At 39.7% G+C, this 288358-nt stretch overlaps 10 protein-coding genes and 1 pseudogene across 25 annotated transcripts; 4 read left to right on the plus strand and 7 right to left on the minus strand.

The window, feature by feature from the left end:
• Positions 1 to 841: 841 nt before the first annotated feature.
• cnrip1b (cannabinoid receptor interacting protein 1b) lies at positions 842 to 9065 on the minus strand. Of its 4 annotated transcripts, none has more exons than XM_086258926.1 (3): positions 8429 to 9059; positions 6928 to 7060; positions 842 to 2415 (listed from the first exon to the last, which is right to left on the minus strand). In XM_086258926.1, exons 1-3 carry the CDS (start codon positions 8605 to 8607, stop codon positions 2251 to 2253), a joined length of 477 nt encoding a protein of 158 aa, XP_086115052.1. In that variant the 5' UTR covers positions 8608 to 9059; the 3' UTR covers positions 842 to 2250. The 4 variants fall into 4 exon arrangements, with proteins under 4 accessions (XP_086115052.1, XP_086115051.1, XP_086115050.1 ...); XM_086258925.1 differs by having other exon boundaries at positions 6916 to 7060; positions 8429 to 9051; XM_086258924.1 differs by having other exon boundaries at positions 2273 to 3295; positions 6916 to 7060; positions 8429 to 9065.
• A 3401-nt stretch (positions 9066 to 12466) lies between these two features.
• On the plus strand, positions 12467 to 138496 carry kcnq5a (potassium voltage-gated channel, KQT-like subfamily, member 5a). Of its 2 annotated transcripts, XM_086258929.1 has the most exons (15): positions 12467 to 13123; positions 104798 to 104888; positions 108263 to 108389; positions 108955 to 109130; positions 110310 to 110435; positions 111697 to 111807; positions 111965 to 112060; positions 115891 to 115985; positions 117886 to 117912; positions 125692 to 125933; positions 127172 to 127280; positions 131350 to 131481; positions 131742 to 131858; positions 134271 to 134397; positions 134624 to 138496. In XM_086258929.1, the coding sequence occupies exons 1-15, from the start codon at positions 12783 to 12785 to the stop codon at positions 135707 to 135709; spliced, it is 3003 nt and encodes a 1000-aa protein (XP_086115055.1). In that variant the 5' UTR covers positions 12467 to 12782; the 3' UTR covers positions 135710 to 138496. The 2 variants fall into 2 exon arrangements, with proteins under 2 accessions (XP_086115055.1, XP_086115056.1); XM_086258930.1 differs by lacking the exon at positions 131742 to 131858.
• Positions 138497 to 138747: 251 nt separating this feature from the next.
• ddx43 (DEAD (Asp-Glu-Ala-Asp) box polypeptide 43) lies at positions 138748 to 154645 on the plus strand. Its single transcript, XM_086258931.1, has 17 exons — positions 138748 to 139156; positions 139360 to 139415; positions 140982 to 141099; positions 142425 to 142592; positions 142904 to 142985; positions 144225 to 144384; positions 148384 to 148502; positions 148667 to 148777; positions 148867 to 149008; positions 149915 to 150015; positions 150221 to 150308; positions 152405 to 152532; positions 152664 to 152773; positions 152947 to 153085; positions 153165 to 153252; positions 154112 to 154273; positions 154385 to 154645. Exons 1-16 carry the CDS (start codon positions 138838 to 138840, stop codon positions 154256 to 154258), a joined length of 2076 nt encoding a protein of 691 aa, XP_086115057.1. The 5' UTR covers positions 138748 to 138837; the 3' UTR covers positions 154259 to 154273; positions 154385 to 154645.
• cgasa (cyclic GMP-AMP synthase a) lies at positions 154511 to 159886 on the minus strand. Its single transcript, XM_086258933.1, has 5 exons — positions 158828 to 159886; positions 158529 to 158742; positions 158075 to 158332; positions 157508 to 157607; positions 154511 to 156082 (listed from the first exon to the last, which is right to left on the minus strand). The coding sequence occupies exons 1-5, from the start codon at positions 159518 to 159520 to the stop codon at positions 155737 to 155739; spliced, it is 1611 nt and encodes a 536-aa protein (XP_086115059.1). The 5' UTR covers positions 159521 to 159886; the 3' UTR covers positions 154511 to 155736.
• A 147-nt stretch (positions 159887 to 160033) lies between these two features.
• On the minus strand, positions 160034 to 169791 carry eef1a1a (eukaryotic translation elongation factor 1 alpha 1a). 2 transcript variants are annotated; one of them, XM_086258936.1, is made up of 8 exons: positions 169618 to 169791; positions 168154 to 168337; positions 167792 to 167971; positions 167228 to 167524; positions 166636 to 166786; positions 166217 to 166473; positions 165757 to 165991; positions 160034 to 160838 (listed from the first exon to the last, which is right to left on the minus strand). In XM_086258936.1, the coding sequence occupies exons 2-8, from the start codon at positions 168295 to 168297 to the stop codon at positions 160714 to 160716; spliced, it is 1389 nt and encodes a 462-aa protein (XP_086115062.1). In that variant the 5' UTR covers positions 168298 to 168337; positions 169618 to 169791; the 3' UTR covers positions 160034 to 160713. The 2 variants fall into 2 exon arrangements, with proteins under 2 accessions (XP_086115062.1, XP_086115061.1); XM_086258935.1 differs by having other exon boundaries at positions 168154 to 168334; positions 169618 to 169790.
• A 1074-nt stretch (positions 169792 to 170865) lies between these two features.
• Positions 170866 to 180661, minus strand: slc17a5 (solute carrier family 17 member 5). The gene is made up of 11 exons (XM_086258934.1): positions 180470 to 180661; positions 179043 to 179239; positions 178351 to 178584; positions 178036 to 178123; positions 177656 to 177742; positions 175479 to 175597; positions 174569 to 174730; positions 173952 to 174084; positions 173696 to 173843; positions 173251 to 173341; positions 170866 to 172707 (listed from the first exon to the last, which is right to left on the minus strand). Exons 1-11 carry the CDS (start codon positions 180552 to 180554, stop codon positions 172570 to 172572), a joined length of 1482 nt encoding a protein of 493 aa, XP_086115060.1. The 5' UTR covers positions 180555 to 180661; the 3' UTR covers positions 170866 to 172569.
• A 5051-nt stretch (positions 180662 to 185712) lies between these two features.
• Positions 185713 to 199427, plus strand: arhgef33 (Rho guanine nucleotide exchange factor (GEF) 33). Of its 2 annotated transcripts, none has more exons than XM_086258937.1 (17): positions 185713 to 185890; positions 188637 to 188680; positions 190066 to 190230; positions 190580 to 190698; positions 190892 to 191040; positions 191142 to 191204; positions 191675 to 191801; positions 192325 to 192457; positions 194728 to 194835; positions 195231 to 195323; positions 195566 to 195714; positions 195821 to 195910; positions 196214 to 196392; positions 197338 to 197798; positions 197890 to 198114; positions 198287 to 198426; positions 198580 to 199427. In XM_086258937.1, exons 1-17 carry the CDS (start codon positions 185851 to 185853, stop codon positions 198707 to 198709), a joined length of 2415 nt encoding a protein of 804 aa, XP_086115063.1. In that variant the 5' UTR covers positions 185713 to 185850; the 3' UTR covers positions 198710 to 199427. The 2 variants fall into 2 exon arrangements, with proteins under 2 accessions (XP_086115063.1, XP_086115064.1); XM_086258938.1 differs by having other exon boundaries at positions 190895 to 191040.
• Positions 199428 to 201052: 1625 nt separating this feature from the next.
• On the minus strand, positions 201053 to 250272 carry LOC147315932 (mitogen-activated protein kinase kinase kinase kinase 3-like). Of its 9 annotated transcripts, none has more exons than XM_086258945.1 (35): positions 250046 to 250272; positions 237885 to 237942; positions 235265 to 235355; positions 234966 to 235030; positions 234800 to 234855; positions 234620 to 234667; positions 234055 to 234097; positions 233744 to 233816; positions 232918 to 233049; positions 232487 to 232549; positions 232269 to 232350; positions 230995 to 231111; positions 228127 to 228199; positions 227915 to 227973; positions 225545 to 225607; positions 221954 to 222006; positions 221507 to 221545; positions 218946 to 219020; positions 212374 to 212425; positions 212050 to 212251; positions 210027 to 210133; positions 209397 to 209438; positions 208992 to 209076; positions 208818 to 208897; positions 208594 to 208654; positions 208257 to 208374; positions 208012 to 208070; positions 207661 to 207764; positions 207145 to 207316; positions 206970 to 207038; positions 206742 to 206834; positions 206548 to 206618; positions 205836 to 205891; positions 205671 to 205724; positions 201053 to 205024 (listed from the first exon to the last, which is right to left on the minus strand). In XM_086258945.1, the coding sequence occupies exons 1-35, from the start codon at positions 250142 to 250144 to the stop codon at positions 204937 to 204939; spliced, it is 2802 nt and encodes a 933-aa protein (XP_086115071.1). In that variant the 5' UTR covers positions 250145 to 250272; the 3' UTR covers positions 201053 to 204936. The 9 variants fall into 9 exon arrangements, with proteins under 9 accessions (XP_086115071.1, XP_086115066.1, XP_086115068.1 ...); XM_086258940.1 differs by having other exon boundaries at positions 211873 to 212251; XM_086258942.1 differs by lacking the exon at positions 225545 to 225607 and having other exon boundaries at positions 211873 to 212251.
• An 860-nt stretch (positions 250273 to 251132) lies between these two features.
• On the minus strand, positions 251133 to 258088 carry thumpd2 (THUMP domain containing 2). Of its 2 annotated transcripts, XM_086258949.1 has the most exons (11): positions 257867 to 258088; positions 256631 to 256769; positions 255912 to 256502; positions 255668 to 255804; positions 255107 to 255184; positions 254862 to 254914; positions 254513 to 254600; positions 253000 to 253071; positions 252786 to 252900; positions 252000 to 252120; positions 251133 to 251707 (listed from the first exon to the last, which is right to left on the minus strand). In XM_086258949.1, the coding sequence occupies exons 1-11, from the start codon at positions 257975 to 257977 to the stop codon at positions 251347 to 251349; spliced, it is 1866 nt and encodes a 621-aa protein (XP_086115075.1). In that variant the 5' UTR covers positions 257978 to 258088; the 3' UTR covers positions 251133 to 251346. The 2 variants fall into 2 exon arrangements, with proteins under 2 accessions (XP_086115075.1, XP_086115076.1); XM_086258950.1 differs by having other exon boundaries at positions 256659 to 258006.
• Positions 258089 to 267335: 9247 nt separating this feature from the next.
• Positions 267336 to 268883, minus strand: LOC147315934 (uncharacterized; annotated as a pseudogene).
• A 1126-nt stretch (positions 268884 to 270009) lies between these two features.
• On the plus strand, positions 270010 to 274992 carry LOC147315935 (uncharacterized). Its single transcript, XM_086258951.1, has 7 exons — positions 270010 to 270125; positions 270275 to 270543; positions 270965 to 271156; positions 271721 to 271890; positions 272059 to 272208; positions 273070 to 273242; positions 273326 to 274992. Exons 2-7 carry the CDS (start codon positions 270358 to 270360, stop codon positions 273718 to 273720), a joined length of 1266 nt encoding a protein of 421 aa, XP_086115077.1. The 5' UTR covers positions 270010 to 270125; positions 270275 to 270357; the 3' UTR covers positions 273721 to 274992.
• Positions 274993 to 288358: the final 13366 nt, after the last annotated feature.

A 288358-nucleotide genomic window follows, 5' to 3' on the forward strand; every position in this document is an offset into this window, starting at 1 on the left:
CAGATAAGCATACCAAACTTAATTTCACATTAAAAAAAATAGTCTGAGGTGATTTTACCTTTGTGACATGGTACATTATCATGCTGGAAGCAGCAAGATGTCAAAAGATGGGTACACTGTAGTCATAAAGGGATGGACATGGTCAGCAGTAATACTCAGGTAGAGTGTGGTGTTTAAATAAGGCTTAGTGGTCCTACGGAGCCCAAGGTATCCCAAGAAAATACCCCCTCACATTTACACCACCAATAGTCTGAACCACTTATACAAGACAGAATGGGTCTATGATTTCATGTTGTTTATGCAAAATTCTTCTTTTTGACAATGTGCTTGTTTCTAGATTGTCTTATCCTTGTATTTATCCCCAAACGCCTTAATAAATCACCTATAAACATGACCCAAACAACAGCAATATGTTTTGTGCGAGTATGCACATAATGTGATTCTGCAGTATGGTTTCCTTTGTGTCAGCCATTTTCTTCTGTACTATACTTTTTTCGGAGGATGTGCATGGATTCTTTGTTTGTTCCTAATTCCATTCCATTTTTTAAAAATGTATACAGCGCCAATTCACGACAACATTCACCTCAAGGTCTATTATATTGTAAGGTAAAGACCCTACAGTTTTAGAAAGAAACACCAATAATAACACAAACTTCTATGACGAAGCACTTAGTGACAGTGGGAAAAACACACTGAAAGTGAAAAGAGAAGATTGGAGAAGAAATGCTCCGTCCATTAAGCAAAGCCCCCCCGCTCCCCACCAGCAACATAAGCTTATTGCTGCATAACAAAGTTTTATTCCTAATCTTAAACATAGCACAGAATGAGTGTGCCACGCAAAAAGATTTTTCATTTTAATGTCTACAATGTAAACAGTCAACACTATCACAAAAAAGGTCAGAACAATACTGAATATAAACTTCACCACAGAAAAATTTTAACATCACATTTGACACCAATTTCTTGCATAGGTAAGTAAAGTATTTAATTGAAAATAATTGTCATTTCTACAAAGTACACACAGTAACGTAAAAACATTTCACATGGTCCACTCACTGTACAAAAATACATTTTTTAAAATATCATATATTTACCACATTAAATAGAACAAAATGGTCCAAATATTCCAAATAAATTATTTGTCTTTATGCACAAATATCCGTGGCAAGGACCACTGTTAGAGGTAGAGAGAATAAACATACACTAGACAGGGGCACAACTTCACCCAAATCCAAAACTCCTATTTGCCACACTGTATTACACAAATGATAAAACACAGTGATCCACAACACTACCCTGAGGGTTTCATTCCAAAATTGGGACTATTTTAAAAATCACTCGAAGTGTGACAGCAAAGTTTCGATAATTTCATGGTTGCTGACTCACAAGACTCACAAGTGCAATCCATTGCAAAATGATATGGGCTGAAAACATTTATCAAACAAGACAGTTATGATTTTGGGTAACAACAACTAACCAAAGTTTGCATAGAAGCAGTCAATAATGACTTAAAATGGCCACAGCACCAACAAAACAGCTGTTTGGATAATAAGAACAGCCTTCAGCCTTGGCACAGCATAAATGAAGCTGAATTCAATTGAACCGAACTGAATTCTAAATTTATATTACAGTGACAGAAACAGTTGTTTTGATTCTTGTATAAATTACTGCACTTGTTAAATCAGACAGAGAATGATGTAATTCATTTTTAGGCATGTCTGAAGAATTTCTTTAACCACACTAGAATGCTCTGTGTTTCCTTTTGTGGAAAGTTTGGATTTTGAAATGAAACTCTCTGTAGACGTTCAGTAGCTTCAAAGTACATGCACGTCTGTACAAGCACCATATGTAAACAGATACTGTAACTAAACACACAGGCACTCTCACACACATACACCAATGTACATACATGTAACTCTTGTCACACTTGGGGTTTACCAGATGTCACAAAAAAACTGCATGTGAAAAAAAATATTTGCCTCATAAAACTTCATTTAATTTTAGCCTCAATAAATGCGAAAAGACTGGAAACATCACTGCATTTTATATTTCAAACCATTAGAAATGAATTAGCAGGAGCCTGAACACATTCTTGAGGGCATAATGGAGGGAAATCCTGCATTTTCTCTTCAAATACCTTTAGTTTTTCCGATATTGGCAGATTGCAGACAGACAGAAAACAGAGTAAAACCACAGAATTGTCTTCATTTCAAAACAACATGCAGATGATTTAAAAAATCTTTCAGACCATCACACAAACATCTCCTTGTTGACCCACATGAGCGTACGCGTGTCGTTGGGTTTGCATTCGTATTCAATGCTGTTGAAGCTGTTTCCCCACTGGCAGTGATCCCTCTTGTTGTAGTTGTAGTACTTCACCTGCCACACCGTTTCAAACATTCCCGCCTCTGTGAACTGAAGCAGAAGCAGATGTACCACTGTGTGCATACACTGGCGCACACAATGATGTAGAGCACATGCAGTGTGGTAGACTGGAACATGCATGGGTACTCTCTCTATAAAGGCACAGACTCCTGTTGCATCATGTGTAAAATCATTTGAAGATGCAGTGAAAAGGGAGCATACTGACAGCACAGATGGATGCACACACAGGCACACGCACACGCACACACACACACACACACTTCCAAACACACACACCAGATCATCCCATAGGCCTCAGCGTGTGAACTCAACAGATGGGTCACACATATAAATGTATGTAGACACAAATAACACAGTATTTCATAATGTATTTATATTTCATTTTACTGCCAGAAAACCAGAAACTTTAAATTTATTAATATATATTAATGTATTTTCATGTAAAATCTTAGCATTAGGTGTTCTCATTGCCATAAAAATCTATGTAGTGCTGCTTGCTGAAAGAAAAATGTACCATCTTCAATGATGTCACACTTTCTAAAATGGAACTTGAGCAAGGAAAGCGGAGGATGCTGGAGAAGCTGCGATTAAAGATACAAAGTGAATCTTCAGGGAAGTGTTTTTATCCATGGTGCATGAAAAGCTGTGACTGAGTGGGCAGTGCATGTGATAAAATATATACATGGGGTGCTGACGGTTCTTTAAGTTATCACTTTAACCTGTTAAGTTAAACTGTCTTAACTTGGCAAAGGCTAAGGCCGATTAACTTCTTATTTGCCAGCATAAAAACTATTTGTTTGACAGCACTCACTGGATATTCAAAACAATGGGATAGTCCATGGAGCTCACTGAAGTCTAAGAAAGAAGGTCTTCTTGAGATTTGCGATTCCATTTGAGAGTCCAAGATCACCTGTTGAAACAATTCTATATATTAAAACTTAGTTGGATTTGTCACTACTTTGCCAATACCCAAAACTGTCACCCTGAGATGAGAGGAAGTTGACTGAGATGTTCAGGAACTACTACCAAGGCTCAAGCCTGCCATGAACTGCAAACTGCTGGAAAACCAGCATCACTGTTCACAGTGAAAAGTTTTATGTCACTGTGGAGCGAGAGGGTACAGACCTGCCCCTTGAAATTTAATTGAAAATCCAACACCTTCAGCCTATATGGACAAGCGGATTGCCTTCTGGAAAAAAGTTTTTGATAGGACAAAATAAAGATTGAGCTACTTTGGCCGCAGTGAGAAGAGGTATGTTCTGAGGAATAAAGATGAGGATTTCAAACCTAAGAACACTGTAGCAACCGTCAAACACAGTGGTGGTAACATCATGATCTGGGGGCCGTTTGCTGCCATTATTACTGGTACATTGCACAAAATTGATGGGATAAAGAAGGAGGAGACCTGCTTCCAAATTCTTCAACCTTGCCTCAAATCAACAGCTAGATGGTTGAAACTTAGACAGAGTTGGGTGTTCCAGCAGGACAATAACTGGAAAGACACATCAAAGCTCAGTCCATGTCAGCAAACAAACCAGTTTAAATGAACTCTACCAACTCTGTCACAAACAGTGGTCAAATATCCAGCCATAATAATGCCAGGATCTTGTTTATGGCTACCAAAATTGAGATAGATCTTGGTGGAGAGTGGCCGAGCTAAGATCTTGTGGGACTTCCAGATACAGACGTACAAAATGGTGGTGGCAAACCAACCAGACATAGTGGTGGTAGACAAGCAGAAAGCAGAAGAAGATGGCCATAGTGATAGGTGTAGCGATACAGAATAACAGCAACATCAGGAAGAAGGAACACAAGAAACTTGAGAAGTACCAAGGGCTCAGAGAAGAGCTCGAGAAGATGTGGAGGGTGAAGGTAACAGTGGTCCTAGTGGTAATCGGAGCACTAGGTGCAGTGACTCCCAAGCTAGGTGAGTGGCTCCAGCAGATCCCAGGAACAACATCCAAGATCTCTGTCCAGAAGAGCGCAGTAAGGAACAGCTAAGATACTGCGCAGTACCCTCAAGCTCCCAGGCCTCTGGTAGAGGACACAAGAGAAGAATTTATATATATACTTTTGACTCTGTGTGGATTACAGAAAATATAAATAAATTCAAACTTATAATAATAATAATAATACATTTTATTTGAAAGCGCCTTTCAGAACACTTAAGGACACTGTACACAGCACAACACATAAAACAAATTTAAAATAGCAGAGTAGAAAGGTTATGTGGGATAAGCAAATTTGAACAAGTGAGTTTTGAGTCTAGACTTAAAGAGAGAAGAAAGTGATATTTCCTTAATCAGGAAGTAGGGAATTCCAGAGTCGAGGAGCAGACCAACTGAAAGCCCTGCTCCCCATGGTGGAAAGATGGGCAAGACGGGGAGAGGGGACAGAGAGAGAAAGAGAAGAAGAAGATCTGAGACACCGAGATGGGATGGTGATCTGAACCAAATCAGAGAGATATGGAAGGGAGAGATGATGAATTGCCTTAAGCGTATACAAAAGTATTTTGAAATTGATGCGATATTTGACCAGGAGCCAATGAAGCTGCTGCAGGACAAGAGTGATGTGATGGATAGAAGGGGTCCTGGTGATAATATGGGCAGCAGAGTTCTGGATGCGTTGGAGCTTGTGGATGGATTTTAGAGTAAGACCGAAAAGAAGTAAATTACAGTAATCGATGGCTATTAACAAGAATGGCAGTGGCATGTGGAGTGAGAAAAGGACAGAGATGATTAAACTTGTGCATCTAATTGTTGTTTTTTTGAAGTCATTAAAGACATATGCTTTACAATCAATCCACCCTGGAAAAAGTAATTAAAAGTTCAAAATTAACATGACATTCATGACCATGATGAATATATATAGCCTTCTGATCACAACAGTAATATTACACAAATACTGAGATATGATATAAATATATAATATATAAGTTGTGAATATGCTTAAATGTAGGTGTAAATATAAAAGTAGTCTTAGGTACTCCTACGCTCATAAAATACTGTATCAGGCTATCACAAATCAATGGACCGGTGATGCAGCTGTGCCACACATCATTAAAATCACTTTAACATAATGTTTCTTTTTGATTAAATGCCTCAACTCCTCACATGTCATGTTTCTCCCTCAGGCATAAGAGGACCTAAGACTTGAGAACGCAAGGAAAGGAATCAAGGACATACCAGCTGAGACTCACTGTATATCATGAGGTTGCTTTCCCTCCATTGTGATTGTCTTTCCTTCTTTAATTAGTCTTGTCTATTCAATTACTCTCTGCACACCCACACACCCACACACCCACACACACATGAATATGTATGTCCTGTGTAAATTGTCAGTCCATCTGTATTCTTGGATTCCTGATTTCTCCGTTTGGCTTATTGTGAGTTTGAATCAGCTTAGCATTAAACTGGGATTTTGGTGTATTCCTGCCTCATGTGTCCTTCATCTGGGTCCTCATTTGCATAAAACATAGTAGAAAGTTTGACAGAATTACTTCTATTAGTTCAGTGTTAAGTTCCAATCTTAATCCAAGTGTATTAACAAACTCTGTTAACACACAACTGACCGCAGTCACTGTTAACCTTTTTGGGTTTATTTCTTAGCCACCTGTGTTAGAACATTAGAGACATTTCTGGGTTTCGCAAAGCTGATTAAGAATAAAACATCACCATGGGCTCCAGGAAATTCAATACTTGATATTTTTACTGTTCACTGGAAGACAGAGCAGAGTTGAAACCCTAAATAGGTTATATTTCCACCCTCGAAACATTCATCATCTACCTGGTAACCTTGGATAAAAAAAATGAGGCTATCAAGATACTCTGTAACCATAGAAACACTGCCAGAACCAGAACCATGACAACATAAACAGGCATGGTAAGACCATCACTTGACATTAATCTCAGGATTATAAGAACATTATGAAACACAGATATAGATGAGGTGAAGTGGCTGAACACAGATGAGATCACTTGGTGATTAAAGGGCTGGTGAAGACCAAATCTTTCTATCAGCAGGTTTTGATTTTAATCTGTCTCCATCCCATTTATTCCTATTTTCAGTAAAAATGTGTGCCACAGTTATTATTATGTTGAAGTAATTGTAAGATATGACACAACAAAGCTGGTGGAGGATCTAGAGATATATTAAGAAGACCAGGTAAGTAGTCTAAATGCATCCAGATTAAGAATAAATAGATGATCTGGTTATTTCTGGAGCCAAAAAGGGCCTTGGTTGCTACAATGAAAAACACAAAACACTACCATGTTTAACGTCTTAAAATGAGTGGAACTGTAAACATGACTTGCAAAACTGATAAAAAGTCAATCAAGAGAACCAAAATCCAAATTGAAGATACATGAATGATAAAACCATCGTTAAAGAATTAGAATTTTTTTAAAGAGCTTACTGGGAACAGGGAAGCTCTTCATCAGGTTTCTTTACCAGCTCATATCAAAACATAATTCCTAAACACACGAGAACAGTTCTTCTTCCACCTCTGTGCTGTGCACAGTGTATCCATACCTGTATGCTGACCTGAACTGGTTGCCTCTCTCCACTTTTGGTATGTGCCACACCTTCTGTCTCGTACAGGCCAGTATAGACCACAGACTGTGGGTCTTTAGACTGCTGCTCCAGGGGGAAGGTCACCCCACCCACGCTCATTGACCTGCATTGACCAGATCACACAGCAAAAACAGAATCATCACAAAACAGCAAAGGTATGAAATGCATGAATGAAAATAGTTTTACACAAAGAGGGAGGGAGAGAGAAAATCAGAGGAAGAGGAAGAGAGAGAGAGAGAGAGAGAGAGAGCCTTGTGTTGACAAATCAGTTGGTGAAATAGGGCTACAGCTGGGCTTCACTGGCTTGCCCCACATTCAGTTCAACACCACCTATGCATCACTGCGTGTGTGACCTAGTTTTATATTGGAGTGCTCCTTCAGTGATGTTTTTACATCCTGGTAGTTAAATATCCGACGCTAATCCTTATTGGGAGATGCGAGTACGACAACTCACATTACATAATCATGAATTGTAGGCAAATCCCAGGAGGGCGGTGCCACAAAGCCCAAACACTGGAGTCCTAATCTGCGGGGGATTTGACGTGCAGCCAGTTGGGGTTTATGCTGCCTTTATGTGCTCCACGTAAAATCCAACTTTTGAACGTTGAACTTGGAAACAGTCTCTTTACCCCGTTGAGCGCTCCAGCAAGGCTTGCTTCTAATTCAGTTATTATTATTATTATTATTATTATTATTATTATTATTATTATTATTATTATTATTATTATTATTATTATTATTATTATTATTATTATTATTGAAAGCTACTTAAAAGAGGAAAAGGGGTGTGTTGTTTTAGGCTCTCTGTATTTTAGGCTTGAAAATCAAAATCAAGCCTAAAATACAGAGACCATCAGAACATCGTTGTAATCGACTGCAGGTTTAAAATCTGCACTTGCCTTCTCTTCAGCATATCTGCTAAAGTCAGTGGTATCAGTGCGTCTGCCTTATCCTTGGTCAGTTACAACAAAGACATGTATCTAATTACTCTCAGTGCAGATGAAGCAGAAAAGCAGTGGTGCTGTAGTGCAGGCTATTTCGCTTTAAATGGGAAATACATTAAATCAGAAACAAACAATACGACAAAGAAGTCCCAATATTTAGTAAATTCAGGGAGGATTAATAAAATATTCGTAAAACAACGTCATACAACCCCACAGGTCGCTATAGAAATAATTATTTAAAGGGAAAATATCATCAAAAATAGCAAATCAGACAGAAGGAAAAATCTTCATTATTTGAAAGGCTTTCTGAGCTTTTATCGCCATCCTCCAATAACGTTTATCTGAATGCCTGAAAATATGTCAGCGACGCTCTTTGATAAATGAAATGATCTTTGCGTTTCCAAAAATAGAATATAGATTTAGAATATGGTGATCTGGACGTGATATTTGCCTCCCTGGATTAATAGGTTTCCTAGCAGTTTGGTTGGGTTATGACCTGGTCAGGAAAATCCACATGGGCTACCTACGTGGCCTCGACCGCTCCTGGTTTAACAACCACCTCGATTTTGTACTTCGACCCGGTCAGAAGCTTGATGGTTCGGGTCTGTCCGAACCGGGTCCCGTCGGATTTGAAGTACACGGCTGTGTTGTTAGGAAGCATCTTCAGTGAAATCCCAATTTTCACGATCTGCGGAACGTTGGCCATGTTTCCATATAGCTAGTGTATCTCAGGAGGACCGCGGGGTGTGGGAGGGATCGTCGATCAGTTCGTGGAAACTGAGAAATGCCGTGTGGTGAATCCCAGAGAGCACCGCGCAGCACGGGGAATTGCGCTGCGTAATCCCGTCCAACCTCCAGAATATAAACCTAATCCCAACCGTTGCACTGTCTCTCTCTCCCTCTCTCTCTATACACACTCTATCACCGACTATAGCCACCATCCTCTCGATCGCTCTCTCACCTATCGTCACTGTTTGCTTGCAACACAACCAATGCTGCTAGTATAATAGGTCATCTATTCTCTCTCTTTATATCTATGTATATCTACGTTGTCATCGACCAATGTAAAATTTGTGTCTCGCTGTCCTTGGTCCTGAAGTCGTGCCAGTTAAGACAGCGGAGCACTTTAAGTGATCCTCAAAGGACCGATTAATCCTTGAATACTCTTAACACCGCGCACAGCTCTCCTTGGGTTAGGCGTCGAAAGTGACACATCGTCACAAAAACCCTTAAAATGAAGCAGTTTGAATTTTAACCCCCAAATGCACGAAGAAACAAACCTGGTCTCAAATTCTGTTCACAGAGCCGAATGACTGAAATTAGTCAGTGTACAGTAAACAGCATTAGTCTAGCTGGCAGTAGTTTCGAATCTATTTATTGAAAAGAGAAGTGTTATCTATATACACTAGAAAACCCCAATTTTTTCAGGTTTTTATTGAAAATTATGCAGTTTAATGTCTCATTGAGCTCTGAAATGAAAGCATAGTACAAATAAGCAATAAGAGTTAAAAAAAGAAATCATGGAATCAATTTAGAAACCAAACTTTATTCTAAACCTTTGACTCAAGTAGCCACCTTTGGCAGATATAACAGCTGAACACCCCGGTGGCACATTACAATAAAAATCGAAAGCTCTTCTCATATCTGTTGCAGAGATTACCATAAATGTGGGGCACATGTAGGTTGCTTTGCTTTCACTCTTCTTTCCAGTTCCTCCCAAGACCAGCTCGATGGGAGAGACTATGCTGGCCACTCCATACTTTCAAGCTTACTGTCTTGTTCTTTTTTCCTAAGTAAGTTTCTGGCATAGCTTGGACTTATGTTGTGGATCATTATCTTGCTGTAGGATGAACCCCTGACCAACTAGGGGCCGACCAGAGAGTGTTGCATGCCGCTGCAGAATGCTGTGGTAGCTGTTTTGGTTCAGGGTGCCTCTCACGCTGTACAAGTCATTGACCCTGGATCCAATAAAACAGCCCCAGACCATCACACTTCCTCCTGCATGTTTGACAGTTGATGCCACACACTGTGGAACCATCCTGTCGCCTACTCAATGGTGTACAAAGATCCTGTGTGATGAACTGAAGATTTCAAATTTTGTTTCATCAGTCCATAATACCTTCTTCCAGTCTTTCATGGCCCAGACAAGCCTCTTTGTCTTATTCTGGCATCTTAGGAATGGCTTTCTTGCTGCAACTCATCCTGTCAAACCTGCAGCTCGAAGTCTTCTCTGTAGTTAAAACTGAGACTTGCTTATTACGACCACTATTAAGCTATGCTTGAAGCTGTTGAGCCCCCTATCACGCAAGCTGTTAACTCCTAGAAACTTGTCCCCTGATTCAGTTGTGGCTTTGGGTCTGCCAGACCTCTTCCTGTCAGAGTTTGCCCCATTTTCTGAGTGCCTTTTGATGGTGAAGGAAACTGTACTCACTGACGGCTTGAGATTCTTTGCAATTTCTCTGTAGGACTGACCTACATTTTTAAATGTTATGATGTTTTGTCTCTCTTCCATTGTTGATTGTCTTTTTCTCGCCATTTTGGTAGCAACACACAACTTTCTGCAGTACAATACTGTTCAGCTGATGCTCACGAGGCTATGGTACCACAGTATGTTCCAACACTGCTTTTATGCAGACAGAGGCGCTTGTAAGTAATCCAGAAAAGTTGGAACACCTGTAGGAATTAGTAGACCAGCTTTTAAGGCTTGATCAACGTCTATTACTGCAGAACAGCTTTAAATTGTTAACCCATTATGTGTCCCCCGAAAAAGGCCTTTTTTGTATAATTCTGAAAATGTACATTATTTTTCACTTTTGGGTAAACTTACCCTTTTTTTAACCTTTGCCAGTTCACCACTTACCTTTGTACCATTTCAAGCTATCCATTCATGGGTTTTTACGACTGGAATTGCAATAAATAACTGGAAAAATTTAGGTGTTCTAAAACGTTTGACCTGTAGTGTATATTCATAAAAAATTGAACATGAAATTACATTTTCCTCTTTTTAAATCATTCCTCCAGCCATGATTTATATCAAAAAATAAATATGAATAAAACACTTTAACTGATAGGGATAAACCAGAGAGAAAGAAAGAAAGAAAATGTCTTCATGTATGCTCAATCAAATCAATCAAAAGTCAAAACCACGATAAAATGGAAATATTCATGAGAAAATTCAAGAACGTCTAGATCAGGGGTAGGCAATTCCAGGCCTCGAGTGCCGGTGTCCTGCAGGTTTTAGATCGCACGCTGGGTTAACACACCTGAATTAAATGATTAGTTCATTACCAGGCCTCTGGAGAACTTCAAGAAATGCTGAGGAGTCATTTAGCCCTTTAAATAAGCTGTGATGGATAATGGACACATCTAAAACCTCCAGGACACCGGCACTCGAGGCCTGGAGTTGCCTACCCCTGGTCTAGATAGACGCTGTGGCGCAGGCCATGAAGTGGGTAACCCCCGTACGTCCTATGATTGACCACTAGAGGTCAGGCTTGGATTGGAACTGGAACAAGCCATGTACGCGAATAATAACTGTATTGTTTTTCTAGCTAACGTGGTGGAAACTGATGGCCATCACTTCTACAACTATTACTAATACAAAAGCTGTTAAGTTGGGCCTGAAAATACTTAGTTGTAATTAAATACAAAAGAAGTTAGTGAAAAGTGATCAGATAGAAGGTTTAGAGTAAAAAACCATTCAGCTTCAGGGCTACCGAAGTGGAGTTGTTTAAGTTATTATGGCAAGCAAGCAATTAAATAAATAATTAATTACAGCTCTTAAATTCAAGCCTAATTCATGTTTTTTTTTCGAGAACACATCGTGTACATTTAACTGGATGTATCCAGTAAAGGTGGAAAATAAGGCAGTAGTTCTCCACGGGTCACGTGATCGGTCAGTAGGGAAGAGCGTGACGCAGCTGTTACCAGCAAAGCATATTCTGTTTTGGGCGGAAATAGTTTTGGACCGAGCGGACCATCTTGTCTACAGCTGCTGAGTCCAGTTCTGTTTACTGTAAACTCTGTTTCTCCTAGTATGTAATAATGTTAATGTGCTGTTCATTCTCCTTTAAGTGTAAGCAGTCATTCAAGTTTTATTTAGGCATATGTGTGTAGGTTAATCCTTGTACACTCTTTAGTATTTCCCTTTACAGGCTACTACTTCATAGTTAACTTCCTCTGAAAGTCTTACCCCCAGAGGGACTTTCTTTCTTTGTAGAAGCGTTTCAAAGAAACTATGTTATTAGCTGTAGATAAGGTATCTTTATTTTGCTATTTGATGCATTTTCTTACATAAACCAAGCACAGTGATCACTCTTTGGGGGGTTATTGGGCAGTTTCATCACCTGCGTAAAATCTGCGTCATCGGTGCATATATATCTCTCTTGACGTTTCTTCGGTTAACATTTATCACCCAGATTGAAAATCTGCTATCGTTCAAGTCCAGATTTACGACATCTAATAATCTCGTGGCGCGGGTGGTGCTGCGCCCTTCCCGTCTGATGCGTAAAAGAGCACCACGACTAGCAGAGCACCGGCAGGCTTCACACACTTTGCCAGAAAGAGCCAAACCGGCGTGAGAGTGAGTTGAGTAACAAAGAGAGTGTGGGAGAACCCTCCCCCCCGTCAAATGTATCGATGGATCCACACCTTCATAACCCAACTCTTCTTCAGCTTCGCGCAGATGGCCAAAGTGTTCAAGCCAGACCGTGAAACTGTTCAGCCAATAGATTAGTTATTTAACTCTTCATCCACTGCTTTGTTGTACTTAGTGTGTAGTGAAAGTCAAAGTAGCCACACACCCTCTGGCCCAAAAGCACTTGGCCACACGTGAATGCCTGCCGGTCTCCCAGCGCACTCCACGCTTGCGCTAGTTATGCCATGCCGCGAAGTCATACCGGCGACGAAAGCGGCGGCAGCGGGATCTGGCTAAAGACCTCGACTGGACGTCGGGGGCAGGACTACCCACTAAAAGATGTGGAGTGCGGACGGCAGACTATGAATAACGTTGTGGGTGTCGGGGACGGTCTCCTGTCTCCAGCCGCGGCAGGTGCGGTGGGAGCGGAGAGGAAACAGGGCGCCCGCCTGAGTCTGCTGGGGAAGCCGCTGACCTACAGCGCGCAGAGCAACCGCAGAAACGCACGCTACCGGCGGCTCCAGAATTACCTCTACAACGTTTTGGAAAGACCGAGGGAATGGGCTTTTGTTTACCACGCTTTTGTGTGAGTACTTATGCTTGTGCAGCACAGAACTAAACACTACAAGTCGTTTAGAATCTCATGTTTATGCTTTCCGATTGAATAGGAGTTCCCCACCTCTGAAAGCTGAATCAGTAAAATATTTTGTTAGGCAGGGATAAAAGTGAACACACAAGATATCAAAATTTGTATTGATTTTTCTGCTGATGATAATGATCAGTTTGGGTCATGATACATTTATATATCACTCTCTGTGGTTTCTTCTTCTCTATGGAAGATGTTTGCATCTTCCTCTAAACATCCAACATGTCAAAAAATCATGTAAACACTTTTTGATTTAACCTTATTTATCTTGAAGGTCTTATGCCAGTTGTTGATACATTTAAATGGAATGAATATGTTACTTTTTGAATGTGACCACCTGTTGCTCCAGGTGTGCAGAAAAGACTAAGAACACAAAGCTGAAAAGGTTAGAATATAACAAGCATGTGTGCTAGTGTTCAGAAAAAGCAGACACAGTGCAATGCTACTATCCTCCAGGACATTATTGGTAGCTCCAGCAGTTTTTGAGCTCTTTAAGATGAGCAGCAGACTGTCAGCTGAAAATGGAAAAATGTAATAACTGCTGCTCCCTTGCATGATCTTGGTTCTTTCATCACTTCTTTCTACAGAGAGTGGCACTGGGAAAAGCCCTGAAGGGACAATTTTAAAGCTGACATGTTGCAGTTCTTAAATTCAAACCAGTCCTCTACTGACCACAGCTTGTTTTTTCTTCCTTTTTGGTTATTTTTCTGGTGTGAAAATGCTTCATGATCAAAATTTCTGATAAAAAAAAATAGCATCCAGCTTCCTCTTTCTTCATGCAGTTTCCATTAGCCATGGATTATTGCTAACATTCAAGCAAAGCTTTTCTTGCTCATAGCTGTCAAGATCTAGCTAAACTATCACAATTTGTTGTTCTATTGCTCTTACGAATCCTAGGATGTTTATCAACATGACACACACGTACTGTAAACTGTATCTATTATCCACATCCAACAGTTGTGGTCATATTTTTAGAGAAAGCTTTTTGAGCACTCATATACAGTGACAACCCTCAAAAATTCGTCTCTGCTTTTCCCTTTTTGGTGTGCAGATCACCTGTCAGTAGAAGTGTGTAGGTGGTGTTGGTGCACTGATTAAGCAAGGGTTTCTGGAAGTAGCTCTTATTTCACTGTCTGCTGTGGTGGCTTTTGATTCTCTCTGTTAAACACAGGCTATGCAGTAAACCTATGCAACTCGTTCACACACATACCAGTGTCAGCATGGTTATGGGTACAGATTAAAACACTGGATCCATTCCTTGTGCCAGTCAAGTCCCGTGTGAAGAGAAGGAAGAGGAGCTGTCAGAGGAGGGGCTCCACAGCCGGATGCTGACGTTTTATTTGCACAGGCAGGACAGCTGAGGTCGCAGGGGTTAAGTTGTTACATCTACTCACGACTGCAGCCTCCCACACTTTAGTAGTTTTGGATCAGCTGCACATATGAAATGATTTAAAAGCCTCAAACAATTTGCTTAAGTGAGATGAAGAGAGCTTTGGAAAAAAAATACTCCTCCGTGTCAGAAAACATGTGTTTTAATGTCCAGTGGTGGAGAAAGAAAACAGAAACCTAACAAAGCAAAAGACAGGGGCAAAAGTAGGTTAAATTACAGATTTAATTTACTTATTGTAAAAAAAAAGCAGGTGTAAAAAGAGGTAGATGCATTAGAATACTGCAAATTTTTGTCGTGAAGAGTCAAAATAAATGTATGGTTCCTGATTAGAATAGCGTTTCGTTGATTTAGAGGTAGGCCTGATGATTTTGAAATAATGGAAGTACTTTTGTGCAAATTGAATTTCTAGCCACAAAAAATTGCACTTATTCTTCACGGTTTCCGTTAGTGTATTGGAAGCGCAGCAGTCTATCAGGCCTAAGTTTACCCCCCACTGGGTCTGTGCATTGGTGATTAAAAAAAACAAATATATATATATAAATATATATATATATATATATAAAGCTGCAGGCAAGCACACAGACATTTTAGCTAGACAGACAACAGCATCAGGCAATACAGCAACAAAATGAGTAGAAATGTGCATGAGTTCGGTGATCTTAAAAGTGTCTTACTGTACAACGCCCATCTGAATGTCAGATTCTCTAATTGCCGCCACCACTTCTGGTGTTAGTCAGTTTTTAGATCTCTTCTCATGTGTAGTTTGTCCGGGGTCATTAACTTGTTGCTCTGTTACCCAAGAAACCTTTGAAGCCTTTGAGCAACACATACATAAACTTAAGTCACTGATCTAAAAAAAAAAAAATCTGAATTAATGAATCTTCACGTGTAACTGAAGTTAAACTTTGAAGTCTGGTTTTAATTGAATATAGCAAATCACATCTTCTATTGCAAACTCTTCAAATGCGGATAGTTTTGATCCATCTAGACCACAAATGAAAGCTAGTGTGTAAATGCAGCATCTCGCTGCAACTTGTCCACAGTGTGATGTATGTATGGCTTCACAAACTTAGAATCGCATGGCTTCACACATGTGTTACTCACAAACACATTCACACGTGGTAAGTGATGAACCAACACACAAACAGCACAAAGCGCATGAATTATAAAAGAAAAGTTCCTTTGATCGTTTAATTAGTAAGCACTTATGTTGAAACAGATGCTGCTGTGTGTGCGTGTGCATGTGTGTGTGTGTGTGTGTGTGTGTGTGTGTGTAGATCCACACCGTACAGATGCGTAGGAAAACAGCTGAATGGTGTGTTTAGGTATTTGAATTATAAGTATGTATACTACACTCCTTAGGAATCCCTGATGTGCTCCTGATATCTGCTGATGGGCTGCAGATATCAAGACACTGATAAGCATCTGGGCTTATTTCTTTCCAAATAATGCTCCCACACTGAAACACTGCTGGCATTAAGATTCAATCTCTTAATGAGATGGCGTGTGTTGGGCTAATCACATTTGCTAAAATGGGTTCCAGCCACAGTCTGCATTTGTGTTCTATACTCAAAAGATGAGTCCTTCCTGTGCATGCGTTTTAGTGTGTATGAAAGTAATGTCTTACCTATTTTTTTCAGATCTATTTATTCATTTTTCTTGTGTGAGTTTAAGATGATACAAGCATCCATGTTTTTGTTTTCGTGTCTGAAAACGAGTTGCAGAAACGCTTCAGAGTTTGTGTGAGATTGAATGAGTCACACATGGTGTGAGTGCAACAGCAATTGATTCCAGGGTCATTTTGGTCTGCTGACAGGTAAAATGTCAACATCGCCTGATGATTTGCCAGGTGGATGGACACCTTCTCTAATGACCAACCTCTGTCCCACTTTATCTTTCAACCAGACTGGCTTGTACTGAGTCGCTTATGCGTTAACTGTTGACTTTAACTGGAACTGGGACACTTTTAATGCAATGTAATATTTACTATAATGGACAAAAAAAAATCATTAAATGTTGTATGTGATATACATTGGTCTACCAATGTAAACCTGACTTTAATATTATTGTTTCTCCTGTGTCGCCAAAAAAGCTTGATCTTTTCTTGAGGCAGCATGAGACACCCCACCATTTGCAGACATATCCTATAGGCACTGGGTAGGGTGTAGCGATTACATGGCTTGGACTTGGGGATGTTTGATCACCTTTGGATGTGGGGAATTTGGAAGTCAAAACCATCCGTGGGGTCTTTGTCATGTTTGCGATCAGTTTCTGGGATGTTTTTGATACACAGTGGAGTACATTGTCCAGCTGGAGGAAGCTGTTGCTGCAAGGCGGTGCAATTTCTGTTCCTTCCTTCCTTCCTTCCTTCCTTCCTTCCTTCCTTCCTTCCTTCCTTCCTTCCTTCCTTCCTTCCTTCCATCCATCCATCCATCCATCCATCCATCCATCCATCCATCCATCATAAACCTTGCAGTTTTAGGTTTCTGTTTTGTGTGTGTGGTTTGTAAATTAACTTTTAATGTTATCTGCAGAAGGTTAGTACATATCTCAGCATTTTTGGCTACCTACTTGTGTTAAACCATGACAGAATTATAGCGGCGAGAGTGAAAAGGAAAGTTTACAAGATGGCAGTGAGACCTGCTATAATATATGTTTTGGAGACGGTGGCACAAACAGAACGACATGAGGTGGAGCTGGAAGTGGCAGAGTCGAAGGTTGTAAGATTTACATTGGGACTCACCAGGATGAGTGTATCAGAGGGACAGCTCAAGTTGAGCAGTCTGGAGACAAAGTTAGCAAGGTGGTGTAGAGACAGTTTGGACATGTGAAGAGGAGGTGTAGTGGATATATTTGACAAAGGTTGTTGAATATGGAGCTGCCAGACAGGAGAAAAAGAGGAAGACTTCCGAGGAGGTTGTGTGGATGTAGTGAAGGCAGACATGCCTTTCAGACCTACAGTTAATTTGTCTGCCACCATTTAATGTAGCAAATATGCCTTTGGACTGTTAGAGTAAGCCATATTATGCAGAGAGAACCCATCCAGGCATAACAAAAAGACAGAAAGATTTTCTACTTATCACTGACTTTTTTTGGATGACTTCTTAATCATCTCATGTTGATTTCTGTTTTTTTCCCCTTGTGGTATCAGTGCACTGCCTACTCAGACCTACCATGTCCAAGTTTGGTTGTCAGCACATAGGCAGTGAGTGGAGTGTAGCAGATGCAAAAGAAATACCAGTGTAGTTACTGATTCAACACAATGTCTTATTATGCAACCCAAGGCTGGACAGAGGAATTGTAGTTGCTGGCTATTTATGATGCTAAAAAATAATTACTTATAAAATAATAAATATCTAGTAACTTAGTGTTCAACATGCATATATTGTGGAATATTGTTCCTCTGTAGAAATTAAGAAGAATTCAACACTTGTCTTTGTCTTAGTCTTTGTAATCCTCCTTTAGAAGTACATTGTGGTTAGACCTTAAAGATTTTTGTATTGGAAAAGTCCTTTAGAATCTTTAATACAATAATCATCAAACATGAATTTTATATAATATATGTAATCTCAAACAGTTATTGTACTCAGAGGGTATTTTCTCACTCATGAAACTGCAGGTGCACTGATCAAAAAAAAAATTGCGCTCAGATTTGAAGAACTTAAAAGGAATCTCGAAGAGGCTGCTCTTTGTCTCCTGAGATCATGGTGACATTTGAGACACCTGAGCATATAAAAGGGTCTCTGTGTTTAGGTTCCCTCTTGCTTCCAGGTAGGAAGGAGGTGGTTGGCCAGCACCCAGTGGAAAATGCTGGAAGATGCAAAAGGATCTATTTGATAGGGTGAACAGAAGGAGGGACGTGCGTATGTGGGTGACTGTATAAATACTGTCAGGATGCCATCCGGTGTTTGCATGAGTAGATACAGAGTTGCTACCCTATTAAAGATGTTTGGTGTATGTGTGTGAGCGGGTACTTGGTCATCACTGGGTAATGTAACATATCACAGACACATTGTGTGTCCAGGTCACAAGTTGGCTGTCTGTCTTTCAGGGCCCAATGAAAAGAGGAATGAAGAGGAGGCAAGAGAAGATAACAAACAAACAAACAAACAAAAAACCAACTGTTATCACATAAAGGAAGCGGTGATGTGGGAGGGATTTAAGTTTTGTTTTTTATGCATGAAAACACATATAGGCAGTTTTTTGTCGACTCAGTGTGTTGTAAAAGAAAGGTAACATCTGGCTGTGAAGTGTGATTTCAAAGAGTGAAAAAGAAACAGCACCAGCATCCTGTCTAGACAGTTGGATACTGGCCTTTATGCAAGATTTGCAAACACAGTGAAAGATGGATAGCAAAGAAGTAATAACTTTGTGAAGGTCATGTCAACAACAGATTTACAAATTATTTGAACAATTTTATTCCTCCAAAATTAAGTCAAAGAACATATTTAGGAGTTAGGCCCAAATGGAGCTATAGAAAAGACACCTTTTCACCCGGTGATGTGGTTATCAATTAAATCCTAAGCTTTCTAAAGTAACTAATGCACTGTAACAAACTTTTTCTCCCCTTTTGGCTTTTCTATGCTTCACTGTCTCCTGCTAATATCCGACTTGGAAGTGTATCATACGGACATTTGAGATGAGTGTCGATCTGGTGCAGTCAGTTTTGAAGTAAGTAAATAACAGACAGATTTACTTATATACCACACACTGATTTCCCCTCAAAATGAACAAATTCGATAAAAAAAAAGAAACTCTTTAAGCTTCTTAGAGATATATGTCAGTGTTGGACCTATAGTGGTCCACATATAAGTGGTTCCTTCCTCTTCATAACATCTGTTTGAAAAGTTTAATTTTTATTCAGCATCATAAAATCTAGTTGCATAAAATTCAGTGTGTCAGCAGTTAGAGTAACACGTTATAGTTTTATGTTGTTGTGATGTCACTCAGCTACAACAAAGACCTGTTTCCAAGCCATCTTAAAGTTTGATTCACAGGCACTGCAGTATTCATTATTTCATAATAAGATGCCTATCATCTTTTTAATCAACAATCCTCTAACAGCGTATGTGTTAGATAATAGATAAATAGCACCTGACAGTACTATTCCTGAATCCCCAGATTTAACAGTCTAGCTAACTGCTGATATTCGATCCACCTCAATGCATCAGGAATGAGTTGCAATAAAATGTAGGGAGAAATGAGAATAGTTTGTTATTTAAACTGATGATTAATACGCGAAGAATCACTCCTGACACACAATGGATCATCAAAAAAAACCTTTTTCCCCATCGACGCCCACTATTCTGCATGATAACTTGTTTTTGTATTGCTTTTATGGCATTTAATTAACTTATTTATTTGACTCTATTTTGTGTACAGTGATTTGTAACCGGGCGTCGGTTACACTCTTACTGCACTTGTAACCCAGAGCATTTCACGTCTTCTGACTGCAAAGAGTATGTAATGATTCCCATGACCATCGGTTTATTTACACCCACCACATATTCTCCTCAGTCTTCCTGTGTTAATCACGCTTGCAAATGTGTTTAAAAAAAAAAAAGAAAGAAGTGAGCTAATTAGTCTGTGCCAGAGTGGAGAGATTTGATGAATCAGACTTTGATGTTAGTGTCATCAGGGAACAAGTCGTCTACATCAGTCAGAGCTCACTGGTGAGAAGAAGATCAGAAGGGATTGCAGTGATAAATATACTGTGACATTCAAGCAGGTCAGACAGCAAGTGTGTATTTCAGGTGTGTGTATGTGTTTTTAATAGGTTGGGAGAGAAAGACCTGGAGTGAGAAAAAAATTGCATTTCTTTTAAAGTGCATACTTGTATGTCTGAGTTTCATATGTGTGACATGGATATAAAGAAGCAACAGAGTGAATAGGAGGAGAATAGAGTGTGTATGTGTGTGACCATATGAGTAGGAATGCACTATGTGTCGGTTAGTCTTTTTGCGAGAGCGTGTGTGTGTGTGTGTGTCCAAATCAATGTATGTCTGCTCGTTAGTCATCCAGCAGTCCTCTCGTACATCAGCGGAGGTGCCACTTTGCAGAGCAGACTGCAGCGCTGATGGATGGAGACAGGCTGAGCTTGTTGGTCCTCTTGCCCACACAGAGTGCACCTCAGTTGGGCACACATTACACCAGCCTCATTCCCCTGTCGCACACAACTCGGACATTACCCTGTCAACTCTTTTAATGAGAACATGGCTCAAAAGCACTCTCACAAATACACAATCATCCATGTTACGCTCATGTGCACACATGCACCTACGTCACTAAAAATGCACCCGTGCCATTAGAATGATTTAGTATGCAAAGTATGTAATATGCATTCTGTATAAAGTTATTATAATTAGATTTAGGAAGTCATTGACCGCCGTGAACTATTACTATTTTTCTATTTTCTTTATTATTTTATTTTATTATATTTTCTCCTACTGTATCATGCTGCTGAGTGACTGCTGCTCGTCAAACACATTTCATTGCAATGTTGACCCTGTGCTAACTTGCATATGACAAATAAAACTGAAAACTGAACTCCATATGCACATGCATAAACATGGTATTGATCTACTAATTTAACTTTCTGCAAGGACACCTATAAGTGTATTTGCAGAAATTATTGTTTTAATATATGATTGTAATATGAATCTGCATCCCTATCTTTTGGTGGTCTAGAAAGTTTAAAGTTGAGTTTTTCCCTTTCTCATTTCTTAGTTTTTAGTCACCATTGCATGTTTCACATCATCAAAATATATATACATTAGACGAAGAGCAAATACAAAATGCAGTTTTCCAATTATGATTTAAAGTTATCCAAACCTAACCGGCACTATGTGAAAAAGTAAGTGCCCTCTACATCTATCAGTTGGTTGCGCCACCCTTTTGACCGTGGGTGTGACTTTAAAAATAATAAGTGCTGTGTTAGTTTTATATGTAATGGGACACAAACCATCCACAGAACATTTTCCTGAAAGTCTTGGCAAATGTGAAACAAGCCTTTGTGTTCTTTTTGGTCAACACTGGTTTCCGCCTTTTACCCAGTGTCCTTCACATTGTTGAATCGTGAACACTGACCTTAACTGAGACAAGTGAGGCCTGCAGTTCTTTACAGGGAGTGCAGAATTATTAGGCAAGTTGTATTTTTGAGGAATAATTTTATTATTGAACAACAACCATGTTCTCAATGAACCCAAAAAACTCATTAATATCAAAGCTGAATGTTTTTGGAAGTAGTTTTTAGTTTGTTTTTAGTTTTAGCTATTTTAGGGGGATATCTGTGTGTGCAGGTGACTATTACTGTGCATAATTATTAGGCAACTTAACAAAAAACAAATCAGTGAAACCAATATAACATCTCCACATTCACAAATATACATTTCTGACATTCAAAAACAAAACAAAAACAAATCAGTGACCAATATAGCCACCTTTCTTTGCAAGGACACTCAAAAGCCTGCCATCCATGGATTCTGTCAGTGTTTTGATCTGTTCACCATCAACATTGCGTGCAGCAGCAACCACAGCCTCCCAGACACTGTTCAGAGAGGTGTACTGTTTTCCCTCCTTGTAAATCTGACATTTGATGATGGACCACAGGTTCTCAATGGGGTTCAGATCAGGTGAACAAGGTGGCCATGTCATTAGTTTTTCTTCTTTTATACCCTTTCTTGCCAGCCACGCTGTGGAGTACTTGGACGCGTGTGATGGAGCATTGTCCTGCATGAAAATCATGTTTTTCTTGAAGGATGCAGACTTCTTCCTGTACCACTGCTTGAAGAAGGTGTCTTCCAGAAACTGGCAGTAGGACTGGGAGTTGAGCTTGACTCCATCCTCAACCCGAAAAGGCCCCACAAGCTCATCTTTGATGATACCAGCCCAAACCAGTACTCCACCTCCACCTTGCTGGCGTCTGAGTCGGACTGGAGCTCTCTGCCCTTTACCAATCCAGCCACGGGCCCATCCATCTGGCCCATCAAGACTCACTCTCATTTCATCAGTCCATAAAACCTTAGAAAAACCAGTCTTGAGATATTTCTTGGCCCAGTCTTGACGTTTCAGCTTGTGTGTCTTGTTCAGTGGTGGTCGTCTTTCAGCCTTTCTTACCTTGGCCATGTCTCTGAGTATTGCACACCTTGTGCTTTTGGGCACTCCAGTGATGTTGCAGCTCTGAAATATGGCCAAACTGGTGGCAAGTGGCATCTTGGCAGCTGCACGCTTGACTTTTCTCAGTTCATGGGCAGTTATTTTGCGCCTTGGTTTTTCCACACGCTTCTTGCGACCCTGTTGACTATTTTGAATGAAACGCTTGATTGTTCGATGATCACGCTTCAGAAGCTTTGCAATTTTGAGACTGCTGCATCCCTCTGCAAGATATCTCACTATTTTTGACTTTTCTGAGCCTGTCAAGTCCTTCTTTTGACCCATTTTGCCAAAGGAAAGGACGTTGCCTAATAATTATGCACACCTGATATAGGGTGTTGATGTCATTAGACCACACCCCTTCTCATTACAGAGTTGCACATCACCTAATATGCTTAATTGGTAGTAGGCTTTCGAGCCTATACAGCTTGGAGTAAGACAACATGCATGAAGAGGATGATGTGGACAAAATACTCATTTGCCTAATAATTCTGCACTCCCTGTACATGCTGTTCTGGGTTCTTTTGTGACTTCCTGAATAAGTCGTTGATGCACTCTTGGAGTAGTTTTGCTATGCTGGTCTCCACCTGGGAAGGTTCACCACTGTTCAAAGCTTTCTACATTAATAGGTAGAGGCTCTCACTGTGGTTTGCTGGCTCTGTAACCCTTTCCATAGACAGATGTCAATTACTTTGTTTTACAACAGTTTCTTTAGATTGTGCCATAATGTTCTGTTTTTTGAAATCTTTTAGTCTACTTCACTTTGTCAGACAGGTTCTGCTTGAGTGAGGGTCCCTTCACACATGTACTATTCACTTTTCCCCTTCACACACAGGGGGCTCAATGCTTTTCCCCTCAGTGACTCCTTTCTTTGTGCCCCTGAAAGTCAAAACAAGAATTATGAGTTGTGCATAGGAGTATAGCCATGAGGGCCAACGTGTGAATATTTCAGTAGGTTTTCTGCGTATGTCAGGCAGTTCAGTCTTGTCTGTGCACTTTTTATGATCATATATACACATAAAGTATATTGTGGCAAAAACATAAGAGCCAGCTCAAGCCAACACATACTGTGAATAATTTATCAGTGTAGTCATACACATTTTTCAGTGTGACACACTGATTCAGACAGAACAGTATTAGCTCACCCATATTGGTAAGTTTCCCTCGAGAAAGAATAACAGGTGCCTGCTTCATGTCTTTCTTTGTTTCACGTGGGACTTTGCCATCACAGACAAATAATTAGAATTGGAAGAAAGTGCTGAAAGTTGAAACAGAGACATGGAAGAGTAAAGAAAAAGAAGGAGGGTTTGGCTGAGAAAAGAAAAGGTGAAGAGCAAGCAGGAATTTCACTGAATGACAAGACAGTGATATGTCAATAAAATATCTGCTAGTTAATTGCCCTTGATGGACTTGTTGTACGTAGCTGTACTAATCTGCTTGTATTCTGGCCTTTCAATAAAACTAAACAAGCAAAATGAAGATATCGCAGTCTGGTTGGGAACTGTTTTGTATTTCCATGATATGTTTTTTATGTTTTTTATCCTGAGCTGAACACATAATATGCTTGCCAGTTGATTTAAAATTTAGCTTCTAATGTTCTGCTAACAACTTCAGTTACACTGGGTTAGATTGTTAATATCAGCTGATTCAGACAATAACTTTAGTGAAGCCTGCAAAAATTTCACTATTAAAATTTGTCAAGTTACAGGCCCTCAGAGCACACAGGGCAAGTTTGAAACTTGGTGCTTGGCTATGTTGATGTCTTTTTCCCTACATTTTTAAGTTCTTGTTGTGTCTTAAGCACTGAAGCTAGCCATATGATATTTTCCAGGTTGAAAAACAATTAATTAATAGCTTCACTAGAGGGAAAACAGGGCAGCGCTAAATTATTTATTTATTTACATATGCTTTTGGTGACTAATTACAAGTGGCTGCAGTGAACAGCTGGTCACCCAGACATTGGGGAACCACATTTGATTGCATGGCAGTTGCACAGGTCCCCTGGTGGGAGGCAACCTGTCACACTATTGCAGACTGACAGTAGTCACTCTGAGACAGAGGCAAGTTGCTGTTTTATTTCTAAACAGATTGTCAACAGATTACAATCAGTCATTCTGCACTGACGAACCCACTCACATGTGTCTGTGCAGCAGAGGACTTGGTGGCCAGCTGGTTGTATTCTGGTTTAATTTCCATAATGTAAAAGCAAGGTTGCCTATGCCATTTTGCAGTCAAATTGCCATTCTGCAACATCTACAATTTGTAGAGGGATTTCTGAATTTCTGTTTCAAATCTATGCGATCCAGGCTGGACTCAGAATGTAAGCAGTCAATGTGAATTTCTATTTAGTGTAAAGTTCTTTCTTTAAAGACAGGAATAAATTTGCAAATTTTGCAAATTTGCAATTTTTGCAAATTTATCACCATTAACAGCAGCTGACTGCAAGTGGGCAGACCTGGTCCACATCTTCAAAGCAAACATTTCAAAGGCTTCAAGATCGCAGATTGCACATGGTGGCGTAAATTTTGCTGTGCTGTAGTTTACAGACAGTTTTTTCCAGAGCTGGGGAAAAAGCTCTGTAAAGTGTTTCTGTTTATAACCACAGTATGTAATTAAATTTGTTCATGTGCTATTGTTAAAAATAAATTCTCAGAATCTCTGAGGCTGAGGTACCTTTTCATGAAAGACTCAGATACATGTGAATTTGTGTTAGCAGCCAGGTGAAATGACTCCACAAATGCAGGATTCTGAACAAAGAACACACCAGTTTTATTGCAATATAAACAGTATATATGTATATATATATATACACTGTATATACACAGTATACATATATACTGTATATACACAGTATACATATATACTGTGTGTACACATATATATATGTCCATATATGAATAGAGAGCGAGAAAGAGCGTGAAAGAGAGAGAGAGAGAGCGAGCATTAGCCAAAGTAAAATTGATGTAGATTAATAGAATTGTATGTATTGTATGGATTTATCTATTATTCATACAGATTATTTACCTTATTTCCCATACTCGAATAAAAGTGGGATTTGGAAAAAAAAAGTTTTAGTTACATCATGTAACTGGATTACATCAGAAATGGAATAAAACACCACATCTGGAAACAACAATACATTTGAAACAATACGTTAAATCTACTGTATTTTATGCAAACTAGAGTGACTGCAGGTGTTTCAGGTCTTTTTTGAGTTCATGACGGGTTAACCTCTTGAGTGTTAGTATTCCAACTGCTATAGACGACTAAGAAAAAGAGATGGATGGGTTGAGGAGCAAAGAGGCATGTCACAGAAATGCGACATGAGTACAAAATAAACCCAGCATTATTTATGCTCATTTTTATTTCCGCTCTCTCACTTTCCCTGAAGACACAGAGCTAATGTGAGTAGGCGTGTGATTTGGCTTTGCTTATTGTGTGAAGTCATTACAATTCTTCCATTAGAGACAGAAGCAGCAAGAGCTTCCCTCTCAAGACAGAAGTCAGACTTTCACAATCTGTTATCAGCAGTCATATCACACGTTTGTCCATCTGTACTACGTGTTTATTTTGGTTTTCCTTTGGACATTGACATAGAAAATGTTCTTTAAAGAAGGAAATAGATAAATGGTGTTCCTGCAACATTTTGACTTCATTTAAGCCCCCCATCCCCCATCCTCTTGGATGCCTCAGTCCATGCCTGCCCTTTTAAGTGCTCAGAGTAAAGAATCTCAAGTGTTTGTGCAACTGACTGAGACAAGCTTGATTCATTTATTTTATTAAAAGCCTGAACCAGAACATGACTTGTGTTCACCGTAGGAAATGAGTACTGTCAATCATCTTTGTCTGGTGAGTATTTTTAGGGTGCTTGGGAAGTCAGGAGTCACAGAGAAGTGTTTAAAGGTAGTGCACGGTGGTGTATGGGGACAGTGTAACTGTAGGAGGGATGGAGGGGTTCAAAGTGGGGGATTACATAAGGGATTGGCTCTAGGTTAACAGATGAGGGACAGCAGCTCTGATACGTGTAGATTCACTTTGACACCCAAACAGACTATTGCATGATCTATACGGACGGCACATTGGTTGTCCGCTATGGTTTGTTTCACCAGAAATTGAAAGAACACCAATCTGATTTCACCTAGCCAGCTGATAGATGTGACTATAAGTGAGGAATGGACAAAAATACGTCGAGTTGATATTTGGCTTTGGGCCTCTCACCTATCAATCCCTACACAATCACATGGATGCATAAAGGTCAGCTCAGCAGGGACTGAGGAGTGACAATAATGATTTCCACCGCGGGGAACATAAACTAATAGTACGTATGTGAGCTGTGCAGCAGCATACTGATGAAGAAGAGAGAATACTGATGGCTTAAATACAGTGCCTTAAAGCACAATCTGTGTTGAATAATCGCTGAGCTGAATAGAAGTTGTTGTGTGGCAGAAGGCAGGTGTTTTGTGCCTGAAACAGCACTCGCTTTCTTCACTTCATTTAAGGTAATTATGTTTGGTGTAATTCGTTGAAACATTTAGTGATAGAGTGACAGAATTTGCTGTGCATTCAACAAGTGATTTTGAGCACGTGGTTAAATGGCCTGTATTTATATAGCGCCTTACTAGTCCCTAAGGACCCCAAAGCGCTTTACATATCCAGTCATCCACCCATTCACACACACATTCACACACTGATGATGGTAAGCTACATTGTAGCCAAAGCCACCCTGGGGCGCACTGACAGAGGCGAGGCTGCCGGACACTGGCGCCACCGGGCCCTCTGACCACCTCCAGTAGGCAACGGGTGAAGTGTCTTGCCCAAGGACACAACGACCGAGACTGTCCAAGCCGGGGCTCGAACCGGCAACCTTCCGATTACAAGGCGAACTCCCAACTCTTGAGCCACGATCGTTAAGCAACTCAGTGATTGGTTTAATTATTTTAACAGCTGCTGGAGACAAGAATCTCGAGTGTGTGAACATAAACGGATTTGTGCAAGCAAACAATGAAATTCATTCATTATTAGATTTTGGTGTCTCCACAGTGCAGTGGTTTACGCATTCATCTAACAAGCAGACACAAATTCCATTCGGAGTTATTTCAGGAAGGGTATTCATTTTTTAAGTAAATAAAACAAACAATATTTAACTTATGGAAGATACTTTAATTTGCCTTTGTATATTAAAATACCTTGACAACTAATCATGTGCTCAGTTGTTCTTTTGTTCCCGCACAATTTGTCAAACTAGATTTATATATAAAGTCAATGTAAAGTGTTTTCCATAAGCTATATTTTGCTTCCCTACAGTTGCAGGCTGAGGCTTGTAGCTTAGGATGAACCCTGCTGTGTTTTCTGTTCGGGAGGTATTTGCATATGTTACCACAACCCCCAGCCCTCCCCCACAATAACACTGTTTAGTTTTATCATAAATGAAATAAATGTTTAGGAGAGTTTTGTAGTTTTGATTAATGTTGTTGCAGGTCCAGCAGGTACCAGCAGAGGCTGATTTAGGTCACAGATTGATCTATTTTCTGTTAGAGGTCTGTTAGAGTCTTTCTTTCTTTCTTGCTCCTGGTCTTCTTTCCTATTTCTTTTCTTTTTTTTCTTTTTTTTTTGAGGGGGGGTGGGTAAAAACACTCTCTTGCACGTGCACATTTGTACCTGTATCTGAACCTCTGTCAGCCATATTTACAGTCATATTTACAGCTGTGGCTACAACCGTAGCTTGCCTCCACCAGTGTGTGAATGTGAGAGTGAATGAATAATGGCATTATAAAGCGCTTTGGGTGCCTTGAAAAGCGCTATATAAATCCAATCCATTATTATTATTATTACTAATGAAAATGATGATCTCATGAAGAAAAAGCTGAAAGATTAGGTGACACATAAGATTTTTTGGAACTTGTTATAACTGATTAAAAAAAGTTTGATAATCATAATGATTGAGAAAGAGATGGGTTTTAGGCTCAAGTGTGTGGACATTTGGGTATAATAGCGTGGTGAAACGCTATTCCTAATCATGGTTTCCTCTCCAAATCAATGCTTATTTACATTTTAGTGTTTGTGTAAGTGAATAAGGAGGATGGGTGGATCCTTCATTTCCAATAATAATAATAATCTTTAGTTCTAAATCACTTTTAAAGCTCAAGTTGCAAATTGCTTTATACAAAACACAGTCAAAAACATGTGTTGCCACTGAGCCATAGCCTGTATATTAAAGATGGAAGTACTGTAATTTAAGTAAACCTTAAATGAGGTGTGGACATCATTCCTTTGAGAACTGTCAAGGCAGGCAGGTTGGACTCAAACATAGGCTGAGAATATAATAAAAACAGTTCTTTATTTACAGACACCAGGTGCAATAAATACAAGTGAGGGGGGGATCCAGGGGTTCCGAGGATCCACGGGAAGGTTCAGGAAAACAGGTTCTTCCCACTTGCACAACGATCACCACTCTGGGGGAAAATCCACTCCACACTTGTCACGCCAGACTTCTGTATACTCACGCTCAGACATCCAGGACTGAAGGGTTACAGGACGGGTCCGGGGAATGTATATACAAGGAGACGAGAAAGTTACAACCAGGAAACCACGAAGAAACGCAGAAGATCACAAAGCTGGGATTTACACTAATGTGTTTTACTCAATAATCCAGCAACGAGAAGCTCTGAGACACTGCTTTAAGTAGTGGCCGGAAAACCGGATGAGCCACAGGTGAGTGATTAGTCACAGGTGCGCGGGCCAAAGGCGGGAACCCACGGTGAGCTCCGCCCATGCAGAGCGATGCAAGAGAGAGCTGTGTGGACCGGGCAGACACAGGGACCGTGACAAAAAGATTGCCTTGTTTTTTCAGTAATTTTCATCATAGTTTCTATGTTTACAGTTTAAAACAAAATTTGTAAAGCCGCGCCCGTTCCTCTTTTAGTGACTGTGTAAATGTGTAGTTTTAAACACTGCTCAAAGTCATGTTTAGTAGTAATTAAGCTATTTTGACATATGATTTATAGGCTGATCAATATTTACATAAAACATGAATGATATGTATAACAATCTAAATAGCTGACGATGATTTCAGCCGTACCACATACATAATGCAGTTGTTGCCATTCTGTCTTTTCTTGTAACTTATGTGTTCCTATTGGATTTCTAATGGTTCCATATTAAGAGTAACTGAAGCTGTTTCGTTCAAAATCCTCAACTTTTAACCGCAACAAGTCTGAAACAGTTTTGCTAGTTATATTAAAAAAATTTCCTCTGCCAGGTTGCAGAACCTCAGGATCCCAACTGCAAACACTGTCTACTTTAGTGTTCAGCAAGGGCTCGGAGGCAAACAAAGACCTGCCTGGGTATCTCAAACCACTCTACCACATGACTCCACAAAACTACATTTCCCCCCTAAAGCACGTTGCCCCTGGCGACCTAGCTCTGACAAAAATCCAGCTACTTATTTTGCACAGAATGAAATGTGCTTGTGTGTTTTTATGTCTGGACAAAGTGTTTGAATCCAAAATAAGAGAATGCCCCTGTGAATGCATGTGTGTGAAGCTTCCTGTAACTTCAGATTCAGCGACTCTGAATCGGACACCATTGTACTGTGGATGTGTCTGCACTGGCGTGCATGAGGACAGACGCGGTTGTACAGTCAGGTTAGACTTAGGTTAAGGTTAGGGGAAGAGTTAAGCATTTAGTTGTTGTTACATAAGTGGGTTAGGGTTATTGGGTGTATGCTGGTGAGTGTCCTCACAGTCATTGTGTGTGTGCTTTTGCATGTGTTGGGTCTAGGCCGTTGACGGGAGTCAGTCTAATGTAGAGTGAGTGTCTGTTTTATCTAAGTAAGCCCTCTCCCAGGCCTGCAGCCAACAGAACAGCCATCCTGACACAACAAGACAGCTGGCTGTTTGGATAACATCACACCTTTTTACCATGACTGTGCGAGAGAGAAACGAAGAGAGACAGAGCCTTTTACCATTCGATTAAGCTAAAGTAGACCCAGTTGACTGGTTAGTGCAATTGTGTGTTGATCTGTGCAAGTAGACTGAGTAGACGTGTGTGACAATATATGTGGATCGGCCAGCTCGCCTTTTCTCTCTGACTCTCTCTCCTTCGCTGTGCGTGTGCATACAGTTTGAATTGGATCATCTAAATCTCTTCACAAAGCCGTACTGTGGCAAATTTTAAACTTAGAAATATACTTGTAGAGTATATTTACATTCGCTTGTCAAGTAATGGAGTTCTCCATTTCTACTCTGAATGAAGTGTAGTGGAATGGGGATTTTGTAGGAAGTGAGACATGTATGTGAGTAATCAGTACTGTTTTATAATTAACCGCTGTGTGACGTTCAGGTCTGCTGTTTTCAGTGTTTACCAAAGAAAAATTACACAATTAATTATTATTTCAATCTCAGAATCATTGCCTATGACTTATCGTCTGTGAAGAACTTATGCAAATGCACTTTTTCAGCTCCATATTTGTAACTTTTTAATACCCTGCAGATTATATTACATGTGGCATTCAGGTCCACTGTACCCATGGGCCATAAGTGTAGAGCTGCTGTGTCCCTTTATGCTTTTTGTTGTTTGTATATGTGTTCCTGCATGCATCTTCTCTTTTTGTCTTTCTGTTCGTGCTATTCCTGTTTCCAACATTTCCAAAATCTGCACTTCCACCTGCTTGCTCCCACATTTCTGCATATTTTAATCTCAGTCTTGCAGGAACCACTATATTTTGTCACACTGGAAATCAACAGGTGGACTACAACAAATAAATAGCTTGACAAAATTCTATACTTGAAAAAATGATAACATTTTACATGAGAGAGAAGATTTAGAAGATGATAGGGAGGAAGGGGTTTTAGAACATGGATAATACTGTGTAGACAGGAAGGCAGGGTGAGAGTGAACGGGAATGACAAGCAGGAAATTGTCTGAAACAGATTCAAACTCAGGCTCTAGCAGTGAGAAGTCTAAAAGTGCATAAGTAACCTATTCAGCCAGGTGAGCTAAAGCACCATCAACTCAGAGTCTGACAGTGACTGTGAATACAAGAATGAGTCTGACCATCAGTCACCTCCATGACAAGCCTGCCAGTAGCCAACAAGGGAGAACTATGGGTGTCAGTAAAAAGTGAATGGTCTGAATGGGCCTTCGTGCCCAAGGAATGAAGCATCCCACATAGTTGCCAACATAGTGCAACAAGGGCCAACACAAAGGGTGGATATTTTAGTGCAGGAGATCAAATCTAAATTTTAGCCTTTGATCATAGCTGCCACCTAGAAAAGTGTCCTGATTGGGAAATGATCTAAATTCGGTTTCAGGTCCCTTGTGTGTTTTTATAGGGTGGCATGAATAGGCTATTCTTTGAGTGTTGCTGATATGAATCTGTTCAATTTCTAATTAAGTTAAAAGAAGTAAACATCAATAGTAATGAGAGACCTTTCATTTATGTTTGTTCAAGATAAAAAAAAAACAACTACTTTTAGTTATGATTGATTTCACTCTTTAAAAAAAACCCACATTTTATAACAAAAAACTAGTGGCACTGTTGTGCTCTAACAGAGGTAAATTACAAATATTAAATATATATATATGGTCTGCATTGGTTGGAATTGAGATAAATTCCAACCAATGCAAACATCTGTTAACATCTGTTAAGTATTTGTACATAATCTTTTATGGCTAATAAAAACAGGAACACAAGGGTTAATCTTATCTGTTTCATGTCACTGTTACTCACACGTGCTGTTTTCCACACATGTTGTGCAGCCCTGAGCTTATCTACGCATTACTCAACAAAGCTGCATGTAAGAAACCAACCTTTCAGATTAGGGATATCGTGTTTTACTAGTATTAATGATAACCGTAACATTTAAACTGAGAAACTGATATTGTGTAAAAAGATTGCCATTATAGGTTCATGATTTTCTGTAAAACTGAATATTGCCCTTTTTTATACTGCTTTAGCCAATTTTTTCGATTTTCTTTTAATTATTTACATCAATAAATCCAATAAAGCAATAGAAAGCACTGCATCCATGTGATAGGGTGATCGTGAGAGTAGTTAACCACAAGGGATATTTGTGAGCCTGTGTTGTACACTTGCTAAATGTCAACTACATTCAATTCTGCATGAGGCTGTTTATAAGACCAAAGGCCAAAGATGACACTCTGCACCCAGCTCCCAGTTCAATCAATCCCCCCTATTCTCTCTCTCTCTCTCTTCTGCTTCCTACACATTACAGATGCAGTACATAATAGCACCACCATAATGGATTTACGGTGGTGCTATTATGCTTTCTTTTACATGTAACGTAGATCTTTATGTTCTCAGTCTTTGTAGGTTATAAGGCCATCATATTCGTTAGAAGGTGTCCAGTATTATCCTGCTTTTGTCTGCACAGGTGTTTTCTATTACTTAGAATAAGCGCTGCTGATGGATATCAGCTGTTGAGTCTAATGGATTTTCAGAGGAATGACTGCTAGAGCACAGTATTGCTTAAAAAAAAAACTGCACTTGTGTGTGACAGCCGAGCTGAATGTTACTCTGAAAAAGCCTCTTTAGGCGTCAGTTTTAGAGGATTTAAAAGGTAATCATGGCATATACTCAAGAAAATCAGCAAACCTTTCAGTTTCATAACTTTCCTCCGTCTTTTGTCTTCTTCTGGCTTCTAAGGTTAGTGCTCGCCACAGCAGAACATCCCCCCCCCCCATGCCTTGCATCCTTTTCTGTAGCATTGTTTCTACTAGTGGCCGTCGTCAATCAATCCAATATTAAAATCAAATTCTCATTGATCCAAATATTCGATTTGGTAAAGATTTTATGCTGGATGCCTTTCATGACACAGCCATCCTTGCTTGTGTACTCGTAGATGGGCTAGTTTCATCATTTTATGCACAAAAAAAGAAGAATAACTACTAGCAGGTGTGTACATGATGCTGAAATGTTGCAAGAAGTTAACATTCTAGTACAATCTCTTCATTTCAAAGGAACTTTTGTCGTTGGAAAACATTAGTGACTCATGTTTGTATCACTGACCAAGAGTCTTTCTGTAGCTTATTCATTGTATTGCACCATCCACTTCTGGGAAAGGAAGTGTTCCACAGAGGAGGTATAATTTATTCACATGTATGACAATTGAGGCAATAAAATGAATGAGTTTTTTGGACATATTGTCAACCAAGCTAATGGGCCTACTAACTGACAGGTGATATTCTAGTTATTTAAAAGGTCTCTATTCTCTTCTTTAGTCAGTGAAATAAAGCACAGACCTGAGAGCGAAATAACAGAGACAAGAACAGCACAGAACAGAAAAATATAAAAGAAATTTCTCTGCCCTGTCACGCGTTAGTAGTGAGTTTGCCAGTAATACTTGTTTGCTAAGCTATGTGAAGAGCCTGTGTCACTTAAAGTGCTTATTAAAGATTTTATTTCCCAAAAGACAAACTCCTTTTTAAATGTTAGTGCTTTGGATATCATGAAATCCCATTTAACTTCCTTTATCTGGGGTGGAGACAAAAATCTCAAAATAACCACTTGAGATGAGCTCAAAATTAGGTTTCTTTTCTTGTTGTTGTTTTTTGGAAAAATGGTATTATCTATCTGATCCTTTAAATTTACTACTATATTGGCCTTTTTGTGCTGTTGGTGAACTGATATACTTAATCACACTGGGAAAATACAGGGGATACAGCTACAGCAGTTTATTTAAAGCACATACTGCAAGTACTGCAAGTGTCTCTAAATCATAACTACAGGATTATGACTAAAGATTACAAGAACTTTTAAGTTGTTTGCTAGTAAATGTGGATGGCAGTTAATATCCGACTTCTAGTGTGGATATGTGGGCGAACACTTCCTATTTTGTGCACCCATCCTTGACTCCAAATGTAGTTACTTGTGTGATATTTTGTGTGTAACATGATGTGTGGGCACTAGTATGATCAGAAAACAAGCTGAAGCTGAAGTTGCACATATGGCAGGAGAAAAGAAATAGCATGCATGCCAGCCAGCCTGACAAAATGTGGAAGAACCAGGACTGTAAAACATGCAGAAGCAAAGCATGGACTGTAAAGCAACAGTGAAAGGAAAATGGCTCCATCCTCTAATGTGAGGCCTGCTGCCAGTTTCCTACTGTGGAAGTTAAAACATATTTAGTGGTACAAATCAAGTGTTTATATTCCAATACACAATAGAGACGTGTTATATCAAAAAAAGTTCCCCCTAAAAGGGCTTCCCGCTTCACAAGATCAAAGCAAGAGAAACAAAATGTTCTCTTTAGGAAAGGAAAAGATCATTTCGAACCCTAGCATTAAATAAAACTAAACCTGGAACCACGAAAGTTTGGAACATTTGACTAAAATCAATAGATCTTCTGAATAACTGCTAAACCAAATAACAACATGAGAAGCTGCCAAAGGACAGAGTTGTGGAAAAATGGGCTAATATGTGCAGAAAACATGTTTATTTAGACTCAGTTTTGTTTTTGAAAAGGAGTTAGGCTTCCTGGCACTTATCTGTAGATGTAAAACCTTGCATTGTCGGGTCCTTTTTGGAAACTAAAGGCTTCTCTGTGGTGCAATTTTCTGTGCAAAGTTTATATAACCATTCTTAAAACCAATAAGGAACTCATAATGCAGTAGGGCTAACACTGACCCCGGTCTGCAGAGATATTGGAGCAGCAAATATTGTGCTTGGGGATGCACAGATCTCATTCACCTTGAAGCTCAGCTGTGTATGAATATATGAAAGGAAAAAAGTGCACATCCATGCAGCTTGAACACTCATAGTTGGGTCACACTTCTGCAGAGAGATCCACAACCATAATCTTACAAGTACTGAACCCTGCACACACAAAGTAGTTGTCGCACAAAGATTCCTGGTCCAAAATCTTTAGCTACTATAAATTTTCCATACTCGCAGAACCAGGAACACGCACGTATACGCCAATGCGACGATATGCAAACTGTGACTGAGTGTGGAGCTTCTTCACCATGACAAGTCAAGTGACAAATGTCTTCTCTCCCCTCTGTCTCCTAACCTTCTTAAGTAAAGAAAGGAGGAGGCGAGGAAGGGAAGACGACATATTTTGGGGAGGCCAGCGGATAAGTTATGACCGAGGGTTTCTAAGGTAAATGGTGCACTGAGAGTAGACATGGCCACATTAAAGAAATTAGGACAGACACTAAACACAAGACCTGCTCTAGACCTCGGCTCCGCTCCAGCCAGCAGATATAGACTGTCCAAGTCATCACTTCTGGATCATAAACTCATAAGCTTACGGTAATATAAAATCATCAGGAGCCACCTCGCAATATCTGGAGTGTTTGCTAACGTCATCTGCTTTTCCTCTTCCTTTGATGCAGTCACTTATCATATCCTTCCTCGCGTCTGCTCTGTTATCATTATCCGCTTGCATCACTTTTTCCCCCTCATTTTGTGTTCACGTAGGTGAGCCAGCAGCATATGCAATTTCTTTCTTCTCTAAAACACGAGGAAATGAAGAGGTTTAGTGTTATTTGTCCAAAGCATACAGGCAGAAAACTAGAAAAAGAAGATTTTTTAGTGTTTTTTCACACTTTGTTCAACAGAGAAGCTGCTTTTCAAAGTGTTGGTTGCTTTTAACTCTCTTTCTATTTGAAATCTGTCTCCTTAACACTTTTGATAGTGATCAAATGCTATTTACAACTACAAGCGACAATAGTCACATTTTAATTTCACATATCGTATTTCTCAAACAAGCAAAGATGTCCACATATATCGAATTACCTCCACATATGCAGTTTTTTGTCAGTGCTGGAAATTTAACGAGGTAAGCACAGTAAGACACATCTTACTGTATTTTATCTCTATTAGTGGTACAGAAACTAAATCAGAAGTAATGCAAAGGACTCGAATTTTAGCTTTCTTGTCTCATCAAGAAGATTGTGGAAAAAACGACAAAAGTTTAGAGTGTCCAGAAGTAATAGAAACAGGTAGTGATCTGCAACTTTGAGAATGTGGGAGAGAGGCTAAAAGTGAGGGGATAATAGGCTCTCTACTGCTGGCACTGTAGCAAAAATCATTTAAGAATCAAACTCTCTAAAATGCTCTATAAGCCTGAAAGGGATCTGAAAGGTTTGCAGTTTTCCCCTTCAGAGGATGACTACTGTAGTCAGCTACAGCAGCTACCATAGATATAAAAGATAACTAACAAAAAAGCTGTTTTATACTGTATCAAAGTATCCCTAGGAGTGTTTTCCACTCAAACCAGTTAGGTAACACAGTGCACCTAATTGCTAGTTTCTCAGTATATTACAAACAGTGTGTATTTGTCAGTGAATTAAAACCTGTATTACTTTTGTTGAAAGGCAAAAGAACATTTTAAATACTTTTGTTTACTAGTGTGACTAATTATTTCCAACAAAACTAATAATGACCAAAAAGAACATAGGAGGTGCACGCAATGTTCGCATGATTCTTTTTGACAGAATCCAATCTGCATTTCAGAGTTCATGCTCATCTTATTTATGAGAGGTCGTTGGAGAAATATGAAAGAGGATAGAAGTTTTACTATCACTGTTACCACAACAGTGACACAGATGTTCTCTCATGCAACGACAAGGCTCAATGCAGTCTTTAAACCGAATGAGTGTTTGTCTATGACACAGTGGGAGGTACTGTGCTAGTATATCTTTTTATAATGGCTTTCTTACTGTCTCAGTGACAAAAGTGTTGGGAAGCATTAACAGAAATAAGAAAAACATTTTTTTATTCCATCGATCTTGAAATAATTGCTGGAAAATAGCGTTTGCTGGCCAAGAAATGCTCTTTTAACTTGACGTCTCTGGCAGCCAGTGTGTGCGTGTGTGTGATTGACTCAGTTTCTGTGTGCGTGTGAAGTTGTAATGCTTTTTCCATTATGAATCACTTTTATTATTCATAATTAAGAAAAGCAGTGAGTCCAATGCTACAAAGCAAAACAAAAACACCACCATTCAGAAATACAGCTGGCCTTTAATCCTTTTCTGTAATTGGAAGTAGATGAGTGGCGGAGATCAAAACGTATTGATGGCGTCGTGGATGGGCGGGGGAGCTGGAGGGTGTTGAGTGGCTTGATGTAACTGTACCCCCAGTTTTTTGGTAAAGAAGAAGAAGAAGAAGAAGAAAGTGTGTACTTTATTGTACTTTATTGAGCCCCGTGGGGAAATTGCTCTCTGCATTTAACCCATTCACTTAGTGAAGCAGTAGGCAGCCATTGGGTGCCCGGGGAGCAGTGTGTAGGGACGGTACCTTGCTCAGGGGTACCTCAGGGTAGCTATTAAGGGGAATCGAACCCCCGACCTTCCGATCATGGGGCAACCACTCTACCTACTGAGCTATCCCTGCCCCAAATTACTTGTTTTTCTCTGCATTTGACCCATTCACTCAGTGAAGCAGTGGGCAGCCCACTAAGCAGGCGCCCGGGGAGCAGTGTGTAGGGACGGTACCTTGCTCAGGGGTACCTCAGGGTAGCCGTTAAGTGGATTCGAACCGCCGACCTTCCGATCATGGGGCGACCACTTTACCTACTGAGCTATCTCTACCCCTCCTTCTCAACGATTGCAGCACATTTGTGTCAAACCCCACCGGGTAAAAATATTTCCCCTATTTTGGGGCTTTTAATGATTTCTTTGACCTGCTCTTTCTCTAGATTGTACAGCATCTTTAACATTTTAAGTTTGAAGAGTTTTTCTAATTCACACAAGCTCAAATATATCCGTACATCCCACTAATATTTGGCTAAACAATCCTTAGTAAATTGCATCTCAGTCAGGTGCTCTTGGCAGCCATTGACAAGCGTCTGGCATAATCTTAACTGGATATTTGACCACTCGGAATTGCTTTTTAGAGTAGTCCCCACATTTTCATTAGGGTTGAGGTTGGAGCTTTGGGAAGGCCATGTCAGAAGCTTAATGTCACCTTGCTTTTTTAAATGCCAACCCAACTGTAATGTGCGTTTGGGATCATTGTCCTGTTGGAACATTTAACTGTGTCGTAGATTCAGCTGTCTAGCTATTGATCTGAGATGGAGTTGAAGAACTTGGATGTAGTTCTCTGTTTTCATTATTCCATCCACCTTGTGCAATGTACCAGTACCAGTGGCAGCAAAACAGCCCCTGATAATGATGATGCTACCACCACAAATAACTTAACCTTAGTTTGATCTGAGCATAGAAGTAGTCTTCAGAAGGCATTTGGCTTCTCCATGTGGCAGCTGCAAATTTCAGCCAAGTCTGAAGGTGTCAATTTTCTTGCTCTCAGTGGTGATTTAAAACTTGCTTCAATATAGACAGCTGTTTCTAGTTCATGGAAGACTTGATCCGGGGTGGTTCCTGGGTTATTCCTGAACATCCTAGCCAATTTCCTCTCATCTGGGAGTGATAGTTCGGTTCTTCTTCCGGGGCGATTGTGGCTCAAGAGTTGGGAGTTCGCCTTGTAATCGGAAGGTTGCCGGTTCGAGCCCCGGCTCGGACAGTCTCGGTCGTTGTGTCCTTGGGCAAGACACTTCACCCGTTGCCTACTGGTGGTGGTCAGAGGGCCCGGTGGCGCCAGTGTCCGGCAGCCTCGCCTCTGTCAGTGCGCCCCAGGGTGGCTGTGGCTACAATGTAGCTTACCATCATCAGTGTGTGAATGTGTGTGTGGATGGGTGGATGACTGGATATGTAAAGCGCTTTGGGGTCCTTAGGGACTAGTAAAGCGCTATATAAATACAGGCCATTTACCATTTCTTCCAGACTTTAGAAAAGTGGTGACACATTAGAATAACTTGTACTTAAATACAATTGTTTGAACTGGCGATCTTGGAAGCTGCAGTTGTTTAGAAATGACTCCAGGAGTTCTTCCCAACTTGTGTAAATCTGCAACTCCCCATTGTAAATCTTTTCTGAGTTACTTGAACTTTCCCATTGTTGACTGTATTGGCCAAACTAATGAGCACTATCAAACAAATCCTTTTTATGCTCGCAAAGAGAAACTACAGTTGTAGTCAATCATGATGACTGACAAGAACTTAATACGCCTTTTCAAATTAAAAGACATTCAGAACCTTCAGCAGCATTTATTAAAATACTTAAATGAGTGTATGATTATATTTGAGCCTTTATGTATACTTTTCTTGCTATAAAATCATTCATCCTGGAAAAACAGAAAACATGAAAAGCTCTAATTATGATGACATTTATGCCCATCATTAATGTCTGGAAACTTCCGACCATAACTGTATCACTAAAGCACAATTTTAAAAAAAATCATTGTCTAGGTTGGAGAAATGAGCATCAATTGACTTTGAAAGGAGGAAGGCCACACGTTAAGAAAACACCAGAAGAAACATCACACTCCCGCATTAGTCTTATTAACAGGAGAACTTCAACAGAAGTTCACAGGGAAGAACAGAGGGGGGATAATTTAAAGGTAAGTGTGAAAAGCTAACGATAATAAATATGTATTAAATCAAGACATAATCAATTTTTTAAAAAGTGACAAGGTGGAAATTTTAGAGGTGATTGTATTTAAAGGTGTGCCAATCTCTATGTACCCCATATATCACAGGGTTGAGGTACTTGCATCCAATACATATTTGCTGGTAGAACAAATTTATTTTTAATTTTAGTTTTATTTATATAGCAGTCATCTCAACAGGTTTAATACTGTAAGGTAAAGACCCTACGTTAATGCAGAGAAACCCCAACAATCAGACAACCCTCTATTAGCAAGTATTTCACAACAGTGGGAAGGAAAACCTACATTTTAACAGGGAGAAACCTCCAGCAGAGCCAAGCTCAGGAATAGAAAGCCATCTGCTGCAACCAGTTAGGGGTGTGGGTATGGGTATTTAGCATTTTGTAGGTATGGGAATTTCACATTAGGTGAAGTTTATATTTCAGTACAAATGGGCTTTGTGCCCTATGTACTTTTATGCTTGCATGCACTATTAATCATATTGATGGTTAAAGGTCCTCTGTCATGATTGCTCATGGCTACTTACACTGGCAAAGCAGAATTTACTAAGGCTTGACCAGATTTATTGTAAATGACTCACTTGGCTGTCTTGCACACTCATTATTTCTTGCAGATATCAAAGATGAACACTTCTTCCTTTTATCTCTTTTTCTAACTCACAGCTTGTCCAGCTTAAACTCCCCCTGTGCCTTAGCCATTTCCATGGTGATGACAAACCCATTTCAAGAGGGGCAGTTCAATTGATCACCACTTGGCCTGCTGAGTGAGGTCTGTGTAGATGCTTAAAAACAGAGCAAACGAACAAAAGATCAATGCACTTGCCAGTAAACACACATGGACTGTGTGTAAGCTTAAGTTTTTTTAGCTTATTAATTTCAAGTGGCCAAGACATTTACAACACAACCAAGCTGCTCCATGCTACTTCGTAGTTACTTAAATAAATTAGAAGACGCTAAACAAATGTCAACTTTTTTCCCATTAAATATTAAACCTTTTAAAAGATTTTGAAACATTTCAAAATTAATATCCGCTTTAGATTGTTTTTCAGTGTTGCCATGCAGTGCCAAGGTCTGAAACAGTCAATCAGATCATCTAGCCACAAAGTCTTACTTGCCAGCCACTCTGATGACACCAGCAAATCCATCTTTCTTCTTTCCTTCTATGCCTGATGCTTTTACTCAGGAAGCCAATGAGGCAGCCACCAGTTCAGAGCTGTTGAGTCAATAAAAGCAATTAGATATGAAATCACTTCTGAGAGAAGATTATTTCTTACAGGAAATCTGCTGATCTGAGCCCCAGCTGAGCCGCCTAGCAGAGTACAACCATGGGCTGTGAAAAGCTTGATTGTTGGGGAACAAATGGTGGCAAGACAAAAGCAATTCTGTGGCGGTAAGGTGCAAAAGGCTTATTAAAGATGGAGGAAATATGTGTGAAGGCTTTCTTGCAGAGAGTGACAAGAAGCCTCAAGAAAGTCACTGTACCTGACTAAGAAATAGTCTAGTATGTATCCTTCCATATAACCCCAAATAATTCTGTTTTATAAAGTATACTAAACTTCAATATACAATCCTAACTCCGAAAACAGCTTGGACACTGTGTAAAATGTAAATAAAAACAATGCAATGATTTATTTACAAGTTGTAAGTTGATTTCACTTAATTGCTGAAACCTGAAATGTATATTTAGTCCACCATACATGCTTAATTCTACAATTAGAAAATACACTGTTTAGTAGGAAAAACACATATGTTCAGGGTTCATTTTGAATTTTCTGTCTACTTTTCTGTAGACATCATACGCTTCTATCATACAAAGCTTTCGTAATTATTTTATAATTAGTGCTTCAAGTAAGAGAGACTTTTGACCAGTGAATGTCTTCTTTGTCTCCCTTTTCTTCCTCCTTATAATCTTCTTCTGTAAATAAACTGCACTGTGACGTGGACATGGCAGAGTTGTAGTGACCTGCACTCCATCTATTCTGAATGTACATGTTAAACATTCTCAATAAGTTAATGCTCATTTTAGAATATACAGTGGATCAGACTGAACCAAACAAATACAGAGCTACTTAATCAATAAAAATGAAAAGGCAGTTGAAACTCCAGTACTTTATTCCAGCACTCAGCACTGTTTACCTCAGTGAAATTTTTCCCAACACTTTCTGCAGCTCACATGATAAATCCCTGTAATATTGGAAAGGGGATTTAGCCTTGAAGTGTGAGTGAATTCATTCTCTGAGTCTGATCCCTGCTGCTCCCACGCAGCTCAGAACTTACTGTACAGTATATACCATAATGACTCAACTCCTGTGCCACTCTTGAAAAACCAAACCATGCAGCACTGACTAATGGTGTGCATATCAGTGCTTCTCTTCTCTTTATAGAAATGTTTAGTGATTTTTTTTTTCAATACAAAGCTGCAGAAGTATCTTTAGTGCTCTGTGTTCTACAAGACTATATCTGCTTGCTGAGCTGAAGTGGAATACAGGGTAAACTAAGAGCCAGAGAAAGAAGTCTGCAGTCCTTATAGATGAAAGTCTTACCACTAGGCTGCCATCTTAGTAAAACAGCCAGGCATTTATATCAGGCTAAGGAAATCAATGCACCATCTAAATAAATGGACAGGAAGTCATAACGTTAACACTTGAAAATAAAAATCTCCTTGTAAATGTTCTTGGGCAAATCTGATTAAAGAAATTACTTTAAAAGTTTGGAGAACTTGGCCCCAAAATGAGTTGAAAAGCTTTCAGCCCCAAAGGCTATATTTCTGTTACTCATGTGCAAATTGTTATAGAATCACACGGTTCAATGCCATTAATATCTCTGGTTCATCCCAACAGGGCACTTAAAAATGCAATACTTCAATTCATGTTTTAGATACAGAATAAGATACATCAAGAAAAATAAGTGCACTTCACTACATCCTACAATCCTCCTGCATATTATGGGTAGCTATACCTGCCACCACTGTGATAGGCTCCCCCCCCCAAGGTTGAGTCCCTGCATCCATCCACTGCCCTGAATTAAATAAGAAGATGAATGGATAGATGACTATACCTGCCATCATCAAACAGATGAAACAGTATGGTTTCATCCAACCCTAGATTAGACAAGTGATTCGGAGAATGGATGACAGATGTCTTTTATATCTCGTGGTTCGGCTGGCGCTTTGTGACAAAGATGCAGGAGAACCAGCTTCTTTGGTGTTTTGAAAATCTTCTATCAATGCTCTGCATTGGCATTCTTTGAACGTCATAGTTCTCCATCATGCATCTTGTTGCTGCAGTTACTTTGAATAAGATAAGATGTTATGCTCAGGTTTGATTAGGTTTCAGGAACTAAAATGCCAAAACTGCAAAAAGTGTAGTTCTAAGCATAACTGTAGTAAAATGCTCATATAAATAGCTCTCAGTCATGTAATTACTGCACTGACCTAGTTTATGGTGCATTATTTGAACTTGTTGGTGTGACTGAATATGAAGCAAATAACAGCATGATGGACCCCTAGGCATTTGTGTGTAGACTGACAGGTAGAGCGAAGCACTGAGGTGTGCTGTGTCATTTCTCAGTTCAGAACACTTGATTTCCTCCTCAAAACCCTGAGAGGAGAGAATACTTGGTTACGTCAACGCTTTTATTTCCCTGCTCTTTTCTTTGCACATTACAGTACAAAAAATACAGCAGAACAAACAATCTGTAACTGCAGTAGAGATGTGAGACTGTGCAGGCAGCAAAAGAGCTGAGTGTATTTTGTGTTGTACCTGAGGATCTGAGTTGATTTGTTCATTCTAAACTCTGCTTATTGGGTTACACTTCCTGCCTCCAGCTGTTTTAACAAATACCTCGCAATCCTCTTCTGTTTGTGTGTTCCTCAAGTACCAGCATCCATCATTCTGTTTTTCCTCGTGGCCCCAGAGAGTAATGTCGAGTAGGGGGAGACGTACTATTATAATGCAATTAGGGCATAAACGACATAATTATTTGTCATTTCTAAATGAGAGTACAACTTCAAAATCTCTTTCTGTATATGAATTTTTCATTTTAGGTGTCGTGGTTATGGAAATCTGGACCCAAAATGCAGACTCCGAGACAGGATATAATAAACAAAAACCAAACTTTATTATGTGAGGCAGCAAATCCAGATAGCTGAAGGAAGCAGGGCTAAAAAATAACCCAAAGCAGGTAATAGACAAGGCAAACGCTTAGGCAGACAAATAGTACAACACAACAAAGAATTAAGGAAAACTGAGAGCTTGAATACACACAAGGTAATCAGGGAAAGAGACTCAACTGGGGAAACCAAGGCACACGTGAACAGAATCAATTAACAACCAAGAGGGAAGCAAATTTAAACACAACACATGCGAGACAAGAGACTATCATGATAAAACAGGAAACTAACACTGAGACAGAGACTAAGACTCATGAGCTTGTCGGCCCAAAGTAAACGCAAAGACAAAACTGACACAGAAGATATCGCAGAAACACAGATTAGGTATGGGGAACATAGGAGGACAGGAAAACCTCAATAACTAACAAGATCAGAATGAAAACACAACCGAGACAAAGGTAATGTCCAAACTGAAAACTACAACAACGCCAAATGGAAAATATCGAACAGAAAACAGAGTCCAAAACAGAAAATGCTGCATACAAAACCATAGGTGAGGATAAAAATATTCTAAGATAAAGTAGTAAAGTAAAATCTTGTCCTGATCAGATCTCCAATGACGTCACCTGGTTTGCCAACACAACAATCCCTGCACTTCATAAAAACCTGAAGACACTCCCTGCCAGGCTGCAGTCGTCAGTCCATCAGTCAGAGAGCAGTGTAATTTCTTTTCAGTTCTATTTATAGTGAACTCTGTTTTGTTTTCCCTCTTTGTATGGTTCATTTGGGCAGATGTGAACATGGTAATCACACCCGGGCGCGACCAAAACAACCTCACCGAGACCCTTTGTGGGAAATGATCTTGGCTCATTTCCAAAGGATCTCCAGGTTCAGAGAATATGAGAATGACAAGAATGTTATCTAACCTCGATCCAAGTATACAGTATACAGCTCCTTCTTCCATTATTTACTTTTATTTGTCTTGCCAAGATACTTCTGGCCAATGACTGGGGGGAACATTCTTTCATGGCTCGTAGTGACATATTTTATCAACTGATTCAGACCCGAATAAACAATCCATAGATGTAAATATTAGGGGTGCAACGATACACAAAATTCACGGTTCGGTTCGGTTCGATACTTTGGTGTCACGGTTCGATATTTTTTCGATACAAAAAAATGTTCATGCCTTTTTAATTTGTCATTTATTAAAATTATAAATATATATTTTAACTCAAAAGTACAGTTTTTAAATTTAATGTTGCTGAAACAAAAGTAATTTAAAAAATAAATATATCTCAGGGCTCTCAAAATTTCAAAATCCCTGGTAGCCCTTCGGGCAGGGACTCTTCAGTTTTTGGTAGCCCAAAATAAATGTAAGTAGCCCGAATAAAAAAAGAGAGCAATTTTTTGATTGATGTTTTGTTTCCTGTTTTGTTTCCTTTACAATATTATATATTAAAGTATAATATTGTAAAGGAAACAAAACATTAATCAAAAAAGTGTTGAAAAACAAATTACAACATTGTATAAAAATTACAATCATCAACTCAAATACTTGGTTCTAATTGAACAGAAATTTCTATGAACTTGTAAGAACTGTGTAGGACATGAATCAACTGACTGCGTTAACACACTAGTTCCCACCCATGTAATTGAGCATTGCGTGGCACATCCAACATACTGTTTTACTTTAGTCCATGACTCGCTTACCTTCAGGGTCATACGTCACATGAAAACCAAAATAATTCCAAACGCCAGATCTGAATGAGGGTGGAGAGGTTCAATTTGCCATGTTGCAAGGAGAGCTTAACTTCTGTCTCGCTAGCTTGCCCTGCGCTCTTCCTTCTGACGATGCTGTCTGTTTTGAACGCTCAGTGGATCTGCGCTCGACAGTGCAGCCTAGGCGGAGTAGTCGAACGCAGATTCACTGAGCGCTCAACACAGACAGCATCGTCAGAAGGAAAGTTGATAAAATAAATTACAAATTTTGTATTGTTCGATACATATGCGTACCGAACCGAAAGCACCGTATCGAACGGTTCAATATCGATACGAGTATCGTTGCACCCCTAGTAAATATATGCCCTGCAGGGCATATATTTCATATATACATCATAGGGATCTATCCACCTCTTCATCTCCCAGTCACACTGCATCCACACAGCCTCTGCTATTTCGAAGGACCCCACTCAACCATACTATGAGGTTCTTCAATGACACAAGTGAACATTGTGGTTGTTGTAACCACAAATGACTGTGCACCACCATCTTACCTTTCTTTTCGAAGAGCTATATCCCGATTGCACTATTTACTGTCATGCACTCAAGAGTGTTGCTGGAGACTGTAATATTCCACTGTCACCTTGCAAGAGTGCTGTTGTCTGCCTGGCTGTACTTTTCATGCATTTATCAGTGAATGTGTATAGTTGAATATATAATATGTCAGCTTAGTTGTGTTTGCTATGGAACAGAATGATGGTGCAGCTGTTCACTCTGTCGTCAAAGTTTATGGTACAAACTTGCTGGTCATCTGGATAATCTGGAGCCTTTTTTGCTGTGAGTTATGCCTATATGGATTCTATACATGTACTTTGGCTTCACCCTAGCAATCCAAAGACATGCATCTTTGGCAACTCTAAAAAATTTATGGAAGACATTCATTTGTATAGCTGATTGTTGTGTGTAAGCGTACCAGTGCGAGCCTGAGAACACTCTTTTCACTCATTAAATGGAGTTCAGATTCATCATCTTGAGCTGAGTTTGTTTCTGACCTTCACAGTCCCTTATTTAAATGTTAATTGCATTTTCGCATCTGCTACACTGTTCTGCCTTGTAGTATCACAGAATTACATATTCAATGTCTCACATATTGTACAGTGGCTTTATAGTTTCCCGACTCTGTAATAATAAGATACTAGTGTACACTCATGGCAGGTTTGGCAAATTTTTCACAAACACACATGGATACACAGTCAATCTCCTCTTCACAGTATGTGTGCAGTAATGACCCAATCTCAGCTGTGAAAATGAAAACTGCATGGATTTCACTGTGGTTTCTCTTCTCAGTCAGTCATTAGTCTCTGTGAAGCATGCATTAACACTGGTCCTTAAACTAGGAATTTCAAGACTGAGTCCTAATATGCTACTGAGATATTACCTGTATGAGTGATATAGCATATAAGCAGTAGCCCAGTTAACCTGTCATGCCAGTGAGCAATATCCATACTGGACAATTCTGCTTCTTGTTATTTATGCCCATTACTAACATGATGGTAACTCAGGAAGTGCCTGTTATGCAGCAAAGTACCAGGAGTGGGGAGGGTCTCTGCTGCATTTCTTTCTGGAAAATCAATTTCTTCTGGCAACCAATCCCTGCATCTGCCAGGTGGGCACTTCACTGAGTATCTGTTTGGCTTACATTAGGGTCCTTCTACACCAGTTAATTTGCTCTGAACCAACTAGATAAATTAACAATGCCTACCACTTAGTCATGTTTTTTTTTTTGGTCACATGAATTCCTGTTATATCAATCATAAATAGACCCACAAGTGGAAATCTAATCTTGTGACTGCCATTAAGTCATGCAGCAACTCATAATGTCCTCAGTCATGTTGTCACTATTAACAGAGAGTTCATGGAAAAATCCAAATCATACTAGTTGAGGCTGTAGGTTGGTTATCTGTTTAGGTCATGATTTACAGACAGAAAAGGGTCAGTTAATAATTGCACTATTAAATAATGGGTGAATGTTACTGTGTCACAATGTTTAACTCGAGTTTTTTTGAGCAAGCTCAGTAAATCCTTCTGGTATCAGAGAAAATCCTGCATCGTGATGCTCATGTGTATTTCAATCCATCTATCATCATAACTGCTTGTCCAGCAAGGGGAAAAGGTGGGGTGGAGCCTATCCCAGCTGAAATTTGTTGGTGAAAAGCAGACTACACCCGGGATAGGACACCAGTCCATTGCTAATTTATCTTCAACATAAGAGATGACATTTTGTTTCTATAGGCTGTTGGATGACTTTTGAAAACAGTAAAAGTAGCAGATGGATTTAACAACAATATAACTTTCAAATTCATGCTGAAATTACAAACCACCAACTGAAACCTTGGTTGCATGTTGCATCTGTCAGGTTGTTTAATCCATACCAAGTTATAATTGCTTTCACACCAGTCAAAAGTAACCACAATAAACAGGCTTTTGTTTTAATTGAGTCAAGCAGGTTATGTGTTAGAGCAACCTTTGCTACCTACTCCAGTCCCAAACGTCATTATGGCTTTTAATTGGATGTCTGCAGAGCAAATAATATTTTTGCTGGCTGATGTCTTGCTGGGGAAAGGCTGACACACTTGTACCTTTGTAATAATCATGAAAATTTGATGGGTCCTCTTTGGGACAATGGCAGCCTCACACTTTGCATCCCACTTCTTTTATTTCAAAGTTAAAGATGTTAAATTGTTTTTGTTGCACCTTACCTATAGTTCATTGAGCAAGCAGGAATTATACAGCATAATGTATTTGTAGCACTTATACAGAAGACATTTAGAGCCTACCGCTTTACTCTCTTGACTGGCCATTGTTTCAGTGAATTAATTGTCTTAATATGCAGTATATCTGCCTGACTTTACAGCTGTCCACTAACGACTGTGCTCTCACAAATGTCAATGCAGTCTGCACTCTGTCGCTTGGACAGTTTTTGCTCTAGCAAAGCATTCATAGAGGCATCGTTAACACAGGCTGTGTTTGCCGAATAGATAATTTACTGGGAAATTAGTTCATTTTCAAAGATGATTATTGATGCTGTAGCTGTAACAGAGATTATATCTGTTGCTAAATGCATAATTACCGAAGCGCAATCCTTCATATACGGGGAAAAAACAAACTGTCAGTGAAGTGCTGTGCTGTAATCAAGATTTAATGGAGGAGTTATTAGTGCTCAGGTTCAGCATTATGGAACTATTTTTTTTATGATAGACATACGTGTTGAAGATTGAAAAGCTCAGTATTGTGATGGTTCTGAGTTTGCATCATTTCCTGTTTTATTTTGCAGTCCTTACTTGTCTTGCTTGCACATTAGTCAGTTCAGTTAGTTCAGGTATACCAGCTGTTCACTTTTCAGTCGCCACGTTGACTTGTCACTTTTTTTGGTAATCCTCTCCAACATTCTTCTGGGCTTTTGCAGACCTAGTCTGTTTTTCCACATTTATCACTCCTTATTTGCCTGGGTTCCTAATAGTCCGATTGTTGAATAAGTGCCCATTCATGTTGTTTGCCTTTTGATTGCTTCTTCTTCTTTGGAATTTTTTGCTTCATCATTGCATTTATTGTGTATGACTACTGGCATCTGAATAAAGAGCTGGATTTTGCTGTTGGCACCAAAAGTAAGAGAAGGCTGTTATGCATGGTTGAACCGCTTGATGTGGAATGGTGGTGTTTTGTGACTCTTGCGTCAAATTGTAACCTGTGTCTAAATTTAGAAGTATTTGGTACTTGTCCTCTAGATACAGGTGTACCACCATGTCGTCAATGTAGACAGTGCCTTAGTCGCTATTTTGTTCTGTGTATAAATAAATATAAAATTAAACTGCACGTTTGCTGTGACAAGTGCAATGTGTTCTGATGTTTTAAACGTCTTACAAAAAAGTACAAACTGACAAAAGATAGAATAATACAGCATAGCAGTAATATCCCAGAGTGCTGCAAAATTACAGTGTGTAAAGATCCAGCTTTATCCTCCTACCCCTCTCTCTCCCTTCTGTGGAGCCGTTGGTCATTCCTAATGATGCCGTACATTTTTCATGCCACCAGTTGCCTGCCTCCCTTTAATATTGCAGTCACCAGGAAGAGAGAGCTGACTGATATGGAGTCCAGAAATAACATCCTGTCTCTATGGGATTCTCTCAACCAGTCCTTTTCATCTGCACCATATGAAGGCACTGGCTACTGATCAATACACTGCTAACTAAGTGTATGCGGATTTCTCATGAAATCAGCACGTGCACTCGTCTGAAACCTGTAAATATCATTAAGCCCGTTATGGTGGCAGTGACAAATATGGCGTAATTTGGCTACTCTGTTATATTTACCCACTGGACAATGGGTGCACCAGGCAACAGTCTGTGAGCTCACGTTCACGTGACACTGCTGTTGTCCGCCCTCTTCTATCTCTTTTTTTTGCTTTGTTTCCTCTTCATTTCTTTTCTTCCTACCTGAATGAGCATGACGCCTTTGTGTAGCAGTGTGTGCATTTGTCTTTGCAGAATACTATCGTACTATACTATACGTACATCTTTGCATCATTCCTTCATGCTTTCTGATGCAGATTTACATTTTCCAGTCTTGTGCTTTTCTCCTTCATATGTCTTCTTCTGCTCACTTTTTTGTCACTGTCTTTACTTTTATCAGTGGGAAAAAAATCTGAGCTGAAGCGTGTAAAAATTCTCAGAGGCTCATAATTCTTTTTACTAGAGTTTTACAGCTTTTCAAACTAACCAAACTGTCTGATTCTTGCTGAGTTTTACAGTAGCTTAGAATAGTTGGCATTGTAGTTAAGAAGTGAGGGATACAGTCTCACATGGTGGAGGCTGATGTTTGTCCTGCCCCACTAAGCCTGTCCTTATACCAGCAGCATTATGGATGTTTATAGATGTTTTAAGCATGAACAGACAATGTCAGGGTTCAGCATTGACCTTTGACTGATGCAATTTAGTTGTGTTTGGGCCAACAGAAAGACCATGCACTCAATCATTTCTCACCCTCACTCTTGGGAGAAAGGCTATTGTTTGTTCTGCACTTTGTCATGTACAGTGTGAGTATGCATTTTTATCAGACTGTCTGACTTTGAGCGCATGCCCATTTATATGGGGTTTGCATAGTGTGTGAATTAGATAATTAGTAAGTGTGTGCAACTGCATCCCTGCTGTTATAATCCTTGAATACACATACAGTAAAATTGTCAGCATCTCAGGAATCATGTAAATTACTCAGATACAAAGAAATGTGCTGCGATGTTAATGATCACAGTTAGCTCTTAGTTTCAACTACTGTGCGGGAGGTTTATAATAATTAGATAGAACAGTGATTCCCCACTGTGCAGTGTCCACTCTGTTGGGTCATAATGCTAAATGCCATATAAGTATCATAAAAACTGTTAAAGTTAAATGCTTATGATCAAAAATATTTTAAACTAAAAATAAATCTCTATTTCTCTTAACTGTTGGGAAATTCTAATTAAGGGACAGTGTAACAGGATGGCCTCTTGTGGCTGGATTTACAGTGAGGCAGACCAAGACAAGTATAGTGGAACGAGGCATTTATTCACAGTATAGCTCTCCTCACAAAACAATTCACTGCATCTAATGACAACCAGCAGCCTTAAATACGTTCAACTGTCACAGGCTAAACCATTATTCCATAACAGGTGAGTTCTCAAATCACAACCTTCCACCACATTATACAATACATCATTTTCAATAGATAAATACATAAATACATTTTACATTTTCATATTAATAAATATTTTACACTTTATCCTTACAGCATACCCATGATTGTAAAAACACCAAAAAACCAAGCAGAAAAGATTCCCCACACTCCCTTACACTTACCTTTCACTTTATTTGCTCTCAACCACAACCTTTCCACTTCACAACCACCACATTTCTTGATGAGGAGCAGCTGTGCAGGACCTAGAACAAAGGCTGCCAACTAATTTTAAAATACACAATAAATATTCATTCATATTATAAACTTCTTGTGTGCGTATGTTCTTCGATGCGATGCTAAATAAAGTGCCAGATAAGGTGCTTTTAATAAAGTGAAAGGTGTGCTCCTAAAGTGGACAAAGAAAAAGCTGCTCATTGAAAAAAAAGAAACATTAATTAGTAAAGGCAAAAAGAGGGACTCATAGCAAGTACTCAGATACTGGTATTTTAAGTTTGGCACCAGAATATTAGAGATGTTGTTAGGAGTGTAGGTAGGGCACAGATTGTCTGATCCCAAGTTTGAGAGTGTTGAAGGTGGAATTTGTTTTAGCACCAATGCAAATATCAAGTCATCTATAAAAAGCTCAGTGTTATAATTCTCTAATAACTTACTGTGGCAGCACTGATGCCTTAGAGGAACCATGTCCTGGGTTCTTGTGCAAGTTTTTTTTAGGGTTTCAGTTTCTCCCACTGTTAGAACAAAGAAATAAACAAAATGTAATTCTAATAGCATGGTACTCCTGAACAATGAAATAACAACACAGGTGAGGTATGTTGTTTTATATTGAATTCCATGTTTTTTTCCAGTTATCTAACACAGGGCTGCAGTGGGGCTGGAGCCCCAGCTGTCATAGCTGTCAACAGGCGGGGTACACCCAGGGCAGGTTGCCAAAGAGAGACAGACAATTCACTCTCACCTTCACACCTAGAATCACCAGTTAACCTTACACACATCTTTGGACTGTGGGAGGAAGCCAGGGTATCTGGGGAGAACATGCAAACGCCACACAGGAGGGCCCCAGCTGTCCGGTGGATTTGAGCCTAAGAACTTCTTGCTGTGAGGCGACAGTGCAAACCATTCAATTCAATTCAGCTTTATTTATATATCAACAAATCACAATGACAGTCACCTCAAGGCACTATTAGGGGTGCAACGATACACAAAATTCACGGTTCGGTTCGGTTCGATACTTTGGTGTCACGGTTCGATATTTTTTCGATACAAAAAAATGTTCATGCCTTTTTAATTTGTCATTTATTAAAATGATAAATATATATTTTAACTCAAAAGTACAGTTTTTAAATTTAACCCTAACCCTTGTGCGCGTTTTTTATTTTGACAGCGAATGCGCACCTGCGGACCACTTATGTGCACCCCTGGTTATTTAGCTCGTCATATTGCAGCCACAGAAATTCTTTTGTCCATGAAACCATAAAGCTGCACTTTCTTTTTGCCTTATAGTCTGATTTGTCATAACTTCTCCGTTTTGTGGTAAGCTTTTCTTTGGCTGTCACTTCTTCACCCCGACCTGTCTTATTTGGCTCAGCAGAACTAAAATATATATACTGCTACTTTTACACACGGACTCACATAAGCTCAGCGATTCTCTGCGCGATCAACCTCTCACATGTTTAAGCTTGCTGCGGGAGATTTCACTTGTCATGTTTGCATAGTAAGCTAACGATTAATAAGACGATGTCAGAGGAATTGGTGCACAAATTATCATCACTCACAGATCAGTGCTGTCATTGCAAAGTGAAAGCAAAAAAACAAGCGCAAATTCAAACGCGATTTCAATATGTCACATATTGACAGTGGCTCACCGATGCCAATGACATAATTACCCAGCTACATTTCTGAAAGAATGCAAAAGCATTGACATATATTTTTCCTACAATAGCCCGACGGGCAGGGCAGAGATTTTTGTAGCCCGACTGGAAAGATCGCTAGCTCCGGGACGTCGGGCTAGCGATTTTGCAAGCCCTGTATCTGATTGAGGAATCACTCATCTTTGGAAAAGAGAGTTTATTACAGAGAAATGTCTCTTTCCAAAATAAAAGCTATACTATCCGCTTCTTCTGGGCTATATTCTCAGCAGCATAAGGAGAATCACGTGCTAACAGCTGTCTAAATGACTCGGCTAAAGTTAGTAGCATGCTTGTTGTTTTTGTCTTTGCACTAGGATGATGTCGGCGTAAATGTGCAGTCATATTCGTTGTGTTCCCACTAGTGCTTTCAGGTTAATCTCGTTGAAATGACCTTAACGCCACAACACGGCAAATCTCCGTTAACGAGCTACCGCCGATCGCCCCGTGCATGGGGCTAGACGGCCAACACGTTAACGAGCTAACTGCGCTAACACACTAGTTCACACCAATGTAATTAAGCATTGCATGGCACATCCAACATACTGTTTTACTTTAGTCCATGACTCGCTTACCTTCAGGGTCATACGTCACATGAAAACCAAAATAATTCCAAACGCCAGATCTGAATGAGGGTGAGAGAGGTCCATCTTGCAAGGAGAGCTTAACTTCTGTCTCGCTAGCTTGCCCTGCGCTCTTCCTCCTGACTATGCTGTCTGTGTTGAGCGCTCAGTGGATCTGCGCTCGACAGTGCAGCCTAGGCGGAGTAGTCGAACGCAGATTCACTGAGCGCTCAACACAGACAGCATCGTCAGAAGGAAAGTTGATAAAATAAATTACAAATGTTGTATTGTTCGATACATATGCGTACCGAACCGAGCACTGTATCGAACGGTTCAATATCGATACGAATATCGTTGCACCCCTAGGCACTATATATTATAAGGTAAAGACATTTCAATACAAAACCCCAAAAATGAGATGACCCCCTATGAGCAAGTATTTGGCAACAGTGGGAAGGAAAAACTTCCTTTTAAGAGGAAGAACACTGAAGCACAACCAAGCTCAGAGATGCACGGCCATCTGCCACAACCGGCTGGGGGTTAGGGGAGGGAGACGGGACAAAGAGCATTTCAAATTAGGTCTCATAATTGTTTCTCACTCCCAAGTTCTCACATACTGATACTTGGTCAGGAATAACAGGGTTTAATATGTAATGAAGTGGATGTCCTTTCTGCACATTTTTTAATTGTGCAGGGCAGAGTGACGCTAAGAGCCCCCAAATGTCTAAAATGAATGTGATGAGTTTGAATTTTAATGTGTTTTTTTAATTTCAAAACCCTTAACCACAAATCCTTAACTTAATCACGGTTACATTTACTGTCTATCACTCCCCAGATAGTTGTAGGGCTTAAACCTAACCAAATACTGACAGTATAATTAAAATTTCAAACTAAAGCAAAAGCTGAGCGAATGTCTTAAACTGAATTGATTTGAGGTTCGTTTTGAAGGTTTTTTCTTCACGGCATCCTGGAAAAAAGCACACGAATATGAGGCTAGATTAGAAATGTGATAAGGAGTTACTTACCAAACATCAGAAAGTTGTCACACAGCTGCAAACTCTGTCTTTGTGGAGAGGTTTTAGGGTCCAGTCAGTAATCAGTGTTAGCAATAACCACTCCATAACTTGCACCTCCATAAGCTGCACTTCTATATTTAGTGCTGTGCAAAAACTCTTGAGTCACCCCTTACTTCTTTTCTTGTGGGATTTCAAGTAGTCAGGCTTTATATTTATTTTTAAAGTGGTCTTGAGAAATCGTTCTCCAGGCTTTACGAAGATTTTTCCAAGTTTTTCTTTTGACACATCCAGAAAAGACCTGACACAGAACCGGAGACTAATTGCAAAAGTCTCATGACAAATGGTCTCAGTGGAAGGATGGCCACCAAAAGCCATTCTTAAGGAAGAACAGGGAGAAAATGCTGAGCTATGCAAAATTACACAAGAACTGGACTGACGGCTTGATGAGCTTTTACAGTTTTGGTCCTCATCAGTATCTACAGAGGAGATCAGGAGAAAAGCAGAAAACTAACTATATCAATCTTTAAAACACGGCGGGGGCTCTATTATGGTTTGGGGCCACATTCCAGCCAGTGTTGTTGTGGATCTCGTAAAAATTGATAAAATCACAAATGCAGAAAAGGACAGAAATATTTCAATCCACAATGCAAAATTATCTGCAAAGCAGCTATGATCTCAAACACACTACCAGTGCAGTAAAAACATACATGAATAGAAAAACACACAATCATTCGCTATGAGTCATGGACTGGCCGAGAGAATGAGCCTGAACATTACTGAAGCAATGTGGGATCATCTTAACAAAGAAGAGAACAAAACACAGCATTGAAGAGCTTTGGAGAGCTTTTGGAGAAAGCAGGAAAAAAGACCTACACAAACGTTTAAGTTCCTGTTCGGTTTGACAGAAATGAAGTTTGGGATAAGCAAAAAGGAAGAAGGATAGTATTTATTTTTAGTAGTAGAACACAAAGGTTGTTCCCATCATTTTAATTGTTTGTGCTGATGAGCAATCGCTGCAGTTTGATGATGTATGACCATGAGCTGATGAGACACAGGGAGGCCAGATTGCTGCTATTAATATTTTTTTCTTTTAGAAGTGGAGTTTTTAACAGTTTTATATGTATCTCCTGCTGCTGGTACACTTCTGTATAAGCTGTATCAGCAGGTAGAATAAAAAAGAAACTATATGAGATTTTAAGTTGGAGGATTTGTTCAGTTTGAACGATTCCAAAAACATGTCAGTCCACATGAATTTATATGTAACTTGATCTGATCCACAGTGACTGTCATATTCAGAGCTCAACTCTGACAGGAATACCAGCTATAAATACATCCAGTAAGGAAAATCCTCTGCAGGATGGAGAGAATGAAATGAGTAGAAATGCCAAAGAGAAAAATGAAGAATTATGACAAAAAGTATGACAATAGAAAACATTTTGCTACCATTAATAGATCACCTGTTATATATACAAATATATAACCCCTTTAGGTTTTATCAGTGGTGACTGAGATAAATGTTGTGTTTTGTGAAAATGTGAAATTATGCTTGTGCCATTCATCATTTTCTCCAATGTTATGATGGAACAATATGGCTCAAAACTTTATTACCCTTTGTTCATTCTGGTGATCTATAACTGGGTGTGAATATGGAAATAAAACCAATGTAGTCTGTTCATTGCAGTCTACAGAGAATCTGTGATAGTTACTTGCATTTCCTACACATAGCACACGTTACTCTCTGTTACTGGACATCTTCTGACCCTTGGTGCAAGAGTAATTTCATAAAAACATCTTGTTTCGTCAGTCTGTTGTTGATTTGTTTTTGTTTCAAAGTTATGACGGGGAAGTTAGTGATGTAAATGTTTGATGCGGTCATGTCTGTTGTTCTCTTGACTGACATCATGCTATGATTATCATGAATGAGTATGGGGGAAACTAAGAAGAGTACATTGTTTGCCATTATGAAGAGGGCATATCGATTTTGGGAGACAGAACATAAGGGGAGTTTCCTGTCACTTTGGTTGTGATGATGAATGAGTGTGAGCTGCTGAGACAAATGAAGGCCAGCTGGCTGGAGAAGAAAAGAGCTCCTTATTGAATTTCTCATTCAGTCTTTTTTTATTTCTCATGTTTTTTTGTTTTTTTTGCTCAGTACATCAAGAAAAAGTGTTGAGTCAGATAGACATTAACTGAATGATTTCACTTGTGTGTATGCTTTATGTGTATGTACTGTGTATTTACTTGAATGTGGTTTCTAATTTAATATTTGAATAGTGGAGAGGAGAAAAAAACAATTTCACAAAGTAGCTGCCAAGGAAAAAAGAGCCATTAGAGGTTATTTTAGAAATAGATTTTCTAAGGGATAATCCTTTACATCGTGTGCTTGTACATACCAATCCAGTCTCGCCTGTGTGTATCTCTGGAGACTAAGGTTTTGTATGTGTTTACATTTGGTGTGTTTCAGTATGTGTGAGTGCACTGATGGCTGAAATCTTAGAGCAGCTGCTGCCATGAATCCATCTCCGTGAGTCAGGCGGCAGAGAGTAGTTCATAGAAGACATAACTACTCACTCACAGAGGAGGAAATAACAGGCTACAAATTATTACCCACCCTCAGCGCTGGCTAGTGCTAATTATGTTAGCTTGTCATATGATATTGTTTGTATATCTTTTCTAAAAACAGAAGAAGCTTCACCAACAGCACGTCGAGGTAGATTCGCTAGTTCCAAGGCTGTGTGCAGGAAATTACACATTAGGGCTAAAAAAGTTCTGTAGGACTGTATCAGTTTTGTTTTAGGATTACGTCACCCAGAATAATGGATTTCAATTGATCTTGGCCACTCAGCTCTACATAAATACATATTAACTGAGAATGGACACAGTGAGTCACTGCTTCTGAGTTTTTCTTTTGAGGGGATAGTAGACCTATAAACATTTTTCACTGGATTCCTGTCATGCCCTGGAAAGTGTTTTGTGCATTTTTCTAACTACAGATAAAATAATTTTTGAATATAGACAAAATATAAAACACCAATTAAACTGTAAAAAGAAAACTTGCACTTAAATTATATTTTTTATTGAAGATAGAAAATATCTAATGACATCTTTATTCCCACTGTTGCCAAAGTGCTGGCTCATAGGGGGTCATGTGATTTGGGATTTTTTTCTCTGTATGTATTTTTGTAGGGTCTACCTTACAATATAAAGCCCCTTGAGGCAACTGTTGTTGTGATTTGGTGCTGTATAAATAAAATTGAATAGAATAGAATCTTACGACTAATTACGTCAACTGGCAACAGACCAGTAACATGATTCAAGTTTAAAAAGAGGATTTTAGAGGTTTTTCACACCTATAGTTTGTTTAATCGCATAGAAAAGTATTATTATTACACGTGATACATTTGTATCACGACATGTGAGAATAATTAATCTGCTTATTGGTCAGATGTCTCTGGGACTGGAGCAGTAAAAGTAAATATAGACAGAAGATGTTGCGCTCTGGCCTAGAAAATAACATGGAGAATTTACATAAAATTTCATGGATAGATGTTAACCTGACAGTTTGTGTGCTACACATCTGTGGTATACTGCTGCATCCCAGAATGCAAAGCATACCTGGCTACAGGAAGGTATTTAGCTCAAACTTGCAGAATAGACCTGGTAGGTGGCTCGGATCACATTCATAATAAGACCCCTTCTTCCTAAAGGGCTCGACGTAGTTGTTTTGATCTGCACTCAAGCGTGATTACCACGCTCACTCCTGTACAAGTTCAATTTTTTTCACGCAGCAGGTGTGAGAAGAACCCTTAGAGAGACAATTTTCTGAACTAAAGGTGATCAGAGGTTCAACAACCTGCAAAATACTGTGTTTATAAACTGTGGAATCATTTCATATTTACGTAGCTTAATGTAAAATTGACTTTAATTATCTCATTATCTATAATAAATAATATTGTTAAAAAATTCAGAGAATGTGCAGAAATTTCTCTGTGTAAAAAAAATCAGTACTGGATGCCCCCAATCTTTGGGTCCTCAGGCAGCACTGCATCAAAAAGAGGCATGACTTTGTCATGGAGATCACTGCATGGGCTCAGGATCACTTCCAGAAATGGCTGTCTGTGAGCAGTTTCCCGGGCATGGCATTAATTTGATTTCTCTCTATTTAGACAAATCAGAGGATTTTTGTTTTTTAACATATGTTGGCTTTAGAGCAACATCTGTACTTATCTTCATAATGTTCTTTCAAGGGAAAACCTTGTACATTTCAGCAAGACAATGTTAAACAGCATACTGCATCCACGACAGCCACGTGGCTTTGCAGTAGTAGAGTCCAGGTGTTTAACTGAACGTTCTGCAGTTCAGGTCTTTCACCAGCTGAAAACATTCAGTGCATCATAAAGAAGACCCAGGATTGTTGAGTAGCGTTTGTGTTCTTTGTCAATAAAATTTGGGTTTTTCAGATTTGCAAATCATTGCAATAAACCACAAATAATCCCCAAATGCTGTGCCTGAGTGAGTGTGTGTTGTAGGAAAAGTCCTATACACTATGTATTGTATAAAAGCAAAGTTCTAGTGGTGGATTAGACCAGAAGAACAATATGTAAATGTCAATCCATCTACCTTCTTGAAGGTTAGAACGTGAGCTCACTGGTGAGCCATTTTCTTTCAGCCATCTCCCTACACTCATTCATTGTAAGACCTTCCTGCAGTCCTACCTTCAGCATTTTACACAACAAGAAATGTACACTGCACGATATGTCTTTAGTGAATGTTCCAGTTAATCAGCTCAAAATGCCCGACACTGAAAATGTTCGTCTGCCATCTCTTCAGCAGGAATGTAAATTTAAAAAATGCTAGAAATTGTACATTGATGAGTCAACATTGAGTTGAGCTCACTGCCTCTTAGTCTTGCTAGTAGGACACGTCACTGATGTGGCACTGAAATTGGCGAAAGTGCCATTTAATGCTCGATGAAGGAGAACGTCAACAGAAATCACAATGGTGTTTGAAAGGCTGAGGCTTCTCTGGTTAGTTCATTATGCTTCTAATTTAGTTCAACAACAAAGATAGTTTATACTAAAGTTAAAGCAGAAGTTAGGAACCTTGTGGATTTCTCTTTTGAACGAGATCACCAGTCACACTCCACAGGCTTGTTGACAGTGTGCAATACAATATTTCTCAGCAGAAAAATTATGTATTTAGGCCATGTCCTGTACAGGCTCAATTACAACAAATTTTCACATTTTGGAATAACACAAAAGTGGGTGAGTAATCTTTATCATTTTGCTCACTCCAGCTATTTCCTCGGTTAGTACCATTTTGATAAACTGGCACTGCAGAGCAGAAAGAACAGAGGCTTTTTCTGTGAAAACCAGCGGCAGCATCTGTTTCTGAGAAACACATGATATTTGCAGCCTTAATAAAATGAGTCACACCTTCACATATCAGTCTGTGACTCATATAGCACCGACTTTTTTCAAAAAGCTGGGATCTGAGCGGGCTCTGAAGCCATGATATTATTTAAATTCCAATCTAGTATCCTAGCACCATAGTGTAAGAACATATGGAATGAATGAAATTGGGATTTCTCAGGTGTGACGGATGCTTTTAAGTAACTACATCTGGATGTTTAAATACTACAGGGACTGGGTCACACTGTTAATATTTACAGGTGACAGCTAGTCTGTCAATACAGGGCCGCCTCTCCGTTCTTTTTATTTTGCTTCCAGGGAGCCACAATTTCTTGTGATTTTGTTTTTCTTTTAGGCCTCTCAGTACTAACCCATTAACCATTTATGCTTGAATGGTTGAACAGCACTGGTTCATCCTCTAAGTACTGTTTCCAGACAAAAGAAAATCTTTGGGCACTTTGTTACCTTTTATAAAAATACAAAATTTGCTTCCAACGACTGAAAAATGCCAAAAATAATGTCTTTTATAGGCATAAAAGAGTTCTTTAGCACCAGCAAGGTGATTCCCAAAAAACTTCCAGCTAAAAATTGGGAATGTTTGCACTTGGAATGGTGTGCAGTGTGCAGTTAAAAAAGTTTGAGGAAGCTGGAGGACAAAAGAAGAAGTGTCAGGCTTAAAAAGAAAGTAATATCTGACAGTCATGTTCTTAAGAAATGGGAAAAAAATTAGATTCATCTGGCCCTTCAGTCAATCTACTGTTTGCCTAAAACTAATCAGAAATGGTCTTAGTGGAAGGGTGGCTGTCAAGAAGCTATTCTTTAAAAAGAGGGAATAGGAAGAAAAGGTTAAGGTATGCCAAATTACATAAGAACTGGACTGAAGATAAGAAGGTGTCAGTCCGGTGAGTGTCTATAACCATCTGTAAAACATGATGGAGTCTCTCTGTCATGGAACAAAAGGAAGCCAATAGCCAAAGAAGAGCTTTGAGATGTCCTCTAAGAATCCTGCAGAACTTTTCCCGAAGGCTACTTAAAGAAATTACAAGAAAGCTTGCCTAGTAGAATTAAGGCTGTGTTTAAGAATAAAGGTGGCCACTACAAGCTTGTTTTGTTTGCATTAATTGTACAAATGCTGTTTTTGCCTTATATGCTGTGTCTTCCTGCTGCATTTGCTGTATATGTTAGAACATGTTTCAATAAATCACTACACCCTTTTCCCAGTATAAAGAAATGAGTGTTGGCTCAAGACTTTTCTATAGTAGTGTATATAAATATGGGGGTTGCCATCTAACTGTTGTGAACAAACTTTGTAGCCATGCAGTCAGCAAAGCCTTACTGATGACAGTGTCAAACTGCTACTCCACCAATTTTAGACCACAGCTTAGAAGCTGTGGATTGAGATGTTTCTTGTCAACTGAGGAGAAATAAGGGATGATGGGCTCTGCCTGAAAGGCAGACACATCATTCACAGGCAACATGTTTTCTAACTCCCCAATAACCACTTCAAAATGTTATTTCTGCTAAGAGATAGCAGTATAATATAGCACATTACGTCACATTTTGTCATCTCTTCTTATTCCCGTTATAGTATGTGAACAGAAGAGTTCTCGTAATTGTAAGTCAATTTTAAAACCTTGCCCAAATATAAAAATGAAAAGGGCAGGACACTAGATCACTGAGTGTAAAGAAAACATCTTTAGTCGATTTAATTTCATGTAAATTTTTGACTCCAGCACAGACACAACCCGGCATCCTCCTTCTGCCTTTCCCTGGCAGACTCTCTTGTTCCTTGGAAGTGTTAAAGTTTAATAAGCCCAATCTGCAAAAGAAAAGTATCCAAACAGACTTGTTGACAAGACAAAGCTTTGCATTTAGTGCTTCATTGCCAAAGGGGTTATCTCAAGTTCATTGGAGACCACAGCTAGAAATAAACAAATAAGTCCATAAAATACTGAAAATAGCAAAGCAAAACCTCAAACCTGAGTGTTTTGCTCTCAATACAGGCTATTTCGAAAAGGGACCTGCAGCATTTAACTGCTGTAGTGTTGTCTCAGGGTGGTCTATTTGTTTGGTTTACAAAAAGCCACAGGCACACCCTGGTAACTCTGAGTGCTTGCTGCTTTTTGGATTCAAAGACAAACAAACCAAATTTATTTTGAGCTATTTTCCAAATTCATGTTGATAAAGTTAGTTGTCTGGATTTCATAACATCTTCGTCTCTCCATAAATTCTCTAAATCATGTAGCAAAACAAAAAGAGGTTCAGACTGGAAAAAATATGTATTAATATATTTGTGCTTATTTTTGTTGAGGGGAATTTATTTCATTTAGTTTTAATCACTGAATATTTTGTAGTCTCTGTTTTTTTCTTAGCTGCTCACCTCCATGCTGAAATCCAAAGTGACTTTCTCGTTTTTTAGTGTTTTTTAGTGTTTTTTAGTGATTTTTAGTGAAGTAGGCTAAGTTATGCAAAAACTTTACTGAAAATCAGTGGCAACAGGTCTTACGAAGTATTGAATGGGGAACTATTCCTCAAGACTACTTAAAGAAATGACGAGAAATGTTGAGTTTAGGCTGTGTTGAAGAATTTAATGTGATCATACCATATGCTAACTTTCAAACTTGTTATAAAAACTCATTTTTTTGTTTGCTTTATATACTCTATTCCCGTGTATGTTTGTATGTTTTTTTTCTTCTCATTTTTCTAGCAAAATATAAAGAAATGGAAATTGGCTCAAAACTTTTGCACATTACTACAGTATAATATTAACAGTACACAGTATTTAATATAGTAGTAGCCAAATACTTTACAGTGTAAAATTCCTATACCTGCACAACTAACTCAAGACTCATATACAGGCTGAACAGGATAAATCAGGAACGCTCGGTAAGCAACACTACATGTAATTAAATGAAACATCATCCAGCTTTGACGTTCACTGTTTAACTACACACTGAGTTAGAGCCTGTGTGTCTACGCTCCAGCCTGTTCCGCTATGTCAAGCCTCTCCTGTACTTTTTTAATTTTCCCATGGCAACAATTACCAAAGACTTATGATGTTTACACCACTTTACAAGTGCTTTAAAAGTGCTTCACTGTGTTCTAACAAGTACTTTGACATGACTACAAACAAGCTTTGCGGCTTTTCCGGGTACATTTAGTTTCATTTTATGTCCATTTACTTGAAGAATTTATGTAGCACAGTGAACACTTGTTGGCAAATCTGAGCTTTTCTTCTAGTGACTACTGTGCAGTGACATTACAATCCGTAATCCCAAACAAACTAGGCATGAAGATATATAAGACGTGGGCGTGGACTTCATTATCACACTTAAAAGCAGATTAACTTTACCAGGTCAATACTTTTTCCATCTGACTCTGAGGACCTGCATGCTCCATAAGGTTTAGTGTCCCCCCCAGCGCCATGTCATTTCTAGCCATGAAAGTTGGTAAATAGGGCCATGACTGGATGCATCTGTGGGGCACAGTTTGTCCTGCTGTTCCCTGAGCAGGGCCTCTCTTTCAGTAGCTCTTAAAAGCAGAGAGCTGGGGGCCGGGAGTTCCGAAGATGTCCATGCATCCTGCTGGTGATGGTTCTACCATAAACGGTGGTGAAGTCGGAATATGTTCCAGATGCTGTGGGAGAAACGAGCACTTAGGCACACACACACACACACACACACACACACACACACACACACACGCAAATCTTCAAGGGAAGAGGAGCTATGAGCCAGCATAGAGACAAAAGTTCGAGGGTCAAAGATCAAACAAAATTTCTGCTCATTATTCACATGAAGACAGCAGTGTGTGTGTGTGTGTGTGTGTGTGTGTGTGTGTGTGTGTGTGCGTGTGCGCATGTGCAGACAGAGAGAATGTAGGGCAGTTAAAAAAAGAAGGTATATCCTTTACACTACCACACCCTGCCTGTTGCATACACTTAGTGTGAAGCGACTGATACCTCCAAAGAAGCCGCTGAGATACTGCTTAAGAGGCAAGACAGCCCTCAGACTGTTATACAAGCAGGTGGTTATGACATTTTCATAACAGGAAACTCACACAGGAACACAGAAAGACGTACACAATGCTGCTGGGAGTGTTTTTAATATAGTTTGACATTTGTGAGGACTGATAAAGAGACCCTTCAAACCAAAAGAGTCTTTACCACCATACCTTGTCTAGACAGAGAGATAGATAAATAGGACCTTTCACTCATTTCATGCACAGTCTTTCTTTTTCTGTCTCCTGGTTTCTCAATGTTTTTTACCCCACACAGGCATGTGTAATTTGCAGTGATTGTAGAGGAATTCCTGTCTCAGCTGGATACACAACAGATACTGGTCCTGATTTGTGCCGCCGTTTGTCATCCTCTGGTTACTCTAACGGTCACTATCTATAGACCACAGTATCTCAGCTGTCTTAGGGCAGGAGACAGAGCATACCCTGGATAGAGCTCCCCTAGGCTACTGCAGGGCATGCATACTTAGTTAGACCCACACTGTCAAATAATACAATTTTTAAAAATTGTATATTTTTCTTATAATTGGTTCCTTGTTTTACCTTACAAAACAGTTGCAAATCTGGGATAATTTGGTGTTCAGCATCTTACTCAAGGATACTTTAATGAACTAAGGGAGCCACAGAACCATGTTCAATTTGTAGATGATCCTCCTGAGTTACAGCTGCTCCAAGTGTGGAAGTCGGGTTCCTAGCTAGCGCTAACCGAAAAGTACAGTTCCTTGAATGGCCACTTGAGGCTATCTATAAAAGCAACTTGGAGTAGAGGTAATTGTCTACTTTGCGAGAACTGCATGGTTTGAATTTTTATTTACAGCGGTGTGCAAAAGTCTTGATCAACCCTTAATTCCTTAAATTGGAAAGAGGTGAATACATTTATTGAAACAAGTACAAACATATATAGAAATACAGTGTATAAGGAAAAAATAGAGTTTGGACAATTCTAACAAGGTGATATAACACAGTCTGAGCTTTTTGTGCTTTCTTTAAATAGTCTTCAGGAATAGTGGTCCAAGCTTCTTGAAGAACATTCCAAAGCTCTTCCTTGGTTGTTGGCTGCCTTTTGTTCCATGACAGAGCTTCCACCATGTTTTATAGATCGCTGTAGACACTCTGTATAACATCTGTTACCACTGATTTTCCATCCAGTTCTTGTGTAATTTGGCATACTCACTGTTTCCCATCCCTGAGAATAGCTTCTTCGCAGCCACATTTTCACTGGGACTGTTTTCAGATGAGGCTTCAGCAAACAGTAGCTGAATCAACAGAAGGGCCAGACCCACTCTTTCTTTTGTTCTCCACTTGTCCAGTTTCCTCAAGCTTTTTTAAGGACACACTGCACACCATGACAGCGACAGGATTTTCTGCCAATAGCTACTTGTAGATTTTGTAGATTCAACTAAAGAAAACAAATGATAGTATAAAAAAAATCTTTGCTAAGTTGTCTTCTATGTGCAGTTAGAACATTTGTTCATGCCGTGAGTTAGGTGCCTTTTTATGTTTCAATGAGTCATAGGTAGGTGTTAAATGGCTTAGCAAACTATCCATCCATCCGTTCGCTACCGCTTATCCTTTTCAGGGTCACGGGGGGTGCTGGAGCCAATCCCAGCTGTCATAGGGCGAGAGGCGGGGTACACCCTGGACAGGTCGCCAGTCTGTCGCAGGGCTAACACACAAGGACAGACAACCATTCATACTCACATTCACTCGCACATTCACACCTAGTGGCAATTTGGATTATCCAATTAACCTATCCCCACAAACTAATTAACTTAGCAAACTAATTAATAAATAAACGTTTTTCCAGTACAAGGGCTGGATTTTAACCCCCTAGGACCTGGCATCCACATATGTGGACATCACATTTTAAGTTGTCTATACCACAGTACAGTACAAGATTATAAGAAAGTCTGGCTACTTAAAAGTAAATGTTGAAGAATTGAGGGATAATTCCAAGACTTTGTCGACGTGTACTTTTTGATCAACAGTTGTGATTCTTTCAAAATTCTCTCTAAAATGTTTGAAGATATTTCACAGTAACTTTTACTCATTAAGGTAAAGAGTACTTCATAAAGAATAGGAGATGAATAATCTGAGTACTTGGATGTGCAGAACTGGAAACTTAAGTCTAAAACTTTTTAATCTTGCTTTTGTACCTGTCAAATGAAAACAGTGCAATGGCATTGAAGTGAAGTAGGAGAACAGCCTGGTGCAACAACTGTGTACAAACACTCATACCGCTCTATGAAAAAGAAAATCAATTCTTCCACACATCCACGTCCATACATACATACAAAGGTGCTGATGGATGGAGCCTATCCCCGCTGTCATAAGGTAAAATGCAGGGTGGCTAGTTTACTGCAGAAGTAACAAAAACCACCAAGTTATACAGTTACACTGGTTTTATTCACATGTTCATGGCTATATTTGGAAAAATAACATATACAGTATGAATTGAAGTAATCTGAATCAGGGTTTTATAACTGTAATTTGCACAGATTATAAGATGCTCCGTGTTGAATTAGTAATTTAAAGCTACATCAAAAAAGTGAATTTTTACTTGCCCTCGAAGACTGTAAAACAAACCTTTGCTCTGTTACATGGCGACAGTTTGAATTTGGTGTCAGTATGTGTGTGTGTTTTTGCATGTGTATGTGTGTGTTTGAAGACAAGTGTAAACTGTGTATAACCCAGACACTGCAGTGTTGACCGCAGCCTGTGATGCTGTCCAGACCACAAGCAGCTTGCAGACACCACTACAGTGTTTGTGTGTGTGTTTTAGCAAGAGATGAAACACAGCTACAGTAGTAAGTCAGACATGAGACCCCCTAATATTCCATTACGTAGTGCTCTTTTCCGCTACAAGGCTGTAGGCAGCTTACAGTCACATCATACAGCCATGATTAAACATTCACTGCGCAGATTAGATGCCTCCAGGGAAACAGTGATTACATTTACTTTAGATTTAAGGAATTTTGCTCAGTTTTTTTCCAGGAACCAAAAAAAGAGGTCTAATTTATACATTTACATTGAAAGGCGGAGCTTAGGTAATACAAAGCAGGGACCACCGAGGTCCTATTCAATTCATGTTTATTTTAGCATTAGTCAAATTTTCAGCCTGTATGTTAAAAAAAAGATGGGTTCAGTCAGTTTCTCTTCATGTTATCAGGCTTCAGTAAGGTTAGGTTAGCAGTTCTGTAGAAGTGGTTTCATGAAGCTGGTTACAAACTGGCTCTTTTTACCCCAGGTTTTCTAATCCACCTTTATCCATATGTGCATGTATCACATTACAAACTGAGAAATTAAAAAAGCAAAATTTTGGCATTTTCTTGATATATTTTTATGTAACGCTCATTAAACAAAATAATAGGGCAATGAGAGACCTCTAACAATTCCACATCTAGCAAGTGGTAAAATCATCATCATTCCTCCTCCTCTCGGTTTACTTTCAACAACAGCCTGGGTGGGCTGTGAGTGGCTGCACCTGAGAGGTGGGAATGTCAAGGAGTACATTTTATAACCAAAACCACTGAATGAAGAGCAAACTGTGTGTCGTATTATCAGAGGAACATCTGCAGCTGATTCTGCTGGAATTGGAGGTAGTAGAACACCGAACACACACCAAGAATACCTGTTCAACCAATTAAAATTCCCTTTAAAAAAAAAAAATATATATATATATATATATTAGGGGTGCAACGATACACAAAATTCACGGTTCGGTTCGGTTCGATACTTTGGTGTCACGGTTCGATATTTTTTCGATACAAAAAAATGTTCATGCCTTTTTAATTTGTCATTTATTAAAATGATAAATATATATTTTAACTCAAAAGTACAGTTTTTAAATTTAACCCTAACCCTTGTGCGCGTTTTTTATTTTGACAGCGAATGCGCACCTGCGGACCACTTATGTGCACCCCTGGTTATTTAGCTCGTCATATTGCAGCCACAGAAATTCTTTTGTCCATGAAACCATAAAGCTGCACTTTCTTTTTGCCTTATAGTCTCATTTGTCATAACTTCTCCGTTTTGTGGTAAGCTTTTCTTTGGCTGTCACTTCTTCACCCCGACCTGTCTTATTTGGCTCAGCAGAACTAAAATATATATACTGCTACTTTTACACACGGACTCACATAAGCTCAGCGATTCTCTGCGCGATCAACCTCTCACATGTTTAAGCTTGCTGCGGGAGATTTCACTTGTCATGTTTGCATAGTAAGCTAACGATTAATAAGACGATGTCAGAGGAATTGGTGCACAAATTATCATCACTCACAGATCAGTGCTGTCATTGCAAAGTGAAAGCAAAAAAACAAGCGCAAATTCAAACGCGATTTCAATATGTCACATATTGACAGTGGCTCACCGATGCCAATGACATAATTACCCAGCTACATTTCTGAAAGAATGCAAAAGCATTGACATATATTTTTCCTACAATAGCCCGACGGGCAGGGCAGAGAGATTTTTGTAGCCCGACTGGAAAGATCGCTAGCTCCGGGACGTTGGGCTAGCGATTTTGCAAGCCCTGTATCTGATTGAGGAATCACTCATCTTTGGAAAAGAGAGTTTATTACAGAGAAATGTCTCTTTCCAAAATAAAAGCTATACTATCCGCTTCTTCTGGGCTATATTCTCAGCAGCATAAGGAGAATCACGTGCTAACAGCTGTCTAAATGACTCGGCTAAAGTTAGTAGCATGCTTGTTGTTTTTGTCTTTGCACTAGGATGATGTCGGCGTAAATGTGCAGTCATATTCGTTGTGTTCCCACTAGTGCTTTCAGGTTAATCTCGTTGAAATGACCTTAACGCCACAACACGGCAAATCTCCGTTAACGAGCTACCGCCGATCGCCCCGTGCATGGGGCTAGACGGCCAACACGTTAACGAGCTAACTGCGCTAACACACTAGTTCACACCAATGTAATTAAGCATTGCATGGCACATCCAACATACTGTTTTACTTTAGTCCATGACGCGCTTACCTTCAGGGTCATACGTCACATGAAAACCAAAATAATTCCAAACGCCAGATCTGAATGAGGGTGAGAGAGGTCCATCTTGCAAGGAGAGCTTAACTTCTTCTCGCTAGCTTGCCCTGCGCTCTTCCTCCTGACTATGCTGTCTGTGTTGAGCGCTCAGTGGATCTGCGCTCGGCAGTGCAGCCTAGGCGGAGTAGTCGAACGCAGATTCACTGAGCGCTCAACACAGACAGCATCGTCAGAAGGAAAGTTGATAAAATAAATTACAAATGTTGTATTGTTCGATACATATGCGTACCGAACCGAAAGCACTGTATCGAACGGTTCAATATCGATACGAATATCGTTGCACCCCTAATATATATATATATGTATATATATATACAGATTAAAAACTGTAATGTATAGCTGGTGTGTTAAAGATAAACATCAGCACTGAGAGTGCACTTGAAACGTATTGACGCATTTTACTGGTTTAATTTTTTATGTTCTTTATAGATCTTTATCACTATTTTCCCATCATTATCATCATCTGATAACATTTGTGATTAGAGTAGGCTCCACTTATGGGGATCATTTTGCGCAGAAGAAGAGTCATTTGACATGTGAAATGGCCGTTCTTATGTGAAGCAAAAAGCCCGACCTATCAGCGAAAGTTGATAGCTGCCGTTGTGATACCTTTTATCCCCAACTGGAGTTTTAGGTTTTGCCGAGCCAACTGACGCTACAAAAGCTTGGCTGTGTTGAACTTCCTTTGTGTTAAACCCCTCTGCTCTTTTAGTCTGCTCTCAGTCTCTCTCTCTCTCTGGATAGCTGCCACTTACTCATGATCCTGCTGGTTTGTTAGGTTATTTTGTCCTCTCCTCCTTATGTAACACCCTACATACACCTACATACACCTACACTCATCCACACACACTGTGCACCACTGAGACTTCACACTTTTACACATATCTACATGTTTAGTTAAATACACTGATTGGGAAAACAATTGCTGGTAACACAATGCTCACCATTTCTATTAAGTTTCATAAAAACTGGCAGATAAACAAACAAACAAATCAACCAACATAAAAAAAAAACCTCTGCCGTTGCTCAGGTTAGGGCTAGAACAAACCAACAGATGGACACATGGAAAAAAGTGAGGAAAAATTGCATCACAATCGTCACATAGTGATTGTTAGTAGTCAGCAATGAGTGCAATTTTTTTGCATGATTAATTATGTGTTACTGAAAATGAGGTCACATTTCAAAAACTATCCACAAATTTTGAAAAAAAAAAGAAATTCACACTACTTTGTATGAGTAATGAAATAAAATCAAAACTTTTCTTTTTCACTGAAATTTGTTAATTGAGCTCCCAAAGCTTGAACTAGCAGTGTGGCAACACTAATTAGTCTGTGAGTTTTTTTCTCATGGTTATAATTAGTGGAGTAGGGCACACTGGCAGCTTGAGAAGTTGTGAAGTTAACCAGATGGAAAAAATGTTTTCTTGGATCAAATTACATTTTTTGCAATCTTAGGGAAACATATTAAACGAATTTCAAATATGCTGCATACTGTATTATCAGCAGACATACTGGCACAAATCCACTTTAGAAAAATGATGAGTAGATGAGGAGCTAATATACACACATATTACTCACTCACTGAAAAACCAAAAGTGTCTAAATGTGGGACATAATACAGATACATTTGGAACAGTATTTAAAAAGTTGAGTTACAGTCAGGACCATAATTTGATGGACAGATTATGAACTTATTGTAGAAAATATTGTAAAATTCCTCCTTAAAAGTCTGCATTTCAGTAACATCTTGACTGTTTGATTTACAATTGACTGTGTTGGTTTGAAGAAACAAAACTACCAAAACTGTCTTTATCTAAAAAGTCATGGATCTTATAGTGACTTCCCCTGAGCTGTGCATAACTCACTCTTTGTGTGTGTGTGTGTGTGTGTGTGTGTGTGTGTGTGTGTGTGTGTGTGTGTGTGTGTGTGTGTGTGGCCACATTAATGGATGGAAAATCTCTTTACACACTCCAACACAAGATCAAACCACCCTAACTCACACTCACACTGACTTGTGCAAATGCATGGAAACACAGTATGTGCTGCTTTCACTCTGTGTTCTTCTCAGACTTTAACTTTCTTTACTGCTGAGCAGTTCAGTACAGACACACACAGACAAACACACACATACGCAGACATGTACTTTCCTTCCCTCTCTGTCTCTTGTTTCTTTTGGAAATCTCTTGGAACAATCCAAGTTTTGCTTTTAAAAAAGGTTATTTTAGCCAAAAGGGCCTCATATTAAAAACTGAGAGATGGTTGGGTTTTTTTCTCTCTTTTTGTTAGATAACTCAGCCTGAAGCGTTTAAATAACTGAACATGAAGTTCAAAGACAGATAAAATTAGCAAATGCAGTAGCTGTATGTTTTAACTGTAATAGCAATTAAAATGTCTGGTAATCTCTTTATGTTGGAATATAACCTTCCATATCACAGATTTCTATAGCTGTGTTCCAACACTGAAATGAAATACACAAGCAATCGTGGAGGGTCATAATTTAGACATTTGTTGGCTCATCCAGCTGAAAGACCAATGAGCTTATGGCTAGACATCTGTCATCCGTCTGTTCACTGCATTTTCACAACATGTGCTTCTCCTCCTGCCGTATTGGGCAGAATGTAGTCAAACTTACACATATGATCAACTAAACCACACCTTCCCAAAGTGTGGGGCCCACCCCCTAGGGGGGGCGCAGAGCCATTGCGGGGGGGGGGGGGGGGGGTATGAAAAGGGAAAAAAAACCAAACAAAACTAAACAACAGTTGGACACTGCTAGCACGAGGCTCCCACACAAACGCAAAGCGGGAGGTGAAGCATCGCTGAATATGTTTCCAAACCAACTTCCTTCCAACCCAAAGACTAGAAAATATGGTGAAGCATATCTTCTCTTTGGTTTCACCTGCACAAGTGCCGAGGTAGGTCTCCCCTGCAGAATTGGTTTCCCCTGCGTCGGGAGCACGCGCTGGGCTCTCCAAATGACAGACAAACAGTATCCCACATTCTTGATTTTTAGTTCACAAACACTTGTTGTAATGACTAACTACTCCTGACATTTTGGAGATGTTAGCTCTTTATACAGTAAAGTTACAGCGGGATACAAATAATATCAGGCTGATATTGCCACGATTTGTTCCCCCTGTCTAAATCACGGACAAACAGTATCCCACAGCTGTTTATGCTTTTAAACCCATTTTGCACAGAGAGGCATTTTTTGAAAAATGTATTGATAGCAATGTTGAAAATTATTACACAGGAAAAAAAAACAACTACATGTAAAATAATCACACCGTGACGCATCTGCCTTTCTAAGTGGAGGAACAGTAACTGCGTGTGTATATGTAAGTGTGTAAAACCTGCAGATAGTCAGATTAACAGTATTTTGTCTCTATCTGCCATTCTGCAATTATCTCAATGTAAACAATAACGTGGCGCACAGCGTGACGTGAAAAAAGGCACATCCCTTTGACGTTGCGTGACGAACTCTGTATTCCTTGTCCACACGTAAACGCAAAAAAGGAGATTTAAAAAATCTCAGTTTTCGGTTATTCGAAACGCCGTTTACGTGTGGACGAAACAGCTGCGTTTTCAAAAATACCCGTGTAGGTGTGGACGCAGCGTAAAAGAGTTAGTAGTTTATTTTCTCACTACCTGTAATTATTGCAGATTACTTGTATTTGCTTAATTGTTTACTAAATGTTTGAGGTGTGAAATAAACCGCAATGGAGCAAAATATGGGTGTGTGTGGTTGGAGGATGTGTTTGTGCGTGCGCGCGGGAGGGGGGGGGCAACATTTTTCTTGTAAAACAAAGGGGGGCCTAGCAAAAAAAGTTTGGGAACCACTGAACTAAACGGTCTTCAATCAAACTGTGCTGAAGGTCAAGGTCGCATTTGTTGTTTTAAAAAAACACACAGTAGTGTGTGATAGGTCACGAGTCACTGATGATGATGCTAGCAAGCTGAAAAAGTGTGGGATGCGGTAAATTGGATGGTAAAGTGCAACCAGGAGAAACTTAAACTCCAAAATGAGATAAACTTTGTGAAGTTGGCATCAGGCAAGACCAGCACAGTCGTTTAAAGTTACAGTGTTTAAATGATCTCCGGTAGATGTTAGCAGATTGCAGTCTGAATTCTGTCTTCTTACACATCGCGATTCAAGTAGCTGCTCTCAGGCGTTCATCAGTAGTGAGTGTAGGCTGTCGGTCCGCTGTTTACCTCAGTTGGTGTCCACATCTATTTACTCTGAAGGAGGCTGTAAAAGGTTTGTGAGAAGATTTGATGAGTCAGTGAAGCTCACTTCTGTCTGATGACAATCTCACTGAGGTGTTGAGGATATCTTGAACAGTAAGCGCTGCTGTTATGTGACGTTAGTGGAACTTTCTTGTAAGTGGGTCTAACTTTGTTGAACTTTGTTGACTATATTAAATAAATGAGGGAGTGCAATCAAAGCGTTCATCAGAAGGAAAGACTTTTAGGGCACTCGAACCTAACATTAGCTGGCATACTGTTAGCTTATAGCGACTTGTTGTTGCGTAGTTGGCTCGTTGTCAGCTGTCTGGAGACGTGAAGGCAACTTGTCTAATCTGCTGACACTAAATATTTGCAAAAATGTCAGGAATAAGTACGCTTGTTTGTGCATGTTTTTGTCTGTCAGATCAGGAAATGAGGCTTGAGGTGAGGAGAAACAAGATGAGTTTTTATCTCTGACCTTCACGTTTTCACTTCTTTGTACTCCTCTCAGTTGATAAAATATAGGTGCAGACAAAAATTAAAATTTACAACATTTCTGTTAAGTAATCTCAAAAAAACTTTAAGAATATCTTGCTTACTATTTACCTCTGTAAACAATATAATCCAACATTAAGAACAACTAAGTTTACTCAGTGAAGAATTTCCCCCCAAACCCATCTGTATTTAAATAAAGCAGCAAATAATGACATCCCCAGTTTGAGATCTGCATAATATTAGGACAGATAAACTTGCATATCTCTAAATCTGTTGCCAGTTTTGCTTAAACCTTTATTGCCTGTGTCACATTGAAGAAATTATGCAAGCAGACTTTGTTTGAATAAAACCAGCTGAATCCCTTGTAGAAAGAAAAATCAGTCATCAAACTTTCAGTGCTTCTTTAATATTCTTTCACGGCTATTTTTCCTTTTCTTTCTTTTTTTTTTGCAGGAGAAGATAAATGATTATATTAAATGTGTGTGGTGCCACCCTCCAGTAATACTGCATTAGTTGTAAGATGGTATAAATTAGATAATTAGGAAATTGAAGCAAACCAGTGTTCATGTGAAATGGCAAAAAGGGGAACACATTAGAGTGGGTAATGGTAGCTGCAGCAAATGCTCATTAGTGCTACACATAATCCCTTATTGTCCCAGTTAAAACTCCCACAAATACACACTCATGTACGCAGGAGTCAGCAGTCAAATGTCAGTCATTTCTATTATATAGAAGCATGGAGAAAGGCAGCTGCACTTGCTATCATGACAGACAGCTCAGGAAATAGCTAGCAGTCCTGGACACACACGCACAGACGCACACTGTTGGCTGCAGTCTTGTCAATATACAACAGCTGGGCACAGCTTAAATCAGAAACACAAGTGTGAAAGCATGCAGCCACAATAGTCTGTGTGAGTGTTTCTGCAGAACCCCAGCAACAGTGTCTAATGAACCTGCTGGTTACACATTTTGTGATGTTGTATGTACATTTTTACAGAGCTTGTTTATTTGTTTTTATTTTTTTAAATGCCTTTAAATGTTCTTTTTTTCTCATAGTCCATTGCATGAAACATCTAAAGTTTTGACACTGGAAATTTTAATACGTATTTTTTTGGGGCTTTTTTGGACTTACATTAGTCAGCTCAGGGAAAATATAGACTACATATGGATTCACTACATAGCTGCTAGTTTCAGGTCATCTTATTATAATATACAAAATCTGACTGTGTTTGTTTCGTTGTCTGCCAACTCCTCTTGCACAATCAGGAGCTGAGCAGCCAAACTTGGTACACAAGTACATCGTAGACTCCTGATGCTTCTTATTGATATCATATATTATGCCATCATCATGTTGACTAGAAACCTCCTAACAAACGGCTAAAATTACTTGTTTTTAGCTGTTCTTTACTCACTGTACCTTATAACAGCATCATATCTCAGGCCCATGCTACACTATCAAATAAAACATGAACTTCCTTTTACAGTTAGGAAGGAGGATAAACATGTGCAATGTGCTTACAGTGTGACTCGATTTCACAGTCAGATCCAGCCCTCACTTGTCTTGTCTTGTACCAAAATGGCAACAGTGAAAAAGCTCAGCTTGAGCCTTCGCAGCAGGATTTCATTAACCAGCAGGTGATGTCACAGTGGCCATGTCCATCTTTTATATACAGTGGGACCGTTTTCACTAGCTCATACTGCGTTGCATTCTTTGTAACTGCATGGCCACATGGCATCCCACCAATATGAGGACGAACTAATTCAAGTTGTAGATTGAAAGCAGATAACACCACTGTGTAGCATTGTTAGATTTGCAGCAAGGGGTGTATTTATAGGACGATATTCCCCCATCTGCAGTGTGCAATTAATAATGCCAAAAGTCCCATAATGTAAAAATCAGTATAAGTGTAGACTTATAATAGCCTAAAAGATGGGAGAGAAATCAAGGGGAACAACATGCAGGAAAGGGCCTGCGGCAGACACAGACCTGCGACTCTGCAGTAGGCTTTCCTCAACGGTTCCTCAACTCAAACACTGCGCTATAGCAGTGCCTCAGCTATGTCATTTGTTTTAACAATAGTAAATTATGGATGCATATTTATGCACCTTTTCTCACAAGGTGTCTTTCCAGCCCTTTATTTGTATTGTAAGCACAACAGTTTCTCATAACGCACTAGAACAGCGCAAAAATCATTTTGCCACTGTGAGTGAACAGCATGTTTTTAATCATACTAAAGCTTTTCTTCCAATAAAAACATTCACACCTACTATTTCTCTTAAAACCTGCATGGGATAACTCTCCAGAAAACAATTTTCACCTGCTACTTTTCTAATCTTGCGCCATTGTTGGCATTTCAAGGCTATTCAGCGAAGCTACATTACTATTACAGCTACAGACTACTCAATACTTTCTGAAAATTGGGGAGCCAAGACAGTTTGAACTAATGAGGCCTTCAAAAAACATATTCTAAATCAAATTTGTTGCAATACACTGGTCTGTCTGCTAGCTACTGCTATGTCTGAGTGATTACATAAACAAAGCGTTCACTTTTTTTGAATACTTGGATTGAAGCACCCTTTCATGGTGGTGCGACTGATTCTAACTGGCAGCATTTGCTTTTCATCAGAACGTCAATCGTCTTTCTCATTCCTTTTCTTTCTACTCTTGTTTTTTGTCATCAATATAAAAAAGTTCAAGTAAGTCATGTCATATTTTATGTGTCAACTTAATGCTGTGTCTGTTTTCCTTAACTTAAAGTATTTAAAGTATTTGTGGTCAAACTACACAGGAAACTGTCAATGTGGTAATAATTACTATGAAGAAGATGAGCATAACAAAAGAAAGAAATAAGTAAACAAAGGGAAACGTAGGACAGGAGAAGCTTGGGAGAAAGTAGCAAGAGGACAAAATAGAGCAATAAAAGAAAGTAAGAAAAACAGACAGCTGTTAGGGAAGGAACTGATGGGAAAAAGACACATACTGAAGACATTGCACTGTGTGTTGGTTAGCGTTAATCAGGGTGAGCAAGAGCCTCACGGGCTGCGCTTGATGGGAATTGACATGCAATCAGCTGAAATAATGATTGGGATCTGACACAGGACTGTGGAACTGGGTAGGAGGTGTGTGTGTGTGTGTGTGTGTGTTTGTGTGTGTGGTGAAAGAGAGGAGACTGAACACCAGCCAGGACGATGCAGCATCCACAAAAACTGTCTTATTCGACTTGTTGTACTCGTTTTATATTCACTGTAGAATCACCGCTCACATTTCAACATCACAGACAATAATTGTTCATGAACCAAAGGTCAAAACTAAAGTGCCCCATCGACATTCCTGTGTTCTACAAACAAACGTGTATTTCATAAAAACAGCACAGTTATTTGAATTATTGAGTGATTTAAACAGAAAAGTGCAGAGTTAGATTATGAATACCTTCATTTGAATTTTAAAGGCTTCCACATTTGTACAATTTTGATTTTCGGCAACCTTGACTATAAAATATTTTCTTAGGATTTTTCACTTCTTTAGTGTGTGCAACACATGACTGTGAATTTGTTTAAAGGGAACCTATTATCATCATTCATAGCTCCACATCTAGCTTGAAGTCTAAAACTTACTAGCAATTACTAGTATTTACAATATTGGAATCATTGTCCATTTGTTTATGTAAAGAGCAAGAGAGATAGAGAGATAAATACCATAAAGTACATCAAAAGATGTACGTGGCTCTTCATTCTTGCATCTTTAAATCTGCTCCAAATAGTCAAAAAAAACCTTCATGACAAGAATTGGCACTATTTTTACTTTACTACATTTATATAATATATTCAGAATCATTTTTTTTCTTTTAAAATGTTATCCTATTTCCACAAATATTTTGGCTTGACAGCAAGTTTGTTACACTTAATTGTATAGCATCCAAAATGTTAGAAATCAAAAACCTATAAACAAATGATTAAAGAGAATATTCATACGAATAATATAAATGTACAAATAATAGTTATCTACTCATTGTTAGACAAGATGTGAAGCATTAATATGCAGATAAAGCTCATGCAGGCTACCGCACAGGGAGACAGGATAGAAACAGATGCGGCGTGCTGAGCAGTTTATACACATTCGTTACACATTTGTGCACAAAAAAATGCAAACACATCTCACTGATACCCTGCCTTCAATCATAAACAAATATGTTACACACATCATACACAAACGTACATGCACATTGGAATGCCCACAATTTCCCCACCAATCAGACATCAAACAGCAGTCTGAGGGTTCCCAGCCGGAGCTTTTGATCTGCTTAAATGGGTGTCATTCCGGTACACATTTCTCCAATCTCCTTCTATCAGCAAACAGCCATTTGTCCCCATCACTGATTATCCAGCTTATCTGGAGGCCATCAGCTTGGCTGATTAGGACATTCCCAGAATTCCAGTTCTTCTTGGCTGATGGAATTTCTGCATTTCTTCTGGTTAAAATGAGGTATCTTACAGCTCCCATTTCACCATAATTCTTTAATTTCATATTTTATCTGTCAGTCTCTTCACCACACCATCATTTAGCACCTACACACAGTCATGGGAAAAACAAAGTTTTCCTAGTATTATGTGCAATCCTCTGAAAAAAGGAAGTGTACACTTATTGTTCCCATAGGAATTAAGAGGGTAAGTTGAAACCAAGTGCTGCTAATCAAATGCACTTGATTAGCAATTGTGACCACTTCTTTGAAAGCACAAGTTTTGGCAGCGCGCTAGTGTGGTGAGTTCAGGTGTTTTATCCCAATGCCACGGATTTCCCAGTAAAAGTGTCTTTTTTTGTCATTTTATATTCTAAATAATGTTTCACACTGAAGTTGGACTTTTGTGTTAAATGCAGTGACGCTTCCAAACAAATCTGTAGGAGTTTCCAAACAAATAGAGCGCATTTCTTTGTGGGGCCTTGAAATGATTTCTAACCACAAAAAGGAGGGCCCTGCAGAAAATGTTTGGGAGCCACTGCCTTAACATGTGCGTCTGCATGTACACATGCTTTCCACACTCTTCCGCTGCAGTACTGGAGCAAGTTTCAAGCCAACTTGTAAAAATGTCGTATTTTACCTCGTAGTGCCTCTTGCAGTGACCCTGTACAAATCAGAGTCCCGCAGTCAGCACAACCTGCCAGCCTGTATTTTACTAGCAACACAGATATATGGAGCCCAAAGACAGTCAAGTATGCACAGGAAACCGAGGTTTTTACACTTCATCCCTCTTATCTAATACTCATGTCACTAATGGTAGGCAGTATTTCATTCCCTCCCCCTCATTAGTTCTTCCATTTCACTTTCTCTGTGAGAGGTATAAGATAGCACTCTTGTGTAATAGATAAAAGTTAAAATGTTAGGACTCATTTCACTGGTTTTATTTCTTTTGATTTCCATAGACTTTCCATTTTAAATGCAAAAAAAAAAAAAGAAAAGAAAGGAAATACATAACGTCACACGTTATAAATTACCCGTGCACATTAAAAGACTTAAATGCTTCTTTTTTTAGAGATCCCAAAGGAAAAATGGGAAGAACCCAGTACTGCAGCCAAGAATGATCCAATAGATACACCAGACACTGTTGACTGACGCAATTTCTTTCAAAAATAGCTTAAAAATCTTTACTTGGCAAGTTGCTATTCCATTGTTAATACAGGGAGTGCAGAATTATTAGGCAAATGAGAATTTTGTCCACATCATCCTCTTCATGCATGTTGTCTTACTCCAAGCTGTATAGGCTCGAAAGCCTACTACCAATTAATCATATTAGGTGATGTGCATCTCTGCAATGAGAAGGGGTGTGGTCTAATGACTAGAGATGGACCGATCCGATATTACGTATCGGTATCGGTCCGATACTGACCTAAATTACTGGATCGGATATCGGAGAAAAATAAAAAAATGTAATCCGATCCATTAAATATCACGAAAGCACCTCACAAAACTTGCAACACGCCGTAACTCACCTCAGAACGTTAGCACGTCGGAGCAGTATGCATCACGTGATAGAGCGGCTGTGGCATGCGGGACCTGTCGGTGGTCTGGATAGCATGTGGAGCTTCGCTAGCAACCCGGCATTTCATCTCCGACAAAGTTATCCCCGAGAGAAGTAAAGCAAGTGTGTAAGTCCATCTCTGAATGTAAAGCATTCCTGCGTTAAGCTTAACGAGCGACTGCCTCTCGCTCTCCGGCTGCTACTTCAATCATGAAACTGCTTAACGATCAGCTGATCGGCTTTTCTGTGCGAGTCCGTGTCTCTTGTTTGTTTTTGGCCCACTTTGCACCAGAAAGAGGAAACCAGCGGCTGAACAACAGCAGCACGTTTAAGCTTGATCAGCTGTTGTTAGAATGTATTTAATATTACTTTCTACTCGAGGATCTTTTTCTACGTAGCTGACGCTGGTAACTGCAGGGGCGCATCTAGCAAAGTTTAGCCAGGGGGGCCGATAGGGCATTAACAGGGAAAAGGGGGCACAAAGACATACTTTTCTTTCTTATTCTCATTTAAAATGTCTAGCTTTTAATAAATAATTATCTGACACCCAAAGTTTTAATTTGATGTAAAATGAATAGAAGTCCATTACTGCATATAGTAACTGTTAAGTCTAATATACCCTAGTAAGCTATAGTACTTTTTCCTTTGGGAAGGTACCATCTGTGCAGTCTGCAATTTTGTTGAAGAAAGATGTTGAATCTATTTAATATTTCTTGAAAAAGAATTGATTTCTGTGCATTTTTTTTTTCACACTGCATCAAATTAAGGTTGATTACGTCGATTAAGCATCATGAGGTGGAGCGTGAGGGGTGGTTCCCTATTTTTTATTTATTTATTTTTGTTGTTGCTGGGAGTTGGAACCCTATTAGTTAGGTTGCTTAATATTTATGCTAAGTACTCTTTAAAATACCAGAATAGGGAGGATGGTGTAGGTTTAAGTTTATTAGATTGATCAGTATTGCTGAACTATGAAATATTTTTTTTTGCATACAGGTATAACAGAATAGCTTTAGTGTAGTTGTTGTTTTAAACTTGAGTATGAACTTATACAAAATGCAGCAAGATATTTAAAAAACAGTTTTGTTGATTAAAAAACACTATATCGGATTCATATCGGTATCGGCAGATATCCAAATTTATGATATCGGTATCGGTATCGGACATAAAAAAGTGGTATCGTGCCATCTCTACTAATGACATCAACACCCTATATCAGGTGTGCATAATTATTAGGCAACTTCCTTTCCTTTGGCAAAATGGGTCAAAAGAAGGACTTGACAGGCTCAGAAAAGTCAAAAATAGTGAGATATCTTGCAGAGGGATGCAGCAGTCTCAAAATTGCAAAGCTTCTGAAGCGTGATCATCGAACAATCAAGCGTTTCATTCAAAATAGTCAACAGGGTCGCAAGAAGCGTGTGGAAAAACCAAGGCGCAAAATAACTGCCCATGAACTGAGAAAAGTCAAGCGTGCAGCTGCCAAGATGCCACTTGCCACCAGTTTGGCCATATTTCAGAGCTGCAACATCACTGGAGTGCCCAAAAGCACAAGGTGTGCAATACTCAGAGACATGGCCAAGGTAAGAAAGGCTGAAAGACGACCACCACTGAACAAGACACACAAGCTGAAACGTCAAGACTGGGCCAAGAAATATCTCAAGACTGATTTTTCTAAGGTTTTATGGACTGATGAAATGAGAGTGAGTCTTGATGGGCCAGATGGATGGGCCCGTGGCTGGATTGGTAAAGGGCAGAGAGCTCCAGTCCGACTCAGACGCCAGCAAGGTGGAGGTGGAGTACTGGTTTGGGCTGGTATCATCAAAGATGAGCTTGTGGGGCCTTTTCGGGTTGAGGATGGAGTCAAGCTCAACTCCCAGTCCTACTGCCAGTTTCTGGAAGACACCTTCTTCAAGCAGTGGTACAGGAAGAAGTCTGCATCCTTCAAGAAAAACATGATGTTCATGCAGGACAATGCTCCATCACATGGGTCCAAGTACTCCACAGCGTGGCTGGCAAGAAAGGATATAAAAGAAGAAAAACTAATGACATGGCCACCTTGTTCATGAATATGGGGACAAAAGTAGTAAAACTAGTCCCAAATGGTTTGTTTGAAAAGGAGAGAGAGAGAGAAGACAATAACAGGAGTTATAGCTGATTGTTTTTTTTTACTTGCCTGTAGGCTGGCTACGTCCCATTTCATCCAGACTGGAAATAGGGGAAATAGCCTTCTGCCTTTTTTTTTGGCTTTTGTTCCTTTGTAGTCTCACTTGCTTGCTCACATGTTCCTTTTTGACTCTCTCCTTCTTTAAAAAGCCCTTTTTATCTTCTCTTTTATACCCATGTCTCAATAATACTTTTCACTTTAAGTCATCTGTAAAACACACAGATTTCCGCATTGGCATAATAAAATATTAATGCCTGTATTCATATTGAAAGGTTTGCTGACGTTGTCGGGTATTATTTGTGCTTGAAACATTCACATACATTTTTGTGAAATGAGAAATTTATGTTGAGCATTTTTATTTCTGTTCATCAAAATAATACATTTTGAAGTTTCTCCAGTAAAACTAAAGCCTTATGTACAAATGGCTTATGTTTAACTATAAACCTGGGCCTCCAGTACAAAAGGAAACAAGTGTGAAAATGCAAATTGGACCAGGTCTATATCTGCTCTCGCCCTTCCACCACTTACCTTGACTTGAATGTCAGCAAGACTGTGTGACACAATGACAAGATGGATTACTATTACTATTATTGTAATGTGGCCATGTATCACAATGATAATATTACCGTGTTATGTCAAATCTGTTTGTTTGCCCACAAACTCCCACAAAAACAGGAGTTGAGACACTGAAATTGGCACTGAAAGATTGGTCCCTGAAGATTCTTACCTATATCAGATATCACCAGAGGTGGGACCAAGTCATTGTTTTGCAAGTCTCAAGTAAGTCTCAAGTCTTTATCCTCAAGTCTCAAGTCAAGTCTCAAGTAATGTCAGGCAAGTCAGAGTCGAGTCTCAAGTCACTGGTGTAAAAGTCCGAGTCAAGTCACAAGTCTGAAACTTTGAATTTCAAGTCCTTTCGAGTCTTTAAAAAAAAAAAAAAAATGAAAAAATAATGTTGCAGTTATGCTAAATGTAAATATTAGACCATGTAATTTTAAAATCTGTGTTTTTCTCAACACATGACAAAATAGTGAACTTAGAAAATATACACAAATTGTGAAATTGCACCTCTTTAAAATGCAGCTCAATTAAACCTAGCTCCAAGAATAATTTTCACCGACAGTTCTGAGATAAGATGCATGTTATTCTTGGATGCGGTTGTAGGACCGGCTTTAAAATCGCATGACAAAAATATCATACACATTAAAAAAAACTGTATCACCAACGTAGCCTGGACAACATTTGCTAGTTAGATGAAGTCAGCTATCTCATCTTAGCATATTTATATGCATATTTATAATTATACGGTTCTTGGAGTGAGTGCATACACTCATGAAGTTTAGTAACTTCAGGTCACTGCAACAAGCCCAGGTACAGTTTACCGACGGATGGGTGCAGGACCTTGAAATGCACCGTGTAGAACGAAAGACCATCGTACGTATCATAAGTTTACCAGTCTCACAAATTGTCGTCATAAATACACATTCCTTAACAGTTTATTAATAGGACCTTTGAGCTCAACGGTAATTAATTAGTAGTGGAAATAATTTCTGGTACCCATCACAGAAATGTAGCAGTGACAATAATACTGTATGCTGTAATCGTACTGGACAATTGGTGATACAAAAAACCTGTTTTATCCTGTGAATAAAAGTATATGTTTTTGTCAATGTACCATAATAACAGAAGCGAAACACAATATTGTGTCAGGACAATTCACTATTTATGCACAATAAACAAAGGAGCATAGCGCGACAATTTCTGTTCAGCGCCAGACTTGCTTGTAACCTATATCACCAATTATGTTATGAAAATGACGTATTAACTATTAAAAAACACTGACCTTCATGTAAATGCTTGGAGCAGACTAACCTGTGAGCTGGAGGGTTCTGGGACGTTATATTTGGTCTTTGAATGGCTGCAATCCAGGCCACCCGTCGCGTCTTTGTTACTTCGGAAACATGGCTCGAACAATTTCTCTTCCACGACGTAATCCGATAACAACCGATCTCTTTACCCGTCGGCTTCCCGTGGCTGTCATGCGACCGGCTATTGCAGTTAATAATACAACGGCTTCTTGACATTTTTGTGTTTCTTTTTATCGCTGTATAACTGATTTTAATTGAAAGCCTGCGTGCGCTAGTACCGCTTGCCACGAGTTCCCAGAATCCTTTGCGGTTCTACCCGTGAATGACGTCACATTTTCAATCTCTATATAATATGCATGTTAAATTTTATATTTGGGGTAAAATATCAAGTCTTTTCAAGTAAACCGGTTCAAGTCCAATTCAAGTCCCAAGTCATTGGTGTAAAAGTCCAAGTCAAGTCACAAGTCTTAGAACATTTTTTCAAGTCAAGTCTAAAGTCATAAAATTAATGACTCGAGTCTGACTCGAGTCCAAGTCATGTGACTCGAGTCCACACCTCTGGATATCACAACTTAATCATGTTGCCTAGCAACCACCTACCAATGGGTTAAAATGACCAATTTGTATCAGTTATTCACATATAATACCTTATAAAACATCTAATTTTTATTTCATGATGTTTTAGCAAATGTTGCACATTTCTGACATCTCCAAATTGTGAGATTTACAGCATCAGTATTACACTATTACACTGACACATTAGCTTGTAACATAAATTTTATTGTATTTAGAGAATACACAAAAAGTTTAACGTTGTCTACATTATGAACATACTTGCAGCCATGTGATTTCAAGTCATGCAAAATTAGTCCAGGATACAAAATCAGACGTTTTTCCAGCATCTCAATTTATGCATTTTTGTCAGGTGCAAGTTATAGACATATGTAACTAAACCACAGCACATGTAAACAGTGCTAATCAGTGCAGTGGAATTCTTATTTTTTAGAGAATCCATGGTTTACATGGTTCCTTAATCTCAGATTTATCTATCTATTTATATAAACAACATCTAACACCACTTTTTTAACTTTTCTCATTGTGGTTACGTTTATGAATTTGCCAGCAGCACAATCAGATCAACCACTACTGTACCATGGGCAGGTATTTGTTTGTTATTTAAGGTGTTGCAATCAAAATAGTGACACATAACATGAGCCTTAAGCTTGAGCAAGTTATGAAACAGCTAATAATCTGTTGGTAAAGTTTAATAAATCTTGCACTAGAAGTTAGAATAAAATAGGCCTTTATTTACCATCGTTCTATAGGTTTAATGCAGGGGTCACCAACCTTTTTGAAAGTGAGAGCTACTTCTTGGGTACCGATTAATGTGAAGGGCTACCAGTTTGACACACACTTCTCAAATAACAAATTTCCTCAGTTTAACTTAATTATGTGTTATCATTAATAATTAATGATATTCATCTATGTACGGACACTAATTATGTTAATTATTTTTCACCATAATTATAAAGAATGCAATTAGGAAACAAGGTAGGAAACATAAATATCAATATGCAACGCTTTATTTCTATATATCTCTGCAAGTATTTACCTTTTGAAGTGATCACTTCTACAACATTTTCACTTACCACTAACAAATTTTAACAAATCATGCACTGTTACATACATTATTTTTGTATGTATGTAACATACAAAAAATCAACTTTCAAATTTTACAGAACTTTTCACCAAATTGGCAGCATTTTAAAGCAAATTGTCACATGTTACACTTAACAAACACATTTGTTTTTCAATAATTAAATTCAACTTTGACATGACACTGTAATGTTGCCACTGAGAACATCTAATATGGCTTTCTTTGTCTGTTAGTGGGAAACCTGGCATTGCATGCTGTTCACCAGTGTGTTGTAATCTGGGGTATAACTTGACACTGCAACTCTGAGTGAGTCTTGCAGATGTGCATCGGAGAGGCGTGTTCTGTGTTTGTTCTTGATGAAGTTCATGTCAGAAAAGGCTGATTCACAAAGATAGGTTGAACCAAACAGGCTGGCAACCTTCATAGCTGCTGTGCACACACCACTGTACTTTTCTGTGTCAACAAGGCACCAAAAGTTTGGTGCACCCAGATAGGCTTTGAGGTGGACATCATTTTGCAATGTTACAATTTCGATTTCCACCTGTCCAGCATCCAAGCTGAACATTGAACTTAGTTGCTCAGCAATGCATGTTGTGTCCACATTCATGAAAGGATTGGAAACAAATGAGACACATGGCTCAAGCTGATCAAGGTCACAAAACCTGTTCTCAAACTCTTGACCAAGTCGGTTTATGACTTGAGTGTACTTTTCTGCAACTTTGTCAAAAGTCTCAGATGCAGAAGCATTGTCTTTCAGCACCATCTGCACAGAGGGAAAGTGCAGCACCTTTTTTCTCTGTAAATGCACAGAGAAAATGTTCATCTGGGCTTTAAATCCATTTAAAGCACTTATCATGTCAGCAACAGTCTTACCTTTGCCTTGCAGCTCACAGTTCAAATGGTTCAGTTTCCCAGTAATGTCTGTTAAAAACGCAAGGTCAAGTGTCCACTCAGTGTCCTCCAGCAGAGATGTGTCTTCCCCTTTGGATTGCATGAACTCCTTGATTTCACCCAAAAGTGACAAAAAACGAAGCAAAATCCGTCCCCTGCTGAGCCATCGGATTTCCGTATGTAGTAGCAGGTCACCATTAGGGTTGCCAACCGTCCCTTAAAATACGGAATCGTCCCGTATTTCGAAACAAAAGTACACGTCCCGTATTGAGCTAATAAGGGACGCACTTTGTCCCGTAATACAGTGAGAATCAAAAGTAGTCTATAAATGTTTATGGAATTAACACTTTGTTTGAAAACATAATTCCCAGCCCCTCTCCTGCTTTGTGACCAATGAGCTGACAGCACATTTATGACAATTCGAGTATGACAATTCAGATTACCGCTCATCTCATTGGTCGAGGAAAGGTCGCTTGCGGAGAAAATACCGGAAGACAACAGATGACCACAACAAGAAGCATGGCCAACAGGGAAACAAACGCCGACACGGCGGTGCAAGTCTCGGACGACAGTACACCTAAAGCTGGGCAAACACTGTGCGATTTTTTCAGTCACGTTATTCAGCTCCTGCTCAAACTGCAAGATTGACTCACAGGGGTTAGACGTTCATAGGTCACGATGCAGGGTCTCACACTATACCGCCCGATGCTCTGATGTGACCTGAGTGCTCACACTGTGCCTCCATAAAATGAAGGTTATAACAGAAAATCTGTCGCGCTCTCTCTCTCTGTCTTTCACTCACACAGACACACCACTACCATCAACTTTGCTAAATTGCTAATGAAAAACATTGATCAGGCAGCTGTGATTGAGCAGCAGTGTAAATCCAACTATTTTCACGGTTGTTGTGGTCGTGATAATTTTGTGATGCCACATCGAAAAGGCTCGGATGAGCTTTCCAAAGTTCTACAAGTTGTGCCTCCATCGCTTGTGTCCAGATCACACGCTGCACAGCCGTGCTGCGCCGTCTTTTTCACCAACGTTTACGTTTGCGCGTGAGTAGTGTGAGCGCCTGTGGTGACACCCTCACGAGCGATTGATGATCGGGAGCTGGTCGTGAGGTGTTAATCACTTCTCGTTACCCCACGTATACTACACGACGCACAATGAAGGCCAAAATCGGTCCGATCACTCAAAAATCGGCTCAAAATGGGCCAAAAATCGCACAGTGTAAGCCCAGCATTAGAGCAGCAATGTTTGTTCCCCTCAGAGAAAGGGAAGAATGGGAAAAGGAAAACATCTGGCTGGAAAACGTTAATATGGGCATGTGCAGTGAATATCAGCGCTATGTGGCCAGAAGTGTGATAATATAATTTATTTTGTGTAATAAACAACTGCAAGGATAGATGATTACAACAAATAGATGACTAATACATAAAAGTAATACATAGATGAATAATGATGATGAGTTAAGATGCGTAATCATGGGAACAAGCGGGTTTACAAACAGGAGCAGCTGATTAGCATTAGAAAAGCTGAAATAATACCTCAACTGAAGCCAATTGTACTAAATGCACTAAATGTGCACTGTTACAAGAATATTTTTCTTTCTATTGTTTTCTATTATTTTAAGTTAAGCAGGACAGAGTGCTTTTAAAGAAAGATTTACTTATATTCTCAAAAGTTAAGCATGACAGGCTTCTGTTTAAGAAGGAGACCTGTTTTATTGTGTTAATGTTGTCATTTTGAGCTAAAAATAAATGGCTAAATGATCATTTGTTTCACATGTGTTCATATCACAAAGAATAGAATATGCATCTACTTAAATCGACTTCAAGTCAAATGGTTAAAAAAATAATTTCACACACAAAAAAAGAGCTAGAAAATTCACCACACTGGGAAGGGTGAAGACAACTGGGTCGCCCGGCCCTGGCCACGAGGTGTCCCTTATTTATTTTTCAGGGAGTTGGCAACCCTAGTCACCATATTCAGCTGACAGCTCCTCCAATAGCACCTTGAATGTTCTGTGCTGTTTAGCTCTGGAGCGGATGCTGTTTATGATCTTCACGACGGGAGTCATGACGTGCTCGAAGCCGATCACCTTTGCGCATAACGCCTGCTGGTGAATGATGCAGTGGTAATGCATGAAGTTTGGGAACTCTGTGTCACCTTTACAGTGAGCGATGAATCCCGTATGTCGGCCGATCATAGCAGGAGCCCCGTCGGTAGTCACTGATACCAGCTTTTCCAACGGTACCTTTTTCTTCGCGAAAAACTCCTTCACCGCGTTATAGATGTCAACTCCCTTCGTTGTTGTCTTTAGCGGCAGTAGTGTCAGAAGTTCTTCTTTTGTGGAGAAACCATCAAATACCATCCGGATAAAGACCATCAGCTGTGCTGTACTGCTGCTGTCGACGGACTCGTCACACTGGATGCTAAACCAACTGCACTTTGCCAGATCCTGATCCAACTGATCGGCCAAGTTCCCGGACATAGCCGACACTCTTCTAACAATTGTAGTTGCCCCCAGCTGGACATCAGAGAGAGTGGAGATTACATCGTTTCCATATTTCTCGTCTTTAAGCACAGTTTTTGCAATTATCATCATTGCTTCTTTGAAATACTCCCCGTCTAAAAATGCCTTCTTTTTCTTAATCATGAAATGTGTAGCTCTAAATAAGGCTTCGGTTGCTTTTTGAGAGTTTTTCACCGGTCTCGTGAAAAAAGACTGCTGTTTGCTCAAACCTGCCTTTAATTCGCGGGCCTTTTCCGCTCGCAGTGTGCTGCCCTTTGGGTAGTTAGCATGGTAGCGTGTGTGACACGTTCGGAAATGTCTCTCCACGTTGTGCCGCTTTGCCGTTGCCACAGTTGCCCCGCAAATGAGACACACGCATGAATCTTTCACAGTGGTAAAAAAGAACTCTTCCTCCCATTCACTGTGAAAATTATATGTTTTCTTCCTTTTTTCCGCCATGTTTTCCTCATCTCCTCACCTTTGCCTTTGCTGGTCTTCACGGCAACTGTTTCCGTGGAGACCAGCTAGCACTAAATATTAGATCATGATCTAATATTTAATAATAAACATTTTTTTTATATATTATCTCTAACAAATTAACGCCAATGCAATTGTGATTTAAAAAAAATAGCAAGAAAAAATAAAAATAGATGCAGCTTACTGGTAAGTTGTTATGGTGAGCTATTTTTAGAACAGGCCCGCGGGCGACTCATGTGGTCCTTGCGGGCGACCTGGTGCCCGCGGGCACCGTGTTGGTGACCCCTGGTTTAATGTATAAAACCCCGACTTTCTGAATCTGCTTTTGAGAGTGTTGAGAGAATTGATACACTACAATGCTCAGCCATGGCACTGACTACTTATCATCATCATGATATCTGTTCTAGCACGTGAAATAAAAGGTGTAGTCATATTAATGAGGATGAAAATGTAATTATCATAGGAGGTGGTTCATAAGAAACCATGCAATGGTGCAGTATCTACCCATCATTTTGCTCTGTTTTTATTTTGGTTCAAGAATTTGTGTGGTGCCTCTAAGAATTTCTAATCAAAAAAAGAGTAAAAAAAACCAGGAATTGAATTTTACTGGCATTAACTGGAGCACATCTCTAGTGAATCACAAGCAGCAGCAAAAGTAGAAAGCAAAATCTCAGAAATTTGAGATATCGCAGTAAACTGTTCAACTCATCAGTAAAATATACCGTAGAAACGACAGGAAAGATGAAGACATTTAGTAGCAAAATGTTCTTTATCTGTTATGATTCTTTTTGTTTAGCCTCCTCATAACGAACCTTACGCTTATATAAATGTGTGACAGCAGACATCTTTTTAGGTGTTTTCACAAAGGCACATCATCATTCTTGAGCTTTTACATCAACCTTCACAGACACTGAAGACAAAAAAAAGTAAACAGAAACCCATACTCAAAACGCCTAATGTTCAAAACCTGCAGCCTAGACAGCAGAACAGATGGAGCTGTGTGGGCTGATACATGTGTTTGACACACTGGATATGTGCTTGGACCGAGTGTAAAAATGATAGCAAATATGCATGCATAAGCACACTCACTCAACTCAAAAAGCTATAAGCAGTGTGTACATAAAGTACAAACTCTCACACTTGTACTGACATAAGTTGCGCTGAGTCAGCTTCTCCAGTTTGGTTTTCACTATGTCTGTGCTAAGGGAATCAGTCGGCCATCTGTTGACCTAATGAGCTGACTCCACCAAAGCAATTCAACAGCCCAGATTTACTTCTCTAATAATTCCCTTATTCACCGTTCCAAAGTTCCAGAGCAGCAGTGCTTTTGCAAACAATTTTTGGCATGTTTCATGCTTTGATTTTATTTGTTCTGTGTTCTTTTTAATTTGCTCATCATGCAAGTAAACTGTTCAATTATCAGTCAGTCATCTGAGCTGTTAATTTCTAAGCCTTTAAAACCAAACTCATCTTCTTCATAAAGAGGTTTTGTGATATACTACAAGAAATACAGTATTTTGAAGGTGAATACAGATTTAAGACGTAGTTTTCAGTTAACATATGCACTGATGAAAATGTATCTCATGCTCGAGGACCTTAGGTATTAGGCCCCTGAGTTGAACTGAGCCTTGCCAGAGGCTCAAACTTTCTCACTTAGTATCCTGACACATTATATAAATAAAATTCTCCAGTAAGTACCTTAAAAGTATAAATATTTCAGACTCTAACTTGGCTTTAACATGGCTACACTTCTGTACTTTATACACATTTGTTTACTTTACTGTTATAGCTTTGCACTGCTACAGTATTTAAAAAACAGTTTTAAATGGATTAAGACTGATGGAGAAAAATATACTATTAGATTTTCATTCAGGCAGCACGGTGGCACGGTGGTTAGGGCAGCACGGTGGCACAGTGGTTAGCACTGTTGCTGCACAGCAAGAAGGTCCTGAGTTCAATTCCACCATCAGGCCGGGGTCTTTCTGTGTGGAGTTTGCATGTTCTCCCCGTGTTTGCGTGGGTTCCCTCCGGGTACTCCGGCTTCCTCCCACCGTCCAAAGACATGCAGCTTGTGGGGATAGGTTAATTGGAAAATCCAAATTGCCACTAGGTGTGAATGTGTGAATGAATGTGAGTGCGAATGGTTGTCTGTCTCTGTGTGTTGGCCCTGCGACAGACTGGCGACCTGTCCAGGGTGTACCCCGCCTCTCGCCCTATGACAGCTGGGATAGGCTCCAGCGCCCCCCGCGACCCTGAAAAGGAGAAGCGGAAGCGAATGGATGGATTTTCATTCAGTGCGTTTTTCTTCACATTTCCACATAAGCCTGTTCTACGGACAGGGCAAGACTCAACCCACTCAAACAGGGCATTCTGCCTACTAAATCAAAGGTAAAAAAATAAATAAATAAATATGAAAAGGCAACAGAAAAATCACAAGAATAATTGCAAATGTCTGATTGGGTGAGCAGCTTACTGCCACCTCCAGAGTTTCCCACTGCAGAGAGAGATGTGGCACAGAGATGCAATAAAAACAAACATAGAAACAAAAGAAGCACATACACAAAAGCATGATCTACTTCAGTTAACTCAAGCAACTTTTTTGATCTGTGTCTAAATTTCACTGTATTTCCATTTTACCTGTTGTAGCTGTTTTTGTGCTGATTAGCACAAACTGATATGGGTAACTGTTGATTCCTGCAGTGACTTCTATTCTAAAGCCTGTGGGTACTATTTTTAATTTAGTTCAGATGGCTTGTCTATTACGCTTATTTTCATCAGGACTCGTATTTTTAAAAATAGACGAGAACATCTGAACAGGGACCAAAGTTGTCTGCTCTGACCTCCTGTCTTTGTCTCATCCAGGTTGCCTAGGGTTTATTTTAGCTGCACCCTCAAACATAGCAAGCTAGACTCAGCCCTGTTTTTCGCTACACAATATCCTGTGATTATAAATACGTAAAATTCAACAAGGCCTGTTACTGCCTATTGTGTAAGTACAAATGCAACAAAAAAGTGTTTTACAATGCTAAAGAGAAAAAAAATGAACTCAGTCAAACTAAACTTTTAGTCATAAAATTTAAATTGCAGTCCTGTCTAAGAAACAAAGGAAGTAAATGTGCTGTTGAAATGAGTTACATAAAATGCCAAGATTCAAAACTGCAAGACAAAAAGCCAGACTTAATTCCTGACAAACCATATTGTGGTCTTGGCTTAACTGAGCTCATTTAAGCTGCACAGGCCCTGTACTTGATCAATCATAGTCCTCTTTGGGCTCAGCTAGCTGGGTGTGAGTAATGAGCCTTCATGCACATGCTGCACATAATCAAGTGGCATTAAAGAAAGCTACCCACTGAGCCCGGTGGATTTCCAAATACACAAAGGTGTGATATTTTCTGTCATAACGTGCATAATGCAGCTGGCTAAGCCAAGTGTCTGTCTTTAGAACACAGCAAGAAAGAGGAAAGTGTATCTACTCAATCTATACAGCCAGCAAAGATATTATTGTAAAATAGATAATTCAGAGTCTTTATCTACACAGCAACTGCAGATTTGTGCTTCTAATTTCCTTGCCTCAGAGGTTTGGATAAGCCTGTGTTTATGTGCGCTCTGATTTCTGAGAAATCAAATGATAAAAAGCTTTTGATTCGAAGTCCAAGGGAAATCAAACACAGAAGCTGAACCCCTTCCCTTTCCCACTCTGTCAGTGTAGGGACATCACTCTTGTTTATGAGGCTGTGTGTTCAAGAGAAACAAATAGTTTAAAATAAATAAATATATATATATGATTTTCAATGCAGGATACAGTTTTGTCACATAAACTTGTCTCCTTTTTGAACTCTCCTTTGGTCTCTGGTTCACTGTCTGCCTCTGACATCTGCTTCACAGCATTGTGAACGGGAGTTTTGGAGTGGTTTAAATGCTGAAATGGGTGCTGATAGGAATCTCGTGTATTGTGTGTGTGTGTGTCTCTGTGTGTGTGTGTGTATAAGCCAGTATTTTTTATGAACCCCGTTAGCTGTTGGCTTTCTTCAACAATGTGTCAGTCTGTGTCTAGTTAACGAAAACACACATACGCACGCACGCACTGAAAGCTTTCCGAGTATTCTCGCACCAGTCACCCATCTTCAGTGCATCCCACATCATGGAAAATTGGCTTCTGTCCGGCTCTTTCTTGCTCTCTGCGCCCGTCTCTGAAGTCTTTCTGTCTGTCTCTCTTTGCTGCAGTAACATGGCTTCTAGATGTGGCGATGTGGCACGTTAATCCACTGGTAAACCGGTGAAGAGGGGTGCTCAGACATACCAAATTTAGATGTCGCAGATCTGAACTGTGCAGTTACCTTTAATTCCCTTTTGCACAAAAAGTTTGGATTGATGTCGTGAATTTGTTGAGACATCTCTAAATCTGTTTCTAAACTTGTGCGCTAAGTCAAATCAATACAAAAAGCAAAAACTAAATAACACCTCTACCCGCACGGCTTTGCCAATTCTCTTTCCATAAACAATCATTTTATGCTAATAATAGCTTCCTTCTGTTGTATGACATTGGTGCAGCTCTCTATGTCTAAAGAAATAATATGAATATGATATGATTATTATATAAAAGTCTTATATTAGAAGTATTTCTGTCAAATAAAAAATGAGGTGATAAAAAAAAACTGCATATGTGTATAGATGGATGTGTGTGTGTGTGTAATATAAAATCTCCTCAGTCAAAGCATCTGCTGTGCCCACTGTGGGAGGTTTATCAAATTTTCTCTGTGAACTGGCACATGCTGAGCAGTTTATCTCCATTGCCTCGTAGGTCTTTATGTCACTGACGTTACTGGCATTAAATGACGCACGCAGATGCAGCTGGAGTGTGTCGTCCCCACAGACTGTATATAAAGATGGACGATGCATCACGATGCAGCCTCCCACTGTACAGAAGTAAAGCCAAAATATCCCGGAAATTAGCAGGGCATTCTTGGACTAGTGGTGTTATTTGCAACCGGAGTCTGTGCTCTTTAGTTCTGTATATAGAGTCTATCATTGTTTGGAGGCTGTTCAGTTCAGCAACATTTAAAGAAGACAAAACAGATCACTGAGAAGTCTTCTAGGGTTTATTTCCTACATATTATTTGAGTCATATTAGAACATGTGACCCTTAAATCTATCAGCTCAGGATTAAAAGTTACATACTTTGTAGATCGATTGAATTGAATATTACACTTCAAGCTTGGTTCATGCCCTTGTATTAGGCCTTTCTTATACTTCCTGACATGAGATGGTATCTTCCATCCACCTATATATTTGACTTCTGAGATTTAAAGATCGACTATTACATCTTCTTGCGTTTTTCTTTTAGTGGAGAACAGTGTTGGTCAAGTTACTTGAAAAAAGTAATCAGTAATTAATTACTGATTACTCCCCCCAAAAAGTAATCCCGTTACTTTACTGATTACTTATTTTCAAAAGTAATTAATTACTTAGTTACTTAGTTACTTAGTTACTTTTTAAAACACGATTTACAACCTGAAGAGGTGATAAAGTGATAGATCTTTCAGCCCAATTCTACTTTTTCTACATAATCCATCATACAAAATGTAATCAAATGGAAAAGTCTCTTTTTTTAACTTGTTTTATCAGTTTTAATCTTTTAACTTTATGCATCAAGCAAAACATTTAATTATATGCAACATTCTCTGACTTGAATAAATTAGTTTAACATTTAAACCTATTTTCTACACATTCCAGCACATAAAATAAAATATTTTTTGTGTTTTCACTCACTCTTTCAAACAGATGCAAGTAAAACACAGCAGAAAATAAATAAAGTCAAAGACTCAGCGGTCCTTTTGCTCTATTTTCACCTGTAAAGCAGGAGCAGGGTAGGCGGAGGGTTACCCTGGTGTAGGTGTGCTGCGGTCAGTTGAAGAATCCGCGCGAGTGTCTCTGTGAGTTTCCCATCACGTCGTAGCTACTCGGTGCTTGCTCGGAAGTTTAGGGGTTTTTTTCGCTGTAAAAAGAAGTTTTCTTCCCACGCACGATGGACGCTAATGTTTTTGTCACTTTTTATGGAATCAAACTCAAAGTAAGGTCAGTACTTCCACACTTTAAACGCTGCACGCTCATACTCTCTCCCGCACTCGATATATTATCCATTGTTGATCTGCACACAGCTGCTGTCACCAACGTCACACTTGCTTACGTCACTGTCATGAGACATTCTCGCAAAAAAAATCACGGTTTTAGTAACGCAGTAACGCAGCGTTCCTACGGGAAAGTAACGGTAATCTAATTACCGATTTTGCAATAGTAATCCCTTACTTTACTCGTTACTTGAAAAAAGTAATCAGATTACAGTAACGCGTTACAAGTAACGCGTTACTGCCCATCTCTGGTGGAGAAAGGCTCGATGGAGAAAGCCTTGCAACTCTTTCACAGGCTTGTAGAGCCGTGCAGCGCCATGTCCTTGGCCCGGCTGTGTTTGGTCAGGTAGTTGCTTAGAAATAAAACCGTATGTTTTATCACTGCCATCATCAGGTAAGATACTGCACTCGACTGGATAAACACAGGGATTAACTAATAGACTGCTGGCAAAGAATCACCCTGGCTCCGTCTTTCTTTCTGACTATGCCTCCTTCTTTCCCTCATCTTGCTTTTTCATCTCTTTCTGTCATCTCTTTTGGCTCTTTATCTACCGGTGTGTGTGTGTGTGTGTGTGTGTGTGTGTGTGTGTGTGTGTGTGTGTGTGTGTGTGATATCATTCAGTGACACCTGAGAGGTCCACAGTAGGTCCAGAGAGAAAGTAAGAGATTGGGCAGACAAAAAGACTGAAAAGAAAGAGTTGCTCCCCTTACCTTCATCTCTATCTCCCTGTCTTGTTTCATTAGAGATATACCGATTAACCAGGACTTTCTTATTTGGATATATAGTATTTATAGCTTGAGCTGTGTCTTCCCATTACAGCCACAACTAGCCCTGCTGCTTTCATCCAGGAGAACCTGCTGAACTAACTCCTATATTGTTCAATCATTTTGATTTGTGGGAGTCAGTATTTCCCCTTTAATCCACCACCGAGTTCTCTGCTGCTCTTTTGTTTCTTGTTTCTGTTTCTTTTGTTTTGTTAACTTGACACATTATGAGGAACATCATGTACTTCTCCAAAGTGAGTAGTCTCGTCAGCTCTCTCAGTTTGTCTTTTTCTCTCCATTTCAATCTTTTCCCCTCTGGTTCCACTCCCTTGATTGAAAGGGTATGCATGGCTGGCACAAAAAGAAAGAAGGAAATAGATAATGATACCAGACAGCATTGTGTGGAAAACCTTGACCTCTCACGTACCCAGTCTGTCTCTCTCTCTCACACACACTCAGAGACACAGAAACACACCACGCTTTCTCCATCCATGCTCAGATTCTTATTTAATTATAAAAACATCATGCGTGCTCTCTTACTTGGCTGCTCCCCACACTTGTTTAAACCAACCGTATCATGTTAGTATGTGCATACTGCAAGCGTTTACATCTCACAAACATATCTGTGCTTCACACACAGATGCACACATCTTACCATAAGCTGCTTGATGACTTTAAACCTTCTTCCACTTTCCATGTCCAGTCAGAGACAAATTATTATCCACAGAAAAGAGAAAAGTCAAGTGGTCCTCTCTCCAGTGTCAAGACTATATCTGCTTTGTTCATATCAGTTTATAACTTTTTGCACTGATGATATCAGAAATTTAGTTTACTTTACACATGAATCTGAAAGTGGGAAAGTAATTTCCCACAAATAAATCAGTTGAAATCCTTCTAGTTACCTGTAAAGTTGGAGGTACATATTTGGAAGAAATAACAAATTGTGTAGCTTTAAATTTTGCTATACACACATTTTCAAGAAGGAACAACTTTTAAAAGTCATCAAATTGGAAACTGCTGTGCAGCTACTGTTTGTTTCCTGTTGTAGCCTACTTACCTTGTTTCTATTTTAAGATCTCAAGTTTGTAATGAAACCGCCCTGGGAGTCCAGGCTGCAAATCTCCAGGGAACTGATTACTCACATACTCACCTCACTCTCCTGGCTTTTTTGGCATTATTGTCAGCTTGTCACCTTGTGGAGGAGTGTGTGTGTGTGTGTGTGTGTGTGTGTGTGTGTGTGTGTGTGTGTGTGTACAGTAGTGCAGTTCCTCAGATGTTCATCAGCAGTAAATAAGTCTGTGTCATATGCACCAAGGGGGGCAAACTATCAAACCTGCAGTCCTCTACTGAGAGTGTCAAGCACCAACTTAACCACATGTTGGTCTGACAATGTGATGCAGAAGTTGGCCAGCATGCAGTGGAGCAACCTAATAAACAAAGTTAGCTGACATTTAACAAACTGGGACATCCACCACAAATGTTCTGAAGAGGAACACTGTGAAATTGAATGGACTCTAAACATTTGGTGCTAATGTCAGTAAACAGCAACGTTTTTAGCAACAACAACTATATGAACCATATATGAGACGACACACAAATCGCCTGTTAGGTTAATATTGATATTAATTAATATTGCTTTTGTGCCTGAGTTGGATATTGAGCTATGAGGTGATGGAAAACTTGTACTTATGCAAATATGTATCATCACGTCTAATTCTTTAGTTTAAACTGAGCCAGTAACATTAAAGTCTTCATACTAAACACAGAGGCATACTGTTCAATCTTTACAAGAAATGCCATACGATGGAGCATTTTGCAAATGCTAAAAATATGTCTTTCCAAACACTTACATGAAGATGACTTCAAGCAAGGACAAGTTTCAGCATTGCTAGTCAACTGCCAACATCTATTAAATTCTCAAAGTCAGGATCACAAGTTTTTTAATTTAATTATATAATTTGAGACAAGTAGCTGCTTTAAAACCACTGGATCTGTTTTTCACAATGTGTTGTTAAACATTTGGAGATAAAGTATTTGAATTTCAGGAGCAGGCCCACACCTCCAAACACGCTCCTTCCAGTTCTCATCTATATATGTTCCCCCAATTCTACAAGCTGTTCTTTCTCGTTTACGTGCCCCACCCTCCCTGCCCTTTTTAATTCTTTAACTTCTTCACTTCTATTTAATACATGAGGATCGGCCCGGGAGCCACTGCCAGTCAGCTTCAAGGCCTTCCCCAAACATCAGCTCAATTCATGTCCAAGCCTTTATCTTTATCTTAACCTTTATCTACCAATTGCTGTCAAACATAAAATAAGGACGTGGGCCCAGCAAGTGAAACATCTGTTTTATAAGTTATTCGCAATAGTATCAGCATTTTCTCAATAGCCTTAACAAAAACTAAAAATATATTTAATAGAGAGCCTTGCTTGAGATACTTGTACTAAATACATACTTGTTGCTGCACACTCAGCTTTCTCAGAATGAGCTACACAGATCTCAGCACTTCTACTTTATTTGTGCAGCTATTTTTAAAAAGTGGCAAATTCACCAAGGAACTGTTATCAACTATATCTCTCATCAGTTCTTCCTTGTTCGTCATGTCTGCCTGCATCCACTGAATAATTTCATCATCAACCGATGTCCGACAAGAGATGCAACAGATGGAAAACACACACTGTTCCTGGATGCTTAAAGCAATGTTGATACTATGCTGATTTCAGATGAGTGATGTAAAATTATGCCACTTTTAAACACAGAAAGCCGAGAGTTCATTAGACTTTTTTCATTATTCATAATCACACGGTTGACTCAGAAACCCGCAGTCATGCCTTCTTCTCATCAGCATGTCTAAACAATAATCATCTGATGACTGAAATCACAGATCCAGTACCTGTCCACCAAATGGTAAAGAGCTGTCTGATGTGATGGGTGATCTTTGCATCTCCTCTCCTCAAAAATGAAAACTGCTGCCATTGTAAATATAGCGTGGAGCGTTCATCGAGAATGCCTCTGCTTGTGTTGTTATAAACATCAAAGAATAATAACGTGTATTTCCAAAGTTATTCATATAGTCCCCGATTGTAAATTGCAGGAGCTATTCACTCTGATTTTGCCAAAGGCTGTAATCAAGGTCTCTCATTGCTCTATTTTCACACAGTACACTAAACCGTTCACTCATTTTATTTATTCACTAAAAGCCTGGTACTGAAATGTTATTAGAAAGAAAATATACTTGAAACATGAGGATGAAAAATAAAAACATCTTGAAAATATGCAATTGTCTAATACAAAATAGCCTTAGAAATTACATTTGGACACTGAAATTTAGCCAGGCTTCACTTTATTAAGTCAAGAAATTTTGGAGAAAAATTCTTTAACCAATTTCAAATCACATCACAGTATAATTTGTACATGTCATTGCTTCTAAAATTACATGCTCTTACAAAGAGTACCAATGCAAACACGCAATTAATGTGCTAGTGATGCATTTTTATGTTTCTAAAACGTAGTGTGTGGAATAAGGCCTACATATACACCACTGCATGCAGACTCTAGGTATCTCTGAAAAACTTTTGTAAGTCAATTTTCAGAGTGGCGTGTTTAGTGAAGCTATCTGTGTTTCCAAAAGGTGTCAGATTGGCTGAAAGGTCAGCTAGATCGCAAGACAAAGAAGAGCACTACTGCTTACCTCTGAAGTTACAAGCCAACTTCTGCGATATTACCTTCTAAAATGTTGAAACCAGTGCACATGATTCAGAAACTCTTTTGTCTTCATATTCATAATTTCCTGCTGAAATTCAGGACTCACCAGCCTAAATAAATAAATAATTTAAAGAAACAAGCATTCATAGCATTCTAGCAATGAAAAAACATGTTGTGCTGCAACATTAGAGGGAGAATTCTTTAAATAGCCACACTTGAAGGATGTGTTACAAGCTAGGATATATTTTGCTCCATAAAGTAAACATAAATGAGACAGGAGAGGAGTGGTAGAAGTACATATACATAAATGCATCCATCCAATCATTTAAGGGAAGTTGATCTGGTCTCTTCCATAAACAAGAGATCTGGAACATCCCACACTGCTTTTACAGAAAGTGTTTTTGTAGTCTTCAGGAGTACTTCTCCAGGCGTCTTGACGGACAGTCCAAATCTCTTCTTTGAATCTTTGCTGCATCTTGTGCTGTCATCATGATCCCTCGCTGCTCTTGGCAGTTCATGACTGATAGTGCTCCACTGTGTGTTCTTCCATCATTATGCTGTTACTGCACTGCCATTATGTTTGGGATCATTGATGATGCTGTTGCCAAGCAGATATTTTCTAAATAGTATTACATGGTGGATCAAAATGTGACGATCCTTTACTGCATTCATAAAAACATAATTTTGTTTACACTGTTGTAGCCAGCTCTACTGATCTCCTCCAGGCATATTTATTTGAACCAAAAGTTCACATTTGGGTTCATCATTCTATAAGACATGTAGTTACTCATTTTCAGTCAAGTTTTAATGTAATTGTGGCGTCTTGACAGCCACTGTTATGACCCCTGGTTGGACGGAGGGAGTAACGGGACAGCCACAATAATTTTGAGTCCTTGTGAAAGTGAAGAAAATTATTCAAGATTGTACAAAATGTGGAAAGAGACCATTAGGTTGTGTCTAACAGAAAAGAACCTACATGTGAAAATTACCTAGTCCTCTGTCTCCCACCACAAACCTTTTAAAAACAAAAGAATTGCTCAAGAGCGGCACCCCAGGTGTGCCAAATAGTCATCAGCAAGGAGAGAGTGAGAGTCTAACCACAGGTAGGTTTCCTTTATGGGAGAGTCCTCAGTCCTGATTGGTCCTGATACAATGACATAACCTGCCATCTAGTTTCTTAAATGGAATTGGACTGAGTTAGGAATGATCATGATCCTAACAGGAAAAGCACATTTTTTCAAAGATAAGCTGACTGATTGAAGCCAGTCAGCACATCATTTTTAGTGGTCAAATTAGTGGATTGGCAAACAAAACCAAACACATTGCCTGGGAGTGTGTTGTCACTGCAGTGAACGAGGTGGAGCAGAGAGATAGAAATGATCCACCGCAAGCTTGGACACTTCCCAAACTGCTAACGCCTAACAAAAATCATTAGGAAAGTCATGTTAAAACCTGACCTGTTTCAGACCAGGTCTAAAGGATTACCTATGCCTGGTTTTTTACTTTTCTGCCATAGATCAGTAATATCTTCCCCACTCGCTGTCTGAGGAGGGTGCACAGTATCCTGCGGGACCAACATCACCCTGCGCGCCACCTTTTCCATCTGCTGCCCTCAGGGAGAAGGTACAGGTCTATACAGGCCAGAACATCCAGACTGGCCAACAGCCTGTATCCACAGGCTGTGAGGCTCCTGAACTCTCTGCCCCCCTCTCACGGACAATAACCATATCCAACTTCTTAATAGCAATGAACTGGTCTGCATTGGTGCATCATATCTTTATTCTCTTCCCCCTCCTGCCCCCCCCCCCCCTCTTTCTTAAATAGATAACTATCATATCTGATATCATATCTCACAGTACAATAATATTGAATGGGTTGCATTGTTGTATTTTGTCATGTTTCTCAGGTCTTTGTCTGAATTTCTACGAACATTATTGCTAAGGATTGTCTTATTGCATTGGAGTCACACTGGGTTAAATATGTACACTTGGGTTTTAAGGGGTATTTATTATTTTCTTCTTTTTTTTGGGTTGTATGGAAGCCCCAAACGCAATTTCATTGTTCTTGACAATGACAATAAATAAATAAATACTAAATACTAAATACTTCTTAACAAGTTATCCTGACGATCTGTGGTTACACACACAGACACACCAACAACACACAAACTTCTCTATCACAACTGGATGCTGTTTTTAAATGTGCTCTTCATGCTGTCTGTCTGCATGACAGTAAAGAGCTATTAGACAAGGAGCCAGTATCAGATACAGATGTGTGCTGGAAGTTCGAACCATCAGTCCTCTGCTGCTGTGAAGCATGCAGCCAGGTACACACATGAGCATTCACCTCACTTTTCATATTCCTTGTGGATCCCATGGAAAATAAATCCTGACATCAATTATACAAGGAAGCCAGAAGAGAGAAAATAAAATGCATCCAGAGAAACAGAAGGCTGAAGGAAGGAGAGATTACAGTTGGAGGATGGGAGGTGAGGAGGGAAACAGTGTGGGAGGGACCAGTAAACAATTTGGTATATTAAAGAGACAAGTAAGAGCGAGGGTCCCGAAAATGAGAAAGGGAATAAGACTGGAAAAGAAACCTTTAAAAAAATCTGTGGGAATGAGACCATAAACACATAAATATCAGAAAGACAGATGGCGTCTTGGAAAAAAACAAAAACAGTTCAGAGTTACTCTGAAGAACAGTAGGCTGGGACTGCTAGTCGGTGCATATGTTGCCTGGAAGCTGCCTTGTGAATTTTAATTTGTATTTGCTCATTAACCAAGTTGCCATATGACTTACTGTACAAGAGACTGAGTGGTTTCCTTGCAGGCACCAGTGATGTAGTTTGAGTCTATATTGTCATTTGAAACAACGCATTAGAAATTGGAGCTTTTACTCTGAGTACGTTAGAGTTATTCCAGATCCATACCCCACAGTTCCACTCTGATTATGACTCAAGCTTTACAGTAACGATCAGAAATCAAATTACAAGGATGTGCAGAAAGTTGGTGTGGCAGGGGAGGATGCTAGGGATAGAGTGAGATGGACGCAGATGATACGCCGTGGCGACCCCTAAAGGGAGCATCCAAAAGAAGAAGAAGAAGAAGAAAAAGAAGAAATTACAAAATACTTTTATTCACGACTGGATTCAGTTTTGGATTGACATACAGATTGTGGGATATCAGCTCTGACATACAGATTTTCCAGTGACCCCCCTTTATATTGATATTTTAGCTTTTTATTTGTTTCTGTGTGGGTTTTTTCCTGTGAAATATAAATACTAAGCTCAGTGTCTATATAATCTCTATGAACCAGCGAGCTCTAGATGCTCAGTTTCACACAATTTTTGTATTCTTGGCTCTGCATGATACAAGTGAGAGTAGATATATCTAAGATAGATCACTAACTAAGATAACTAAGATCAATAACTAAGATAAGATCACAACGGAATAGAATTAGAACAGAATAGAATTCAACTTTATTGTCATTGCACACGTCACAAGTACAAGGCAACGAAATGCAGTTTACATCCATCCAGAAAGGGCTTTGAAATGAACTGAAGGGCCATTGTAGACCAGATAAGGATCATTGAAGAAGGAAGAAACAGCTCATTTCAAACAGGAAATCACGCCAACCTGCTCTAGTAGAGTAATAAATATATTAAGCTGGAAATTAATATAATGGCTCCCCTTTAAAGGATAACCCTAGGATAACTAGTCAACAACAGAATGTATTTACAATCTTTTGAGGCCTTATTGTTACTGTGATAACCATTTATTTGCCTTCCCTCCATTCACTAAATTACAGTGCTGTAATAAAATAAAAGATGCTGAAGCTGTAAACATTGTTTCGTCAGAAACTAATAAGGCTCTTAACAGTTTAAATCCAGATTGTAGCCTGGTGGGGGGAAAATAATCACTTCCAGAGAATCCCTGAGCTAACGAGTCTAAACCTTTACGAAGATCTAAATCATCTTTATTACACACATATATGTTTTGTATTAATATGTGTGTGTGTGTGTGTGTGTGTGTGTGTGTGTGTGTGCGTGTGTGTGTGTGTGTGTGTGTGTGTGTGTGTGTGTGTGTGTGTGTGTGTGTGTGTGTGCGTGCGTGTGTGTGTGTGTGTGCGTGTGTGTGTGCGTGTGTGTGTGTGTTTGTTTTGTCTTCAAAGGTTTATCCTGGTATTCGGATGTCTAGTTCTCTCTGTGTTTTCCACCATCCCTGCTCACCAGGAGTTCTCATCGCACTGCCTGCTCATCCTGGTAGGACACACAAGAAAACAACCACACACAAATGCACCTGCACTGACACATACATGCACAGACACACACACTCATACAAATAGTTGGACTCAATAGGTGGGTTTACATTATATTATTTTATGATAAAGTCATGCAGTAAAATAACTGTGTGTGTGTGTGTGTGTGTGTGTGTGTGTGTGTGTGTGTGTGTGTGTGTGTGTGTGTGTGTGTGTGTGTGTGTGTGTGTGTGTCTAAATCAGTTTGTTAAATCAGCCAGTTTTAACAGTGTGTACCTTGGACATGCTTGAGCAGAAAACAAATCTGTCAGCTAAGATAGTGATGAAAAAATAAAAGATATTGCAAAAATAACACAAAACAGTTTTACTTTTTGCACAGCAGAGATATTCATGAAGTGCTCATAGTGAAGCTCACTGTGGATGACTGACAGATCACACAGTGTACCATTATACACAGTATAACCAATATTATATAACTACTTTTTGTTAGTGGAGCTGTAGTGGCATACAGTATTTTTTCTTCCTATTATTTGGATTTGGTCCGATTTTTTAAAGGAACAGTTATTTCCAGTTATGAGACTTGCACGAGAAAAGTGAAAGGAAAGCAGATAGCTAAGGTTAGCATACATTTGAAAAGCAGACTTTCTAAATCCTTGTAAAGCTCACTGATTAACATGGGGTATCCTGTTGGCTTACTCTGTTATACTGAGTAATTACTTTATAACACTTTTATGTAAGCACAGTGACCTTCTGGAGTTTTGTCACTTTTTTAACCTTTATTGGTTCATCTCTTTAGATTTTAGCTAAAAGCTGACTATGACTTTATGTTTCATATGTCAAAGTTCTTAACAGCAAGATACTCTACAGGGTGGGCCATTTATATGGATACACCGTAATAACATGGGAATGGTTGGTGACATTAAAGTCCTGTTTGTGGCACATTAGTATATGTGAAAGGGGAAACTCCTCAAGATGGGTGGTGACCATGGTGGCCATTTAGAAGTCGGCCATCTTGGATACAACTTTTGTTTTTTCAATAGGAAGAGGGCCATGTGACACATCAAACTTATTGGTAATGTCACAAGAAAAACAATGGTGTGCTTGGTTTCAACGTAACTTTATTCTTTCATGTTATTTACAAGTTTCTGATCACTTATAAAATGTGTTCAATGTGCTGCCCATTGTGTTGGATTGTCAATGCAACCCTCTTCTCCCACTCTTCACACACTGAAAACAACACCGCAGGAGAAATGCCAGCACAGGCATCCAGTATCCGTAGTTTCAGGTGCTGCACATCTCGTATCTTCACACCATAGACAATTGCCTTCAGATGAGCCCAAAGATAAAAGTCTAAGGGGGTCAGATCGGGAGACCTTGGGGGCCGTTCAACTGGCCCACGACGACCAATCCACTTCCAGGAAACTGTTCATCTATGCTCGGACCTGGCACCCATAATGTGGTGGTGCACCATCTTGCTGGAAAAACTCAGGGAACGCGCCAGCTTCAGTGCATAAAGAGGGAAACACATCATCATGTAGCAATTTCAAATATCCAGTGGCCTTGAGGTTTCCATTGATGAAGAATGGGCCCACTATCGTTGTACCTCATATACCACACCAAACCATCACTTTTGTTGTTCCAACAGTCTTGGAGGGATCCATCCAATGTGGGTTAGTGTCAGACCAATAGCGGTGGTTTTGTTTGTTAACTTCACCATTCACATAAAAGTTTGCCTCATAACTGAACAAAATCTTCTGCGTGAACTGAGGGTCCTGTTCCTATTTTTGTTTTGCCCATTCTGCAAATTCTGTGCGCCAATCTGGGTCATCCTCGTTGAGATGCTGCAGTAGCTCACGTGTTAACCTCTTCGACATGTCAATGGCTGTGAACAAAGAGAAACTTGTAAATAACTCATGAAAGAATAAAGTTACATTGAAACCAAGAACACCATTGTTTTTCTTGTGACATTACCAATAAGTTTGATGAGTCACATGGCCCTCTTCTTATTGAATTGAAGTTGTATGCAAGATGGCCGACTTCTAAATGGCCACCATGGTCACCACCCATCTTGAGGAGTTTGCCCCCTCACATATACTAATGTGCCAAAAACAGGACTTTAATATCACCAACCAATCCCATGTTATTACGGTGTATCCATATAAATGGCCCACCCTGTATGTTGAAAAAAGTGTTTGGCCACACCTCTTAATCTTTGAATTCAATTGTTTACAGTCCCAAAGGTGATTAGAATCACACACCTAGCAATGCAGTCTGCCTTTACAAAAATTTGTGAAAGAATGGATCTTTTAAAAGAGCTCAGTATTGGAGCATGGTACTGTAATAAGATATTAATAATCAGATCAATAATAATCAGTTTGTGAAGGTTCCTCCCTCCTAGATATTCCACGATCAAATGAAATGGTATAATTGCAAAGTTAAAGCCTTGATGGAACCAGGGCAACTCGGCCATGAAGTTACAGAGCAGGGTCGCCAAGTCCCAATGCTCTGAAGACTCATTAACTGGAAATTTCAAAACCTCTGGCATTTACAGCAACACAAAAAATGCACTAGGAGCATCATATCATGGGTTTCCATGGCTGAGCATCTCCTGTAGCATTAATGTGGACATGGACCAGTACATTGGCCACATTCTCCAAAGTAAAGTTTATATTTTCAAAGAATTGTTATAATTGTGGCTAATTATCAGCATGAAAACAAGTATTTTGAAAACAAATATTTTGGCAGGCTTTAGTCCAGCTGTTAGTCGCTTATCTGGAAAAAACAAAAAACAAAAAACGAAGCACTGTAGACTTTAAACAGGTTTTCCCTGTTATGATGAGTCAAAGTATCTGCAGTAAAGTTGTCTTTCTTATTACAGACATCTTTACTACCAAAGCAAGAAAAGCACAAGTTTAGCCATTAACCGTGTTAATGGCCTTGTAACACTGAATTATCACTGTAAGTCTGAATAGTGAATCAGTCTGCATTATGGGGAAAAAAACAAACAAACAAGGGCCTGGCTCACCTTAATGGTAAACAGTCATTAACAATGTTGTTAACTGCACCTTTTCTTTTCCTGTCAGGAACATCAACTTGTTTCATGTAGTGACTTTAAATTACCCTCATTAAAATGCATAAATATACAGTGATTATAGTGTAAGTGATGATTTATTTTTTTTTTACAGATTTACCTTTTTGACTTTTTGAAAAAAGCTATTGAAAGAATAACTTTTTAAGTCTATCTTTATGATGCTACGAGGTTCAAGCGTGAACTATTGTGTGTGCGTCCTGCGAGAGTTTGTGATGATTGTGGTGTTTGACTATTTTTATGATGCTACAAGGTTCAAGTGTGTGAATTATTGTGTATGCATCCTGCAGGAGTTTGTGATGATTGTAGTGTTTGGCCTGGAGTACATCATCCGAATATGGAGTGCTGGCTGTTGTTGCCGCTATCGAGGCTGGCAGGGACGTCTCCGCTTTGCCAGAAAACCGTTTTGTGTCATAGGTAGGTCTGTGTGAAGATGTTGCTATGTAACTGTACAATTTATGGATGCAGCCATTCACAACTCCAAACAGTTTAATTGTGTTTGTATAGCGTTCTTTTAATATCTTCCCTGTGATGTTACATATAGTTTCTTATATAAACAGGTTCATAAGTAGGAAGTTATACTTTTGTTGCAACAATGTTGATAAAACTTGTCTTCCCTTAGTTACTACAGGTACAGTTACCACTGTCACAGCTATGGGTAGAACATAAAAACACACATTTTTAAAAGACTGCAGTTCTCAGTTCTTACTTTGGTGTTCAAGCAAGGAAGACGTCAATATTCTCGGGAAATTCAGTGAGACAAAATACGTATGATATCTTAAAGCTGTAGATATAATGACAAACAAAGACTTATGTAAACATGTAAATAAAAGGAAAACAACAGCTTCTAGCGAATAAGTAGCTGTTTTAAAGGTGACGGATGGCAGGTTGGATGGATTTAGAAAGTAGGTGAGTCAACCACAGTTCCTGTTACTAATATTGTGAAACCCATGACCTTTAATTTCCCTCTTTTACTCCCCAGACATCATCGTACTTATCGCCTCAGTTGCTGTGGTTTCAGCTGGTAGCCAGGGTAACATCTTTGCCACATCTGCGCTGCGTAGCCTTCGCTTCCTTCAGATCCTGCGCATGGTGCGCATGGACCGTAGGGGAGGGACCTGGAAACTGCTTGGATCTGTAGTTTACGCACATAGTAAGGTAGGGCTTTTTTTAACAGTCATTTCAGGAGTCTATCTACAACTAAACATATAGAGAGGTGTTTGGATCTGTGTGTGTTTGTCTAGATCACTAGGTGGCCTGATTTTGTAGGTTTGCTAATGGTGTGTGTTGCTACATTTGCTAACAACCCACCTCTTTTATTGTGTATTACAAATCACTGTTGTATGTTAATTAAACGAATATAGTATACAAAATGTAATTAATCATCTAAATTATTTCAAATACAGAAATAAACCTATGACTGTTTCTGCGGCTGAAGTGGAGCTGGCTTTAAACTACTTTGTATCAGACTTACTGGAATGACTGTTTACACAAACCTTAACTTAAAAGCTTGAAAGCATCAAGTAACTTTAGCTGTCAAAGAAGTCTAAAATGTGACTGGACATTTTACTTGCTCGTTCTACTGCTGAGCTGCTCTTTGGACTGGCCCCAGTACCTACTCCAATAAAGCTGCAGTCTCACCTGCTTAAAAGGGCAGCAGAGCAGTTCGTCAGGGCCACTTTTGATTTAATGTGAGCAGCCTGTCGCCATTTCCGTAAACCTTGTTAAAAAAAAAAAAAAAAAAAAAATCATTTCAAAGCCAACATCCTTCTGTAAGACTTGAAACTTGCAGTGAGATTTTACATCAGCAAACTGAGCTAATTGGAAACTGTCACATTTATTTAAAATAGCATCAATGCAATGTTGTTGAGTTGTTATATGGCACCTGACAATCTGTTAGTGCTAGTTTTTAATCACCATTTTCACAGGTACTTTATAAAGTATGCTATTACTGTTCTGATTGATATATTATATGCAGATGTAATTTCTTTTATTTGCCAGTTGCATGTACTCCTGATATTGTGACCATCCGTCTTGTTTATGCATTTATGTTCATATTTATTTTGTACTGTACTCACTGTTGGTGCAGTGAACTTTAAATTGACCAAATTTTCATTGAAAAATATTGTTTTTTTTCTCCATACCACAAACCAAGTTGAAAAGTGGGGAAAAGATAATAATGTTACTTATTGACTTATGTGGAGTGGTGAAAATCTCAATAGGGAGCGATTATATTCAAAAGAAAAAATCAATCAATATCTTTCACCATGTTTGCAGCACAAGGTTAGAAATCATCTTTATGAAAATATAAAGATCTTTTATCTGTATTTCTTGCAGGAGCTGGTGACTGCCTGGTATATAGGGTTTCTGGTGTTGATCTTCTCCTCCTTCTTGGTCTATCTGGTGGAGAAAGAATTCAACAAGGAGTTTGCCACCTACGCTGATGCTCTGTGGTGGGGCACGGTGAGCACATGGAGATGCACACTAACCTGGCACACGGCATGCTGTAAAACACAGCCGGTTAAAATTATTTTAGTCCTGTTTGTGACATCCTGAAGTCTCAGCTAAAATAACCATAACTTAATTGAATGACAGCTGAATCATTTGTATTAACTCTTAAAATGAACTCTTAACTCTTAAAATATTCCAAACCCATCATAATTTTTTCACATGCAAAAAATAAAGAAAACTTTTGTCGCTCTGATCTTGCAGCAGTGACATATTTCTTTTCATAGTTTGTCTGTGACCTTAATGACACCTGCAATACAAAAACAAGGAAGAATGGTCTTTAAATTCACACTTGGCTGGCTATACCGCACTGTTTCCTCCTTTGAAAATATGGACACAGACAACACACAAACAAGAAACGGCCCAATCAATAAAGTCAGTTTTCTCCTGCGGCCAGGTGCGACTGGCCTATTCGGCTTGTGGGAATGACACATGCTGCGACCTTGGAGAAGATTCTGTCTGGTAGACACTAAAAACTGTAGTATTATACTTGCTAAAAGCTCAAGTTTAGATACATTTAATTTTAAGGTGAAAAAACAGAGATCCAGAAGCCAGTTTCACAGATTTAGAACCTGCATTTCACACAGCTTTCGAAATGCTGAGGATATTTTCCTTCACACTGATTAATCTTTTATTCCCTGGTTGGAAAAATATGAACATTTGGGAGATGCACAGCGTGCCATTCAGCAGATGTTGGTGTTCTTTAATTCTGTTTAATAAGTGCATTTGAGAAATTTGTTTGAAAGTAATTAACTCTTGTCTTTACCGGTTATTGAAGATTATAAAAATTATTAATATCACTTATATTTGGAAATTCATTTGAAATGAAGTTTAACAAATAATACTATAGCCATGTAGATAGGAATGTGGTACCTTGAAGGCAAGATGTTTTTGTTAAATGTAATAAAAATAATGTGAACTGCTTCTGTGCACTTTTCAGTCTTTGTAAGAATATCAGTTAAATTTGAGGAAGTAAAACCAAAAAGCAGACAGTACATAAACGTGCACATCTCAGTCTCTACTTGTACTTGTACGCTTTTGCAATACTGTGAATGTGATGCATGCTTTGATGTTCATAGCTGTTGTGTATATGAAAGCGTTGAGTCTCTTTTATTTCAGCGTGCAAAAATATAATTTCCTTCATCCTGTGAGTTAAATTGTATAAATAAAATGATGTTGGCTATGATTATTTGAGTAGTGTCCTCTGAACTTTCAGATCACCCTTACAACTATTGGCTACGGTGACAAGACCCCACAGACGTGGACGGGGCGGTTATTATCAGCGTGTTTTGCTCTGCTGGGGATCTCCTTCTTTGCCCTGCCAGCTGTGAGTAAAACATCGTGGCGCAATGACTGATTACACTTTCTGTATTTCTTCAAAATAATCTGTACATATTACACAAATAAGAGCAGGTGCTTTTTTTCTCTATGGTGAATTTTCTTCAAATTTAAACTCAGTGTGTGTCTTTGTTTTCTCCACATAGGGCATCCTAGGTTCAGGCTTTGCCCTGAAGGTGCAGGAGCAGCATCGACAAAAGCACTTTGAAAAAAGGAGGAACCCAGCTGCCAGCCTCATCCAGGTAGATACTCAGACATGCAGAGAACAAACACACCTCACCTCGACTGATGTTTTTTTTCAGTAGAAGCAGCTGAGTACCAGTGTGAATAGAAAAAAAAATTCCCTTTATGTGAAAATGTTCATGGATTTGTGCGTAGTTCACGTCCGTTTTGCCTGTTTTTAAATAAAAGCATGAGTGTGTCCACTCTTTACCCTTTGTTGAAGTGCAGGTGTGCATCACTTCTATTACTGTAGGGGTGTTTCATTAAGAGCGTACTTAATGTGAGTGTGTGTGTGTGTGTGTATGTGTGTATTATGCTCTTCTCGGCCTTGTCAAGGTGTAGTTGGTGATGACTAACAGTGTGTGAGGCACACTGCCGACTCTCAGGTCCAACTGCAACACACACTGCTGGGATTTATGAGCCGTTTCCATGGCGATCATTCCCTGGGCGGACGCTCCTTCAAACTATCACTTATTGTAATAGACAAGACCAGCTGCATTGCTTGCTAATGAACAATAAATATCTGCTGTGGAGTGTGTTCCCTGAAGTGCGCAGCTAAATGTGTGTGTGTCTCTTTTTTGCATGTATTTGTGAGACTGCATGTGTTTGTTTTTGTGTAGGCGTTTGTCTGTTCTGTCTACCTTCTCCTATCTTACGAACTACCTTGCACTACTTTCTGAAATTTTCCGGTCAGTAATAGAATCCAAACTCGAACGTCTGAGTCTCACGCTGCTGTTTCGAATGTTGTTCTAATCTGTATCAGTTATGATAATATGATAGTATCAAGTTCGCCAACTGTTAGACACAGCTAGACAAAAACTTCCTCACACTTTAAATCCAAAACTCTACTGCTGACCCAGTTTTAAAACTGCATATTTGGAAGTGGAAATCTGGAAATCTAAATTGTTACCCAAACTGTCTGTCATCATTTGCATCTGTTTCTTAATGAAGGGGTTTCTAGACTGTCATAGTAGCCTGACAAGATCTTTCCCTTTCCAAGGATATCTACAAATGCGGCCAAGAAGTCTTGCATTTTCTTCCCTCATTGTCCCATATCCGCTGTCAGTCGTTTGACGAAGCAACCGAGCGATCATTGTCATGCTTGTAAAGAACTATCTCATAGTAATGTAAATATGTCAATCAAACTAAACCAAAGGAAATCTAAAGCATACAAACAATGGAAACTAAACTTCACTGTTGGTCACATGCAGCAGTCTGGTCTTAATATCAACCTGATAGCTCAGGGAATGCCGTTGTAATTTCTTTATGTTCTAAATAGAGCATATGTCGGTGCATATCATGTGTTTTAGTGAATAATTAATGGTAACATTAAGATACAATTTCTTAGATACTTTGCCATCTGTTTGACAGCATCTTCCTGATGAAAATAAATGAGTAAATAATTTATACATAGAATTATGGATCCACTTTATTCTCACTGTATGCGCACACATGGTATGGGTGCTTTTCCCTTCCAAATAAGTAGTCGGATGATATGGGTAAAGTTTTCATAAATATTTATATGAATAATTCATTAAATCAAACCAATGTTTTGTCTGATCTCCTTGTTATGTATAAATATCTGTTGTTAGCATAGACGAAATCCAGTTGGAGCCCAACTGATCCTTAATAACCCACTAAGTGAACAATTAATCCAGTGTGTTGGTCTTGTTCCTCTTTTACTGGCTGTGTATCAAGTATCTGGTCACTGTCTGTTATCTGCCAAGTTCATAACATTTTCCTCAACAGGTAAAAGGAAACTTGGAAGCACCTGTGAAGTGTTAAATATGTGGACGGCGTCATTACTCTGTCGCTTCACTCCCCTCATCTCACGCAGCTCTCCCTGCTTTTAATCGCTATTTTCTGTGTGTGCATAACAGAATATTACTACTGTCCTCAAGCCTTCACAGCTGGTCAATTCGAAATTTCAACATCTGTCATGGTCATTTTGCCAAATAACTTTTTGTGTAATTTTCAGAACAAGATTGAATCTATAAATGATAAAAAACTGTCCACATAATAATCAGCAGCCAAAACTGACTAGCGTTTGGCAGGTGGTCAGTGTTAATTTTCCATCCTGTCTGTGTGAAGTGTTTATATTTGGGTTTTCCAAGTCATGTCTGAAATCTTGTAACCATACCTGGCAAGTTTGAGGAGGCTGAGTCAGCTGCAAGTAAATTATGGTTGACGATGTAAAGGAAGCAACCTTTAAAAGATAGGTGGCACACAGCTTGTGGCCTCATCAGTTATTACTTTTGAATTAGGTTCACTGTTAATCTGGCATAGAAGACTGTATGACCGGCTCAGTTAAATAAGATGATGTATAAAGAGTACTTTGTGTCCATCACTGGCTCTGACAAACACCCTAAACACACTGATGTCTCATCCTGCCCCACTGTTACAACTTGCTGATAACTTTACCAGCAAACACGCGATTTCCATAGATAAATTTAAACAGTCTGTTGCACTTAATATTTCTCCTGCACTGAATTTAGAAGGTGTCCTAATCTTTTAGTTTAGCCTAAATGCTAAACTAAAAGCACATATATTTTGTAGACATAGATATATACATGAAAACTTGATGATTTTTAAGTTTTGTTTTTTGTTTTTTCTGCTGTTATTTCAATTATATTTGCATGTTCGAAATAAAATTATATCTATCTATCTAAATGCCAAGAAGCCTCCACACTCTTTGTATTAGGCGGCTGTGTCTCCTTGTCACTTCCATCTGCCAGCAATAAACTGATAAATGCCTAAGAGCAGATGTTTGTGTGAAAGTATTACGACGGGTTAAAGAAACCCAAATGTTTTTTAAAAGCTGCTGAAATTAAAAAAAATAAATACAGGAATGACTGAACCTTTATAAAGACCATATTAAAAGCAAAAATAGGAAAACTGAGAGTCAACATGCTTATGTAGGTAGAAGGCACATTTCTCACTGATAGGTCAAATACAATCTGGTATATTCCTCCAAGGTAGGCCTCCAAGATATTTTTAATTTTATTATATTTCTTAGGCCAGCTAGCATTAGATTTCCTACAGCTAATAGCCATATGGTGCTAAAATAATCCTTTGATATTGTGAAATCCAGCAAACCTGATGCTTTTTGTTAGCATTTCAGCCCATGTTTGCATTTTATACAGATATGTTTTAGACATATATAACAGATTGCACTCTGTCTCTGTAGTTTAGCATTGCTTTGACAAAAGTTTAAAAACTCCTTGCCTAAGTAGAAGTTAATATGGAATAGCATTAGAACACTGGTTTCACACTTTTGTTCATATCTTTGAGAAACTATGTCAAATTAACTACAGTGACTGTAAATGACACAATTTACTCTTCATGTCTGTACGGACAACCTCCACAATATCTGCCAGGTGGTTACAGGCTTTTAAACTGGAAGTTACGTTTTCACATAAACCTCAGTCTATTTTTCCTCACCAAGTTTGTGTCATTTCTGTGTGTTCGTGCGTGTGCACATGTGAATGTGTTTGTGTCTTGTCCATCTCTGCTCCTCCCCCACCCAGGCAGCTTGGCGTATGTACTCCACCGACGGTGCTCGTCCCTACCTCAGAGCCACCTGGCACCACTACCAAAGCGCTCTCCCCCCCCTCAGGCATGTATCCCCTCCACCAGCACCACCACCATCACTGCCCCACCTCCCTTCAACATCCCCCAACCGCACCGCATCAACACTCCCCCCGAAAACTAATCAGGTTTTTCTTTTTCCCTCCTCACTTTTCTTCTCTCACTTCCTACCCAACCTATATGATCCTCCCTCACCCCTTTTTTGCTCCGTTTATTGTTCGATTTATCATTACTTTATTCATCCTGTTGACTCTGCACGTAGTGTGTCTGGCGTAGTTATGCTGCTGATGAGAACTCGGTTTCCATTGCTACCTGGAAGCCTCATTTGAAGGCGTTGCATACCTGCAGCCCCGCCAAGTAGGTAACAACTTACAGACTTACAATCATGGCCTCTGCTGCTCAGCCCTCCTTCTCATCTTTTCCTCCTCACCTGGTGTGTGTTCACCTCCTCTGGTGTAACCTCGGCTGCTGTTTCATTGCATAACTCATTGTTATGAATCATTGTAACGTTCTTTTTTTCATAAGCATACCAAACTCTGGAATGTTTTGCTGATGGCATAACTTTCACTATCCTCAGATTCACACATAAGATTTGTCAAATCTTATGTGTGCAACATATATGGTTGCTGATGTATTTTGTTAACAGTTTGTCTGATGATTGAGTACATTTTGTAAATATTTAGTGCTGAAAATGCCTGCCAGACAGGTTAAAAGAAAATGCAGGCAAAGGTCATTTCAACATTAAAAAGAAAGAAAGTACTTTTTAAATTTTTTGGACTGTAGCACAAATTTAACAGATGCCAAAGATTATGAGATGCCATTAATTCAAATTCTAGCTGACTTGATGTTTAATTAAACTATGAATTCAGCCTGGGTAAAATTAGCACATTACTTTCAGCAAGTCAGACAGAAATATTGAGCTGGCATGAATATGAGTGAGTTTTGCGATGTACTAATATTTGTTTTGTCCTGCATTTTTGAAGCTGTGCCAGTATACAACCAGTCTTGTGGGGGGGGGAAAGGTTCCACACGACTGTATGCAATCCTGTTAAAAAAAAAAGTACACCCCATGATTCAGAGAACCACCTTCAGAAACAGTAACTTAAGTTAATCATTTTCTTTTCACATCTGCCTCTCACATGTTTTTCAGAATTTTTCAGTTTGTGAGGTTTGTGGACATTTGTTTAAAAATCCTTCAGGTGACAGTTGTTGGGATTTGGCGCTATGTGAATTGAATCATTCATTCACGTTGAAGTGTGGACTTTGACTGCACCTTGATTGTTTTCTATTTCATAGATTTACTTTGTGCTTGGCATCATTGCACTGGTGCGTGTCCCAGTTTAGGGTAAGCTTTATCTGTCAGACAGATATCCTCATGTTTCACTCAAGAATACTTTGGTATACTTTATGGTCAACTCAATGAGTGCAAGTTGCCATGGTCACTATCATGCTTGACAGTTGGTACGACGTATTTGTGGTAATATGCTGTTTGATTATTGCAAACATGGCACTTCGCATTATGGCCAAACAGCTCCACTTTAGCCTAGTCTTTCCAAATTAAATTGTTTAAGTCTTTTGGTTTGTTAAGATGCAACTTTGCAAAGCTAAACCATGGTGTTGTAATGTTTTCACAGAGAAGAGGCTTTCCTCTGGCAACACTTTAAATAAGCCATAGATTTTTAGCTGTTTTTTGTAACTTAACATGCTTACTGAGGCCTGTAGAGTCTGACATGTAGCTCTTTTTTGTGCGTATTTTTGCTGATCATTGCAGGGTCTAACTCTGCGCTGAATTTGCTTTGAAATCTACTCTTGAGAAGATTGTGGCATTGTGTTAACATGTAGCTGAATGATCCAGATCAGGAAACTGCCAAAATACTTCTTTTATAGAGGTGGTCACACTTACTGATGATCAGTTAGTCACATGCACCTGGCTGCTACTTATCCTCTTAGTTACTGTAGAAGCAGTGAGGGTGTACTTTGTTTTTTCTCAGGACTTCATAGAGTCCTAAAAAACCATGACTGTACTTTTCTGATTTCCATGTCTATCCTTTACCTAACATTTAGCCTTGTGGTGCATGGCTGCTTGCATGTGATGAAAGTAATTAAACCATTGGACTCAAATTTATTTCCTTTTGCCTCCTTTTGGCTTGATGCTTCCCATATCCATTAATGGCAACATCTTTACAATCCTCATTTAATCTGCTGGGTTACTGATTTCTCTCCCTTTTTCTCCTCTTTTCCCCACTAACCCTTAAAGGAAAGAGCAGGGCGAGGCTACTTACAGGTTTGTATGACTCTCAGCTCATACTGACAAAGACACAAACACGTAAACAACTTAACATGTGATACAATTGTTCGATTATTTAGACGATTGTTTAATGACTTACACATTTTATAGACTGATTTCTGCTCTTATCTGGATTAGCTGGTTGTTTACTCCAGTCTTAGTTCGTTTGTCATTTGATTGTGTTGACAAATAAGAAATGGATGGTTTTTTTTGTTTAGTGACATTTATTGCAGATTGCAGCTGACATCAAAGGGCAGAGACAAAAGGCTCAGTTTCTTGGTTTCTTTATTGATTTATGGAATGACTGAACCCTTATTTGCCCTCACATTACTTAACAGAATCTAGCCATAGTTTTGATTTGACATATGCTAAATGTACAATATTGCCCAGATGAATTGGAGAGGAGAAAAACTGTTCAAAAAGAGAGAGGCTGTGCTGCAGTGTTATGATACAACATAAAAAGGGTAATGAGCAATAGTGGACAGTTAATGATTATCAAGGCTGATTTGTTCTGATAAAAGAAAACCAGATGTGCAGTGTCACCCTTTACTTATTTTCACTGTTAGGAAATTCTGCTAATATATTGCAGTTCATTGATTTGAACTAAAACAGTGACATAATTAAGAGGTCACAAATGAGACTAGCACTCAACCCAACAATATGAAATTTCCCCTTGTGGGACTAATAAAGGTATATCAATTCAATTCAAACAACAACAGACACTGAAATTCCTCAGGGCCCAGGCGATATACTTAGCAAATTTGAAATAGACTGAATGACAGGTTTCGAAACACACACACAATCTTGTTTTCATTTCTTAGTCGGAACATCTTATTGCCATAATGCTTTCCCTACCTGCATACCCTAACCATCAGAAATGAATGCCTAACTCTAACCTAACCATAACCTAATTGTAACCATGACACTATGGTTTTTCTCAAATGCTAAAACACATTTCAAATGTTTCCACCATGTTCCCCAATGTCTAAACACAACACCCTTTTCTAAAGCTACATAAACACAACCACACCTTTCCACTGCAAAACTCAAACTTTCACACCAAAAGAGCAGCTTGAAGCTTTCAAAAATGTAAACAATATACACATCATTACACACTACAGCAAAACAATTGAAAACACAATGCTCAATTTGTGAGAAGGTTCTTTGTTTCATAATTACATATTTTTAGAAACCATACAGTAACGGATCGTCATAGATCTCTGCAGAGGATTAGGCATTTAGATTTGTGAGTTTCATATGAAGAGTATAAATCTATAGAAAATCCTGCATGTACGTACACTACTGTAACACAAAAACAGAATCTATTGCAAACAACAATACTCCTGAAAACATGATCAGGGTGTGAAGTTAGTCACACCACACACACCACAATCACTGTGCGGCATCATGTCGCTGTGCTGCATCGGGCCACATCACCTCATCCACATCGCAGGCTATATTGTCTCTTGCCAGGCACCGCGGGAAAAACGCCCTGGAATGGCAAATCCATCCTTGGAAGGCCTCCGCTGGGATGTCAACACAGGCCAGCTCCATTGCCCTTAGGTTCTCTCTTGTGTATGGTTGTCTGTCATAAACCTTCCATCTCCACGATGAGAAGAACTCCTCTATACAGTTCAGGAAAGGGGAGTAGGGTGGCAGACAGACGTTTAAAAAGTGGTCACTGTTGGTGGTGAACCACTCTGATTTGGTTTGTTCTGTGGAAGCGGACATTGTCCCAAATGATCACATAAATGTGATGTGCGGGCCCAGGATGGTCTTGTTGGCGGTCCAGGAGGATGTCTTTTAGCTCTTCTAGGAAGGTGAGGAGACGTTGGGTGTTGTAAGACCCAAGGACAGCATGCCGGTGGACACGCCCCTCCAAACCCATGGCCGCACAAAGGGTAATATTACCCCCCGTTGGCCAGGGACCTCAGTGATGGCTCTTTGGCCAATGATGTTACGGCCTCTTTGCCTTTGTTTCTGCAGGTTGAAGCCAGCCTCATCCAGGAAGAGGTACTCATGAGGTCTGGTCATCACGTCCAACTGTAATATCCTCTGTGAAAATGTGAAAGTGCACAGGTGTTCAGAACAACAGTCAATCAGGTAGCACAGTATTGTCCAGAAGTAATGTAGGCCACTGAGCAACACAGTATGTCCACTAACTGTACTGTGAACATGGATACTTACTTGCACATACTCGTAACGTAGGTCTTTGTGTCGCGCAGAGTTGCGCTCAAAGGGAACCCTATAGACCTGCTTCATCCGCGTCTTTTTGCACCAGACAACTCTGTCTATTGTGGCCAAGCTGACATCGTCAATGCTCTCAAAGTTGACATTATCGGCAATGACTTTGTCTCTGATCTCCCGGAGTCTGATGAGGTTGTTGCTGCTGTAAATATGGCAACCCTCCCACCTCTATGTGGCATTCTTTCAACTCTAAAGAAAGAAACATGTGTTGTCAATTGGCATGTGTTACAATACAGTCACAACTGATTTGAAACCAATAGACTACTTTCACAGGTTTGTAAAACTTTGTGACAAAGAAAGCAAACGAGTACAATACCTGTTGTGTTGTCTGAATGCCCCTGATAATGGTGGCCACGGTGAACCTACTCAGGTTTGGACGGACTCTTAGTCCTGCTTCAGCCATTGTCATGCCATGGACAATGACACGGTCAATGACTGTTGCTCGCATCTCGTCCGTAATGATGGTGCGAGGTTGTCTTGCACTCCCTCCTGGACGTTCTCCTCTCCCATGTTGGCCTCCTCCTCTTCCTCGTTGGCCTGCTCCTCTTCCTCGTTGGCCTGCTCCTCTTCCTCGTTGGCCTGCTCCTCTTCCTCGTTGGCCTGCTCCTCTTCTTCCAGGGCCAGCTCTTCTCCCTCCTCTGCATCGACTTCCTCTTCCCTGACTCTGCCTTCATCCATTGTGTGTTTGGAATCTTCGGCATACTGTGCACTCTGAACTTGCTTTTATACATGTGGTCACAGCATTAGCAACAGGTGTCTTCAATTTTGAGTCGTTGTGTGTAATGAATGACGCCAGGTCTGTTCATTGTGTTCAAATATTGCTGACTGTGGCAAGCATGTTGCATCACATGAGCTTTCATTTGAGAAGATTTGAGAAGAACTTGTGTTTTAGCAAGGCAAGATGTGTTTAGATTTATGACGACGGAGGATTGTGTTCTGTGACTTGTGTCTTCATGTGACATGTGTTTATGATATTGGTAAATGATGGCTAGATTTAGTAAATGTGTTTAGACAACCGGTCATTTGGTTTAGAGCAGGGGTGGGCAATTCCAGGCCTCGAGGGCCGGTGTCCTGCAGGTTTTAGATCTCACCTTGGGTCAACACACCTGAATCACATGATTAGTTCGTTACCAGGCCTCTGGAGAACTTCAGGACATGTTGAGGAGCTAATTTAGCCATTTAAATCAGCTGTGTTGGTTCAAGGACACATCTAAAACTTGCAGGGACACCGGCCCTCGAGGCCTGGAGTTGCCCACCCCTGGTTTAGAGGATTGGCTTTTGTGTTTTAGCATTTGAGAACAACTGTAAAACCACATTTTGAGTCTCAAAAATGCCTTCAAACTCATGGGGACGTGCATTTTGTCCCCATAAGGGACTGTTGGTCCCCACAAGTGTAGTAGTATTCAAGTTTTGGTCCCCATAAAGATATGTAAACATGGTACACACACACACACACACACACACACACACACACAGATACAGACATGCAGGCACACATATGGTGCAGAGACTGTGCAGAATTTAAAAGTCAGGTAGGCAGAAGTGTGGTAATGGAGACAATTTTTTAATTATGAGCAATTGCTCAGCAAACAAGTGCTACTTTCAAACAATCTTGTGAAACAACAGAATGCTTTTTCTTTCAATTTTTTTTACCTCAATTTTCTATCTCAGTTCATAAACTGTGATGGTGATTGTCTTTGCCGTGTGTCTGCGTGCGTGCGTGTGTGTGTGTGTGTGTGTGTGTGTGTGTGTGTGTGTGTGTGTGTGTGTGTGTGTGTGTGTGTGTGTGTTTGTGTGCATATGAACGCACACCCTTCTTCAAACACAGGAGCCTGTACCATGTCTGTACCATGACGCACATTTTCCATTGGGATTGTATTTATATAACTCATCAAACACAAGTCTAGAAGAGACAGACCAAAGTTGAAAAAGAGGGAGGAGAGGGGAGATAGAGGATTTCAGAGAGGGGAAAAAGACAGAGAAAGATTTGTGAGTTTAATTATGCTAGTATAATTTTTACAGTGCAGCACTTCTTTGGCAACATTTGGGGACCTTATGTTGAGACAGCAGCTTTTTAAGGCATTTAAACTTAAAACACCACCACACATACGTATATAAAAAAAACAGTTTACACTCTCAGTCAAACACACAAGCAAATGTGCTTCTCATCCTTAAACAAAATAGCATTTAATTAGGCTTTGTTGCTTTCACAACAACATTAATTCCCCAGAAATCCTTCTGTTTAAAAGACTGTGTTTAATTAGGTTTTCCTTTCTTAGAAACAATTTACACTCGTTTAATCATAATTATGCACACTTTTATGACACTGCTTCTCTTCTAAATGTTCTCCTCCACCAAGGGAACTCATAACACTCTCTGTTATTAGTGGTTTTACAGACTGCCAACTGTGGCTGTTTGGCGGTGGTAGGTGCCGTGGTAAACGGCTGGTGGTTTTTGTTTAAGCAGACTTGTAAACACCAGCAGTAGTAAACATTAGGCGCACCACAAAGTGCTACAGCAGGCATCATGCTGAGCATAAGTGTGCTGGATATTGGCAGTGAAAAGAAACATGAAATAAAGATTAACGGCGGTTTAATCATTAGGTTATGCGTATAGACAGGTGTGTGTGAGAGTGTGTGTGTGTGTGTTCATACCTCCATGTGCAGTGAAGTATAACTCAATCCCACTGATAGTAGTAGGTAGACTTCCAAAGAATTTGTCTTTTTTCTAACATTTCCTTTGTCTATTTTTAACCAGAGAACTATTTCTCATCATTTAAGTGTGAAATTATATCTCTAGCCGACTCACCTCCTTCCTGATAAGAAAACATTTATTTGCAATGACACTGTTCATGTGAAAATATTTATTTATTCCACAACACTGTTGAAAAACCAGCATTCACTTCAAACTGGGCCAAATAAACTGGCAAGCATGGCAGCTTTTAATTTAAAGTTTTAGACAAGGGAGGAGAGGAGACAGAACATATGGATTTGGTTTGCTTGTATTGGATGCAGTATTTGCACATAGATTCAGTTGGACATACTTTGTACTAATAAACTGTCAGTTTAAATTCTGATAAATGTCCAGTCTGACTCCAGCTCTGCAGCTCAGGGATCCAACAACAATGGCACCGACAGGAAATTTGTTGGATTTGTACTGTAAATATGTTTGTCTTCCCAAAAGTGAGGGAAAACTGAGTACAGGTGGTTATACCCATTCCCATCCCTCTTTGAATTATATCCCCTGCCCCTGTGTTTGCTGTGCATCAATATTGACTGTAGAGAATTTCTCCACTGTGAGCTGAAATCTGCTCCAGGTTTAATATCCTCCCTTATTTATCCCTTTCTTCTCCATCCCTTTCCCTCCATTTCATTCATCTGTCCCTTGTGCTCTAGTAAGGGTCTAAGTAATGGAAGGCTCTTCAGAAGGTATTCTCGGAAATATAGGAGGTACCTACAGTACTACCCAGCATCCTCTCTGCCCTGCCCTTAGCCCTTAGAGTAACTTGTGAGAATGAATGACTAATGGCATGGAGGAGAACAAAGAGAACCCCACTTAACTGCCTTCTTACAGTGCTTCCTTACCCGGTTATTTTTTTATCCCATAAAGGAATTTGTCTCTTTGACTATTGCTGCCTGTCTATCCCAAACAAGTCTTTGTTACTGCATTAAAAATTAAAGGGAATTCCACCTAAAGTCATTGCAGAAGTAGACTTTGTTTTACAAGGTACTATTTTCAAAAGCAATACCAATTTTTTTTTTTCCTTAATATGATTAAGGAAAAAAATTGCAGCAGTAAACAAATTGCATGTTGAAACCCCTTTTGTTCTTAAAAGGATTCAATAAACTGACATTATGGCATGCTGCTTGTCACGACTCTTTCCTAATTTGATTTCATTTAATTGCAAATTATGGATATTTATACTAGTTTCTCAGGGAGACACTTTAATAAAATAAGGAAATCATGGATCTGGGCTTGTTATCCTAAATTATCTCTCAACAGCATATATGTAGCTCTTCTATATTTACTGTTAACGTCACTGTTACATTACTGCTGTACCTCCCATTTAAATCATTATGCCAATCAATGATGGAAACTATGATAACACAAAAAGATCTATTTCTCTCCAACTATTTGTCTCAGTCCACAATATTGGATTTTTATTTCTGTTTATTAATAACAGTACGTGTATAATATCACATCGTTACTGTATTGCTCAGTGATAATTTATAGTTTTAGCTTGTGCATTGCAGCACTGAATTGTGTTGCTACACAAGTAAGAGAAAGGAATGGTAATATTGCACAGGTCTGTAAGTTTCAAGAAACAATAGTAGATAAATTGGTAAATTGATCACTGAATCTCAGGTGAGATACTGTGGTCTGAACAAAAAGATGATTTTTTTTGGCATGGAAATTGTGCTGGAGCTTTGCATCTGTCTCATCGATCTGCTGCATTGCATGCTGATCAATTTGCCCAAGAAGCATACAGTAATAGTTTGCTGCAGTGCATCTCATTGATTTTGAACTTTCTGCATACCCAGCAGCCCCTTAAAGGTTTCCAAAGATGTGAACATTATGTCATGAATTTCATTTTTGTTTGTCATTTTTAAATGTTTGTGATATCATTAGGTATTTATTTAGCCTGACAAAAATTGGGGTGATAGAGGAAGACCAAGTTTGTTTGATTTAATAGAAATAAAAGTGAAAATGTGATCATAAATAACTACATTAAACAGTTATATGCTTCAAAAAACCTCATTAATGATTAACCTTTTGATACTGGTTTTAGTAGACTTACCTGTGACTATTAATTACCATGCTGGAAGCGATTTGGCAACAACATTCGTCTTGGAAAAATCTTGTTCTTTTTGCAAGTAAAGAAAATAAAATCTAAATTAAGATTTTGTCCAAAAACATAAAAGATCAAGCACCATCTAGAAATTTTAGAGGCTTTTTCTCAATAATGGTGTCATTTGTTTAATGTCGATTAAAAATGACCGTGGTGATGACGGTAATGTTACTATGCTTCAGCTGCGAATGACGATTACAACACCTCAGGATCACTGAGGGTTTGTTTTTGGTGGCTTGGTAGGCAGTTTGGCACTGTTCTGGTGTTTTGGGCATGTCAGTTGGATGGATGATGTTTGGTCTAAAGGAAAAGACAGAACAGTGCCGTTTGTCTGAGCTTTGAACTCTTCTCACTCTCTGAGGGGAAATAGGTGTTGACAGCATCCCCTTTTTGTCTCTCTCCTAGTGTCTCTCTCTGAACCCCAATCTGTGTCACACATAAGCTCTTTCTTTGTCACTTCAATCCTTAACTCACATTCTTCACTTTTTCCTCTCTATATCTGATCATTCTTTCTGTCCCTCCTACCCCCCCGTGTCTTTTCTCTCGCACATCTTTCCTACTTTCCTACTATATTACCTCTTTCCTTTCTACTGATATGAATGTTTCTCACCATATCCGCTGTCATCTTCTCTGCTCCTCTGCTATTTTCTCTCTCTCTTGTCTTCTCTCCCTCCATGCAGTCAGAAGTTGAGCTTTAAGGAACGGGTCCGCATGGCGAGCCCTCGTGGTCAGAGTATGAAGAGTCGGCAGACGTCCATGAATGACCGCCAACGCTGTTCCCCTGGCAACGAGATGGTGGGCAGCACAGAACTGATGGGCGGCAGCCCTGCCAAAGTGCAGAAGAGCTGGAGCTTCAATGATCGGACCCGGTTTAGGCCGTCTCTGAGGTTGAAGAGCCAGCCTCGTACAGCTGTCCCAGATGGTGAGCTTGTAATGTTACTGTAACCAACCAAACCAATATCTGACAAATGACACTTTCAGAGAAATATGGAAGAAATATGGGAGTATATGTAAAATGCCCTGTGGAGTTACACCTTTCAAGACATTACCTTAAATATAACCCAAAAAAGTTAAGTAAAATAAATTCAACAGTATTGTAGCACGTTTGAAAACCCAGTTATCTTACCCCTAAATTTGTGAAGTAGTTCGAGATATGTTTTGGATCACTGCCCTGCCTCCTTTCAGGTTCAGTCTTTTAACTGACTGTGTGACATTTGCACTCAGACTTATATGATTAGAAGAGATTTAGTGGAATCCATTCTTCCAAGTTTCTATGCCATCGTTCCTGTGCCAAGGTTGTTCATTTCCTCAAACAAACATTTTGCCCTGTGGTTAATTATAGTTTGGTAAAAATTTGGTTGAGGAAATCCATACATTACAATTCATTGTTAATATAGCTGATTATTTGTTATTGCTATGTCCAGTTTAATTTGTTGTCATTTTTTGCCAATTTTATGTTGCCAACTTTGTGGTAACCATTTATGATGGTCGCATCCTGTTCTAACAAGCAGAGCAAAGCAAAGTCCATAAAGACATGGATGAGCGAGTTTGGTGTGGAAGAACTTGGCTGGCCTGCACAGAGTCCTGACCACAACCTGACTGAATTACAAGCCAGGGTTTCTCATCCACCCACACCCAAGTTTGTGAATGTGATAGCTCGAGAACAAAGCAGCATAGCAGCTTCAAATTTATACCACAGGTGTATCTGTTAAAAATTTTGGACAAGTTCGAATCTCAGTGACCTTGACCTTTAGATTAAGTTCAGAGGTCAAGTTTTCTGAAAATCTTGTGAATGCTATAACTTGAGGTTCCATAGAATTTTGAAATTGATGATTTTATAATGCTTATTTAGTCCTCTTCAGGTCCACATCTCCCACTCTAATTGTTATCGGTAGTATCAAGGATATACACCCTCCTCTTCCATCTTATATCGCGGAGGTGGCAAAAATATGTCAGTTTCTTTGTTCCTGTCTTAAATATCCCAAACACAATATAGATTTTCACCTCCTAAAAGTCAAAATAGTATCATTCAGAAACATTCTCACAGACTCTTTTCTCTTCCAGCTTGCAGAAAGTTGCAAAAGGTTTTTGAGTTTCAAGACTGCAGATGCTTTCAGCAGAGCAACATTTATTGATGACTCAACACTCTGTTTCTTTCAGTGGACACAGGCATGACCACAGAGGAATCCTTTGATGAGCGAGGGTGCCACTGCGATGTTACTGTGGAGGATCTATCAGCACCTCTCAAGGCTGTCATCAGAGCTGTCAGGTGAGGTCCTGCTCCAAATAAACTTTATGAGTGCTTTATGAGGTAATCAAAATCAACCCCAAATCACCAAACTGCTTGAAGACTTTGGGCGAGCAATTCTTTTTTGAAGAAGAAAGAACCAGCAAAAACACATTCAGATGCTAATATGCAGTCACACTCAAGAAGATTTTATTGAATTTTCTTACAATGTCGAAAATAGGGAGTACTATTACGAAAATAAGACAGATAGGGAGGTCACTTCTGCAGTTAGCTTTCCAAAATCGTGCTTTTATCCATTATCCTCTTCACTCACATTAGGTGCCAAAACTCAGTCACGTCTCACTTTTCACAGCTTTTGTTTTCATTTGTTGTTTAACACTTTAGATATATAATTGCTTTTTAGAGAACTGGATGGCAAGATTGATAAAATAAATCACATATTTTGGTAAATGTGAAGATGATAACTCCCGAGCTCTACCCACTTGTTGTCTTGCTGTCTAGTTAAAAAATGGCAACAAAATTACAATTTCAAATTTAGGCCTTTTTTAAAAGCAGTGCACAAACCATCTGTGGTGTCAGGTGAGCTACCTTTATCTTCTATCATATACTCTTAACCCTGAAACTACAACTATTTCTAAGCTCTAGTTCAAAGCAGCAATAATGGAAACATCATTTTGTTAGGGGTAGGAGATTGCAGTGATGTTGCACGTCGCACATTTGGATCCCTGGGTATAATATAATTCCATTTTTTGAGATGTCTTTGTGACTCTGCAGTATACATGAGTCTTAGTGCGTTAGAATCAGCTGTGTCAGTGTCACCATAGATAATGGTCCTTACAAAGTCAGGATTAGGAGGCTGGAGCAGTGACAGCTGCATGTTTGTAAGGAAAGAGGATCTCACAGATTTCCTTTTGGGACCTTTGTGCTTTTCTCTTTAGCTTTTTTTTACATGTTACTTTCACTGTCATCTGTTGGTTAGGCTTAGGCACTGAAAACTAAATTCAGTAAAAGATTGGGGTTTGGTTTAAAATATGCTCCTGGCAAACCTGCTGATGAGTTGGGAGTGACAGCCCCATCTCACTAATGCCATAAGAGCACAACCCACCAAAAGGACACCTTCTGACTTAATAAGCCACGTAAGCTTTTAACAAAACAGCTTTAATTGAGGCCTTGGGGATGAGAACGGTCTGAACCAATTCAACAAAACCATGAAACTCTGATTAGTCTAATATATGCACTTTAAAGAGCAGCCAACAGACAAATAGCTAGCTAAATTACAGGCTGCAATATATTATACCAGTGGTTCTTAAACTGTGGGACGTAGAGTCTTTGGTTGGTTGCAGAACCTCTGCAGGTGGGGAACAGAAAACCAGGTGAAAAATAGGAAGTTAAATATAAGTGAAGAGAAAATGCAATTTATAATTGCCAGTTAACTTAACCAGCAGAGAAGCTGAGGGACGCTGGGGTAGCTGGAGAGAAGCAGTACAGGTACAAGGACAACATGCAAAGATCTAACCCTGTGCCAAATAATTCTGAAGCACTAGAAAATAAATCAGAAAGTCTAAGCCTGACAGAAATATTTGATTAAACTACGAATAGAGCAGAACGCTGAAACTCTTTATATACTACCACATGCACTTCAAAGACCCGCCAGCAGACCAACAGTCAACTAATTAGTAGACTTCAGAATATTATACCAGTAGTTCTCAGAAGCAGGCATAGGAAAAAATCAAGTTCAAATCGAATGTTAAGCAATTTCAGGGAAAATCAATTAGTAGGGATTTGGTGATACTATTTGGCTGACCCTTACTTAAGCTGTATTTTTTTTTTTTTTTTTTTTTTTTGCTGTTGATGAAAAAGTGGCAAATGAGCTCTTTTTGGCTTCTGAAGCAAGACATGCCAGAAAATGTTCCTGCAGTTTCTTGCACAGAAGCACCAGGTTTCCAAAGTCTACACTTGGTGTGTAACAAGCTGCTGGTGCTGAAACTGTAACGGTAATAATAACTAAAATTAAAGAGGATGATGTTATTAGTATTTTTCTTTGCTAAATGCTAAATTGTACTAATTTTAACAATTATGCAAGTGAGAATATTTTCCAAAATGCTAAATTAGTCCTTTTAATCAGACTAACTAAAGTGTTTGTGCTAATAATAAAACCCATTATTTATAATTGGTTATAAAAGATAATGGTTTATTGAAATGAAGTTTGAGATTACCCTTTATCAGCAATCCAACTAAATTGTTGAGTAGATTTATTGCCTACTTTTACATATATGTCCTGCATGTTGGAACTAATAATACTGCTATTGATCACATATTTATTTTTTATCTTAGTAGTTTTACCTCTCCTGTGCTCTCTAAAGTCAAGAGTTTCTTCCCAATCAACTGGTAATGTGACGGCACTGACCCGTATTTATGACTGCTATAGTGCATGAATATAGTGTGTAGATGTGTTCTAGCTGAGCCTGCTCTCTTTCACTGGCACCGGCACCCTGTGAACAAGTGTTTATCCTACTGGCACCAGATGACTCTCTCACTCCACCGCTTCTTCTCACCTTTTTTCATTGTGCAAATGTCTAATTTCATATATGAATGAAGTATTTTTTAAATGGCCTACTTAGCTGTAGTTTCTATATTTTCTATGGTTTACTAAGAATTAAAATTTTGCTGCCTCAATTTTATAGATCATGAATTCGATTGTTTCCATATAATAAAGAGACAGATTGTTGACGAGGTAAAAACTGGATAAATTCAGCATTTAAAAACCATTAAAACAATTTACATTTATCAGCTTTTTAAGGCAGGGGTTCAATAATAGTTCAGTAATAAAAAGACAATGAATCATGTGTGAAAACCTGAAACCCCTGGCATGCCCTTAATAAAAGCTCTGAATTATTGATACAAGATAAAAAGCCAAATTATGATTTTCAGTTTTCCATCTTCAAATAGTTGTTGCCACTGCTAGTATCCCTGCATTTTGTTCCATGCTTTTTTTTTTGTTTGTTTTCCTTCTGTTCAGTTGTCATCTTTATATAGAATTATGGAAAAATAAGCACATGCACTTAATATAAATGGTTAAAGGGGTTGTAAGTATACTTACAACCCCTTTAGAACCTCACATTTGTTTCTCCAGGCATTTGCTATAAGTTTGTTTATGCATTTCTGAGGTATCTTACAATTGATCTTAAACTCAATTGTATTCTTTCTATGTCAGATTTTTCATTTACCAGATTTTATCATTGTGGCCTAATGGAGAGTAGTCAGTTATGTAACAGTTTGAGTGGAATCTTTTTGTAATCCACTCTTTAAGCGAATGAAATCATTCTGTCAACCTTTTGATAGTTCAGTAACAGTATCCACTCAATCATTCTTTTATCTGATCTGGATTATTGTCAAGTTTAGGGGTTTACATGCAAAGACTTTATATCATCCTTTTGTATAATGAAGCTTATTAAACCCCTCTATCACCATCATCATCTCTTTCTAGATCTACATACAGTTGCACAGATAAACTCCCATCTACGAGCTATGCTGCTGCCACCTAACCCTGGCTGGTCTGCACACTCAGCAGGCCATTCTCCATGGGCAGCCAGATCCCAGGGTTTTCCCAGGGTGTCGGGTTGAGGGCTGGAGACCCCCTCCTCTGTCAGGGCTGTTATTACACAGGGTCATCTGTCACTGCTGCTTCCATTTAGGCAGTGAGAAAAATAGGCAGTGGGAAACTACCAGAAACCACTGGGGACTCTAAATGAACCAAGAGGCATAGATCTCCTTACCTGGATCAATATTATTACTCAGCAGCGGCTCTGTTCACCAAATAAAAGGAGAAAGAAAATTACACTCAGGTTTCACAAATTCGCCATTACGCACTGGTTTTCCATCAGATACTTCAGAAAGTATTTGAAATTTTGTGTTATCTTTGTTACACTCCAAAAAGAAAAGATCAACAGTGAAGCACAAGAACCTCTCTGTAGGTTTTCTCAAACTTACTGCTGCCACCTAATGGTGGTGTTTAGTAATTACACCCTAGATTTCACTTAAATTGACTCCCAGCAATCACTGTGTGTGTATTTGTCTTTTGCATGTATAGGATCATGAAGTTCCACGTAGCAAAGAAGAAGTTTAAGGAGACGCTGCGTCCGTATGATGTGAAGGACGTGATTGAGCAGTACTCTGCAGGTCACCTGGATATGCTCTGTCGCATCAAGAGCCTTCAGACCAGGTCAGGAAACGGCATGCACATTGATTGATATTGACAGATTTCTGTGTTCCTGCTTTCAAAATCAAGGAATTTATAGATGTATCAATAACCTGAGCTGCTATGTGTTGATTTTGCTGCAATTCGAGCTAACGCTATAGGTTATATAGCACGTCACAGAAAATCATTATAAATTAACTTTAAACTTTAACATTCTTTTAAGTACATATTTCTTTTCCAAACTAAATACATATGTGTAGATGTGTGTTCCCTCTCTCTCCCAGACTAGACTCTGTAGTGGGTCCTCCTCCAAGGCCTTTGCGCAGCCGTGGAAAGACCTTTTCCTCTCCCTCCCTGCATTTATATTACAGCCAGACCAGCAGGAAACGGTCGACACCGGGGTTAGACTCACCCCCTTTTCTGATCCTTCTGCCAAACGCTTCCCTACTAACTTTGCCAGCCAGTTTGAATTTGCATATGCTTAGATGTATTTGAACTAATTCAGCCAAATGTACAAATATAACTTATCTTAATACTTGAAGCAATCTTGGTGCAGTAATCATTTCACTGACTTAATAAGTGGACACATAGAAAACACAGGCCTTCTAGGTGAAAAGTCTGTCAAAATGGCATACACATAGCTTCATGCCACACATTACTATGACCACCGTTATTCTTCAGCACAGACTGAAGTCTTCTAGGTGAACTTTCTAGTATTTTCTTAAAGCAGTCTTCAGGAATAGTTTTCCAGGTTCTTGAAGGACATTACAAATCTCTTCTTTGGATGTTGGCTGCCTTTAGTTCTATTCTCTGTCCAGATGATCCTACAGTCTATGATGGTGCGTGGTTTTCTTTTCAGGTATGCTTTGACTGCATTAGCAGTGTGTTTGGGATCATCGTCAAGCTGATGAATTGAGCCATTGCTTTCCGCATGGTATTGCACAGTGGATTAAAATCTGATGGTACTCATCTGCATTTGTAATTTAGTTTTGATAAGATCCCCAACACCAGTGACTGAAATGCAGCCCCAAATCAAGACAGAGCCTCCACCACGTTATTTATAAATAGGTGTACAGTCAGTGTTTTCTTCTCTCCTGACCTCCTCAGTATAGACCGCTGACAATTTGAATCAAACTTTTCTCATTTGGATTCATCACTCAATAACACCAGTTCTTGCTTTCTCCCTTTTTCCCTTCCTTAGCAATGGCTTATTGACTACCACCCTTCTACTGAGATAGGTTTTGATGAGGCAACATCAAACAATAGCTGGATTAACTGAAGGGCTCGATGCAAATCTTGAGTTCTGTGTCAGGTCTTTGTACAGTTTTTTTTCCTATTTGTTAATGATAGACATTTAAATGTTGTTCTTCTGCAGTAGATATGGTTTTAGGCCTACCGCTTCTTCTTTTGTCCTCTATCTGTCCAGTTTCCTTAATTGCAGGACACACTGCACAGCATGCTGAAACATGCCATGTTTTTGACTAAAAGCATTTTAGGAATCACCTTGTAGAGAAATACTATTTTTTGCCAGTCGACCTGTGTTTCAGTCGGCATTAGGCGGCCTCATAAACAAAAAATCATTCATTTGAAAATGCCATCCTTCACCTCTGTGTGTATCTGTTCATTTATGTACCTGTGCTTAAAGCTTCATGGTGTTAAGTCAGAGAGAAGTGCCTGATCCAGTTTTTTTCCTATCTCCAGACTGGCCAGTGCAGCAGACTCTGGTCGCACCCAGCCAAGGAATATGTCCTCTCCTGCACTACACTATTATTACAGCAACCACATGAAGAAGCTTTCTGGCTCAGGGTTATTCTATTTCACTTAATTTAATTTTAGACTTTAAAATCCTGCCACATGCAGCCATAGCTGCTAATAAGTGCTATAGCAGTGGCAATCGGGTTACTGCGAGCAGATATAAAATATCTGAAATGTATTAACCTTCCCGCAGAACCAGATGGTTGGAGTTTACAGTAGAACATGTACTTAATACCAGAAGGTTTTGACAATAACTGAAAGGCAAATTAAATTGCAGTACAATTCAATTCCTTATTTTAACCCAAAACTTGATGATTTTAATATGTTAAACTCCATCCACATGGTAAGGTTTTTATTAACCGTGTCTGACACATAAATATTTGAAGTAAATGCAAACAAACCCAAACACAGCTGTCTGACATCACATTAGATCTCATCTGTATTTCCACACTTCATTCTTTCTCCTTTCATCAGAGAGTGGAAACATTATTGTATGTGAATGCTGCTGATTTGTATGCAGTTGTGTGCGGTTTGGATGTGCTTTTTATTTTTTCCTGAGTGAAAACAGGCACCTGTGCATTACTTTGGAACTCAAAGTATGGAAATTAACTTCACTAACTGAACATAATTAACTGTCAGAGAACAAAGACAGCCATTGAATGAATACTCTGACATAATCTGACAATAATTTAAATCAAGCACTGCAAGAAGCAGCTCACTCAGAGCTTTTTTTTTTTTATTAAATATGCTTTATATTCAATAAAAATAAATAAAAAATGCAAACACAAACAAACTGCTACAAAATGTATTACATCCGATCCTAAAATTGAGTTTCCCATAGATTTTCCTCCTTTTTTTCCATAGTTGTTTTTATACTATAGCACTGATTCACTCAAGCCATGTGTGGGTTTTTTTTTTACTAACCCTAACCTTAGCCTTCCGTTGCTTTAGGTTTGTTGTCTGACTGCAGATAACCTGAAATACAGCAGTGATGCCTTCTTATATTACAACGTCATTATTTTCTAGTATAATAATCCTAATGTATGTGTGTATCTCAGGGTGGATCAGATCTTGGGAAAAGGCCAGATTCCTGTGGATAAAAAAATGAGGGACAAACTGCACCCAGATGGAGACTCCCTAGAGGGCATGAGCATGCTTGGACGTGTGTGTAAGGTGGAGAGGCAGGTGGGTTTAAGAAAAAAAAATAAGGAACACAGAATGCATGTAAAATGCATTCATAAACTTTTATTACCTCACATTGTTGGTGATTTGTTTGGGCTCTTGACCAATACCTGTGAAATTTTGCTTTTAACAGTATCAATTTATCTGTATTGGAAACCCCCAGAAAATTTACAGAATAGTATTCAGCTCTTTCAGCCTTGGTTCTTATTCTTTTTTCTTTTGTGCCTAGGTAACTTCCATTGAATCAAAGCTGGACTCTTTGCTGGATATTTACCGCCAAGTCCTACAGAAAGGCCCCTCAGCACTCACCCTCTCCTCCCTCCCCCTGTTTGAGCTGGAGAACCAGCATCATAATTCGGACTACCCGACCTCAATCATTGGCAGGGATCTTCCCTCCCATCAGGGAGGTGAGCCTGTTGGAAGCGGAGGACACAACAGTGGCGGCATGCGTCGTTCTCTCAATCCCAACCCGAGAGGCTTGCGGCTCATACTGGCACCAGCTGATGATGATGCTCCTCCGGACTCAGCCCCTCCATCCTATCCACCATCCACAGCCTCGCTCTCCCCATCACCTCTGCTGCCCCCTGATAGCCCTTATCCAACTTTGGTCACCACCAATGGTACCCCGAAAAAAGCACACTTCCCTGATCTGCCGCCCCCACCTTCCTCGACGGGGAATTTCACTCTTCAACTCCCCCCTATGGTACATCCCTCTCACCTCCGATGCCCTGCTGACCCGATCTCAGATGATCTGACAGATGGAGTGGCAGTGGACGAGGAAAGCTCTGGCCCCTCTGTTGTTGTAGGATGCGGTGTGGATTCTGACCAAGAAGGTGACAACGAGGCAGCCTTTGGCCAGGGAACGGTTCAGCTGCGGGAGAAGCCTGGCTTGAAAGCTGAGGGGGTCTGGAGGAGGCACATGAGCCTTGAGGTGAAGCCCTTGCTGCTTCTCTCTTCGAGCCCAGATGGGAGGGCTTCAGACTGGGAAGGTGGTCTTGGGAAGTCGATCTCTGTGCAGAACCTCAGTCAACCTTTGACCAACCGTGCCCCTGGTCTCTCCTCTGCACTCAACAACAGCAGCAGCAGCAATGGTAGCGAACGCAGCACTGCCCATGATGATCTTAACAACTGGGATGATACAAAACTCTTTATTAGAGAGTGCAAATTACAAACATCAGAGGAACATTTCGACTTCCTGTCACAGGGACCTGGAAGCAGCACCTCAGACCTTTTAAAGACTGTGGAGGAGGCTGCACCTCACCCAAAAGGAAAGTCAGAGTTTCTCAGTCAGTCCTCACACATACAGCTGGCATAACCACACTTACTGACAGACACACATTTCCATACTGTATGTAAACACCACTGTGGGTGAAGCCACTTTTTAAAATATTTTTACAGGGCAGTAAACAGATTATGTTGCAGGTTTTACAAATAAATCCTTTCTATATGAACAATGTTTTGATATTTTGTCTAACACTTTTATTCCCAGTTGCATACACACTTTTCATAGGGTACTAAAATTACTACAGCCTATACAGTAAATGAATGTACACGTATGTATGCAAGTGGCCATACTCATGTAAGACAAAATATACAATCAATACACAAAAATGAAAATAACCTTACTGGAAAAACAATATTTTGTTTTTATACAAAAATGACCAAGTTTTTCATATTTACTATCATAAATTAAAGAAAAAGATGCTTAATTTGAAGAGGAATCTTGGAAGGAATCCTAATTTTATTTCTAGATCCAGACTTGTTGGAAAAGCTGTAGATGCCAATCAAATAATGGGGCGCATTGTGAGAAACGGTTACTGTCCAACAATTTTACATTTTTGCTGAGTCTGACTCAGCAGCAAACCCAGTTTCGAGTCTAACTTTTCACTTTACAAATTAAAGGATAATGGAAGAAGAATGCTGAATAACTGTCTCACAGCCAGAACTACTTCACTCTAACTCATTGGTCAGCTTCTACGCACGTGGTGAAACCAGCAATCACATGTACATGCACATCCGCCGAACTCTTTTACACTCTGACAGTTGTGACCATTAACAATAACTACTACTACTCTAAGAAAGGCCAACATGACAAAGAGCTGAGACTGACTAAGAACTTTTCTTGGAAGAAGCAGAGAGTCACTCACTCTGCTAGTTCACTGTCTGTCTTTGGCAACTTAAAATTTCATCTTTTACTTACTCTATGCTTTCATACATATCACTACATGGACAGTTTGAAAAACGAAATATAAATAAAGGGAATAAAGGGTGAGGCCTGGTGTGAGAAAAACAGCTGAAGTATAAAAACTTAAAGGTTGAACCAGGGTTGCATGTGTGCAGACTACAGAAATCTCGTTTTCTTCATTTCCTACAATTGCTGAAGTGTTTGTTAATGTTGATGTGGTTGGATTGTTGGTCTAATCTGTCAGCAAACTGTAACTAAATTTGAATGCAGCAGACCTAATGGGAAGAAATGTCCTATCAGCACTGACTTAAAACAAGTGTTGGAATTTCTCCCACTTGGTTTGGATAGTAGCCCAGTAAGTTGGATGCAACTGTTTTGAATATTGAACTGTGGTAGACTTTTAAGTGGGCTTTCTCAGCCAAGCATGAGATGCTGCATGTCTAAGCTGTAATTCAAAAGTGCTCATGCATTTCCTGGTGACTCAGACCTCCATCTGCATGTCAAAATAATGTTTGCTCCAAACTTTTAACAAAACGGTACGAACAAAGTCTGCCTACATGATCAATATTATCTGAACTAATTTGATAGAAGTTAAAACCTCTGTTGCTACTTATGTGGATAACCCACTTACTATTTTATGACAAAACTACAACATTTAAAGGCCATTCGTTGTGATCAAACTAGAAAAACCTCATTGATATTTTCTGTGACTTCTCTGATGAAGACTGATCTTAGATTGAGATTATATGTGGCTTATATAAGGACTCTTTTCACCAGGATGTTGGTACGCACTTCATCCTCACTCACCTCAGTCCTAATTAGAATATTTAACCATTCTGGGTTTTATTGTCACTATCTCGAAAATGACTAAAGTGGACCATTTATATTATGGTACATTTAATCTTTAAGGAGATGTAGAGGCTTGTATGTTTTCAGTGTTAGATTTTTGAAAAACTGGTGTCTTGAAAGTGTCTTAATAAACAGTGTTTGTATTGCTGCCTTTCTTTCTTTTAGATAGGTTGACTGGTGTTTAAATGAGAATTATGCACAAAAACTATGTCAGCCATCTTCATTTTTGTTAGTCATTTTGATTTGTTTTGTATGTTGTCACAGAAGTCTTAAAATGTATTGTTTGTGCTATTCGTGTCCTTTTATTCATCATTTTTTCTGTTATATCCCCAGAGAGTTAAGTGCATTTCTTAGAATATTAACATCCTATAAAAGAATATAGCGAGTATTATCTTCTGACAAATGACAACTGCTAACACTTGTAGACTGATTTTAAAGTGTTTTATAGACCATGCAGAAGTTGTTCTGGTATGATAAAATATATTGTCATCATGAAAGCACAGTGTGTTTCTGTTGAGATTGACCTGGAAATGTGACATTGTAGTTTATGCTTATGTAATATTGACATAGATTTGAGTTGTAGCTATTGATTGAGCTTTGTTAAAAATGAGAACAGGCCAAATCCATAAGCAACAATGAAGCAAAACACCAAACACAGATGGGACAACCTTAAAAACTGCAATTGTTGCCCTCCCCCTCCCAAAGAAAACATGCCTATTTTTGCTGTCGGTATATTGCTTGAGAATCCTCCTATTATTTTTTTCTTCTTCACGGAGCTATAAAGGCCTCGTTTGCCTACAGACTATGCATATTGTATAGTTGAAGTCAAACTCCTGCTTTTCAGTTGGGCATCCAGTTCACTTAAGTTATGTCGCCTTGGTCACAGACTTTATATGGCTTTGATGGCTAATAATACCATTTCTGTATTGCTTGAACGATAATTTATTACACAACTGGCCTTAAAGCTTGATAATGTTAACTTTATTATTTCTTTGAAATTAATTTATTAAAGTGCACACTATGTTCTCTGGATGAGAAATGCAAAGAATTTTATTATTCATTAATAAAGTACAGGTTATCTGAACTTTTTTGTTTTTGTGTCTTTTTTGGTGGAAATTCTTAATCTTATTTATAAGAAGACAAAGGAACATTGTGAATCTATAGCCTTCAACTCTCTAAACGGTAGGGTAATTAACAAATGGATATTTCTTAGGCATTCTTTTTATCTGAAATTTCACAATTTTCTATACAATTTAAGCCACGTCTGATGTAAATTTATGAAAAAGTTTTAGAAAAACTAACTTTTCGGGAAGGACGTTAACGCGGCGCCGTCCGCGAATTCACTGTTCGACCGTTAATTGCGCTTACTGAAGTAGTGCGTAGGTAGCTGTTGGGTAGCCAAGCTTAAAATGTCTGATTGGGAGGATGAGTACGACCAGGACGGAGTTGCTATCTACAAACCTGCTACAAAACCGGCTTCGGCCTATTGGAAATTTTCATGTAATGACCGTCAAAGGGAAAATGTTGTTTTCGGTGTGAAAAATGGAACCAAATTTGGAGCCCCAAGGGAGAGGAGAGCTAATCGTAGCGGCCCGGGTCCCGAAGTCAACAAGTGGGGAGGTGGAAGTGATCATGGAGACCCCGGACGACAGACGACGTTTAGCAAAGAAGAGTCTTTCCGGCCTCTGACTATCACAGTGGAAACTACTTCAATTGGAAGAGTAATAGGTACGTTGTCAGAATTAATGCGGAGATGAAATTTACAGTAACAAGTCTTTCACAGTCTTAGCAAAGCTGCATTTAGTTGTGTTGTTAGCGTTAGCTTAGATTTGATGGGTCCGCGCGAAGAAGCTGTGTAGGTGATGAGGTTGGCCTATACCCTGGAGGTTCTGCAGGTTTAGACTCTAAAACACATTTTATTCTGTTAAAAGGTCGTGGAGGAGCCACAATCCGTGAACTTCAAGAGAAATCTGGCGCAAGAATTAAGGCAAGTTGGTGATGTTGTGTTAAACAAGTACAACAAATCATGGGAAATCACAGTTTAGAAGCGAAAAACAAAAACTGCTTGAACTTTTAATTTGTTTAGATATGGTTATTTAACTTGGACTTGATAATGCCCTGATGACAATAAACACAATTTTGAGCCTTGAATGGATTCTCATTAACTTATCTTTTCCCTTCATCCCCTTTCCACTCTGTCCCCTCCCCTTTTCCAATTCTTATGAATTCATTGTATCACGTTTGGGTTCTTGGGTGCTTGTGTGTTGGGAGAGGTGTTAGGGCAAACAATGCTGTGCCTGGGCAACAATGCGTTTCCTCTTTCCTATTTCCTAAGAAATTCCTTTGTGGCGCTAAATCAAACTCCCTTCTAAAACTGAACACCCGAAGTAAGAAGCAAAGCACACACTCAAAACTTATGTAAAAAATTGGGCCAATCTCAGGTTTACCAGCCTATTCTCAACATGTTCGCTAACAAGCTCAAATTCGGCATAAGCTTGAGCAAAATGTCAGCATGCTCAGAGTGAACTGCTGAAATATAGATTTGTCAACCTTTTCCTGAGGTTTTCTTTAAATGGGTTTACCTGGCTTGGGGAAGGAACAAGAAAGCAGACTGAGGGAATATTGTAGTTGCCAACTTCCACCTACCAGTTTGTGTGTGGTGGGCCCATACCTTTAAAATCCAATAAAGTTCTGCCATAAATTGGGAAAACGTGTACATTTTTTTGCTCATTTTTAACTTAAAAAATGATCATTCTACTTTATTATTTAGGTTACATGCCTAAAAGATTTAGATTTCCATTGATAGTATCAGCTGATATTGGCTATTTACCAGTCTGTTGCTATCTGCATTATGAAAACCAGTAAATCAAAACATTTTTAGAAAAGACAGGAGAAATGCCCTTCAACCATGTTATCAGTGATGTTTCATAGTTTGTCCACCAGAGGGTACTGTTTATCTTCTCTGTTAGTAATGATCAACAACCAGCTGATTCAAGCAGAGTGTAAACAAGAAGATGAATGATATTCAGGGAAATATGTCATGGCTCTGAAAGGTGGGGAAAGGCATTTTAAATTGCCAAATATCGGTAAAGTGGTCTTAAAAATTGTATTATGGTGTGTGTGTGTGTGTGTGTGTGTGTGTGTGTGTGTGTGTGGTGTTCAGAACTGCAATATATTTTAAAATGTTCTTAATATTTTGTCCCCCATGTGTATTTTCAAATCTCAGATTATAGATGCTATAATCTGAGTGCATGAAGTTTAAAATGCCATCAAACCATCAAAGTTGCTATCCAATGGTAACTTCTGGTACTGACTGTAAATGATAAAAGATATAGTTTTTAGCTCTGTTTCTAAAAGGCTTGAACACAAAATATATTGAAAACTTATTGGGAAGATGAGTCAAAATGGTAGTATTTTTAGAACGAGTGAGAAGTTTAAAATCCCGCAGCCAAATTTACTAAAAATGTGAATATCAGAACTAATTCAGTGCACAGGAAATATGTAAGATGTTATCCTTATACCGTCTTTGTTACTATTCTGTTTGTGTTTTCAGATAAACAAGGGAGGTTATGAAGGTGAGGTAGTCCTTTTTGGGTCCACTGCAGCACAGCAGAAGGCCAAAGAGATGATCGAAGACTTGGTGGCAGAGGGCAACTCCCAATATTGTAATGGTGTGAAATTTATTTATTTGAATTTCTTTTCTTTTAGAAAATGATGATGTTTTCAAAACAATTTTCCTTGGGATTCTTGGTTAATATTTTTTCCACTAACATTTTTTTTAATTCACCAAAAAAGGAAATTGTTTTTAGTACAAATACTACATAATATACTTTTTTTTTATTGTAAATTAGAGCCATTTTAAGTTAATACAGTGGACAAGAATTTGTTTTGCTTTCTGTCTGACCCAACCTTTATATTTCTGAGATTAACATAAATCTGAATATCTCCTTCACAGCATTTAATTCCACCTTTATTTTGCTCATAGTGAGAGTTGTACCTAAATAAGAAGCCTGTGTCAGTTGAAGCAAGATGTTATGTATACCTGAGCTTTTGTCCCATAGATTGCTACATAAGGTTCTGACTTTTGCTGATACGCAGTTGTATCACATTTCATTACTGCACTGCATTCAATTCAATTCAGTTTTATTTATACAGCGCCAAATCACAACAACAGTCACCTAACAGGCGCTTTACATTGTAAGGTATACCCTACAATACTACATACAAAAAATCATATGACCCCCTATGAGCAAGCACTTTGGTGACATCGGGAAGGAAAACTCCCTTTTAACAGGAAGAAACCTCTGGCTTGACTCCAAGCTTCCTCACAGTGTTACTGGAGGCCAAGTTAATGCCATCCAGAGTAAGAATTTGGTTAGATACCATATCTCTAAGATTTTCAGGGCTGAGTACAATAACCTCAGTTTTATCTGAATTTAAAAGCAGAAAATTAGAGGCCATTCAGGTCTATATGTCTTTAAGACATTCCTGCAGTTGAACTATTTGAGGTGTGTTATCTGGCTTCATGGATAAAATGTAAAGTGAAAATGTTTGCTATGTCTTCTGATGATACTGCCTAAGGGAAGCATTTATAATGTAAACAGAATTGGTCCTAGCACTGAACCCTGTGGAACTCCATAATTAACCTTAGTGTGCGAAGAGGACTCCATTTAGATGAACAAATTGGCGTCTATTAGACCTGTAATACCTGCAGCGTGCTCTAATCGTTCTAATATAATATTATGGTCAACAGTAACGAACGCTGCACTGAGGTCTAGCAGGACAAGCACAGAGATGAGTCCACTGTCAGAGGCCATAAGAAGATCACTTGTAACTTTCACTAAAGCTGTTTCTGTGCTGTGTTGGGCTCTGAAACCTGACTGAAACTTTCCAAATAAGCCAATCCTCTGCAGATGATCTGTTAACTGTTTGAAATGAATGATATGAATTTTTGATTCTTAGTGAATGACTATGAAAATATGGATTTTCTTCTCAGGTTCTCGCAGAGGACAAGAGTATGGAGGAAGATGTGGAGGGGAAAAGAATGGCTCTGTCTGGTCTACTGCTGAATTGCAGGCTGCAAATGTTGTCCAGGACCGTCCATCCATAGACTGGGACGCCATCCGGGAGAACAAGGAGAAGTATAAGGAGCTCAAGTGGAAGGGTAAGTGATCATATTTGTCAAAAGGGCACATGACTTCTTATTCAAAACTATTTAGCTATTGATATAGCTTAATTTGGCATTATTGTAGGATAATTGATTAGAAATTAAACCGTGCGCTAAAGTTAAAGACTTTTGTTTTTTTTGGTGTTGGGGATGGAAATTGTGAACCCCATGCACATGTGCCATACCTATAAAATGGCTAAAATCGTACAGTTTATTAATGCTAAGTTACCCTCAAATATGTAAACATAAATTTGCAAATATAATTATCCAAAGCTAAACTTATTTTGTGATATTTTTGCTTTCTTCAGACATCCCACCTATCAAAAAGAAGTTTTACACTGAGGCACCAAGTGTGGCCGTGCTTACAGCAGAGGAAGTTGGTGAATGGAGGTAAATCTTAGTGGTTCTTGGTCATATGCCCATGTACTTCCATATGACAGGGTTTTACATGTATAAACAAAATTTAAGCCAGTTCAGAAAGGAAGATCTCCTCTGTGCTTTTCGTGATGTTATAACACCAGCCATAAAAGACTTAGGTTACCATGCTGACAACAATACCTTAAGTTTGTGAATGTGATAACTCAATTTATAGCAGAAGTCTTTCTACTAAAATCTTGAGTATCTCAGTGACCTTGACCTTAAGGTCAGAGGTTAGGTTTTCTGAAAATCTTATGAATGCCGTAACTTGAGAACAAAGCTCATTTCTGCTGCTTGTATCCATGATCTCATTCTTTCGGTTCTTCTGGTCAATACCCAGAGCTCGTGACCATAGGTGAGGGTAGGTAGGGTAGATCGACCAGCAAATCGAGAGCTTTGCTTTTACACTTAGGTTTCTCTTCACCGTAACAGACAGCGTTTGCATCACTGAAGCCATCTGGTCAGCACCAATCCCTCTGATCCCCGGCTCCGCTCACTCATGAGCAAGGCCCAGAGATTAACAGAGCTGTGGCATTTCTCAACAACAGTGCTCCACCTGGTGGCAGGTGGCTCCATAAAATTTAAGACTCAACAATTTACCAGCATTTGGGCATCAATTAAAATGTTGACAGTTACATTAAACGACTAGTACGTCTGGTAGCCACTGGTGACATTAGCAACAATTAGTTGACTACTCGCGCACATCCCTAGTTCAAATACAGACGGACAGTCTCCGAGTGGTTGGATTTTTCATCCAAAAACTGCTGTAACATTACTTTTGTTGGACTGTTTTTCCTCAGCAAGAAGGGTATGTGGTGGGTTTATCTAAATAACTACTTTTTAGAACTCTGCTCTCTGGCTTTATGGGTTGTGCCTGTGATCATTCTCTTTCTAAAGTCTGCCCTTGATTGAGTGGAGTCTCCCACTCTGACTTTCTTGGCGTTTTTATATTTGGTACATTTTGAATTTGGAGCACCTTCCCCTTAATGTCTGTGCTTTTATTTTTGTATGTGCTTTTTATCTAATGGCATAAATTTGACACTGACAATTGATCACCTTTTAAAAGAGGATGGAAAAAAATACACAGTTATTCAATTTATTGTCATGTTTCTGATATTTAACCTGGAACCAAACACATGGTATTCATCTGCGTTTAGCATGGTACTTGGTACTTTGAATCTGTTTTCATGTTTGTTTACACCTTTTCCTCAGGAAGGAGAACAACAATATCTTTGTGGATGACCTGAACGAGGAAGAAGAGAAACGGCAAATTCCCAATCCCTGTCGCACATTTCTCGAGGCCTTTGAGCTTTATCCAGAGATCATGGAAAACATTGACCGGGTTGGCTTCACCAAACCAACCCCCATCCAGGTATGATCGTGGCACCATAGCAGTTTTTGTTTTTGTTTGTTTGTTTGTTTGTTTTTTATGAGTTTAACCATATTTAAACTTATAAACTTATTAATAAGTTGTAATGATAAATATTTTGAATGTGCCAAATCAGATGAATCTGAATTAGCACAAATCTCTCTGTTGGAATTCTCAGATGTGTGTAAAACCAAATATTTTAGTTTGTTTTATGTGTAAAATGTTTCTTGGTAAACCAGGGAGATTCTTTACCTTATATGTTGTGTAAATGTGTTGTAGGTGGGTTTGGGAACAAAAACTTTCAAATCTGTTAGTGTGTGTGTTGCAATGACATATGCACCTGTAGTGACATGCCCTGTTTCTGCTGTGGGTAAATCCAGTGTTTGACTTTAGTGTCAGCTTTAACAGGAACTCAGCCTATTTTATTATAAATTCTTGGAACTGAGCCAGTAACTGTTGTAGTCTTTCCAAGAAGCAGAACTGAAAATCGGTTGTAGGTGGCATCATGTGTAGTTTTCTTTTCTTTTTGTTTTTTTTAAGAAGGGGGGGGGAAAAAAAACCCTAATTGCATTTTTTCTCTCCGCACACACACAATACAACTTTCATTGAGTTCCTTGATCTAATCTTTTCATTTTTAAAGGTTTTCACTGTGTTAAACGTAATTCTAAGTTTTACTTCCAGTTTCTCACTAACTGAAGTTGCTATATAACAGGGCTGCCACGATTAGTCAACTATCAAAATCGTTGACGACTAATTTAATAGTCGACGCATCGTTTGAAGCTTTCTAAGATCCTGAAAGACGCAGGAATAAGTAAATGGTAAATGGCCTGTATTTGTATAGCACTTTACTTAGTCCCTAAGGACCCCAAAGCGCTTTACACTTACATTCAGTCATTCACCCATTCACACACACATTCACACACTGGTGATGGCAAGCTACATTGTAGCCAAAGCCACCCTGGGGCACACTGACAGAGACGAGGCTGCCGGACACTGGCGGCACCGGGCCCTCTGACCACCACCAGTAGGCAACGGGTGAAGTGTCTTGCCCAAGGACACAACGACCAAGACTGTCCAAGCCGAACTGCCAACTCTTGAGCCACGATCGCCCCAGTAGGATAGTAGGATTTAAGACTGAAACAGAAGATGGCAGCAATGCATGTACAAGGATGGCAGCTGACCTTAAACGCCAAAGAAGAAGCAGTCTCCGGTATCGTAGCTGTGTCCAAATTCAGGGGCTGCATCCTTCGTAGGCCACATTAAAAGGGCGATTACGTGACAGCGATGTGATGAAGGCTGTCCAAATTCAAAGACTCTTCAAAATGGCAAATGCGTCCTACTTTTCCCCAGATTTCAAAGACTGGTCGGGTGTATCCTTTGTGGCCCAGCTCATCCCAGAATTAACGCAGCTCAGCCAATTCCAGTTTCCAGCAATGGCGGCAGCTACTTAGTTTTAATATTACCCTTTCTGCGTCACAAAATAAACTTAAGATATTTTCAGGCGAGAATGTAGTTGTGTTTACTTCAAATGTCTGTTCAATCTATCAAGACATCGCATATTTGCAAAAGTCCTCCGACATTTTCGGAGACAAGCTGACCGGGAGGTCAAGGCTCACTAGAGCCGGCAAGAACAGCGAACACAGACCCCGCAGTCTTTCGCTACTCAGGTTAAACATGATATATAAGTCACTCGGATAACTTAAAAATGAGTAAATTGGTTTGGCTCAGATTAAAGTTATAGTTTTTACACAGCTGAATAAACGTCAAACCAAAAACTGATTAAACAGAAGTGTGAGATGTTAGAGAATTTACTCCAGTGTACTGTTATATTTGAGCGAGCAAGGAGCAGAGGACTGAGTTTATTAAACTCCACTGAAACAATCTGCAAATTTCATTAAAAATTTAATAAACTATCATCTTGTCTTTGCTTTTAGTTAGCGCATACCTTAAACACTTAAAGCTGTATGCTTTTTTTTTTTTTTTTTTTTTTTTTTTTTTGTGTGTGTGTGTGTGTGTGTGTGTCCTGTCTGGCCCTGTAGCAATCAGAATTATTGTCTGAAGGCCAAGAAAAATGCCCAACAGATTTACTTTCCCAAGTGGGCCTTTTGCTATACTGGCCCACTTGATTGTCATAGTTTATTTGATCTTTATTAGTTATTTTTATTCTAAGTTATTGTAATCAGGCCAGACTGGACTCGGGGACGGGAAAGAAAAACAAGAAGAAAAGTTCAGAAGAAAGTTAACAGAAGGAGAGGGAAAGAAAAAGGAGAAAAGAGAGGGAGAGAAAAGACAATGAAAATCTGCTTCATCACCCCCCTTTTTTTTTTTCCCCCTCTTTTCCTGGATCACCTGTTGAGAAAAAAAGAAAACAAGCAGAAGAAGACTAGAGCAATAGAATAAACAACATCATGATGATCTATGGCAATATAACAGTAAATACTAAATGTAAAACATTATTGTGCAGCACGTAAGATCGACAGCGCACAGTGTGCTTTAAGGTAGGATCCAAAAAGGGTGTAGTTTGTGTGTGTGTGTGTGAGCACCCGTGTGTACACCTGTGAGCATGGACGCGCTTGTTTTTAAAAGATTCCTACATGTAATGATCTGTTAGAGGGTGTGGGCCGCCATAGCCCCGTCCTCCAGGGCATGAAGCAGGTATGGAGGAGATCAAAACTCCAGACATCCGGAGGCCCTCAGAAATGTTTAGCTTGTTGTTTCAAGGTCACAAATATCTTTAATTGAAAAAAGTTAAATCTGCATTTGTAAAATCAACCAGTGGTGACTAGAGCATCCCGTGTAGGTTGTTACTTGTTTTGGAACAGACAATATTTGGGTTTTTAATCAAAATTTAAAGAAACTGTTCAAAGTAAACATAAATAATGAGAGGTTTTGACATTACCCTGCTTCTCACATGCCTGAAGCATCCTTCAGTGACTGAGCACCTAATGTATGATAAGATTTAAATTATCCAAACATGGGGAAATTTGTGTATTACCACATCTCGGGTACACGTAGCAGAACGAAAGCAACAAAGAGTATACCGCAATAAAATAAGCAAAATGTAATTACAGTGAGCTCTGTCATGCTGGATTTCATTTTTATTACAACGGAAGATGTAGAGAATGGAAATGAGCAAGTAGTTGGGATGGCAGCAGAAATAGAGAGCAAGCCACTGAGCCAGTAACCGTTTAATAAAAGGATAAACACAGAATGCACTAGAGACTGATTTCGTTATCTGTTCTCATCCACCACAGGGGATTCAGTTTAATTTTATTTACAGTATCAGGGTAAAGTCCTTGCAGTGGCACAGACAGAAACTCAATCTTACCCTACCGGTAAGCACTGGGCAAGATGAGCTATAAATAATTTTATTAACAGTAATAAAACATTTCCCGCCCTTCACACTGAACCTACGCCATGGAGTACTTTCTGGAGTACTTTCTTTTCATACTTGGGTCACATCAGAATTCATGATGGTATGCTGCATAGGGAAATGAAACACCATCTCTCTTTCAAAGTTTAACTTTCATTTCCAGATTTAACTTTCATTTCACAGTAGGAATCTGGTCAGATTGAAAGCAATATTACATGTAGTGGAACAACCAGTTCTGTACAATGAATCACTATTTATAGCTCCACACTGCACAGCAATGTAAGCACAAGCCTGCTGACATGATGTTGCAGTAATGACAAATACATACTTGCTTCAATATGTTCTTGGAGTTTTTTTCAGTTGCAGAATAAACAGTTTCTGTCTCTTCAACAGGAGGTTTCTAACATGCGACTAACCTAAACATATATTTTAAAATGTATCATTTTTTTTTATATATATCATAAAAAATGTTGTTTTTGTTCTTGCATAGTCTCCATATAAAAGATTTTGGGTAATCTTTATTTATTTATTTTATTTCTCACATGCTAACATTAAAGTTAGTCTTATACCAGATGTGGAGTTATATATGATGATGACTTTTTAAAATATAGTTTTTAATATTTCTTCAGTCTCAAGCGTGGCCAGTGCTACTGAGTGGCGAGGACCTGATAGCCATCGCTCAGACTGGAACAGGGAAAACACTGGCCTACCTGCTGCCGGGGTTCATCCACATGGATGGGCAGCCTGTGTGAGTGTAGAAAAACCTTATTTTTAGCACAATCTGAGTGTAACTGGCGCCACGTTCTCAAATAATAGATAGCGCTGTTTTGTTCAATTCCTTTCAGAAGAGGATACCTACAATAATTTTGCCTCTTCCTCTATTAAATCTTTATCTTTTTGTCCTTTGAGTAGACCTAGAGCTGAGCGGGATGGTCCAGGCATGTTAGTGCTAACTCCTACCAGAGAGCTGGCCCTGCAGATTGAAGCAGAGTGCAACAAGTACCGCTATAAGGGTTACAAAAGGTCATAAGTCACTAAAAATAAATTAAAATCAATGATCATGTGATGTAGAGAGGGCATGATAACGACTGTTCCTTCTGCATCTCTCTCAGTATCTGTATCTATGGTGGAGGTGATAGGAGAGGCCAGATCAACCTAGTGAGGGATGGCGTGGACATCGTGATTGCTACACCCGGCCGCCTCAATGACCTACAGATGAATGAGCTCATCAACCTCCGCTCCATAACCTACTTGGTCAGCTCTTTATGTCTATGCATGTTTGCTTTCCTCAAAGCTTGTGTTGGTCCACAGTGTAGAAAAAAAGCCCATGAAAGTGTTCTTGTAGCATTTGACAGGAAGCCTAATTAAATGCGTAAACAATAGGTGTAGAAATATCTGCGCAGGTCATAGCAAGGATCCACATCTAAAACTAAATCTAAAATTACCAATGTGTTTTAACTTTTCTAATCTGCAGCCAGCGAAAGGATTATCAAATTAAGAAGGTAAAATCAGAGCTGTCTGTATGCAGATAAACTGTTGTTTGTGAAATTTGATTGATTTCTGATAGACTTAAAGTATCCCTTTCTAGTAGGCATACTTGCACGTAGAATGGATGGATTTATATTATAATGTATAAGTTTCTAGTAATTTGTGCCATAGTCTTATAGATTAAACTAGCAGTGTACACCATTGGTCCCCAACCCCTGGGCCTCGGACCGGTACCGGGCCACGAGAGTTGAGGCTCAGGGGTGAAATGTATGGTTTTCAGGGTTTTTATCGGTTTTCAGCATTATTTTTTTTATCGTTAAGTCAGTTTTCCTGGGTCTTTTCACGTGTGTTATGAATAAATCTTCTTTTTTTCAGTTTTATTTTGTTGTATTTATCCGCGACACCTTAAAGGTCTGTGAAAATATTGTCGGGCATAAACTGGTCCGTGGCGCAAAAAAGCTTGGGGACCGCTGGTTTACACCATAATCAACCAGGCTTTTTTTGGGCCCAGAAAATTATACTTGTATACTTGAGGCTTGTAAACATGTAATCTACTGGCTGCTGACACATGGTGCATAGTAGGTGGGTTTTATTTTGTATATTTGGCGTACTCATGTTGTGTGTGTGGTGAAAACGAGATGCGCTGTCTTTAGTAACTACTCTTTTAAAAAGGTGCTGGACGAGGCTGACCGTATGTTAGATATGGGCTTTGAACCCCAAATTATGAAGATTCTTCTGGACATCCGTCCAGATCGACAGACTGTCATGACCAGGTATAAACAATTTGCCATCAGTTAATGATGAAACTGACCACATGAACACACAACACATCCAATTCAGGAACAAGTGCATTTAAATGGTTGACTTTAAACATGAAAACCATCAAGTATTGGTTGGTGTTCATCCAGAGTTGTAGAATATAATGTATGTATGGAAATTAAAACAACCTTTCTATGCCCGTTATTTCTCATGTTTCAGTGCAACTTGGCCCACAGGTGTGAGACGACTGGCCAAATCCTACCTAAAGAATCCCATGATGGTTTATGTGGGCACCCTGGACTTGGCTGTAAGTAGAAATGAATCCAATCAGTGATTTAAATGTCCTGACTATTTTTTTTTTTTTTTTTGTATATTGTCCCATCATAATCCCACCATAAGGTCGTCAAGTATAAGTTTATTTATATGGCACATTTACAAAAGCTCATCCTTCAAACTACACTGAACAAAAATATAAACGCAACACTTTTGTTTTTGCTCCCATTCCCCATGGGATGGACGTAGAGACCTAAAATTCAATCCAGATACACAATATAACCATCCCTCCCAAACAGTGGTCACAAATCAGTCCAAATGTGTGGTAGTGGGCACATCTGCTATATTGAGATAATCCATCCCACCTCACAGGTGTGCCACATCAGGATGCTGATCTGACATCATGAGTAGTGCACAGGTGTACCTCAGACTGCCCACAACAAAAGGCCACCCTGGAATGTGCAGTTTTGTCTCACAGCAAAATGCCACAGATGCCACAAGCAATGAGGGAGCGTGCAATTGGCATGCTGACAGCAGGAATGTCAACCAGATCTGTCGCCCGTGCATTGAATGTTCATTTCTCAACCATAAGCCGTCTCCACAGGCGTTTCAGAGAATATGGCAGCACATCCAACCGGCCTCACAACCGCAGACCTCGTGTAACCACACCAGCCCAGGACCTCCACATCCAGCAGGTTCACCTCCAAGATCGTCTGAGACCAGCCACCCAGACAGCTGCTGGAACAATTGGTTTACACAACCAAACAATTTCTGCACAAACTGTCAGAAACCATCTCAGGGACGCTCAACTGCATGCCCGTCGTCCTCATCGGGGTCTTGACCTGACTCCAGCTCGTCGCCGTAACAGACTTGTGTGGGCAAATGCTCACATTCGATGGCGTCTGGCACGTTGGAGAGGTGTGCGCTTCACGGATGAATCATGGTTCACATTGTTCAGGGCAGATGGCAGCTGAGAATGTCCCAGTTCTTGCATGGCCAGCATACTCACCGGACATGTCACCCATTGAGCATGTTCGGGATGTGCTTGACCGGCGTATACGACAGCATGTACCAGTTCCCACGAATATCCAACAACCTCGCACAGCCATTGAAGTGGAGTGGACCAACATTCCACAGGCCACAATTGACAATCTGATAGACTCCATGCGACGATGTGTTGCACTGCATGAGGCAAATGGTGGTCACACCAGATACTGACCGGTTCTGGGTCCCCAGACCCCCAATAGCGCAAAAAACTGCACATTCCAGGGTGGCCTTTTGTTGTGGGCAGTCTGAGGTACACCTGTGCACTACTCATGATGTCAGATCAGCATCCTGATGTGGCACACCTGTGAGGTGGGATGGATTATCTCAATATAGCAGATGTGCCCACTACCACACATTTGGACTGATTTGTGACCACTGTTTGGGAGGGATGGTTATATTGTGTATCTGGAATGAATTTTAGGTCTCTACGTCCATCCCATGGGGAATGGGAGCAGTAACAAAGGTGTTGCGTTTATATTTTTGTTCAGTGTAAAATGCAATTGAAATAAGTAAAATGCACAACAATGATGAAATAAAAATATAAAAGAAAGAATAATACAAGACAATACAAATAACTAAAACAACAATGACTAAGGCTGTTAAAACAAAATGCTTGGGTCAACATGTGCTAAAGACAGTCCATAAAAATGTATCCTCAGTAAAGATTTACAATGTTCCAGGGTTTGCACAGCACTAATATTTAGAGACAGACTATTCCAGAGTCTGGGACCTACCATGGAGAAGCCTCTGTTGCCACAGGATTTAAGTTTAGACCGTGGTTAACATTAGTTTTGAACTGGACCTCATGGTTCTTTCTGGAGTATAAATAAATACAGCTAGGATAGGTAAGATGGATGAATTAGCAACAATCAAACTACTGTATTTCACATGGTTGTTTAGTGACTTAAAAACTAAAAGTTAGCTGGATACTGGAGAGATGGTTTCTGTCTGACTTTTGCATGTCTGACAGTTGAGAATTTGTTCATTTATTCTTGGCAGACATGTTATTTACTTTAAAGTTCTAAATAGCGTATGCCCGTTTGGATTCTGTTTACATGCTTCCTGTGTTTCTATTCTTGTCAGGCTGTTAACACGGTGCAGCAAACAGTGCTGATTGTTCGCGAAGAGGAGAAAAAGTCGTATCTGTTTGACTTCATCAGAAACATGCAACCGGAGGAAAAAGTAATCATCTTTGTTGGCAAGAAGCTTGCGTAAGTGCGGAGTTGGTTCATAGTTGTGGCTGTTCACCACTGTTACAGTTGGATAAACACACATCAGCATTGGTACCCACTTTAATCGCTTGTCCTTTGTTTTGCTCGTTTCCATTTTTGTTCAACATCAGAGTTGATGACCTGTCCAGTGATATGTGCCTTCAAGGTTTGGCTGTGCAGAGTCTCCATGGTGACCGTGAACAGTGTGACCGTGAAGAAGCTCTCAAGGACTTTAAAAACGGTATGTAACGTGAAGGGAAAAGTGCTTTGAAAAATAGTCTGCATGGCACTAGCAGAGAAAATGGAAACACATTTTTGTGTGTAGCTGGTAGTCTTATTTTAAACTAAAGACAACCACAAATAATGGCTGTTGGATCGAAGTTATGACAGAATAAGTGTTGTATCTTTTTCCAGGTCGAGTTCGTATCCTCGTGGCCACAGATTTGGCATCTCGAGGGTTGGATGTCCATGACGTAACACACGTCTTCAACTTTGACTTCCCACGTAACATCGAGGAATATGTTCATCGTGTAGGTCGCACTGGCAGAGCAGGGTAAGAGAGTGTGCATGCAGACTTTACTGCCAGGCTGTGCTTGTGCTAGCTTGTGATGTTGATGCATGTTTCGTTTCAGACGTTCAGGTGCTGCTGTGACCCTGGTGACAAGAGAGAACTGGAGAATGGCACCTGAGCTAATTCCCATCATGGAGCGAGCAGGACAGGTTGGCAAAAACATATTTTGTGTTGACATAAATACACTTTTGATTGAGTAGACTTTTTTTTTTCTCCTTCAAAATGTAACATAATTCCTGAGAATTCTGTGCATGTGTACTTATATTATAATACAGCTGACAAACTGATAGTCTTTTTTTTTTTTTTTTTTTAATTCTTTATTTCTAAACTATTACTTCCCGAAGGTGATTACAGGCATTAATCAACACAATTTACAAGGGAAAAACAAAACAAAATGAAAGAAAAAGAAAAAAGAGAAGGGGAAAAAAAAAAGAAAAAATAGTCGGGAGTGACCAGTTAGCTAGGTTGGTGGTTTCAAGCTTTGAAAAGAAGATTCGGCTTATGGGTATTGGCATATAGGACCCACTTATCCCAACACAAATGGAACCAACCCACCCTGTCATTGACATAAGCTGTTACCTCCTCCATCCTATAAATCTCTAGCGTAATTTCCCACCATAATGACAAGGTCAGTATATCTTGCAAGGACCATTTCTTAGTTATACCTTTCTTACTTGCAACAAGTAAAGCTCTTAACAGACATGTATCATTTTTAGACCAGTTCTGCGGTATACAACCAAAAAAGATTGTCTTCATGTCCAAAGGGAATGTACAGTCAAAAATGCCTTGTAATGTACCATGAATGTCTTTCCAGTAGGTCCGTAGCAAAGAACAGTCCCACATAATATGGGTGTGATGTGCTCGTTGGTGTCCACAGTTTCTCCAACACACAGGAGGATTCCCATCATAATGAGCCTTTTGACACGGAGTAATAAAGAACCTTATCAAAGACTTCCATCCAAATTCCCTCCAGCTAAAAACTGATAGTCTTAACAAATCCTTTTGCAGGATATCCCAGAGGAGCTGTTGCTTATGGCAGAAAGGTATCAAAAGCACAAGAAAGAGAAGGAAATGTCCAATCCAAGGGGAGGACAGGGGCGAGGAGGAGGGAGAAGAAATGGTGGAACAGACCGCGGCCAAAACTGGGGGTTCTAATACAGAGCTCTCCATGTAAGTTTTCCCGCCATGTTCCTCCACCTTACTCTGACAGGAATTAACAGTCAAATTACTGTATTTCACATGGTTATGAGAATGTTCATTTTCTTATCCTTTTCTCCACAGGCTGGAGCAAGGTCTCAATCTACCTGTGTTATTTCTTTTTAATGTGCATTTCAGTTCTTTATTTTCTGTTATTGAAAGGTTTGCTTGCTGGATTATATCTATGATCATTTGGCAACTTGCACCTAATTGTTTTCTTCTCTTAAAAGACTTTAAAATGCACATTTTTCTCTGCCATAAACTTTTCTGTCTGTTATCATTCAGAATATTTTGTGTTATCTCTTGGTTGTGGAAAGTTTAATAAATTGTTATCTTAAAAAGAAATGACATGTTGTGCATGCATTAATGGCTTCTTCCTTTAGAACTTAACCATAGAATTGTGGTAATAATTGAATCTACTTTCTTAATTGCCTATATTAATGGTCAAAAATTACATGGACACTGTTGGGGGTAAATGCTCATAATTTGGGGGGGAAATAATAATATCATGGAAAAAGAGAAAAGTCAGGTCTTTTGGAAAAAAAAATTGTCAAACAGGAAGTGATGGTTTGCGTTAAGCTCAACAGCTTGTCTGCTTTACTTGCTCAAGATGTTTAGTCTGCTGACCACATCAGTTTACTTGGAGATCTGATTTATAAGAAAATCTAAGCACAAACACTGCTGTTCATTCCTATAAAAATGTGTATTTCAAAACTTAATGAGTCAGCTATGTTATGCCAGTCTGATGGCTAAATCTAAAATAGAAGTGCAAAAACTGAGCCTGTCAGCACTTGTTGTAAGCAAGCTGAAAAATTGTGCGTTTATTGTCCTCAATCACTACGTTTTTTTTTTTCAGCCCCAGTTAAGATGCCATTCTAAGGTGTATATATTTTACAAATAAGAGGTATCGTCTGGCTTCACAATAAAGTAAAAGTCAGTTAACAAAGCTTACAAATGTAATGTGTTTTTAATATGTCAGCTATTAATCAGCAAACGACATCACCTTTTCATTGACCATATAAAGCGATACATTTAAGGATTCAGTCAGAATATAATAAAGAAACATGTAATAAGAAAAGTATATTAGTACTTGTGTTATTGTTCTCCTAAATCTCAATTTACGAGTAACATTTCTTACAAATGGGTTGCAAACCAGAAAACAACAAAATCACATCAAAACTCAAAGCTGCAAATTAAAGTTTCAACTGTACAGATATGATTAAGGGGAAATAAGATAACTAAAACTAAAGCAATGAAATCGGTAAAACAAACTGTATTTGCATAGTTGCTGGATTGCCTGTGCTTATTTGAGGCATTGTAAACACAATGGGACTTCCCAAAAAAGTTGATTCTGTTTATTTGGATGCAGCATTTGATTGAGCATGCATCAAGACACTATAGGACTTACAAAAATCACGAGTCCAGATGTGCATTAATTAATTTCCATTTTTAAGTTGTTCCCTAAAAATAGGAAAGCCTTTCCGGCGTTCCTCCCTGATAGCATCGGACAGACCTTTGCAAACTCTAATACCAGAGAACAGGTTCTGACTTGGAATGAAAAAGTTGCATAGTTGACCATTTTCCAAGTAACCTTCAAAGTCCTGCAGGAGCACCTGGAAACAGTCGCTCAGGTCTGAGACTCTCCACTTGTTGTCATCAGTTCGCAAGCAACAGGCATGTAAGAGTGTAGTTTTGGCATGATAAGAGCAAAACTTGTCAAATGAAGAATCCCTTTCCTTCAGCAGATGTAGCAGGTGCTTTAGGAGTTTCAGACAGGACTTTCTGTGTGCAAGGAGAAAGATACAGAGATTTTGGGACCTTGGATAATTAAACTTTCACAACATGACATTAGGTAAGAAATCCTTAAACGTATCAAACATTTTCTTCAGTCTGCTTACTTTCTTGAGTTGAGAGATAGGTATATGTGCATAGAAATGGATGGATATAAGTGTCTAGAGATGGAGATATAGGGGTGTGTTTGTGTTTAATATAGAGCTGCAATGATTCATCCAGCAATTGAATAATAAAAAAAAAATCTTTGCTTCGATGCTTTGTTTAACACACGACTCTGTAGCGCACCCTTATCACCATGGAAATGCGGGCATGTCAGCTGCATTTGTGACAAAAAGCAAACCTGTAATAGAACTGTATTTAGGAGCAGTGAACGACTACAGAGTCTGCCGACACTAAACCTATGAGGCCCCCAGTTTTCAACAAAAGCATCGATAACACAAAAAGCTGCAATGATGATGACGCTGGCAAAGTTTAACATGAATCTGCAGTAAGCCTCCAGAAGTTGTATTAAAACATGCAGACAAACTGTTAACTTAGCCTGATACCATGTTTAAATTATACAGCTTAATGAAGGCTGACGACGTACATGAAACCGATACCTGCAGCAAGCAAAGGGGGGACATGAGGTTTACTAGATCAGATTAATTTCAGGGCTTTCGCAACATTTATCAGATTGAAGGTGAAATGATATAAAATGATGTGTTAATTAAATTGCATTAATATTTGAGAATATGAAGAAACGCTTTTTCACAAGCCAATAAAAATGTACATGGGCCAATAAAACTCTGGACACTGAATTATTATTACTATTAAGTAACACCTGCACCATTATAACATTTGTTTTCAGCAGCACAGAAAGTATGCATCAAACTTTCCATCAACTATGGAATGCTGATATTCTCGCTTTCCTTCATTGCAGCCACCACATTCTCTTTTAAAGGCCTACAGATACAAACTCGCTCTTTGCTTGACCTCAAACACAGGCACACACAGATGCACAAAAATTCGGAAACATGAATGCACAACAAATCTACCTCGTCAAGGAGATAAAACTTGTACTTGAAAGTATTTATATATTTTTGCATTTAAGAAAACGCTTTCTTTAAAACATTTAATTTAATATGGTGCATAAATACAATGAAAGGGTTTCGTTCTTTCTGTTGTTGTTAACAGATTTCAAAACATTGCAATTTCTAAAATGGAAACTAATTAGCAGTTCATTTTGAAAGACGTTTTCGCTTTTAAATGTCTATTATTGCTCATTAATAAGAAATAAGACAAGTAGTTATCCAATTAATAGACTCATGTACCAAACACCAACAAACCACATGGTTGGATGAATAATTTTTTTGCCATTGTGTTCATTTTCTACCAGAAAGCAATAATTTGGTTTAATAAGCATGTTGTTCTAACCTGCAGCAGTTTTCTCCACTTTGTTCACAGCAAGTCTTCTTTGATCCATGATTTTTCAGGATGGCCTTCTCAATGTGAGAGAATGAAACTCTCCAAACATCTGTATGTTAGAGATGACGGAAGAGAACAGGGACATTTTAAGCTTTTTATACCATCATGAAAATTGCACATTTTGAACTGTAGTAACATTGGTCAAGTGTTAAAGGGGATTTCTGCTTCAGTGGGAAACCTACACCGTAGCTACGATATAACTGCCAAACCCTCTGAAACCATATGCCATTACTTTATATATAACCCTTTCATAAATCCTGTTGACTACATTTTATTTACCAACGTAAGCAACGGTAATACACATGAAAATGCACAGAAACATTGAAAATGACTTTTTGGCACAACACTGACAACAATGTCAGCCACAAACATTCTAACCAGGATTCAGTTGTCTTATAATACTGTGTCCTTTCTCACTTCTACTGCAGTTAACAAAAACTTTATCTATTTCGTTCAGTGGCTCACAATCACATGATTTTTTTTTTTAATTCACTAATTGAGAGAGGTTAAACTTACCTTTATTACGGACACCATCATTTTCCACTGTACCCTTGCCCTCATATTTTGGGACCAGATAATATGGCTCTCGCTTGTAATCTTGCTTAACTTTATGCCCGAGCCAGCACTCTATTTTAAGGCCTTGGGTTGTGAAAGGCGGCCAGCTTGATTTAACCATAAGGCAGAGAACAACATCCAGCGAAATTGGGACTGATTGTACATGTGTGGTCAGGGTCACTGCTGGACAGCCTTTTTTCTTCTTGTCCACCTTCCATCCTGAAAGAACAAAGAAAAAACCTAACTCCAGACATTCTATGGTACTGGATGCTGTATATTAATACATTACAATATAGAAAGCATAGATAAATAAGCATGTTAAATTAAAGGCCTTGTCAAATTGAATTCTTCCTCAGGCCCTTTTTTACTGTAAAATTGAAATTTCACTAAAACTAACTTAAACTTTGATACTTACCAGTAAAATTCTTGACACATTTCTTCACTTCTTCTCTGAACTCATTGAGCATCTTGGTAGCAGATAAAATGCCATTTTCTAGAAATCTTTCCAGATTCTTCTGGCCACGTTTTAATTCCACACTGTAAAATGCGCCATCAGTTCCAAATGGTTCAAGTTTCACCCGATCAACCAAGATGGGCAGCATGACGTCAAATTCATCGGGATTACAAATCTGTGCAACATACAAGTCATACATCAGATTGGACCACAAATCCTGTCCTGAGTTAATTGCGGGAACTCAGAGTGTAAAACCTTACCTTTAGATTTTCATAGTAGCTTCCTGTTTTTAGGGGTTCTTGTACGTCATTAAAGCTTAATGTATTCTGTTTTAAATGATTGATTATATTTTTTATTATCGCATTTATGACTTCTGCTGCGTTTGCTTTGTCAGTCATCTTAATTTTCATTTTTTTCAGAGTTTCCTTAAGGATATAATCTGTTGAAGCTTTTTCTTCGGTCATGTCTTTCCTTTTTAAGTCCTCAGATTTTCCTGGTGCAACCTTTGTATCCTGCACAACAGATTGTACTTCTACTTTTGGCTTGGCACCACAGGCTTTTGCTGGTGGTGATTTGGCTTTGCCAGCACATATTTCGGTACCCTCTGGCTTTACTTCCTTTTCAAGTCCTTGTGATTTTGTCCTGTCAGAACATCTTTTTGTTCTTGTGGTTTTTGGAATTTCCTTTTTCTCCAGTTTCTCCAGTGGAAGTTGTTCTGTTGACTTGGTCCTGGTCGCACAAGTTCTCTGCGCTCTGCTGTGTTGAGATTCTCCTCTGGCACTGTCAGGAGGAAACTTTTCTTCAGCTTTGTTTGGATTTTTCTGCTCCGCTTTCTTTGGTTTCTGTTTCATTTGTTTTTCACTCTGCTTCCCTTCTGTTAAATCAGGAGAACTTACTTTAGTGCACTCAGCGTCGAGACTGTTTAGCTTGCGCGGTTTCCCTCTCCCAGCCATGACAGTGTAATGAATGAAACTTGTCTGCCAAGATTAATCCTTAGTGTGTCCTTTTATTGTATGAGAACACACCCCTTTACTTTGCCACACCCTTCCCTTATGTTGATTCAGCCTTTGACGTATACTCACCGGATGTAAACTGTGAGTGAAAGCTTTTCTGCAGGTCCTATTGCATGTAGTCCTCACGTATGCTATGCTGTGTTTATTGTGTAATAGCACAATCACTCGGTGAGTGCTGGGCTTATTACTTCCTGGATGATTGCTATTGGCCATAGGGTGAGGCTATAGCCTTCTAAGGTGCTGACACAGCACTGTGCCTGCAATTTTATAAACTTGATCTTTGTTTGAAATTCTTATTAGTTTCTCTTTTATTTCTATATCAATAGCTACATCTTGTGGATAGAAAGGTGTATTGCAGATATTGTGTCATATTTTAAGAATCTTAAATTTCAACACAACTGTTGCTCTCACAGCTTTACACAGAAGGGGGGAAAAACTGCTAAAGGCAGCACATTTTGGTTGAAATATGTTTAATGTTACAAAGAGGCTCATGCCATCTTACAATAAGGTGCTATAACTTATGCCAATTTAAACTACAAGTGCAAAATTAGCAAAATGCCAATCAAAGTGCTTTAAGAGTCCACATGTGGACTAGAGTCCTGGGAGGACAATTTTTGACCTTTTTTTGTTTTAAGTTCTTTTTAAAGCTTAAACAGAACAAATTCTCTACTACTCCACTACACAGAAGGACACAGTTATGACTCCTTGCTCCTAGAGAGCGCCATATAGTTGCAAACAAACACTAAAAGCAGGACAACATATAATATCATGTAAAGAGTTCAGAACCTACACTCCATTGAACTAGAGAGGTGATAGGTTGCAGTATCTCTAATTATTAGATGTCTAAATAGCACAGAATAGTGTTTCCATGACGCGAATCAACAGTGCACACATTTGAAACATGTTGATGTTACACTGTACTTAATGGTAATCTAACCACTGAAATGGAACCAGGAGTGCTGCCTCAAGGACTAAAGATCTAAGTGTTTTTCTTTCCTTCGAATGCTTTTGCGATGCATTGTGATGATTAACCAGTCTTTAATTATTAAGTTGAAGTAGCCAATTCTAGGATGAAGTTGGATGACTGATGTCCTGCCTTGGGAGACCTTGGGGTCGGCAGAGTAGCACAACATTCATTTGTTCCTCTGGGCCTTCTGGGCAGACTTGGTGACTTTACCAGTAGTGGAGACCTTTTTCTCCACACCTTTAATCACGCCGACAGCCACAGTCTGACGCATGTCACGCACCGCAAAACGACCTGCAAAGTGAAGAAGAATAAAAGACGTTTGAGTTCATCATAAAATATCGCATGACTTCAAAGTGGAGCCACGATGCCTTTTGATGAGGGAAGCTCTTGAAACTCTAGGACAGGGGTCACCAACCTTTTTGAAAGTGAGAGCTACTTCTTGGGTACCGATTAATGTGAAGGGCTACCAGTTTGACACACACTTCTCAAATAACAAATTTCCTCAGTTTAACTTAATTATGTGTTATCATTAATAATTAATGATATTCATCTATGTACGGACACTAATTATGTTAATTATTTTTCACCATAATTATAAAGAATGCAATTAGGAAACAAGGTAGGAAACATAAATATCAATATGCAACGCTTTATTTCTATATATCTCTGCAAGTATTTACATTTTGAAGTGATCACTTCTACAACATTTTCACTTACCACTAACAAATTTTAACAAATCATGCACTGTTACATACATTATTTTTGTATGTATGTAACATACAAAAAAATCAACTTTCAAATTTTACAGAACTTTTCACCAAATTGGCAGCATTTTAAAGCAAATTGTCACATGTTACAAACACATTTGTTTTTCAATAATTAAATTCAACTTTGACATGACACTGTAATGTTGCCACTGAGAACATCTAATATGGCTTTCTTTGTCTGTTAGTGGGAAACCTGGCATTGCATGCTGTTCACCAGTGTGTTGTAATCTGGGGTATAACTTGACACTGCAACTCTGAGTGAGTCTTGCAGATGTGCATCGGAGAGGCGTGTTCTGTGTTTGTTCTTGATGAAGTTCATGTCAGAAAAGGCTGATTCACAAAGATAGGTTGAACCAAACAGGCTGGCAACCTTCATAGCTGCTGTGCACACACCACTGTACTTTTCTGTGTCAACAAGGCACCAAAAGTTTGGTGCACCCAGATAGGCTTTGAGGTGGACATCATTTTGCAATGTTACAATTTCGATTTCCACCTGTCCAGCATCCAAGCTGAACATTGAACTTAATTGCTCAGCAATGCATGTTGTGTCCACATTCATGAAAGGATTGGAAACAAATGAGACACATGGCTCAAGCTGATCAAGGTCACAAAACCTGTTCTCAAACTCTTGACCAAGTCGGTTTATGACTTGAGTGTACTTTTCTGCAACTTTGTCAAAAGTCTCAGATGCAGAAGCATTGTCTTTCAGCACCATCTGCACAGAGGGAAAGTGCAGCACCTTTTTTCTCTGTAAATGCACAGAGAAAATGTTCATCTGGGCTTTAAATCCATTTAAAGCACTTATCATGTCAGCAACAGTCTTACCTTTGCCTTGCAGCTCACAGTTCAAATGGTTCAGTTTCCCAGTAATGTCTGTTAAAAACGCAAGGTCAAGTGTCCACTCAGTGTCCTCCAGCAGAGATGTGTCTTCCCCTTTGGATTGCATGAACTCCTTGATTTCACCCAAAAGTGACAAAAAACGAAGCAAAATCCGTCCCCTGCTGAGCCATCGGATTTCCGTATGTAGTAGCAGGTCACCATATTCAGCTGACAGCTCCTCCAATAGCACCTTGAATGTTCTGTGCTGTTTAGCTCTGGAGCGGATGCTGTTTATGATCTTCACGACGGGAGTCATGACGTGCTCGAAGCCGATCACCTTTGCGCATAACGCCTGCTGGTGAATGATGCAGTGGTAATGCATGAAGTTTGGGAACTCTGTGTCACCTTTACAGTGAGCGATGAATCCCGTATGTCGGCCGATCATAGCAGGAGCCCCGTCGGTAGTCACTGATACCAGCTTTTCCAACGGTACCTTTTTCTTCGCGAAAAACTCCTTCACCGCGTTATAGATGTCAACTCCCTTCGTTGTTGTCTTTAGCGGCAGTAGTGTCAGAAGTTCTTCTTTTGTGGAGAAACCATCAAATACCATCCGGATAAAGACCATCAGCTGTGCTGTACTGCTGCTGTCGACGGACTCGTCACACTGGATGCTAAACCAACTGCACTTTGCCAGATCCTGATCCAACTGATCGGCCAAGTTCCCGGACATAGCCGACACTCTTCTAACAATTGTAGTTGCCCCCAGCTGGACATCAGAGAGAGTGGAGATTACATCGTTTCCATATTTCTCATCTTTAAGCACAGTTTTTGCAATTATCATCATTGCTTCTTTGAAAACCTCCCCGTCTAAAAATGCCTTCTTTTTCTTAATCATGAAATGTGTAGCTCTAAATGAGGCTTCGGTTGCTTTTTGAGAGTTTTTCACCGGTCTCGTGAAAAAAGACTGCTGTTTGCTCAAACCTGCCTTTAATTCGCGGGCCTTTTCCGCTCGCAGTGTGCTGCCCTTTGGGTAGTTAGCATGGTAGCTTGTGTGACACGTTCGGAAATGTCTCTCCACGTTGTGCCGCTTTGCCGTTGCCACAGTTGCCCCGCAAATGAGACACACGCATGAATCTTTCACAGTGGTAAAAAACAGAGGTGGGACCAAGTCATTGTTTTGCAAGTCTCAAGTAAGTCTCAAGTCTTTATCCTCAAGTCTCAAGTCAAGTCTCAAGTAATGTCAGGCAAGTCAGAGTCGAGTCTCAAGTCACTGGTGTAAAAGTCCGAGTAAAGTCACAAGTCTGAAATTTTGAATTTCAAGTCCTTTCGAGTCTTTAAAAAAAAAAAAACGAAAAAAAGCATGTTGCAGTTATGCTAAATGTAAATATTAGACCATCCATCCATCCATCCATTTTCATCCGCTTTGTCCGGGGCCGGGTCGCGGGGGCAGCAGCCTAAGCAAAGAGGCCCAGACCTCCCTCTCCCCAGCCACCTCCTCCAGCTTATCCGGGGGAATACCAAGGCGTTCCCAGGCCAGCCGAGAGATATAATCTCTCCAGCGTGTCCTGGGTCTGCCCCGGGGCCTCCTCCCGGTGGGACATGCCTGGAACACCTCACCCAGGAGGCGCCCAGGGGGCATCCTTGTCAGATGCCCGAACCACCTCAGCTGGCTCCTTTCGATGTGGAGCAGCAGCTGCTCTACTCTGAGCCCCTCCCGGATGGCCGAACCTCTCATCCTATCTCTAAGACCATGTAATTTTTAAATCTGTGTTTTTCTCAACACATGACAAAATAGTGAACTTAGAAAATATACACAAATTGTGAAATTGCACCTCTTTAAAATGCAGCTCAATTAAACCTAGCTCCAAGAATAATTTTCACCGACAGTTCTGAGATAAGCTGCATGTTATTCTTGGATGCGGTTGTAGGACTGGCTTTAAAATCGCATGACAAAAATATCATACATAAATAAATGATTTTTTTTTTTAAAAATATCATTTAAAAAAAAAAAAAAACTGCATCACCAACGTAGCCTGGAAAACATTTGCTAGTTAGATGAAGTCAGCTATCTCATCTTAGCATATTTATATGCATATTTATAATCATACGGTTCTTGGAGTGAGTGCATACACTCATGAAGTTTAGTAACTTCCGGTCACTGCAACAAGCCCAGGTACAGTTTACCGACGGATGGGTGCAGGACCTTGAAATGCACCGTGTAGAACGAAAGACCATCGTACGTATCATAAGTTTACCAGTCTCACAAATCGTCGTCATAAATACACATTCGTTAACCGTTTATTAATATAACCTTTGAGCTCAATGGTAATTAATTAGCAGTGGAAATAATTTCTGGTAGCATCACAGAAATGTAGCAGTGACAATAATATTGTATGCTGTAATCGTACTGGGCAATTAGTGATACAAAAAACCTGTTTTATCCTGTGAATAAAAGTATGTGTTTTTGTCAATGTACCATAATAACAGAAGCGAAACGCAATATTGTGTCAGGACAATTCACTATTTATGCACAATAAATAAAGGAGCATAGCGCGACAATTTCTGTTCAGCGCCAGACTTGCTTGTAACCTATATCACCAGTTATGTTAAGAAAAACGACGTATTAACTACAACAGCAGACTGACCTTTGTGTAAATGCTTGGAGCAGACTAACCTGTGAGCTGGAGGGTTCTGGGACGTTATATTTTGTCTTTGAATGGCTGCAATCCAGGCCATCCGTCGCGTCTTTGTTACTTCGGAAACATGGCTCGAACAATTTCTCTTCAACGACGTAATCCGATAACAACCGATCTCTTTACCCGTCGGCTTCCCGTGGCTGTCATGTGACTGGCTATTGCAGTTAATAATACAACAGCTTCTTGACATTTTTGTGTTTCTTTTTATCGCTGTGTAACTGATTTCAATTGAAAGCCTGCGTGCGCTAGTACCGCTTGCCACGAGTTCCCAGAATCCTTTGCGGTTCTACCCGTGAATGACGTCACATTTTCAATCTCTATATAATATGCATGTTAAATTTTATATTTGGGGTGAAATATCAAGTCTTTTCAAGTAAACCGGTTCAAGTCCAATTCAAGTCCCAAGTCATTGGTGTAAAAGTCCAAGTCAAGTCACAAGTCTTAGAACATTTTTTCAAGTCAAGTCTAAAGTCATAAAATTAATGACTCGAGTCTGACTCGAGTCCAAGTCATGTGACTCGAGTCCACACCTCTGGTAAAAAAGAACTCTTCCTCCCATTCACTGTGAAAATTATGTTTTCTTCCTTTTTTCCGCCATGTTTTCCTCATCTCCTCACCTTTGCCTTTGCTGGTCTTCACGGCAACTGTTTCCGTGGAGACCAGCTAGCACTAAATATTAGATCATGATCTAATATTTAATAATAAACATTTTTTTTATATATTATCTCTAACAAATTAACGCCAATGCAATTGTGATTAAAAAAAAATAGCAAGAAAAAATAAAAATAGATGCAGCTTACTGGTAAGTTGTTATGGTGAGCTATTTTTAGAACAGGCCCGCGGGCGACTCATGTGGTCCTTGCGGGCGACCTGGTGCCCGCAGGCACCGTGTTGGTGACCCCTGCTCTAGGAACTACTTGAACTCACCAAGGGGAGGATATTCAGAGAAGCTCTCGACACACATTGGTTTGCCAGGGATCATATCTACAATTGCAGCATCTCCAGATTTTAGGGATTTAGGGTTGTCCTCCAGCTTCTTGCCAGAGCGGCGATCAATCTTTTCTTTGAGCTCTGCAAACTTGCAGGCAATGTGAGCAGTGTGACAGTCCAGCACGGGAGCATAACCTGCGCTGATCTGGCCTGGGTGGTTGAGGATGATCACCTGCAAAGCAAAGGGACAACATCAGTGCCTTATTAATAACCGCAAAAAAAGCTTTCTTGTTTTTTTTTTTATTTCTAGTTTTTCTGCTGTCGTCTTATTTGAACACATTCTTATCTGCCTTGAGGATTGAGAATATAAATAGTTCTGACATTAGATGGAGATGAATTTAAGTCATGTGCTCGTTCTACTATAATTGGATTTTTTACATCCAAATCTTGTATCTACCTGAGCAGTAAAGTTGGCAGCTTCCTGTGGTGGATCATTCTTGCTGTCACCAGCAACATTGCCACGGCGAATATCCTTGACAGATACGTTCTTGACGTTAAAGCCAACGTTGTCACCGGGTAGGGCTTCGCTCAGTGCCTCATGGTGCATTTCTACAGACTTGACCTCGGTAGTCACATTGACAGGGGCAAATGTCACCACCATTCCAGGCTTCAGTAATCCCGTTTCCACACGACCTACGGGGACTGTTCCAATTCCTGCAAAAGAGGTCAGAGTAAAGCAGAGTAAAGCAAACTAAAAGTGTTTCAGTTCTCTACTGAAAAAGGTATGTGCTTTTCCATGTTTTGAAATGTCATAACTATCCTTTATTCCCAAAGTATCTTAAAAGTTTATCCATATGTTATTTGTACACCACTTGCCTCCTATCTTGTAGACATCCTGCAGGGGAAGACGTAGAGGTTTGTCTGTTGGACGGGTGGGGGGCTGGATGGCATCCAGAGCCTCCAGTAGTGTGGTTCCTGACGCATTACCTTCCTTCCTATTTATTTTCCATCCCTTAAACCATGTCATCTAGAGGAAAGAAGGAAAAAATAATAATACACAATTTTATACAGTAATAATTTCAATTCTAAATTAAAATAATAACAGAACATTTTATTGGTTTCTTAACCTCCAGGACATTTTTTGTCACTTTTTAAATGAATGAATGACGCGTCTTGATCTTATGAAGAAGTTAATTTAACTAGCAGAAAGTTGCATTTTATTTTTTCCCTAGCTAACACCACTATGATTCATGTTGAAGAAAAATACTTCTTATTTATATCTATAGCTGCTGAAAGGGAAATTAGAGAAAAAGTTCGCTTTAGATTCTTTGACAGATCATGTTTGAGTTTGTCCAAGAGCTGTATTGAGCTACAGCTTTCTATCCACGGCACCAGTCAAACAAATGAATATTCAAATGATGGGCCACATCCTGGCTTTTGCATAACTATGCTTTGTTTTAGTACTTACATTAGGGCTGGGCTCAAGCATGTTGTCTCCGTTCCAGCCGGAAATGGGTACAAAGGCAACCGTGTCAGGATTGTATCCAATCTTCTTGATGTAGGTGCTCACTTCCTTCACGATCTCCTCGTAACGTTTCTGGCTGTAGTTTGGCTCCGTAGAGTCCATCTTATTGATTCCCACAATGAGCTGCTTCACTCCGAGAGTGTAGGCCAGGAGGGCGTGCTCCCGAGTCTGTCCATTCTTGGAAATACCTGCTTCGAACTCTCCCACGCCAGCTGCCACAATCAGCACAGCACAGTCTGCCTAAAAATGCAGTGGATGCAGCTTTAGTAGGATTCCTCAGTAACTTTGAAATACTACCACTATTGGATGCTAATACTGTAATGTAATGTACTGTAATAATTTCTACACCAAATTCAACATCTACGATAGTCACTAATGGCAACTGAAATACTTCAATGTAATAGCAAGTGATGCACTTTGTGTACACAAGCTTGCAAAAGCACCTTAAAACATGCAATACAGAAGCTAATATACTTCATAGTGGCCTAGCATCCTCATGTTACACACCTGAGAGGTCCCGGTGATCATGTTCTTGATGAAGTCCCTGTGACCCGGGGCATCGATGATAGTCACGTAGTATTTGCTAGTTTCAAACTTCCACAGTGAGATGTCGATGGTAATGCCACGCTCCCTTTCAGCTTTCAGCTTGTCCAGCACCCAGGCGTACTTGAATGATCCTTTCCCCATCTGGGACACAAGCAACACTAACCTTCAAGACTTTTTTGCAAACAATTTAATCTCTTTTAAATTATATAAAACTCAAACAGCTTCTATTGTGTCAATTTCTATTTGATCCGCATGGCTTCTGCCTTAATATGTGAAGAGCGGCGGGCAGTTAAAGAGGTCGTCTTCCTCTCCCGTCTCCTTACCTCAGCAGCTTCCTTTTCAAACTTCTCGATGGTTCTCTTGTCAATGCCTCCGCACTTGTAGATAAGGTGGCCTGTGGTGGTGGACTTGCCAGAGTCCACGTGGCCAATCACCACGATGTTGATGTGGAGTTTCTCCTTTCCCATAATGACTGGAGCTGGCAGAAGTCACGAGGCAGTCTGTCTGCTAAAGCCAGGGTTAAGTTACAGTCAGGAAGCAATGGATTGATGAACTAGCTGTTGTGACTGACATATAGTGAAATGGGCTTGTTGTGAGTGAATAACATATTATTTGATGGTGGAAAATAGCCCAGACTTGTTTGTGTAATTAAACACCATAGGGTTCAACATTATGCTGGCAGAAATTCAAGGTATTGCATGGCTCTGTGGAAAAATACTGGAGTGGGAATCTCAGCTGGTGCAGGAAGAATTTGTAATTACATTAAAATACTGCTCAAAGGAGTAAAGTGAAAGTAACTTGGGCTCAGATTTGCTAAGAAGAAGGCTCTTGATTGTCAGTACGTGTTTTCTTTAGCATCTCAGAAGACTCCGAGGACTAGGGAGGATATCAGTGAACTGCACAGAACACACAACACTCCTCCCTCTCTTACTCTATCCCTCCATCCATCCACACCCCTGCTCTCCTCTTTCACATCCACATGCTTCTCCTGTTCTCACCACTCTGTGCACCAACACATCCAGGTAGCTCAGATGATATTTCACAGCACCATCCTCTTTTTCACAGCCACAGACTCAGTACAGCTTCCCTCCCAGCCAGAATCCACCATTTTGTCAGGTCTAGTCTACTAACAGTGTAGCAGCCATTACTCAGACACTGCAGTGCACTGTGCACAGGTTCACGCAAAGGGAAACAGGTACTGTTAAAGACTCTGTGGGGGTGACGGGGTGATGACCCTGAACATTAGGCTTCACACATGCACTGCGAAGTTTTGTTTAACCAAACCCGTGTGACATATTTAGTCTGAATGCACTCTGCAGCAGGCTGAACGTCAAGTAGCTTAATCCAACTGTAATATGTATCCCCACATGATCTTGCTCAGGTGAACTTAGGGCAAGGACAGTCATCTACATGCGCGCGTTTAACTCATCCTTCACAGATAACGTCACAGCGGCTGCCGCAGTGCGCTTTCACTTCTAAAAGATGGTTAAAAAAAATAAACCTATAGAAACAGAGGGCGGAGCTTCAGAAAAATCTAAAGTATTGCACTAAATCTAATGTCTGAAGGAATTAACGGAAATGTCAACCCTCCGCCATGTTCTGTTATCTGCCCGCTTACTGAAGCCTGGATGCGCATTAACTACCAGCCGCCTGTCCTGCATCACAGTATCCCCACACACAGAACCGCTAAAAATAAAAACAGGCCCAGATAATTGACTGCTGGCATCAAAAAATAAATCGATAAAATAAAGTCCACTTCATGCATTATATCGTGTACTGCGTCGTACCTGAGAGCTGGCCGGTGTCAGGTTGGCTGCAGGCGCGGATAGGCTGAGGGGAGACGCTGATCCGGTTATAGCTCGCAGGACAGGCGGGGGTGTTGCGTAATTGCGCGCACCCGCCGTTGCACAGCATCACAACGACGAGTTAACGTAAACGAGTTTATTATAGGGCACAAATATCAGCATCCATTGTCGGACACACCGGCGAGTTAATATGCGCTTTAATGTCTGCAGAAAGCTTCAATGATCGGTAATTCCCGACGCATAACTTAATCGTGGCTTTTCAAGGGAAGGAAAATGCGCATTTAAAATTCAAGACTTTGCATTCATTAATAATTAGCATAGTATACATAAACAAGGCAGTTGTCGTTATTGTTGCTTTGCTATCATTAGTTGACTTTGAGATATCAGGAATGAGTGACAGCTCCGCTCTTAAAGGTTTGCAGTAAGCAGCAGGTGAAGGGCTCACCTTTCCAGCCGCTCTCTAGTTGGATTAAAAGACGTTATGTGCTTAACGTCTCTGCCAATTACGTTAAAGTGCAGTGGCATTAAAAAATAGCAGTTAAACATAGAGGCGTTAAATGATATTTCCATGTTTTCACTTCCAGGCAAACGTATATTTAGTTAAGCAGTATCACCTTTTAAGGACAATTGTGTGACTATAGAGAATTGACTTAATGGGTGCAGGAATTGAGGGTTAAAAGCAGACAAAACGGTTAACCTGTGCACTAACCTGACTAATTTGTTTGCCATTTTTTCCCCCATGTTTTTTCTCATGAGTATAACTGGCATTTTCCCTGCTCTAAACCCTCACAAATGTATGACTGGTCCCCAAATGTAATCTACTAATCTTTAGAATAAAACAAGTCAAGGCTGAAAACTCAAAGTTTTTTGAGTCTTTTAGGAAATTGGATTGAGAGGATGCTACCAGCGACGAGGATTAGAAATTAGTATAATCAGAGGGACAGCTCAGGCTGAGCGTTTTGGAAATGACGTAAGAGGCAAAAATAAAAAGTAGAGGATAGAAGAGGTTTGTGGGTGCAGTGAAGGAAGACATGCAGAGGGTTGGTGTGACAGGAAGATGCCAGGTTGAGAAGGAGGCAGATGATGGGAGAGAAAGCAGATTAAGTCGCATAGGGCTCGTTTTTAGGCAACTTTGAGCTACTTAAAATTATTAAGTATGTAAAACCACATTATTCTTAGTTAATGTGAAAGGTGTTCTAGGAGATAAAGAAATAATACCCCAACACAAGATCTGATTTACACAGTCTTTATACCACAGCGATTTAAAACATTTCTCTCAAATGTTTTGAAAGAGGAATTTTACAATGATTTTTACTTAGTACAATTTAGTCCCTTTATTCTCTGTGCAAACAAAGCACAATAACAACTGAAATAAATGAAGTCAGTAACAAAAAGAACTCAAAAGAATGAGCCTGCATTGCTGATCCCTTTTGAACTTAAGCAGTAAGGCACATTATAAATATTCGGAAATTTCAAAGACAAAATGTTAACCTTACAGCTTAGCTTGGATTTACCTCTTAACTGAGATTATGTATGAAAGAAAATTGTACATAATGTATAATGTGTGCAAATATGATGAAAAAAATAAATCTGTCATTGACACTGAAAGAAGGCGATCACCACACTGACACTTAAAACTTGAGGAAATATGCCTCCATGTGATAAGCTTAATCAAAATTTAAAAGTAAACAAACGTCCTTTTAAATCCTTGTAAGATTTAAGATACCTGAGAATTCAGGGAATAATTTAAAGCCAAGTCCCTTTATTAATAAGATGTACTGGAGAGATCATAACCCGTGTGACGTTAAATCCTGCTATCTCAAATAAGAGTTGGCTTGTGAACCTGAAAACTCAAGACCACTGTTCCCTCTAAGCTGAGCGCGTGAGCAATCGTGCACTGCTGACAGTCTCCGCGCATAGAAAATCAGCAAAATAAAATAAATACATGTATTTACTTTCATTCCAATTCAGGTTGGATTTTTTCTTTTTTTTTTTTTTGTGCGCAGCACAGATTTTCTGTGTGGGGAGACCATGTCAGCAGTGCGCGATTGCTCACGCGCTCAGCTTAGAGGGAACATTGCTCAAGACACTGCACCATATTACAAGTAATCATTTTAAAAAAAAAGTACATTTCTCTAAGAAAAAAGGATAAAATGCTTGGAGACATTTTTAAGGCATCATCCCTGAAAAAAGTGTACACTATAGTCATAATGCTGAATTTAAAACGTTTGGGATTTTTAAAATTCACTATAAAGCCTACTGGCACTTCATTATGGGCTACAAAGTAACAGATTTAAAAAAAAAAAAAATTTTTGGTGGGCATCGGTGTGTACTGGATGTAAAACTTAAGGATTTACTGAGGCATTTAAAACTGTCCCTTCTGTAAAAAGGAACCATTGGGTATAGCAGGTTGAATCCACAAAACCACCTACAGTGGAATGATTTTCTTCCATAGCTTATTTATAATGAATTAATATCTAAAATGCATTATTATCTGTAAATATCAAAGTTGATGTACATTAGCTGGCCTTTATAGTTAGTTATGCAGCCTGTAGCTTCATAACTAACTAATCTCATTGCCCCCCCTCCACATACCAGCAAGCCCGTTTGGCTTCATAATGAAAGCTTCCTCTGATACTTCTTGGGAAAGCATATGTTGATTTCTTCCTCTGAGAAATAATATATTTGAGTAGGTACAGCTACAACTTTCTTTTTTTAAAATCACCGACATTGGGCTCATCTGTTTCAAGACCATGTACCCACAGCCACATTAAGGAACATCTTTCCAAGATATCATGGCAATTACACACTTATCCGACCATGATGAATACAGCTAGAACACATCTCTCCCTTAAATTACCCACCAAATGAGCTCATGTTTGAAACTTGCCCACCGGACAAATCTGAAAATTTAACCCGAAAGGGTCTCAAGTCTCAGTCTGCATGATAAAAAGATGTGTGGACAGCCCAGGACTGCACTGTTCCTTTACCAAACACAGCGTAGAATATTGCCCCAAACACGTCGATGGCAGCAGCAATGTAGAAAACAATCTGCCATTCTTCGATGGTGTTCTAGAGGACCATTAGCACAGTTAGTGTTAACATACAGAAAAGGCCTTATTTGATTAAATATCACTACTAAGCTGTTTTATTGTCACGTGCGTGGTGTAAAATGATTACATACGATTACAGATTTAATATAATTTGGATTAACTGACTGAACATAGCATGCAGGTATGTAGTATGCTCTTCTCCGGTCTAATGTAACACTTAGTTACCTTTCTAGGACTATTGGTGCCCCCTATTGGCCAAACCTTAAACACCTTAATCCTGTACTTACTAAACCAATTACAGAGGAAATGAAGCATTATGCTAAAGTAAGGATACCATCTGTCAGGACACCCAGAGTGTCCTCATTTTGTATGAAGCAGCAGCACACTACATATTAAAATCCAATAAAGTTTACTGCTACCATTCACTACCTCTTTACTCGCAGCTATAAAGATACTGTGTACTCTATGTGTATGTTTAATCTAGATTCCAGACTTTACTTTTGAAACAAACAAACAAAAAAAAGGACTGGTTAGTTACATCGTTGCTGAACATGTTTCTTACCTGCTGAGTCAGAGCTCTTGCTATGACTGGTCCCACCATGCCAGGGATGGTGGCAAAGGTGTTGGTGATTCCTAGGAGAATACCGGCATATCTAAAGAGACAAATAAAAACATTAAGTCCTGAGTAATAAACCCGATAAAAGCACTATGTAGTACATAATGTTGCTACACTGATAATGAAATGTAATTATATTTATAAAAAGAAATATCCTCCATTATCTCATGGGCTATGTTGATGCCTAAAATTATTATCTTGATAACAACAGGCCAGAGGGAAACTTCAATATGTCAAAGATATCTGAACCTGAAGATACACTGAATTACACATTTATAACCATAATCTCTCATCTTCACACTGAAAATGATTCAAAATTAAAATGACTGAAGTATTATCATTATTATTAGTAGTAGTAGCATCCAACAGTTTTCTGAGGTGTTATTCTTACGAAGGAGCAATGTCAAGGTGGTTGATGTTGAAGCCAGATGCCGACACTCCTCCGAGAGAAGAGGAGATGGTGAGGAAGGTCACAGCCAAGGTGTAGTCACAGCCTGTATAACCTGCTGCCACCAGGAACACTGCAGGCCCAATCATCCCTACAGAAACAACACAACTGTGAAGTAGCAATACTGGTAATATTTTTGATGTCAAGAGCCTGCAGTCAGTTAAAAGTCGAGGATTCAGCAGTGACTGTCATGAATTACCAATGAGGGTGAAGGACTTCCTGACAATGACAGTGCGGTATTTGCGGGTTTCTCGCAGATAGTCGGCAATTTGGCCGCTCAGCACAGCGACCACAGCACATCCCAAGTAAGGCAGAGCCGACAGAAAACCATTCTGTTGGGAACAGACAATTACAATCATTTCATTACTGGGAGACTTTATTTTTTACTTTTTCATGTACTCTCAGAAGACAACGATTAACCAAGGATGTTGAATGTTTTAGTATTGCAGTTAGTCATTTCTACTTTACTGGTTCATCTCCCTGGAGTTCTAAACAAACTAACCTTTTGTCCCAAGTTTAAAGGGGATCTATCGTGCTTTTCTATATTTTCTGTTAAATATTTACTATTGCAATTATGGCTTTTCCTATGAAGCATGGCTAAAGTATCAGATATAGAGGTTAGTGTATGTATTTACAATCCCTGTGATCAAAAGGCTCCATAAGAGCTTCATATAAATAATACACATACATTTTTTACTAGGACTCATACTCTAGAGTTCCAGAATTTAAAAAAATCTAATAAAAATCAGCTTAAAATGAGAGCAAGTCCTCTTTAAAGTCACTCTGGTATTGATTTAAACTAATGTGGTTTCTCACCTGCTGTATGCTAAATCCCAGGATGTCACTCATGTAGGTTGGCAGCAGAGTGAGGAGGGTGTAGAAGGTCCAGTTGTAAGAGAAGTGAGCCACAACAATGGCCAACAGCGGCATCGAAGTCACTATGGATCGCCAGGGGATGTTGCTCGCCGAGGTGGACAGCTGGACCAAAGCGAATGTAGAAGTAGGATGAAGAAATAACAGAAGTTGTTCATTAGAATTTCTTCGAAAACACATCTGAAACAACAACCTTGATGTTCACCAAAGACTAAAGAAAAGATGAAGCTGCGCAAAAAATGTCACTGCTGTGCTGATGAAGCTTTGACCTCCTGAGACCCGAACTCTTCCACAGCATGCATTTTTAATTTCTCTTTGATATTTGGGCATATTGGGGCCAGATGAATGCCAGATGAATTTTTTCCTTATTTTGTTTTTAAGAAAAATAAGAGCCACATCTGAGGATATTCGTTTAAAATTTTGATAGAACAGTAGCAGTATAATGTCCTTGTAGGTGGATATCAGGCCCTTGCAGAGCAAAATTGAGTATTTTGGTCTAAATAACCCAAAATGTGATGTCCACATATGTGGACGCCAGGTCCTAGGAGGTTAAAGCCACTGCAGTCTATCCAGCCATACTAGGGCTCCCAGCTGCTACATGCTCACCATCGCAGTGCCAGTAATGCAGATTCATGGCAGGTATTTTGACAAGAACAGATAAGAAAGTAAAATGATGAAATACACTGATATTATGTAACATTAGAATCAGATAACTGGACTGGAAATGCCTGCCAACACGCTGCAGCAAGCACTAAGAGCAATGCAATAAGTGTATATTAAAGCTGCTCTTTAATGTAAGAGAATTTGCTTCTTTTTTAAAATTTACAACCTGTTATCATGTTACTACTGTTACCTCATTCTTGAGCGAGGAGGTGATATAGAGTCTCTCCTGCTCTGATATTCGTGGATGGGTATTCGGGCTGTCAAAGACGAAAAAAGCCCACAGGACGAACCACACCAGTCCGACAGCACCTGAGCAAACCACAAAGCAACACTGGTGACCTACACTCATCCAGCATAAATCCTCCATCATATGAGTGCCTTTATCCAGTAAGCAAATATGTGGAATGTGGTTTGGTTGTCTGTTCCTGAAACTGAACTGAAGTCTGAGTATCTCATTCTCTCTGTCTTGCCTTAAGGGACTTTTACATCTGACATATGTTTGGTAGAAGTAAAAGCTCCAAGTAAAAAAAAAAAATCAGACCTCTGCATTGTTTCCATTTATGCATACATTTTCTTCTTTCCATTTTCTAAATTGTTATTTCCACTGTCAAAGAGGAACAGATGCTAGCGACAGCTGCTAAACAGCACTGTGAAGAAGTGCTGACTAATCAACAAACAAGTCATTTGAGTTCAGACTGATACGTAAGAACCTCTTTAAGCATAGCTGACAGTATGTGTTAGGCATTGTAGCATGTTTACATAAGACAAGATTTTTAAAAAATTACCTGCAATGTGAATTCAACAGAGTTTTTAAGCAAATTGATCACTGACGAATTCACAATACCAACCATTATCAAAGAATGCTATTCTAAATAATAACAACAAACTGACAAATCTGTTAAAAATAACTCACATAAACAAAATATGAAATCAGGTTGAGGTAAAATTTGTACAAAACACCTCTTAGAGCAGGGGTCGACAACCTGCGGCTCTTTGGTCCTTATATTGCGGCTCTGCATGGTTTGGAAAAATAAATTATAAGTATTTAACTGAAGTGGATTTTATTTGTGTTAGTTCTTTTTTAAAACTTGTAGTTCTAACTTGGAAGATTATTTTTGTATTTCAAGATCAGAATAAAGTTATATTTTATTATTTTTCGTCGCTCAAAATAAGCGTCACACTCGTGGAAGCCGGTATACCCGCTGAAACGCTGTGCATTTACCGAGACTTTCAGCCCTCAGTAGGCCAAGTATGGAGAAATGTAAGAAAAGAAAAATATCTGAATAAAATACAACATTTAATGATGCCTGGGCAGATTCATTTGTATTTACTTCTGACGAGAGTGGCCTACCAGTATGCCTAATTTGTGGAGTGTCGATCTTTGGATCAACATACATATGTGAGCAGCTATTCTCCACCATGAACTATGTTAAAAACAAACACCGCTCACGCCTCACAGACGACAGCTTACAGTCCTGCGTAAAGATGAAAATGACTTCGCACAGCCCCTATCGTACAGCAGACGCTGCGCGCAGAGGTTCAGGAGCAGAAGTCCGATTGTAAACACATCACGGCAGACCCGACGATGTTTACATGAACATGCTCTTCAGCATCTCTTTATTGATCACTTTTCGCACGCACAGCCGGCTGCAGCTTTCCAGCTCACAGCCCGACACATACAAGCAACAGCAGAGAGAGCAAGCCGGTGAGGCGTGATTGTGGATGACACTCAGGTACGTCTGCCTCTCCTGCAGCGGCACTGCGAGCCATGCCCCGCGAAGCACGTTAACCAGGTTAAACAAATATGCAGATATTTTGAAAATATTTATTTTTAATTTTTTAGGAGCATAGTGCTTTTTCCAATTATTTTTTAAATTCTGGTCAAGGCCACGCTACACTCCGATAGCCCAGAAGGCGATATAAGGATGACGGCTCACTGTTTTTGTTTGCTAATGGATAAGTTCAGCTTTTTAATTCATTTAAAAGAGACCATCAACTAGTTGACTTTCTTTTTTGTTATTATTTTTTAAGGGTTAAAAATGTGTTCATTACATAGATAAAATGTAATTTTCTCCGTAGCACTTCATGGATATCATAAGCAACACACTATAGCTGTTTATACAAAGCATAAGAAAAACAATATACACAGTGTTATCTTCATTTTAGATGTCAAAAAGTATTTGCGGCTCCCAGTGTTTTCTTTTCCGTAGAAACCGGGTCCAAATGGCTCTTTGGGTGTTAAAGGTTGCTGACCCCTGTCTTAGAGCAACTACTGCACAAAGTAACTGTGAGACTAAGAATGATTTTTTCCCTTTAAAACAAATCTTCCTAAACTCGACTATCAATAGTATAATTTACATGTATTACCAAATATATAGAAGACATAGGTCCAGTCCAGGTAAAAGATGATTTCACCAGATACAGGAAGACTTATTACTGTCCCCAGCTGTGCTCCTGGGAAGAGAAAATAAGTAGGTTTGTGTAACTACTGAAGAAAGAACAAACAGAAAGTGGCAGGTGGACATGAATAGTTAAAGGACAGATGCTGGTCTGCAAGAGAAGCCTAAGCCCAGCAGCTTAAATATTCATGATAAAGGTTAGTGTGGCCAAGTGCTCATATTTTACTTAATGTAATATTTTTCAAGTGATCAGCTGTAGGCTGAAATTAAAAAAAAAAAAATGCATAAAATAGGCTAAAAGTGCAATTTGTCTTTATGTTGACAGTCTAGCTCTTGCTGCAGTCTTACCAATGTAGGAAATGGTGAGAAGTCGGCTCCTCTCCAGCGGTGGGGCCCAGGCTGCCCACATGGTGTACATTGCTGGGAATGTAACACCCTGAGGACAAACACATCAGGAACATTAAGAGAAGTGCACAGATGACACTTAAGCATAGCCAAATATTAGCTTAACTATTCCTGGAAACCATTTCAGGACTGTCACATGAATTTTATTGCCATTTGCAAATCTTATGGCTGCAGCACAGATAGTGATTATGGTTCATAAAACAGGTCTGCACAAATGCATTCAGCTCCGTTTTCAACATCTTCATTCTGATCCCCTACCTCGCCAATCCCCTCCAGCACTCTGACAGCAATGAGGTAGCCTGCACCCAGGTCAGCAGCCACAGGGGTAAGCAGTGTAAAAATTACAGTCCCCAGGATCCCAAAGCCCATCAGCCATTTTGGTCCAAAGCGGCCAGCCAGGTAGCCCCCAGGGACTTGTGTCAGGATGTACCCGTAGAAAAAAGAGCCCAGGATCCATCCCTGTGTTTCTGAGTCCCAGTTGTAAACACTGGCCTATGAGGGGATAGATTAGAAACTTTAGGACTTCAGGGCTTAGGATATTGATATCATGTCAATTCAAGACTTACAAAGTACTGAGTCTTGGATGCCAACTATGTTTCCCCGTTCACATAATTCTGCCTAATGTATGTTATTTTCCTACAGACAGACATGAATAAAAATAAGGAGCCTGCAAATAATAGTAACTCCTTAACTTTAAAATCTTATCAGTAAAATCAGTAAACTGTTACCTCTACATGTACATGAAATTATACACCAAAAGACTGACTTCCACTGAGAATCCAACAGGTCTATATAACTGGTTTGCATTTAAATCTAACTTCAGGACCTAGAAAGACTTTAGGTGGCAAACATACTCCCAAGCTACATTGTTACTTTATTAAAATTGACTAAACCTATGGAGGACACACTTTAAAGTGGGATTAAATAGCTGCAGTCAAATTTCGGCTCACCGTGTGATTGTGTTTGCGAACTGCAGGGTTGGAATGGCGAGGGCACACTGTGCCACTGTGGTTGGTGTTTGATTGGTGGGTGTTGTTGAGCATGTCCACCATCGCCACACTGAGGTTTACCCTCAATGAATAGACTACAAAGAAGCCATAAGAGGAAAGCAATGCCAGGGCGTAGCGTGATGAACCGCATGCTGGAGCTGAGGGACAGAAACGACAGCAGTGTGAATCATCTGTTTGCACGTATGGTCTGTGTATTAATACTACAATATCACAACATCCGTGTAACAAAAGGAACACAACATAATCCTAATAAGTCAAATCTTAAAAACCTTTCATATTTTTATGCTGTGCTTTTGTATTATTATAATTGAATTTGGTTATCCTTTAAGTAATGATTCTAATTAGTTTATTTTAAATAAATAATATCAATTTCTAGCATCAGCATGTTGATAATGCATCATGATACATTTCTGCATTGGTATCCTGTCTCAGCCCCATCTGTAAGTCAACTCTAATAATACCATTAAATTTCAAAATTCTAAGTCTTATTTTCAGAACTAAGCTACTCTGGATTCAGTAGGTTCCCCAAGGATGCTTTGGCAGAAAGAATGTAGCAACCGGGGATTAAACCATCAACCTTAAAATGAGTAAATGACAAGCCAAACCTAACAACAACGTTAAAGCTCTGAAACTTGTAGCACAACCTTATTTTCATAACTACACTTCACCATTTAATCAGTCTATTTAGTTTGCATACAGTACAACTACCTGCTGATACGACTGATAGTACACACCACTGTCACTGTTAAAATGGGTCTCCTTTATCCAGCCGACTGAACTTATCCAAAATGATACAGAGCTTATTTCAGTAAATCCTGTTTACATTTGGCAAACCTAAACTTGCCCTGTCAGTTCTGTCAGGACTGTGAGTTCACTGCATGCACAGTTTCTCAGAGCTAAACCACTGCATTCAATTAAAACCCGTTTTTCCTTCGAGCTGACAGTGGGTATGCAGGTATGACATGACTCATATCAGAGACACGTTTCATGATACGATTCCAGGGCAGACGTGCCTAACCTCGTGACCGATGCTCATTAAAAGATAAACTGCGTTTACACACAGGTGTGGATGACCAACTTAAATGTCTTAGATGGCAAAATACCATGAACACCTAAAAATGCACACTCAGCTGGTGAATTCAGTAAATCAACCCTTCTATAATGTTAGTGACGACTCTAAATTTAAGGTTTACACTACAGTCAGACATACCAGCCACTTTAACGATAAAATTGTGCTGTTCAGGTTGTTAGTATGTGTCTTTCCTGCCTCTTCCCAGTTAATCAGCGCGGCTTCTTACAAACATATGCTGCACAAAACGACCGAAGCGCCCGCATCGTTAGCTGAATGCTTTGGTTTTTTCTTTCACCTTTCTGGACTTCTTCTTCGCGTCCCCGGCGAATCAGCGGAGTCCTCTGCTCGTCGACCTCCACGTCCGACCCGTACCGCTCCATTTTTTTAAAATATCAGCTTTTAGTTGGATTGCTTTACCGCATCACAAGCTGAAAGCTAACTTCCCTGGAGCCTGTCAGCTGAGCTCGACTCGGCAACTACCCGTCACGTGACGTTAATCACCGGACCGGAAGAGATCGTTTTATTCAAGTGAAGGTGCTGAGGAGGTGCTGTAAAAACTTTCAGCAAGAGTGTCAAACTGAAATAAACAAATACATCATTAAATAATTGACTAAACTCGCAAATAAATAATACATAATAAATTATTTACAATATCAGTTCATTTTTATGTTTTTTTGAAAAAGAAAAGCAACGTTTAAGCCGGTGCGTTTCAGGCTGATTAATTTTTAGACACCACAATGACATTTCTTTTTAATATAAAAAAGAAATGTAGTCAAGTCGACTTATACATGGTTGAATATGCATGATGTTACACTAAGAGCCATCGAAAAGGGAAGTCGACTTTTTCAGTCGTATTTCCTCCAAAAATAAATACTCTTGCCAACACTGAAAATACAAATAGTAAACAGTAATATTAAAACAGATTATGTATCAGTTTTTGGTACTTGAATCCACACATGAATGATTACCCAGGAATTTTAAGTTATCTTCTTTGTTGATAAAGGCGCTCTGAGGAAGTCAGTCTGTTTCAAGCTGATGATACAGCATTTTAAAATACCACAATGACGCTGGAATAGGTGGTTACAAATATGGGCATGAACATTTATTCAGGATTTGTTTAGTTTTAATAAAACACCCTCAGGGAGCACATCAACATACATGCATATACTCTCGCAAATGCCTTCATGTAAATTAAAATAAACAGGAATTGTCCTTAATTTTAGTCTCTGTCACTGTGGTCCGATTTGTTAATTTTTTTTTTTTTTTCAAACTGAGTTAACATGAATTGTTGTGTTTTTGTTGTAATGCCTGCTCTGAACTTCTTATATCTTGCTGGTGACAAATACCACACAAACATCATAATACCGAAGAAGATAAATAACATCTAAACTAAAATAGACATTTTTCAAGTAATAAAAGCTACATAGAAACAAGCATCTAATGTGAATCTAATCTGAAAGCAAACTAATCTAAAGTAGACTTAAAAAAAATTAATTAAGTTAAATAAAGCTTTAAACTAATAATAAAAATCTAATTCTGAATGATTTGTTGTCGGTTCATAGGCCATATACAGCCCCAATCTGATTTCAAGAGGGCTGACCTATAAAAAACAAGCATCCAAATGATCTGTTTAAGAACAAATAAGTTATTCTTAACACATGGCCTTCATTAACAAAACAGTAAAACAGGCTAAGAAAAATGATGTTACATCTTCTGTTCACTTTAGTCATAGTCTATTGTCAGTGGCACAAAACCTTTATCTGTAGTTTTTTATGTAAGTAACCAAAATAATGGGGTTGGTATAAGGTCTCGCACTGATTCTCACAGTGATGGCAACGACACATGCCTTTTTTTGCAGCTCATGGATCATGTGATAAATCACATAAATAACAATGGATCAGCAACCCTCAGGACAACCTTCAAAGGGAACCTCCACTGCAACCTGAGACCCACTAACCTTTTGACACGAAAAAACCTCTTGGATGAGAGGTGCACTTTTTTTAGATGGTAAATGGCCTGTATTTGTATAGCACTTTACTAGTTCCTAAGGACCCCAAAGCACTTTACACATCCAGTCATCCACAAGCTACATTGTAGCCACAGCCACCCTGGGGCGCACTGACAGAGGTGAAGCTGCTGAACACTGGCGCCACCGGGCCCTCTGACCACCACCAGTAGGCAACGGGTGAAGTGTCTTGCCCAAGGACACAATGACCAAGACTGTCCAAGCCGGGGCTTGAACGGCAACCTTCCAATTACAAGGCGAACTCCCAATCTTGAGCCACTCCAGTTTCCTGCTTTTTTCCAGCTTTTAAGGCTAAATATGTATACACTTAAACCACTTTAAAGCACTTCACACGTAAAGCACAATTTAGACTCACCAATAAACTTATCATGCATGTATTTGGACTGTTTGAGGCATTGTCATAGTGCAAGATGTTTATAATAGTTTAGAGGACCAAAACTGCAAGTATGACTGGATTAACCTGCTTGGGACTCTGGAAAGCAAATACACCGTATAGTTCCTTCCTCTAAGGACAAAGATATATGCTTAAAGTGTAGTGAAGAACCATTAACAATTACTGAAAAGAGCAGCTTGTTAACCACCGGTTCAAAACCTGGATACTTTTTTACCTATTTCTCAGTTTGAGTGTTTTTTACACAGATGCCCAGAAATCAATCGCTTCTCATTCAAGATAAAAAGCTCCCATATACCACATGCAGTCATGGTAACAAAGCAAGTGCACCCTCTTTTAATTCTAAAGTTTTACATGTCATGACACAGTGCTTCCTTACAGAAGCAGGATGACGCAGCCAGATGCTGATGATTAAGTGCAGTTGACTAAGTGACCATTAGCAAGTGTGACCATGCATAGTAAACTTTGGGCACTTTGGAGGCCTGAAGCTGGGAAAGATTACAAAGCCATTTTAAACACTTCAAAGTCCATCATGCTACAGTGAGATGGATTGTTCACATAATCAAGCTTTCTAAGAGTGAACATCCTTGCAAATTCAACCCAAGGCCAGAGAAACTACAAAAAACTACATGCAACAGTTACCATGTTAAACGTTAGAGTTCATGACTGCAGAACTAGAAAAAGGCTGACAAAAAAGACTGAACAAGAATGGTTTGTTTAGAACGGTCGCCAGGAAGAAAAGACTGAAATCAATGTTTTGCAATGGCTCAGTGAGAGTCCAGAGCTCATCTGATTGATATGCTGTGGTGAAACTTGTATGAAGAGCTGTGTACGAATGAATGCCTGCAAGTCTCAACGAACTGAAGCAACATTGAAAAGAAGAGTCATACAGCCATGATACAGTCATACAGAAAACAGTTAATTCAAGTTATTGCTGCTAAATGTGGTTTTACTGCTGAATTGTGTGGTGCATCTAGTATTTTGGCTTGTTTTTTGTCAAATAAATAACAATACAGGGTAATCTATAATGTTGCTGTTCACCTGAGGTTGTGTTTAAATATTGTTAGAACCTGGTGAGGACCAGGTGATTTTTTTTTCAATATGTCCTGATACACAAAAACCTTAGAACTGAAGGAGGACATACTCTCTTTTTACCATGAATGCATACACATGTTAGAGAAATTAAATTCTAGCATTTGTGAGGTTGTGCAGCAGTTGTTTTGCCCAGATAATAATCTAACCTCAGTCAGTTATCATAACTAAAGAGTTTTTTTCCATCGTGCTCCTCATTGACCGAGTCTCTTATTCTATTAGAGTCAGACGCTGGACACAACAGCTTACTTATTATTAGTGCCTGAAAAAAGTTTTCCAGTTTTTGTGCTGTAATCCCTGCACCAGACAAACTAATGTAAAACATATGAACATGAAAAGGTCAAAGAAGTGGTTTCCTTGCACAATAAATATGACAATTGGAGGACATTATTTCTTCAGATCAATACCAAAGAACATTTTTCTAAAGAAGATCATCTTGTGATGATGGCTCAGAGATATCATCACAGCATGATGAAACCTGTCCAAGTTCGAGATAAAAACCATCAAAGATTGCATTAAAACATAATCCAATCCCCAAAACCAAACATGTTTCACAGACTGCTGTATCGCGTGACTTTCTGTACATTTACTCAAATTAACTGTCATCACACAGAGGAGACACGCTAGATTTACTACAATTTCAATATTAAAACATGAGATTTGTAACACTTGAACTTTAAACTTTTGCTTTGTGACACTGCAAATAAATTGATTTTTAGGGTCCAGTTAGCAAATCATTAAAATGGCATTTTCTCCAAACTCAATTATTGGTGAATAAAACAAGTTCTGTTTTGTTTCTGTGTAGAGAGGAATGAACATTACACTCCCCGTCCACATGCTCACATGTAACCACAGAATCAGATGATGTGTGGGAAGGATGTAACCTTCAAACACAGGTTTGTTGTTGAAATGAGGAGCAGCTGAGCTGTTTGTCTCCAGGCTTTGTTGTTTCCGACACAGAGAGCGAGAGAGAAAAGAAAGACAACCGTACTCTCTGTGTGACAAGAAGCAGACAGTCATGAAGACAGACTTACAATACGGTGATGTCACAGAGCTGACAGGAACACAAACACAGGCTCGTGTCAGCAAAAAGCTGTGACGCTAAATATGAGGGGAACAAATGTTGTACTTGGAAGTTGTTGATGAGGTTAAGGTTTTGCATAATAATTTTTTTATGTCAACAATTTACCAATTTTACAGTTTTAACTAGATTTGTAAGAAAAATAATATAGATAGATAGATAGATAGATAGATAGATAGATAGATAGATAGATAGATAGATAGATAGATAGATAGATAGAATCTTTTTTACAAATCAGGTTAAAACTGTAAAATTGGTAAATTGTTGACATAAAATAATTTATTATGCAAAACTTTAACCTCATCAACAACTGTTTAACTTCCAAGTACAACATTTGCTCACCTCATATTTACCATCATTATATTATATATATATATATTATACATAAATATATAAAGATCACTGTCCAGAAGAGCACAGTCCTAGGAACAGCAAAGATATTGGGACCCTCAAGCTCCCAGGCCTCACTGTTTTGTGAGCCAAAAAGCCCCTCAAGGGTTGGTTGAGACCAAAATGGAGCTAAAAATCAAGTGAATAAAAGATATACTGTAGCGTACTTTAGGTTTAAAGCTTTTGCCCTCCCCCTAAGTGGTCTTTTAAAAAAGGAGTAGAAAAGACACTTTATTAGAACTGGCCTAGAGTGAGACCATATATTGCATGAGACTACAACACTACTTCCAGCACCTATATGCACCACAACAACTGGAATGTCCATTTCAGGCGTTCTCTGTTCAGTGCAGCTGTGTAAACTATCCTCATTAGCAACCAGTCACGCCTCCTTAAATCTAATGAGTTGGCTACAGTATGTGACTTTATGATGAACAAATGTCTCTCTCTCTCTCTCCTCCTGATCTTTCCCCTCCATCCTTCCACTCTCTGGAGACAAGGACCTTTTTGTACGAAAGCGAAATCATAGGACTCACATGCTTTGGACAAGAGAAAGTGAACGATCACAGCGAGAGATAGGGTTGCTCAGAAGAGAGGGAGGCAGAGAAGCAGAGTGAGGTCATTCAGAGCTGGAAAAGGGACTTCAGAACTGGACAGCTGTGAAGTACACTGTACCAGACTGGCCAGGATTATCTGAACATGGAGAGTGAGAAAACAGAAACAGAGGAGAAGACAGAAGGTAAAATGAGCATTTAAAAAACTTCTGAAGAGATGTTTCAGACAAGTATTTGCAGCTAATATGCATAATATTCAATTTATTCTTACTTTCAAAAACCAAATGCTTAGTCTTTGTCTAGAAACTGCTACTTACAGCTTGTCAAAATTCAAGATATCCTCTTTATTATGTGTGTTTTCAGACCAGCAGGTTAATATACTAAATTTATGGGGACATATAAAAGAATAAGGAACGCTTAGTAAAGTTTTTCTTTTTCTTTTTTTTCTAATAAGACAGGGCAAAACCAAAAAGAATATTTTTGGCAGTTCAAAATGATTTTTTTCCTTGCATATATCAGATTTTCTTCTTTTTTTTCATCATTCCTTTACATTTCAATCAGTCCTGAAATATTTACTGGGCTGTGATACCAAAATTTGCATAACCAGCCACAAAGCTACTTTGCCTTTCTTGGACCAGCTGCATCTGCAAAGATGTATGATACAGGGATAAAAACCAATGAGCAGCAGTAGTGTTGTAAAACAAACCTTAAACATAAAGCCTGGTGAACACATATAAATAACATTATGATATTTTTGTAAAATTCTTAATTTTTAAGTATTTAATATGGGTATTAAACAGGGATTATTTAGTTATTTTAATTTATTTTAACAGTACATCAAGATTGTGACCTACAAAAATAATTTTAATTATCCTTCATTTAATTCAAGCAGGGTCAAGAACCTTAGAAGGGTTTACCTAAATGGGATGTGGATGATTTTAATGTTATCAATTACTCCTGCTTGTTTCCTGTTTTCACAAGCCAAAATGTCTGCTGTTTCACATCAACGCTAAAGTACACCAAACGCAGCTTTGACCTTTTTGTCCTGATTGTTGGTTACCAGCTGAACGCAAGCTGTGATTTAGGTTTGTTTGGAGAACAAAGCCAGCGTGTATGAGATGAACTAAACATGCAGTCCAATGCTATACCAAAAATATGTCTTACTATCCAGACAGTTGTTGCTACTTGTTACCAAATGAGACATACAGTGCAGAAGCAACATCAAAATGTCACAAAATCCTTTTGGTTTCCTGATGGCAATAAATTTAAATATTTTTTGCATCTTCTGTTGAGGTCACTGTGGGACAGATGTTGATGTAACATGTTGACGTCAACTTTTTTGGCCTGAAACAGCTGAAGCCAAAAGCACAAACTCAAAATGCCAGAGGAAATTTGACAGAGAGTCTTCATTGTGGGACACATTCCTTGTTTTGCTCTTTCACGGACGAGAAGTGTTACTCATATTGTGCTCATGCTCCTCATCATTTATGCATGATGATATATGTAAAACGTGTTTCGTATGACCCCGTGCAGTTTTGACAGTAGCCTCGACCTGTGACATTTTCGCAACAGACACAAGCATTGTACTTTTCTATAACCATCAACTGTGCCCAAATGCATGAAATATTTGCCATGAACCACACTGCAATGTTTTTGTTTTTTTACCTTTAACATAGGAAATGCAGACACGCTGAACGGTGAATAATATAAATTCACACACTAAGTCTGAAGCTGCCGTGATGCTGAAAGCAATTTGCAGCAATGTGGTGATCACCAAGCGACTACAGATGAAAAGATGCTGGTGATGTGAAGTGAACATGGCTCGTGATAGACTTCAAGACCAGCAATGTGACTACCAATGAGAGTGAGGAATACTATTGATTGACATATGGCATGGTAGTCAAGCTCTTAAGCTGTGTCCACGCTGGAAGCAATTTGCTTGTCGTGCATTGCTTTACAGTCGACCGTGTGCAGAGGTTTCAGATTACCCGTTACCTAGGTAACCTTCTAATATATTTACTACCACATTATGTCAATCAAGGGTATCCTGTTCTCTTATTGGTAGTAATTCGCTTGCCTTGAACAGAGCCCTTGAGTAAGTGAATGCTATTAGAAAAAAGGTCCATTGGAGTGAATGGACCTTGTTGAATCCCGCCCACTTTGCATCACCAGCAGTTACTTTCCCTGTAATTGGTTGAAGTTGCCACATGTGGATACAACTTTAGGTTACACTGGGGTTGATGAAAAGAGTTTAATGCAGACATTAATGACTTTAATCACACGACAGAGAAAGCTCACGGCGCAGGCTTTTTTAAACTTTATTTGAGTGGGTTGAAATTCATTTGACGTTTACAGTTTGTTGAAATTACATGATCACAATTCTCTGTAATTCAGAGCATTTAACAGTTACGCCGAATTTTATGATTCAAGACAAAACATGAAACTCACTGAACTTTTTGGAGTCAGATAATATGAGGAGCAACTTTTCTTGTATATAAAAATATATTAAAAGTTTGTTATTTTATAGAATATCATCTGTGTAATTTATATTTATTCTACTTTAATTTTTGAGATGCATGAACCAAACCTGTTTTCTGTGGTCTTTTGTCCTGAATAAGTGTGATAAATAATCTGTTAGCGATGCCAATTATCGATGATGTAACAAGTAGAAATTCTTTGAACTTAATCTTTTTTTTTCTTTGAACTTAATCTTACATGATGTGTTAAATGTCTGAGAAAGAAAAGGTAAATAAACTGTTAATTTACATGTGGTGGGTTTTCTTGTGGCAACCTCTTTCATGCCTTTTCCATACTTGCTTAACAAACAAACGCTTAACAGTGGATTTGTCTGTGGATTCAATCAACATTTTCACAGAAATTTAGCAGATGTTGTGTGGACACCACACTCAGCTTTTCATGTTTTCTCCTTAGATACAGAGGGAAATGTTGAAGAAGCTAGCCAGGGGATTTCTCAGGTAATCAAGAACTTTTAAACACTTCACACTTCATATTTATTTGTTTATGCCTCATAATGGGTGAGCTAAAAAAAAAAAACATGAATAATCCCAGCTTTATTATCAAATCAGAACAAGCTCATTTAGACAAGTTACCAATAAATTACATAATATTTGGTTTGTGACTTAAATTGTCTATTAACAACCGAGCCTTTCTGTCACTATTTATCAGAAGACGCAACAAGATGTTTCTTTAAATAGTAAAACTTTTATATTTTATTTTTTTTTACATTTTTAATACATTTTGTGTTGGTGACTTTGAGCAAACGCTGTGCTCTTTCTAGAGTAGATTTTGCTCAAGATATCAACATAACCAGTGCTGGCATTTAGACTCACTGTGCCTCACACTTTTTAAATTTAAGAATATTTGATTGGTTTTATTTTATGATGAAGTGAAACAAAGAGCAAGAAGAGTGAGTTATCCAATGTTGGACTCTGCAGACAAATAACCCAAATCAGAAGACAGCATATTGCCCGAGATAGTGAAGCATTTTCATCACAATGAGTATGGACTACCAAAAGTGAACAGAGCACACAAGAAAAATGCTGTTTACAAAGTTTTAAAATAAAGTTTCGGCTCTTTTAAATTTGCACCAGGTCTCATCACATTTTAACAAAAGCTCTTATTTACTCACAGAGGATGTGAAATACTTTATGAATAATTTATAGTACAGGACTCACTTGTACAGTATAAGAATTCAGTCTCCAAATTGAGTTCACTTTAGCACATCATGCTCTCTTAAGTATTATTTAAATAACACTCTTATTCAGATTAACTAAACTCAATATTGGCAGCTGATACGAGTAAATACTAAGATCTATGCATTGCAGTAGATGCAGATGCTTCTATGAATCATTATTTAGCCACTCCTTAGAGCTGTAGCCTCCAGGTGTATAGACGCATAGTCAGCTATTACACAGGAATAAGAGCAATAAGGCAAACAGGACAGATGGTCTATTGAGTTTCCTGCTTGATGCCTTTCACATGACCAAGAGAAAAAGAAAAGCAAGAGAGCGATGGAAAGATAGGACAAGAGAGAGCTGCAAAACCCATGTAATGTTCCCATGAGCTGATTCAGTTATGCCCGTGAAGTAAATTCAATCAGCTATGCATGAGAAAACTGAGAATGGAAGAGCAGAGAAAAAACAAAGCAAGATAAAGATTTCTCTATGTATGGAATGTAATCAGGGAAAGGTTAACATAATGATAAGGGTTTAAAAGACAGCACAAAACAAGTCAAAACGCACCAAAAGCACAAAGAATCAAGTGTAACAAAGTTGTAACAAAGTTGGAGCAAAGCACACTGGTGAAAACATTACATGTTAAACTGCTCCTTGTGATGCAGCTGTGGGGTCTGGTGGTTGAGCTGCGCGAGGGGCTCCAGGCGGCGCTGGGGGAGCTGTGCGAGCTGCGTCAAAAGGACCACGGTTTGGAAGAAAAGCTGCAGGCCCATCAGACTGATGTGGATAATAAGATAATGGGCCTCAAGAACACGCTCAACACATTTAAGGTGCTGGAGAAGCTAGACAGTAAAAACACACACATACACAGTCTACTCTTGGTGTGGCCTCTGAAACATAATTTAGAACATCTGACTTGGACTCTGTTGAACTGTAAACTAATTTAATTAGGCAGGAAGGCAACTCTTTCAGACTCTCACACTTCTTTTCAACAGGCAGTTCAACGTGGACTATGTTGCTAATATTTTTTTAATGTGCATGCATACGAGAAATTCTCTCTTTTGGATTTGAATCCCAAATTCTCCCCTTAAAATCTGACCCTGGTACTTCCCATTTCAGCATAGTGACTTTCCCAGTCTACCAAAGTAAAACTACTGGCACCTTTTAATCTTCTTGCAGGAGGAGCTGAATGTGGCGTTGTTCCACATCAGGGACATTTCCAGCAGACAAAGAGATGTTCAGAAGAGGATAGAACTGCTGCACTCAGAAAACAAAGATATGATGTCAGTTCCACACAGGTAGGGCTGCAACATTTTGAAAAAGGTGCTAGTTTTAATAAATGTACACGCATATAAAAATTATTCACAGTAATTATTCAATCATCCCACTCAGCTCCCTAATGGTGACCCAAAAAGTTCAACTTTCATATGTAACTTTGTCAAATAAGCGCTCTTTTTAATTCTCCTTCACCTGTGCTGATCGGGCCACTAGCAGAAAGAGCTCCAAGGCTGATGTGCTGACAGCATCCAGTGATGAACACATCTGTGTGCCCAGCCAATCAGAGCTCAGTGGTATTCAGCACTTTTTCCCCAATATGCAGAGCAGCGGGTCACCGCCGAGGAGCACCACGTCGACTCAGAGTGAGTCTGTGTATTTCAACATTTACTATGCAAAGAGTGTAAGCGAGAAAATGACCGGCTCGTAGAGGCAGTTTGCTCATACTAGTGTTTGTGTGTTGCAGCCTCCACGTCTGAGCAGGACCAGCAAAGATCTTGTCCTGAGACCAATAGTCAGACTGAAATAAGTAAGAAATACACCTGTTTCTGCTGATAAACATACTACTGCGGGTAGTCCACATATCTATGCACGGACCCACTAAACCACAGTCTCTTTTTACATCCTGAATCATGCATTACTTGGTAGTCAGAGGAAGTTTAAAGGCAGAAGTAGGTGGATTTTACCACCTCCAGACAGAACTATGGGTAGGAGTTTCACCACTCTTTTTAATTTAAGCAAAACTCAATATATAAATATAATTGTTAAAATGGGATTTTAGTCAACATACATGACCATATAAAAAGGTGTTTTAACCAGCTTTTGCCTTATGTTTGATGGCAGGTTTTATAACAGGTGCATATTACAAAAAATATTATACACAGGTAGTAAAGGCCAGCCAGTAAGCCTGGCCCCCTTTGCAGTTGTCTGTCTTTTATGGTTATAGAATAATCCTCTTTATTCTCAGAGTTTAAAGTAGATTGTGTTCTGTATGTGCAGATAAAAGACAGAGAGCAGCCTTGGAGCTGCTGGAGTCTGAGAGAGTTTACGTGTCCCACCTTTCTCTGCTTCTGAAGGCAAACATCTCCTTTAACGGATCAGAAGCCCTCACTTCCAAAGACAAACGGTAAAGCCTGCTGACACCCTAAGATGGCTCGATTCAGACTGATAATTGAAGAAAAAGACATGTAAAGCAGTTTTTTGGAAAGAAGAAATGTCCCAGCCACCACTAACCCCTACCTGATACACACACAGAGACACACAAATCAACACTCGCAAGAATATATTCCTGATCTAATTTGAGTGCTTGCAGTGAAGGGTGAACAGGAAATAAACAAATTAAATAAAGGCACATTGTAAACACCAGAGAAGACACTCTGTTAAAGAGACTCCACACAGCTTGTTAATGCAATCACTGCTTAGCTTCAGCACACGTGCTCCCAATGACTGAAAGCGCCAGTGAAATGGTGCCATCGCTGAACTGGGTCAAATGTTATTTGTGAATGATTGTATTTGTTTTAAATTGCTTATCCTGCTGTCAGATGTCTGCCACACAAGATGGCACACTAATTGACACAAATGCAGGTTTTCTCACGTTTTGTAGGAATGTTGATGTTTATAACATCTGCTGCCTTTTGTTCTACTTTTAGTCCATTTCCCAGCTCTTTGAGGTTTCTGATCCAGCAGCACCTTGAGCTCCTTCATACTCTTCAAGAACGTGTGCTCAAATGCCAGTGGCAAGGCATCATGGGAGATATATTCATGAGGCTTACAAGTAAAGAGGTAAACACAGAATGAGAGCGCAAAACGAAATGTGGATATTGTCCTTTTTGATGTGAGCACCATCTACTGGTAAATAAAATGAAAGTCTTTGAATTCTTAACATCTTTTAAACCAGCAGGCAGTGAATGCTACATATGCACTCCCTCCATTTTTCTAATAAGGTGTTGATTCAATATCAGTTATCTGAATCTATCTTTCATGGACTTCCTTTTCAGCTTTCTTAGCCTGCGCAGTTTGTTTTTCTATGCTATGTTTGAAATAATATAAGAATCTTTTAAGTGTATTTAGGCATTTAGAATTGGTCAAGACCTGCAGAAGTTCAAAGAAAGCATCAGACTGGGAAAAAAGGTGATTTATGTGACTTTGTATATAGTATAGTTGTTGGTGCCAGACAGACTGGTCTGAGTATTTCACAAACTCCTGATCTGCTATGATTTTCCAACACAATCATCTCTAGGGTTTAGAGAAAATATCCAGTGAGCAGCAGTTCTCTGGGTGAAAATGCCGTGTTGATGTCAGAGGTCAGAGGAGAATGGCCAGACTGCTTTGAGTTGAGGAAGAACTTAAACTCAAAAGTCCACTGCTTTATTGCAGGCAAACGTCAAAAACAGAACAAAACTAGGAGGGCTGGAAACTGGACTGGAAACTAAACACACAGGGCAGAATGAGGATACGACGTGACACTAAGCACGGGGAACACGGGGCTTAAATACAAAAGGCAGTAACACAAAAATGAGACACACAAGGCGAGCACGGCTGGGAGCAATCAAACCTGACGAGACTGAGGGACACAAAAGAGAATACAATGACCTGAGACACTGACCTTCAAAATAAAACAGGAAACAGACTGGCAGAGAACTAAACCCATACTAAACACTAGAAATCAAACCACAAATAAATTATACAATAATAATACACAAAACGCTGGCTCACTGACCCAGGATCGTCACAGTGAGTCTCAATTGCTGCTGTTTCATTTGGATGCAGGATCAGAATTTTTGGTGAACAATATATATACATGGATCCATCCTTCCTTGTATCAACTGTTGAGGCTGTTGGTAGTCTGGTAATAGTGTGGGGGATATTTGCTTGGCATGCCTTGGGCGATTTAGTACCAGCTGAGAATTGTTGCTGACCATGTCCACCCTTTTATAACCAATGTACCATCTTCTGATGGCTGCTTTTAGCAGGATAACGCTCCATCCAGTTTACATTATAGATGAGAAGCTGACAAATTTGCAGTAACTGTGAGATGCTGTCATGTCAATACAGACCGAAACATCTGATAAATGGCTCCAGCACCTTGTTGAATATATTCAATGAAGAACTGTTTACACTAATCTGACAGTGAAGGTTGGAGGTGTAAAATGTGTGATGATGGGTTATAAACACATTCAAATTCATATATGCAAAGTGCTTATGTCTTTAGTCTCTTAACTTGTGACTGTAGCTTTCAGTCATAAAACGATCCAATCATATGGTTTCCAACCTTCAATGAGCACAAGGTCCCCTTCTTGGCAGGTCTATCCCAATCGTTCTCCTGGCTTCCAGCTCACACCGATTCTAGAGCAAGATGCCCCCCCCCCCCACCACCACCACCAACCTGTGTGCTGCTATCATCCACTCTCTTCCTGCTACTTCCAGACCAATAACCATTCTCCAACAGCCCAAGCAGTGAAAACCTCTGCAACAATTTCAGCTGAGAACAGTCAGATCTGCCATCCTGCACTGTTAGCCCTGATCATGGTAATTAGTGGTTTTCCTCACAGAGGTTTCCTTGCATCCATCCTCCAGTGGGACTGGCAGTCCTATTAGGATCATCTTCTTTCCTTTGTCAGAATATTGTCAGGTGGAAGTATAGTTTATTCCCCAGGTTCACCCTCATATCCCATACCTGTGCAGTCTGCAGGAGGGTGCTGTTGATCTTCTTGGAGGAGAGTGTTTTTTCTCCCTGCTAGATGAACTGGATTTATGGGATGGGTGTCCCACGAGTCTGATGCTTTTTCAGTTCATCCTTCTCCAAAGTGTCTGCCAGTGCTCTAAAGACTTGGCCGTACTCCCAGCTGTAGCTTCCCTGTACAGTCTTGCATCCCCACGAGTGTGTCTCAGCATGACTCTCCTTCAGCACTCTGTCACCCCAATCTGTGCAGATTTGATAGTGCAGGGAAGTGTTTCGTGCACTAAATGCAGGTAGAGAGAAATGCAGAAGGTCTCCAGTGTATATAAAGAGCATGCAAACTCAGGCAGTATATCTCTCCTTCTTCCTCCAGAGTGATTTCTTGGATTTTTATGTGTCCTACCTGAAGGAGCTTCCAGACTGTCTGTCAGTTGTCAACATGCTGGCCACCAGCTCCATGAAGTCTTCGGCCTTGCTTGAGGTAACAGAAAAATGTGAAATATGACAGGTTTTGATATTAATTTTAAAAGCACAGAATGTAACATGACGGGGCAGAGCAGGGAGGACAGGATGAAAAAGAATACCAGCATACTTCTAAAAACAAAAAAAATCCGGAAACTTACAGCTCATATCACCAAAAAACGCCAGCATATCTGTCGATTTCTGATTTAACTCTCAGATACTCTCAGAATTGCTTGAGTGGAGGTAACTTAAGTATCTGGAAACCCTGTCAAGTTTCATTTCAAGCCTTGTTTTATATAAAAGCTTCAGACAAATGACGAAATTCACAGTCCTTACACCTGCTGTGTTTTTCCCTTTGATGCTGATTGGTCCATCTGTGCTGCATTGTGCTTGACTGTGTGGTGCTGCTATCAGAGTGACATAACAGGTGATGAATCCAAACCCTCCCTCTACACTCTGCTGCTTCAGCCAGTTCAGAGGATCCCTGAGTACCTGCTGCTTTTACAGGTTGGATCAACACCACTGCCAGAATTGTCCTTATATGTTCATATCCTGCAACACACAAACTTGATACAAATATGATACTCTGAAACCATGCAGAAAAAGGTTATCAGTAAACAGAAACAAAACGACAATTAACAACTCAGTATTATTACGACTGAAGATTAAATCTGATGTATGAATATTTAAATTGTCTATCTGTGTGTGTGTGTGTGTGTGTGTGTGTGTGTGTGTGTGTGTGTGTGTAGGGACTACTTAGGCAGACTGATGCAGAGCATCCAGACTACTATCTGCTGCTGGTGTGCATACAGCAGTTCAGGGCTTTTACTACACAGTACCACCACCTCCTCCAGCACAATCAGGAGCTTCTGCTGCTCAACCGCAAGGAGGTGAAGAGGTCAGGATTACCATCTTTCGAAAAATATCAACTTTAAAACAAACATTAAACAAAACATTTTCAGTGTGAAGGAGCTTAATGTTCTCTGTGCTGTGCACCCCTGCAGGTCTACCATGAAACAGCTGTTAAAGACAGTAGAGAGTGGGATTCAAGCCAGCAACACTGGCTCACCGTACCCTTGCAGCAGTGCAATGCTGTGAGTATTCAGTTTACCGGGCATTTAATGTAGTGTTTACATGACTCAGACATTTCTGTTAGACATTAATAAATGAATAAGAGTTAAAGCTAAGTAGATTATTCCTGGAAAGCAACAGACACACATAAATGCTTAATATTTGTTATTGCTTTCTCATTTAAAAAATATAGGTATAAAAGCAGTTACATACTCGCCATGTTTTCCTACCAGTCCAGTAACCTTTCAGTATTTCTTGATTTCTTCTGTAAAAAGCTGTCGGGTGCTGCTGTAAACAAAGTTTATTTCTTCGTTTCTTCACTGCAGGGAACATGCCAACCAGGTGAGGCGCAGAAAGCAGTGTCTCCTGGAACAGATTCAGTCGCACCGTTTCCAAGATTGGGACCGAGACCAAGAAACTGAAACTCATTGCTATGATGCAGAGTGGCCCTCCCGCCTCCCTTTCTTCAGCCATGAGCTGGACTCACGGAACCACAAACCAACAGGTCAGTAAAATAGTTCAATAAGAGGAGATCATTAGAAGGAACTGAGCGTGATTTAACGAAATAAAGAATTCCCAGCAGAATGGAAAAGGGCAGGACCCCCCCAGAGTGTAGATGCTGGCGGTAATGAAGATAAGTTGGGGGCTTTGGTGAGGTGGAAATGGGGAGGAGGTGGATTGCACAAAGGAGACTGCAAGAGAGACTGAAAGTTGAGCATTGCAATTTAAAGGCTGATTGAAGAAGAGAACAGAAAGATGATTGGACTAGAGCAATGATAGTGGCATGGAGTTTTACAGCGTGGGAAAGTGAATGTTTCAAGTTCAATTTGTTCTCTCCCAGCATTCAAATGCAGCCCTTTGGAGCAGGAATGAACACCTTTCCTTTTAGACATCCTCAGACAACACTTCATACTTCATCATGAACTTTTTTTAAAAGTGTAGCTTCAAAACGTGAGCACACAGGGCCACTACAAAGGATGTTTATCGCACAGGATGCTCTGGTGTCAGCATGCCAACCGACTGGCTTACCACTGTGCACATTTTGAATAAGAAGTACCAATTTCATCAAAAAACCGAGTCAAGTAAAATTAAAATCCAGGGCACAATTGAGTTAAACTCATCGGTATCTATCTGATGTCCCAGGTCAACTTTTACATTATATAGTTTTAAATCCATTGTTTGTGGCTTGATTGGGGCTTGATGGCTTGATGATTATTTTTTTTAACCACATCCTCTTTAAGAAAACCTAAATACAAAACCAAAGCAGTATTTGGGCATCTCCTATCACAGTATTTTATTCAGCGTCAGACAGATGATTCCCCAGAGTAATTTTATTTTTGGGACATGATGAAACTTCCCAAACTTCCCTTTTCCCCAACTTGTCATTTTGGTTCTTATTTTACATCAGTCAACAATTCAGTTTTTTGTTTGTTTGTTTTTTTGCTTTCAGGTCTTGGCAGCATCCCAGAAAGTGAGCCCTCTGAGAGGTCAATGTTGTGCCAGCATCATCTGCCTCCCAGACCTGCAGAGTTCCGCCAGGTTCAGCCGGGATCTGCTCTGGCAGATGCCCTCGGAGAGTTTCTCCTTCCTCCAGATCCCCCTGGGCTGGAGAACCTCTATGAAGAAGATGGAGGCTCTTTTCATGACACCTCTATGTTGGACCGCTGTTCTTCTGCCTCTTCTGATTCCTCCATTGACATTGCCTTTGTGAAGTGCCCAAAAGCCCCCCCAGCGTCACATCACGGAATAGCAACAAATGTGTCGACTACCCGCGATGTTTTTGGCAACATAGGAAGCCAAGGGAATGGTTATAGCAAACTGCCCAACCGTGGTTGTGTCTCTCCAGACGAAGCTGTTCTTATGCGTCGCAATCAGCATCGCCCCCTTCAGGCCAGCCAACGTAAGAGCAAGGTGAGTTTATTTGTAAGAGATATATAAAAATATTGAAGAATCATTTTTGTAGATGTTCATAATCGACATGTATGCCATCTCTGCTGTTAAGTCACTGAATGGGCTGCAAATGGAGAACACAGTGAGTGGTCTGGATAGTGGACCTCTATCAGACCATCTCCAAAGGGTGGGATTGGGCAGCCATGCCAAACTGGAGCGCCAGAGCAGTAAAGGCAGCAAAGGAAGTTCTACCCCCTCCCGTAAGGTCCAGACTCCCTTGGCGAACAGAGCGGACAATGACAAGCAGAGCCCTGATCTTCATGGACTGCTCAGCATAGTGGGTTTCAGCAAACATCTATTATTAAAGAACTATTATCATGTCTGTACAGGAATTGCCTGTTACATTTTAACATTAAAACCACAGAACCTGACAACATGAAATTCATATTTTTAGTATTATTTCTTAATTTTCTTGGTAAATACTGAAATATTGTTTTCAACCACATCAGGACACAGGAATCCAGTCATGGGGCGATGAGTCCAAGTGGAGGAGTGGGACGGAGGACAGTAACCACACCCCCTTCAGCGAGAGGAGTCGCAAAGACAAAGGAGGCTTTAGGAGCTCTTTCAAGAAACTGTTCAAGAAAAAGTAAGAAAGATAGTGTAGCATCATGGAGTTAGACACATGGCTGGCTTGGCACTGCAGTTTCTTTAACTTGAAGAAACAAAGATGCCAAAAAGAAGGCAAGATTGAAAGGAAAAACATGTATTCAATTTAAACCCTTTTCTTTCCTCCTAACAGAACTAGTGATGAGAAAAAGGAGAAAGGAGGTGAGAAGACACCAGAAAGTCAAAATAATGGTGAATATGAGTCACCGGGGAAAAACCCCAAACTGGTCCAGCTGGAGATGAACCGCGGCACAGCTGTATGAGCACTGCTCTGCAAACAGGCACTGTGACACATGAACAAAGATGCTGTATAATACATGCATGTACATCATACATATATACTAATGAGAGAAAATAGAGGCTGTTTTTCCTTTCTTTAAAACTTATAGACGCTGTATAAACACTGTACAGATATAAGCAACTGATTTATGTTTCAATTACAAAATCCTTCACACTGAGGGAAATATGATGCGGTTATACAGTAAACATTGAGCTCTTTTGCTAATATTCAGTGTTATTATGTTAAGCTGTAGCGCGAAAGACTAGCAAAAAGACAGGCAGTAAACAACATAAATTAAACAGGACTCCATGGTTAAAAACAATATAATTTTGTGTCAGTTAACATTAGATGTGTGATGAATGGTGCCCCACACTGTAAAAAGTCTCACTCCATTTCTTTCCTCTATAACATGTTCCTTTTTCTTTTCCACCCTGACAAAAACGTTGTATCGCACGTTTAAACAGTTTCACTCCAGCTCATCTTTCTTTCTTTCAGTCTTCTTAATGATTTTAAGCAATACCCAGAATTACATTGTTGCATATACTCAGGAGAACAAATACTAAGCAGGTAAAATCTGTGTATGTTTGTTCGTGATTAAACATTTTGCTGAAAGACAGTAATGTACATTTTTGTCATTGTGCTGATTATTTCTATGAATTGTTTTGTGAAGAAAGACGAATGTCAGAATTTTGAATAAAGGTCCAGACTGTATAATTTGTGGAATCTGGTTCTTTTCCCCTAATTTTTTAAGTACTAAGATTAAAACACTCAGTCTGAAAACAGAGTAATATCACTCCCAACTTTCTACAACAGTTGGACAATCTCAAACTACGAAGACAAACTTTGGTGACACTAAAAACTAAATACATCCCACGATTCACTGTTGCCACCTTTCCAGCAATAATTCTGAAACTTTATTCTTCAGCCATAATGTAGACGTTTTGCTGCTATGCTTGAGGTAACTGGGCCTCATTTACTAATTTACAGCTTGTATGCACAAACCTGCGTGTACAGGCCGCTTACAAAATAATTTCTTGGCACCATTTCGTAAATTGTTCTTTTACTGCAGTAAATGTCTTACACGATCCTTGCCCTCCACCCGTTTTCTCCTTGTCAGGTTGTTTTTCACATTAACCATTGAATATCAGACACTATTATTTAACTTCTACAGTCAGACTTTCTCCTTTTTTTTTTGTCTTAGAGATGCGAACTTCTCTTTTACAACTTCATCACCACGATAATATCAGTTGTACGGAGCTTGATCAAGCCTATATGTTACGAATGATTCTGACTTACTAACATAGGCATGGTGGTGACAACAAAATAGGCTGCCACACACTCTTCATAAATCCAAACTTGCATGCAAACTCATTTTTTGTGCAGGGTACGAATGTTTTCATGCAAATACTGTAGTAAATGAGGCCCAGTCTCCTGTTGCAGGGACCCAGTTTTTGTGCAAGCTTCACTTGTCTGCCTGACAATTGGGTGAGGTCTAGCATCCTTTATGACTTGTCACAGTATAAATGCCACAGGTGTTTCCAACATTAACAATGGCTGTTCTGCTGAGGGTTCCTGGAAAGCTGTAACATGCCACCCAGCCACATTTAACCCCGTCAGCCACACAAAGTGCCTTTCCTACCACGTCATCAGTGAAAACGACCTTCACTGAATTGTGACCACAAAATGACCACGCCAAGACCCAAATGGTTCAGTTCCATCTTTTTAATGTGTTAACCTGTCATCTCATAAATCTGTTACACTTCTGAAACAAAATATAGGCAATTATACAGTATGTAAAACAAACCCATTTTATTTTACACTATATACATTACATAACATATGCATTGCAATATGAAAACAGAAGACAAAGGTGATGAAATAGCCACAGAACAGAGGTGACGTATTGTGTTTTGTTTAAGATAGGGATGAGACCCGGATCAAACGGCTTTCGCAAATCTGCTCTGGGCACCAGGTAGGGAAATCTCTTCTGTTGGAGAAAACAATCCCCAACTCCAAGCACATTAAACGTCTCCGTGACTTATTCTACATGCGATTTGATCCAGGCCCAGTTGAGGTTATGAAACACACACTTTTAACATTTCAGCAAAAACCCACAAAGGAAGGCCATGTTGGCACCTGCTCTAAGGATTATAGATTACGCTTGTGTGCATGATGGCAGAAAGAAGAAAACAGAGCATCATTCAATCCCACATGAACTTTGTTGTTATGCTAAATAGACAGATTTCCCAAACTTAAATGTTTTTAACAGGAAAGAATAGGCAGAGGTGGTTAGGGGTGCAGGAATAGCTCCCCCCCCCCCCCCCCCCCCCCCTTTTTTCCAGCCATGTTGAAACATTATAGAAGTCGGGTGTGCAGCTAAGAGGATACATAGAAGTGTTAAGATATTTAAGAATTATTTGAGATGGCTATTTTGAGAAAACCTCACACTGAGAAAGCCATTTTCAGCTAAATGAATTTTTTTCCATTTACACACATCAGCTGAAAGGACACAGACAGTTAAGAGCCAGTTTAGAGAACATGGTTGAACGCTAACCTCATGTGCTGCTGATGGCTGTCTTTAGTATTAGATTTTTTTTTTCTTTGATCTAGATACCACGAGGTAGATTTTCTAAATATGGCCAGAGGAAGTTTCAACAACATATTTTAGCATTACAAAAATGAAGAGTGAAATATTTTCGGAGTGCTTGATTCATTTCCCCTCTAAAATAGTACGATTCGCTAAGAGGCTGGTCATGCGGGGTTGATGATGACACTGGCATTTCAACCACTCAAGTGAGGAAAATCAATCAACTTGAATTCATAACTTAAAGGGTAAAAATATGATTATTGTGGCTTAATCTTTTTTGTTTGGCTTAAATAACTTAATAAAGGACTTGGCTGCAGCTATGAAATGACTCCCAGTCTATAATCACGGTTGTTGGCAGGAAGCACATGTATTCATTAATGGCTAAATCAATCACCTGGGACACTAATGCACTTTGCAGGCAATTTATAGTAAAATCGATACATGTTATTGTTTGCTGAAAGAAAAAGGGCAGAGCATTTCTATTCTCACGCCGAGTTCAACCGTTCTGCACTTGATCCTATTGCTTTACAGCGAACTGGAGTCTAGTAAGATGATTCCAGATGTGTCCACAAATACATCGGATGAAAACGTTATGAATAGTTTGTGTGGTTTTACTCTTTACAGGTGGTAACAGATTACCACCTGTGGTGAAACTTTCAACTGTCAGTCCCAAAGAATGGCAAGATTTCTCTTTAATCAGACTTGTGACAGATGAAATCATTTCCCGTGAAAATTTAAAAGACAATGCTGCAGCCGCTGCTGTGCCTCATCTCTGGGACAGAGATGCACTAAAAACCACAAGGTTGCTGAAGCAGGATTTGCGGCCTGTAATAAATTTTATTTTCAATTTTCAGTGTCACGTGTTGATCTGATAAAGAGTCGCTTATATTCATTTTGATCAATTTACTGCATTTTTTAATTATTTGCTTTAGCCTATAAATATAGGGGAAAAAAATTCGGAGAGAAGCTTTGAGAACGTGAACCATTCGACAGGCAAATGTCTCAGATTTCAGGATTACGCACGGTATCTCGGGTTCATCTACACTGGTGTCCTCAGTAGGAACCTCTAGTGTCACAGCTTGGAAAACTAAATGGTACACGTAGACTCTCCTACACAGACAGTGCGCATCTACATGCATGTAGTGTGAGCTCTCATACAGATATGGGTCTTTAAAAAAAAGTCACAGCTGACAATGAAAACTTCTGCAAATATTTCTCAGGAATACAGGAAAAAAAAGGTGTTACACAGAAATTTCTATTAATGAGTCTGACTGGATTATTGAGCAAGCCTTTGCACCATATTTAAACCAGCAGACCATTATTCATAACGCTACAGGCTACACCACTCAATACCACAATATGGAGAGTAATATATTTGGATGTGGATGCACTGTTAACACCACATACATGCTGTTATTGTTACGGCATTATTTCACTGAGGTCAGATAATGGTAACCCACCAGTTTATTGCTCAGTGTAGTGAAATGTACTATAGCCTATCAGCCATGTTGTTTTAGTTTAGAGTTGCCTGTGTTACAGCGGTGGCTCACCGGTTGGAAATCACTTGGATGCTGGCGATTTCAGACTGTTGTTAGCCGAGACTGGTTACAAATAGGGTGCTGCACAAAAAACGTCTTGTGATTGCTTTTGGTTGCTAGTACACCGCTGCAGTTACCCATAGTTTGGATGGTAGATCCACAAATTAAGTTGTGCTTCATCGCAGCAAACACCATTTTTTAAAGGAGGCAACTATTGCTTTTATACCCAAATTTAAGCCTGCACACTGAATCAAACTAAACATTCAACAACTAATTTTTCTGCTCAGGAATGTGAGCAAATAACTGTAACTGTAACAGTTTTTATAAAACAGTAAAGCAGCTGTGGCATAAACCTTACATTGGGTGGTGGTCTAATAAATCTGTAAAAGCGTTGTACTTCTTTGTGACCAGTTTCACCTAGCAACCAGCTAATTAACTGGTCAGACAACACTAGGGCTAACTTTTCTCTAGTGATCAGCGGCGGTGGGTCTCTGTTCAGTCTCTGTGTGACTGTGGAACGCAGGCTGGCTGCAGATGATTCAGGTCTGCATTTTACTTTGTAAACACATTATTTCTGTCCAATGGGCTAAAAGCTAATTCGATTTCAGCCTAACCAGATATAATTAAATGACTGTATATCCAGCTCTTTTTGTATTTTCTTATCTGCTGATGCTTTTTTTTTTTTTTAATAAAGTGACCAGAAACTTGTCACTTGTTAAAGACCAGATCTGTACATGACACTCTTATATGTGCATATTCTATGTCTACGCACACAGACGCGCACACACATACACACTATGCATACACACACAAGGTCATATATTATAATGACATCACATTTGTTTATGAAATACATTTTTCTCTGTGCAAATTTGTAACACCAGTGGTTCAATAAAAATAGCAAAAAAATATATATTGCTGAAGAATAAACAAAGATTTCTGATTAAAAAATAAAAGAAGAAACAAAATGAAACGAGCGGAAATGATCATTTTCGTCCACCCTGATGACGGTCACGTGATGAAAACAAGCAGGAAGTCATGACAGCGACGCGCTGAGAGTGAAAAACGGCCAATCGGTGTCCTGTGTTCGCTCAATTTGATCCTGAGGTCCAAGCCATGAGAAGAGTAATATCAGATTACTAAAGATGTTCGTCTGTGAGACTGCAGGGGTCACATGATCAAGGAACTAGGGAGTGAATTTGCTGTCGCAACGTGTCTATTTGTCTCGCATTTCGTCTCCACAGTTGTACAGACCAACTATACGCACACCTATCTACACAACCCTTTTAGTGTTCGTCTCTGTCAAAAATAATACTACACTTATATTTACAACAATTAAATAGAGGTCAATTAAGCACTTGTGTGGTGACGAGTATTGGAATTTGATGCTAGGGAAAGTGGCAAAGCTTTTTAGTTGGTTTTCTCTTTTTTATTTTTTAAAAAGACAACAAATAAAAAAGGAAATTCATTCTGGTTGTTAAAAGCATGTCATGCCAAAAATAAATAAAGGTGTCGTTTTTTAAAAAAAGGGACAAGTAAGGAAAAAAGGAAGGAGGAGCAATGAAGAAGAAGGGTAGGCTTTCTGTGCAAGATGGCCCTTCTGTGAAGCTTTAGCGCAAACAGCAGTAGCAGTAGCAGTAGTGTTAGTAGCATATGTAGAAGTAGTAGTAGTAGAAGTAGTGTTGGAGTCAAATTTCCGTGCTAGACATTGTTCCCAGGGTGATGTATCCAGGGTAGGGGCCAGAGATTCAGCTGGCTATCCCGATCTAAAGCGGCCTCGGGCCAAGAGTTTTAAAACCCTGACACTGTCAGAAACGGGTCTACAACCCACTGCTCTAACGCCACACGCACACTTCACTGATACACATAACACTGCAGCTCTTTATAAAACGCTGCAACTGGGATTCCGCATGTGCACTGATGAACATCTCCCAGACACACTGCTAGTCGGGCCAGGGGAGAAGATGAAGGCTGGGTGGGATAAAAGTGGAGTTGGGATGAGTGTGTCGCTTGCTCCCTTTCCTGTACTAATGCTGGGATGTCTACAGAGCGTGTTTTATGTGCACGTATGTTAGTGTGCATGTCTCAGTAGCTGTTTTCATGGCCTGCCAGGATGTAGAGGTTGCTGTGGGCTGTAGGGTTGTCCGTAGGCCTGCTTTCCAGCACCACCACCCTGCAACACAAAACACACACGGAGATAAAACATACACACACAACATCTAGTTTAGTTTCAAGTCAAGGTAGCAAAACAATTCACCCTTTCCCAGACGAAAGAACAGCCCAGCTGGTTTTTTAGCGTGTTAAAACAAAACAAAATAAAAAATAAACGGGATATGGTCCAAGCTTGTAAAAACCCTGTTATTTGGAAAAAGGCAGTAGAGAAACATGACTTACTCTGAAGCTAAGAGTACTCTCCTAACCCGGAGGAAAACTGTGAGAAAGCTGTTAGTACTCTTTCAGAGCAACCCAAAGAATCACACATCACAACTTGAAGATACTCAGCCTCAGTAATGAGAAAACAGACACCAAGATGATCCAGCCTCTACACAAGTATGTCTGTTTTGGTGCTTTGTCGAGGGTCTACAACCCCAGCATTAAACTGAAAGAACTTATGGCATCTGACAGTTTAAGCAGGAAGGAATCAGACCAGATATAATTTTGGTGTCTCTTCTCTCATCATTTAATCAAAAAAAATTCCCATATTTTCTCTCTCTGAATTTTCCTGATCACCATCATCTGGCATCAAGCAGGATTTGAAAGTTCTGATAGAAAGCGGCAGAAGTTTTGGGCCGTCTGTGGCCAGCGACCCGTGAGTGTACCTGGGAAGTTTGAGGCCTTTTTCCTCAGCCTCTTGCTCTCTACAGTCATCATGTCTTTAGTGGTGAGACATTAAAGAGAGTGTTAACAGAGACCTAAATGTGTGTCCATGTGTGTGTGACAGGTATGAAACTGTAAGGAAATGCTGGCAGGTAAGTGTTTCTCACCTGTCTGATCCCAGTAGTCTGAAGATGCGTGTGTTGTCTGAGATCTCCTGAGTGATCTGATGAAAGAAAGCAGAAGAGGTGCTAAATGATGCCGTAAAACACTGATGATCTGACTCAGATGTCTCATCAGACTTTTGCCAAATACTCACTAATGATTTAATATAAAGGATTAAGATTTTAAAAAGTGATTTTAAAGACATTTTGCACATGAATAGTGCTAATAAAAACCCACAGAGACCGACAATGACCACTGATTATTCTTAGAGACTTGTGCAAAATAAAACAAGAGACAAAACACTGCAACAGTTTAAAGTGGCGACAGCCTCAGTGAACACAGTAGCAGAGTTTGGACCTGGAAGCACGGTTGATGCGTCATTGCTTAACAGACAGATAGTCAGAGTGAAGCGTTTTGACAGACTGTATGTGCATTTAATCCTGGTTTGCAACCATGTAAGAATGTGTAATTATGATACTATCCATAAGGCCACATAAATATTGGGTAGAAATGGAAACTGATACACCCTGTTATCCCTTGAATTACTGTGATGTGATTTTTTTGAGGCTATATTGAGCACCCACAGTAAGGCCCAAAATCCTAATAAAGTAAGATTAAATAAGACACCCTGATGCTGCGGACTAAACATTATTACAGCGCACAGAGGCCACCTGAAGGGCGTGTTTTACTCTTAAATGTGCTCAGTATGAATCTCACCTCATTAGTCTTGAAACTCCGTCCCTGCATGCCATGTCTCCAAAACGCCAATACACTGTCTTGGAGGCAAACTGGATAAAAAAAGGAAAGAAAAAAACCCCAAGGAAAAACAATACGGATTAAGGTTTGTTTATAGATCAACAGTAACCCACTAGAAGATATCCGTGCCATGTAGTCTTTCTGTTTTTGTTTACCGATGTTTTCAATCTGGAAGTTGAAGGTGAGCTCGGCTGACAACTTTCTGCTGGATTTCAACCGACCCTGGAGATTCACTATCTTTATACACCCTGTAGTAGGAAAAACAAAAAAAGACAGAGGAAACAGTTTGGTAAAACTAATAAAATAAGTGTTAATACCTTCTAAATCTGAACCTGAAAAGATCATAAATGGGTAAGATGAGTTAAAATCTATTAGCGACTCACTGTCGAGGCAGACTAGGATCGTGTCTCTCTCTAGCTGAGTGACATGGATCACACATGTCTGTGGGGTTTCTGCAGAGGAGGAGAAAAAGGCAGAGGATTACTTTGGCTCTCGTGCTGTTCCCACCAAAGAAAACTGTTATTGGTTTAACTTGACAGAGCCGGGCGGTGTTCTCACCTGCTTCTGTGAACCAGGAGGAGGTAGAGTTGGGATTGACTGTGCCAAATCGGACCACCTGGCTGAGTTCAGTTCCTTTACTGACTGCGACACAGATGAGAGGGTAGGTCTGTTCGGGGACCACCAACATTTCAAAGACCTCCAACGGACAGGGTAGTGGGAAGTCAATAGTCTGTTACATAGAAAAGGAAAAAAAGTTTAGAAAGCTATGTGTTGTATTTCGATATAATCATAAAATCATTTGACTGGAATCAGCTGAGCCATTTGCTGACTGACTGGCACCAATATCAGCTGATCTGCCAGGACTGCAGAACTCGTGGCCAAGCAAAATTAACACTGTGCTTGGTCTTTTCAAACTTTTGATCTTGAAAACAAAAACTGCTAGCATTGTGGAAAAATTTCTTGCGTGTGCAAATACTTATTTTCTTTCTTGTAACTGTGTAATAAAACGTGCTTAGGAAAGGAGCTTAAATTAAATGAACATTATCTTGATTTTTGGGGAGATTCAAAACTGACCTTGATGAGCATGAACTTCTGCATTGACTCCACCCACTCCAACAGCATGACACTTGACTGGAAGGCTCCACACAGGTACTTATGACCTGTGTATGGGTTACGAACTGCACAAAAACAACAACGACCATGAATCCATTTGAATTTTTCCTCTTTGCACAAAAATTATAATTCAGTGCTATTTTTTGTTCTGCACAAACACCACACAGGACAGTACAAGATAACACGAGGTAGTTTCATGCAACGAGTCCGAATTTGATACAGTTAAATAAAGTTAGTCACAGAACATAATTAAAAAACAAAAACAGGTGTTCGACAAAAGAAAATATAAAATCAGCATTTACAGAAACTCACCTACGCAGCACTTTTGGCACCCTTTAGTCTCTGGAATCTTATTGGACACAGCAAACTTCCTATAATAAAGAAATATGATCCAAATATAGAGCTGAACTGGCACAAACTTCTGGTTTTATTGAAAACATATTTAAATTAGTTAAAATAAGCAGGAGTGACATTTAATTTATGTAGGGGGGAAAAAACTACAAGGAAACAGAGGCTATAAATATTTCACAGCTTAGATTTTCTAGTTGTAGAGTTACCTGGGAATTATCTTATCAGGCAGCTTGTGCGTGGGAATGGCTACTGGTAACTTCTGTAACTGTCTGGCCTGTTCAAACATACCGCTTAGACTATGGGAGTACAGCTGAGAGGCTTTTCCTGCAATGAAACAGGATATAGAAGAAACAGTTAAAAGGAAATAATAGTAGTGACCTACGATACAAGCTACAAAAGCATATTTGAAGAAATAAAACACATTGTATCAAAAATCATGCGCCGATGATCCAATTTAAGAACAATTTCAGAGACAAATGGGTGAAAGTAATAAGGGCAGTCAAGTGCCACACACTTCTATCATAATGATGTTCGACAACTCACCAGATATGGAAAGAAGACAGTTGTTCATGACATATAACCAGGTACACCGCCGAGGGAAGAGCTGCAGGTGGACACAAAGTAATCTGAGCATCTCAGAGTGCCAGAACATTTAAAACAGTCTGATTCAAAGACTGGACTATCTCACATGTATAACATTACAACTAATATACCCTGTTTTCAGAAAGTATATAGCATTATGTTAAATTACCGATTTCTAGTCTCACCTGTTCCATTGTTGTCTCATGTAGCTCATTGAGGTTTAATGTGTAGATTCCCTCTTCTGCTCCGAATATCAAATACTGGTCTGAAACGCACAAAAGAGCATTTGATCCGTGCTTAGTGAAAAGTGAAAACAACACCTGTAAAATAAACTTTGATAGTGTTTTCCTGTTGGTTACCTCTGGTGTCAGGGTTGATCCACGAAGTGGCACAGTGGATCTTGAGGGGACAGCCGTTGAACACCTTGGAGAAACACGCACCCATCTGGAAACGGGAGAAAAAGAAAGAAGTTCAAGATTATTTTTTTTTTAATTTAAAGGATTCGGAGACCTTGTGATCTAAATGCCTTTAGTGAGACACTCCACACTAAAAAGTAATATTTTAACTTGCTTATGGATTCGTTTTCCATTTTTTTCCAAATGAGTAAATTCATTTCATTTAATATTTTGCACATAAAAAAACTTTTGTATAGGAACAAAAAGATCCGCAATGCCAAGAAGTCTTTACAACACTAATCCAATTAACTCAACTACATTATTTTCTCTTAAAAACAAACAAACAAAGCAAAAAAGACCCATACTTACATGGACTTTGGGTGTTGGGGGGAGACCATTACTGATTGGCTTCTAAGGAAGTGATAAACACAAACACACATTAAAAACATCAATAATAAAATGACTGGATGATATATATGAGCATAACAACCTGTATATATAAAATGTATTCTCCCAGCAGATAGTCTATAGTGCACTTAAAACATGCTTTAAATAAAAGAATTGTAGCTGAATTAGCTCACTAAGCTATTAGTCATAGTTTGAAGTACACCCATCTGGTGCTTCAGTTTGACAAGTATGTAGATGAAGCTATCTAGGTGCATAACTTCTCATACAGCACTCCTCTAAACTTTCTCAAGGGTTGAACATTATGGAATTTATTTTTCCCCTGATTTATAATCCATTATTGACTTGGGAGATGCCCAAATTCCACTTCTTCTTTAAAAAACAGTGATGATCAGCAAGAGCTGCAACAGCAACAAAGGTCAGGATCCTTCACTGGCTTTGCACTGACAAGAACACTACCCAATACATTTCACCTGACTTGGCCTTTCTTCTCCACACAGTGTTATGCCGATTATTAATAATTTTAACAATGGCAGCACTCTGCATCCTCCCTCAAGACCTCTGTGGGTCCTTGAGCCACTCCTGCATGCTTACCGGAACATCCTTCTTGTCCTTCCGTATGGGGACACTAGGTGGCATGGTGGACTGCCTCTCTGCTGGGCTGGCCCTCTCGCCATTGTGGGGAGAGTTCAGCCCATTACCTACAACAACAACAACAGACACAACAGACACAACTTACTGTGTTTGAGTGACACAGGAAACAGAGAGAGCGGGTAAGAGACAGAGAGACTGTGTGTGCGCATGTGAAGCTTTGAAAACAAAGAAAGCCAAAATAAACATGACGCATCTACAAAAACACTTGATTTAATGAGAACAATTTAATTTATAAGACTAAAGACAGCAAGGAATGTTAATATTAAAGAGTAAACAAAAACAAGCTATTGGGAGCAGAGAGGGGGGGGAGGAGGGAAGGAGCAGGCCAGCAGGAAGAAAACAGAGGATCAAATATGGTCATGATCGAGGGGGAGTGTGAATGCACCACAAACTGCAGTCAATTATTGATCAGTTTCTCTCCTTTACTACCCCAGCGAGTAACCAGCGAATGACAGGTAGTAAACGGCAAAACCATTTGAGCTACGCACGAATGTTGCTTCCTGTCGTGATTAGAGCCATAACCATATCGTCAAAGACAGTTCAACTTTCACCTGAGCGTGCCTACAGCACGACCATTCCAGCATGACTGTGCAATTCTACACTATGCTTTCAATCTACTGAACTGTTATTATTTCCAAAACACCATGGTTAATATATCTACCATATACTGCTTATTAAATGTAACACTTTACTGTAAAAGCTTCCAAAGCGCAATCAAAAAACTAGAGAAATAAACTTAAAAATATGCAGGATCTACATTCTCTGTGCAAAATCAAAAAGGTAAAAATAATATCCAAAGAAGCATATCCCTGTCCTGAGATTAGGTCATAGGTGGCAGCAAATTTTAATTGCTCAACTTATCCACTTCCAAGTCAAAGTAACACTATATAACACAATAATAAAAAAAAAATCAGAGCATGACTGAGATACCCGAAATGCTCAACAACAATGCAAACATTTAAAAGGCACACTAGAATGGGGATTTAGTCACTTGCCTAAAGTATAAAACGGGATTACAAACTTTTATAAAATTTGGCATTTCTGTTACTGTTTAATAAGTTCAGTTATAATTTGGCATCTGTAAACTCGTATAAAGAAACATGAAACAGCAAATTTAACTAAAAAACACTTCATTGTCAGAATGTCTACAACGACATATTAGGGCCACTAAAGGCCAAAAAAGGGGGGGGAAAGAATAATTGGAGGACAATGAAGGGCTTAATATTCTGAGAGTTAAGAAACTACTTTGAGATTAAAATTGGAAACTTAAAATGTAAAAAAATAAATAAGTTATATTTGAGCTTTTGGGATCCATGCCTCACGTGAAAATCTAACAACACAACAGCTCATTTTCATGAAAACCTTTAACCTCCACTGACCCTAATAGGCCGCTTTTAGAAAGTGAGAGCTGACAATGCACAGAATAATTTTTTGTTAAAAGAATCAAAACTGGACCAGTCAGCCAGGACTATGTTTTCTCCTCTTCCTTTGTCCTAAGAAGCGAGGGGGAGTGGTTTAGCAGCATTTGATTGTTTGGATCACTGGATTGGATGAACCAATCAGTCTTCACAAAAATGACTTTAGAGACAAACAATCATGTTGAGCGTGAGCTGATGAACGGAAGAAACAAAGCAAATAAAAACTTTAAAAAAAGCATTACTGTTAATGGAATCATGGAACAAATAAATCAGACTACAAGGAAAGACTAATGGAAGACCACACAACCAATCGCAGGGGACGACAGGGTCTGCGGACACTACCCAGCTACCAAATCAGCTGCTCTTACTCTCTTTCTTTTCCTCCTGTTTTTCCTGCTCCTCTTTCACCTCCTTGAGAACCTCCCATGCCTCCTCCAGCTCCTCCTCTGTGTGAGGCGTGTGGAGCCACTCCCAGAAATGCCTAAAGCTCCCATCATCCTCTGTGGCAGAGTTTTCGACGTCTTTGAGCTTCGGGCTCTCGTTACCTAGGCTACTGCGGCGGTGGGGCGGCAGCTTCGGGGGCGGGGGACGCGGGGGGACATAGGAGGCGGGCTTGGCGGGGCTCGGCGTCTCTGGCACTGGGCAGCGCTTGATGGTCCCTCCCCCTCCACCGTCATCTTCACTGTGTGAGTGGCTGTCGTCGTGTTTTTGATCCGTCTGATTATGGGGTGAGGAGATGGATTTGGGCTTAAGAAGAAGAAGAAGAAGAAAAAGATTGTATAAGAAATCAGTTACTTATTACATATTCTGAGCACTAAAATTGCTACTACTTCAAAAATTCTGCTAACTACAGACACGGTTTTTCCTACCTTAGGAGGAAGTGGGGGTGGGACCCTTGGCCTCATGATGGTGCTTGATTTACTGAAGAATAAGAGGGAAAAATCTGTGACAAGATACTCAAGACAGCTGCCGTTTTTTACAACCAGGAAATATATGGGAAATAATAAATATATGTTAGAATGTTAGCACTGAAGCTATGGTTTGACTTGCCATTTTTAAGCCATTTATAAGCTAAGTTATTACATTCAACGCATAATTACAATCCAGAGTTTTTCTTAAAAAAACAAACAAAAAAAACCCAAACCCAACCATTTTATTGGAAATAGAAAATAAAATTGTCAGATTTGTTTTAAAAATAATCGAAAAAATATGCTGACACATTTGTGAACCCAGATCAGATGAGATGTAATATTTTGCAGGCTCACTGAATGTGAAATCAAAGGCTCAAATAACAGGTTTAACCACAGCCCAATGCCACTTACACACAAACTGATATAATAGAAAGGTCATTAAAGGTTAACCACGAAATATAAAGTAAGACAAGAACTTTAGACAACAGTAAAACAAAGAAGGGTCAGCGTGTGCAAAGCCTCTGAATGGATAGCGCTGATACTGACAAACTTAATAATATTTTAGTAAAAGTATTACTTTTAAAATTAAAATTTATGTTTAGTGTAAATAAATTAGAGTTTGTGTCTTGCTCTCATTTAAAGCACCTCTTAAAATCTTTTTTTTTTAAGGAAAAGAAATAGAAGAGTAATTGCAATTATGCCTTCCGACCAGCACAATTTCAGAGACTTTATCCATGACATTTTATAAATGTTGTAGTTAAGTTATGGACAAGAACCAATCACAGCACACAAATCAGAATGGAGAGAGGCTGGGAGCCAATCACAGTGAAAAATGAAGATGGGGGTACCAAGAAAAGAAGTTGCAGTATTTAAGCTGAGTGGGAGACACAGAAAAAGATTACCCCCCCTTAAAGAAGCTTAAAGTGTAAACTTTATCAGTACAAAACTAATCTGTGACTGACATAGTTTACACATTCACTTAAGGTGGTAAGCCACGCATGGGTGCAGTACGCATAAAAGCATCTCTAAAGAAAGCCGGAAGAAAGCAGCTCTCTTAGAATGCACTGATGCTAAACACAAGGCTGGTGATAAGGACTATGCAATCAGATTATGACCAAAATATGGAAGCCCGTTTCCACCACTAAAAAAAAAATAAAAAAGTATCCACAACTCTAAATTTCGAGTTATTTTCCCTTATCAACTCGAAATTCTGAGAAAAGTAACTTGAGTAAATTTCGAGTTAGCTCTACCAATCAGTAATCTACATGAATGATGTCATTTTCTTGTACCTGGAAGGATATGGCGCAGAGGAATGCGCAGTCAAAACCGTATCGCAACAAACTGGTGCTTTTGAGAGTACGTTTGCTGATAGTAACGCCATGTGATTCAGCTAACAGCACAAGGATTTCATCATTTGTGAAGCCACGTTGAAAATACTCAGCAATTTGTGCATTCATGACTTACTTACTGGTAGCTTAGCTGTAGCATTTGTAGCTGAGGGCTTCAGCTTCCGGGTAACAAGGAAATGATGTCATTCACATAGATTACTGCTTGGCAGTGCTACTTTTCTTGAAATATCAAGTTAATAAGTCAAAATTTCGAGTTATGGATACTTTTTTTTTTTTACCAAAAAACACCAACAAAGCTGAAATCATAACTTTAAAACTTTAAAATGCTGGATGTGCAAAAGGGAATTTATTTGCAACTGAAATTATTTTAAGATGCTTGAAAAGAAACAAAATCTATTCGAATTTTTGATACCTACACTAAAGATTTTCAAAATTTAGTGTCTATGTAATCCAAATGCTCCTAACTTTAACTTTTACTTAGTAACTAAGTTGATTTGGGGACCATCCGTTGGTCGTCAAGTCTGGATGTGAAGGCTTAAGCTGAGTGTTTTCGTGATCAGCAACAGTTTGTGTTCTCAAACTAAACTGGAGACTGAGAAACCAACGGATACTGTACGCTCACTGGCTACAGACTTGTCAATGACAAGCACACCCAAGTTTATCATCCTTTCTCACACTAAAATGCTAATGAATTAACATCATACTTAATCAATAAAACTTAATAACGCTTCATTAAGTCTCCAGTTTAATTAATGTCTAACGTCTCAAAGCAAAGGAGTCAAAAGTGTTATTTTTCCATAGATTTGTATAAAACTGGAAGCCCTTTTTGGAACCAGAACAGTCCCAGCAGAGTGCAGGTTCAAGTCGTTTCTGCATCGGCTACACCAGGGGTAGGCAACTCCAGGCCTCGAGTGCCAGTGTCCTGCAGGTTTTAGATATCACCCTGGGTCAGCACACCTGAATCAAATGATTAGTTCATTCCCAGGCCTCTGGAGTTCTTCATGACATGTTGAGGAGGAACTTTAGCCATTTGAATCAGCTGCGTTGGATGAAGGACACATCTAAAACCTGCCGGGCACCGGCACTCGAGGCCTGGAGTTGCCCACCCCTCGGCTACACTTTCTCTATATTGTTTACATAGAGTCTGAGGGACTAAATATTTTTGTTCCTTTGTCTGGAGGAAATTTCCTTTTTTGTTTGGCTAGAAGATTTTGTTCCTCCTGTATCCGAGGTTCGACTAGCGGACGAACCCTCCTCTCCAGCACCCTGGCATAGACTTTCCCGGGGAGGCTGAGGAGTGTGATCCCCCTGTAGTTGGAACACACCCTCCGGTCCCCCTTCTTGAAGATGGGGACCACCACCCCGGTCTGCCAGTCCACAGGTACTGCCCCTGATCTCCACGCAACATTGCAGAGACGTGTCAACCAAGACAGCCCTACAACGTCCAGAGCCTTCAGGAACTCGGGGCGGACCTCATCGACACCAGGGGCTCTGCCACCAAGGAGTTGTTTAACTGCCTCAGTGACCTCGCCCCCGGAAATCGGTGGGTCACACCCCTCATCCCCAGACTCTGCTTCCTCCCCGGAAGACGTGTCAGTGGGATTAAGGAGGTCCTCGAAGTATTCCTTCCACCGCCCGACAATTTTCTCAGTCGACGTCAACAGCGCTCCGCCAGCACTATACACAGTGCAGGTAGAGCACCGCTTTCCCCTCCTGAGACGCCTGACGGTTTGCCAGAATCTCTTCGAGGCAGTCCGAAAGTCTTTTTCCATGGCCTCTCCGAACTCCTCCCACACCCGAGTTTTTGCTTCAGCCACTGCCCGAGCCGCATTCCGCTTGGCCTGTCGATACCTGTCGGCTGCCTCCGGAGTCCCACAGGCTAACCAAGCCCGATAGGCCTCCTTCTTCAGCCTGGTGGCTCCCTTCACCTCTGGTGTCCACCATTTGGTTCGGGGATTACCACCACGGCAGGCACCAACCACCTTGCGGCCGCAGCTCAATGCAGCAGCTTCGGCAATGGAGACGCTGAACATGGTCCATTCGGACTCAATGTCCCCAGTCTCCCTCGGGATGCTGTTGAAGCTCTGCCGGAGGTGTGCGTTGAAGATCTCGCGGACTGGGGCCTCTGCTAGACGTTCCCAGCACACCCTCACTACGCGTTTAGGTGCACCAGGTCTGTCCAGCGTCCTCCCCCGCCACCTGATCCAACTCACCACCAGGTGGTGATCAGTTGACAGCTCAGCCCCTCTCTTTACCCGAGTGTCCAGAACATATGGTCGCAGGTCTGGTGATACGATTACAAAATCGATCATCGACCTACGGCCTAGAGCATCCTGGTGCCACGTGCACTTATGGACACTCTTATGTTCGAACTGGGTGTTCGTTATGGCCAAACTGTGATTAGCACAGAAGTCCAATAACAAAGCACCGCTCGGGTTCAGATCAGGGAGGCCGTTCCTCCCAATCACGCCCCTCCAGGTCTCGCTGTCGTTACCCACGTGAGCATTGAAGTCTCCCAGCAGGACAACAGAGTCTCCAGGTGGAGCACCTTCCAGCACCCCCCCCAGGGACTCTAAGAAGGCTGGGTACTCCGAACTGCCACTCGGCGCATAAGCGCAGATGACAGTCAGGACCCGTTCCCCGACCCTAAGGCGCAGGGAACAAACCCTCTCGTCCACCGGGAAAAACCCCAACGTACCGGCAGCAAGCCGAGGGGATATAAGAATACCCACCCCAGCCCGCCGCCTCTCACCAGGGGCAACTCCAGACTGAGACAGAGTCCAGCCCCTCTCCAGGAGACTGGTTCCAGAGCCCAGACAATGCGTAGAGGTGAGCCCAACTATATCTAGCCGGTACCTCTCAACCTCACGCACCAACTCAGGCTCCTTCCCCACCAGAGAGGTGACATTCCATGTCCCTATTGCCAGTCTTGGCAGCCGGGGGTCGGTCCGCCAGGGCCTCCGCTCCTGGCCGCCACCCGGCTCACAATGCACCCGACCCCTATGGCGCCTCCTGCGGGTGGTGGGCCTGCGGGAGGATGGGCCCATGTCTCCTCTTCGGGCTGTGCCCGGCCGGGCCCCATGGACTAAGGCCCGGCCACCAGACGCTCGCCCTCGGGCACCCTCCCCGGGCCTGGCTCCAGGGCGGGGCCCCGGTAACCCTATCCCGGGCAGGGTAAACTGTTCCCTCGATATTCTTTTCATGGGGGTCTTCTGAATCGCTCTTTGTCTGGTCCCTCACCCAGGACCAGTTTGCCATGGGAGACCCTACCAGGGGGCAAAAGCCCCCAGACAACATAGCCCCTGGGATCCCTGGGACACACAAACCCCTCCACCACGATAAGGTAGCGATTCATAATTTTTATGGACAGGATTTCTAGGCGCAGCCAAGTGGCGGAGGGCTTTCGCTTTGGTGGCCTCAGAATCTCATCTCTGATTTTTGCGGATGATGTGGTTCTGTTGGCTTCATCGGGTGAGGGCCTCCAGCTCGCACTGGAGCGGTTCGCAGCCGAGTGTAACGCAGCGGGAATGAGGATCAGCACCTCCAAATCTGAGGCCATGGTTCTCAGCCGGAAAAGGGTGGAGTGCCCACTCCGGGTCGGGGATGAGTTCCTGCCCCAAGTGGAGGAGTTCAAGTATCTCGGGGTCTTGTTCGCGAGTGATGGGAGAAGGGAGCTGGAGATCGACAGACGGATTGGGGCTGCGGCTGCAGTAATGCGGACGCTGCACCGGTCCGTCGTGGTGAAGAGGGAGCTGAGTGTAAAAGCGAAGCTCTCAATTTACCGGTCGATCTACGTCCCTACCCTCACCTATGGCCACGAGCTGTGGGTAGTGACCGAAAGAACGAGATCGCGGATACAAGCGGCGGAAATGAGCTTCCTCCGAAGGGTGGCTGGCCTCTCCCTTAGAGATAGGGTGAGAAGTTCGGCCATCCGGGAGGGGCTTAGAGTAGAGCAGCTGCTGCTCCACATCGAAAGGAGCCAGCTGAGGTGGTTCGGGCATCTGGCAAGGATGCCCCCTGGGCGCCTCCTGGGCGAGGTGTTCCAGGCATGTCCCACCGGGAGGAGGCCCCGGGGCAGACCCAGGACACGCTGGAGAGATTATATCTCTCGGCTGGCCTGGGAACGCCTTGGTATTCCCCCGGACAAGCTGGAGGAGGTGGCTGGGGAGAGGGAGGTCTGGACCTCTTTGCTTAGGCTGCTACCCCCGCGACCCGACCTCGGATAAGCGGATGAAGATGGATGGATGGATGGATAGAAGATTTTGTTTTTTATCGCTCTTAAACACCTTAAAAAAAAACCTTGAGAGGAAAAAAAAAAACCCTCCCCCCCACCACAACAGAAACTACAAAAGCTAGAAACTGCTACAGCACAACAGGTTGCAGCCACTTTAGGAATTCAGGTTATTTTCATTTGTGCAATCACAGCACTGTGTGTTGTGGATATGACTTGAAGGGAAAATCCTATAATATAAAGCACAAAAGGCCTCTCTGACGGTGGTGGAAAATATCTGTCTAGAAAAAAGGGGGGGAAAAAAGACTCTGGCCTGCCGCAGACATTTGGCTTTTACACTGAGGGGAGAGGCTGGATGCCAGATCTCCAGTTTTATAGAGGCAAGATAAGACAGAAGGCAGTGTGATCTCACACACACTCATACACACACAGAGCAAGAAGGAACACAGATGGCGAAGCCAGTGAAGAACAAAACAAGACAACGGCACACAAGAGGACAAGGTCATGAGCATCAGTTATCTAAAGAATGAAACTGAACTCAGGCTCAACGATCCATATAGATCATGTCAAATCTTTAGCTATAAAGTGTATTTTAATGCTGTGTTGTTTGCGTGACACCTACACTTCTCCATTTATTACATTTCTACTACTGAAAGAATATATGAGGAAATATCAATAGCCTCTTGGTGAACATTTAGGGTTAGGGTTACTGTTAGTAGCTTTAAGAAAGCGTGGACAACACACAGGCAGCAGGCACACACACACAAACAGGTGGCGTATGTGGCGTGATGGTGGGGTGTGCTCCATAAAGATGTGTGGATGAAACTGGCAAAGGTAGGAAGCCTTAACTCCTTGTCTTCCTTCTCAGTCTTTCCTGAGGGAAGTGAGGGAAAGATGGGAAAAGAAGAATTTGGAGAGGCTTCCAGTTCTAAGACTGAGAGGGAACTTACTGAGTGTGAGTTTCATCATCATCTGCACCATCATCATCCTCATCCTCATCATCCCCTAAGTGTGCCACATGGCCCCTGGGAGAGGAGGTGAAGACAGGAAGGGGGGCGGGGAAAGAAAGGACAAAGGAGGAGTGGGAGAGGGGGCATAAGGAGGAGTGATCAGGGGAGAAAGGGAGCAAGCAAAGGAGATAGGGGATGACAACAGAAGGCAGAGGCAGAAGAGGACAGAGGAAGAAGGGGGAAGGGGAGGGAAAGCTGAGTGAAGCTTGGTTCACAAACTACTTCTGAACTCCTGACCCTGTGCAGATCTGAAAGGACTGAATAGGTTCAAATAAAAGCATGACCCAATTTTTACTGCGATCCACAAAAATCAGCAAAATGACTCATCTGAACAACCAAGAGAAACGGTCTGAGGACTAATTACTTCCACAACCAGACACTTTCAAACCCAGCGGTCCAGTTTGAACCATTAAGTCCTTATAGATCTACACACGTCAACAGTAAGCGTAACCTTTTAAATCATATTATATATTATATTATATCAAATTCTCAAATACTGGTAAAAGTCCTTTCATTATCCCAAGGACAGAGAAACCCGGCCTTTGTTTGAAACTCTCTCTATCCTAATGTTTTACATATCAGGAGATAATAAAAATAATTTGGCCCTTAGCATGTCTTAAAAATGGGTAAATATAACCTCTGATGAACAACAACACATAACATATTAAACCATGTCATAATTTTAATACAAAATACCAAAGCAGTATGTGAAGGACTAAGTACGCCGTTACTGCTTCCACAACAATTAAAAGAGTGTAGATACCAGGTGCTACTAATTAAATGCACTTGAATATATGATGATAAGCAAGCATGAGCACCTTCAAAAAAGTAAACGTTTAAAAGCTTGCTAATCGTCCCAGGAGTGGATGCAGGTTCACCCAAAGCTCAGATCATGCAAGGCTCGGAGAAACTGCAAGAAACCCCAAGAGCTTCACCTCAGGTTCTACAGCACTCAGCCTGCATGTTAAACATCAAAAGTTCATAACACTACAATCAGGAAAAGACTGCTCAAGTGTTGCTTGTTTGAAAATGTTACCAGGAGAAAACCTCTTCTTTCTCCTGGCAAAAAAACCCTCCAAAACAAAAACATGGCAGTACAGCTTAGGTTTGCAAATTTGCATCTGAACAAACCACAAGACATTCCAACCAATTTTCTTTGGACAGGTGGGACCAAAGTGTAGATGTCTGGCCATAATGCACAGTTCTACATTTGAAGAGATAAAAACAAAAAAAAAGAAACACATGACTTCAACGTAACGCATAAAAACTTCCATGCCCAATGATGACCTGGGCTTATTTTGCAGCCAGAGGACCCGGGCATCTTGCAGTTATTGAGCCAACCATGAACTCATTGGTATGCCAAAGGATTGTAGAATCAAATATGGTAAAGCTTGGCCACAATTAGGTAAAAAAAAAAACAGGACAGTGATCCCAAGCACAGAAGCATGACTAAAAAACAAAATCAAGGTGTTGCAATGACCTAGTGAAAGTCCAATCCTGACTGAAAAGCTGTGGTAGAACCTTAAGATAATAATATGAACTTAACAATGGCCACAATGATGTGAGACACTGATGAAGTCATACAGAAAACAACTGCTTCAAGTTATTGGTGGTAAAGGTGGCTCCAGATGCGGTTTACTTAGTGTTTCACGCACTTCCTCTGGTTTCGTCTTAGTTTTTGTTAAATAAATAATGACACATCATACATCACGTGTTGCTGTTCATCAATTTAAAACATCTGATAAGGTTATTTTTCATATTTATTTAACGTGACTATACATGTAAAAACCTCAAAGATGTTAAGTAACCCTTTGATCAATAAAGGAGCCAAAAAGACAGAAAACCTGGACGTGTTAAGTTCCAAGTAAAGCCACAACATTTTGTAGCCTTAGATGTTTTAGCCTAGAGACAATAATGCTAACATGTTCCTGCAGCAAAGCAACCATCCAGCAGACCTGCTATTAAGATTTGCTGTTTAACATCTAAGGGAAATATTTAAGACAACTTTGTACCTGATGCCTAATAATGTACAAGCTAATCTAGAGTTCAGTGAAACACATTTTTCATATCAGACTTACTCACCAAAAGTAGCAAAGCACATAAATAGCAATCATTATCTTTTGAGCAATGAAGAGGAAGTTCTCCATAGAAAATGAAACCCAGTGGCTAAAACTCTATGTCCATATGTGTGACTGCACATGTTTGTTGGTGTGTGCGTGCATGTGTGTGTGAGAGCCATGCTCTGCAGGAAGCTTCTATGAAGCGCAGCCATTTCCTAATGAGAACAAAGCAAGAAGCAAGCCTGAGAGGAAATAAAACCCAGCATAATCCAAAACGCCGAGAGCAGTGAGACAGCCTGAAGTAATTACTATAGCATTAGTTGCATGTGATTGGCCTCATTAGTCCTGCCGTTAAACAATGATTGGCTCATGGGTAGGCGTGGTTAGAGCACCAGCAGATCCAAGACACTGAACGTGGACGCCAAAGTGGAGTAAACTCACCTCTGCTGCAGCTCCTCCTCCACCGATTTGAGAAGACTCCTGTTTGACAAGTCGGAAAAGCACAAATGACAGAATAAAAAGAAAGACAAAAGTACCCAGGTTTTGATTTTGTGTATCGAGAATAAAATCTTAGTCCTTCCCAGTCTAGAGGACATTCTGCTGTGCTTATCTGAACCTCAGCTTTCTGCTTACAATGCATGCTTGTGAGCAGAAAGCTGCATACAGACAGTGTCATAAAGTTGGCACAGACTTTGAAATGCACAACAGAAAATCTCTTCACATTCCAAGTCTTCTTATTGTCTACATCCTCGCTCAATCTAGACATTAAAAATTTAAAAAATAAAATAAAATAAAATGAAGGATAGCTGCAACTGACAATGAAATGAAAGAAGAGAATCCAGGGGGAGGTAAATGTTTAAAAACAGAAAATAAACAAGCCAGACTTACTTGTTTCCTCCCAAAAAACGCGATGAATCTTGACCGTATTCCAGCTGCAAATCCTACAAGACAAATTAGATTACAACTGTGACATAACCCTTCATAAATAGTTCATTTATACATATATTAACAGGTGCTGTAGATCTTGGCCAACTGAGGCAGTAAACCACGTTTAAAGTTGTGGCCATCACTGAAGCCCTTTTCAGTTGCCAAATGACTGCAGACGCTGCCACTGTAGCAGCTGTGGTGACCGTTACAGCAGCCTGCTGGAAATCATACCCACAATAAGAAGCTCTTTCACCTGAAGTATAATTCATAACCACAGACATTCACAGATGTATATGGTGAGCATATGGGTATTTATAGTTATACAGAGCTGACACTTGCTGAACTCACATTGTGGTCCAATACTACATATATTAATCATCGGGCGTTAGCCACAAAACAAGTCTGGCATTTGACACATTTAGGAAAAGGACCAATAATTAGGTGCACACCAAGTAACTAATTTCAATGTCATCATTAAACAATGATGAAAAGAAACATTATCATCCTACTCATCCTGCTAATTTTTGCTAGTACTGGCTTCACAGATAGAACACAGAAGTTGTTTCCAAAAAGTGGTTCCCTGTCGTTTGGGCTTGTGAAACCCTAAAATTTTGCATTATGGTCTCATGCACTGACTTGTTGTTGAGTCAATGACTTATTTTCTAGATGAAACAAGTTCCTTTTAGGTCACAAACAGGTGAAAACATGCACTATTTCACAAAACAGTTGAGGGAAAGACAGAAAATGTAACATGCTGTCGGTTACTGAAGTTACCAGCTATGAATTAACCCAGAAACCCAAACTCCACTAAAATCCAATCCAAGAAATACAGGACAGTAGATACGTTAATCATTTTTATTAACTATCATTAAATAGGTTTCACTAATGTAAAATATTGTAGTGCGGTGGTTGTGATGTGCTCCTTGTCCTTTCGATTGAACATTCTGTTACTACTGTTGACTGCAGTTACAGTATTTTTGTATTTGGAAACATGACTAAACGAAAAGGTTTTATCTTCCAAATGCATTCAACACCTCTAAAGGAGGCATATAATGTTAAAATTGGATTTTCTCAATTCATTATCTTTGTCAAAATAGTCACAGTAACAAGATAGAAATAAGTCTCTCTGCAATATCTAGACAGCAGTACTTCTATTGGTCAAGTTTATCTAAAGCTTTGCTCTTTTGTGTTGACTTCTTGGGTAAAATGACAAAAAACACAAATGTATGACAGAGTCTGAAGCCATAACTTTACAGAAGCATGCACAAAGAGCAACTACAAACGTATTTCTAATATTATTATATGTCATTACTAACATATTTGTTTTCTAAATCAATCAAACAATCAATACACATTTTTAGTGACACCTAGGGCTGTGCGATATGACCAAAATCTCATATCCCGATATAAGACATCTATCGTCACGATAACGATATAAATCACAAAAATGTAACATTTTCTGTAAATTCTGTGAATCTCGTGCAGCTCGTTTTGCGGGAAGTGTTTCCAGCTGCGCGTCATGTAGCTGGAGTCGAGTGTTTTAACCGATGCATGAAACATACATTTTTAGACATAAGTTTAACGGCCGCCGTTTTCTTTGTGAGTATTTATTACACGGCGTGCTGCGGGGAAAAGCCTGTTCTAACGTTTGAGTCTAAGGGGTTTTTTTTTAGCACCTGGCGGCTCTTTTTTGCTTCTCATCCATAAATACTCTGCATACTCTTTCACGTGATTCAGTTTATTTTGAAAAGTCTCAACAGGATCTTGAGCTTTATTGTGAAAGGTTTATATGGAACATAAACAAGCGGACACGAGATGGTGTTACCGTCGTTGTTGCTAACCACAACGCATAAAAACAGGCGCTTGTCCGTCCGTAGTGTGGTTATATTAAATATAAGAGAAAGAGAGAAAGAAGAAATGAATATAGCCACTACAGTGACCATCAAAAGGATGAAAAAATATTGCCGTAAACAGTTTATTTTGCAACACCACGAAACAAACGATAGCGTAAAATGAAACGATAGACGTTTTTATATCGTCATCCGATATATATCGTTATATCGAACAGCCCTAGTGACACCCCTAATACAAAGTATCTGTAGTACAGTAAAGTACACCAGTAACTCTTTGGAGCAGTTATCAGATACATTGGTGGACGCCTAAGTGACTCGCAAACCGTGGATTGGGAACCAATGTTTTAGATAACTTTGGTAAGAAAAGTGTTATGTTGTCATAAAGCACATTTGAGAGTGTGCGGGCTAATAAAGAATCAGCTGTGCAGATTTTATGATTCTGCAGGCTGACAATAAATTCAGCACTATGACAACGGTCCTGAATTTAAATCAACTAATGAAATTCTGGTTGGATATCGGTGACATAAAAACCACAATGTGAATGCAGCATCTTGTCAGAGAAATATTTTTGAATGTTACGCCTGAAAGCAAAAAGCATGCAAGAGGAAATGCGCACTCCAGATGAGCAGACACAAAACACCAATGCTACAAAGAAACTACAAAGAAACACGCATACTAACAGACAAAAAACAAAGCAAAAAACAAGGCCTCGCTACTCTGGTTAACTACAAGAGGTTAGAAAAACATAAGCAACACTTTACAAATGAGAGAAGCGCATTCTGTGGAAACATCAGAAATATGGAAAAGAAATATTGAGTACCATAGAACACACATTAAAAGTGTATGTGTTAATAAATTTGAGCAGACATGCCTTTTATATATTTTAAATCTCCTTTAGATGTCCTTGAGCAAGGCACTGTACCACTACCAGCCTTTAGAGCTGCAGCTCCACTGCTGAACCTGATATATCTTCCTCTATATTAAAGCCTTTCTTGAAGTAAGTCTTACGACTTGGCAGGTATCTTGGCAGTCATTTTGAAGCACTTTAGAACAAACTTTTAATTCAGTGGTTACTGACACATAAAAACTGCATGTACAGAAGTCCAGTTAAATCTGATTTTAAAAGGAGAAAATACTAGAAAAGTTAGCCAACTTTCCCCAAAATATGCTTTTCCCCCCTGAAAGCTACCCTTCTGTCACAATTCTTCAATACATCTCAACTAGACATTTGCTGAGTAACATGCCTCTCCACTGTAGTGTCCCTCCCTGTGTTTATACCTCTGTGTGCCAATCTGTGTGTTTTATGCATATATAAGAACAACAACAACAACAATAGCACTAACGACTCTAATCACTATGACAACTACAACACCAGCTCGTGAGGCAAAAGCTGAAGCTGGAAACAGAAGATAAAGATGGGCAGTAACAGACGGGTGGACTAGAAGAGATGGATCAACAATGTGAAATAACAAATATACAGGTTGGACATCGAGCAGCCGAGAGATTCAGAGCTCTGAAAAAGGACAAAAGTAGGACAAGGACTCATCCTTCAGAGTTTAAGAATGAGCAAGATGGAGAGAAAAAATTAAATTATATTTTAAATAAAGCATGACGTTAAAAATTGACAGACTGAAAATAAATGGGCCAACAGCTGGAGAGATGGAGAGGCTGAAACAAAGAGAGACTAAAGGTGTACTACCAGATTAGATCTTGCTGTATAGTAGAGCTCCTCAACACAGTCCAGATAGGGCTCAGAATCACACTGGTCAGCAAGACAGAGCGAGAGAGACCTCAGTTAATACATTAACCTGTCCTGGACTAATAATGGTGGGGAACAGGTAGGAATGGTGATATGGAGGGAAGGGATGACTTGTGAAAAATGAGTTTGGGTTAAAGCTGTGTCCACACTGGAAATGATTCGCTCGTCGCACATCACTTTCAAGCTGGTGGCTCATCGCTTTTAGACATTCCAGGTTCCGGTTGTCTAAGTTACTCTCTATAGTTTACTACCAGGTCATATGTCAGTCAAGGGTATTCTTCAGTCACTTGCCTGGAAGTTGGGAACAGTTTATCTTGTGTCTCGCCCACTTCAACTCAGCAAGAGTTAAGTTGTCTTTATTTGCTTCAAGTCGCCAAATGTCATTCTATTTCTATGGGTCACTATGAATCACTTCCAGTGTGTACGTAGCTTAAGGCCATTTTTATTTAGTTTTTAATAGGTGCTTGACTTGGCAAGAAAAGGATAGAGTATATTTGAATAATAATCTCAAGAGAGGAGGAGACAGATGTGAGTTTAAAACATAGATGGAGGTTTGGAATGGAGAGAAAATAATAAACTGTGCTACAACAGCATATATGTGAGCCTACAAAATATAAAGTTAATAAGGGTATAATATGGGTACTTTTCATAACATTCTACATACAAATTAAACAACTAATGGTAGCCAGCTGTATTCTGGGTAGTATTTCCACACATGCATTTCTCACTCATCATGGGTATGGATGTCCTGGTACGTTTAGGCTATTAACATTTTCTTTGAATCATGCTGCTAAAGTGTAATTTAAATGAGTTCTTCCAATTTTGACAAGAAAAATGGTCAAATATTCAGCCAGAAGACGGCTGATGGATACCAAAAGGTCTGACTTGCTAAGGGACATTTATCCAAATATTAGTGGGTGTGTATGTATACTTTAGAACCTGTGTGGATTAAAGAAATCCAAAAATATTTCAAACTTGTGCACTCAATCCTTGCTTTGTTAAGTTATTAAAGACATATGCTGTACAATCATTTCATCCTGGAAAGAGAACAGTTCATGTTAAAAGCCAGAATTTACCAAGTTATTCAAGCCCATGATGAGTGTCCGTAAACTTGTGATCAGCGTTTTAGAGGTACTTTCTGTTACTATGGGTCTGTTTGATTTTTGGCCACTATTGCAAAAAAAGAGAGAAAAAAAAATACTTGCACAGAGTCTCTTTTGATCAAAATATTATAATATGAATGCTAAAACAGCATGGCAGTCCTCACTGGATGGATCTTGGAGCTACAAGCTAAAAGCTAAAATCTACACATGTCACAAGACAAATGTAATGCAAGCTGCCAGAGTTCCCTTGAAAAGAGAGTAGAAATTTAATGGACAGATGAATGATTGTTGATAAAAGATGAATTACAGATCATATGAGGTTAATATGATAGCATTAATCTAAATTTATAGATCAAAAGATAAAGAGACGACAAAATAAAGGTTTGGTTAGATTTTTTGGTGAACTATCAAAGACAACTTTAAGAGGGTGGGGACAGTGGAAGACGTGCAAGAAAGGACAAAAAGGTGAAAAGGAAGTCGGGGAGCAACATATACTGGGAAAAAATATCAAGAAATCATAGCTCAGCCAAAGATTTTTTTAAAGAACCTATGCTAACTTTTTGACCAAAACTGAGCATAATCTGACCAAGATAAATTACAAATTTTATGCAAATGAAAGCCAAGAACACGACTTTTATTCTACTGAGTTCTGTCCAACCAGTAGCGAAAGAAAGCTACTACTGACAAATCATACCTGTGTTTGTCAAACAGCAATAACAAGAGGTCTACAGTTACAACTTCATTAAAATGAATCCATAGAGCTGTTTATCCAGCTGGGTTGTGTATTTTAAGCTACTGCAATAACACTGTTCAGCCACAGCCTTCAGGGTTTGGTGAATCCCAAAACATTCCAGATCAAATTGGACTTTTAATTCCTCCAGCAAGCACAAGATCCACCAGGGACTACTCTCTTTACGATATATTCACAACAGCCTGCTGGTTACTGTAAATCTGATTTTATATGCAACTGGGCATTAGATTTCTGCCAATTCTGTTGTTATACCCATATAATAATTAGCGAAACATGCCATTCCTAAACCTTAGAATATTTAACTAGGATTGGTTCAACACAGACAGAGAAAAACATAGCTTGGTGGAGGTGCCATGTGTGATTAGGTGAGGGACAGCCAAGTTGGTACTGGTTAATTAACAACCACACAAATCTCATCTCATTCGCACACATACAAACATAATGTGATCAACTCACCGGTTCATGATGAGGTTGTGTCTCCTTTTCCAAAAGACTATCAAACTTCACTTGATCGACTGAGAGAGGCAAAATAAGAGAGAGGGGAGGATGGGAGAAAGGGAATATCATGAGGTAGGGAGATATATATACTGAGTAAGTTTATTGAAGAAGGAGGAAAAAGATACTAAAGACATTGTATTTGTTCACATTGACCTTTTGTAGCAACTCACATTTCATCTCAGACAGTGTTTTTCCTTCTCTGGTGCTCCTGCTGGTGGAGCGGATACGATAAGGAACCGGGGACTATCAGGAAATAAAAAGAAGAGCAGACAGTGTCAAAGCTGCTCTGGACACTCGGTGTAGTGGTTTGCACTAGATTTGGAAAGATCACAATAGGTTTAAGAACAAAAACATAATCCCACTGCTATTTCCTGTGGGTGGGATTTGATGACACAGCAAAAACAGAGTCTCACACACACACACTGCAAGAACCAAAACAAACAACAGCAACACAGTCAGAGGAAAAACATTCATCCACCCTTATGGTTCCAAACACTGGATACCTGTAAGCTGTAAAGTCCTCTTTACATTGGAAGCTTTATAACAGAGAGATTGTCACACAGTATCTCATCATCATCATCTGATGATCTACATTCTTAATACAAGCGGAAAAACAGGGTTTAAATGCTGAAATGGAAAACGGTACTTAGTTATTTTATATGTCATGAGTGCAGCTGGCCATTCTTATTTTGAACCACAGTTATTGTTAATTTAAAATAAAATCCAAACTCCATCCCACAGAAATCTAATGACACAGCAACCTCAATGCATGCTTATGAAGCACTGGAAGACAAACCAAGACAACAAAAGACCATGCATCAATCAAAGCAACATTTAGAACTCGGCTCCTCCAACAGACATTTTTGTTTGCTTGTTTGCAATTATTCTCATAGTCCATTCTCATTAGACACAAACCACGATTAATACCTGAAAGGTTAAAGACAGGTGAAGATGGCGTCCATAGCTATAACACTTTAGCAACCTACAGCCTTTTGGCCTTCCACAACACTACATTTTCTTTTGTCTAATATTTGAAACATCAACATGTTGGAGGGTTTTTTTTCCATGAGTTTGTGTATGAATTTAATACTTAAAAACATAATTCTAGAGAGAGTGACAATGTGATATTTTTGAAGCCATCTTTATGAATTTAGGCATTTCTTTATCATCCCAGGTGCTACAGAACTGAAGTGAATGGAAAAGATCCTTAGTGATGCTATTTATGCCTTTTTTCCACTAGCAACCGCTCAAGTTGACTTTTAGGGCTTTCTGTTTGGTGGTAGTGCCGACTTGGCCGGGTTTCCAAGCAAGCCAAGTTGAGCTGAAAATGTGACGTCAAAACACTGCATGCCACTGATAGGCGAGGAAGTAATGTCACTGGATGAGTCATGAGGGTGACTCCTGCGCAAGAATAATACCGCTATTTTTTTTAGACATGGCAAATAAGGAAATGGGCTACACACAAACCAACACTGGTCCAATGACAAGATCCAGATGTATTTGTGCAAACAACAGAATCCAGAGGGAGCTAGACCATGGTTGTGTTGTATTTGTGTTGCATACATATAAGACATTAAAATGGTATAAAACTGTAATGGAAAACAACTGAAACTGAGTAGAGCAAAGTAGAGTCAAGTTGAGGTGCTAGTGAAAAACTGACCCGATTTCCTGCATTCCCCTTTGATTCTCACCGATGTCGGCAGTTGTTGTTGTTGGAAGGTTACTTTTATCTGCCTATAGTCACTATATGTCAGTCATAAATAATATAAACTTTATAATTTGTTACATTTATGAAGCCATTTCTATTCTACCGCTGTTTTTTAAAGTTTTTTACTTAATTATTTTTTGTTTTTAATTGGGATCTGTGACATTTTTACCATAATGTTTTATCTTATTCTATTTTAATGATCCAATGATTTATTCTACTTAATGTTTTGGCTGCTGTAATACAAGAGTTTCCCAAATTATTAGGAGAAATACAGTGGACCTTATCCTATTATGGCCTTTTATTTGTTCACAACTACACAGAGATGACGTAAAACCCAGTAAGTAATAAATCACCGGAATTTCCTTATAGCCAACCCTTATCTTTCTATTTTGTTCACACATGAGTGCTGTGCAGTTGTGGCTTAAATCATTAACTTCAACTGTGTTCTGAAAATGTTAAAGTTTAGGAGCAAAGCTGAATTTGTTTTTTTATCTCTAACAATCTCATTACTTAAAGCATTCAAGTAAAATGTGCATAAGATATAAGCAAATTTTAGAATAAGAATAATGACGCAATTTTGTGTGATGCAGTTGTATAAAGTCAGCTGATTTGAATGTCAACAGAAAGGTCTATGAAACCGCCACAGTAAGCTATCAAATGACTGTTTCACATACCAATGTCGACTTCCACGGCAACACCAGCAGAAACTGAACTGGAAATTTACTTTTTATTCATTCAGTTCTGTAGTCCTATTCCCCCCCTGCCCCCCCCTCCGAAAAAAAAAAAAACTACAGTCAGAAGAGTTTGTGTTAGAATGACATCAGTGCAGACACTGCAGGAACAGTAGTACCTTCCGACGGGCTGCAAAACGGGGTGCACGTCGAGCACCGGGACTTATGGGAAGAAAGTGACCCCTGTACTTAAACTAAGGATTCAGAGGATCAGGGATGGGGAATAGAAGACAGGAGAGGAAAATAAAATGTGGGGCGATACAAGCAGTGCTAAAAAGAAGAAGAGAAAAACAAAAGTGAACCAAAAACAGAAAATGAGAAATAAATCTGAGAGAAGCAAAAGAAGAAGTGGATAAAAAGGAATGAGTAAGAAAGGGAAAGACAGAGCAGAAAGATGACTCACATGTGACAAAGAAAGGAGGGAGTAAGCATGGAGAGAAAAAGCTGTGAATGACAAAGGAATTTAATGAAAGGACAACTGAGGAGACAGAAGGAAGTTGAGGAAGAAAAGAAGCATGATCGAGTAAAACACAATCACATTTATGCTCGGCCCGACAAAACTTTGGGTTTAACAGAAAATCCTGAAGGTCAAAGGTTACCTCAGGCTCAGGGTCGTCATCGTCAAAGTCGTTGAAGGTGCTGTGGTCGGGGTTGTTGGATTTATCCAGCAGCTCAATCGCTAACGTCCTGCTGAGAGGCTGGGAAACAAAAGGGTGCTGGAAGAGAAACAAGAGTTGGAATCAATCCAGGTGACATCACCAATGGCACATTTTTAAACCAAATAAATAAAAAATAAATAAATAAACTGTACTGGGTAATATGTGATTCTTAAATAAGCAGAGCTGCAACTAATCCAGCAGCTCATTAGGGTGCTGACAAATTGATATGCCGTTTAAATAACAGCCCTAACTGCTGTAGCACACAGTGATGAATGATGCTTACAAAGCAAACTGAAGTTTATGCTTTTCTTCCATTATTTAGATCTTGCTTCATGCATCATGTATCACGTTGCTCCAGCTTCTTTTATACACAGTACCTTTTAACATCACAGAATGCACCTAGTACACATGTGAACGCTTCATATATAATACATGACACCATGACCACTTAGAAGTTTTAAAAGATATTGAGGACTGATCGAATGAGGAAAAAAAAATATTGCAAAAGGTTAATTTTTTAACAGTGGATTTTTTAGTAGACTTATTTTGGAAGTCTAATGCTGCTTGCTTGAGGTGTAATCACACATCCTGTTTGGGCATCTTGCTTTAAATTTGGCCAATTTCAACCTTAAAGTATGGCTCGTGGGCAGTGATGCAACACATTAAAGTGTAGCTTTACAAGTAACCTTTTCACTGTGTGTTTTGAGATACTGGTCGGAACTACATTGGGTTAAAACAGCAACCCTTTAACCTGAATTTCACTTTGAAGAAAACAACCAAGTTGCAGGCAACAAATCTGCACAAAAAACTGCATAGTGTGTGGTAGTGCTGTGTGGTTGCTCTCACTCAGGCATGCGCCTTAAAAACTGAATACTGGGTCAGTTTGACACAGTAGTTTATATATGCACATTTTAGGTTCATGACAAACCTGCAGAGCCCACATGCAGGTGGCCAGAATAGGATTTCCACAAAGCAACCAAAAAAAATAGCAGCAGAGCTGGAAGCTATCCATCAGACCGCCTCAGAAAGGAGATCTGCCAAATCTGAAATGGCTTTTGATATTTATAAACACTGTTGAGCAATTTTGTCAGCATGGCTAGTTTCCTAACTTAACATAAAAGTTGACTGGGAAGCCCTATCATTTTTGTTTGTTTTACATCATGTAAATATGATTGGAGATGGACTGTAATGTCTGAAAGTTAAACTTTCCTCACCTGCAGCAGTTTCTCAGCTGTGGGCCTCTTTTTTGGGTTCTTGGTCAGAGCCAGTTTGACAAAATGGTGGAAGTTATTTGTCCTATTAGAAAAAAGGAAAAAGGTTTAATGTTTTAGCCCTGTAAAATGATAAAAACTGGTCATTTAAACAGCTGGGTGTTACATCTATAGCAAATGTGAGCAAGACCAACATATATGCAAGAGCATGACAGTCTTACCACTTCATTTTATCTTTCAACTTAGGAGGCTGGAAATTACTCTTTGTCATTAAGAACAGAGCCCTGTTGGGAGAGAAGAAATACAAATGAGAAAAATCACCTTTAACAGTGTAGAAAGACATGCCTTCCTAGCATTCAGTAATAAAGCCAATTTGATACACAATATCTACTCCAAATGACTAAAGCCAGTGTAATATATGAATAGAATAAAGATTAAAATCTCCAGGACATAAATATAGCAACATTTTGTAAAGTAACCCTTTAGACTTGTCACACAAAAATGATCTAAAGCTAATAACATTAATGTCTGTCAGTGGTTCTGACTTTTATTAAATACATGCAGAGATACATGGTAAGAATTAAATCTTCCAAATAATATTGTAAACATTCTTTACTATCATTGCATCATCACAGCCCGCACACACTCCTACCTCATTGGGTGCAGGTCGAACATGGGTGGCTGCAGTTCAGCCAGTTCTATTGCAGTGATACCCACAGCCCAGATATCACACAACTGGTTGTAACCCCCTTTCCTCTCCACCGCTGCTACCTCAGGAGCCATCCTATACAAGGAAACAAGACAGAAGGACTGTATGAAAACAAGATGCATATAAGAGGGAGGAATGATCAACTATCCAAATGGGTTACACAACTACACACAAGAACAGAATATGAACTTTGTACAGTATTTCCCAGCAGCAGCACAGAAAGTTCCCAACCTCAAATGCAGCTCTATGATTTCTCTACAACTAACAAGTACTATTTATTTCTGGGTTTTGTTCTTTTGCATTAAAGAACAGCTAATATAATAAAGAAGAGAAACACATTAGTTGACAAATCCCTATGTGTACAACATTGGCCCATTAGCAGCAAGCATTGTATTGAACTGCCATCAATTCCAATGGATTAAAGCACTCTAACAGAACAGGAAGAGTAAATGTATCCAACAAATCAGTGAGTGGATCAGCCAGAACTTCCTTTAGCTCACCGATGAAAAGGCTCAAGTAATTGTTTTTGGCTCCAGAAATTTTAATCATTAATTTTTATTTTGATAATTGTAATTTTTTTCCATTAATTTTTTATAATTTTAATGCATTTGTCTCATATTTTCCTCAGTAAAGCACTCTGTATTGCTGAATTGCTTCTGTATGAAAAGTGCTTGCCTTGCCCTGTCCTGCTGGGTTTTATTTTTATTGTTCTACCTGCGTACCCCTATGCAACGTCAGTGAAGCTTTTGGTTAAATATAAACAACTTACCAGTAAGGTGTTCCAATGAATGACTTCCTCTTTGCTAGGGTCGCTGTGATCTGGGCTGATACGCCAAAGTCAGCTAAGGAATAATGAAGAAGAAAAAAACAAAAAGGAGAGGAAAAAGTGGATAAAGGGAAATAGAATTAGAGGAATGTAATGAAAAGGAAGAATGTAAAGAAATAAATACAAAGTGAAAGAGGAACAGCAGAGAGGCCAAGAAAAAAAGAAAGAAAAAAAAAACAAGTCAGCAAATGAGGCCATTCAGATTCAGTCTGTTGAAGCAGAAGGTAATTGCAGGCCTTGCGTGTTTCTCTCACCTAGTTTCACATAGCCATTGTCTGTCAGGAGGATGTTGGCTCCCTGTAGGGGAAGGAAAGAAAAAAACAACAAAAACAAAATATACTGAGCTTTAGGATAAAACACACAATTTTACACTTCAACTAAATTTTAAATAATACTACTAATTATAATAAGTATTACTAAGTATAATCTGAAAGGCAAAACAGTTACAAAGTGCTTTGTCATTGACTTAACTGGTAGTGGGGAATGACTATTCATTTTTCCTATAACAAACACATGCTTAATATATGTGGTTGTGCACCAACAACAGGTTTCCCAAGCATTTATTAAGCTTAGTCCCAGTGTAAAAGAATAATAATAATAATGATAATAATAATGCAAAAAACAGCCTTACTGAACCAAATGAATGACCCTAATTAACTAAAAATGAGCCTAATAGCTGAAGTAGATTGCTATGTTACTCACAAAGTGTAAATGTAGAGCCAATATGTAGATTTTCAGAAATCAGATTTAACAATTAATCATGACTATAACTTTATTTATGAACAAATCACTGCCCACTGCCTTTTTCTCCAAACTCACCTTAATGTCTCTGTGCATTTTGCCTTTATTGTGCAGGTAGTATAAACCCTGCAAATAGAATTACACAGCAAATGACGTTACCGTTACTATTACTCATAAAATAAGACAACAATAACATGATAAAGATGATGAAATTTTAAATCTTAATCTGGCACACATTATCAGTACTGTAGACACTACCTGTAGGGTCTCCCGTGACATGTAAGCTATCTGTGATTCTGACAAAGGCCCGGTTACTGGAATATTAGATTAAAAAAAAGACAGAAGGCATGAGGGGGAAAAAGAGACTATCAAAGATCACAGTAAAAATGAAATGGTTTGAATCATTGTGCCTGGGTGTCCTTACCATGATAGATATCTTGCAGAGAACCACCTCCACAGTACTCCATGCTGATCCATAACTTATCTCTTCTGCACACACACAAAGAGAACTCTGTCTAAGTGCATGTTTACATTTACTCACAAGGTATGAGCCCTTCGCCTCCTTCGATCTATCTTACACCAGCTTGTGTTTTTCCTCTCTGACACTCATACTTTTTTCGAATAAAAATATGAGTCACTTAAATATCAATTAAATGCACTCTAATAATAACCATAAGAAAATACTGCACTCCACATCTGGCACACACACACACACTCTCTTACCGGAGATAACTGCCAAAATAGGCAACGATGTTGGAGTGTTTACAGTCCTTCATCATTATAATCTCCTGCTGCACGACTGCAAAGTCCTCACCTTCAATAAAAACACACACAATATTATTATAGTGATCATTTAGTATGCATCTTGGCATTGTTATGACTTACAGAATAGATGGCTGGGTTTTTTTGCTATTTTCTGTTTCTGACAGACTGTTCTTGCACTTGTGTCTGAACCACTAAGAAGAGCATAAACTGAAGCAAAGCAGTTCATCAGTCCAAAATCATAAATTGTACAGTAATTAAACAAGTAAGTAAACAGTATTTCTTTATATAGGACTTTCTGCAGATTGAATTCATGACATGCTATAAAAAAACAAAACAATACATAGCATACACATTGGTAGGATATAGTTTAACAGCTGTCCTGTAATGTCTAGCAGTGTCCCCCAAACAATATTTTTTGGGCTTGATATTGTTAGTGACAAATCAGCTGTCATGAATTCAAAGTTACAGATGCACCAACTGATCAGATGGGGACTAGTTTTCAGGATTCCTAGCCTGGACTGGTAACCAGCTGCTCAACATCGTGTATGTCCAATTATGAGCCAGTTCCTTTCATGCATGTGCAAAATGTGCAAACTGACACTGGCAAATATTGCACACTCATACGGGCAGCCACACATTGTTAGTGTCTGCCTGTGGCTGTTAGCGACTTCTTCGCTGCCAGTGAGGGTGATGCAAAGTTCGCCAAACTAGATCATCAGTGAACTGGCATGAAAACTTAAATTAAGTATCGTCACAGAGCTGAAGATGATTAATTAAACTGAAGAAGAAAAACAAAGATAACAAAAGGAAAGTGGCCAAAGCTACGTGGCGTGCAGATGGAACCGCAAAGCATGTAGCTTCAATATGAGCCTCGGTATGAGCAGTGGAAGAAAAAGAGAAAAGGGTTGCTCCCCTGTTATCTGGTGAATGATGTAAGTTAAACAAGTTAAATGATGCAAGAAACGTACATTTGTGTTTTTATAGAAATCTGTTACACCTGCTTTTGTTTGGAAAGGTAAATTATGTGTACATTAACTCCTTTATTTTTTCTATTATTTACTTTCAGAGATGTTTAACAGTGAAGATCGTGTAACTTGTGCAGTTTAGGGGAACTGTAAAGTCTGATAACTGATTTAGTTATAAAAATACAATTCTGCATTGAAGAAAAGTTTATTTTTACCAAGTAAAAAACAACAAATAAATTAAAAAAAATACAACATCAGAAATCAGGAGGCCAAATAAAATTCCATTGCTTCTAAGATTGAACTCTAGATCTCCTGGCTTGATCTCCTCTCTCTAAGGAGGGAGAGAGAGTTGCACCTTTGTTGCTAGGTGGTTATAAAAAGCCTCTAAGTCTAGCCTCACTGTCGCTTGGGCAGTAAAAGTAAAGTAAAGTAAAGTGAACTAAAGTGTCATCATCGCTACTTAAAGAGGGAGGGTCGACTCAAGCAAAAGCACAGATGACATCTATTACCACAAAAAAAGAAAGAAAGAATATTTTAATGTCAAAAATGACAAAAACTCACTATCTACCCAAAGAAAGGGCATCTGAACAGCTGACTATTTGGATTATTCAAATATTTTACTTACTAAATGAAATGCCCGATTTAAACAAGAAAAAGACAAGGAAATTAACCTGTATGAGGGAAAGGACATAGTTAAGGGGGGGGGAAAGCACAAGTATCAGTGAGTGCTGGGTAAGAGGGCATAGTATGGAAAAGAGGTTTGTAATGAAGAACTTCACAGACTAAAATAACAATCTGTTGGTGAATCCTTAGAGAAAACATAGAAAGGAAAATGACTTACGAGCGAAAGAGAGATATATACGCACACTAAATACAAACTGGACAGCAACAAAAAGGGGCAGAAAAGGGAATAGACAAAGATGAAGAGCAAGATATAGGAATGGAAAGACAAGGAGTAAGATAAAGCAAAAATAGGGGATATAAAGGAATAGACACGAAGATAAGAACTATTATTTAGCAAGAAAAAGTGGGGTAAAGGATTTGAAAGAGAGCATAAGTAGGACAACACCTAATGATGCTCCAGGTGACTAACTCGTCATTTAAACGAGAGAAAAAAAGAAAGTATGCTATTTGATTAAATCTGGGACTCTCCACCATTTGACCCTAGAACTGAAGAAGCTTCTCGGATGAGAGGTGAAACGTCTTCAAGCAACTTAAAGAAGTCCAGACGCTTTTCTTTCCAAGCTCCTTAGACTACGATGACCTGGATGACTGAGAACCTTCACAGACATATACTATTTGTCTTTTTCTGTCTTTTTAAAAAAAAGAAAAGAAAAAAAAGACAGAAATGCAGAGGGTGTCCTAACATTTCTGAACCAGTACGTGTCATTGTACGTTTAATAATATAATAATAACATGTTTAACCAACTGGTATTTCCGGTGCCAACTAGCAAGGGTGTCAAGTTTTAAACGTCTAGTCAGCTGGTTGCGCACATCCCTAGATTCAGCAAGAAAATAAAGTAGAAAGAGGAATTCAAAAACATGAGGAGTAGGATACAGCGAGAAAAAAAGAAGGGAGATAAAGTAAGAGAGACAAAGATGAGGTAACTCACCGGGTTCCAGTTTGATGACTTTGATAGCAGCCAGCTCTCCTGTGTTTACATTACGAGCCTAAAGTATGACAAGAAGGAACGTGAGTCATTGTAGGCTTGAACATGAACAGCAGTCATTAAGCAAAGTTGTTTAAGCAACATCAAGGTACAACGTGACAGAACTGGAGAGCAGATAGAGAGAAACCCTAACTGTTTTCACTGCACTTCAGAGCACAAGAAAGACAAAACTGTAATGTTCATTAGATGAGTTTCAATCAGCTGAGAGGAAGCTGATAGAAACACCGAATCCACAAAAATGCCACCATCAAATATTGACGGTAAATATAATTGGTGCCTTTTTGTCATGAGTGGTTGTGTCGTACTTTTCAAAATCAGTTGTTTGTAGCCAGTATAGCAAATAAAAAATGTTCTGACATAACTCATTCGCAACCCTTTAAACCACAAACAGGATGGGGGAGGAATGTGTGGACTTGTTTTTCCTAAATTCCTGAAAAGCTGGCATAAGTCAGAAAAGAGGGGAACGACAGTACAGAGGCAGATTTTCTATAAATAGCAGACTGTTGTTTACATTTAGCAGGAGTGCTGATGGGGTCAGAGAGGAATTACATATGAAATATACATGAGGAAAAAGATTCTTTTTCTTTTGGGTGAGGCATGAATTGCGTGCTTCACTCAGGGCAAGAAAATGCCCAGTGGCCTGTGTGACATAGAAGCAGCACTGTATGTGTGAGAGAATGGGGAAAAGAGTCCAGCACATTCCACATGGGAAGGAAAAATGAGCTTCAATACTATGAACAACCTAGGAGTATGGTGACATTGATCTAATACATCGGCTTTTGGAATATTATTGAGTCTTAATGCTTGGTGGGGGGACATCACCATCAACATGACATCAACATCTCCGTTCATTCTGATTCTTGACACAAGTTCATATTAATTTAACATTAGGGCGACATGCATTTACATTCCCTAGTACACAAAATAATGACACAAGCACAAACATAGGGCGAGAGCAGGGTGACAGCCTCCCAGAATGATTTAGTACCTTTAAGACAAAAAAAAAAAAAAAAAAAAAGGAAACGGGAGCTACTTAAGTAGTATGTAAGTCGTTTGGCTTCAAACAGACCTTCAACATAAAACAGTGCTGCGCAAAATATGCAAGAAAGAAAAAAAAAGAAAAGCTTAAGGGTGGAAACATCGAACTTGTTTCAGTACTTGAGCAAAAACACAGTGTAGAGTACATCCACGCTATGGATGCGAGGATGTGATATGAGCAGCTGTTGATGTGAGGCCCAAACGTAAGCTCGCTATACGAGTTCATATGATGCCAATCCAAACCCCGGAAACAGCTGGTTAAAAGCTCAACCCAGGATGCAAAATCTCAAATAGCAAATATTTTTTAATTTAAATGGATTATGAGACAATATTATGCAAGATCCTGAAGAGCTACAACATAAGTTACTTTATTCATTGTTAAACTAAATTTATAAGCAGTTATGATATGCTTTTACTTACATTTCCAGATTTGTGTTCACATTTGACTTATGCTGTAGTACTGATATTGCACTATAATGGTGCTGCTGGCACTCTGTGGCCACAGATTCGCACTTTGAATCGGGCAGTCTGTCATCACTGACAGCAGCTCATTGGAAAAATGATGATAAATGTCCTTCATTTGTTTGCACTAATAAATGATGCTCCCTGCACGCTGCAATCACAGATAAAACATTATTAAGTATGTTTTTCTCTTTATTGTCCTAAATGGTCACTTTGCGGGGAAGCTAGCCTATATAGGAGAGTAAAATAAGTGTACATTTTAACATAAAAAGACTATAAAATTAAAAACCCTTTAAAAATAAAAATAAAATAAGTATCAAAATGAGAATAATTTAAAATGCAATGTTCTTTTTACTGGCTGTGATATCACAGCAGGTATTGTTTTACCATGGCAGTCCATCTGTCTGTGGCAAAACAAGATCTTGAGGACACCTACACAAGAACTACCACAAAGGCAGAGTACAGCCAGACAGAAACATAAGGGAGGGACTCGCCACTTAAAAAAAAAAAAAAAAATTCTGAAATTCTGACACATGACCCGACCATACTAGCAAAAGCCAACACACACACGATGATTTAAACAACCAAACTATGAAGTTGCAATTGTGTTGTTGCACTGACACAAGCACCTGTGTAGCAGAATAAATTAGTGCTGCCACAACCGCTCGGATGCTTTACTAAGAAGAACGCCAAAAGGTCAAGACTTGTTAGGCAGGAATCTGGAACATCAAGACTCAGTCACAAAACTTTACAGGTGTGTAGCTGCACTATAATGAAACCACAAGGGTGTGTCCCCAGAATTCATTGGCACTGCACTTGGTTTAATTCCATCACCACCAGGATACTGTGTGTCAGATGCTGTGAAGCATAAGGTGCTGACAGAACTGAGCAGTGAAAACAAAACAAAGTGGCACAAACAATGACTCAAACTTTACCGAGATCACTTCAGTAGTGTGCACTGTGGTCACACAATAGTGATGGCAAAATAAATTTAAGGGGTAACCACAGGAAAAAACAATGTTAATGCCAAAACACAGACACGTGAATTTTATTTTTATCCAACTATAGGATTTAAAAAAAAATTAAAAATTCAAGTGAAGGAGGGGAACCAAGACCGATCCACATCAAAACAAAGCGGGGGGAGGGTGGGAGAGACAAAGAGAAGCAAAGAGAGGAGGAGATGGATGCAGAGTGGAGAGCAGAGACAGAGCGTCTTCAGACAGACCAGAGATGACTCATGGTCGCTCGGTGCCTCTGTTGGTGGCAAAAACACGGCCACACTCAATTTTAGAGGCTTGCTGCTGGGACTGACTGATGGGTATTCCATCTTTCTGCAGCCAAGGGCCTGAAGGTTTGATCATTTGTTTAAAAACCAAAGTTTAGGCAGGAACATTAGTAAAAACCTCTTTCTTCCTGAAATATTACAGTGGCCACAACACAGAAGCACACTGTGGTTCTAAATTTTACAAAGTAAAAGAAGTCAGTGTTGGAATAAAACATCTAACAAATTCTCATAAAAGCATACACATAGTTTTGGTGGCAGACTGTGGCTCAAGCGGTTTCCCCCTCCTTTCATGATTCAGGGTATCAGCTTCTCAGTTCAGCTCTTTTCATAATGAATAATTGTATTTATTCAGTGAGTGGGGTAAGTCAAGGGTGGAGGCAGGCCTGTTCATCACCCGGACATTTTTTTTTGCTTTGGGCATTGCTGTTGTAATACAAAAAGAATGTGGTGTGGCACTGTCTTGCTGAAATAGGCAAGACATTCCCTTGTAATTATGTAGCCTGAATTGCAAGAAATGTTGCTCCAATATCTGTATACAGATACAGTGTTGCAGTTGTGCTAAACCGATGTGCCACACTAACACACACACAATGATTTTAGAACTTTACTCAATCTATCCTAAATGATCTTCAGCCCAGACAGGCATCTCCAGATCTTGGTTAAATGTCTACATGTCTCTTTCCTGTAAACTGTGCTGTATGGTACTGTACTGTATGGTACCATACATATACTGTATGGTACAGTTTAACCTTGCATAACCTTCCATATTAGCACTTCAGATCCCCATCCCCTCCTGTCTCCGTAAACTTGTTGCAGTTATGATCTTATACCCAGTTACCATCTCATCTTCACTTTGTCTAATTTCTTCGAACTTTGAGGGTGAAAAAATGTCCATTAAAAACTAACACACTTCCATGTAAGAGTGATCCAGTATAATCAGCTCCTTCTGCTAAAGGCCACTGAGCAGCTCCACTGCAAAAGCGCTGGAGTTAATGCCTGGCCCGGGGCAACAATTACAATAGTAGTTAGCCATTTACTTCCTTTGACAAGATTTCTCCAAGCGATTTCAGCTGTCCTTCCAATTACCACCACGCTTCACTGAACTTTAAGATAACCAGTGCATTAAGTAATGTCAAGTTCATGACTTAAGAGTTTCTGCTTTTAGTTTGCTCATTAACATTAATTACTCAACTTACATCTTAATTCTCCCTTAAGATTGTTACTTTTTTAAAAGACAAACATGATCTTTTCCTCTGCTGGTTAAGCGATGAAGCTTGAACCATTTTAAACATACTGGAAAAACATAAAAAGCTTACACAATTTTTAAACAATTACTCTTGGATTTAACTTTACCAACTTGCTGATTAGTCTGCAAGTTAAGTTTATAAAGATGGTGTTCCATAAGTAACATATTTTGGCTCCATAGCTTGTTTACTCAAAGTTTAGTCCAATTCACGACGTCATTGAGCCATTACAAACACATGGCCCCAGGCGGCGGGGACAGGTGAGGTGAAAGCCAAATGCAGTTGAGTGCGCTTAATTTGTACACCTGTTTTTTAACGAAATACCCACTCATTCAAGTAGAACACCCATAAGCGCTGAGACACACAAAAAGAATCACCCAGAACTTCAAGTCCACTTCAACCGTTCTTTCTTTTTAAGCACTCAAAGTTGTACCATGTATGCATGCTGCAAATTATCAGTATAATTCACATCACTGGCATCAACATTTAGTGTCAGCCTGTGAAGTTGCATACCACGCACCTCACACACCGCTGTAAGTCCGACCCACCCAAACGTCTGCATAAATATGTGCACTATGTGTATGCAGCAACAGTGTTAGTGGAGTAATAGAAAAAGTACATTTATTCATAACACAAGCAACGATCGTCAAAACAGACATAAAAATTCCTTCCAGGAGTTTGGCATTTAGCCCGAGCCAGGGTTAAGAACTCAATATCATCACATCTTGAAATAGGATTTGATGCTTTTGCTATTACGGTGCCAGGAGTTACTGAACAACTTCAGCAAAAGCGCTGTACTCTGGCACAAGTATAATCAACAAGATGATCCAAACAACACAGAGATCTAAGGCCTTCCTAGTCCTTAGTAAAGAGGGGCCTATAAATTTCAGTGACATATTACTGCTGAAGAGCGTAAAATTACCCCTGCTGTATTTAAAACAATTGGTGTAGGTGGCAGTCAGCACAAATAGAACCCAATCCAAACAGACATTTCCGTTAAAGATGAGGCAAATTCACACAGTCCATTGCATCTGAAAACTTGAGCTTGTTGCCAGGAATACAGGAATCTGTATTACTCCTCAAGCCATCAAAAAGGCATTTAACCAAGTGTGGTAAAATAGCGCTTTGTGTTTCTTTCTGTGTCATAGTTAAGCAAAGAGACTAGGAGCCACATATTTGGAAGTCCAATGTAATAACTAGCTCTCTTTATTTTCATTGTGGCCTTTCATTAGCTTTAATGTTGTCCTGATTTAATTTAAGCATTTAAAGTGCCAAGTAGGGCTGTTCTATATAACGATATATATCGGATGGCGATTAAAAAAAAAACGTCTATCGTTTCATTTTACGCTATCGTTTGTTTCGTGGTGTCGCAAAATAAACTGTTTACGGCAATATTTTTTCATCCTTTTGATGGTCACTGTAGTGGCTATATTAATTTCTTAAAGTTCTCTCTTTCTCTTATATGTAATATAACCACACTACCTACGGACAAGCGCCTGTTTTTATGCGTTGTGATTAGCAACAAGACGGTAACAGCATCGCGTGTCCGCTTGTTTATGTTCCACATAAACCTTTCACAATAAAGCTCAAGATCCTGTTGAGACTTTTCAAAATAAACTGAATCACGTGAAAGAGCAGATGATGAGAATTTAAAAAAGAGCCGCCAGGTACTAAAAAATAAACCTTAGACTCAAACTTTAGAACAGGCTTTTCTACTCAAAGAAAACGGCGGCCTTTACAACTTATGTCTAAAAATGTATGTTTCATGCATCGGTTAAAACACTGGAGTCCAGCTACATGACGCGCAGCTGGAAACACTTCCCGCAAAACGAGCTGCCCGAGATTCACATAATTTACAGAAAATGTTACATTTTTGTGATTTATATCGTTATCGGGACGACAGAATTCTTATATCTGGATATGAGATTATGGGTCATATTGCACAGCCCTAGTGCCAAGTATTTGAAATGACAAAAATAATACAAACCATAAAAGCTGCATCACAAAACATGCAACACAAGAGTCAAATCAAGTAAGAAACAACTTCAAAAAGTAACAGTAGCAGCTCCTTTAATTCAAAAGAGCAAAACTTGCTGAGTGGAAGTTTTCCAGTTCAAATGCAGCAAATATGCTGCTTTACAAGGGAAGGCCCACAGACTTCCTCACATCACACCATAACGTCTTTTGTGCTCAACTGGAGTCACACCACTCACTGTGTGGATTGTGCAAACCAACAGCTAATCCTGGCAGACTCTTTTTATTACTCATTTAGGATTAAATAAAATGATCGACTCCAGCCTACAGGATTGTGCATGGACCTGTATTAACCTGATTAAGCTGAACTTTAAATAACTGGTTACACCCTCGTTCAAGATATTGTGTACCAGAGTGGGCTGCTGATTTGTTTACATAGTTAAAATGCTTTGAACAGGAGACTGACATGTCAATTTTGACAGTCTATACAGAGCAAGGATTACAAAGTGTTGCACAAGAGCTCTGAATTCATCTGTTAAACAAAGCATTTTAATTTTGCACTCCCTAAAAGAAAGGCAATTATGTCTACGCTGAAAATCTTTGATCACACACTAATCCCAGGAATACACTGTCGTCCTGTACCTCGGATGAGGCTGACAGAGCTGATCGCACCCACTGAAGATAATGGTTCTGCCTCCACCTGACAAACTACTGTATGTTTCTGACGCACCCTAGAAGTATCTCTCCATGTTGTAAAGCTAATAACACTTTCTTACTCCATTTTTGTCAACTACATATAGGAAAAGATGCTGACAGGAAGATAGAAAATCCAGTCCAATTTCAAAATAAAAGACCCTGTACCAACTAAATGATCTGACTTATGCTGTGCAAGGAAGTGAACAAAACTGTCAGAAACGCAGTGTTTTTTGGTTTTAATGTGATCCCTGCTTGACTGCAGGCAACAAACTTTTAACATTAGCATTTTTCAGCAGCATTAAGGCCAGGATTAACACCTACTGACACCTCATGGATGCTTAGCTGCCATGCCACAGTACTCTTGCAACATAATGGCAGTGCTGGCTTACCATGACAATTTGACTGGTATGTGGATGCCTTCACAGAGCCACATTTACACCCTTAAAATTTGACATCACTCAGACCCTCGCATATATGCAGAAGCAGAAAGTATCACATCTGTATTATACCTACTGTAACAGGAAACCAAACTACAGTATCTACCACGCTGCATGACAGCACAGTCACAGTGTTGTTATTACCAGTTCCTTGCCACTGCACTGCATTATTAATTACCCTGTAAACATGCAAGTTATCGGTACTTCGCAGCACTAGTGGCGCAGAGACAAAATCCTGCAGAGTAGATTAACAGGATAGCAACTAAAATTTTCAACGTACTTCACAAACCATGCATTGCTTGAAAGTATGTACTCTGAAGTCTTTATACTCCACCACAGTGAGAAAACAACTGAAGGAACAAGGACAAAAACAGGATGGTTGTGGACCAGCAGCTTCAATTGTGACTCTGCAGCCATCTGTGCTTGCGTGACTATGCAGGTGATGATACATTCATCTTATTCTGTGTGTATGTGTTGCACTGGGGCTCACCGCTCCACCGTCTTCCTCTGTTAGACTGCTGTGAAACAATAGGACATGAACACACACACATGGAGGAAGCGAAGATTCCTGCATTCCTATACTACGGAGACTCAACTGTGCCACACACACAAGTTCAGGGCAGGGGAACTATTACTGTCACATTTATAACCAATATGGATATCATTCTTTCCATTCTTTCAAAAAAGTAAGTGAATGTGCAAAGAAAGCCACGTAATACAGCTTCAACTGTGGATGACGGGACGAAAGGCTTGTATTACTTTTATGACCAGCCTGTTCTCATTCCCTGGGAGCCAAATACTGCTTTTTCGTCAAAGCCACTGGTGTGTCGCAGATACACACTCGCCTTTGGTGTCTCCATCTTCACACATTGGATGATGGCAGTAGTGAGACGGGCCCTATCACTCCCAACACATTGTGTATGGATGCCTGTAAAGCAGTGGTCCCCAACCCCCGGGCCATGGACCGGTCGTTTGGTACCAGGCCACGAGAATTGAGAATTGAGGCTCGGGTGTGAAAATTATGGTTTTTGGTGTTTTTAAATCAGCTTTTATTGTTATTTTTTTTATCGTTTTTATCGTTAACTCGGTTTCCCTGGGACATTTCCCGTGTGTTATGAATACATCTTATTTTTTTGGTACCGGTACTGGTTTTATTTTGTTGTATTTATCCGCGACACCTTAAAGGCCGTGAAAATATTGTGGGACATAAACCAGTCCATGGCGCAAAAAAGGTTGGGGGCCGCTGCTGTAAAGGATCCCTTGATATCACATTTGAATGTTTTGGTTAAGTATCATTTTCTAATGCACAGAATGAAGAAGCACAAGCTTTCCTGGTTAAATCAAGGGAAGTAAAAACCAGACAAAGCAAAACATAAACCTCAAAAAAGGACTCGAACCACACCGCAGTCTTCTTTCTGACAACTGCGTGACTTCCTCCAGCGCCAGTTTTCCAACATCCTAATGCAGAGTTTCAAGTTAAGGCCATTTTAAAACGCAAATTCTCCCCACAATACATTTAAAAAACGTTCTGCTTTTCTCAGTGTCAATAACCAGACACAAATAACTATGTCGACTCTGGCATATGCAGATGTCCATGCTAGTAAACGGACTCAAAATCAGTTTAAAAAAAGGTAAACAGCCATAATACCATTGCTAACCTCTTACATGATATCTAATATTTTGCAGATTCTTGAAGTGTTTCGTGAGAACACAACAATCTCAAATTCTCAAACAAAATAAGCCTTCATATGAATACTCGGTCTGTGCTTTGTCTGTTGACGCAAATAGAGTGAGGGCAGGTACAGCAGTAGTACGTCTGGAACAGATTTCTTTTTATGACTTTAGAGCAACATATTGAGCTGATACTTGCATTTATTGAAGCAGTATAAATGATAAAGTGGAACTTAAAAAGAAGAGTGTAGTCGCTCCACCGCTCGCCCAGAATTAAGTGGCAAATCAATAAAAATGGTAGTGAGAGAAAGCTCGGTTTGTCAATGTCATTTTTTTTCTGTTGGCTTATCTTTGACTCACCAACAAGACTGGCAAACATAAGTGTGCTGCGTGCAGTTTACTGCTATCATGTTCCGGTAATTCTTAACATGAAAGTTGACACTGAATATACCTTTTGTTTTCAAAAGGCAGTGTAATCCACGAAGGTGAGAAGGAGCTTAATATGTGAATCAGACAAAACTGTCACCTCTAATACAAGAGGAGTAGGAAGGCTGTTTTCCAGTAACGATACGTGGAGGATTTGCGTTCAGGAATACCAATCCTGTGTCTAGTTTCTGCTATTTATTTCTGGGGAAATAATGTGGTGTTAAATGCGGATAAACTGACCACCATTAAATACTCACTTGTCCCAACTTACTACACAGCCCCAGGGTTGTGCCACAACCCTTATGTCTACCTTACGTCACCTTACTTTGAAGGTAAACATTTTAATCATATGACACAGAGACTTGTAGTTCTACTGACTGTTCACCATTTTAAGGTATTTTCCTCCATCCTTACCTGGGTTTTGGGAGAAACACCTGAACCCTTGGTGCTTATTTGACCTGAAATGGCTCGCTTTACATATATTACTAACTACCATGGTGGTGGTTTCACAAAATACGGGTTCCCCTCTTTGTAAAATTTGAGCCACAAATTCACCCTGAAAACTCTCTTTTGTGAGGCTCAGATTTGTGATCTTTTACACAGAAGGCCTGTCTCAACATCAGCCAATGCTCCTCCTACAGTTTCTAACAGATACACAAAGAGTGGCAGGTCCACAAACAGAGGAGAAAACAAGCTAGCAGAGTTCATGCTTTATTTCCTGCTCAAACATTCCTGTCCAAGCCACACTTTTTCACACAGTGGTAGAACCAAATATAGGCATCGGTGAGGTTTACCATGTCCCTTGGTGCTTAGAAGCACATCCAGAGGTTTCAGGTCTTTCAGTAAATTCCTGCTGAAACAATGAAATAGACATTTAGCTACATAATGATCATAGTTCCTACAGTATAGCATCCTTATCAACATATTAATCTGCTTCCAGTGAGAAATTACAACTTAACTCATAATTCTGCCATATTTAAGTTGTGTAGTTGTGTGATTTTTGTCCTTTATAACTGTTTTTCAAGTTACTTTGGTGCACATTAATCAGCTATGTGCCGCTTGTTCCAGGCCTGGAAGGGGAATCAAGTCTGAGATGCCAACCTACCTATCTACAACAAGGCAAGATACTGAACTTAAATTAGAAACAAACAAGATTAGGAGCAGCGGAGGGTGGGCGGGTATGAGGGGCACTTGTGAAAACGCACACAAAATAAATAAGGATATAATATGCATATGATGGACTATTTAGGATTGAAATTAACAGACTGTGCGTGTTCAAAAAGACTGGAAACATTTAATATCTCTAGTCTTTAGGATTCCTGTAATTACCACAAAGACCCTGGAGGTTAACCAAACATCATCAAGTCCTATTACCGTGTTTAATGAATCTCCCGTCTACAAAAAGCCTCCCTCACACAGCAGTTAAATTCCACAACAGAGTGACTATTACACAAACAAATACATAACTGAGGGTATAGATGGTTAACTTTTGTAACCTTACTGATTTGCTACAGAGGGCAGATCAAACGGGTGAGACTGATAGGTTTACTTTTTTATGTCCATGGTTCTTAGTTTTAGAGTTACAGTATCCTGTCCTACATATTCTCATTGGTTTTCATGTACTGCAGCATTATTTGGGGATACTTTGTCATATTTTGTATCATTTCCCATGATACATGGCCAGCTTGTTGTGTTTCTGTTGTGGTACGTGGCTATTACTGCTGTTGTTTTGTGTTACATATAACGAACAATGACACAGTCGTTGAGACTATGATGGAGTTGCACAGCATTCAGGAACTTCCTTACAGTTTGGATTACAGGCTTTGGGTTCCCAGCACTGGGCCTCGGTAAAGTGTGGAGCCCAGTGACTAAGAGGCCAACTGTATTACACAGCCTACATAAAAATGAGCACCACAGTTCTTTAAAAATGACCCGACGAGTGCCTACTGACGTTAAAGTGTGAAAAACAACAATATGAAGTGGTTATTTCACGGTTGTTGTTGTTGTTGTAGCTTGGTCAGATCTGAGCGCTTTAGCCAAAGGAAAGGCAGCTGTCAGTCTCTGTCCGGGATACGCGGACAGGTTTAACATGTTTTGCGAAGCCTCTACGATACTACAAACAGCCAGTAAACTATCAGGTAGTCTCTTTTTTAGTGTGTGTTCGTGTAAGGGTAACAAATCACTGCATGTTCACTACTTGCGACAGTTTTCTCATGTAGCATCAAGACGTCGCAGCTAGCTTCTTGATGCTATCAAGTTAGTAGTCCGTTGTCGGACAGCTAAGCTACTGCAGGTCTATTACCGGACAAGCATCAACCACTCCTACTTCTTCTTTAACATTAACTGCTGTTATTCACAACGCAATTTAGACCACAGCCACAGTCCAGCGAGTACAAACAAGCACGTCGACGTAGCACAATTTGTGCAACAACTCACTTACACGGAGGTAAATATGATCGGTGCTCAACAAACCAAGAATTAACGTTGGGTTTACATTAAACGTTAACTAAGTCTTAACCCAGGCATGTTAGCAGCCAGAAAACATTAACATAATGGTAACCCGGATCTCTAAACAAGCATGGATAAAAAGGCCAAGACAATAACAACCATAAACACAAGCGAAGTCAAACAGTTGCTGTGTGTCCGACAATGGAATTATAACATGAGTAGCACAGTAATTACTGTACCAACAAGCATCAAAACAAAAACCTTCTGGTAACAGCATATTAGAAACAGCCCACTTATGGCTATAGAAACGATTCGTTACTGTTATAACACCACTGTAGGACCACAAGACTGTAAATACGCTGGTGGTGTTTAACTACTCTGTGTCCGAAAATGGAACTATGTGATTGCGCACTGCAGTTTTACCTTGTACACATCTCCGTATGTGCCGCTTCCTATCCTCTGGATCAGCTCGAAATCCTCCTGTGGATTCCGCCGGGACAGGTCGACACTGGAGTTCATCATTTCCACTGCCGATTACGGCGCCGATCGCGCACGGTTTACGAACCCCAACAATGTACGAAAACAGATATTTAAAGAAAAACATACGGCGTCAGAAAATCCCAGCCTGAATCCAATGTAGCTCCAACATGGCTTCCACTGCGCATTGGGCATGCGCAATGGACATCATGGCGTACCCTCTCCATGGTGTCTGATGGGGGAGACGTGTGTTGTTAAATTTTAGTGCGTTTGGAAACGGATTTCGTAGTTGAATATGGTAATTAAAATGCAATTAAATTATTACTATTTGCTTACTACTTCACTAGTTGCTTGTATGGATACATATTAAGAAACAGCAGAAAAAATACAAATTATAATCCAAACCTACACTGATTTCACTATATAATGAAAATAAAGTCAGATTTTGGGATTTACACAGGAAGCTGTAGGGGAAAGGAAATGAATGAAAAACACTAAGCTCTATGGCTGCATTATTTGGCTCCCTTAATGTAAAACTGGGCTAAGCAGGGCTAAACAGTGGCAGATGGCAACTTTATGATTCAGTGAGGGGTCTGTGATGCAGGGAAAAACAATCCCATCTTTTCCTGTTACTGTTTTAGAGATATTTCATATTTTCCAGTGGTGTTAGCAAATAATGAAACAGTTAAACACACAATTGATTTAAAAAGTAAACTATTTTCTGCCATAAAACTCTTAAAAAAAAACCCATACAGTCACCATGGAATGGTCCCCCATTAGCAAAACAAAAAGCAGGGGACTATGCCAGTGTTATTAACCTGAAAAGTGTTGAGAAGAAATTCACAATTTATCACAGTTTGATTAAAAAGTAATGCAAAAAAAGGCAGTGTCTGGCAATTTTATGAACATGTTGAGATACTGAGCAACATTTGTGAGTTGCTTTTTAAAGATAACCATAATCAATGAATAAGTGAGCTTGGGAATGAGTGCCACGGGCAGGATTTTAGAAATTAGAGGTCAAGCACTGCTGGAGGATTGGAAAATCAAAATTTCTTTACTTGTAAGCTTTCAAAAATAATTTCTCAGCTGCTTCCAAAACATATTTTAAATACCTGGAAATCTCATTTACAATTAAAAAGTTGTAAGCAAACCAAAACATGTTACAGAGCGGTTAAAACACAGTGGTATTTCAACATGGCCACTTTTTTTTTTACATGTTAGCAACAAAGAAAATCAAACCAAGTGCCTTAAAACATAACATCCCTGAAAACACAACAGTCTGTTTTGACATATTTATGAATAAGTCCATCTATTGCTCCTAAGCTGACTCTGAAAGTTACTTGATGCTTCAATGAGGACACAGTGAAAGGCAGACTGTGTTGAAGCTTGGTTTCTTGGCTTGGTGAGGATTTGACCCCAGAGTGGATTTGGAAAGTCTGCTTCTTAGAAGGAGATCTGGAAGAAGATGGGCAGTTTTGCATCCCAGTCTGAGGCTTTGTTTCAGGGTTAGATGTTGGTCCAGTATCATATTGTATTAGAAGTTTTTTGAGTAGACAGGACAACTGAGGACTCAGGAGGAGCACCAGGATACCACCAGGACGGAGAACTCTAGACACAAACATTTGTTATAATAGTTGCATCTCTATCTTTCAATGCTTATTCCAATAATGGCTATGACATTTTTATCTATGCATTAATTTAGTTTTTCCTATTAAAAAAAAAACTAACTAACTAAAAAACAGAACAATAAGACAGCTTAGGATGTGTACTGATGTGCAAAGTGACTCCCAAGCTAAAAATCCACAGTGCACACACATTCACAGAGAAAACAAGTAATGTTTTCTGTTTCGCCAAACAATTCTAAAAGAAACAATTGAGACCGACAAACATAGGAACAAACCTCTCCATCTCTGTCAGGATGAGTGGCAAGTTGGCAGCCATGTCTATTCTGGAGCCAAACTTCCTGCCAAATGGCAGGTCACAGATCACAGCGTCTACAGTGGCACTGGGCACAGGCAGTACTGCACACACAGAGGAGGACAAACAAGCCTAGAGGTAATTTAATATACGACAACAGGCTTCACACTAACCTCCCACTCACTGAGTCCTATCCAAAAAATGCAGCCATGCATCCACAGTGAAAATTCAGGAGCTAAGATTCAATATTTAACTTCTCAAAGACATGAATTTGTAATATAGTTAAAATTTAATTTATAGTAATTCAATTTATAATTTAATCCTTTTTAAAAATGTGAAAATGTGAGCTACTTTATGGTGGTCGGTCTTATCAAGATATAATTCCTCTATTAAAAAAAGAAATGTACTCTAAGATACCATAAAGACTAACCTCATATAAGTAACGCCAGTCAGGTTTGATAAGACTGAACATGTCATATGTGACATTCAAAGAAATGTGCACATTATAATTTTTTCATGTTTATCTATATTTTCACATGTCTGGCTAATTTTACACATGACTAGATTCATTCATGCACACAGGGCCATCTGTCGTGCGCCTTAAAATCCACTTGTATTGCACTGGATTTACAACTGGTGCGATTTAAAAAGTTAACGTCTGTCCCTCTTTTTAAATGAGAACATTAGTTTAATACAATTAAGTAAGACATGTATTAATAATGTAATATTTAGCTTACTTTACTGCTCTTTTTGTGTGCAGCTGACCTACCCAGAGACGACGCTTTCAGCAGGTTTATTCTGTTTTCCAACTCAGCAAATGCTATGTTCTCACTGGCCTTCTGCAGCTGTGCTTCATCAATATCCACACCCAGGAAACAGGCATCCTGAAAATCCCAGAAACAGGGATTTTTAAACCTCATAAACAAACTTTTCTAAACATTTCTACACTTTAAAGATCAACAGTACATGATTTCTTTTCTGACCTTATGCTCCTGTGCAGCTTCTATTAAGATGGTCCCCACCCCACACATTGGGTCAACCACACGGAAGCCTGGCTAGAAAACAGAACACAGCATACAGCGCATACAGCTGGTTAACCACAAAAAGTATGACTGTGACTGGTTCACCACACTGAATGCCAAGTGACAGACAACTAACATCATACTAAGGGCTCTTTAAGTGGATCAGATGGGGGGTGGTAGACTAGCCAAAGTACTTTCACTTTGTAAAAACACATGCTACAGTAAAAGTTGTTACTTTAGCACATGTAATTAAGTAAATATCAAAAATCTTCCCAGCTCCAAATAGGCAAAACAAACTAAACTATCCATCCGTTTTCTACTGCTTCTCTGGAGCTGGGTCACGGGGGCAGCAGCTTAAGCAGAGAAGTCTTGACCTCTTTCTCCCCAGCCACCTCCTCCAGCTCATTTGGGGGAATGCTGAGGCATTCTCAGGCCAGCTAAGAGATGTAATCTCTCCAGTATGTTCTAGGTCTACCCCGGGGCCTCCTCCTGGTAGAACATGCCTGGAATACCTTGCCCAGGAGGCATCCTAGTCAAATTCCAAGCAGCTGTACCTCCCAAATCGTGGAAGTCCTCACCCTATCTCTAAGGGAGAGCTCAGTCACACTCATTTCCACCACTTGTATCTGCATTCTCATTCGTTCAGTGGCTACCCAGAGCTCATGGCCATAGGTGAGGTGTAGATCAACAGGGTAAACTAAAAGCTTCATTTTTACGCTCGGTGTTTACAATACACAATAGACAGATACAGAACCTACATTACAGCAGATGTAGCTCTACTCCATCTGTCAATCTCCTGCACCCCTATGTAAAACCTCTACCTGGGCCAAAAACCTTTCCCTGAGCCGGAGTGGGAACGCCACCCATTTACAGTAAAAACCACAAACAAAACTAGAGGCAAATCATTTTGCTACACAAACATAAATGGAAGAGCTCTGCTTGCATGATGTGATGATGCCTTCTTATTTGTGCACATAATAATATAACTCCGTCATGGTTTCAGAATTCATCAGCACAATTTTTAACTGGCAGAAGGAAATTTTATCACATCACTCCGATTTTGACCTCTCTACACTGGCTTCCAATTGAATTTAGGACCCTTTTAAAGTCCTTTTATTGGTTTTTAAATCTCTAAATGGTCTGGCACCTGTTTATTTGTCTGACTTGTTGAAGCCCCATGTACCCACTCGTTCCCTTCGGTCAGCTGAGCAGTTGCTGCTAACTCTGTGGGTAACTGATATATATATATATATATATATATATATATATATATATATATATATATATATATATATATATATAAATTTTATTGCTATGTCTGGTTTTATTACTATGTGCATATTAGTATTGTACAGCACTTTGGTCTACCAGGTGTGTTTTAAAGTGCTATATAAATAAATGATGATGATGATGAGTATTCAAACCATAACCTGCAACAGGCACAGAACAGCTGTGTGTACAGTAGTATATACACCTGTATATGAGCCAGTGAGGCCATGGCCCAGGCTGTTGTAGACCTTAGTCCTGTGATTTTTATATAGCTCCGGTTAGCAAGAGGCAACCTGAAGGAAAGAAGACTCAACTTATTACTTCTTATCAAATTAATTACAGATATAATATTAAAGAGACCGGTTCATCTTAAGTCATTTGACTAAACATTTGTGGGTCTTAATGGCAAAAAGCAGTAAGCTAAACTTGTAACAGACAGAGCATATTATAAGCAGTGACAATAAAAGAACTGCATAATGTATAAGAGGTCTGTTGCTGTACTGAGACTTCGATGTATATTACTGTGTTAAATGTAAAACATCACTGTCAATAACCTGGTCAGTGGGATCCCGAGCAGGCAGTAGTCATCACTCAAATGGACATTTATCTACAGAAAAACAACAACAACAATAGATAATATTACAGCTGAAGTGCCAGAAAAGACAGGCAAGACTCTCTGCAAAGCAATTAACTACAGATGGACTATTTATATTGCAAACATTTCTATTGTAAGACAAAACTTAACTGAACTTATAATCAGTGCAATCCAACAGATTGTTTTTCAAACACAACTGATTACCTCCAACTGTGGATTCTTCAAGTCAGCCTTCCAGCCCAGCAGTCTGCTCAGACCTGCTCCAATCACTCTGCTCACCTCCTGTTTCACACAAAAGTAGAACATTTTTTTGAACATATCCACTGAATATGAATGTCTGTTTCTATGTGGATCCCAGGGATTGCACTTAGTAATATAGAGAGATTAAAAGTATATATCCTTTTAAACAATTATTGCCGCAACACCCTTTGTCTGGGTAAGTTAAACCGATAAACTATTAGAGGAGAAATGACAACTCGTATCTCTGAACATTTGTGTTAAGATAACTTATTCTTACATAAGTTGTGGTGAGTGTTGTGGTAGCATTAACATGTCGTGTTTTTCAGTGGTGGGAGAAACTAGAGCTCTTGGAGAAACCTGCTCAAAGCACTGTGAGAACTTTGAGACTTTACACTGAAGACTCATACCTACTTTAAACCCAGGTGCAGTTAATGCTAACCACTGAGCTACCATGCTGCCCCTGCACTTCATTTCTGTTAAACACCTGTAAAAAGAAGCAGAGACACAGACTTTAACATTTCCTACCTGTGCGCCCAAGCATCGTGACAGAGATCCAGAACATTTGCAGCTGATCCTGAAGGAGACCGGGATACAGGAAAGCAGCTCTGGTTTATCCTCACAGGTTGTCAGCAGTGTCTGATTTTTTTCTCCGGTGGTCTTCACTTCATATGGAGATAAACACGAGGAGACATAAATATATAAAGACTTTAACCTCAGAAGTCACTGATGTATAAGCCGTCTCAAAAATAAAATGTTGCCATTGCATTACCATTTTCCTGACTTTCTTCAGTGAAATCCTTTGCTATGTCATCCATCTTCCTGCTGCTACTTGCTCCACGGTGCTCCAGCCTGGATGCTGTGTGGTCACAAACTGGTCCTCCCCCATTGACGTATGCTCCATGTGTACAGTCGATAAACTCCTCTAACATCCCCTCTGCTTCTTCCTCTCTCATCCTTTCTTCCTCACATGCCTTCCCCTTTTCTACAGTCTTCTCAATGCCTGTGTCCCAAGCTGCCACTTTCCTCTCCTTCTCCTCCTCCTCCTCATCTCTCTTTCTCTTCTGTGCCATTGTGGATACTCCATTTTGTCCACCACTTCTCTGTTTGTCAATCTCCTCCTTCCTCTCCCCTCCTGTACTTCTAAACTCTACAAGGCTCTTCTCCCCCTCTCTGCTCTGTTCGTCACTCCCTCTCATCTCATCCTCCCTCTTCCTTGTCACTCCCAGGGCAGGGCTTGATGTTTTGATGGTGTTTTTGCTGCCTGTCAGCTCCCCCTGCAGTCGACTCCATGTCATTACAGCACTGGTCCACTGATTCTTGTCATCCAACAGTCTGGACTGTAGCACAGAGGCTGCCTTTGCTATAAATTTTACAAAAAACGCGATACAGAAGTCAGTTCAGAAGTGGTATGTAAACACTGAATGGTATTGCTTATGTTTTTGTATTAATTGTATGTATAGGTTCTTGGAGTTAGTTTGAGGCTACTACCTGTGCTGGTGTGGGCAGACAGACTCACCGGCGAGTCTTGTTTCAACAGAAGAAAGAGTCTCTCTGCACCCTTCAGGTTACTAACTCTGTTGATCTTTGCAGAAGAGCTGAATAACACTTTACCTGGAATTTGACACACCTAAATGCAAAAGTCCACATTCACATTTAAGAGCTCTTCTACATCTTTCATCAAAAAGTTAATTTTTAACCCCGTCTTATAGTAGATTAACCTTCAGAGAAAGGCCACTTTGGCTTGGTCGTAGTGATTGAACACTGATAACCACTCATGTGGATGGCCAACAGTTTCTCTACACACTGAGACAACAGCTGGCTCAGATCATGTTAACAGTTGTGATCAGAAGTTTGCATACACTCATCATGGGCAGCAATTTGGGACTGTTGATGATTTCTTTGAACTGTTCTTTTTCCATAGTGATTGTACAGCGTACATCTTTAACAACTTTAAAAAAAAATTGGTGCACAGGATTAAATTTATTTTGTATTTTCTCTAACCCAAGCAGGTTCAAAAACGTACATACAGGCTCAAATAAATATATATTAGCCCTTCTAATATTTGATTAAATGTCCCTTAGCACTTTTGCTAGCCAACAAGCTTCTGGCATAATTCTAATTAGATATCTGCCCAGTCTTCTTGTCAGAATTAGTAGAGGTTATTTAAACTGGTTGGTTTCCTGGCATAGACCTGACTTTTAAAAAGACCCCACAAATTTCCATCAGGGTTGAGGTTAGGACTTTGGGATGGCCATTCTAGAGGCTTAATTCTATCATTCTTTATCCATTCCAAAACCAGCTTTGATGTGTGTTTGGGATCACTGTCTGGATGGAACAGCCAACCTTCAACCATGTGTCTGTTGCCAACACTTATTGAAGGAGTGTATGTACATATTTGAGGCTGTACGCATGCTTTAACCCTGTGCGGATTACATCGCGTGACAGCGACAATCACAAAATTACGTAAAGCCTGACTAAAACGTTTAAATAAAACTTTGCTGTAAATTTGAATATTTCCTATAACATAAATAAAAAAAGATTTCGTAATATCAACATTAGAAGTTAATTATGACTTTTTTTCCCTTTTCTTTCCACACAAAGAGCGTCCGTATATTTGTCTCTTAAAGGCTTTTAAATCATGAAGACCCCGAGGTTTTTATTTTGTTTTTTTGGGGTTGGGGGGGGGGGGGTAGCTGTTAGTTGTTGCATGTAGCTAACACTCACGTCTTCAGCCGCTAGCTTCGTCTTCACCTCGTTGATTAAAAAAGCCTCCATACCGTTACCGGCCGTGCAGTAGTAACGAACCACATTCCCACCACTTCCCGGTTCATCCATGTTATAAAATGTGTCAAATCTCAACAAGCGACGCTCTCTACTAGCAACAGTCTGCTGAGTCTTGTTTGACTACGAAAGCCGCCATATTGGCTTGTTTGTTTACACCGGAAACGGAACTATGTCATTAATTGTTGCCAGTCGTTTGCCAACCAGCAGGGGTCTCTGTTGCACAGGGGAAAAAGTTATAGGTGTGTATTACATTTTTAAAATTAGAATACAAATTTAACGCCACAAACTTGAGTTTTCATATATATCTGTGAGTTTATTTGGACAACAGTATGCACATGTGGTCTGTGTATGTATACACATGAAGACTTTGACCTTTGTTCCTTACATTTATGGCATTGTTTCTATGATGACAGATATGCTACTCAGTGTCTTTTGCTCCCTGTTTTTAAATCAGATGTCACTCTCAACATAAATACCAGCTACAGCAGCCGAGCTGTTTTAGCTGAGGAAACAAAGATACATTTGCTCATTTTGTGTAAAATATTGTGAAGATGTTAAGTTACATTAGGCAGGCAGCTGCCCACATTACACTGTGACAATCACCAGTTATCTATTTTGAAAGCCTCAGCTAGAAAAAATGCAAAATGGTTTGTAAGGTTGGCCACAGGTCTGTATGTAAATGGGAGTTAGAGGATTGCTTTATATTTTGCTATGTATAATGTTAGTGTTTCTGAAAATCCCCCCAAAAATCTTTATTAACAAAGTAAACTAAAAATAGACATTATTATATTTTATAGTTTTAAAATTGGATAACAACTGACTTGAACATAATATGAAATAAAGTCTTTTTACTATGGGCACAGTGAATCCATTGATAGCTTTACTAATCTGAAAGTTACCTACCGGTATATTTTTATTTTTGTAGTTTTCCTTTTGTATATAGACAGGCTAATGCATTGCCGATTCTCTGATGTGAAGCAAGGCAGAAGAATGTACTCATAAAATGAACAGAATCATAAGAATATAACACTAAGAGCACTGCAAATGTAAGAAAAATATGCTGAAATCAAATGGTATATTATTTGAAACCTATATGAGACATTGGCACATCCATTTTTTTTTTCCAATTTTTTAAATGTATTTTTTCCTAATTGTCCAAATTAGTCTGTGATTGGCCTTAGTGCCCCACAAATCAAATTTATATACAACTAAATATGACTCGAAAATATGATTTAAATGGACGATTCCTCACTTGATGATGAAACATCCACTTACATACAGTGGGGCAAAAAAGTATTTAGTCAGCCACCGATTGTGCAAGTTCCCCCACCTAAAATGATGACAGAGGTCAGTAATTTGCACCAGAGGTACACTTCAACTGTGAGAGACAGAATGTGAAAAAAAAAATCCATGAATCCACATGGTAGGATTTGTAAAGAATTTATTCGTAAATCAGGGTGGAAAATAAGTATTTGGTCAATAACAAAAATACAACTCAATACTTTGTAACATAACCTTTGTTGGCAATAACAGAGGTCAAACGTTTACTATAGGTCTTTACCAGGTTTGCACACACAGTAGCTGGTATTTTGGCCCATTCCTCCATGCAGATCTTCTCGAGAGCAGTGATGTTTTGGGGCTGTCGCCCAGCAACACGGACTTTCAACTCCCGCCACAGATTTTCTATGGGGTTGAGGTCTGGAGACTGGCTAGGCCACTCCAGGACTTTCAAATGCTTCTTACGGAGCCACTCCTTTGTTGCCCGAGCGGTGTGTTTTGGATCATTGTCATGTTGGAAGACCCAGCCTCGTTTCATCTTCAAAGTTCTCACTGATGGAAGGAGGTTTTGGCTCAAAATCTCACGATACATGGCCCCATTCATTCTGTCCTTAACACGGATCAGTCGTCCTGTCCCCTTGGCAGAAAAACAGCCCCATAGCATGATGTTTCCACCCCCATGCTTCACAGTAGGTATGGTGTTCTTGGGATGCAACTCAGTATTCTTCTTCCTCCAAACACGACGAGTGGAGTTTATACCAAAAAGTTCTACTTTGGTTTCATCTGACCACATGACATTCTCCCAATCCTCTGCTGTATCATCCATGTGCTCTCTGGCAAACTTCAGACGGGCCTGGACATGCACTGGCTTCAGCAGCGGAACACGTCTGGCACTGCGGGATTTGATTCCCTGCCGTTGTAGTGTGTTACTGATGGTGACCTTTGTTACTTTGGTCCCAGCTCTCTGCAGGTCATTCACCAGGTCCCCCCGTGTGGTTCTGGGATCTTTGCTCACCGTTCTCATGATCATTTTGACCCCACGGGATGAGATCTTGCGTGGAGCCCCAGATCGAGGGAGATTATCAGTGGTCTTGTATGTCTTCCATTTTCTGATGATTGCTCCCACAGTTGATTTTTTCACACCAAGCTGCTTGCCTATTGTAGATTCACTCTTCCCAGTCTGGTGCAGGTCTACAATACTTTTCCTGGTGTCCTTCGAAAGCTCTTTGGTCTTGGCCATGGCGGCGTTTGGAGTCTGACTGTTTGAGGCTGTGGACAGGTGTCTTTTATACAGATGATGAGTTCAAACAGGTGCCATTCATACAGGTAACGAGTGGGGGACAGAAAAGCTTCTTACAGAAGACGTTACAGGTCTGTGAGAGCCAGAGATTTTCCTTGTTTGAGGTGACCAAATACTTATTTTCCACCCTAATTTACGAATAAATTCTTTACAAATCCTACCATGTGAATTCATGGATTTTTTTTTCACATTCTGTCTCTCACAGTTGAAGTGTACCTCTGGTGCAAATTACTGACCTCTGTCATCATTTTAAGTGGGGGAACTTGTACAATCGGTGGCTGACTAAATACTTTTTTGCCCCACTGTATTTGCCGAGTCCTGAATTTGATGCCAGTGAACCCATCAGCGGTTGGTTTTAAAAAAAGCCCCAAAATCCCCTATGAGCAAGCACTTGGCGACAGTGGGGAGGAAAAACTCCCTCCTAATAAGGAGGAAACCTCCAACAGAACCAAGCTCAGGAAGGGGCAGCCATCTGTCGCGACCGAGTGGGCTTAAAATGTTCACTGACAACTGAGGTGTATGCAAATATGATTTTAGGACCTGAAGTTGAGGCCAATTAGGTAAAAAGAAAAATGCCGAAGCAGCCAGTTCTTCGTCTATGGTTTTATCTCTAGCAGGCTCTTAACTTCAGGACTTAACTTCAGTCCGGGGTGCAGCCTGGACTGTTTAGAGACAGACCAGACCACCTGCACAAACCAAACACTTTTTATTAAATTTTTTCTACAATCTCAGAAGGAGAGAGGCACTGAGGCACAATCTTCCGCCCCCTCGCTGTGCCCCCTCCTTCTGACAGAAACTTCCTACAGAGCAGGCATGAATGCTGCCTGAGTGGACATACACAACTCACAAGTTCCTGGCTCCCTCAGCTCCTCTGCAGACGGTTTCCCTTTAGATGGACTGAAAATGCATAGTCAGTATTTTGAGCCATACACTTCCATACACTTTGTCCACACACTTTCAATTTTACATTTCTTCCACATGAGTTTGGGCATTCACATTACTTACACGCACCTCTGCCGCAGTACATTACCTGGAGGCGGCTGTGAGCAGGTGTCCACTGAGAGTTGAGAGGAAAACTAATAAAATCCTGCAGCAGAAGTAAGTGGTTCCATTCAATTGTCTCTATTTTTCTTATCTAGGAGATACAGAGGGAGCCTCTTTCCAAATGTTTCGACACTTACTCTAAATCCCTTTCTTATCTGTGTTTCTCTGCGTGCCTTGCGACATTCTGTCTTTTTAATCTTCCTTTTTTTCCTGTGACATTTTAATGACCCCAACATATTTAATCCCTTTACTTTATTGGATGAACAGTACTGTGCCTGCTGACTTGTGCTATAAAACCCTCAAATGTTGGCAAGCTGGTGTAACCTATCACGGTGTGATGCATGCTCACGACAAAGTGTCAAATTATGGTGAGTAAATGTGTTTTCATAACAACAGTGAGGAAGGGAATAACTTTTGATTGATGTAATATTACTTAAGGCGGCAGTGTTTATTCTAGATGAATTCATTAAGTGTGATTTGCCTACAGTTTTTTTCTTGTATGCATATTAAACAAAATTGTATCACATACATAGAAAGATTTGGGAAGTAAATGTTTGCAGTTGCTGTTGCTAAAGCCACTTCATTAAATCATAAAAGCACATCAAAGTGCCTTAGATCTAAACTTTTGTGGACTGCAGGATGGAGATTAGAGCGCCTTTGCTCAATGACACCTTCACTTAAAGTTCAAGATGGATTTACTGGGTTTAACAAGACACCCTCTCCCCCTTTTCTTTACTGCACTCCTTCTCTTTAAAGTTTAGCATGTGCCTACTTTAATCAGCTCAAACTAGGGGATGTAGCCATGTAGAAAGGAGACATTAATACTCTTTTCAACAGCCGTCATTTGCAATAATTAGCCTCGCAGCTGCTAAGTGACTATAACAGCTTCACAATATGGATGCAGCCTGCTACACCAGTCAAAGCATGATGTATTACTGTACATTAAACTTGTTTTTATTCTCCTCCACACTCCATAAATGATGGGAGGAAGGAAAGAGTGAGGAAGAAGGAGGGAGGCAGATGAAGGAAGAAAAAGAGGCAGAAAATGTCAGATGGAAGGAGAAAGAGGGTGAAACTCTTAAATGGGAGAAAGAAATGGGAAAATGATGCACTCAGGAATCCCATGTGCTTAGATATGCCATACAAAATGAAAGCTTTTTATTACAGCTCTATAAGGCCAGCCTTATTAATGGATTCTTGAACACAATACATTATAGGAGGAGAATAATAAAAAGTGCAGCTACAGTTGCAAATAAGCACAGAATTACAGTGTTAAATTTCCAGAGACAGAAATATGATCAGAGCATCTCTATGGTGATACATGCTGTCATTTGCTGTGCACTAAACATATTTTATGTTTCATTTAACTTAATAAATAATGAAAGACCGAGCGCCAGCGTTTCCCACTTCACACATTTTTTTTTAGCATTATTTCTTTCAGCTACTCATTTTAGAGGTCGCCACAGCCAATCATCTGCTTTCTTGTCCCACCTTATCCCTAGAAATCTTTGATTCTGCCCCCTCTGGGTCAGCCCCCTGTATTTTTCTTAGTACTATGGTAGCAAACCATGCAACATAGCTGGTCACTACCATCATATGGGACCAGAGAGAATTAATCAGCTGACATGAATGAACAGAAATGGACTCCATATGAAAAATGGAGCTTCATCTGCTGGGTAAGGTCTAATGATTGTGGCTGAAAGTTTGGAAAAACAAAATACAAGTTTTCCAAAAAAGTTAGTGCATAGTGTGTAGATGTCAGCCATTATGTGGATGCTAATGACACAGCATGAAGCACAGTCACACAATGATCAATTATGCACCATAAAAGGCCGTGCTCTAAACCACAAATCCACTCCCACATGAGTGGATTTCTGACACGATGACATAGGAAAAGACATACAGAAGCTTCGCTTAGGCACGTTTTCTAATCTACACCTGTTCTTCACACACGCATAATAATATTAAGAGACTTATAATCACACTCGCACAGACTTAAATGTCACAGATTGAATGATCAGTTTTCTAATTAAAAACTAAATTGGAATTTCAAGTGGTATTATCTCCTAAAATTACACATTCAGCATGTGATGATTAATATTCAGCGCAATTTCAAGAGAGCTGTCATTTAAAAGGCCAGACTATTCAGGCATGGTTGCGTGTGTGTGTTTAATTAAGGTAGGTGGAGTCCATCTGTCATGCTCCTCCAACTCCTGTCTTTTATAAGCACCACCTTTGCTTTATCTTTTATTTTCTCCTTTTTTTCTCTCTCCACACGCTCTTTTTATTCTCTCTGCTTTCTTTCCTTTTAACCTCTCTCCCAGGAGGAAGTCTGATCTTTAAGAGGAGAGTGTAAAAAAGATAGAGACCATGAAAATATCATTACTTATATGTGTCATGTATGTGTGCATTCTTGCCTGTTTTAAGTGCTGATGTGTGTCTGCTTATGATGCAGATAAATAATTACTGCTCTCAGAGGACTGCAAGTGTGCCAAGAATCCATGAGGGGGAGAGAGTAAGATGGAGACGCACTCTGACAGCGGCAGAGCTCAGCTAGCAAACACTGCAACTAACTGTCTGTGAAGGTTCTCACAGACAGTTACATAGATGGCTTCTTTCACTCCTCTTTCAAAGAGGAGTGAAAGAAGCCATCTATGTCCACTATGAGCGACCATCTTTGAACAGAGGCGGTGGTTTACGACACCAACTGTCTGCCATCTATAATCCAGTTTTGAGTTCCCTCCCCAGACGCCTTAACGCCCACTCACATCCTGGGCCATCTGACCTCAGGAATTCGCATGACAAGGTGGGGCCAGGTTTCACAATGAGCTCACCCGAAACCCTGGTTGATTGGGACCCACACCCGCTTTCACACCTTGGCTCAGGTGATTAGAGGATCATCAGGGGGTCCTTTTGTCCCTCTTTGGGGGGATACTCCCACTGGGTTTAAATCTGGGACTCTCGGCCATTTGACCTTAGAACTGAAGAAGCTTCTCGGATGAGAGGTGAAACGTCTTCAAGCAACTTAAAGAAGTCCAGACGCTAGGGCTGGGCGATATATCAAGTTTTTTAAAAAATATCGATATATTTTCATACGAGATATAAGATGTGACAATATCCTTTATATCGATATAGTCTATGTTACGTTATAATTATACTTGTGGAGCCGCAGGTTTGCCTCTCTTTCGTCCACTTTTGTCTCTACGCAACGTTACTCGGCCTCGCCTCTCCTTCACTGAACACAACTCCGCCTCCCCCATAGCTTCACCTGCAGGCAATGACAAGATGAAAGCGGAAAATCTCCGTTAGCGAGTTACCGTGCGTGGGGCTGGACGGCGTCAACGTGTTAGCAAGCTAACCGCGCTAACGACATGCAGCCCAGAGGGGCTGCACGGCCTAAAATCCTTTCCTTTTCTCAAAACTCAACAGTGCGCCTTATGTATGAATTCTGGTTGTGCTTACTGACCGCGAACCGATTTTATGTGGTACACAGCGCTCAGCAATCTGTCAAAAAATGTTTTAATATGACTTTGCTAAGCTACGGAGCTGCACCGCTTGATGGATTGTCGGAGAATTACGGCTACAGAGGAGGAGCCTCGCGGAGTGATACGTACTGTGTGTGTATAAGGACCACAAATGGCACCTGTTCAGAGACGTGGTGCAGCTGTGAAATCTGTCTCTTTGTTATTATGCTCAGCGTCTATTAGTTTACATTTTGACTGCACAATTGTGAGCTTTTTGTTATGCACAAAAACAACAATGTTTTCTTTTATTTATGGACCATGATTATTTAATAAATGCTGATCATTTATTTTTGAGTAATTTCTTCATGTACATCTACGCTGTATGTAAATAAAAGTGCCCGTGTGACATCTGGGACACAGTGTGACTAAGAACTCTCTTTTTGTTCTTAACTTATGGCTTAAAAAAAAAAAATCGAGATATACATCTTATATCGCCATCCAGCTAAAAAATATCGAGATATGAATTTTGGGTCATATCGCCCAGCCCTACCAGACGCTTTTCTTTGCAAGCTCCTTTGACTGCAACTAACTGTCAGCTAGAAGAAGTGATGGGGAAGAGCGCAACGATGGACAGCAGACATGTGGATGCTGAAAAATGATTTTGTTTTCTGCATGTGTGGTTTATTGTGCTGTCTGGCAATGTTCTCCATCAGTTCCTGAGGGAATCCTTTTTTTTTTCCAACTGCCGAATGTTCACCACCCATTTACTAATTTGGTCTGTTTTCTGTGTTGTGCTGGGCAGGTACAGGAGTTCATCAGAGAATTTCTGATAAAAACAACTGCCATCTGCAGCTTTAAACGAGGCTGATTAGGGTTGGTCAGACTGAAGCAAAATACAAAAAAAAACTTAAAACATATTTAATTATCTGTTATACAGATAATATTGCAACACAAAAATTAATGATTAGCGCAACTTTAAAGTATCATACTTGAAAGCTGATATACTTATATAGTCACCAAACACTGGGCCAACACTCACCAATGACCTCAACAATAAGCATTTGAATTTGTGATATTGTCAGTAAAAAAAGAAAATGTGTTTCACCCCCCCAAAACAAAAACAAAACCTTGACCTTTAATTCTTTCCACCATCTGCTATTTTTTGACGCTGAATTATAAAGATCAACAGAGGCTGTCAGGCGTGTCTGCTTGCCACTCCATTTAAAGTCAGCATCCAAAATGGCATATGCTGCTTGTCCAAAATAACATGATGCAACCCAACACACTAACAAATAGTTATGTCTATAACTTCTGTTCCCTGAAGGAGAGGAATGAGGTACAACACATAAGTATGGGATATCACGCCCTCGCGTGTCCTGGCTGAAGAAACCTTTATTCACGCCTTTAAGGCAGGTGACGTGTGATGACACGTGCATGGCCCCGCCCGCACATATAGCCACTGCTCAGTGGGGCCACCTTGTGTTGTACCTCGTTCCTCTCCTTCAGGGAACAAAAGTTATAGAAATAACTATTCGTTCCCTTTCAGTCGATTCACTCGGTACAACACATAAGTATGGGACATATATACACGCCCCGCAGAGCAGCCACCGAACCGGAATCGGACCACCACATCCTTAGTGAGTGGTAGACCCAGCAGAAAGGACAGCATGAGCCACCGAAGGAGCTGTAACGTCCAACCAATAAAACCGCATAAAAGTGTGCGGTGATGCCCAACTAGCTGCCGCACAAATATCAGATACAGGCCCCCCTTTAAAAAGATGAGGTTGCCATCCCCCTGGTGGAATGAGCTCTCACCCCGTGGGGCAAAGCAAGACCTTTGGTGCCGTATGCCAGTGAGATAGCTTCTATAATCCAGTGGGACAGCCTCTGTTTGGACAGAGCTCTACCTCTATTTCAATTAGCGAAGCAGACAAACAGCTGGTCACATAAACGCACATTCTGAGTGCACTCAATGTAGGTGCGTAGCACACGCACTGGACAAAGAGAATGCATCCTCATCTGCTCGTCAGATGCAAAAGGACTGCATTACTTCTCGCTTTGCCGAAGCCAAAGCGAGAAGTAATGCAGTCTTATATGAAAGGAATTTCATATCCACAGACTCAATGGGTTCAAACGGGGGGCTACAAAGGGCCTCCAGCACCAAAGACAAGTCCCCAGCAGGGACACTGGACTTAAGCACGGGCCTCAGCCGGCGAACCCCTTTCAGAAAACGTATGGCGAGGGAATGTGCACCTGGTGTCAGCCCGTCAAAGCCAATATGACAAGCAGATATAGCTGCTAAATAAACCTTAATTGTCGAAAATTAAAGGCCCTTATCCAGCAGCTCCTGCAGGAATGTCAAAACATCCACAATAGAGCACTGAAATGGGAGAGTGTGGCGGTACAAGCCTTTAGTAGATCAGGCCCTAGCGCTCTGAAATGGGAATGCCGACGCACTCTCTCTAGAACTGAAGATATCATTTCCACTGGGGGAAATGCATACAGGAGCACGTCTGGCCATTGGCGCGCTAGCGCGTCCAAGCCCAAGGGTGCATCGTGGTCGATTATGGAGAAGAACAGGGGGCAGTGAGTATTTACCCAGGAAGCTAAAAGATCTATTTGCGCATTGCCAAATAGATCCCACATCTGAGCCACTATTAAAGGGTGTAACCTCCATTCTCTCACCAGAGGATCCTCCCTGGAGAGAAGGTCCGGCCCCAGCTTCAGGTGGCCCGGGACATGGGTGGCTCTTAGAGACATTAAATGAACACTGCATCATAACAGCAGAGAGCGAGACAACTTCAACAGGGGGAGAGAGCGTGTTCCTCCCTGACTGTTTATGTAAGACACCACTGTTGAATTGTCCGTCCTGACTAAGACATGCTGGCCCTCCAGGACTGGGCGGAAATACTTTGGAGCTAAGAACACTGCTAACAGCTCTAAGTGGTTGATGTGCAGCTGGCGCTGGGCTGCGTAATATCGTCTCGCAGTCTGCGTCCCAGCTGAAACTGAGCGAGGCAGCGATGAAACGTGGCCACTCTGTGCTCTGACAAACGTGCGCGGCTGGACAGCGAGCATATTTCCAAACCGAGGAAAGAAATCTGCCTACTCGGGATTAGCGAGCTCTTTTGAAAGTTCACAGAGAACCCCAGTGTCTGAATGTGTGACAGAACCAGCGACAGCTGAGCTGTGTCTCCGCCTGCTCTCTGGAGCACGCTAAGAGCCCAGTCGTCTAGGTAGGCTAAGATGCGGATGCCTCTCTCTCTGAGGGGCGCAGAGCGAGCGACAGCCTGAACGGCAGCACTAGGTATTCGTAGGCTACGCCCTCGAATGCAAACCTCAGAAATTGCCTGTGTTTTGGGTGTATAGCCACATGAAAATAAGCATCTGTTAGACCGATTGTTGCAAACCAATCTCCCGGCCGACTGCATTCAAGAGCTGTCTGAGTGTTAGCATCTTGAAGCTGTACGTAGGTAGCTATGTGTTCAAGACTCGCAGGTTGAGGATGGGACGAAGCCCTCCCCCTTTTTTTCGGAACAACAAAACGGCTGTACCAAATTTTGTCTGTTTCCGAAGCGGGGACCACTCGCATTGCTCTTTTCTGCAATAGCGCCTTTATTTCCTCTATGAGCATCATGGCCGCCTCGGTGTTGACAGTCGTGTTTACGACTCTTTGGAAACGAGGTGGCTTGACCCGGAACTGCAACCGGTAACTGATGGCAACGGTTCGCAGCACCCACGGAGAGGGAGCACAAGCGCGCCACTGAGGAAAGTGAGCAGCCAGCCGGCTGACCGGCAGCACCGTCGGCGGGGCGTTGTCGCCCCCCAGTGTGTCTGCAGGGGACTGCATCACCTGCCTGACCTGGCTCATTTTGCCTGCAGGCTGCCTGTGCTGCCTATTTGTGATTGTTTGAGAATAAACAACACTCTTTATTGATTGTAACATGGAAACATGTACATTCATACATTTTGGAGGCACCTTTTCTGGGGCACAACAATGAGAAACAGCGGGAACACTTGAGGTGTCATCGTGGCCGACCGGCGCAGCAGCGGCGGCACATTGGGCCGACAATGAGGAAAACTTGAAATTAGCGCTCCGCGGGCAGCCTACACACCAACTGCGTGGTAGAGGCTAACACCAACAGGGGCAGTTAAGCTAAGTTTAAGTCGGCAGACAACGCTAGCCCAACTCAGCAGAGGTATTCTTAGCGAGGTGAAGAGCGTAAGAACTGAGGGATGACTGTGATGACAGCGGCTATATGTGCGGGCGGGGCCGTGCGCGTGTCATCACACGTCACCTGCCTTAAAGGCGTGAATAAGGGTTTCTTCAGCCAGGACACGCAAGGGTGTGATATCCCATGCTTACGTGTTGTACCGAGTGAATCGACTGAAAGGGAACGGTGAGTTGTCTAAATGATCAACATATAGACACTGACCTGATCTAAGGTCTGCAATACCACGTGGGGCATTTAATTTAGCTGTATACACAAAACTCTGACCTGACGGCGCACAAGCCCTTGTCCCAGTTAACAAAGAATAATACTCACACTACATAAAGTCCCAAATCCCCTCGCCCCATATTTCATCAAGGTAAAAAAAGGAAAGAAAAAAAAGTCAGTATCACACCACTACCAAGGCCATTGTTCCATTTAGCTCAATAAAAAAAGATGAAAGACCTTGGCCTATTTTTTCAATGTTTAACACTGCCACAAAGAGTAGCTATTACATTCATTCCCAAAGTCCTCCGGCTTATTTCAGGAGGTCCTTCATATAACTTCACTATGATGCCTGCAGTTTAAAATATCATCTAAAAAAGTAATGTAATCCATATACCAAATGCTGACAGGAACCAAAAACCTTTCGTATTGAGAGCACTCACTGCTACTGAAGATGCATCGAGCTTGCACTTGCAGGTATCTGCCGCCAGGCGGAGCTCTAGGTTTACTGCTGAGCAATATTGTGCAGGTGTGTTGTCTTGGTGACAGTCGACTGCAGCATAGAGGAAGTAGAAGGGTCGGCTGCCCAAAACACAAGTCACTGCAGTAACAGAGAGCTCAGATGGGACCAAAACGTTGCTGAATGTTAGTGCGAAACATTACGGTGATATTTGGAGGTAATTTGCGAATCCTGTGACAGCTCATGAGTCAAATAGATCTGTTGTTTGTGTCTTGAATTTTGTAGACTGTACAGCTATTCGCAAGGTGTGGTAAACCCCCTAATTTTAGAATATTTTGTTATCCTCCTTTCTTTTCTCTTCCACAGATGCTGTCATAAAGTTGGGATATTTTCTGGTTTGTTGATGTAAATACACTAAAACAAAAGAAAGAAAGAGACAAAAACACACCATGGGGCAGCTATTCTCAACTGAAGAAGAAACTTCTCAAGTGAAGGACGCTATTGGCTCTCTCCTCTACGATGCCATGCTGGAAGGTGGTGCAGTACCTGACCTGGGAGTCGTCCATCCGCTCCTTTTAGCCAGTCATGATGACAGCTCTGTCTCCCAGGACCGCCTCCAGGAACAACTGCAGCAGGTTAAAGAGCTTTAAAAGAAAGTGCGACAGTAAGCTTTGGAAAGTTGTGATGCTGTTCATGAAAGCAGAAAACTGAGATAGCACGGAGAGAGAGAAAATAAAACACAGTGTTGTGTGTTAAGTGTGAAAGTGCTCACTGATCACCTTTAAAGCCACTCAGTCATAAGGCCCAGATGAATATTAGCAAGACGAGCAGGACGATGCTGTTGCCTTGATACCTGCGATTAAAATGACACTTAAAAGGAGTCCTACTGGGACTGTAAAGAATTTACAAATGAATATAATAGCCTACACAGACCAATATCACGACGAGAAGGTGCTGTTCACAGCTGTTAATTTTATTGATGCAGATAATATAAAACAGTGTGCTGGATTTCTGTTACCACTCAGCAGGCTATAAAAGTTTGTTCTTTTCACCCAGTTGCAGAACGACATTGGGAACAAAGCGCCCACCTACCTGAGGGACCTGATTAGTCGATTGTCAACTTTCTCAGATGAGCCACGCTTGGCGGGCTTGGTGGGATTAGTGGTTTCTATAGTTATGGATATGGCATATACGTCAGCAAAACAGTCGGGTGTTAAAGGGAAGTCAGCAGGATCATCGTCATGCCAGGTAAAGCCTTAAAGGAACTAGTGAAGGAGTTATAATAGAAAATAAAAAGCAAAACAATACAAACAATACATGATGATATCCTTTCTCTGTGTATTTCCACTGTGTTGATCAGTATTATTCAAATCTTGGCTCTTGGAGCAGTTTCTGAACTGAAGTTATACAGGTTTACATGTATCCCATTACTCTGTAAAACGGACCCATGCAACAGTTTTTGCATACTTAAGCTGACCTTTCTTGACCAAGAATAAATGCACCATTAAGTCACTGGATGTTTATAGCTATATATTATAAAAAAATATTCTGACAATTCATCATGTAACTAAATCCAAATGTAGAATAAAGACTGTTAATCTACTGGGAATGTTTAATGTGTTAACCATTACCTGTTCAGCTGGGTTACTTAGTTTGGTTTATAACAGTACATTTCAGCCAGCTGTGTGCATGCTCCTACAAATACTGTATGTTAAGGGTGATAAGAATAACTGTAAAAAGCTGCAGGATGTCAACACCAAATGAATTGCTTCTAAAATACTGAGGTATACATCTTTGAATTTCTTCCTGCAGCAGAGAGTCTGGGAGCTTCAGGAGGTGATGGAGGAATACCTGAAGCGCTGTAGGATCAGCTTGAATGATAAAAGCAGGCTGATCCAGGATGCTGTCAGACTTGAGGCCCAGCTCAGCCTCACCCTCACCCAGCTGAAGACGTGTCTGCTAGGGGGAGATTGTGACTCCAGGTGATAGAATACAGTAGAGCAGAGGATGACATTATAGAGTAAAAGAAATACTGGACAAGTTAAATAACTAACTACATAGAACAGACTAAAAGAAAGAAGTACTCTACAAAGAACTATCCAGTCAGATGAAGTAGGACTCACAATTAGTGTTTTTTTTGGTTCCTTCAGGTCTTTGAGACACTGGGCCAGCGGAGCATCCTTTCACACCCAAATGTTGGTTCACCTGGCTCGCCTTGAGAGCAAGGCTAAGCCTCTGTCTGCAAGGGCAGCACTGCAGCAATACAAAGAAGATCTCACACAGATCCTGCCTGCTTACAGGTAAAACACTAAATGCTCCAATCAGACAGGGAGGAGAATTTTACTGCTTTAACAACAACAACATTCCAGCCAATAATGCTGTATGTGATGACTTTGTGTCTTTTTTAGATGCTCCAAAACTTCACTTTTGGGCACAGCATAGTTCAGAAATTGCATCTGATGACTGTGTCAACTAAACATCTCAACTAGGCTGAAAGCATTTTCAGAAATTTCTCTTCTTTTCCTCCTTGCTGTTTAACAATCACTTCAACACTTACATATTTGGAATGATACTTTAAAAAGGAAAACAACAACGACAACATCAGTTTACATGAGTCATTGACACTGTGGCCGAATGTACAGGCCTGTCACAAAGTATTTGAGGCATTGTTACACAGCAAACACACCACACTTCAGCGGTAGCAGAACCCTAACAAGCACCCTGACAGTGGATACTAGAGCCGCTGAGTGCCTGCTTATCTGCTATGAGACACCCTCTCTAGCTTGCTCTAAATATGACAGCAGAAACACAAAAACGCTAATCAAGCTGTCAGAAAAATGTAGCTCTAAACTTTCTGCTGCATTTAGACTTTCTGCTTACAGTAGAAAAAAATCTGAAACCAGAGAGGCAATGCTTGAAACCCTTACATAAGATAAGTGAAAAAGGGTAAACTACGAAACATCCTTGCAATGCTGTGGAAATAAACTGATGTTTGTATAAGTTATTGATTAAGATTTTATAAAGTATATGTTATGAAACAACTTTAGAGCAATGGTGTTAACTCAGAGATAAATGCGTCACTTGATTGATATTTTCTGTCCTTTCTTCTTCCATCCCAATTCTTCCTGCAAACCCGTCACTCTCCACTTTCCTCATTCCAGGCGTTATAAGTCTAAAACAGTGTGTGTTGTAAAATGTCGAGGGAGTTTTCCTGCAGCAACTGACCCCTGCAGTGAGGTGCCAGAAGAAGGCACCATGACTGGACTCACTGTGACCGACAGAGAGACAGGAAAGAGTGTGACCATCCCTCTGTCCACCATAGAGACTGAGACAGGTAGATTTTGTCTAAGTAAGTAGTGAAATTACTTTTGTCAGTCTCAGTGGATTTGCATTAACTGAATTGTCTTAAATTAACAGGGAAAAGAAGGAGAGTCTCTGGGCTTGATATATCCTCTACAACAGTGCCCTCCTCAATTAACCTGGATCTGATCACCTCGGATCAGTACACTCAGGCATACTTGGATCACCTGTTCTCTGCTAAGGGTCCTGTGGCAGAGCTGGAAAACTACTTTAACAAGGCTAGTGAGAGACTGAGAGTGCTAACAACTGAACTGGGATGTAAAAGCAAGGCAGGGGTGGCTAATGGAATCGAAAAAAGTGAAGGAGTGCATCTTAAAGACCAGGCTGAAGGAACAGATGAAGTACAAAGTGTGGAAAAGGTGATGATGGAAAGGAGAGGAAGACAGGGAGAGGAACGTTTGAAACTCAGTATTGTAGAATCACAGCTAGAGCAAAGCCTTAATTCCAATTAGCACAGTGCTACAAACCCATGAAAGTGCAACAGCCATATGACTTTTAGAAGTATACATGCTTCTGTTCCTAAACTTGCCTTTTTGAGTGCTTTAATGCTCTCATGCCAACAAGCAAGACTACATTAAGTGCACTACAAAAACAACTGACCACCGAACACAGCCCAACCTCAATGCTCATTGTCCTGTTTCTGTAGTTGAAGCAGAGGGGCCATCAGCCAAATTTCAGCCAGAAGGATGATGGAAGGATGAAGGACACTTGGAAATGTACCAACACAAAGATCTGAATTGAGATCCTTGAGAAGATTTCAGTCCAATAATGCTGATAATCAAAATTCTGCGATCATGGCATCATAAAATAACCCATCGTTCTTAAGTTATTTTAATTTATTTAGATCAAAAAATATTGCTTAAGCAAAATGTAAGTTCCACAGACTTGTCTGCAGTGCTGTGAACCACGCAAAGCTCAGCAGCCTTGACTGAATATGAGCTTTGAATTTTTTTGTTTGTTGTTGAATTGGATTTTCTTTGTGTTGATACCCTCTTTAATGGGTCACCTTTTGTCTGTGAACAGTAATAAATAATTGATTGCAAAAGGTTTTTCTTGATTTCTTTCTTTTTTTTTACACTCATACTTTATTTCATTTGGTAACCTATTAAAGTTCATTCCCAGTAGGACAGTTACACTATACAAAGGAAAAAACACCCCATGATTACTACATTGTCAAAGTTTTAATTTCAGAATTGAATACACCAAAAGGGCACTAACAGTTATCAATAACAAATTTCTGAGAAAAGTACAGGAAGAATTCTACAAGCAAGTATTTATTTTAGCCGATCTGAAATTCAGATGAGATAGAAAACACCAACAAAACCAAAAATCAACAGAAGAAACACAGGAATGGGAGCAGGGATTTAAAATGATACAAACGATATCTGGACCAGAACTGAAATACTAACATAAAACTTGAGCTCAGCATAGAACAACTGAAAAATGAAGCGAAAGAGAGGATCGCAGAAAAAACATTTAATTCTGAAAAAGAGGTTAAACAAAAAAAATCAAGAGCACAACAACTAAAACTCCAGATTGCTACTATAGTAACTGGATAAAAACAGGAATCAAAACCTTTCACACACGTCCTATGGTGGTACACTGGTACAGTGTGAATTGTGATGGCTTACAGTGTAAATGTACTGTATCCAACTCTGGCCTGGATAAGAAATGAATAGAAATGATTTATGAATTAACAACATTATAGCCAAGGAAACATATTTCTGTGGTACAGTTGGCACAAATTCTGCTTTGTAATAAAGTATATATCATATATATATATGTTCATGTATTTTCCATTGATTAATTAAATGTCTTAATTAAAGTCTTTTAGGCAATCTTTTCAAAAGACTGGCATTTTCTTTTCTTTTCTCTTTTGTACTTTGGACCTTTGGCTTGCAGAAAAGTGTGCTGAAATTACATGGCATTCTTTCTTTTAAGTCTGTCTCAAAAGGTCAGAAGCATAATGACCAGTCCACCACCTGCACAAGACAGCTTTGTCTATGTATGTGACAGGAAGTCCATGCGCTAAAAGGGGACATTCACAGGAGAGATGGCACTCTCCCTCAAGTGTGTCTCACTTGGAAAGGTTGAAAAGATGCTTTCTGTCTCCGTACTGTGGCGTTGCGATGCAGTAGGTGGGCGAACAGACTGCAGGAAGGAGCCCTTATCTGGTGTATAGCTGCAGCACTGCGTGAATGTCAAGACAAGAGGGAGAGTGTAAGGATTTCTATGTGTGGGTGTGTTGGCGTGAGTGTGTGAGCATGCATCTCTGTATAACTGAATTGAAGGAAGATGTATCCAGGCAAAATAACGAGTGCTGGACATAAAAATGTGAGAGTGATTATAGTTTTGTGTTTACATAAAACGTGTGAGCTACATAGACAATAAGAGATGATAGTGATGACAGATTGTAGCACAAGTGTTTAATGGGTTTTTGTGTGTGCGAGCTTTAGGTCCTGCTAACTGTAGATGAGTCACACTTTGCAGTTCCACTTACTCGACTCTTCTCTGCTAATGCTGTCTTATTAGTTTTAGTTCTCTCGCTGTTTTATTCTCCTCTCCTCTTTTCCTTTCCCCCCTTTTTTCAGCGGCTATCAAATTAGTGTGACTTTATTATTCAAATGAATGCAAATCTGACTGGCTTTGTAAGCACAAATGGGTATTCATATACACTATAGAGTATTAGGACATCTAAAAGTGAAATTATTCACATAGCATCTTTTCTCATGAACTGTTTATTGTTTACACTGTGTTTTTGTACTCTCTGTTTCTCTTTGCTTAATTTTAAACTTTCATTCCATACTTTCTATCTCTGCTCTTAACTGTCCATTTTTTTTTCAAAATCAATTTTCCTGACTCTGTCAGTCTGTGTTTTTATCCTTGAGGCGCACTGTCTTTTTCCAGCTGTTCATCTCTGTTCAGGCCCATTTATTGGCAAGGTAAAATGCTGCTATTATAACCAGGTATTCATAAAAACATCAAAAAATAGGACATATCTCAGGGGACGAGGGTGTCATTGATTCATCAATTTAGAAAAGAAACAGAATGGCTACGAAACAAGCATTATTACCATCATCGTCATCATTAAGAGCTCGCTATTTTTCTAGGAACATCAATCCGGTAATTGCATACAATCTAAACTCAACCTACTGTTGTTTTTCAGGATAATAATGTAACCAGTTCTCATTTTAAACTTTAAATATTGCTCTTTTGTAAAAGTCTCTCAATGAACTGACCTTTATCATTTGTTACATTTCTCAGATCTCATCTTTACTGTCTGTTAGAAGGTGTAGTCCTGTTGTTTTGACGAACGATGACTTCAAGCGCATGCTCAGGGAGCTGATTGTGAAGTGGCTGGGATGAGAATTAGCACATCAAAGTCTGAAGCTGCGGTTCTCAATCTTAAAAGGGTTTACTGCCTACACCAGGCTAGAGATCAGTCTCTGCCTGAAGTGAAGAGGTTCAAGTACCTTCAGGTTTTGCCTTCAGGTGAGAAGATTGGAGCAGAAGACGGGCTGGTCTGGTGTGGTGAGAAGTGAAGCTGAAGGAAGTGAAGCTGTCTATTTACTGGTCAGTTTGTGTTCTACATTCAAGATGTAGTAGTGATTAAAAGAAAAAGATCAGAGATTCAAGCAGTGGAAATGAGCATTCTCTGAAGGAATCTTGGGCTCACTCTTTGAGATAAAGTAAAGAGGTGAGTCAGGGTAAAACTGGTGCTCCTCTACAAGAGAAGAAGCTAATTGAGGTTGTTTAGGCTTATTTGGTACATTTCAGACCAAGAAGAGATCCTGGAACAGATGCACACAGGCTAAGCTCGAGATATTACATCACATAGATCTTGGTATTCACAGGAAAAAGAGAGGGCTGAGCAATTTTGCATACACAAGTGTTATATTTTCCAATTCAGTGATTATACTGTAGCTAGAAAATTGTACATTTCATTACATGCCCGCCGGTGTCCTCCAACTGAACTTGGAAAAAGTGTAATAATTCACGTGCTTGGCCAGAAATGATGCACTTGTGTTACTGGATCTAGACAAATAGTGGAAAATGTGTGGATAGTGCTGTTACGGTTGTTGTGATTATACAAAATATTGCAGTCATGTTTACTGGGACTTACTGTCTTATTTTACACAGTTACCTTATCTTTGCAAAAAATAAAAATAAAATATAAAACACGCACAGACACACACAAAGGATCAGTATCAATCCTAACATTTACATTGCACACCATTCCCAGACCACCCACCCCTCCTGAACTACTCAACCCTAATAAGAATGTCTGACATTATAATCAACTAGAAAGGCTCTGAGTGGGTGAATCCAATGCCAAAACCATATTTTGCAGTTTCAGAGAACAGGAGTTTTATATTTATTTAATTGTTTCGCTTAATCTTGCTGATGAGAAACTGAACCTGTTCACCTCGGCAGTGGTATTTATGCATACTTCCAGCAGATATAGCATAATTGCACACATTTATACTAATGTGTCGATATTTGTAGACCTACAACATGTACATAATAAACAACTCTGTATCTTATCTTGCTCGCTATGTATGTTTACCTTTGTCTTTTGCCTCTCTACCTATCTAAACTTGGTGGAATCTATATGGAAAAACATTTCATAGGCGCCTCCAACTTAAACATTCTCTGTTAAAGTACGTTAACTCCACTTTGCAGGCTCCAATTATGTGGGAGTAAATACAGGTGTATTTGAGAGCACCTATGTCTGGACTTCCATGTGTGTCTGTGTAAGTGAGACTGTTGCTTTTCCCGTCTCCCTTCTCCAGTCCTGAGTAGAGGTGTGCGTTAGCGTGTGTCCGTGCTTGTACGCTACATTTGGTTGTTGTGAAAGCGTTGCCCAGGCAACAGATAATCGCCACAGTAACTCGACATCATCACATCGCCCACAGCCTCTTAGCAGAGAACAGTCACTGACACATGGTAACCTGCTGTCGAGTGTGCACGTTTGTGTGTCTAAGTGTACTCTGTGTGTATTTGTGTCAGTGGATGTGTTAGATCATGCTTTGTATGTGCGTGTTCATGTGTGGGTGTCTGCAAATCAAAGAAAAGAGGACTTGGTGATCAACTTCTGCCAAGCCAAAGGGTGAAAGACGAGCAAGATGGCCAAGAAAAAGAGAGCTAGAAGGTAGAAGGGAAAGGAAGGAGAAATAGAGGAGAGAGGATCAAAGAACCAAAGACATGGTTCAAGGTGGTGTAACAAACTCAGGGAAGGAATACGCAGTTAGGGCCATCATTTCTTGAGCAGAGACACAATTTGTGTAACTTTGCTTCTACAAATTACTACAGTGGATTTTAATTCATACATTCAACATGTAATTTATGTGGAGGCTTTCAGCTTTAATTCAAGGGGTTACACAAACATCTGTCGAGGAGTTAGAGCCAGGAGTAAGCCAAAATATGCTTTCAGTTATTAAATACAAAACTGAAGGCAGAAAAAACAAACAGCAACTGAAGGTGGCAAAGTAGAGCATCGCAAGGGAGCAAACATATCATTTGGTCAAGGGGATTAACGCAGGTGGACTCAAATGTGGGTCCTTTAGAATAAAAGTTCAATAGTTTATCTACAAGCAGGAAATATGCAACAATATCTTGAGGCAAATGCTCTTAATTCTGCACAGGCTCAGATCTGCAAAATAGCAACCCAACAAACAGAACAACTCTCACAAGACACAAGACAAACATAGCAGGATTTCCAGCACAGATGGACATTAAAGGTGATGATTGATGATCAGGCACTGGATGAAGGGCTTCTCTCCATTTAAGTAGAGGCAGTGGAATCACATAATGAATCACAGGTGTGCTCATTAACACTAGGTGTGCTGGGACGAAGAGCAGGAATCCCAAAAGGATCCTGCCCCTGGAAACAGAGGCATGGTTAACACATTCGTAAAAAATAAAGGGGCTAGAGCGGAGAGAGATTTTCAGAAATTTTCAGAAAAGAGACAAAGGTCCCTTTTCCATTAGTACCTACTCGGAGCGACTTGACTTGATCTGTTGACTCAGATCAACATTTCCATTACAAGTTAGCACCTCCAAATGTGCGTGGTTGTTGTCATAGCATTAATTAATTATGTCGCGTCCCATAACATAATCACTATGCAACACAAACACTACAACAAAGATGGAGGTCAAGGTGAAGATATACCTGCTGCCCAGTTCGTGGCTTTTCTTCACTCCCAGGGAACACTGCGTTGTTTTTTTGTAGCCATTTCCTTAGCTGCTGGGTTTCAAAATAGGCAGTTTTGATTTTTGTGAATGATATCCTCTCATGACTTATCAAGTAACGCTACTGACCAGCCATGGTGGCATTCAGTCTGACCACGTCACATTTTAGTACCTGCTTGGATCACTTGGAACCCTTGCTGAACAAGTACTAAAAAAGTACCTGGTACCAGGTACTATGACCTAATGGAAAACCCTGAAAAACGTAGCAAGTTGATCTGAGTAGATACTAATGGAAAGGGACTAAAGCATGCCTCACCCTAGCAGTAAACATTTGTATTGTGTATTTTATTGTATAAAAACAGAATGTTAACATAATTGGTCAGAAAGTTGGGGGAGCAGCTCACGTCCGGCATACGTTTCATCTTCTACACCTTTCGGACATCTCCCTGTAATAGGTGATGTCTCTTCCCACTTCACCATGGCAACAATCCTCTGTGTGTGTGTGTGTGTGTGTGTGTGTGTGGTGGGTGGGGGGCTCTTGCTAGCATCGTGATTTATAGTGTTGTTTTCTGGTTAGTGGAGTGAGCCTGAAGTTTCTGTACCTTATCGTGCCGTCACTAGTGCAGGAAGACCATCCTCCCAATTCATCAGAAAAGGGGGCTTCGCCCTGTTTATGTCTGCTAGTAAAACGATTCTACAGTACAAAAGTCTTCTTGCTTAAAAAGTACTTCTCTATGAATCAACAATTTCCTTTTGTGCATATTTTCACACTTCAACTGAATACAGACATGTATTAACCAAAAGCCACAGAGTAGCATACAGCTGTAGAGTTTGGTGACTCTTTTACACGACACTTATATTATCCATCTTCTTTAGAGAAAAATATTGATTAGTGCATTTTCAAGAGTTGAATAAGACTTAAGTTTAAAAGCACCACTCTAGTGGTTGTGCATGTTTTAGCCCATTAATTCTAAATTGAATACACTTTACATTATTGCAGAGCCATATAGGTTCTCAGATGGATTTCCTACCTTCAAGGCAGCCATCGGATTCAATTCATTTCATGAGGGGAAAATTAACTTTCACTGAGTTGGAACTTGCTTGACATAGATAATCAATCTCAGTGAACAATTTATTCATTAAAGGTCCATTATGGTCAGCTGTAAGCAGCGACTGTTGGTGTGGTCACGGCTGTTTCAAATTCTCTGAGATTAGACAATTGATTCCTAACGGTGCCAAAGCCACAGTAATCTCCTAAAATCTGAGCGATGACGTTGTGAAACCACAATATGCTGTCAAGGGTGATTTTATTACAAATAAAACAGGCCATCCAAAAATAAAGTAAATCCAACAAAGACCTAGCGGAAACTATATGAGTGGCTAAATCCCCCGTTTTGGTGCAATCTCTGGAAAAAAGAAAAAGAAAACACAGTCGAGCTCAGCAACATAAAAAGAGCTGAAAATCCACAGAAGACAACAGAGGTGGAGGATTGCAGGATCAAAGCAATCCCCTTTTACAACATCCAGCCAAATGAAGAACACTCCACGGGAAGTAGAGATATAATTATCCGAGTGAACCATGAATGGTAGGCGGAGACATTTGAAGCAGAAGTCTGAAGAAGCTAGACTTAGTATGGACCAGAATAATGAGTTAAAAAAAAACGTGTTCAGAGGCCTTGGTACGGCTCATGATTGAGGTAAATGACATCACCTGTAAAACACAGTGAAAACAATATGCATGTTTGTTAAGTCTAATTGTTGAATGTTGTCATTGTGGTTCTTAAATTTGTAAAGTCTGAGTTCAAACTATAGGATCAAGACATTCCTTTGTCTCTGACCACCTCTCCAGCCACTCTGTGCTGGGGGAGGTTTTATTGTAGATACATCCTATCTGAAAGATCTGTTTCTTGTGTTGTAAGCTTCCTGCTTTTATGATCCTTTTGGTGAGCAGGAGGTCACACACACACGTTCTTGTACATGCATACAGGTGCTTACACATACACGCACATAGTGCCTTGTCTTAGAACCATTGGGGGGTCTTACGAGGGGAGGTGCTTGTGTTGTATTGTGTATTGTAACTGTCATGTCAATAAAAAGGCTACGAGGACAGCTCCTCTTTGAAGGATTTGGGTTTGGAGACAGGTGAGGAGCGTGAGCTCCAAGAGCTGGTTCTGACCAAAGCTTCCCTCATTAGTGAGTTAAAAAAACGGTTGAAGATGTTCTGTTATGTCTTGCATTCTTCATGAGGAATTAGTCGCTAAACTAGCGAGGCATGTGGAAACACAGACCCAACAATGTTTATTGACAATGTTAAAGAAGAGAAAACCAGCTGGATGAACTCTGGAGTGTGCATGTTACAGTCCCATGAGAAGGACTTGGTGAGAAGTTTTAATAAAGGAATTTAACAAAGTTTCAGCAACAAGAAATGAATGCAGAGACAATGGTCAGAACATGGACTTTAGGTGAGTGTACCAGAGAGTGAGAGAAGATTTGGCGTTAAATAGTAACAGTGTGAAGTGAAAACATGTGTGGCCTGGGCCCTTCAGTGGCCATGTCCACTCCAGGATCAAGGTCAGAGCTCACACACACAGATGTGCGGGAGGGAAAGATAGATTGATTAGTTGGAGAAAAAAGGGGGGCAATAATAATGTAGAGATGTGCTGCCTCAGATTCAGCCAAATTATAGCATTTTATTTAAAAAGGTGGAACATTCATGTAATCTCAGCCTACTATATGTTAATTTCACTTACAGACAACAAAACTAAATACAGAGACACTGCCTTAAAGGCATCAGAAAGAATGAAGTTCAGATTCTGAGGAGAGAAGAAACTAGATTTGGCTGTTTATCTAGGCTTCACTAATGGAGACCCTTTGCTTAAAATGTTGCTATCCTTGTGTTCTTGTAAATAAGCTTGTTTAACTTCTAGTTTGGAGTTGGTCTTATGAGTCTGGACTCTTGGCCTATGGCCTATATTAATTAACTGTAGCATGAATAGGTTTTTCTTTGTTTGTTTGTTTTTAAACAACTAAAATAACAAAAGAAACACTTTACAAAAATATCTTTTTTTCTCTAGCCCTTCATTGTTTCAAAAAAAGCCAATGAAAAAGAATACAATCAACACAGTTTATTATAATAATTAGTTATTTACTTATTGGAAATAACCTAATAAGGACCTATTTAGACTAAAAAAAAACCCCTCATAACTGTATAAACATGTAAGCTAGAAAAGGTGTAGTCACATACACATCCATGCAATAAATACTGAAGTAACAGGCTTTAATTTACAGTGGAATGTTTAAGAAACACATGCAAGAAGAAAGACATTGCCACTGTAAAGAAAAGTGCATGTATACACACACAAGCATGCACGCACGCACACAAATCTGGTTGAAAAGTTCATGCTCTGGTATTTCCCTGACATTTAATTTCAATCTGTTCCACGTGTGTGAAACACCTGCGGTTAGGTGCTCACACACATACACACGTGGGCTTAATGCGACTACTTTAAGCCTTTCAATCAAGCCATTATTTGCAGAGGTAAGTGGGCAAAATTTGCAGTGTCGGAGCCTAGTGATGGCCTGGAAGGCATCTACTAATTATTCTATGTGTGTGTCTGCATGCAAGGAAGAGTTCATGTGTGATGAGTCTACATAGACCTTACATAGACCTTTCTTCTTTTCCCACAGGCCTGACATTTCTACGACACAAATGCCAGTTGACCTCCCGTATGCAGGGCAACGCGGTTGGAGAGAGTAAGGGAAAATATTTAAAGGGAAAAGATCAACACAGAGATATGTCAAGAGAAAAATTAAGTCGGAAATTTGCCAATGGCTTTTCTAAAATGAAAACTTTCAACAACTGGTTTAAAATTAAAATTTCTATATAGAAACAGCTATAGAAATAGTTTAATATAGAAACAAACCACTATGTCAGAAGTCCTTGATGTTGAATTCTGGACCACCTGAAGATTTGCTGAGAGAGAGACATGGATGTGTTAGGCACAATAGCCAATGTGTATTTTTTATAAAAACACCTCATAACATGTTAGGATGTAAGTTTAAAAAAAAAGTATATATATCCTTTAATCTCGGGCAATTGCACTGGCAGAGTGCAATAACAGTTTGTCCATCTGTATTAGGAATCCAATCATCTTGCACCCTGCCGTTGTGCACTGGATTGTCTCAGGGGCATCTTAGCACAGCCTGCACCTGGAGTCTTGCCTGGTATATACATAATTTTACTTCACAAAAATAACATTTTAATTTTGCATGTGTAATTCAGACGTACATGATCCTGGAAGGATCCATGTCAGTGTTTTAGGTTTGCCTTTCCTTTTATTAAGTAAAACTTGATTTTCTATAAAATTATATATTCATGCATTTTGATGAAAAATCTCCACTTGCCATTTCTTGGCAAGGAATTACATAGCTTCACAAATTCAGTCCCATGTCACATGTTTAGGAAAAGTTGGTCTGATAAGATTAATTTCTTAATCTTTAAACAACAGCAACAAAAATGTCAGCATCTTGTCCTTGTAAATTAGTGACTTTGATCTCAAACAGGTTATAATTTTTCTTTAAAACTTTAAAATCTGAGTATTGAATAATTTTTGCTAAATGTTCAAATATATTCCACATTTCTATTTGCCCACCAATAAAATATACCATAAGAATACATTTAAATTACATTGTGAGCAAAGTCTCTATGGCTGTTTGACAATACATTTCTATTAGGAAATCTGCACACAAGCCTAGCTGCTATTGTTATTCCAGTGCTGACTAAGCTGTCATCCTCTGAGACAGAAGCAGATGTAAGAGAATAAATAAGTATATAAAGGGAATGAGTGTATGTGGAGATAAAATGACTGTCTAGACATTCAAAAATAAATTGACATATCGAAATATAAAGTGTCTCTATAGGCCAGGCACTTCTTCACTTACAGCCCTCTTGAGAAAATGTTGTACAAGAGTGGCATGATCCCAGGAAAACATTTAGACAAAGATGCTTACAAAAATAAACTCATATAAAAAGGTACTTTCCATCAGCACCTTTATATTAGAAGGACTTAACACAAAGAGGCCTCACTGAATACACGGTAAGGATAAAACTGATGTCAAGTATCTTCTGTAATTTTAGATAGAACAACATATTCTCAGAATATTTTAGACATGTTTTATTTTTATTTATTTCAAACATGTAAATAATATACAGATACATTTAGAAAAGAAAATAATAATAAAAACAATACATTTCAATATAGCTATCGTTCTGATTAATTTACATGTTGAAAGGGAGTGGGAAGAAGTAAACACTTATTTAATCCCACGCCATAAATTATCAGTTAATATTTAGTCAGCTTCCTTACTGATATAATTTGCAATAAAAAAAAGTGAACAGATTTCTGATATTCTATATACTATAATATCACATCATGATTTTTTTTTTTTTTTAAATAGAGACATTCACTTAATTTCAATATTTTCCTTTTCTTTATAGTTCGAGGAGATCATATTTTTATAACTCTTTTTGAACAGTTTTATGTTTGGACATTGCTTTAATTCCATATTCAGACTGTTCCACAGTTTCACTCCATGAACAGAAACACAAAAGCTTTTTCTTCTAGTACGTACCTTCCAAACTTTAACTGAAGCAGGGCAGAGGTGTTTCAACTTAAAGCAAGGACACCAAACACAAGTTACCAGTTAGACTGTTGAAACCTTATAATAGAATGCATTTTAAGATACTCTAAAATTAATCACTGGGGAAAAGAAAGAAAATTAAATCTCACCATCGTCTGTTTTAAAGTCTCCTTTTTTTGGATTTACTGAACAGTCTATTATTTTTTCAAACTTTTTTTTTTTTACTTTAAATGGTCCGCCCAACTGTGTTAAAGTAACTTCCAAGAAAAAAAGAATCTTATTTATTTGGATTTACATAACAAATTTGTGTTTTGTTTTTTTTTACTTACGTGAGTCATTTGTGTTATTTCAAAGCAATAAGGTGCATATTATGTAAAAGTCACGAACACTCTGACTGACTCAATAACCCCAAAGTTCTAAAACTCCTCTTTCATTAACATCAGCACAGAAATTGTGCACCTGGAGCTTCGTGGGATGAGCTTCCATGGCTGAGCAGCTGCTGTAGGTGTAATGTGTAAATGTCCCAGTACTGTTGTCCATATGGTGTATTTACAAACTGCATGTTCAGACTAATAAGTTATTATTTCACTGGACACACGTGCACACACTTGCCTTTTATATCTTAGTGAGGACATCTAATTGACATAATGCTTTCCATTCCTAATCCTAACCTTTAGCCTAAACCTAACCATAGCCTAACTGTAACCCTGACACTAAAACCACATTTTGAGTCTCAAAATGCCTTCAAAATATTTGGTCCTCACAAATATATATAAACATGTACACACACACACACGCGCACACACACACATCTTTTAGTATATCTCTTTTGTGACAAAAGTCAGAGTCACAGGTCATACCTGTTAGGGAATTATTCAGTCTAATCCATTCCAGTAGTGTTCACTATTGCAAACCCAAGCAGATTAATCACTGTCCCATGGATAACTTGCTATTTTATTAGCCCGTTAAAGTAAATACCTGCAATGCTTCAAGATGTGCACTTTTAATCTATATCTTAAAGGTATAGTACAGCATACAACAAACTATCTTTAAAGTACTTGATTGTTTTGTAAAGCAACTTGTTGTTCAGAACACAGGCTTTGAATGAGCACTGACTGACAGAGAGCTAAAAGAAAGGATTTTCTTTAAAACAGAAAATCAAGGCTTGCCCTTTTGTCTCTCACTAAGTCGTTGCATATAGTTTGACAGCCAACTTTGACTTTCTGACAGTTTTAGGTTTTATTCAGCATTCAGGATCAACCATGCACACACACATACACATGCATAAATTCGCATTAAGTTCCCAGCATGTTAACCTTCAAGCAGTGGGCTGCCCAGACAAGAACCTGTCTAGAAATCAAATGTGACAGGCTAATGAGATTTCAGACAGACACAGCAGAGGGCAAATAATGAACAGCCAAGGCAAACACCTTTACATAAGTAACGGCATGAAACATGCTGCAACACGGTGTATTTTGCTGACTTATACGCAACCTTCAAACAACAAAAATAAAAAAGAATTTACCTAGTCTCTTGTCTCTTACCTAGTCTCTTGCACTTTAAATAACTACACCAGGGTTCACCTAGTCTCAGGGTGGGTCCATTGTTGTGTGGGAGTGGTTTGGCCCCTTGCCTTGTAGAGTGGGCTGACCCACGTTAGGATATCCAGTCTGCACCTGCAGGGCTCGTGGGTGCCCGTAGGCCAACTGGGTGGGATGGGGAAGCAAACATTGCTGGGTGCACCTTGTCTCAGACCCAGACCAGTTTGTCTTGTCCTTTTACTGTGCGTGTCTGTTGTTTGACTAGGTTGTTGTGGATCACCATGGATGTTGAAGGCCATTCATGTGGCTTTGCTGGCTGTACTGCCTGGCGACACCCTGAAGCACCACAGTGCTTCAATTCTGTTTGCATGATTCATCATGGTGGCAGCTAAGGAAGAGGAGAAACCTAAACACAATTCATCTATCAATCAGCTCTTATAAAGGCTTTCTACTGACCATTGTGTAACTTTCTCTATATTTACATTCTGTTTATTTCTCTAAAAGCCCTGCAGTTTTTTCTTTTTACTCAGTTTCAAATCAGACCCCCTACTTTACCCGGAAGGCGTTTTTCCTAAGTGAGTGCTTTAGGCAAGTGTAACATGCCGTTTGGCTGCTTTTAGTTCAAATAAACCTAGAAGACATTCAGATCAAGAAAATAACAATTTACAGCAAATGGTTACACAGATTTATGAGGGAGCTCTCACAAAATGCCAATCACGGTCACACTATGAAAATCAATTTTGTCACGTGCAAGATTCGGCAAAATGTTTTTAACTAGGATAGACTGGGACTGAGCTGCAGCAGCAAACAGTGCCAGCATGGATGTATCAGGATAGTGACAGTAACAAGGTTGCATGTAATATAGTAACTGGATGTTAGGTAGTAAACACAAGTTAAGGTAGTGATTTGGAAAGGTAAGTGAAATGTGTGATGTCAATATTTGCAATGACTAATTAGTATTAAAAGGGTTGTAATATTAAGCCTGCATTCTTACTAACAACAGTGGAAAAGCCTTTTGTTGTCTATATGAACCTTTAGATCTCTCACTCTGTGACCTCAAAACACTTTTCGGATGGGTTTATGGCCACAGAAGCCCATTTACTGAATATAAAATGATAGCCATTTTTAAAATTATGGTACCGCTGCACCATTGAGAGCATCCTGACCAACTGTATAACAGTCTGGTGTGGGAGCTGCTCTAGCGTTGCAGAGGGTTTTGAAAACCGCACAGCGCATCGCTGGAGCACCACTTCCTGCCATACAAGACATCTGGAGGAAGAGGTGTCTGAAAAGGGCTGGGAAAATCATCAAAGACCCCAGTCACCCAGCACACGGGCTCTCCTGCCCTCTGGGAGCATCCGGACTAAGACCACCAGGTACTGGAACAGCTTCTTCCTTACAGCTGTATAGATCCACATTCTGTAATATATCTATATTATTGCAAAAGCACTTTCTGGATGGATGCAAACTGCATTTTGTTGCCTTGTACTTGTGACATGTGCAATGACAATAAAGTTTAATTCCATTTAGAAGGACTGTTAATCAAACATTACTGTGTGATTTAGCCTATAAGCATACAGTATCCCTTTGTTTCTCAGTTAGATCCTCATGTCCGGTTTCACATCAATGGTAATGGCAGATTGAAGCTTAATAGTGGGATGTCACTAACCAGAGGGGGATGTCACGATTCAATTCAATGAAATCTGGTTGAATTTTA

This window comes from Aulonocara sp. 'chitande type north' Nkhata Bay, linkage group LG13 (assembly GCF_057382095.1).
Source record: "Aulonocara sp. 'chitande type north' Nkhata Bay isolate Kocher_YH1m ecotype deep benthic linkage group LG13, A_spYH_male_GT1.1, whole genome shotgun sequence".
In the NCBI taxonomy this organism is placed as follows: Eukaryota; Metazoa; Chordata; class Actinopteri; order Cichliformes; family Cichlidae; genus Aulonocara; species Aulonocara sp. 'chitande type north' Nkhata Bay.

Excerpts from the sequence above, each read along its gene's own strand:
- kcnq5a (XM_086258929.1), top strand. The coding sequence starts at position 12,783 with ATGCCGCGAAGTCATACCGGCGACGAAAGCGGCGGCAGCGGGATCTGG. Across the intron at positions 111,808-111,964 it reads CCTTCTTTGCCCTGCCAGCT|GGCATCCTAGGTTCAGGCTT; the intron begins GTGAGTAAAACA and ends TTCTCCACATAG. Across the intron at positions 125,934-127,171 it reads TCGTACAGCTGTCCCAGATG|TGGACACAGGCATGACCACA; the intron begins GTGAGCTTGTAA and ends TGTTTCTTTCAG.
- LOC147315935 (XM_086258951.1), top strand. The coding sequence starts at position 270,358 with ATGGGGCAGCTATTCTCAACTGAAGAAGAAACTTCTCAAGTGAAGGAC. Across the intron at positions 270,544-270,964 it reads TCCAGGAACAACTGCAGCAG|TTGCAGAACGACATTGGGAA; the intron begins GTTAAAGAGCTT and ends CTTTTCACCCAG. Across the intron at positions 273,243-273,325 it reads CACCATAGAGACTGAGACAG|GGAAAAGAAGGAGAGTCTCT; the intron begins GTAGATTTTGTC and ends TTAAATTAACAG.
- arhgef33 (XM_086258937.1), top strand. The coding sequence starts at position 185,851 with ATGGAGAGTGAGAAAACAGAAACAGAGGAGAAGACAGAAG. Across the intron at positions 188,681-190,065 it reads CTAGCCAGGGGATTTCTCAG|CTGTGGGGTCTGGTGGTTGA; the intron begins GTAATCAAGAAC and ends CTTGTGATGCAG. Across the intron at positions 195,324-195,565 it reads AGTACCTGCTGCTTTTACAG|GGACTACTTAGGCAGACTGA; the intron begins GTTGGATCAACA and ends GTGTGTGTGTAG.
- LOC147315932 (XM_086258939.1), bottom strand. The coding sequence starts at position 250,144 with ATGATGAACTCCAGTGTCGACCTGTCCCGGCGGAATCCACAGGAGGAT. Across the intron at positions 233,817-234,054 it reads CAATGGCTATGTGAAACTAG|CTGACTTTGGCGTATCAGCC; the intron begins GTGAGAGAAACA and ends ATTATTCCTTAG. Across the intron at positions 207,039-207,144 it reads CTCCTGGTTCACAGAAGCAG|AAACCCCACAGACATGTGTG; the intron begins GTGAGAACACCG and ends CCTCCTCTGCAG.
- cnrip1b (XM_086258924.1), bottom strand. The coding sequence starts at position 8,607 with ATGGCCAACGTTCCGCAGATCGTGAAAATTGGGATTTCACTGAAGATG. Across the intron at positions 7,061-8,428 it reads CCAGGAGCGGTCGAGGCCAC|GTCAATGAGCGTGGGTGGGG; the intron begins GTAGGTAGCCCA and ends TGGTCAATGCAG. Across the intron at positions 3,296-6,915 it reads CAGTTCAGGTCAGCATACAG|GTGATCTTGGACTCTCAAAT; the intron begins GTATGGATACAC and ends TTGTTTCAACAG.
- ddx43 (XM_086258931.1), top strand. The coding sequence starts at position 138,838 with ATGTCTGATTGGGAGGATGAGTACGACCAGGACGGAGTTGCTATCTAC. Across the intron at positions 139,416-140,981 it reads AATCTGGCGCAAGAATTAAG|ATAAACAAGGGAGGTTATGA; the intron begins GCAAGTTGGTGA and ends TTGTGTTTTCAG. Across the intron at positions 142,986-144,224 it reads GAGGAAGTTGGTGAATGGAG|GAAGGAGAACAACAATATCT; the intron begins GTAAATCTTAGT and ends CCTTTTCCTCAG.
- slc17a5 (XM_086258934.1), bottom strand. The coding sequence starts at position 180,554 with ATGGAGCGGTACGGGTCGGACGTGGAGGTCGACGAGCAGAGGACTCCG. Across the intron at positions 178,124-178,350 it reads TGCTGGAGGGGATTGGCGAG|GGTGTTACATTCCCAGCAAT; the intron begins GTAGGGGATCAG and ends GTTTGTCCTCAG. Across the intron at positions 173,844-173,951 it reads GAAGTCCTTCACCCTCATTG|GGATGATTGGGCCTGCAGTG; the intron begins GTAATTCATGAC and ends TTGTTTCTGTAG.
- eef1a1a (XM_086258936.1), bottom strand. The coding sequence starts at position 168,297 with ATGGGAAAGGAGAAACTCCACATCAACATCGTGGTGATTGGCCACGTG. Across the intron at positions 167,525-167,791 it reads TGATCACCGGGACCTCTCAG|GCAGACTGTGCTGTGCTGAT; the intron begins GTGTGTAACATG and ends CTGCATTTTTAG. Across the intron at positions 166,474-166,635 it reads GGATGTCTACAAGATAGGAG|GAATTGGAACAGTCCCCGTA; the intron begins GCAAGTGGTGTA and ends CCTCTTTTGCAG.
- cgasa (XM_086258933.1), bottom strand. The coding sequence starts at position 159,520 with ATGGCTGGGAGAGGGAAACCGCGCAAGCTAAACAGTCTCGACGCTGAG. Across the intron at positions 158,743-158,827 it reads GCTACTATGAAAATCTAAAG|ATTTGTAATCCCGATGAATT; the intron begins GTAAGGTTTTAC and ends TATGTTGCACAG. Across the intron at positions 156,083-157,507 it reads AGTGGAGAAAACTGCTGCAG|AAAGTCCTGTCTGAAACTCC; the intron begins GTTAGAACAACA and ends CCTTGCACACAG.
- thumpd2 (XM_086258949.1), bottom strand. The coding sequence starts at position 257,977 with ATGGATGAACCGGGAAGTGGTGGGAATGTGGTTCGTTACTACTGCACG. Across the intron at positions 256,503-256,630 it reads GTCTGCCCACACCAGCACAG|CAAAGGCAGCCTCTGTGCTA; the intron begins GTAGTAGCCTCA and ends TAAAATTTATAG. Across the intron at positions 252,901-252,999 it reads AAGCTGCACAGGAGCATAAG|GATGCCTGTTTCCTGGGTGT; the intron begins GTCAGAAAAGAA and ends TGGGATTTTCAG.